The sequence below is a fragment of the Paroedura picta genome, chromosome 8 (assembly GCF_049243985.1).
Source record: "Paroedura picta isolate Pp20150507F chromosome 8, Ppicta_v3.0, whole genome shotgun sequence".
NCBI lineage: Eukaryota > Metazoa > Chordata > Lepidosauria > Squamata > Gekkonidae > Paroedura > Paroedura picta.
In genome coordinates, this window is record NC_135376.1 from 83,893,789 (window position 1) to 84,137,581 (window position 243,793).

Below are 243,793 nucleotides of genomic sequence, written 5' to 3' on the forward strand. Positions count from 1 at the left end.
AGGTGTTAATGTTACTGTGATTTTGGCTGCTCTTAAAGGCTCAGGAGCAAAAGCAGGGTCAAAAATAAGGAAGACATCCTCAGGGATCCCCTCAGGATCACAGATTCTCTCCCGAATGCACAGATCAGATCCCCTGGAGAACAACGGCTGCTTTGGAGGGTGGACTCTACAGCCTCGCACCCCACTGAAGTCCTTGTCCATAAGGTTGCCAACTCTGGGTTGGGAAATACTGGGAAACTTTGGGGGTGGAGCTGGGAGTGGGCAGGATAGGGGACCAGAAGGGACCTCAATGTTCCAGAGTGTTATGGAGTTCTATGCAGTGTTTAGTCTAGAGATGATCTGTAGTTCTTGGGGGGGGGGGTTGGGGGTGGAAAGTCCCTATCACCTGCAGGCTCCATCCCCAAATCTCCAGGAGTTTCCCAACCTGAATCTGGCAACCATATCCCCCTCCCCCTCCCCTGCTGTTGACCAGGGGAGATCTGGCAATTCATGCCAAAAAAAAAAAAAGAAGCTAGAATAATTTCAAAGAGATGCAGGGGTCTAAGATCATGAGCCCCTGTTTTGGGGCTGTGCTGACATAGATGGTTTTGAGAGTTGTGTAAATATGCAGAGTGCCTGTCTGGATCTGGGAGGCACCTCAAGTGTCCTTCCCACACACCATTTCTGCATCATGCAGTTGTAAGAAGAGGAGGAGGCTGTGAAGACTTAGCTTTAGACTTCAGAGAGGGCAATGAGATTGTTTTAGGGTTGGATAGGCCCGGTCCCAAAATGAGCCTCTTGTGGCGCAGAGTGGTAAGGCAGCCACCTGAAAGCTTTGCCCATGAGGCTGGGAGTTCGATCCCAGCAGCCGGCTCAAGGTTGACTCAGCCTTCCATCCTTCCGAGGTCGGTAAAATGAGTACCCAGCTTGCTGGGGGGGTAAACGGTAATGACTGGGGAAGGCACTGGCAAACCACCCCGTATTGAGTCTGCCAAGAAAACGCTAGAGGGCATCACCCCAAGGGTCAGACATGACTCGGTGCTTGCACAGGGGATACCTTTACCTTTACCTTTTAGGCCCGGTCCCTGGCAATCTCCCTGTCTCTAGTTTATGCCTATCCCTGTAATCTGTAGACTGTGACTCCTGGGGACCCCTTCCTTGTATTGACACACACACACACCTCTATCTTGGCTACATGAGATGAGGAGAGATCCTTGCATCCCTCTCTTCACATCCCAGCTAGCTAGATTAGATCAGGACTCTTCCCTGTCCTAGCCAGAAATGTAGTTCTTATTTAAAAAGTAGATACATTAGATTGAAGAAGGATTCTCAGCTTGCTAATTCCGGTTGTTGCTTTATCTTCCTTGCATTCTCAGTACGGAGCACGTGGTTTCCACTGCAGCTGGACACTGAGCTAATTAATGGAATAGTGCCCAGATATTCCAACAGAAATTAAATGTACGGAGATAGATAGGGATGCATATAAATATTCCAAAGGCCCCTTGGGTGTGTAAAGTGCTATCAAGTTGCAGCCAACTTCCACTGTCCGCTTGTGGGGTTTCCAAGGTAAAAGGTGACCAAAGGTGGTTTGCAATTGGTGGGGGCTGTCCATCCAAGTACAAACCAAGGTTGACCATGCTTAGGTCTTGAGATGTGATGAGACTAGTCTAGGGACAAATAACCAAAAAGAGAAACAAAAACCTAATGTGACAAGTTAGGAGCCTTACAGGGGGGAAATTTCACTTAGGATGGCCATACAGCCCTACTAGAAACAGTCTTTGTCTTCTTGAGCTTTCAAGGGTGACATTGCCCATGCTCAGACCATGGGTTTGTGTTGGGTCAACTGTTTTTCAGAGAGTTTCTTTTAAAGTCTGTTTTTTGGGGGGGAACAGAGTATGAACGGATTATGAACGCCATTTGGGCCAATGGCTCTTTCTTCAAATGAGTCTGGGTGACAAACATTTTCAGGAGGTTTGTATTCAAACAGCTTATGACACTGTTAAATGTTGCTTTCGCTTTCCACTCACTTTGGCTTATTGTATGAGACAAAGAGCTAAGCCGTTTCGTTAGGTTGCCGAGAAGGATAATAGCATTGGGGCCCTGATTTGACGAAGGATGTGAATGTGGATTTTAAATCCTCTCCTCTCTCTTGCAGTATTGATGCACTTAAAATAATAGGTGCAAAATAAATAACCGGGGTTCTCAAACATCCATTTCAGTTGATGTTTCCATCTCAAAACCTTAAATCTCTTTTCATTTGTATTTGTTATTACACAGACTCATTTTTCATCTTTTAGGTTTCATCTCCACTGAAATGGGTGGAAAATACAACTCTGTATTTGTTTTGTTGTTTCCCATCCAATTGGGCTGAAATTGGGGATGGAGGGCCATTCCCGGGAGTGACACAATGTGCTGACATCACCCGGAAGTGACATCGATGTGTCGAAGACCTTGGGGCATGATGCTCTGGCTTTTGCTCTTGCTTCAAACCATAGAGTTTTGCCCCCAAACCAGAACATTCCGGGGCTGGGAGAAGGCCGCCCCCCCCCTACCCACCCGGCCGAGACTTGCGGCCTTTTCCGGGGCCAGGAGAAGGCCGCCCCCACCCGGCTGAGACTTGCGGCAGGACGTCCGCGACGGCTCCCAATGGACTCCCCGGAGCGCTCCTTGGAGGACAGGCCAAGTGGCCAAAATTGGTCCACTTGGCCCTCGAGTGCCACTCGCAGCTCCTGATTCGCCCCTCTGAGTTTTTATCCTGGACAGGGCCCACCCGAACTCCTCCCCACTTGCCCTTACTCCTTTATTCCAACCTCTCCACAGGAGCGGTTTAAAGATGTGGCATTCTTCTAGGTTGGAGCAAGTTGGGGGGGGGGGTTAAGGTGTGTGATGAAAGTGGGGGACCTCTGTCCAAACTGATGGACACTAGCAATCCTAGGACTGGGCCATTGACATCAGGGCAACATCCATCCATAAGCACAAACACCTTGCTTCACCAGGGACTGTGGGGGCAATAAAATCTGATGCTCATTTGAGTACGGCCATTGAGCTCTTGTGCATCGCTTTCAATGGGAGGCAAGTTCAAACGTGCAGGCACATTCTGATTAAAGTAATTTATCACCACTGCCATCATGCCCCTAATTCCTAAGGGATGGTTACATGTTTTTGTATACAAACTATTTTGAGTGCTATTTTAATATCTTCAGTGATTTAACATTGGAATATTTAAATGTTTTCGATGTTTGTCAGTTGCCACCTTGGGGGCTTTGGGGGGAAGGGGTTCAGGAAATGTCTAAATAAACTCTCTGCAAACTTCAGGTAACACCCCGGAGTTTTTGCAGCATTTCTCGACTGAGATACCAGGCCAAAAGACATAGTCTTTCTTCCTGCTGGGGAATATGTACATATTAATGAAAACGTGGCTCTCATTTTTAATGGTGCCTGACCCTGAGTGCTGAAAGAATTCCCTTAACAAGACATGTACTAAGGCTGTGATTTGTTTTAATGGCTATATTGCTGAAAAGGCCTGAAATTTAAAAAAAAAATAAAATTCTATATTCTGATACTGTATCATAATACTGGCTGATCATAATACTGGCTGTCATAAATTCTCAAGGTCCTTTATTATAATTATACAGTAAAATTTAAAAGAAAAAAGTCTCGGATCACCTAGGATCTGCTTCTGATCCTATTCATTTTCCAGAGCATTGCATTAACCCTTCAAATGAACATGCAAATCCTAGATCAGATGGGATCAGGCTTGCCTGGGCTATCAAGGTCCAGGATGGAAACAGGGTGAAGAAACCATGTGGCAAATACTGAAGGAATAGGCCATCCCCCCAAGCCCTTAAGAAAGAGATGAGGAACCCTACTGGAACCTTACTATGAAAGTTGGGTTTAGGGCTGGAGACTGGAGGGGGAGGGACATGGGTAGTCAGCCTTTGGTGATAGTTTGTTATCCCTTCTGGGCAAAACCAGGATGTCACACCTCTCTAAAGGTCACCAGAAAGTGTATGGAAAAACCTAGAGCTTCCAGTAATTCCTAGAGAAAATTGATGTCACTTCTGGGAGAAACTCGGAAGTGATGTCACGCTGTCAGGCCAATGGCCAGTGACATTTTTTCCCTCCCCCAAGCATTCCAAGCATTCCAAGCAACATCAATCAGGAATGGGAGCCAGGACCAGGGAACCCCCCTTCTCTGGCAGGTGCCTGGCAACCCCAACTGGGTTTCCCTCAGAAAATGGCTCCCGTGTTCCAACTTCAGAGCAGGGCTGGGTCTTAATGGCCTCCATGTGGGCTGTTTACACACGAAGGGAGTGAGAATGGTCTGGCATATACTGGGGGTGAAAATATTACGGGTAATCGCTCGTTGTCCAATACTGGATGTCTAAGACTTTGGCCCCAAGGACACCGGCATGAAATGCCTCCCTAGCCTTTTAACCTCTCACTCAAGAAAGCCCTCGTCACGTTTTGCTACATGTCCTGCCTAATGGCATTTAGCACATTCCACACTTTTCAAATTGATTCCAGATTTGTACATTAGGAAATGGCTTTATTTGGCTCGTTTCATTGCCAGGGGGCACTTTTAATGTAGGCTCATTACTTTTAGAGGTTTTGAACAATTTTGCCTCATTTCTGAGAAAATTTGCAAAGCTAATGCTCCGTAACATGGAGGGAAAACGGCGCAATTAGACCACACTACCCAACGCCACTGAAAAAGGGAGCTCGGTTTTGCATAACCAAAGTGCGTGAGCATGGATTTCTTGGGTAATTGCTAAATTGAACAGTCAGGGTCTTCTGTGGTTCTGGCAGGACAAATTCCACCAAGGTCTTTTGCAGAGCAAGAGTGAAGGACCACCAGTATGAACATGCATGCCTTTCCAGATAAGCTGTAATATACAGATGAACTCACAGACTGGGGGTTATCTGTAAAGGGATGCCAGTCTCCAGGTGGCACCTGGGGATCCCTGGAATTATAGCGCATCTCCAGATTAAAGGAGAAAATGGCTGCTTTTAAGGGTGGAACTATGAACTTTGTTCTGTTTTCAAGAGACCTTGTGCTCTGCTTGATTTTTTTGATTGCATGCCATTACTACAAACCTGAAGAAATTTCACAACAAAACTAGACATTACCTGGGAATCTAGTCTGATGACATTAAAGATTCTGAAGACAAGAACTTGCTTTATGTTCTACTCTAGTAGGAACATAATAATTCTACTGGTAACTGACAGATTTATTGACCTACATGGCTCCTCTCCCCTGCTTGTAAGCCTCTGGGTGGGACCTGAGGATCCCCTGGAATTATAGCCCATCCCCAGTCTAAAGAGATCAGTTCCCCTGGAGAAAATGGCTGCTTGGCAGGGTAGAACCTGTTGTGATTGTGGGTCTGTTAGCAATTCTGCCGAGGACCAAGGTTGAGGCCCGAGGCAGGATCGAAGTGGGCCATGTAACTGTCAAAAGCACTGCTAGATCCCTTCTGCAGGATCCAGTCAGTTTAAACTGCAATTGACCAATAGAGTGCACTGGCACTTCGCAATTGTATATATATTTCAGGGTTTGCAGTTTTTTTTCAGTTTTCCTCTTGTACCACCATGATGAGATCCTAATAAAGAGCTGATTGGAATCCCAAAGGTCCAGGCTGCCTTGAACCCACAGATTTAGCAGACTCCATAACATGCACTCCACAAAGAAAACCTGACACAGGAGGAAAAACTTAACTCAAATTGGGCTCCTGGAAAAAAAAAAAAACATTGGTGGAGGAAGTACTATATGATCCAAAAGAACCACCTGGCTAGGTGCCATCTTGATGGTTTTGATGGGGGGTAAGGATCAAATGTCTAAGGATCATCCAGAGATTGGAAATTGGCTTTGTTATATATTAGAGAAGAGATCTCCCTTTCTTCTCTGTATTAAGGAATGCTGCCTGCTTCATGACCTTTCACTCAGACAAATATAGGAAAACTGGAACCAAGTGGTGCTAAAAGCCTCTTGTAGATCATAGAGAATGTGAAACGAAGGGTCGCTGCAACTTTACATTTCTGACTGAGCAGTGCTTGGCACAGATTGGCTCCACAGGGAGAAACATGCTCTGCTCAATGTAAGCCTGAGGCTGAGTGCTGGCTGGGTGGCCCTGGCCACATCTGAGGAAGTGCTCAGGGTTCCTGGGGACTTTGGAGGAGCACCTGCAGACGCAATGACGGTCCAGGGGATGCTCTCACTCATCTCAACTATTTAAAACAATTTGTTCTTTGACATTCCTAGCCAGTGGATTGCAAGAAATTGCACGATTGGCCATTACCTGTGAGGCATTTGGAAGCTTCTTTATGGAGAAACTCTTATTGCTCTGACAGGACTTGCCCACTGAGCTTGATGCCGGTAGTGAACTTGGAGGCCCCTTGGCCATCTCAAGGTCCTTCTGTGGACCACTTCAGTTTGCTCTCCTTGGCCGAAGTGGACAGGACTCTGATGGCAGTTCAGCTCCCACTCCCGGCAGCCACCAATCCCAGGTGTCAATGACTCTTTGGGTGAAGAAGGGCTTCCTTTTATGTGTTCTCAGCGCACTGCTCATCGATTTAATTCAGTGCTCTTGAGTTCTGTGCTGTGAGAAAAGGGGGGGAAAGTTCTTTCTCTGCCTTCTCTGTTCCATGAATAATTTTGTAAACCTTTATCAGGTCACCCCTCAGTCATCATTTCTCCATCATTCCTTGTTAACCTTCCTTCTTAGGGAAAGTGTCCCATCCCCTTAATCATTTCAGTTGCCCTTTTCGGCACCTTTTCCAAGGCTATCAAATCTGTTTTGATGTGCAGTGACCAGAATTGTGTGTCATATTCCAAATGAGGCCACAGCACAGAGGTATGCAGGGCACTGTGATATTGGCTGATTTGCTTTCAGTCCCCTTCAATAATCCCCAGCATAGTATTTGCATGTTTTATTGCAATCACATGCTTAGCTGATATCTTCAGTGAGCAGGTGTTCTCAGTGTGATGCCCATCAGTGGCATGGTGTATGCTAAAACCTACTCTGGTGCCCATCAAGTGTTTTTAGAAAGCGGGCAGGGACAGGGGCAAGACTTTGATTGGCTGCTGGAGATCTGATTAACTGTGCAGATGTTTTTAAAATGTTGCTTTGCCAGCAGCTGCCCCTACCACACAAGGGTCTTCAATGTGCGACTGAAGCTGGGGCAGCCATTTTGTAGTTGGTTCCACCTCCTGTGTCAGCCATTTTATGGCAGCCATTTTGTGGCTGCTTCCACTAAAGGTAAAGGTATCCCCTGTGCAAGCACGAGTCATGTCTGATCCTTGGGGTGACGCCCTCTAGCTTTTTCATGGCAGACTCAATACGGGGTGGTTTGCCAGTGCCTTCCCCAGTCATTACCGTTTACCCCCCAGCAAGCTGGGTACTCATTTTACCGACCTCGGAAGGATGGAAGGCTGAGTCAACTTTGAGCCGGTTGCTGGGATTGAACTCCCAGCCTCATGGGCAAAGCTTTCAGACAGCTGCCTTACCACTCTGCGCCACAAGAGGCACTGCTTCCACTACACTGTGTCAAAATTTCAAAGGGGCCTGCAAGCTCAAAAAAGGTTGGGGACCCCTGCCCTAAACATATATGTATAAATATGGCATGGCTGAGGCTAGACAAAACTTCAAGAAGACCATTGACTTTAATGGGTGCCAAAGCATCTTTGGCCAAAGCTGAATTGGTCCAGATCAGACCCTTGGTGCACAACCCTACTCTCAACCTCCTTCAGGATGAACATTCCCAAGTTTCTCAGCCTTTCCTTATAGGGTTCGGTCCCTAGGCCTCAGAGTTTTCCATATGCTGCCCCTTTCCTCTTTCTTTTCTCCTTCCTTCCACCCCCACGGAGCTAGTCAAAGTGTGGCAGTCTGACTGCTTTTACAGTCACATTCACCCTGATTATCTGTGAATCAGACTGTGTAACCCAGGTTACGAGGTGAGCCACAAACCCTGTTAAAGCTAACCACAGCATGAATGTTTCAGCAGATCTGGCCAAACTCTGAAATGAAAAGGAGGAATAATTTGCTCAAGAGGAGGAAGGAGCATGCAAGTCTAAAACCACAGTTTGGAAACGGGAAAGCTGGCTGGCACTAGTCCCTAGAGACAAGTCGAGAATGTTCCCCCGCAGGCAAATTGGGCAGAGCTTGGAGCAAGAGCTTGGGAGCATGAGAACAAGCTGCAGGTGTGCTCCGTTGGTCTCCTGAATGCAGCCGTAGGTATTTATACCACAGGCATCATTATCAAATGCTGTTTTGTGCATTCTGGGACAGACAACAAAATTCAAACAAGACTGAAATACTAATAATCAGAAATCTTCTGCTGCCAGGTAGTACTTTACCTCCTGGGGATCCCAGCAAGTGGCTTCCATGCACACTAAATCACACACTTTCAATCCACTCTTGATGCACTTTGCAACTTGATTTTACCCTGACTATTTCCAGACTTGAGATGTCCATCAGTTTTGTCCTTTTAAAGGACTGAAGTTTGCACCAGGCCCAGACCTGAATTGCCTGCTCACTAACTCCACAACAAATGAATCCCTGGATACATCCATTTCACTTTTAAGGCGAGTTCTAATTTGGGACTGTCCAGTGAGGAAACTCTCACGTTCAGGTTTTTTGTTGCTGCTGCCACCTTCAGCACCCCCCCCCCCCAGCATTACTTCCATTGCTACCCTACCTCTTTCTCCCAGAAACATTTTGTAAGGAGATGACTGTGTTACAATGCTGCTACTAAGGGAAAAAATTAGCAACAACTTTGATTTTAACGCAGCATTGTAATGTGGTAAGCTAAGTGTTTTGGTTTTTTAAAAATCATGTTTAGTATACTTGGGGGGGGGGGGGGAGGTGGCCAGTAAAGGGACAGAACGGTGGAGTGATGGGGTCCATGATGCCTTTCTTTGCAATCAGGCATCATGTGCAGACTAAAAAGACATTCTGGAAAAAGAGGAATGGGAACAAAGGAACAAAGGATGAACAAAGTAGGGAGGCTACCTGCTTTCGAACTGAATGTGTAAAATATATGGTGGATTTCAGCCTGGGAAACATGCCCAAATGCTGGAAGCTAAGCATCAGCTCACAGCATCAAATGGAAATCAAAACAAAGGTATGTCTCAAATGTGGGAAAGGTCTCTGTGAAAAGGTGAAATTTGCTTGCAGATGGCCACCCAGGTGGGTTGACGCTGAGTTATTTAGCATGTGTAAAAGTGCTTCCGAGCTTCGAGCCTCAGTCAAATGACACGGCTTCCCCCTGAATTTCTGTTTTATATAGGTTCCCATCTTTCTACCTCTTCCCCCCCCCCCACCTGTTTTCTGCTCCAGCTGTATCTCTCCGGGTCAAACTCAGCCAGAGGCTGGGATGATACCCTGGAAGGTCAGGCCATCCTGCAGGCCTAATAGGGTCTTTTGCCTTGCATGAATTAACCCCCAAAGAACGCCAGACTGGAAAACCATTTTTATGGTTTTATATAGCTGCAGTGAAAGAGAAACAGACTCAGGGGGGTTAGAGGGGTCCAGAAGCAACCTGTGCCCAGAACAAAGGGCAACATAGACGTATATCCCTTTACACCTTGGGGGCTGGCTGCATCCCTGGACCAATGCCACCAATTTCCAGGCCCACCCCCAAAAGTCTCCCAGCTAGCCCTTGAGCCCTGAGCACTTCCTCTGATGTGGCCAGGGTCATCTGTCCAGCACTCAGCCTTCAGGCTTATATTAAACCGAGCATATTTCTCCCTGTGGCGCCTGTTTGTGCTAAGCGCTGCTCGGTCAGAAATGTCAAGTTGAAGTGACCCTTCATTTCACTCGAAACATTCCCCAGTATCTACAAGCTGCCTTTAGCACAGCTCAGAACCAGCTCTCTCATATTTCGCTGAGTGAAAGGTCATAAGGCAGCAGCATTTCTTGATACACAGGGGGAAAGAGAGAGAGAGCCAATATCTAATGACGCCAGCTTCCAATAACCGAATGATCCTTAGACGTTTGGAATCATTTCCTTCATCACTGCCTCATCAGGGAGACCCCATTTGTTAAAATATCTATGGCATCCCTCCCCCTCCAAAACAATGGCCGTCACGTGGGGATGACCCCCACACTCTCCCTTTGGTATGCTGGCCAGGAAAATGAATGGCGGTGGGCAATAGAGGCAGATTGATGGGAAATGAGAAGCCTACTCATAATATGTCCATTTCAGCAGGACCAAGAACTAGTATTCAAGCACACTGCAGTCTAAACTGCAGTGGGCATTAGTGGCACGAAGGGCGGGTGGGAGGCAGGCCACTGGAGGCACGGAGAGGCCTCCTAGCCCCTCGGCCACCTCCCAGCCCTGAAGCCGGCGGGGTCGGGTCGCATTGGCAGGTGCGTGCAGGATGCGGCCGGCTGCCAGTGTATGGTTTAGGTGGCAGCGGGCCCGCTGCATCCTCGCAGTTGGCAGCGGCGGCCTCTCCAGGGCCCTCCGCGGGTGCTGGCTCATCGATGGCGGTGCAGCCACCTCTTCAGTAGCACTGCCACAGCCGGCTCCTCCTTGTTGCTGCAGGCACCAGCTGTGCTCCGCTGCCACCACCCGGGTGGAACAGCAGACCATCGCAGGTGCGCTGGCTCCTGCAGCCAGGTGCGTCTGTGGGCAGGGCGGTGGAGCTGTGAGCAGCAGGCCACAGAGGGTGTCAACTGTAGGAACCGGCCACATAAGGAATCAGGGTGTGGCTTTGCTGATCGCACCCTGATTGGGTCGGATTTGAGTCTGAACACTTGTCAGGGGGCAGACATGCTTAACCCACCCCCCCCCCCTCGACCAGTTTTGTAAATATGAAGAGGAACCATGGATATGGATGTAATGTGGGGCTAGGCTCGCAGTGTGGGTTCAGAGTCAGGCCTGTAAAACTATTTTGGGTCTTTGTAAGTATCAGGTTGGGGAAGGCACTGGCAAACCACCCCGTATTGAGTCTGCCATGAAAACGCTGGAGGGCGTCACCCCAAGGGTCAGACATGACTCGGTGCTTGCACAGGGGATACCTTTACCTTTACCTTAAGTATCAGGTGCCCATGATCTGCCTTGACTGGATGGGGGGGGGGGAGAGTTTTGATTGCAGCTGGGATTGTCAGCTGTAAGCTGGGGTGGGGGGAGGCAGGCAGAGAGAAGGTAACATTTCAGTGGCCTGGAAAGTGAATCCAAATGGGTAGCTCTTGTACAACCACCCGCTCGGTGGAGCAGGGCTTATCCCAGGGAACCCTTCCAGCGCCTTAACATTTCACACGAAGATAAATAATTTCATTTTATGTAAAATAACTTAGGCCAACCTGAGTTAGCATGTAAATAATTTAGGAGGAGAATTCTAAATATTAAACAGGCCCCTTGCCTTTTGATGAATTTTGTTCTAACCCTGCCGTGCTGCAGTTTAAAATGAACGCTCCTGCTCTCCAAATGAAGCGCATCATAATTTTCACATGCAAATGTTTCCTTTCCCTTTGGAAAGAAATAGGAAACATTCTGCTCTCCCCCCCCCCCCATGTTCTCTCATGTTTCAGATAGAACTGAGGACTTTCAGGGACCTCATTAATCAAAGCCTTTGGCTGTGATGGATTGCTATTCCTCCACCACGTTTTGATTCATTTCATTTTCATATTGTTTCATTCTCGTTTCCTACATCCCAGTGGAAAGGCTTTTGCGGATGACTCACTTTGGTGAAAAAGAAGCTTCCAGAATAGGTTTAACCCGTTATGAGCACAGGTACAAACTGCCTGTCATTAAAACAATAACAACAACAACAGCAACACAGAGACCTCCAAACCCAAGTGATATGCATGCACAGCAAGCTTGGTGTAATGGTTAAGACTACAGACTTCTAATCTGGTGAGCAGGGTTTGATTCCCTGCTCCTCCACAAGCAGCCAGCTGGGTGACTTTGGGCTCAGCACAGCACTGAGAAAGCTGTTCTGACCGAGCAGTAATATCAGGGCTCTCTCAGGGAAGGTGAATGTAAGCCGCTTTGAGACTCCTTCGGGTAGAGAAAAGTGGCATATAAGAACCAACTCTTCTTTGTCTTCAGTAATATCTGGGCTCTCTCAGCCTCACCCACCTCACAGGGTGTCTGTTGTGGGGGGAGGAAGGGAAGGCTGCTTTGAGACTCCTTCAGGTAGAGAAAAATGGCATATAAGAACCAACTCTTCTTAGTCTTCAGTAATATCTGGGCTCTCTCAGCCTCACCCACCTCACAAGGTGTCTGTTGTGGGGGGAGGAAGGGAAGGCGAATGTAAGCCAGTTTGAGACTCCTTCAGGTAGAGAAAAATGGCATATAAGAACCAACTCTTCTTTGTCATCAGTAATATCTGGGCTCTCTCAGCCTCACCCACCTCACAGGGTGTCTGTTGTGGGGAGAGGAAGGGAAGGCGAATGTAAGCCGCTTTGAGACTCCTTCGGGTAGAGAAAAGTGGCATATAAGAACCAACTCTTCTTTGTCATCAGTAATAGGAGGGCTCTATCATGGGTCTTTCCCGTGGTCCATAAGGCCCATGAGGTAATGGCCTCCTCTGCAGAACCAGGCCTAGGACACACAGACTTAGTTTCAGCCATGTGTGCGCTTCCACAAAGGTTCCAAAAACCCTTCTGCTGAGGGTGGCATCTGGTAGAATTCTGCTTAGCCAATCAGAAGCACTGCTGGGCAAAATCCCCACCCCCTTGACCCCGGCCACATTCTCCAAACACCTGGTGGGTACCAAGAAAGGTGTTGGTGGTCATTATGGCACGCACAGGCCCCACTTCTACTTTTTTTCCTGTCTTTAATTATTGCTTTCCTGTTGTACAGGCAATAGCAGAAGCAAAAAACAAACAGCAACCCAAAAATGTGTCCTAGAAAATATGGTTGAATGCATCATTAATTTTCCTTTAAAAGTTAGATGTCTGATGCATCTTTTCTTCCCCCTCTGTGAGCCCCGTTTATATAAACCATCCGCTTTTCTTTTCTTTTTTTAATGTATCCAAACTAGACTGTATTCGATGCGAGGCTCAACTGACAGCATTTGGGGTGTGCTCCCCCCATCGCCTTATTACAAACAATGCCAAAAGCATCTACAGCTTTGCTCTAAACTGTTTTTTCCCCTTCTGGTATGCAGCCTTATAAATGTTGCATAAGGTGTCAATATCTTTCTTTATTGGTGTTTTTAATGAGTTCAGCAAGGCGGCACCATCGCACAGAGAGTCAATTTATTTTATCATGCTGAATTTTCTGCCTCGAAAACTTTGTTCTCGTTCGCAGCCTTGACGTTATCTGACCGATTAGGGTGGTGTTGTGGGGCTGGGCCTTTTTCAGGCCTCGGAGAGGCCATAATAGTAGCAATTTCTCCTCCTGTATCTTAGAGCCTCTCCTACCTGATTAATGCAACACCATTTCCCAATAAGGCAAATCTATATGTGTTTGGAAAGCTTTCATTTCAGAAAGAAGTCATTCCAAAAGGGGAGAGGTCAAATGACATGAACACTTGAAGCTGCCTTATATGGAATCAGAGCCCCCTCATGCTTGTCATGAACACCCTAAGCAGAAGTGGGGATTTGATCCTGGGTCACCCCAGGTCCTAACTTGCCTCTTTAGCTGCTTCACCACATTGGGATCTGCTCTTTTCACAGTAGGCTGATGGAGATATTTAGCAGGTACACGTGTCCTAGCACAGTGCCTACTGGTGCAAATGCTCATTTTCTACTGCTCACTGCTGCTAACGTATTATAGGACTTACCTGCGCATTTTCCAATTATATATTTAGCAAAAGAACAAACTGGCTGTTTGAAATCCGTGCAGTGCGGGCAGAGAAGAGCTTTTTTTGCTGAATTAAAGTTGGAGGGGTGGGAGGATCATTAAAGATTTGGAGGTGCTTCTTGGACAAGCCTGGTCATCTTTCCCGGACACATCAACATAGGGCCCGACATGTATGACAGTGCAGTTGCTCTTTAATTTGCAACCTCCAGGTTGAGAAATTCCTGGGGATTTGGGGAGTGGAGGCTGGAGAGGGTGATAATTGACACTATCCATGGCTCTAAAGTATGCCAGCCTCCAGGTAGGACCTGGAGATACCCCAGAATTATCCATTCCCCTGGAGAAAATGGCCACTTAGGAGTTGGACTTTATGGCCATAATACTCCATTTGAAGTCCCTCCCCAATCCTTCCCCTCTGCAGGTTCTACCTCCAGAGTCTCCAGATTTTTTCCACTCCGGAGCTGGCAACCTAAAGTGTTCAATCTAAAGCAGCCATTTTCCCCTGGGGATCAGATCTCCATAGTCTGGAGAGCAGCTGTAATTCCAGGAAGTCTGGCAATCCTTATTTGCACTGCCTAACTTATAATGGACACCACGAGTCACCGCTGGCCCCTCCCATCATCATATCATGACTCCTTCTTTCTTGCTAGTCTTGCCCAGTAATCAAATTAGAAGTGAAAGGGGCAGATTTCCCAAGGTAATTGGAGGCAGGGGTGATACTCCAGTTATTCTTGAATGCCGAGATTCCTTGGCACGCTATTTGGAAACCACTTTACTGAACTCTCCCAGAGTTTTGCACCACAGGGTTATGGTCACTCCGAGGGGAGTAGCCATTCCAGCAAGTCTGGAGTTCTTAACATGGACTAGTGACTTGAAATAGAGCCCTTTTAGGTTATTCTTCCTCACTTTCTTTAAAAAGTGAATACAGCCCTTTTTTTCCTGAAGACTGCACCATCTTCTATATATCTAAAATTCCCATGGAACGCAAAATGCATTTTCTCTTTTGCTGAGAGGGTGAAATTAGAATGCTTTTAGGAGTGGACTGATCCACAAAGGCAACCCGGGCGTGTTATATAATTTTGCAATGATCTCCTACAAGCAAAGTCATGCCATTATGTACGAACTGCGATTCTCTTCCTTCGTTTGTTCCCTAAGGGTATCCATAATCAGCCAGATAATAGAGGCTGGAAAATAATCTATAATATTTTACAGATCCCCAGGCAGTGATTTCTCTTCCCTGTTAGTATATATTTAAAAAAAAGGATAGGGAGAGTCTATATTTTATAAACAAAATGGATTTTTTTTTACTTGAAAAAGGAAATCTGGTAATCCTAGTCTGAGGCGATCCTGAATCTTCCACGTCTAATTATACAGCAAGTGGATTTCCATGGTGTTATATCCACAACCCTTTGTTCTTTACTCAGGACTAAGCTGAAAAGTACCCGCATCAATGCTGATTCAGGTACTTTTTGGACCTATCTGAGACGACTTGCATGTCCCTGTACTTTAAACCAGCCAAATCAGTGGTATCTAAATCATAATTTAGCAATTCAGCCACAATTCAGCCAGTTTAAAGCAAGCGTCGGGGAAGGGGGGAGCAAAGTGCACCAAACAGCTGATCTGTCATGATCAGCTGCTTGGCATGCCCTTTAAATGCTACCCCCACCCACCTTCTCAGGCAGCAGAGATGGTTTCCATTGCTTGGGAAGGCTGAGGGAGAAGGCCTTTAAGGAGCATGTAAAGTTCTGCATTTCGGTAGGAAAAACCAAATACACCAATATAAGATGGGGGAGACTTGTCTTGGCAGTAGCATGTGCAAAAAGGATCTAGGAGTCTTAGTAGACCATACATAGAACATGAGTCAGCAGTGTGACTCAGTGGCTAAAAAGGCAAATGGGATTTTGGGTTGTATCAAACAGAGTATTGTGTCCTGATCACGGGAGGTGATGGTACCGCTTTACTCTGCTCTGGTTCGATGATTCTATGATTCTATCATTCTATGATTCTATGATTCTATGAGCATGCGCTTTAATTGTCTCATGCCCCCCAGCTTTCTCAAGCACTGCCTGGGAAGGTGGGGGAGGAGAGAGTATGCCAAGCAGCTGATCTGTCATGATCAGTTGCTTGGTGCACCTTTTAGATGTCTTCCCCTCAGCCTTCTCAGGCAGAGCATCTCCTTCTACAAAATGGAGATAAGCTCATTTCATGCTTATGCAGCTATACATCCTAAGATGAAAACCATATTGGGGCAAGACCTCCTGACTATCTAGCTGGGGTCCCCAACTTTTTTGAGCCTATGGGAATATTTGGAATTCTGACACAGCATTTTTGGGCACAGCCACAAAATGGCTGCCACAGGAGGTAGAACCAGCAAAAGAATGGCTACTGCAGCAGAGCTTCAGTCACACAGTGAAGATCTTTGTGCTGTGGTGGCAGCAGCTCCCAATGCAACATTTAAACAAATTTGCACAAGCAGCCAAATCCCCAGTGACAAGTCAGAAGCCTTGCTAGCCCCTGGAAACATATAAGTGGATGCCATGTTGACCGCAGGCATGACACTGGGGACCCCTGATCTTCCATTGGTTTAAATTTGCTTCTGCTTCAAAGGTCTCTTCTTTGAACCGCCAACCACCCTCTGTTCATCCCTTGCTTGAAAGGCCTATGGCCAGCCTTTGTAAAAATTTTTACAATAGAAAACCCCCTGAAATATTCTTCAGGTTTTTGAGAAACCCCAGAAGTGGCACAGGGCAGAATATGGTTGGGGAGCACAGCTGTGTACACCCACATGGGGCCCCTCCCCTTCCCAACCCTTCCCACCTTCTCCAGGCCCATCAGTGGACACTTTGGGAAGGGAGAGGCAGGTCGACATGACCATATGTGGGCTGTCAAGAAACCTTAGGGTTTCACGAAGTCATGATACAAAAAGCCTGACCTATAGAGTCACCATAAGGCGGTTGTGACTTGACTTTCCACCCCCAGAGGAAATGAGAACTACTGCTGCTAACCCTGGTTTAAATGCAAGAGTTTTGCGTTGCTGTCAAAATTGAGTGTTCCCATTTTATCTCTGTAACTATCCTGCAATGAAAAGACCTAGACAGTTGGGAAAGTTCATGCAGGGATTTATGTGGCTGAGCGGGGATTTGGACCCCTCGGCCGAGTGCAATGTCTCCATTTCCACAATGGTGCCTGTGTGTGTGTGTGTGTTCTCTGACATCCTGCAAGTCCCTAGCTGGCTTTCCCTATCTGGCTAGCAGAGTTGGAATGTATTTTCGCAGCCAAGAAAGAAACACTTTCTCTTACTGGAACACAAACACAAATCCACCCTAATACTGAAACTGCAAAACGCTGGTTTGCCAAATTCCGTTGGAGCCCCTCTGTTCGAGACGTTTCCTCCTGTAAGATCACCAACAAAATAGGCAGCAAGTCCTAATGTTGTGGATACAGATTCCCGCCCCTGAGAAGCTGAATGAAAACAATTTCAAGGAAGCCATCAAAGCAGAGCAGATGGCGAGAACGTCTAATGGCTCCAAACATCGGATGGATTTGGTACAACACATGTACGGCTCACAAACTTGCTGTCCACTTCCAGCCATCTACTTCCCAATGGAACGCTCAACTGTTTGAAACAAATATTCAAATTGGTATTGGATAGCCTCCGCCATCGCCTCAAATTCCATTCCAATAAAAAGGGTTTTATTTTCTTCCAGGGCTCAGGGAGAAAATAGGAGCTCCTTTTCATGCAAAGTCTGTGAAGAATGATTTGCCAACCACTCATCCAGGCCAAATGCTGTCATCAAATGCTCAATCCCATTGAAAGCAAAGGGAACTTTAGGGGGCAGAAGCTGAGAACCTGACCTCTGGAGAGGATATAGCCTTCTAAGATTCTAAGGAGTCTCGCCGGGAAGAGAATTTCAAAGTCCGAGCCTGGGCAGCCTTCAAAACTAAAGTAGCTGTTTTTCAGGGGAGTGGCGCATCTGACACTTCCTTGAACAGCATATGTATACCAGTAACCCACTCCTGGCTTCACCCCCAAATTCAAAGTATTTTCATGTGTGAGAAATGCTGCCCCCTGCAGGGCACTGAAGCATATTGTTTGGATGGGAGGAAAGTAACCCATCAAACAGGCTCAAGCCGCTTGTGGACCACCTTGGTGTAGTGGTTAGGAGTACAGACTTCTGCTCTGGCAAGCCGGCTTTGATTCCCTATTCCTCCTCCACATGCAGCCAACTGGGTGATAAAGCTGTTCTGACGGAGCAGGAATATCAGGGCTCTCTCAGCCTCACCTACCTCACAGGATATCTGTTGTGGGAAGAGGAAAGGGAAGGTGACTGTAAGCTGCTTTGAGACTCCTTCGGGTAGAGAAAAGTGGCATATAAGAACCAACTCTTCTTCAGTAATATCAGGGCTCTCTCAGCCTCACCTCCCTCACAAGGGTGTCTGTTGTGGGTGAGGAAGGGAAGGCAAATGTAAGCCAATTTTAGACTCCCGGTAGAGAAAGGCGATTGGGATGTGAGTGTATATAAGAACCAACTCTTTTCTAACTGCTCAAGGTGAGGGTGGGGGGTGGGGGTCATTTCCTAGCTCACAACTGGTAAATAGAACATGAGCAGAAATAGCAGTTATTCAGTCATCCTAACATTTTGCTTTTCAGACAAATGCAGTGTTTTTGGCTCATATCCTGTGTTTGGGCCCGTTGACATTCCACTTCTGCCCTGCCTTCTCCTGATCCGGGTTCCCACTGCTCCAGCTCTCAGTACTCAAAACGCCTCCAAGCTCCACCTTTAACCACCGGATTCCTTCAGACTCCAGCCCAGTCCTGCCAGATTTTCACCAGGCCAAGTTATCCTTGTTCCCACTCTTTTATTTATATTGATTCATGTATAATTTGAATACCCTGCCTCTATGTTTAAAATACCCAATATCATCATAATCATTAGTAAATTTCTATACTGCCCCTCCTCATATGTGATCAGTGTAGTTTGCAATCAAGAAACCACATCCAATAAAATATATTACAATAATAAAAAATACAATAAAATACAGTTTAAAACCTCATCCCTGCCCCCCACAACCACTTCACTCCCTTCTGCAGCTACTCCAGACTGGATATGACAATAAATAAATGGGAGGGGAGCCATGGTAATGGGGGGAGGCCCATAAAGATTGCCCTAGTCTCAACTTTTGGTCTGGCCAAAGAGTTCCATTTCCAGGCCCTGCAGAACTTTAACAGTTCTATCAGTGCCCAGATCTCAGCTGGCAATTCATTCCACCCGGCCAAGACCAGGGTTAAGTCTCCATGGGGCTTTTTATCCACTCCCATTCCTAATAAATCCCTTCTGTCTACACTGAATTCGATTTCCATTTTGATTTTGGGCACTTTAAATTTTCCCTCTACATCATGCATGATTGATCTGCGGTGACTCTACCTTTCCCCTCGCAATATCCAGGAGTGGATATAAGTCTTGATATTTGAAAAACCACAACCAGTATAAGTGTAGATTTCTCCTTTTTGCAAATAAACTTACTTCTTCATGCCTCGTAGCAAAGCAGTCCTGATTGGCCAGGGAAAGACTTCCTGGTTCCCGGTTGCAAGGCTTCCCTCCCTGTTTTAAAGTGACTGCACTCCAGAAGCCCACACTTCTCACAGCAGAGATCTGCCTCATTCTCTGAGAGGCTGCTGCTGGCTCAGGTATCAAAAGAGAACAAATAAAGCACTAGTGTCAACTGGAATCACCTGACCCCCCCCCCCCCCCAGCCAGTTCAGGAAAGGTAATTCAGCTTCATGACCACTGATCAAGAGATCACCAGAAAATTGACGTTTGCAGAGCGTAATGCTCTCCAGGGAATGTATTGGGAGAGGTGGTCCCTCAGAGCCTTAAAGTCAGTGCCAAAACCTTGAACCTGATCCAGATCCTTTGTGATCTTAATGATCCAATAAAAATGATCAAAGGTGAAACCAACATTGATAGCATTCCAAAAATTATCACCCATCTTAAATGCCAGTTTCATCCCCTGCAAAGCCTAACAGGAACCGGTAGTTTTAAAGAAAGCATTGGCAATGCATTCAGTTTTCTTTTGGTTATTCCCCCCCCCCATGCCATTGTTTGTTGAGCTTTTCCCCTTCACCCATAGAGGTCTGCGAGGAACATATGTTCCTCTTACTAATGAAAGCAAGGATTATTAGAATTTTAAGATGCTTAAAAAGGGTATAGGGAGGCAAAGGGAAGCCTTTGTCCTGAAAGATCCCCTGGGATATTATTTGGGTACTGGCATGAAATTAGCAAAATAGAACGTCTGTGACTTTAAAGAGGCTACCCTGCTTTTCTAGGAAGAGGGTAATGAGGAACATACATCTTCATTAGCATATCGAGGTATATATTTGACGTAATCATCTGGCACTAACGAAAATAAGTAGTATGGCTTTTGGGGGATAGCCTTGCGAATAAAATGAACGTGACATTTTTTTTTTTTTACAGAAAAGAACATTCCCAATCAAGCACAGAACTCCAGTATATTAAGGCTCTAATCAAAGCTGTATTTTATTTTTATGCAGAAACAGCAGACTCATTTAAGAAAGGCAAAGGAACCCCAAGCGTGAGATTTTAATTAAGTCCCAGTCTGCTATCAAAAGGGCAAATATTTACCGTAAGTTGGTGTTGAGTCTACTATTCCACAACTCCCAGGTATAAAGAATTTTAAAAGAAATAAAAAAGCCTGCATTCTCTCCCACCTCACTCAGCCTAGAGTTCCTCCAGCTAGGAAATTAGGAACCTCCAATCTCCTCCAGCCTCTCTCTAAGTCTCTAAGTGGGAGGGGCCTGGCCACATCCTGTGGCAATGTCTGGGTGACATCACTTCCAGTGATGTGGCACTTCTGTAGATTTGGCAGGGAGCCACAGTCACTTCCAGGGTTAATTAAAGCCTGAAATATATTTCAGGGACCCCTCCACAGTCAAAAGGTTGAAAAAGGCTGCTCTAGTATTTGGGCAAAATCTCTATGGTAAAAATGGCTTCTGACACAGAGTTTCTGCCCAACTACCAGAGAATTTTCTTGACATGATGACATGATGTAACTTCATGTACCATCTGGTCTGGACATTCCTCATTCTTTTAGTAAGTCCTCCTGCTGGACAGAGAATATCCAGTGGGAGGATACAGATCATTGTATTATCACAAGGCTAGCTCTAGGGTAGGGATTTGGTGATGGGTTCTCTGAATTCCCAGCTTGCTTAGAATCATAGAATCATAGAATAATACAGTTGGAAGGTATCTCATGGGTCATCTAGTCCAACCCCCTGCACTATGCAGAACACTCACATCCCAATTGCTCACCTGCTGTAACCTGCCACCCCTTTGCCTTCACAGAATCAGCCCCTCCATCAGATGGTTATCTAGCCCCTGTTTAAACATTTCCAAAGATGGAGAACCCACAACCTCCTGAGGAAGCCTGTTCCACTGAGAAACCGCTCTGTCAGGAACTTCTTCCTGATGTTTAGATGGAATTTCTTTTGAATTAATTTCATCCCATTGGTTCTTGACCATCCCCCCGGGGCAAGAGAGAACAACTCTGCTCCATCCTCTATATGGCAGACCTTTAAATACTTGAAGATGGTTATCAGATCCCCTCTCAGTCATCTCCTCTCCAGGCTAAACAGACCAAGCTCCCCCAACCTTTCTTCATATGTCTTGGTCTCCAAACCCCTCACCATCTTTGTTGCCCTCCTCTGGACACGTTCCAGTTTGTCAACATCCCTCTTCAACTGGGGTGCCCAAAACTGAACACAGTACTCCAAGTGTGGCCGAACCCGAGCAGAGTAAAGTGGTACCATCACCTCCCATGATCTGGACACGATACTCTGATACAGCCCAAAATCCCATTTGCCTTTTTAGCCACTGAGTCACACTGCTGACTCCTGTTCAATGTGTGGTCACACATGCTACTGCCAAGACAAGTCTCCCCTATCTTATATTGTTGTATTTAGTTTTTCCTACCTAAATGCAGAACTTTACATTTGTCCCTATTGAACTTCATTTTATTCAGTTTAGCCCACTTCTCGAGCCTATCAAGATCATCCTGTAATCTGTTGCTGTCTTCCATTTTGTTTGCTTCTCCTCCCAGTTTAGTATCATCTACAGATTTAATAAGTACCCCCTCTAGTCCTTCATCCAAGTCATTTATAAATATGTCATTGGGGTACTCCACTTGTCACTGTTTTCCAAGAAGATGCTGAACCATTAACAAGTACCCTCTGGGTACCATTTGTTCACCAGTTCTTGATCCACCTGACAGAATTAGGATCCATACCGCATTTTACCAACTTGTCAACAAGAATTCATGTGGAACCGTATCAAAAGCTTTACTGAAATCCAGATAAACTATGTCCACGGCATTCCCCTGATCCAGCAAGTTAGTCACTTTCTCGAAAAAAGAGATAAGGTTGGTCTGACATGACTTGTTCTTGCAAAACCCGTGCTGACGATTGTTTTCCTTTAAAAAAAAGTTCGTCCCTAGATCCTTTCATTGCACAGCTGTCAGCAAAAGGCTGCCTCCACAAGAAAAGGAATGAGAGGATTTGGTTTAAGGATTCGAGGGGCCCATAGCACAAGAACCAGTTTAAGGATTCCCAGGGCCCTTTTTTGGTTCTTGTGATCCACAAGCTGCATAAGTATGATGATCCCCTAGCAATCACAGTGTGAAGGCCCCCTAGGGCCCATAGCATGTGCTACATGTGCTCCAGAGCTAAGCCGCCTCCACATATTACACCATACACCTCACCTTTCAAGGCAGAAGTCTCGGCAACAAGGCTACTACTACAAATTTATAGTCTGATTGGGGAAGTGGTGCAGACTTCCCCAGCCCAATGCTCAGTATATGAAGGGTCAATATACAGAAAAACTACCTATTTCTTTTCAGCCTTGTTGCAACTGTGTTTGTGCACACACAAGAAAACAAGCAAAGAGAGTCGAGCACACTGACAAATGAGCAATTATAAGTGCAGGGAAAGTCTAGCCAGGGAAAGTCTTAGTTTATAACTCACTCTCATCCACATTGACAGTTTCTGGCATTGACTTGCAGGTTGGGCACTGTGGGCTGAAGAAAGACACGGACTCAAGACTTTGCCTTTAACAAGACACAGCTTTTCTTAACACTTTCACCGAAGAGTGTCAGCCAGGTAGGGAGGTGAAACCCTGCACAACGGGGTCAGCCAACCACATAACACTGTAAGCCTCAGGTGACTCAGTGACCCCCCAGTTCCCATACCATTGGGTCCTTCACCAGGGAGATGTACCACCTGGGGTCCTTCACCAGGGAGATGTACCACCTCCACTGGCCCATCTCTGGCCACCTGGCCCTGCAAACCTCTTTGCCTTCCCCAGCTGGGGTCAGTCCAGTTCGCAGCCTGCCACTTCCCTAAGAGGCCCCTATGTGGTAGAATCAGGTACCCTTGACATGACTTTTTCTGTCAAAGCAGGCTCCTCCCCCTGCCCCTTACCACCTACTGTGATGTACAATATCAAAAACTTCCAAACAATAAAACTCCAAATTTAGCATCAACTGCAAACATCAATAACTCAAGGTGGGTGGGTGGGAAATACTTTGGCTGGGCCATTGGGAGAATGGCAGACTTTGAGCATATGGCTCTTTATATAGCTGCATGCCTGCCCCCTCCCCTCAGGCATGTGGCACAAACCCCAGTGCGCCTGCGCCTGCTGAGCCCTCTTCCCCCACCCTCCACCACATCAATAGCAGCTCGGGTAAGTCCCGGCTGCATTTTAACATAAATTCTTCTAGTGAGTGGCATCTCCCCCCCCCCCCCAGAAATGAAGAGCTCCGTGAATGGCTTGATTATTGTGGAAGCAATTAAGGCACAATCTCTAACATTCCTCTCCCCCCTCCATTCCATTGTCCTCTAATCCCTGAGGCCTTATTTGCCAGATTCAGCAGCTCCTGGGCCTGAAATTCTCCTCATAATAAAAATACAAAGAGCATCTTAACTGGAGAAATAAAATGTCACTAAGGTGATATTAAAACTGTACAACAGTGTGATGGCTGAGTAACTAAGCAATAGTGCAATCAGCTACGTGCAATCGGCACAGAAAGTGAAAAAGAACAGAAGTTTTTATTAGGTTTGAAACTCATTATCTTGAGGATCTCTGGTTGCCTGCTTTTTAAAAGTAAGCTTCAAGCCCTTGTAATTGAGAAACTATAAAGGGTGTGAGACGTGCCTGTTGAGAGCCAGCTTGGTCTAGTGGTTAAGAGCAGTGGCTTCTAATCTGGGGAGCCGGGTTTGATTCCCCACTCCCCCTCATGCAACCAGCTGGGTGACCTTGGGCTCGCCATAGCACTGACCGAGCAGTGATATCAGGGCTCTCTCAGCCTCCCCTCCCTCACAGGGTTTCTGTTGTGGAGAGAGGAAAGGGAAGGCGACTGTAAGCCACTTTGAGACTCCTTCAGGTAGAGAAAAGTGGCATATAAGAACCAACTCTTCTTCTTCTTCTTCTTCTTCTTCTTCTTCTTCTTCTTCTTCTTCTTCTGTTCAGATTGTGATGTCATAGGGTTGCTAGACCTCAGGCGGAGTCCCCTTCCTCTTACCACCAACCAGTTGGCCAATGGGGGGAGGGACATAGGGAATCCCAGTCTTAATTGCAAGCAGTGTGATAACATCGCTTTTAGTGCACACACTGGAAGTAATATCATTTCAACAATGTTTGAGTGACCCTCTAGAATTTGAGGGGAGGAACTCTATGGTAGAAACCATTCCCCCTCCTTTAGTCTTTGCCCAGATACCAGATCATCACCCTGATGTTGCAATGATAAACTCTCCCTCCCAGTGGACACCAGAAGTGATGTAGCCAAATCACCAGTCATGTTGCCTGGCCTTCCCTCCTTCTCCTAGCAAGTCCCCCATCCTTGCCAGTTAGAGGGACTTGTCAACCCATCCCCAAATCCCTACCCTTGAGCTGGCAATCCTATATCTGACAGAATGAAGGGTTTCAATATATTAGTGTGTAGGGAAAGCAGGGGTGGGGAGAGCTTCTTTTAAGCAACAACAACATGAGGTTAAACAACAATATGGTTGAGGCCAGGGAGTAACATTGTGAAGAAGCTGGCATCCTTGCTCGAGAACCCACCTACCTCCACTAGTCAGAACACCAACCAAGCCCTCTGATTAAAAATGGTAAGGGTAGGTAGTTTTAACTATATAATAATAATAATAATAATAATAATAATAATAATAATAATAATAATAATAATAATAATAATAATAATAATAATAATAATAATAATAATAATAATAATAATAATAATAATTTGAATTTATTGCCCACCCCTCTTGGTAAGGCCGGTCCGTGGCGGGTTACAAAATAAAATAGCTAAAATACAATCCCCTTAAAAAGCCCTAAAACACAGCAGTTAAAAATACAATCCAGCAAGAATACGATGGCAGACCAACCCTCCACCTACCCCTGCTGGGGACCAGGGAGAAACAGCTGGCCATTATTGATAGAACATAGTGGAATACCTTCCCTCTTTACTCTACCTTTGGGGAGGCCCACAGATCTTCTCTTCGCCCTGACCTCAACCATAGATCTGGTGGAAGAGCTCCATTTTGCAGGCCCTGAACATTTCTAAAGCGGCATTTCCATCATTACAATAGACCTCTTATAATAAGTGGTATAATATTCATTATCTTCATTTGTTTTGATGCAGATTGTTACATTATATGCTGATGAAGTATACGAAAAAAGGGTAATTCACCGGAACTTGCTTGCTATTCTGTTGGAAATTGGCTCACTCAAGTTAGGAGATTCCCTCATTAAACTGTTTATTCATATTCATTTAGACCCATTATGCACGGGGAGAATAACGCACATTCGGGGTGGAATGGCGGCGACTAAAATCACGGATAACGCACGGTCCTGGCTGCAACCGGCCGCAGCTTCAGAGCATGCCACCGAAAAAGCCGCGTTAATGAAATGCGGAAGAAAGTGCAGCTTCCGGGTGACCAGGGCGCAACCAGAAGCGGCGCCCGGATCGCTGCGTGTATAATCAGTTACTCTGGGTTTTGCCGCTGTTGCGCCCCATCCCGTGCATAACTGGTGTGCATCGCGTCTTCCCCCTCCACGTTTTCCATGTGACCCGAAATCGCCGGTTTGGCGGCCGTGCATAGTGGGCCTTAGTGTTGACTTGCTGCATTCCATATACTCTGTCTGTGGGCTGATCTCTATTCCTCAGACATCTACAAAAGAGTTTTGACTCTCAAAAGTTTATATCCTGAAACACCTGGTGGTCTCTAGGCTGTTACTGGGCTTGAGTCTAGAGACTGGTAGTAACTTAAGAGGCAAAGTTCCGGAATGCCCTCCCTAGAAGAACTCTTGTGACCTGTAAGAATCAGTGACATATGTATTATCACCAACCCTTTAAAATTTTCCCCATATAATTGTATTAGTTGTTTTTGTTTTTTTAAAAGATTGTCCTGCTTTCTATGACTTTACTAGTCAGTTTTCCTATTTTTGTGTTGGCTGTTTGAGACAGGGCTGCCATCACAGGAGCCTCTAAAAAGGCACATTATATAACTGATCGAAGTTCAGGGCACCTTAAGCTGCTGTTATCAATGTTATAAATGTCTCCTGCTCCTGGGGTGGTGTCTCTGTCCTTTATTAGGTGTTTTATTGTTCTGGGGTTGCATTGTTTTAATCTTCATCCTTAGGCACCTTGAGCCTTTGATATTAACATAGATTAAATGAACTGTGGCACAGAGAAGCCGTCTGGGCAAATCTCTCCTGTGTGTGTTGAGTCAGCCAGGCGTGGAACCTAATGGCTATTCAGTGGCTCGTGTAGTGTGTGAATTGGGTACGGCGGCTCTCTCTCGATGCTTTCTATCATCCTGTGTCGTCATGGGAACTGAAGAATCCCTTCTGGGCAGCTGGATCTCAGAACCTTTTTACTTCACGGCTTTCTTTTCTTCTTCGTCCCCTCCTGCATTGGCTCCAGATTGGAGACCAGATCAGGGTCAAGGTTTTGGTATTAACCTTGAAAGCCCCCCTTTGTTTTGTTTAATTGCTTTGAATGTTTTATGAAAACAGCAAGGGAAAGCCAAACAAAACAAAAAGGGTGGAACAGAACAAGGATCGAGAAAGACAGCTCAATTTTGCTAGGTATGGAGCTTCTGCATTTCAATAAGACTGCCGAACTCCAGACAGGGCATGGAGATCTCCCGAAATTCTGACTGATCCTCAGGCAACAGAGATCAGTTCCCCTGGAACAACCGACCACTCTGGATATGGGACTCTATAGCTTTTTATTCTGCTCAGGTCTTTCTCCTTCCGAGATCTCACATTCCCAAGGCAACACTCCCTAAATCTCCAGGAATTTCCCAACCCAGAGCTGGCAACCCAATATCTCAGTATCATGATCAAGAAGCCTTTTCATTTATAGTTATTTAGATGTACTGTATTTATATGCCGGCCTTTCCTGTGGGCTCAGGGTGGCTTACATCATTTTTATCCATAGTTCCTCTTAATATTTGTGAAACTGCCCTGGGGGTGGAGCGAGTCCAGGGTGTCCAAGTTGGAATAAGGCCAATCAGCTTTGCTGGCTGCACCCAGATTGGACCTGATCCGTAGGGGCTGTGCCAATCAGGGTTGGCACAGCCCCTATGGCTCCCATCCTGTCACCCTCTGTCACCACCAGACCACTGCCACACCACCCTGCACACACACACCTGCCAGCCAGGGCCAGCACCTCGCCAACTTGCTCTACACACCAGCCTGCTGCCACATCCCCATGCCTGTTGACCATGCCGCGCATACAGACCCGCTGCCGCCGCTTTCCATGTGGCTGGGGCACCATCACATGCCTGCCCCCACTGCCCACTCATGACTGCCAGCCCTCGCTGACTGCCAGCCCACCGCCCACCCTATTGCATGCGCAGCAGAGATGCCCCATGCCCAGAAGCCTGAGAGGGCTGGGAGCTGCAAGTGAGACCCCACCCCCCACCAGCCACCCCCTGCAAGACGCCACTGATGTGACCTGAGCATGCAGAGCAAGAGGAGCTCTGGACCCATGCCTGTGGACTCAACAGCCTCGCTCCTGCCAGCATGCCCTCGGCTGCCCCAGCCCACGCCCGGGACCCACGCTGCCAACTTCCCTACCCACCACAGATACCGCATCGCTCACCAGATTGTGCCCCGCCCTGCCACCTCCATGCCTCAGAGCCCTCCAATGCACCAACAGCCCTCTCTCCCCCTCCCGCTACCTCCCTCCCTCCTGCCTGCCTGCCTGCCGCTAGTGACCACCGGATTGAGAATGTAGCAGGCTTGAAGACTAGTTTCAATACAATTCTACAGTATTATCAATATAGAGATAGAAGTTTAAAATAGTAAAGTGATGTGATATCAATAGCGAATCCTAATCTGCTAAGAGTGGCTCCTGTTTCTGGGAATGGAAGGAGGCTGTCAATAGAATTTTGGGCTAGACGAAGTTAAACTGGGAGGCCAGCAATGTGCCAGTATCTTTAGGCCTCAACCATGGACCAGCTCAGTTTTACAAGCCCTGCGGATCAATTTAATGTCCCGTGGGGCTCTGATCTCACTACATAGAACAGGGGTAATCAAACTGCGGCCCTCCAGATGTCCATGGACTACAATTCCCCTGAGCCCCTGCCAGCTGGCAGGGGCTCATGGGGATTGTAGTCCATGGACATCTGGAGGGCCGCAGTCTGACTACCCCTGACATAGAGTGTTCCATCAGAATGAGGCCTGAGAAAAAGCCTTGATCTAGTGTCCGAACTTGCTTAGGGTCCCTGGCCCTGAAGAAATAAAATTGGCATCAACCAGGACCGGGGCATGGGGATCTCCCGGAATTCCGAAACACCAAATGAACTACAGATAACCACCATTTAAGCTGTGTCTGTACATTGGTGCATGTTGCACTGGCGTTGCCATATACCAATCGGTCACAAGTCCGGACCAGACCGGGGGACTGATTTCTGTTTTCTGTAAAGCTGTAAATCCAGGGGATCCCTAGGTCCTGCCTGGAGGCCGGCATCCCATTAACCTGGCAAATAAAACATGCCAGTATTATTCAAAGTATAACACTGCATGGTATGGAAATACTGTCACAGGCCAGCCTTGGAAAGTTCAGTTCCTCCCTCTAAATTACGGGCTCCGTTTGATTCTCTTGAAAGTCACTGAATGAGCTGACATTGATATCTGCTTTACTTGTGAAGTCGATCCATGCAACCTTCTTCAAACTATTGCGGTGACCTTTCTTTGCGGCAAAGGATCGTTTTATTTTACGTACAATAATCTCTCCTTGACATTTACACATTGCAACAGCGGGAATGAAGAACCTTCCTGGTAGGAAGCTTTGCTTCCCCAAACTGAGCAGGAAAGACCTGAATCGGATCAGATGTGATTCCTTTAGGGCAGCGGCAGTCAACCTGTGGCCCTCCAGATGTTCATGGACTACAATTCCATGTAGTCTATGGACTACAATTCCAGCAAACGCTGGCAGGGGCTCATGGGAATTGTAGTCCATGAATATCTAGAGGGCCACAGGTTGACTAGCCCTGCTTTAGGGTGGCCAGGTCCTGCCCTGGCCACTGGCGGGGGATGGGAGTGGGGTTGCCAGATCCAGTCTGGGAAGCTCTTGGAAATGTAGGGAAGAGCTTGGAGAGGACCTCATAGGGATACAATGCCACAGCATTCACCCTCCAAAGCATTCATTTTCTCCGGGGGAACTGATCTGTTCAGTTGGGAGATGAGCGGTAATTCCAGGGGAACTTCCGGTCATCCCTAGACCACTCCTTTTATAGCCACCTGCTGTGACTTCCCTTAAGTAGCTGAGATTTTTATGTCTCAAAGGCTTCATCTTTTCCATTTAATTTTGCTTTGCGTTTATGTGGCGTTCTTTGTGCGCGGTTGCTGTGACAATGAGTCATGGCTTTTGTTAATTTTTTCACAGCTAAAAGGTGACGTTCTGAGTAGACCAAACTGGGGGGTGGGGGTGGGAGGGGTTTCCCCTAGCACATTCATTCATTCCTTGTTGGGTTTTTTCCAACAGTGGAGGCAGAAGACAGATCACGTAACCACCATTACTGGGATCAAAGGAATCAGAGTCCAGTGGCACCTTTAAGACCAACAAAGATTTATTCAGGGCGTGAGCTTTCGAGTGCAAGCACCCTTCGTCAGACTTGCACTTGAAAGTTCATGCCCTGAATAAATCTTTGTTGGTCTTAAAGGTGCTACTGGACTCTGGTTCTATTGGGCTACTTCAGACCAACACGGCTGCCCATTTGAATCTATCGTTATGGGATCCAGGGGAATGCCCAATTGGTAGAGGGCATTTTAGTATCTCCAGGAAGACCATCTCGGGAATGGCCTCTGTGGGTGGGTGGGAGAAAATCTTATGGTTGCCAATATCCAGGTGGTAGCTGCAGCTGAACAGCAGAGATCATTTCCCCTGGAGAAATGTGGCTGCTGTGGAGGGTAAACTCTATGGCATTATACACCACTGCAGTCCCTCCAGCATGACTAGCCAATCGGATGGAGTGGTTAACGAGTGGCAGACTCTAATCTGGAGAGCTGGGTCTGATTCCCTCCTCCTCCTCCATATGCAGACAGCATCCAAGTCGCACAGGAATGTGAGTAGTTTCATTCAGCCAAGCTCTGTGGACAGACGGGGATGGCAGGATTAAGGCTTCTTTTCCTTTCCTTTGTGGCTGCTATTGAGTTTTAACAACAGCGGGGGAAATCTGATCCCCTAGACCAGCCATTCTCTACGGGGGCCACATGGCCCTTTGGGGGCCCTGGAATGTATGAAGGGCGCCACCGAGTGAAAACAGTGAGAAGGGGAGTCTAAAGGATTTTGGGGGGGCTGGTAACTGCACCGATGAAGTACCTTTTTGTCACATGTAACATCTTTCATTGCTAGGAAGTTCGACCTTCGTCAAGGGAAAGAAAAAGGAATCACATAATCCATTCCTTTGTGTGTGCTTGAATGAATGCATTCAAGGGGGGAGCAATGGACACATGTGCCTTTCTTGGTCAAGAGTTCTAGAAATCTGTTTCACATATATATAAGACAAGGTACGCCAAGTATAGTTATTTCACACTTAGCTTAGGCCTTTTTTAGCCTAGCTCACTGCATAAGCAGCCAGCCTCCTGCAGGGGGCCCTGGGACCGGAGAAGAGCTCTTCAAAGGGACATGGCCAAAAAGGGGTTGAGGCTGGCTATCCTAGGCCTATTCTGCACACAGTAGTTAATGCACTTTCAATGCACTTTAGAAGTAGGTTTTCCTGTTCCACACAGGAAAATCCAGCTGCCAAAGCTATCCTATGTGTACAGAATTGGCCCTAGACTCTGGTCTCATTTAACTCTAATACCACTCAGCTGGTATTGTAAAACATGCCTGTCCAACCATTGACTCACAGCTGAAGAAGAGCTTGGCCAGGCCTAACTGACCCTCCAGTGTGGCTGCTGATTCCCCGGCCCAGGAGACTAGAAGCAAAAGCATCCCAAGGTGGTCAGGAATGCACATATGCTGATGTGCATATCAGAGTGGCATGCTGGGGGGGGGGAGCATAATGGTGGACTGCTGCTGTAAGGGTTGCCAGCTTCCAGGTGGTGGCTGGCAACCTTCTGGGATTATATCTGATCTTCAGGTGTCTCTGAGTTCATGCCTGAAGAAAATGGCCACTTTGGAAGGTGGACACTGCAGCATTGTACTCCATTGGAGTCTCTCTCCTCTCCAAACCCTACCTCCTCAGGCTCCACTCCCCAAATCTCCAGGTGTTTCCCAACATGGAGCTGGCAACGGCAACCCCCAAGTATTGATGGAAAGCGCTCTGTACTTCCATAATAACTAAGCATTGTATAAATGCTGCTGTTCCCCTTATTGGACGACGTTTGTCCGCGCATGTGGCTCAACGCAAGCCGATATGCACAACCGGTTCAGCCAGCTGCATCCTTCTCCCTTCCCTGCTGGAACTCTTAATTGTTGAACTTTTGAACTGCCAAAGCAAACTGAAGCCCGGGACTTTTCTAGCATCAAAACGGGCATTTGTGCTGCATAAAAGGAGCGGTCCAAGTTCACTGCGGTTGGCTAGGGAGACAAAACCAACATGGGAACACTGACTTTGTTGTCTACTGAGACCGCAGCCGACAAAAGGATCTTGGCTACAGTTTCTGGTCCCTTCCTGTGTATTGCCAACATTTAAGTTCATGAAAACGGCGAGGGTTTACCCAAGTATTCTTTTGAGCAGTTCTTCTCTTGAGATGTGCAGCTATAGAAATTGTTTCCTCCACAGTGGTTCTGTTGAGTGAAGAAACTGCTTTTAGGGATGTCACTATGAACACCAACTGCATGAATTTGAAGAATATGAAGAGTTGATTTTTATATCCCGCATTTCTTCTGCCCAAAGGAAACACAAAGTGGCTTACCTCCCCAAAACAGACACCCTGTGAGGTAGGTGGGGCTGAGAGAGTTCTGACAGAACTGCTCTGTGAGAACAGCTTCTAACAGGACTGTGACTAGCCCAAGGCCACCCAGCTGGTTGCACATAAAGGAGCGGGGAGTCAAACTCAGCTCATCAGTTTAGAAGCCACCACTCTTAACCACTATGTCATGCTGGCAAATAGAGCCATGGATCATGAAAACTCCAACCAACCTGGTTTGAGCCACAAGAATAGCTTTAGTCAAAGCTATTTAGTCTTTTTGTCAGTTTAAATGAGCTATTTTTAAAAACGTTATTTAAAGACAGCATAGTGCCAGCTACTATCAAATATAAAATACCAACCAATACAGACTAAGAGCATACTGATGGTTTAAATGAGCTATAAAATACTGGGCTTTGGGTCTGAGAAATAAGAAGGCCAATTGTGTGTGGGACTAATGGCCTCTAACCTTTCCAGATGCAGGGCCGGGCTCCTCTCCAGTCCATGGGGGCCATTGAGATGCCCACGCATGTGGAGAAGTCAAGTGTGGCCTCACAATCACTTGACAGGAAGAGGCGGGGCCTGAATTGTTACCTCATCGAGAGGGGCGGGGCCATGGTTCAGCAGAAAAGCATCTCCTTGGCCTGCAGAAGGTCCCGGTTTCAATCCCTGAATCTCCAGATAAAAAGATCAGACGGCACGTGACTTGAGAGAGATCGCTTTTGACCTTGGAGAGCTGCTGCCAGGCTGAGTAGGGACTCTGATGGACCAAGGGTGTGATTCAATATAAGGCAGCTGCATCTGACAGAGAAACGAAAATTGGGAGGAAATTGGCATGTACCAACACTGTGTAGTAGAAATTGCGAATCAGTTGTGTGATTCTATGATGTCACTTCCGGATATGCAAAGGGAAATGATGTCACAGTGTCAGCAACTCAGGTTTGCTGAGTCTTCTCTCCGTGCTTTTGGGGATGTTGCCAGCCCTTGGCTAAATTCCACATCCTACCTGAGGGTCCCAAACCACAGGCAGAAAACCACTCTGCTCGCAAAAGGTTCAACACTGCCCCTGCCTCTCTTTCAGCCAGGCCAGCACTGAGCTAAACTAATCTTAGTTCAGCCCTTGAAAACCCTGAGGCTTAATCCCAGGCCCAGGTGACTGCTGATCCACCAAACCAAACCCAGCCTACCACTCTTGCCTTGTGGCTTGCTTCATAACCACCTTCTTTTCACAATCTCAGGCAAGCAGCAATTACAGGAGGCTTATTGAGCAATGGTGGACCCCATCCATGGCTGGGGTGCTACTTCTGCTTGGTGGGTACAAAGCTTAAAAGCCGGCCATTCTCTTAGAAGCCACCGGCTTCATCCCTTAGCGACAATGTACAGCACTGTTCCTTACGTGGATTTTCTCAATCCAATAGAATTCCCCAGACAATTTCTGTTTCTGGAGCTCTGTGTACCTGCTACAGTAGTATTTTACCAGATCCAGAACAGCAGTTTCAGGAACAGTCTACAAGAGCATTACACAAGATGCCGTTCCCTGGTTTTACAGCTTATCTCCAGATGACAGAGATGCGTTCCCCTGGAGAAAGTGGCTGCTATGGAGGGGGACTCCATAGCATCCTACTCCTCTGAGGTCCCTCCCTGCCCCAAATTCCACCCACTCCCAGCTCCACCTCCAAAATCTCCAACTTTGAGCTTGCAACCACAGGAGAAACCTCAGGGAGAATCTGCCAAGATGAGCTAGAATTCCAGGGGATCCTCAGGTCCCAACTGGGAACTGGCACCCCTATCTGTGTTGCTGTGAACTCTTCCTGACACAGCTGTGCTGGATCAGGTGAAATGCTACTGTACCAGAGAACCCCAGTATCCTTAGCATCCCTAGCCAAGAGGAACATAGGCCATCTTTTCCCTCTTAATAAAACAGTAAGGGGTGTTGGGGTAGGCTCAGTCCGTGATGAGGAAGGGCAACAATTGGTCCCATGGCCCTGGACTGACAAGCGGAGGGGCCAATCGGAAGGCGTGAAGCGCCTTCCAATTGGCCCCTCACCAGGACAGACCAAAATTCCATCCAGCCAGGGGCAATCTGGAGAAATGGCTGCCAGTCTGCTCCTGACCACCGCAAGGAGAGGAGGTCAGCAGGGCTGCCAAGGGGGATGAGAACAGAGGCTTGGACAGGCTGTGCCAGCCCTTTTTGCCCCAAGGCTGCCATAACTGTCATGTCCAACTGCAAATTGCCTCAGAACCCTGACAGAGCTGGCAGGAGGCTGCAGAGTGCTCCCCCTCGCCCCCCCTCCCTTCAGGCCTGCTGCGAAGGAGCCTCTGACAGGCCCTGACTGAGGGGAGGAGGCCTTTGCAAGAGCAACACAGGGGAGCCTGAGGGCCTTCCTTTTGAGGGGGGGGGGCTTTCCACTTCTGCCAAACAGCTGGCTGACATGGAGGCCACAGAAAATACTGCTCTGGTCAGGGGTTAGACAAAGCCAAGCCATGTGTCTTTCTTCTTTGCAACTCTCTGCAGATTTGAGGCCACTGCACAGCGTTATTCTGCAGATGAAACTGGGTTTTTTGTCTCCTGTTTCATCTGCACAACAACCCTGTGCAGTAGGCCTCAACATTCAACCCCCATGCCCTTACAGACTGGACAACTCCTCCCCTTCCTCTTCCCACTGCCAAGCTCTAGCACCCGTTGTATTCTTGGATACAACGGGCTTTGCCCCTAGTAATTTACATACAAGGCCTACTAGAAGCTCTGCTCACCTGCTTCAGTCCTGTTTCCTGGGGGCAATCACCCTGCACAGCCTAGCAGGGCACGGTTCTTGATCTTGTCAGTTCTTGAGGCCTGCTTTATCATCTTCCATACTGCCAAAATGTTGTTGTTGTTGTTATTTATTTCCTGCCACTCCCAAGATGGCTCGTGACGGGTTACAGCATCCTCAATAAAACCCGATAAAACCCCCATTAAAAGGACATACAAAAATTACAACACAGCGAACAAGGCGACAAAACGACACAATCCCTGCACCAATAATCCAATCATCTACTACCTGCTATGGGGGGAAGGGAGGGGGAGGACCCTCGCTGGCAAGACAACCCGACACACTAGCACCAGAAATTGATTAGAATTGTGGAGCTTGTGTTTTCAGAGGTGCATTAACCTCCTTTCTTCTCCTTTCTTCTCTTGTGCTTAAAATCGAGATTTACACACACACACACACACACTCAATTTCAAAGGAACACCTGGGAAGGCGTCCTCTAGGTGTCGTTTTCAATACGGCTTGATTTATTTCCTTGCATTACTCAGTCCTTTCCTCTTCCTAAGAACTGGATTTGATGACTCACGGCGATGCCAGCAGGAAATGCGAGTAAACGGGCCCAAATTCAACCCACAAATCACGGGATATGTGCCATTGAACCGTAAGGAAGTGAAACACTGAGTTGGGTTGACAGTTCTCTCTGAGCAGGGAGAAGAAGCTTTGCTCCTGAGTCTGACGAAACAGCTCTTCCTGAGACTGCACCGTTTTTTCAGCCTGGAAAGAAGATTAATGAGACTGCCCCATACTGAGACGTGGACAATACCCCATTCGATTGCATCTCTGACCCTATATTTGGCCAACATGAACGTCTTTCGCAGCACTAAATTGGAAAGGGGCTTCAGTTTGAGTTTAAGGAATTTCATTCCAGACTTTGGGAGGGAGATTAAATCCAGTGGGAAAGTATCCTGACCCCACTCCGATCAACGGGAGCCAGGCAAAAGGTCTCTTGGTCTTTACCACGGGGTTAGGAAGCCAGAAGGCTGAGAAATCTGAAATTATATTGAAATATATTCAATATACATGTTATTGCACAGTGCTAAACTAGTGCGTACAAAAAGCAGAGGCTCTTATTCAAAATATATAGCCTGTATTAACAAATAACATTGAGGTACAATAACAGCCAGCAATAATAACCCCAAAAATCCTTAGTTCACATACTGCACGAAAAGCCTCTGTTAGATACTTTCTTTGCAGCTTGTCTTTTCTTTCCTGGTGGAGGTTTTCCATGAAGCCACAATCTCTAGCTGCCGAAAGAAACATAACAGTCCTCTTACAAACAAATGAAAACCGGCAGAACTCCTGTGTATGTTTACTGTTTCGAATGTCTTCCTCCAGGGTCAAATAGGACTCAGAAATACTTCTTGTTATTTTCCTAATGATCTGGTGCAGGGATAGTCAACCTGTGGTCCTCCAGATGTCCATGGACTACAATTCCCATGAGCCCCTGCCCATACTGGCCGAGGCTACCGCATGAGAAACAAATCTGAGCAACTGGAAGTGGTGCCTTTCCACAGTGCTGTTCCCCTTGGAGAGCAGATTGGACAAAGTGAAAGAAAATTACGTGGATTCTGAAGGCCTAGGTTTTGAGAGTCCACAGCTGTTCAGCCCATCTGTCTGCAATAGCATCTGTTGGCAAAGAGGGACTTGGTCCCACCTGGTCATGTCCCCATTATATTTAAACAGACTTAGTACTAATTATGCTAACAAAGCATAACTAATCTATGCAAAGGAGTTATAACTCTCTTTTCGTGCCATGTTTCCACAGGGGCTCTGGATCCTGAACAAGTTGTCCACAATGCCTGAAAGCCAGCAAATGCCATTATCTGTCCTGATTCTATGCCTTGGTGCCACTTTGCAATTTCCAGAATCCAGGCTCCTGTGGTGTTTTATTTACTTGAAATTGTCGGTCTTGTCTTTTTGAATGCCAGACGAGGTGGCCAACACCAAGGCAAAACTGATCAGGTTTATCTTTTCAGCACAATAGTACTTTTGGGGTGGGGATTAAAAATTTGGAACACACCAAATAAACCACCTTGGCAAGAGCCAGCTTGGTGTAGTGGTTAAGAGCAGCACTAGGTTTGAGTCCCAACGTTTCCTCCACATGCAGCCACCTGGTGACCTTGGGCCAGTTCTCCCAGCCTCACCTACCTCACAAGGTGTCTGTTGTGGAGAGAAAAAGGGGATGCAATTGTAAGCTACTTTGAACAGTAGTAAAAAGTGGGGTACAAAAAAAAGCTCTCTTCTCTCACTTTTAATCCAGACTTTTAATGACAGAGGGTTAAATTCCCTGCCCACAAGTATGCCAGTGGTGGCAGACCTCTGGTGGTTCATCTTCCTGTGACTTTGGGAAGAAAGTGGACTGAGAAATAATTTTAAAACAGTGACTATGAAACAGAGAGGGCTTCTGTCACTCTGAGAATAGCTCGTCTTCCAGCCAAGGTCAGAAGCTCTCTTGAGCTGGTGAAGATGAGATCACAGTGGCTGCTGAGGAATTTGACATCGACCAAATATTAACAACATTTTAAATAAAAAACCTAAGGAGGGTTCTGTCTTTCTCCCAAGAAGAATATCAAAATGTCCTCTTAGATTTCCAGAACAAAATGGCTCCCTGAACAGTTTAGAATCCAAAATTAATGACCACTAAGTAAGAAAGAAAGGTATGATTTGTTTCATCAAGTTTCTCCCCTCCTCCCACCCTGTAGTGATGTGTTTGGCAAGGGTTGACTCACTAGACAATTATGGGATGCACAGTCAAGCATCCTAGGGTTCCCAACCTCCAAGTAGCTCCTGGAGATCTCCAGTTTTTCTCCAGGTGATTAAGATCAGTTCCTCTGGAGAGAATGGCTGTTTGGAAGGCTGACAGCATAGCATTGTACCCTGCTGAGGTCTCTCCCAATTCTGCCATGACGCTCTCTGCGTGACCTTGGCCCAGACACTCTGAGAGCCAGCTTGGTGTAGTGGTTAAGAGCCTTGGGCTTGTCACAGTCCTGATAATATTGTTCTCACACAGAGCAGTCCTGTCAGACTCCCTCCCCCCAGCACTATTATGTCCTTACATCAACAACCTCTGCTAAATGTCTCCCCTTTCCCACCCACCCCCACCCCATTATTACATATTGCTGAGGATGCTTCTTTTGCTTTTTGGTTTTCATTAGTCTCCCAACTAGGGGAACTGGCCACTATGCAAAACAGAATTAGAAGGACCACTGATTTAATCTGGCCAGGCATCTCTTGCGTTCTCTGGGGTTTAAATGCAAAGGGGGGAGGGGAGACATGTTGTGAGCTGCCTCAAGCACGTTTCTGGGGAGATGGCATATAAACTTTCTAACTATATAAAGCACTTTGTTCTGCTTAAAATTTACTGTAATGAAATGATGGACCTGTTATGAACAGCTGGATAACGCGTCCCCTTGCCAGCTGCATCATGAAAAACAGCAGTCTGAAATTTCCAAGGCAGATCCACGTCTGTGCATGGTGCCATCCAAGAGGTTGCCACTGCCTTCCCTGGGATATCAGTACGTGATCCTCAAAAGAGGACAGTGCAAACTTTAAAATGGCACTTGCAGCATTTGACACTAACAAAATCTTTAGAAGCCCCCCCCCTCAAAAGGAATAGAAGGATATTCACTTAGAAGACCCAGGTACCCGATTATCAAGTACATTTTTCTTCTATCCTTCTCCCAAAAACTAAGGACAGCTTAAATGACTCTTCCATTTCTTTAAAAAATTCTAGATAACAATGCTAGGAGGAGGGAAGAGGGCACAACATAACTCAGGAGTGGCCAAACTGTGGCTCTCCAGATGTCCATGGACTACAGATACCACACTTTGGCCATCCTTGGTATAGCCTAATCAGGATTAGAACATGGAAGGGAAACCACCAAGGAAGAATCTGCACAGGAAGGTGATGGCCAACCACCTCTGTTTCTACTTGCCTTGAAAGCTACTTGCTGGAGTCACCATAAGCTGGTTGCCACTTGATGGCAAGTCCACAAATACTGGTTTTGTTGCCCTGAACTAGGTGGCCCAGGCTGGCCTGACCTTGTCAGATCTTGGAAGCTAAGCAGGACCAGTACTTGGAAGAGACACCACTGAGGAAGACTCTGCAGAGGAAGGCAAAGGCCAACCACCTCAGCTTCTCACTTGCCTTGAAAGCCCTTTGCTATGGTCTCCATAACTCCATTGTGACTTGCTGGCATTTACCTACATAATAATACAGTGAGGTAGGTTTAGTTGACAGAGCTGGGATGACCTCAATTTTGCCCAACAAGCAGAGTTGGAGGAGGGGATCTGAAGCTGCATTTCCGGGATCCTAGTCCAACTACAATTGTCTCGGTTGTGACAAAAACAGATTTTAGTCCAACACTCTAGCCACTATGCTCTACTGCCTGAAAACTCTCCAGGATAAATACACTAAGGGCCCTTGGGAATGTAACCAATGGGAATGGAAAGTGTATACATAATCTCTTGTTAACTTGAGTGGGACTGAAAGAGTTGGGCATTGCCTGAACTGTCCCCTTAAAAATCAAGTTTTTAAGAACTGTAATAAGTGAGTTGGATAACCCAGGCCAGTTTGTTCTCAACAGATTTCATGAGCTAAGCAGAGTCTGCCCTGATTAGTGCTTGAATGGAAAACCACCAGGAAATTTCAGAATCATTATGCAGAAGAAAGCAGTGGTAAAATACCTCTGAAGGTCTTCTGCCTTGCAAACCCAATGGCAGGGGTGGCCAAACAGTGACTCTCCAGATGTCCATGGACTACAATTAGGAACTCAAAAGTTGAGCTGCAAAACAATGTTTTAGATCTAACAGACATGAAATGCACTCTTGATACAGAATAAGATTATAGCTGAGAGTGGTGGTCCTAGACAATAAATATCTTAGAACGTGGGCTCCAAAAAGTAGCACTTTAGAAAAATTGGTTGGGGCTACACCAAACAGATTTCTCTTGACTACTCAGCAAAATTTTGGAATTTGTTTTTAGACAAGGGAGCATTGTATAGTATATATTGACCAATGAAGAAGACCCCTGTGGGTCGAAACGCATTTGGTCTGTTGTTCATGTGCAGTTAGATATACATTGTTTTTACTTTGTTTTCAATCTATTATTGGTGCACTTTAATAAATATTTGTAATAATTTTTTAATATTGTTTTAACATTGCTTTGCAGCTTAACTTTTGAATTTCCTGACTTTGTCCAGGTTGGGTTTCTGTTCCCTTTTTGGTTTTGCATGGACTACAGTTCCCATCAGCTCCTGCCAGCACCGTAGTCCATGGACATCTGGAGAGCCACCGTTTGGCCACCCCTGCCCTATGGGTTAGCCATAAGCCATTGCGACTTGACACTGCTTTCCACCCCACCAGCAAGAAGAAGAAGAAGAAGAGTTGGTTCTTATATGCCGCTTTTCCCTAACCGAAGGAGGCTCAAAGCAGCTTACAGTCGCCTTCCCAGTCCTCTCCCCACAACAGACACCCTGTGGGGTGGGTGAGGCTGAGAGAGCCCTGATATCACTGCCCAGTCAGAACAGTTTTATCAGTGCCGTGGTGAGCCCAAGGTCACCCAGCTGGCTGCATGTGGGGGAGCGCAGAATCGAACCTGGCTTGCCAGATTAGAAGTCCGCACTCCTAACCACTACACCAAACTGGCTCTCGCAAGTGACCACAGGCAACGCAAAAGGTCAGGATGGGGGAGTCTCATGTTGTGCAGCCCTCAAGTTACATAACTGCTTCCTCTAAGCTCTTCTTCCAATGTACAGTGTTTTTCGTAGCATCCATACTTGCTTTGCAGATTCTTCTGGGCAACTCAGCTGCCCTCCTGGAAAGGAATGAATGGGGTTCGTTTGAATGCCTTATGTAACTCATTGAGGGATCTTTATTGTTCCTGTCTTTATTCAGATTTCTTAGACTGCCTTATTTAAGGGCGAAGAATAAAGGCCGGTTGGAAATCTTAGTTGACTTCCAACGCTGGGGCTCAATTGGTATTCCGAGACGAGAGAGGCTGTATGAAGGCCGCGCTTGTCCAGAAGACTTTCTCTAGACGGTTGGCTCTGTTTGTGCCGTCCCGACTGGAGCGAGGTTTTAATATGCATGCCCAAGGCTGATTCAAATGGAATCTTTTCTTCATAGAGTACATTTTTAATTCTTTATCAGACTTAATTTAGGGGCGAGAGTTTCCCAAACTGCCCTTTTCACACGAGAGAGGCTCAAGAAATTACCTTTCTGTCCAAAAGCTGGCAGGCTTCATAGAGATTTGTCTTGTCCACAAAAGACAGGGGCTGATGTTCCTTTGAGAAGGATTTGGATTCAGCCCTCCCTTTTTGTGGCGAGGACATTTGTTGTTTTGTTCTCTCTCAAATAAGCCAAAAGCGCCTCGTTTTGACCACCCTCGCAGACTTCGTAACGTGCTAGAAGGACTGACTGACCTCTCCGTTGGTGTGGGGGGAAGGCTGGTGTTCCCTTGGCCCTTCTGCCAATTTACTTCGCAAAACATGAGATCATTTGACAAAGATGGAGAGGCCCTGAGAAACTATTCATCTGAAAAGGGAATATGTATGGCCCAGTGGTTTTCAAGGGATCTCTAGGGCCCTTGATAAATCACTATCCCCATTTTCTTTGAAAATGTTGTTAGTACATCCATCTATTCCACTATATATATCTGGTAAGGCCTTGGAGGAGGAGTGTGTCTCATGGCTTAAGTGCCACTCAGCGCTTAACACCTACTCAGGGCGGCTGTCCCACCCCTGAGTGGCGCCTCTTCCAATCGGTTTTCCTGTCTGTCCAGCAGCCAGCCAATCACCTTCCTTCTCTCATCCCTGACCACGCCCTCCTCCTTCCACTTCCCTCCGAAGCTTGGAGGCTACAGATCCCTGCTGTGTGAGAGCAGACCCTGCCAGTGAGCTCTCAGTTATAATCCCAGGAGATCTCCCCACCCGTACCTGGAAGTTGGCTACGTGGTGTGTATGATGACTGCTATTAGAATAAAACAAGTGCGCGTCTCTGATAGAACCACACTGGTAGAACCACACACTGAAGCATCTGAGTACCAAAGCATCACTAGAACTGTCTCTTCTCTGTAGCTCTTTGATGGATTCACCAAATTTGGTAGCACTATAAGAGACAAGCTCAGATATTTTCAATCCTGGCCCCTACTTGGTGGAATGAGCTCCCGGAAGATATGAAGGCACAGTTCTGAAGGGCCTGTAAGATGGAACTTTTCCATTAAGCTTTTAGTTGGGGACGATGATCTGGTAACATCTATGCCCTCCCCACTTCCCTAAAAAAAACCTTTTTAGTAATACCTGGCCTGGGATAAATATATGGGAAGGGATGAACCTTGTGACTGACAATGAGACATTGCTGCTTTTATTGATGCTTCTGATTTTATTAATTGGTTTTAGTTGTTAATGTATTGTCAATATTTAATGTTTTTATTATTTTAATTGTATGGATAATTATGTATTTACACTACCCTGAGTCGCTTTCAGAAGGACAGTCTAGAAATTTAATTAATAACAATAATAATAGTGATAATGATCCTAATATTCAAATTTCATTATTTTTAATCCATTTTATAGAGTTGGTAAATCCATTTGTTGACTTTGACCAACGATGGCACTGCTATACTTCTTTATTGAGTGTCACACTTCTGTTTAATTCCCAATAAATAGACTAGCTTGCTAAAAGAAATCCCTTTATTGAAGAATAGAAAAAACAGAAAGCAAGGTGTTTCCTTGCTAGAACTCAAGAACCAGGCTAGCAAGTAAACTATAAGCTTTCTCCAAATCCCCCTCTCCACAATTTGAAATTAGGTGTGCTGAACAAAATACCAGAGACAAACTTTCTTTCCCTTGCAAAAGTGTGTGCAGCAGCTTAGAGACTCCTGAAGCTTTCCTGCAAGACCCGTCAGGTTCCCAAAGTCAAAGCAATAGAACACTCCCAGGAGATATTTGGGTCCTAGGCCTCCAGGACGTGGAAAAATACTACACAAATGAAGCAGGGCAAAAACAGATCAAAGAATTATCCCATTGCAAGACCACGAACATGTGAACAGGGTCTTGACACTGAGCCTTAAACAGGGCAAGATAACAGTCAGAAAGATTTTAGAGAATGATATGGCAACAGAATTGGAAGCTCAGCTTGGCTGAACTCCGTTATGTCATGGTAAAAAAAAAGGCACCTGTATATGACCTTCTGTGACAGCATCTCGTACAAGTCAAAAGAGTGGAAATGCATGGCCCTTGGCTGTTAGTTATCATTGCAGGTGGTGTCACCCAGTGTTTGCTGTGTCCTCCTCAAGCCTTTGATGGTTTTACTCCAAGGGTAGGAAATCTGTAGGTCAGTTTCATCGAGAAAAGACCAGGAGTATCGTCTAAGGAGATTCTGAGTTAATGCAGCTGGAAGGAGGAAGAGCACGTAATGAGCCCTGTTCAGACTTGTTTAGAATTACATGTTGGGGGAAGAGATGTTGTGAACCTGAAGGAAGCCAGGCAAAACAACAGGATTAGTGTTGCGACCCTTCTCAAAGCTGGTGTGGGGAATGGCTCTTGTTCACTTGCGGGGACTGTTGAGTCTTTCACATTTGGCATGGCCTAGAAAGGGGGATTTGAAGTGAGCTTTCCTTCTCATGTAAAACATCTACGGGATTTAGGAGGAAGCCAAAAGAGTTTCAATAAGCCAAGCAAGCTTTCTCAACAGGGATTTGCACACGCTTAATTTAAAGCTACAAACTTTTCAAATTGTCCTCTGAGTAGCATTCACTTTGAATTAAAACTGAACCCCACCCCCCCCAAAAAAAAGAAAACCCTGCCCAGACTATTAGTGGGCGACTCCCTCCACCCTTCTGTCACCCGATTCATGACTTACCCTCTAGAATGGATTAATGAACAAGGCATCCAACAGCCTACGAATCCTGTTCAAAGCAATCAATTTAATACATCTAACAGACGTTGTCCTAATTAAATCAATTTTCAATAAACTAAGTGCAAAGCAGAGCTCCTGGATGACATCGTGAAGAGCATGGAGAGGTCTTGCCCCCCCCTACCCTGGCTACTGGACTACAATTGCCATGAGCCCCTGCCAGCATGCCACTCTGGGAATGTCATTCTGGCTGGCATCATCAAGTCTGCTTAGACATCAGCACTGGTGTGTGGCCCCTAGACTTTGTTTGAGGTCAGCCGAAATCTACAGCACCTACTGGGCCCCTGAACCTCCCTCCCTGGAATCCATGTACCTGAATCTACACCATGGACCTGTTTGATTACTATTCTGTTACTATTACTACTGTCACCATTGTTATATTCCAGTTTACTGGCTAAACTGATGTATAATTCATTATGTTCCACGTAAACCACCCTGAGCCTCTTGATGCGGGTGACAGATAAGAGTGCAAAAGTTGGCTTGAAACTCAACATCAAGAAAACAAAGATCATGGCATCCGGCCCTCTCAGACCTTGGCAAATAGATGGGGAAGAGATGGAGGTAGTGACAGATTTTATTTTCCTGGGCTCCAAGATCACTCCAGATGGGGACTGCAGCAAAGAAATTAAAAGATGCTTGCTCCTGGGGAGGAAAGCTATGGCAAATCTAGACAGCATCCTAAAAAGTAGAGATATCACCCTGTCAACAAAAGTGTGTCTAGTCAAGGTTGCAATGCATGGCTGTGAAAGTCGGACCATAAGGAAGGCTGAGCATCAAAGAACTGAGGCTTTTGAATTCTGGTGCTGGAGAAGACTCTTTGCGAGTCCCTTGGACTGCAAGGCGAACAAACTGGTTAGTCCTGGAGGAGATAAGCACTAACTGCTCCTTAGAAGGCCAGATCCTGAAGATGAAACTCAAATACTTTGGCCACCTCATGAGAAGGAAGGACTCCCTGGAGAAGAGCCTAATGCTGGGAGCGATCGAGGGCAAAAGAAGAAGGGGACGACAGAGAATGAGGTGGCTGGATGGAGTCACTGAAGCAGTCGGTGCAAACTTAAATGAACTCCAGGGAATGGTAGAGGACAGGAAGGCCTGGAGGATCATTGTCCATGGGATTGCGATGGGTTGGACTCAACTTTGCAACTAACAACAACAACAACTGGGGTTTTATATGGACCGATTGTGATCCACCACGAGATGGTTCAGGAGTGGCGGGTAAGATGTCTAATCAATCAATCAATCAATAAAAAAATAAGAGAACTGCTCTGTGATAACATCTCTGTTGGAACTGGCAGTGGCCCAAAATCACCCAGCTGTCCTCATGTGGAGCAGGAGTGGGGAATCAAACCTGGCTCTCAAGATGACAGTCTGCCACTCTTAACCACGACACCAGACTGGCTCTCAAGAAGAGGAAGGGCACCAGAAGATGTGCTTTTCTACCCATCACTGAGAGGACTCCTAATGTTCTTGGACCTCTCAACAGCCTGTTAATGCTCAACTGACTCTTCCCCTTCATTGGCATATTCCCTCCCAGGGCTGTAGTTCTTGGTATGATTTTTACCAATCAGTATGATGGTTTGATCAGAGTGTTGGGTCATGATCTGGTGACCCAGGTCCACGGAAGCTCACTATGTGGCCAATCCCACTCATGCAGCCTAACCTGCCTCATGGGGTTATCATTGCAAGGATAAATAGGACAACAGGAAAATGGTGATGTGACTGCTTTGAGTCTCTATTGTGGGAGAAAAGCAGGGTATAAGTCTCTCCATAAATAAATCAATGATAAATCTTGCTAATGGCACGTCTTACGTTCTGTAGTATTCAAAGAGGAGGAAATATTTACAACCCTTAATGACACTTGGACATGTGCTGGTGGGTCTAAATGGGACAAATGGTAAGGTGACCCATTTGCATCACACATTGAACTTGAGAAAGAACAAAGTATGGAGACATTTTTACCATTGAGAGCAGCTCATCCCTGCTGTTCACACAGCTTGCCTGTTGCGGTGGACCGTTTGTTGTCTGCCGCCATTGTGTTATTTGCTGTTACTTATGTCCTAGCCATTCATTGGGCCTGCATTGTACATGGGGCTTATCGCTCAAAAGCAGAAGAGTCTACAGAATGTATATTTGTTACTCGACTGTTATTTTAAAAGAAAATCCTGTACAACAAAGCTCCAACAGCCATTGTCTGTCTTTCATCCTTTGATGAATGGCTACCAAGGAAAGGCTAGCCAGAGGAATCCTTGCATGAATCAATGCAATACAGTTGTACCCAAGTGTGAAGGGCACTGGCTCAGCGGCAATGTGTCATTTGCATGTAGGATGCTCAGGACTTAATTTGAACCAGAAATCAGACATCTGTCTCCATTGCCAGAGTGGAACCCTTGAGCGATATGGAAAAGTGTAAGCGTGCCTTTGGAGGCTGTGCAAAATGCCTTTCTGTTATCACTGGAATGATGACAGAGAACAAAATACTTAACTGGAAATAGCTAGGGCCTGCAAGTTGAGTGTCCATAAAATTTAGACCTGCCTTTCCAGATGAGAGTCCGCTGCTCTTAACACCATGCTGGCTAAGAGTAGTTCAGTAGTGGAATGGGCTGCCTAGGAAGGTGACAAGCTCCCCCACACTGGCCTTCTTCAAGGAGCAGCTGGACAAGCACTGGTCAGGCTGATCCTGCATTGAGCAGGGTATGTGTGTATGTGTGTGTGTTAGCCTAGCTGGCCTGTATGGCCCCTGCCAACTCCCGAATTCTGTTGAATGGGGAAAGTCCCAGAATTGTTCACACAAGCCAGTGTTTATTCTCGTGCAGTTCAATGTGTACAGTGGCACAGCAGCAGCTGAGTGTGTGTGCCAAAAGCCTATAACAAAGGCCCTTTAATATGCATAACATTTACAGGAGGGGGGGGACATAACTGGAAGAAACCAGTCAGGGGGGTTAGCTTAGGGAGATGCCCAGGGACTCAGGTCCTGAAGAGTAACCTTAAAAATTAGGTGAGCATGTACTTGTGTGCATGTATCAGGTCTGGGCTTGCTTCTTAATGCCGAGGTAGCTGAGATGCGGTGACTTTATGTCATGCAGCATCATAGCTGGGTGGCCCTTTAGTACTCAAAGTGCCCCCCCCCTTTCTACTGTGTCCCTTTCTACTATGTGTGTGCCATTCATTCCTCCAGGAAAATGGGGACATTATTTTTTGCACCAGGGGTGGGCTGCAGTAACTGACAGGCACTCTGTGGGGGAGCGCCTCTCCATACGTGCAACGCATGCACCCAGGCTCCCCCTAGTAAGCAAGCCCTCGTGCTGCCCGCCCTTCATAGTGATGGATGTTTGGCTGCTCCTATAGAATAGCTGGACTCGGATGACCTTTTGCTGTGGTGCGATGATTCCTTCTGAGGTTCTCTGAGTGTCTCAGACAAGGGTCTGCCTTTTGCCTGGTTTGCTGTTGGTCTCCTCTCTTGATGAGAGCCAACTGGGACACTTTTTCCCATTCTCATTCGGCCCCTGGGTTGTTTTGTTTTGTTTCTCCCTCAAGGAAGGCCATTGAGACACAGCGGATTTAACACTTCACAAGAGACATCCGTGGGAGACGGATTCCCCATCAGGAGCAGGAAGACCAGTTGCCTGAAAAACTACTGCTAAACCAACCTGTAAGTTACTACATCCATCCGTAAGGAAGGGTGGTGAGGATTTAAGAGGAAAGGGAGAATGGAGGGAAACAGTCATGAGGAAATGGAGGGGTGGAGGGAGCTTCTCACTACCCAAAAGAGTCTCAAAGCGGACGTGATTGCATATTTCCTCTGTGTAACCCAGTTTGCATTATGGTGAAAATATATTCCCAAGTATTTGAAGCTTTTAACTTGTTCAGTGATGTTACCTCTTACGTTCCATTTAAGAGGCTTCCATGGATTTCCAAAAAACACAATTTTTGACTTCTCAGAGTTCAGAGCAAGGCTGTTTACTTCAAATAAGTCCAGGAATTGAAGCAGTGAGCGTTTTAGGCCAATTTGTGAATGGGACAGCACTACAGCTTCATCTAATATAAAAGCAGTCGGATATGAAGGGAACCAAATTCGGGTCTATGGCCAGCTTTGGGGGATAGGGTCTGGGCAAGGTCATTCATAAAAAGGTTAAATAAGAGGGGAGCCAATATGCATTCTTGTTTTATCCCTCTATTAATTGCTTTTTTGGAGTAAGACTCCCAAGGCAGGTAAGTTTGACTTGGCAACAGGTAGAAGAATAGAGTTTCCTTATAATGAACTTAGCAGTAAATTTAGAAATACCTGCTCTCCAATGAACTTGGGGATCTCACCAAGTTCTTAGTCCCTAGGTGCATATTTCTGTCATGTAACCATCCTGCAACAGCATAGAGCATTGACGCTAGCTAGAACTAATACTCTACCGTCTACTGTGCTGTATGATAGATTTCAACAGATCCCGCATTCAGCTATGCTTTGCCCCTGTGGACAATGCTGTATAGAATCAATCACACGTTTTTTCTCCCGGATCCATTTTATTTCTCAACCTGAGCTAAATGTCTTAACTCGCTGCTTTGTAAAAGAGAACTGCATTCAGATGAATTTAAGATTCAGTTTCTTCTGACATCCCAGAACCCTGATATAATTGAACGAGTTGCAAAGTTTTTATATCTCGCCATGAGAGATTGTGAATGTATTTAGTCCCACTCTGAAGCATGATATCTTCCTTTGTTTACTCTGTATTGCAGGGGATCCTTCTGCATTTTTCTTCCTTATATTGTATTTTTTAAATATGATATTAGAGGCTTTGTTGAGTCTCAAAGTGGCTGACAATCGCCTTTCCTTCCTCTCCCCACAACAGACACCCTGCGAGGGAGGTGAGGCTGAGAAAGCCCAGATATTACTGAAGAAGAAGAGTTGGTTCTTCTATGTCGCTTTTCTCTACCCAAAGTAGTCTCAAAGTGGCTTACAGTCGCCTTCCCTTTCCTCTTCCCACAACAGACACCCTGCGAGGGAGGGGAGGCTGAGAGAACTGTGACTGACCCAAGTCACTGAGCTGGCTGCATGTGAAGAAGTGGGGAATCTAATCTGGTTCCCCAAATTAGAGGCTGCTGCTCTTAACCATCATTATACCAAGCTGGCTCTAATGCCATCAATTCTATCCTCCAAAGTAGCCAGAAAAAAAAAAGTTGAGATCTATTGTAATCTTGGGAGATCTCCAAAGCCCCACCAAGTGACTGGAAATCCTATTTATTTATTTATTTATTTATTCATTCATTCATTCATTTACCGCCCTCCCCGAAGGCTCAGGGCGGTTTACAGAGAAAACTGTAAAAATAACTGTACAAATAACTCGGTATACAATAACATAATAATAACTATAACATTGTGAACAGTAGAACATTGGGGAGAACAATAACTCAACGCTTACTGATGGCCCAGTGGGTTGGGTGAGCCTGCAATGCTGGTTGGAGGAGGCAGGCTGAGGGGGGCCGATTGGAAGCGGTGGTACTGGTCAACCTCAACCAGATGCCTGGAGGAGGAGCTCCCTTTTGCAGGCCCTGCAGAATTGTTTGAGCTCTGTCAGCTCAATATATATGTATATTGATATACATATGTATATATAGTATGCATATATATAGTATGCATATATAAAGTCTCCCTCCCTCCCTCCCTCCCTCCCTCCCTCCACCCAACCCAACCCAACCCAACCCAACCCAACCCAACCCAACCCAACCCACGCACCCATCCATCCATCCATCCATCCATCCATCCATCCATCCATCCATCCATCCATCCATCCATCCATCCATCCATCCATCCATCCATCCATCCATCCATCCATCCATCCATCCATCCATCCATCCATCCATCCATCCATCCATCCATCCATCCATCCATCTATCTATCTATCTATCTATCTATCTATCTATCTATCTATCTATCTATCTATCTATCTATCTATCTATCTATCTATCTATCTATCTATCTATCTATCTATCAGACTGCAGCTGTCCTAGGAGCAGAATGTTTGAAGTCAAGGTGCACAGGAGAAAGGAAAGTCTCCCTGTGGGAGTGGCAGGCAAAAACAGGGCTTGTATTGACCTGACCCTCTTGAGAAGGGTTGTGTTTCGTGGCCTGGGGCTTCCAGTGGGATGCCGGCATTAATTGCCTGCATTGCTTTCGCTGTCGTTTGACACTTTTGCAAGGCAGCTAGCTGGATGAAGCAGTGACATAAACAGCACTGAAGTTAATTGAAAGTAACAGTTCACATTCACTTTGACCTTGACTCTAGGCCAAAGCTACACTTGAGGATGAAAATCCCTCCGCCTGAATGATGTACCTTTGAAGCAGCAGTGCACATCAAAGGCTTTCTTTGCTTCTTGAAAATCAACAGGAGAGTGGCTTTTTTGTGTTTTGTTTTTTGCTGGATCTAAATTCATCGCTTCTCCAGTTGCTTGCTGAGAGAGAGAGAGAAGGAGTGTGTGTGTGTTGTTTCCATGGAATGAGTAAGGTTTTTTTTAAAAAAATTGGTTTTCTCCCTTTTGCTTAAAAAAGCGTTCTGTATTATGAAGAAGGAAGGATTTGGCAGCCTCCAATTTACTGCAGTCTGAAGGCTGTTCTGATGTGTGTGATTTTTGCTTGAGGTGGAACGTGAGCATCTCCCTTGGCTGTTCCGTTTCTGACTGCAGACAGGAGCTCACTTGATGGAATGTTCTGCCGTACAAAAGAAATCCATCTCCACTTGGGGAAAACAACAACAACCCTAGAAGGTAGATTTTCCATCTTCTTTTGGGACTGGAGATGTCCCACTTCTACAACTGACCTCCAGATGGCAGGTGTCAATTTCCCCGGAGAAAATAGCTGGTCTGTGTTGGCAGTGTTTAAATAGGCAGAGAAAGCAAAGCACTGGGATAGCTTAAAGAATAAAATAGTTTTTTTTTTATTCAGAAGAGAAACAACTATGTGTAGAAAGAGAAAGAAAACTAACTAACTAGCTATCTGTGGTCTGCAGTCATTCTTCTGTTCAGCTGCTGTTCTGGAGGCAAGCAGGGAGGAAGTGTGCTCAAGAAAACAGGAAGTCTCCTGCTGAGCCAATCAGGACACTGGAGGAGATAATTTGAAAATCATCAGGAAGTCCCTATCCTATCTATGTTAAATATACATCTCCTCTGATGCCCCCTGCAGGACAGCCTTTATATTCTGCTCAGTTCTGCACACTGCAGACCTTGCATTTTCTGACATTTTGGAGAGTGGATGCTATGAAGCTGTACCATGCTGAGGTCATTACCTCCCAAACCCTGCCCTCTCCATGCTCCAATTCTGAAATCTCCAAGAATTTCCAAACTCGGAGCTACATGCCACAAAGAAGGGCACTAGCCCAGTCTTCATGGTAGCATCCGTCTTTTCATAGAATCATAGAATCCTAGAGTTGGAAGGGGCCATACAGGCCATCTAGTCCAATCCCCTGCTCAATGCAGGATCAGCCCAAAGCATCCTAAAGCAATCCTAAATCCTGTGTGCATGAATATTTTTGCTCCTTTGGGCACAGGAACAATCAGTCATTCAAATCCCTCCCTGCGTGCTGAAGTCCTGTAGCCCAGAGATGGGTTTACCATCTCAATGAGAGCTCGGTGCCCAGACATAAACATGTGTTTCCTTGGCTTTGACCAGTAGTGGCAATGACAACCTCTGTTCAGGATTGTGCTTTAACACAGGATCATGAGAGGTAGGCCATGATGATGTAATCCCCCTGTGGCTGAACGGATTGCCACCCTCCGGGTACATGATAACAGAAGAAAGAGCCTACCCTGGGCTATAGTAAACATTTAAACAATTTAACAATAAATACAAATAGAAATGTCTTATAAACGGCCTCCAGACTTAAACCGTTTTCAAAGGTATTTTCATCAGTGGTTGTTTTTCCAACTTAGTATTTGCTGGTGAAGTCCTTCACTAGGAGCTATTCTTCTTCACAGAATTTAAACAATATATATGTTGGCCTTTGGCTCACAGGTATGGGGAAGTTTAGTGCAGAGACAGCCTTTGTGAAGGACTTCACCAGCAAATACTAAGTTGGAAAAACAACCACTGATAACAACCACTGATGAAAATACCTTTGAAAACGGTTTAAATCTGGAGGCCGTTTATAAGACATTTCTATTTGTATTTATTGTTAAATTGTTCAAATGTTTATTATAGCCTAGGATAGGTTCTTTCTTCTGTTATCATATTCATTTCGAACTGTCCTCTTTTCGTGGTATACCCTCCAAGTACAAACAAGAAACCCACAAGGGGGTTGCACAAGGTGTAGATATGACACAACACACCAGAAATCACTGCTCAAAAATAAAACTCAAAATCAAAACTCTTTTCGATTCAGTCATTCCTGAATTGTTGGGAGAAGCGATGTTTCTGTGAGCTGGGAAGGCTATGTTAAAACCGTGGCGAATTCGGACTGCTGTAAACGGTGAGATTCCTTTATCTGGGCCAGGGGTAGTCAAACTGCGGCCCGCCAGATGTCCACGGACTACAATTCCCCTGAGCCCCCTGCCAGCGAATGCTGGCAGGGGGCTCTTGGGAATTGTAGTCCATGGACATCTGGAGGGCCGCAGTTTGACTACCCCTGATCTGGGCACATATCTAGACCATGTGGTCTGTGGTCACCTGAAGAAGCAAGAACTTGGCGAAACAAAGTTTCATCTGGGTCTTCGTGTGGACGACAGTGCGGCAACTGAGATAAGAAGTTTACAGGGGTTTTGTAAAAGTTACCTGCAATTTGAAAATTATACCTTTGCAAAATCGTTTCTGATTTGGAGTTCATTGTTGGGTCGGCAGTTCTGCCAAAGACCAAGGTTGAAATTTGAGGCAGGATCTTAATTCTGTACTGCAGTCAACCAATGTGCGACTTGATCCCAACTGCCGGATCTAGTCTGTTTATAATGGAACTGACCAACAACACACACAGGTGAGAAGATCTACTGTGCTGCATTGTATCTAAGTTGAGGGATTTCCCTAGTTCAGTTTTGGTTCTTTGTACCATCATGCTGGGCCCGTAATACAGAGCTGAAATGAAGTGTCCTGGTCTCTGAACCCATGGCTTGAACAATTTATCATACAGGGCTTTTTTTTTGCGCAGTAACCTCCAGGTGGAGCAAGGAAATCTCTGGTACTGATTCCGCATGGACAGAGAAAACTAGGCCGGCACCTGTGTGGCTCCACCCCCACCCCAGGCCTGGTGCACATTAGGCACTCTATTGCCTTGCGCCATGGGAACACGGAAATATCCATGTTCCCCGGTCTGCTGCAGGGGCCAACGGGGTCTGCCATGCCACAGTCCTGTGTGGACAGGGGAAGAGCTGGGCCTCCCAGGCTCAGTTCCACCCCCTCCTATGGCAGCCTGGAGGGGACAGAAAATGCCCCACCCACCCAGCTCTGCAATGCTTTGTAGTGCCATGGGGCCAAATGGTGCTGTTTAAAAATATTTGCATAAAGGTGGGATTGCAAATTTGGGCAATTTTTAAAAAGAAAACCGCCATCTCCCTGAGTGGCAGAACCGTTCCACCCCAGCTTCCTCTATGAGAAGGAAGTAATCCATGGTGGACTTGGTCTGCTGCTACCCCACCACAATGCACACTGGTGGTGGCCTGGTGGGTCAGCTGCTGTGCGGAATCGGTATGGAAATTACAACTGCTTTCCAGAATACAAGCATCAATTCTCCCGTGCTCATTCTGCACACATTGGATATTGCACTTTCTCTGCACTCCAGAAACAGATTTTCCCATTTTGCACTGGCAAATCCTGTGGCAAAAGCACATTGAAAGTGCATTATCCAAAGCGTGCAGAAACAGTCCTGAGAAAATGGCAGCTTCAGAGAGTTGACTCAGTTACATCTCATCACTGCTGAGTTTCCTCCCTTCCTCCCTCTCAAATCTCCAGGAATTTCCCAGGCCTGAGTTGGTAACCCAGTCGATAGCAAGGGAGGCAGAGGCTGAGACTGATGGATCAGTGGCTTTCCTAGTGCCAATTATGAGCTAATGTGAGGTCAGGTTTGAACCAGAGCCCTCTCGGCACATGGCCCACCTCAGCCGTGATGCTGCATCAGCTCTCCTCAATCATTCTCTTATAAGCAGCTCTTTCATGAAGCTTTTGCTCTTCCTCTGCAGCGAAATCCTGGGCGGCCGCTGATGCATTACAACATTCGCAAACATTGGCAAGATTTTGTTCTGTTATTAACTCAAGGACCTTTCCGTTTCTGCACATCAAGTTCATGTGTTTGAAAGCTGCCAGCCAGTGGTGTGGGTCAGCGTGCCTACCTTGAGAGTACTTTCTATCTAGTTCCCAATCAGCTTCTTAACTACATTATAACTGTTATACTCCTTTTTGGATTGACAACCCTTTAGTGGCTTGGTGAAAAACCCGGGCCGGATTTTGTCAGGGGCATAATCGGCAACATGTGATAGACCATCGGGTCCTGTTTCCTAGACTGAGTGTCAGGACCAAAAAGTGGGTGGTGGGTTGCGGGCCAGCTTTCCCTAATGGTGGCTCTCCTGCCCAGAGGTGAACTCCCAGGGGCTCGGGATTCAAGGTGGGGACACCTGCACCCTTTGTGTGAGGGAAACCTCTTGGTTTCTCAGAACAGCTGGTTGGGCACTAGGGAAAGTGGAACGCTGGAATAAATGGTACCAAAGTCACAGTTTGCCTAGGGCAGGGGTAGTCAAACTGCGAATGCTGGCAGGGGCTCATGGGAATTGTAGTCCTTGGACATCTGGAGGGCCGCAGTTTGACTACCCCTGGCCTAGGACACTGAAAAACCTTGGGCCAGCTCACTATAAAAAGTAAAGTAGTCGGTCACTGTACCAAAAAGTTGGGGACCCACTGCCCTTGGGAGTTTGCTCAGTAGAAAACAGGTAGGGTTGAGTCCCCAACCCATCCTTGTTGGAATAAATGGGGTCTAAAGGGAAGCCAGAGTGGTCTTGGGATTAAAAGTGACTAATCTGGAGACCTCAGGTTTATTTCCTCACTCCTCCACTTGCAGCCAGTTGGGTGACCTTGGGCTTGTCACCGTTCTCTTAGAGATGCTCTCACAGAGCAGTTCTCTCCCTCTGACCTGTAATGTTCACACCTCTAGTCTGTGCTGGCAGAACTGGCTGCCCTGTCCTAGGCTCTTTTACCCACAGTTTGGAAGGGGTCCCTATCTGAATCCCCAACTGCACATGATTTTGGGGCACAAGGTTAGCGGTCTCCTGAGAGATCATGTCCTAACTGCAAAGATCCCTTGCTGTTCTTCTAAATGGGCTTTGGAGAGGTCAATGGTGTTGGAGATCTCAGCTGCAGGTGTAATTTCCTTACTATTTTATCACTCCATTGTCCCATGAGAGGATCAACATTTATTTACAAAAATGCAGCTTAAACAAATTTACAAACAATATTATTTTTGTTTAAGCGAGCCAAACCTCCCAAAGGAAAGAAGAAATCCTAGCTGAAGTTCATCAGGTCAATTTGACCGAGCAAAGCTACCAGTTAGAGTCTGCAAGGAAAGAAGAAATCCAAGGCTGAAGTTCACCTGGTCAATTTGACCAAGCAAAGCTACCAGTTAGGGGTAGTCAAACTGCGGCCCTCCAGATGTCCATGGACTACAATTCCCAGGAGCCCCTGCCAGCTTTCGCTGGCAGGGGCTCCTGGGAATTGTAGTCCATGGACATCTGGAGGGCCGCAGTTTGACTACCCCTGAGAGTCTGCAAGCTGTGGTCCAATGTTTCATCCTCGAAGAGCATACCACTAGCAGTGCAGTTTCTTTTCCAGTTTGAGAATTTTTTCTCTGCAGTTTCCATAAAAATTCATCTTCATTAATGCTTGGAACGATAGTTTTCTGACTGTAAACAGTTGCATTAATTATACTTATTGAATATACATCACTGGGGTAATGTGCAAGCCCTGAGTCATTAAGCGTTCGGTAAGGATATATAAATCATGAAATGATCAGATTTATGTGTCTACAATGTAAATGCCAAGCTGGTGAATTCAAAGAACAGCACAGGAAGTTCTAGAGGTCAAGAGCTTCTCAGATGGGAAAACATGAAGAAGGGGGTAAGCTAAGCTTGCTAGCTATTTATTTATCTGTCATAATTTTAGCTTGCCTTTCCTCCATGGAGTTCAGAGCTGCATGTAGGGGTCTGCCTTCCTTCCATTTTCTCCTCACAACATCCTTGTAAGGTAGACTAGGCAGAAAGAGTGACTTACTTCATGACTGAGTGATGAAACTTGGTCTCCCCAGTCCTGGTCAGGACTCTAACCATGACCCTGCTGTAACCACCATGGATGTATGAGGTAATATAGAATATAATGTGATATGCTGACAGCCAGAATGGTATAGGAGTTGGAATGTCAAGACTAGGATCAGCGAGATCCAGGTTCTAAGCATCACTCTGCCACAGAAAGTCGCCAGTCCCCAGAAGTGCAGTCATTATGGGGTTTTTCTAACTGCATATTCCATTTTGGTAACTGGTTGCTAATAGATTTTTTCCTGTCATTTCAGACAGACCCGCTTTAGTAACCAGCTGCTAGTGGAATTTATTTACCTGTTCCAACAAACCTCCTTGTGTCAGATTAACAAAGATCGGTTGAACTGCAGTTGGTGGAAACTGCTTTCTTCCAGTGTTCACAGTGGTACACTGTGTAAGATGTCTGTTATGCTTCCTGCAATGCTTCTTTCTTCCCCTGCCTGTCCTTTTTTGCCACATGTGCTTGTAATAATTGATTCCATTGGTGCTGCTATAGCATTATAGTGGTTACATTATAGCACTATAGCGCTCAGCTTAGAATGTTTAAAAAAACCCTCTGAGGCAGCTCATATGGCAAAAAAGGATGAGGGAAAAGAAGTGCTGTTTGAAATGGCCATAGTGCTTCAGAAATGGCTCATTAATAAAAGGAATCACTGTGTGAAACTCCCATCCCTGTATTGCTTTACTTGAAATCAGACCAACAATGAATAACAGCCAGTTTAGAACGGTTATGTGAAAACCCCCACACTCTCTTCACCTGACCCTCCTCATAGAGGGGAGCCATGTTGCTGTGCACCAGAACAGCTAGATTCAGGTCAAGTAGCAGCTCAGAAACCCACCAGAGTTTCAGGGTTTACGTTTTCGAGAATCAAACCCTTGTTGGTCTTTATGGTGTTACTGGACCAGAATCTGTTCTAACTCATAGAGCTGTGGTAAGGATAACATGGAGGAAGGGAGGTCAGCATCGTCAGACATTTCGGTTTTCCATTGTGGAGGAAAGTCGGAGGATAAATCGCTAAACCCATAAAGAAGATTTAGGAAATTATAGTATATCCCTACCAAATATTGCTTCTATTCCAGGTGTCTTGCAAATAATTTCAGAGCCAGATAGTAGTTAAGATGGGTTGCCTCTCATTTGGAGAACTGGGTTTCATTCCTTGCTTCTCCAAATGCAGCCATATGGGTGACTGTGGTCTAGTCACAGTTCTGTTAGAGCTATTCTTGCCGAACAGTTCCGACAGAGCTCTGTCAGCTTCAACTACATCACCGGGTAGGGAAGACAACCTGTAAGCTGCTTAGATACTCTTTCGGGTAGTGACAAGCGGGATATAAAAACAACTCTTCTTCATTGCATCACGTACAATTTATAATCCTGAGATTTTGGGGGAAGGCATGTATGTTTAAGCCATTTAGGTTCTAAAGCAGTGGTCCCCAACCTTTTTATCACCAGGAACCACTCAACGCTGGGGACCACTCACCGGGGACCACTCAACGCCTTTTACTGAGGCCTGGGGGGGGGGGGAGTTAGTTTACTCCTCTACTCTCAACCACTTCCCTAACACTCTCTGATCGTTATGGTAATGTTTAAACATCCCTTCAAAATAAGATACAGACATGCCACAACAATGAAGTGTGTTGTAAAGGGCTGGGGGGGGGGAGAAGGCGTCCTTCGGGGCCCACCTCCAATTAGTCGAAGGACCACATGTGGTCCGCGGCCCACAGGTTGGGGATCGCTATTCTAGAGCACATGATGAGAAACTGACACCAAAAAGGTCATTTTCAGGCTAAGAAGACAGAAGAGTTCTTGCAGCCTGCATGATTTGTGGGTTTAGCCCTGGTTATTCTGCGTGGCTATCCTTCCGTGGATGTTTCTTGGAAAGGCAGACTGCAAATATTTTTATTTAGTAATTATTAGAAGCCAAACTTCCATCCATCATTCCTGGCCTTTAAAAAAAAAATCTGTACCCTCATGAAGAAGTTGCAATTTATTGGAAAACCGGAGATTATCTGGAACACACTTAACCTGGAAGGGAGTCCCATTAAAAGAGACATGATTTATTTTTGAGTTCAGATAGGTGATGCACATTGCAGGGACCCAACAGCGCCATCCTAAGGGCTGCAGGGCAAATCAGTTTGTGGGGGGAAAGCCCATCTGCACACATATTTAAATATCCCAGATTTGGGTAGCCGGGAGTGGGCGAACTCACTGCGGTTCAAATCATAATTGGGTCAGTTCTGAGCAGCCTCCGGGAGCATTTGAAAGACAACAGCCCTTTTTTATCACAAGTTCAGAAATGGCCCTGATCGGTTCACACGGCGCTGCTTGAGAATTGTAGGGGACGAGGCAGGATGCTGCCTAGGCAACTGTGCCTCACTCCCTTTCCTTCCGTGGACACTGCACGTCCCGAGGCCTTATCACGCATTACCAGCTTGGGTCCTTTTATAGCCGCAGTGGAAGAAGAGGCGGCAGGAGTTCTCGGTGGCATGTACGGTTAACGCTGACAAAACCTCCCAGTCAATTTTTGGCAGTGAGAACACCAAAGACTGACTGATCTTATTTATTTATGTTATGTAGGGTCTGCTTTTCTCACAGGGACTCCCAGCAGGTTACACCTAGTGAGTCAGCACAATGGACAAAATGAGACATCCCACAATGAGAATCATAGAGGAGGAAGGGACCTCCAGGGTTATCTAGTCCAACCCCCTGCAAAATGCAGGAAATTCACAACTTCCAGCCCACCCACAGTGATCCCAATTCCATGTGCCCATATGATGCCCCCTCCCAAGAATCCCTGAGCTGTCTAGCCTGAAGGAAATTTACCTCCTGACCCCAAAGTGGTGATGGGCATTTCCCTGGGCATGCAAGAAAGAGCCACAAGAGCCAGGCTTAGACACAATCCCTTGTGCCCAACCACTCGCAATCCACCTAAGTTCACAGAATCAGCCTCTCTGTCAGATGGCTAGCTAGACTCTGCTTTCAAACTTCCGAGGAAGGAGAACCCACCACCTCCCAAGGAAGCCTGTTCCACTGAAGAACCGCTCTAACTGTCACAAACTTCTTCCGGATGTTTAGATGGAATTTCTTTGGAATTAATTTCATCCCATTGGTTCTGGTCTGTCCCTCTGGGGCAAGAGAGAACAATTCTGCTCCATCCTCCATATGGCAGCCTTTTAAATACTTGAAGATGGTTATCAGATCCCCTCTCTGTCGTCTCCTCTCCAGGCTAAACAGACCAAACTCCCCCAACCTTTCTTCATACGTCTTAGTCTCCAAACCCCTCACCATTTTCATGGCCCTCCTCTGGAAGTACTCTAGTTTGTCTACATCAGGGGTAGTCAAACTGCGGCCCTCCAGATGTCCATGAACTACAATTCCCAGGAGCCCCCTGCCAGCATTCGCTGGCAGGGGGCTCCTGGGAATTGTAGTCCATGGACATCTGGAGGGCCGCAGTTTGACTACCCCCCCTCTTCAATTGTAGTGCATGGAAAACCAGAAGCAGAGCACAAGTATTAACACGACACATGACACAGTACAGAAATTCAACCTCCCCTGACCAGAGTAACCCCTCTGGGGCTCCGGAGTGACCCCGGGGTTACAAGTAACGGTAGCTGGAATGGCTGCCAGAGGGCTTTTGGGGCAAGAGGCATTCAGAAGTGGTTTTCCATGGCCTGTCTCCACATCACAACCCCGGTATTCTTCGGAGGTCTCCCATCCAAATAACCAACCAGGACCAACCCTGCTTAAGCTTCCAAGATCTGATGAGATTGTGCTAGTCTTGGCTATGTGGGTTAGAATGCAGTCTTATTACCTGTGCAGGGAGGGTGGCATAGCAGGACTAAAAGAAAGGAAGAAAGATCGGCCCACCAGCCTTGGGCTGCAGAAACAAGCCACTTTAAGGCACCGGGCAGACTCCAGACACGACCCACAGCCACATGGCAGTGGCTTCCCTACAGCCTCTTCCCTTACCACCTCAAGAGACACATTCAGAGGGCCCCGGGTGGGACTCGTGAATCAGCCCATTATTAAAAGTAATGTGGGAGAAACTGGGATTTGCCCAGTTGGATTACGAGCATCCCTACAGAGCAGAGTCAAAGGCCGGTGTATAAATGATTTAATAGAGGTTTAGGAAGTATCCATTTGGATTACCATTTTTCTTACAAGGGAGAGGACAACCACTGAGGAAAATGATCCTTTGAAAACGGGTTATATCTAGAAACCATCCTGGTTGGGTCCTACAATAAAAGCAACATGGAACAAAGAGACTTTTCTTTATTCTGTATAAATTTTGAAAATATTGTTAGGGGTAGGGTTCTCTCTCTCTCTCTCTCTCTCTGATTGGAGATCCCCTCTGGCAACAAGCAGGGGATCGGGGATGGGGCGGCCAACTTCAGGCTGAGAAACTCCTGGAAATTTGGGAGTGAAACCTGGGGAGGGCAGGCATCTGTTAAGGGGGGGTGGCGTAGAGGTTAAGAGCGGTGGACTCTAATCTCGAGGACTGAGGTTGATTCCCCACCCCTCCAAGCATAGCCAGCTGGGTTACCATGGGCCAGTCACAGTTCTCTCAGGGCTGTCCTCACAGAGCAGTTCAGTCAGAACTTCCTCCGTCTCACCTAACCCACAGGGTGTCTGTTGTGGGGAGAGGAAAGGGAAAGCCACCTTTGGGCAGTGAAAAGTGAGCTATAAAAATAGCTCTCTTCCTCTTCCTCTTCCTCTTCCTCTTCCTCTTCCTCTTCCTCTTCCTCTTCCTCCTCAACAGGGTACAATTCCAATAGAATCCACGGACCAAAGCATCCATTTTCTCCAAGGAAACTAGTCTGGAGATGAGCTGTAATTCCAGAGGATCCCCAGGCCCCACCTGGAGGCTGGCATCCCTAGGGTTGACCTGTGGAGGAACTGCTCCCATCTTCCTGCGGGCGAAGCACGAGTCCTCCCTTCAGATTAGGCTGAGGCGAAATGGCACGGCAGCACGGGTATCTTCTGCCCCCATTGCCGTTAGGAGGGAAATATTAATAGGACGTCGGTCCGATCACAAAAGCATTGCGTACTCAGATATATTTCTTTGTTTGTATCGATCACTTTGCCTTTCCATTAAAGCAGCGAACAAAGCCAACACTGCTTAGAAGAACGGTGCTAAATCAATACCGGGAAGGCGAAGACAAACGAAGGCTCTCTTGACAACTTGTCATCAGGAAGAAAATGATAGAAAATGGAGGGCGGCCTCCCCCCCCCCCCCCGGGACATTAAAGACACAGGACGGCAAATGGAGACCCATCCACAGCCTTGTCTTTTGTCCCTGCCTGTTGAGGTTCTTTTATGGATGCCGGTGTTGCTGGGCGGCCCCGTTTCTGCCTGCCGCCCTGTTCTTACAAAGCGCATCGATCCCCAGCCCTCGTTGCATCTGCCTCCATCCTGGATTTCCCTGGCTTTAATTGACTTCTGCAACTTATATTTCCCCGGTGAAAGTCGAAAATAACGTTGCGGTCTGCGATTAAGGAGACTAAGCCCCTGCCTCTTAAAAGTGGAAAATAATATTAGGCAGGTTTTCCCCAGTAATGGGAATCAGAAGCAAAAGGTTGAGTTTTTGTATGAAACTTTTGTCTTCAGAACGGCAGGGTTTCTCTTTTCCCTCCTGGGGTTGCCGACCTCCAGCTGCTGGGATGAGAATTGAACTCCAGGCAACACAGATTGTTTCCCCTGGAGAAAATGGCTGATTTGGGGGGTCGACTCCTGCCCTGTGGGTCATCCCTCCTTTCCCCAAGCCCCCCTCTCCTTAGGCTCCGCTCCCAAATCTCCAGGTACATCCCAACCCCAAGCTGGCGACCATGTTCCCCACTAAGTTACTGCTGTTATTAATTCCTGATGATGCTTCTCGAAAGAGAAAGGAAAGTCTTGTAGGGCAAAGGGTTCTTTTTGCAGATCCTTCCATGTCCAGTGGTGGCAGGAGATCCCCTGGAATTAAAACAGGAGATCCATTCACCTGGAGAAAATGAACACTTTGGAAAGTAGCTTTTACGGCAAGAGTGACCAAACAGCTGCTCTTAACCACTGTACCACACTGGCTGCCCTTCTTCTCGTTTCAAGGAAACTCCCCGTTCATGTAGCAAAAATGAGGAATTGCACTGGATTTAGCTTGGGGTCGTGGTTAAGAGCACTGGCTTCTAATCTGAAGAACCAGGTTTAGTTCCCCATGCCTCCTCCCCATGCAGCCAGCTGGGTGACCTTGGGCTAGTCCCAGTCCTGTTTGAGCTGTTCTGTCAGAGCTCTCCCAACCCCATCTACCTCACAGGGTGTCTGTTGTGGAGAGAGGAAGGGTAGGAGTTTGTAAGTCACTTTGAGAGTCCTTTGGGTAGTAAAATGCAGGGTGCACAAAATCCGCTCTTCTTCACTTCTCTTCTTCATTGTCACCATACAAATAAGGGAGAGAGGAAAAGGGGGAGGAGGTTTGCAGGTCAGCCACTGCACGCATATGAAATATATTCCCTGTCCAGATAGGCTTCAGTCTCCAGAATGAAGGGAACCATCACCCCAGACAACCTTTCTAAAGATGCTGAGGCCTTAGGCTTAAGTACCTGGATGTCACAACAAATAAAGGGCTCCGGATAGTTGGCTCGTGATGGAAAATAACACAGCCAGTGATGAAAGCAGAAAGAAAGGCTGGGAAGGAGGGTCAGTAAGATCAGGTTAAGTGGCTCTGAAAACACAGGTCGCCTCCCCAGAGTTTCGCTCCCTTTAAACTTGTTCTTTTTCTTCAAACGAGGACTGAGTCTGAAGGAAGCCCTACCAGGCTGGAGAGGCTGCAACCGTTCCTCAGCAACCACGGAAGAATATGCTCGAAAGATGCTCCTGGTCTTTCGAATATGCTCGAAAGATGCTCCATATACCACGTTCTGCTTATGTCCTGAGCATCCGCTTGGCATAGATCAGGCTGCTTGTTTAGATCAATGCCATTTTAAGCAGCTTGACGGGCAATTGTTGCAGGGTCCACCACTTTCTGTTCCTTGCAATCACTATCACCCGTGCCATTTTAGTGATGTGCCCACTTCAGTGTTGAAGGCATGTTGGGGTGATGATGGGGTGAGGGGTGAGACAAATCTCTTTAACTTGTTGCTCAGTAAGGAGAAACTTGCCTTCCAGAACTGTTTTCTTAATCAGAAGGCCCAGCTTGTGGGGAAGTTTGAACTTGGCTCTCTTGTTTTGGGGCAAAACCTCTATGGTAGGAGCTAATTCTAGCTCTGAGTTTTTGCCCAAATACCTGAGCATTGTCCCGATGCAGAAAGAAGTCGTGTGACCTGCTCCAGTCTGTATGCACAGCCATGCTTTGAATTGGGATCCACAACCTTTTTGAGGCTGCAGGTAACAGGCAGGAACTGGCTTGCGAACTAAAGGCATGATGAATTTTAGGCCAGTTCGTGGCAGGCCAACCGAACAAACTTTTCACAAACTTTTAAGTGGTTCGTGGTGGTTCATGGAGGTTTGCAGTTGTTCGTTAAAGGATATATTTCCAGTCTCCACTCAATCAGAATGTTTACCAAACTTCAAAGCAACAGGTTCCCCGTGTCTTTGGTGTGTGTAGCTTGGAGGGTGTCCATTCTATTTTGACCCTGTGTCTGACAATTCCTTCAAAACATTTTCCTGGAGGCATTTAGATGGGAGACTTCCAAGGGTGATAGTTCCCCCAAGGAACTCTAGGGGTCATTATGCAGAACTGGGCAATAGCAAACCACCTCAGAACATCCTTTGCTTGGCTGCTGGAAAATCCTCAGATCTCCTGACTATGCTGCACACGTCATCATCCGATACCAGCATGATTCCTTCATTCTGCAGCTTCTCTGACCAAGATGTTTCATCAGATTTAGTTGGAATTGCAATCAGCAGGTAATTCAGTGGCCTTGGAGGACTGTTCTTAAGATGTTTAAGCAGCTAAGCTGCACCTGTGTACACCCTAATCAGTGGTCAGCGCTGGGATTGCAGCCATGAGCCGCGGGAAAATCCCAAGCACATGCCTGGGAGCTTTTTTTGTTTAAGTTGGGCTCCTACCCACTACCTTCGTCTTCAGGAAGAGCAGCACAGTATGTGCCTTAGCTCAGGCAAGGAGCAGCAGTCATTAGGCTCAGTTCTCTCCATCTCCTAACATGCAGGATGTAGTCTGCCTGCTGCCTAGCCATAGGGATTTGAAATGTGCTTCTTTTGTAACTATGTTTTTGTACTCTGCTTCAGCAAAGAGACTGAAGCAGGTGTATATGACATATATTTGTAAATATCTTTCCAGTAAAGATTGCTCTCTTTTTTAAACCTCAAAGTGCTGTGCATCTGGATCTGTGCGTCATCCACAAATGTAACTAGTAGCTGCATACTTTCAAAATGCTCTGTTTCTCTGCAGCTCTATTTCTCTAGAAAGACTCAGGATCAAGCCAAGGCCTAAAGTCCCAACAGTTTTTCCTGGGACAGTGAAAATACCTAGAAAATACCTTCAGGCACAGATCTGTACCACTTGATGTACCAAGCCTGCAAACCATGATAGGAGGGGGATTAATCCTTTCCTTTCTTGCCCAGGACTGCAAACACGGAAGAGGGGGTTCTAGAGTTAAACCACCATGGCTTACTTCTAAGTAAACTTCCCTAGGATGGCATGGGAGATGCTGGACATAGCTGGTGTTTATTCAGACGCACTGTGAACTCAGGCCATCTGGACTGGAACACCATTCCTATATACTGCCCGGTATCAAGAAGATGGAGCAGAATAGAGGAATTGCTGGAATTACACCCTGCAGCCAGCCTTGTGCAGTTGCTAATCTATAGAATTTAAGACGTGCTTTGAAAATATCCCTACCCTTTTGTATTTTGTAAACAAGCCTGCTGTTAACAAACATATCAATATTAATGATTTTCCCCCCACAGTGAAGAGGAATAATTAATGCTCTAGCCAGAATTCATTTTGCACAGAACTCGCTTTTCGGTCTCGATGGAATGTTTGCGGAAGCCGTGGCCTGATTGGTGCTTAACGGGTTTATGGACTTCGCTGATGACCTGGGGGAAAGAATTTGCCACCCCCCCCCAAAAAAAAACAGCTCTTTTTGACAGGCTGTCCCATTGGCTTGTTGTTTGGGGGTTTGCCCTGTTCACCTGCCCCGTGCTCCAGTCCTGCCGCCCTACAGGCTTTGATTAAAGCAGGGGTAGTCAAACTGTGGCCCTCCAGATGTCCATGGACTACAATTCCCAGAAGTCCCTGCCAGCGAATGCTGGCAGGGGCTTCTGGGAATTGTAGTTCATGGACATCTGGAGGGCCGCAGTTTGACTACCCCTGGATTAAAGCAACAAGAACCATGTGCTTTACATAATTGCCCATCCTGCCCTCTCGGTGGGTACAAAACGCCAACCGTTGTCCGGTGCCCGAGGCTAGAAATTTCCTCTGACTGCTGGAAACTGATTGTTCACTTGCGATTAATATTAATGAGTCTGGCTTTAGCTTGGTCAAATGTCACCAGCCGTCTCTCAAAACAGAATCCCAGCGCTGGGGTTTGTTTTTAAATGAATGACCATTCAAAGGAAAAGGGTGTCTGTATCACCCAGGCTTGGCCATTCACTACTGGGAAAGCCACTCATTGTCTGTCCGATAGACAGGAGGGGCCTTAATGAAGGGAAAGCTGTGCCGATGCTTTGATGTTGTCCAAGGGTTGCGTTTAGTGGCTTTGAGTGATTGGCTCCTTCCCAGCTACCCCTAGGAAAGGCTCACATGTCAACCCAGATAGATTTGGTATTCTCTGATAGACTGCCCCTCACTACCATTTAGGTCTGATTTAGATTTATCGCTCACAGCCCTTTCTGTGCTTACCAAGTACATTTTTAGCCCACTCAGGCCTGGCCTTGTGGGGCCTGTCACACCAGAGCCAGTTTAAGGATTTGCAGGGCCTTAGCAAAGCCCAATTGGTGCTTTCACTTGTGCTCAACCAGGGCCTATTCTGCACACAATAGATAATGCACTTTCAATGCACTTTAGAAGGAGATTTTCCTGTTCCGCACAGCTACCAAAGCACAGTGAAAGTGCATTATCCTATGTGTGCGGAATGGGCCAAGGAAAGTGCAGGTGCCCCCTCCCAGGGACAGTAGGAACTTCGGAAGCAACTGACAACTTCGCTTTGCTGGAAACAGCAAACCTTGGCAGGACATGCAAGCACAATGCCCCAATATCTGAGGTGACCTTCTCAGTTACGCAGCTTGTGGTCTGTGCACATGCTCAATGAGCGAGGCACATCCTCAGATAGTAACAGAGCATGCATATTGCCCTTTCTTTGTTGTTGCAGTCCATGAGAATAAGTATGAAGACCACTTGACAATCACAGTGTGAAGGCCTCGTAACCCCACAGCCCTGCAGGGACCCTAGAACCCCACCCCCCTGCCGCCCTCCCTCCCTTGGCTAATGGAAGCTGGCCTTCCCGTCTTTGCTGCATTACATCTGGATTGCCTTTCCCTTAGCAAACTGACACCTGGGAGTGGGCCCAATTTGCATAATAAGGTACCCGAGGCACAAAGGGCCAGGGACACCTTTTTGGGGAAAGGCTGCTGCTGCGGCTGGCGAGCTACCTGGCCTGAATGCCTCTGCCCAAATGGCAGTCACTTTCTCTTGCGCATTCATCTTTAGCATTTTAACATTCTTCTTCGACTGTTGCTACTCACTGAAGGCAGGGGGGGGAAGGGGCTTAAGAAAGGGGGGGAGGAATTAACAGCCTAATTTTAACTGATTATTCTATTAAGCGGGAAATTATATTGACTCGGGTGATGCGCTGAGACTATTTACTAGAGATAAAGACGTTCCCCTGGCAAAATAATGGCAAATCCTTTAACTGTTGCATAAGTTGCATGAAATTCATTGACTGCATAAACCTCAGCTGTTCTGTTAGCGCTGAGTAGTATTCAACGGGGGAATGCCGCAAATTAAAAATCTGATTAATTTTCGTCTAAGGGCCAAACTGGGAAATGTGTGGTTGGAACTTAATGTTGTTGTTGTTGTTTTTTAAAGGGAATTGCTGTTCCAGCAAAAGCGCCAGTGCTGGGGGAGGGGAGTCTCGCCTCCCTGCCTTTTTTGCTGAGGCAGATCATCCCTTGCAGGATGTTAGCGTTGCCAGCTCTGGGTTGGGAAATACCTGGGGACTTTGGGGGAGGAGCCAAGAGTGGGCGGGATTTGAGGCCGGGAGGGACCTCAGTGGAGTACAAGGCTATGGAGTCCATCCTCCAAAACAGCCTCTTTCTCCAGGGGAACTGATCTCTGTTTCCTGGAGAGGAGCGATAATTCCAGGGGATCCCCAGGTCCCACCTGGAGACTGGCATTCCTATATGGTCCCAATCCAAATGGGAGATCTTAGCCTTTAATTAGTTTTTTAAAGAAAAGAATTCTTAGTGTTTAGACAACTATGAAGCAGCCATCAATGCCGGGTGCAGGGCCTTTACTGCAGTAGCTCCGGGGCTGTGGAATGAGCTCCTCAGTGAGGTTTGGGGTTCTTTCTCTTCATTAGAAAAGTCGTGAAACTCACCTTCTGCAAAAGACATGGCCGCTGAGTTTGACTGAGGTCTTTCTGCCATTGTGAAACTTATGATTAGAGTTGCCACCTCTGGACAAATAGATGGAGATTTGGGGAGCAGAGTGTGAGGAAGGCAGGGCTTGGAGAGGGGAAAGGAAGGGAGCAGTTTTGGCGGGGTATAATGCCACATATAATCCCTGGAGAAGAGCCTAATGCTGGGAGCGATCGAGGGCAAAAGAAGAAGGGGACGACAGAGAATGAGGTGGCTGGATGGAGTCACTGAAGCAGTAGGTGCAAACTTAAATGGACTCCGGGGAATGGTAGAGGACAGGAAGGCCTGGAGGATCATTGTCCATGGGGTCGCGATGGGTCGACTTCGCACATAACAACAACAACAATGCCACAAAGTCCACCTCCAATGTGACCATTTTCTTAAGGTTGCTGGCTCTGGGTTGGGACACACGTGGAATCTTTGGGGATTTAGCTGGGAGTGGGAAGGAACCTCAGTGGGGTATAATGCAATGGGGCCCAAAGCAGCATTTTCTCCTTTTGGAGATGAGCTATAATTCCAGGAGGCCCCACCCAGGGACAGGCATCCCTGCATTTTCTCCAGGGAGGGACTGATTGTGTCATCAATGGTCACAGTGGGAGGTCGCCAGGTCCTGCTTGGTGGCTGACATCCCTATTGCCCTGACCAGCTGGCCCGCAGGAGTCTGCTGTGATGTTGCATTTCTCTGGTAAGATGGCTCCTTCAGCACCATGATGGCTGCTACTAAGGCCTAGTGTGGCAAGCTGGCTGGCCAGCAAGACAACAAAGACAAAAAGAGTGCTTCCCTTTCATAGCATCCTCCTGCTGCTGGGGATTGCCTTTGCATCCAGGTAGTCCCCAGGTGGGACCTGGGGAACCCCTGGTTCTACAGCTCATCTCCAGATGACAGAGATCAGACCCCCTGGAGAAAAGGACTGCCTTGGAAGAGGGACTCCAAGGCATTCTACTCCACTGAGGTCCTTCCCTGCCCCAAATCCTGCTCACTCCTGGCTCCACCCCCAAAGGGTTCAAGTATTCCCCAACCCAGAGCTGGCAACCCAAGTTGCATGCAGGGAAGGAATGGCCAACAATACGCCTGGAAGTCTCACACTTCCAACCTCTAACCCAGGGGTAGTCAACCTGCGGTCCTCCAGATGTCCATGGACTACAATTCGTCTTTGCTGGATGGTCAGGGTAGTCAACCTACGGCCCTCCAGATGTCCATGGACTACAATTCCCAGGAGCCCCCTGCCAGCATTCGCTGGCAGGGGGCTCCTGGGAATTGTAGTCCATGGACATCTGGAGGACCGCAGGTTGACTACCCCTGCTCTAACCCTCATTCTGGGTCCAAGTCCAAGATGCACAGGACTGTCCTAAGCAGAGTTACCCCCTTGTGAATGCATTAAAGGCAGCGGGCTTCAGGCTTGCCAAGTCTGGTTTGGGGGATTCTTGGAATCTTCAAGAGTGGACAGAGTTTTTTTGGGGGGAAGTGGGGTATAAATCCCTAGAGTCCGCCTAGGGAAGCCAGCTCTGGGTAGGGATATAGCTGGAGATTTGGGGGATGGAGCTTGAGGACGGCAGGGCTTGGGGAGGAGAGGGGAGGCAGTTCAGTGGGATATAATTCCATGGAGCTCATCCTCTAAAGCAGCCATTTTCCCCAGGGAAGCTGCTGTAGTGGTTGGTAGTGCTGACTTCTAATTTGGTGAGCTGATGATTCACCATTCCTCTTCCACAGCAGGAAGCTGGGTGACCTTGGGCTCACCACAGCACTGATAAAGGTGTTCTGACCAAGCAGTGATATCAGGGCTCTCTCAGCCTCACCCACCTCACAGGGTGTCTGTTGTGGGGAGAGGAAAGGGAAGGTGAATGTCAGCCACTTTGAGACTCCTGGCAGAGAAAGGTGGCATACAAGAACCAACTCTTCTTCTTCTGGCATCTGGATATCAATGGTGATAGCCAAAGATCTCCAAACCCTGCCTGGAGATTCACAGCTCTAATTCCACCCTCCCAAAGAAGCCATTTCCCCCAGCTGGGTGACTGTGAGCCACTTGCAGTTCTCTCAGATCTCTCTCACCCCCACCTACTTCACAGGGTGTCTGTTGCGGGGAGAGGAAGGGTAGGTGATTGTAAACTGCTTTACAACTCCTTTCAGTAGTACAAAGTGGGGTGCAAAAAAAACAGCTCTTCTTCTTCTTCTAATGCCGTGCAAATGTAAATGAATCTTGTAGTACAGCCATGACTAGATTTCATTTGATTCTTCAATCTGCAAAGATGGCACCCGAGTCTTTTTTCTACCTTTGCCTCTTTGGCATAACGTTAATTATAGCCTTCCTCCCCCTCCTTTCTTCATCCCTGCAAACATGCCCAGACGCCAGGCAAATTCTTATCATGCCACAACAGCATGGCCACTATCAGCAGCAAGCTGCATTAAACATCATGGACATTTAAGGATACAAAATGTCCTGTCAAATATTTTATCAGATCTCATTGGCAAAAACAAAAGAGGACGTTGTTTCAGGAAAAAACAAGGATGCCACAGCAGAGATGTTTAATTGCTTTGGCTTTATGAGTTTGCATTTGAACATGCTCAGTGTCTGGCCAGAGAGAAGTGCTCCTTTGGGGAGAGGAATAAATATGCAAAGAAGAAGAAGAAGAAGAAGAAGAAGAAGAAGAAGAAGAAGTTTGTACCCTGCTTTTTGACTAGCTAAAGGAGTCTCAGAGCTGCTTATAATTGCCTCCCCTTCCTCTCCCCACCCTGTGAGGTAGATGAGGCTGAGAGAGCTCTGAGAGAACTGCAATTGGCCCAAGGTCACCAGTTCTCCATATTAGGGGCCACACTCTTAACCACGACGCGAAGCTGGCTGTCGATTCAAAAGAAGGCAAAGGCAAGACAATTAATGTCACATGGTGAGAAAATATAAAATCACAACAAACCTGTTTGCAGATTTAAACAAAGGCAATATGATTCGATTATTCTCTATGATTTTAAGAGGGCAGCAATAAGTTGTATTGAGTCATGTGAGCCATTAGCCAATTTTACATATGGTTCATGTGTAGACATGTTGAACTTATTCCCACGGCGAAGCCACCTCCCTTGGGGAGAGCATCACTTGTATGGTCCTTAGCCACGATGTCACAGAAACCCCTGAGGGTGCGCAGCTTTAGGGCTTCTCTGACCAGCATGAGAGAAAACACATTGTGCTGGTAGCACAGCATTGGGGAAATGCATGGAAATTACCATCAGAGAACAGAACACAGAGTTTGAGCATTTGATGGATTTAACATAGGGGTGGATCATATGACTGGATTTGAAAAAATTGGTCAGTTGATGTAACTGTCGAATGAGGTTAAATGATGATAAAATTTAATGGAGCAGAAATAGAATGAACGGAGACTTCCCAAAAACCCAAATCAGAAGAAAAAGAAGAAGATCTGGGGGCTTTATACCTCACTTTTCACTACCTAAAGGAGGCCCAAAGTGGCTCACAAACTCCTTTCCCTTTCTCTCCCCACAACAGACACCCAGTGCGGCAGGTGAGGCTGAGAGAGCTCTGAGAGAACTGCTCTGCAAGAACAGCTCTTAGAAGATGGTGACTAGGGCCTATTCTGCACACAATAGATAATGCACTTTCAAAGCACTTTAGAAGTAGATTTTCCTGTTCTGCACAGGAATATCCAGCTGCCAAAGCACATTGAAAGAGCATTATCTTCTGTGTGCAGACTAGGCCTAGCTGAAGGTCGCCCAGCTGGCCCCCTCTGGTAGACTGGGGAGTTAAACCTGGCTCTCCCGATTAGAATCTTCCATTCTTTAACCACCACGCCACATTGCCTCTCGGCTGGAATGGTTTTTATAATAGGCAACGGTTGTTCTATAAAAATAGCATTCTAAGTTTTCTTTATTTATAGCTAAACATATTCTGCAAGTACAATTATCTGTGAATAATATTCAAGAGACTAAATAGTTCTTGGCTCTCCTCCTAGAAGAGCAGGCTTGTGGCTGCCTCTGTTTGCTTCTCTGGAGCTGGGGGCTATTCGGAGGTTGGTGTTTGCTGATTCTGTTGAAATGGCAGGGCTGCTACCTGCTGAAGAACCCTGTCAGACCCATGAGCTGTTTGGCCTCAGCATGCTACTAGTCAGTCGGCAATTTTTGATCCCTCAGTCGATGGTGGATCAAATCAGCCCAGTTCTAGTGCCAATGCCACAAATGTGAGACTGGGATAAAGACATATGAGCTCATCTTAGTATCTCCAGTAAAGATACGGGAGAACAGGTTTGATGGTCCCGGGAGAGCCAGTGTGGGGGAGTGGTTAAGAGTGGCAGACTAAACTGGAGAACTGGCTTTGAGTCTCCACTCCCCCTCCCCCGTGCAGCCAGCTTGGTGACGCCGGCTCAGTCACAGTTCTCCCAGAGCTTTTCTCACAGAACAGTTCTCTTAGAGCTTTCTCGGCCCCACCTACCTCAGGTGTCTGTTGTGGGGCGAGGAAAGGAACAGTGTTTCTATGCTGCTTTGGGACTCCTGAAAAGCAGGGCATAAAAGACGAGCTCTTTCCTTCTGGTACAGCCAAAGAACTGCTTTTCACTTTGCATTGTAACATCAAACTTACCTGTCGGTCAGCACCGTCTGTTGATTTCCTGCATGGAAAGGTGTCAGGCAGTTTTCTGGGGGTCCCAGGATCACAGCCGGAGAACAAGGGCCTCAAAGGAAGCGTATTCATCGCTTCTCTGCCTGCCATAGCAATTTCCCCTTTCCATGATAGCTGAGAATTCCTTCCCCCCGCTTTTTCCCCCCAGGCACAACAAATATGGGTAATGTGTTGACAGTAGAAGTCTCGATAGGCCTATTTCTATCAGGACGTCATTCCTCCCGGGAGGTCGGTTATTAGTGAAAGCCTCCCCTCCCCGCCTTTCCACCTCATCTCATGCAAATTGCCTCCTCGAAACGGCGTCTTTTCTACCTAAACCAGCCCTGTTTTCGATGAACCCTTGACATGTCGAGCCGCGTGCTGTTTCAGAGCTGTTTTTAATTTGTGGGAATGGATCTTGCCTAATGGGATGACTGACAGCCGCCACTTCTGTCCTACCAAGATCTGTCATCCATGTCTGAAGCGCTTATCCTTCCGATTCATCAGCATCCATGTGTTTGCAGGAGGGTGTGTGTGTGTGTGTGTGTGTGTGTGTGTGTATCACCCAGTGCAAAACAGAGCTAGCATTGACAGTGCAAAGGCTCCTTTTGTTGCACCGTCTTCTGAATCAACGGTTCCCGACTCTTTCAATATGATGGTCCCCAAGACCAAAGCTACTTGGACTAGTAGCCCAGTTCGGGCTAGCCCAAAGTTTCAGTATTCCATTGCCTGCAGTGGCTAAACTGATTCTTTTGAGAAAACAACAATCCTCAAGCAAAGGGCACGCCTGTCCCCAAGATGAACCAAGCAAAAAGCAATCCAACATACACTGCCTTTGCTGTGAGTCAGTATGGTGTTGTGATTAAGAGCAGCAGCCTCTAATCTGGAGAACAGGGTTTGATTCCCCACTCCTCCGTAGGCAGCCAGCTGGGTGACCTTGGGCTAGTCACAGCCCTGTTCGAAGCTTTTCTCACAGAGCAGTGTCTCTCAGAGCTCTCTCAGTCCCACCGACCTCACAAGGTGCCTGTTGTGGAGAGAGAAAGGGAAGGTGACTGTAAGCCGCTTTGAGACTCCTTCAGGCAGTGAAAAAGCTCCAGTTCAGAGGCCACACCACTCTGGATTTCTACACCAGGGGTAGTCAACCTGTGGTCCTTCAGATGTCCATGGACTGCAATTCCCATGACCCCCCGCCAGTGTTTGCTGGCAGGGGCTCATGGGAATTGTAGTCCATGAAAATCTGGAGGACCACAGGCTGACTACCCCACTAGCAGGAGCTTCCATCCTCAGCCAAGTCCATTGACATGAATTCACTTGGAAGGGTGTAACTGTGCTTTGGCTTGGATTCCCTTGAACTGAGTTAGAAAGGTGCAGGTGTACACTCTGGGTAGCCCAGCCTCACTTGTGATTTCTTTCAGCAACATTTATGTCATCGGTTTTTATTAACAGAAATATGCAAAAGAGGAGAACAATACCTACTCCTTTTTACGAAAGACAGGGTAAAATAATTGAAAGTTATTCACAGGTTTTCACTAAGTTGTCAAAATCCTAATCGCCAAGTTGGATTGTCTCCTCAGTTCTGCTGTGACATGCACTGTTATTTTAGTGCAACAAAACAAAATCAGAGTCCAGTGGCACCTTTAAGAACAACCAAGATTTATTCAAGGTGTGAATAGTCCTTAGACTATGAACTGACCATCTGGGTGCCCCTGGACTCTGATTATGTTTTATTTTGTTGTGCTGCTTCAGACCAACACGGCTACCCACTTGAATCTATAAAATCAGAGTCCAGTAGCACCTTTAAGACCAACAAAGATTTATTCAAGGTGTGAGCTTTCGAGTGCAAGCACTCTTCGTCAGACTAGTCTTTTATTCAGACCAACACGGCTACCCATTTGAATCTACCCACTTGAATCTATGTTATTTTAGTGGTTAGCTTTTATCGCCTTTCACACCTTGACTTGACCAAATGGGATGCCTGATTGTTTCCTTTGCTTTTTTTGGTGCTCTCCTACTGGGGGAGAGGTGCAGAGAATTTGAGGTTATCTTTCTGGCAGTGGAACTGGCATGTCTAGGGGAGTCTTTTTGTAACTGTCATTTTTGCAAGCTTAGGACCTGGGAACAGGGAATAATGGCGCCCCATAAGGTGCCGGGTTGGGGTGGGCTCTGGAGTGGCCAAACAGGCTAGGCAGGCTAGGGTTTACTTCAGCATCTGCAAAGACCTCTGGTTCATTCCTTTTTCCATAAGAAGGGAGATTTCTTTATTGAAATAGCTTGCTTGTTGGGAAGTTCCACGGGGCATTGACAATATCCTGGATTTTAAATCCAGGTGAATTTCCGACGGGAATTGTGGCCCCACGTAGCAAATGATGAAGGCTAGTCTTGCAGTACGGAAGTCTTGAGTGAGAGAGAGAGAGAGAGAGAGAGAGAGAGAGAGAGAGAGAGAGAGAGAGAGAGAGAGAGAGAGAGAGATACTCCTATTTGTTGAGTAGATAGAGGCAACAACAAAGAGGCATTCAGAACAAAGCAAAGAAGACAAATGGAATCCTTCTCCTCTTTCAGCAAGAGAAGCAAGGCGATGGAACTGAATCCGGTCATTATATTTAGCCGGCATTCGACAACCGTTCCAAGTGACCACTGTGTTTCCCCAGGGAAATTAGGACTTGGGCTGGCTCGACCCGAAATGCAATTAAGTGGATCAGATACTGTGGCCACTGAGCAGCAAAGTAATTATCCGTGGTGGCCCCCCTCCATTCGTGGCAGGAGAATCATCCGAGGGAATCCACCACGATCCACGTGGGTCACCCTGCGCTGTCAAACATCTTTATAAAGACGGCAAAGGATAAAATGATAATTAGGGAGAGAATGTCTCCGGGAAAATGGGATTTCTACTTGCCATGACACAGCTGAAATGATGCCGTGGCTTTGATTCCATTTGTTTGGATGAGATGGATTATTGGTAAAGGAGCTCTTACAAGTCATGCAGGAACACAGAGATCTGGCCACCATTTTCTAGCTGACTTGCTCTAGGACAGGGGTAGTCAACCTGTGGCCCTCCAGATGTTCATGGACTACAATTTCCATGAGCCCCTGCCAGCAAACGCGTTTGCTGGCAGGGGCTCATGGGAATTGTAGTCCATGAAAATCTGGAGGACCACAGGCTGACTACCCCACTAGCAGGAGCTTCCATCCTCAGCCAAGTCCATTGACATGAATTCACTTGGAAGGGTGTAACTGTGCTTTGGCTTGGATTCCCTTGAACTGAGTTAGAAAGGTGCAGGTGTACACTCTGGGTAGCCCAGCCTCACTTGTGATTTCTTTCAGCAACATTTATGTCATCGGTTTTTATTAACAGAAATATGCAAAAGAGGAGAACAATACCTACTCCTTTTTACGAAAGACAGGGTAAAATAATTGAAAGTTATTCACAGGTTTTCACTAAGTTGTCAAAATCCTAATCGCCAAGTTGGATTGTCTCCTCAGTTCTGCTGTGACATGCACTGTTATTTTAGTGCAACAAAACAAAATCAGAGTCCAGTGGCACCTTTAAGAACAACCAAGATTTATTCAAGGTGTGAATAGTCCTTAGACTATGAACTGACCATCTGGGTGCCCCTGGACTCTGATTATGTTTTATTTTGTTGTGCTGCTTCAGACCAACACGGCTACCCACTTGAATCTATAAAATCAGAGTCCAGTAGCACCTTTAAGACCAACAAAGATTTATTCAAGGTGTGAGCTTTCGAGTGCAAGCACTCTTCGTCAGACTAGTCTTTTATTCAGACCAACACGGCTACCCATTTGAATCTACCCACTTGAATCTATGTTATTTTAGTGGTTAGCTTTTATCGCCTTTCACACCTTGACTTGACCAAATGGGATGCCTGATTGTTTCCTTTGCTTTTTTTGGTGCTCTCCTACTGGGGGAGAGGTGCAGAGAATTTGAGGTTATCTTTCTGGCAGTGGAACTGGCATGTCTAGGGGAGTCTTTTTGTAACTGTCATTTTTGCAAGCTTAGGACCTGGGAACAGGGAATAATGGCGCCCCATAAGGTGCCGGGTTGGGGTGGGCTCTGGAGTGGCCAAACAGGCTAGGCAGGCTAGGGTTTACTTCAGCATCTGCAAAGACCTCTGGTTCATTCCTTTTTCCATAAGAAGGGAGATTTCTTTATTGAAATAGCTTGCTTGTTGGGAAGTTCCACGGGGCATTGACAATATCCTGGATTTTAAATCCAGGTGAATTTCCGACGGGAATTGTGGCCCCACGTAGCAAATGATGAAGGCTAGTCTTGCAGTACGGAAGTCTTGAGTGAGAGAGAGAGAGAGAGAGAGAGAGAGAGAGAGAGAGAGAGAGAGAGAGAGAGAGAGAGAGAGAGAGAGAGAGAAGATACTCCTATTTGTTGAGTAGATAGAGGCAACAACAAAGAGGCATTCAGAACAAAGCAAAGAAGACAAATGGAATCCTTCTCCTCTTTCAGCAAGAGAAGCAAGGCGATGGAACTGAATCCGGTCATTATATTTAGCCGGCATTCGACAACCGTTCCAAGTGACCACTGTGTTTCCCCAGGGAAATTAGGACTTGGGCTGGCTCGACCCGAAATGCAATTAAGTGGATCAGATACTGTGGCCACTGAGCAGCAAAGTAATTATCCGTGGTGGCCCCCCTCCATTCGTGGCAGGAGAATCATCCGAGGGAATCCACCACGATCCACGTGGGTCACCCTGCGCTGTCAAACATCTTTATAAAGACGGCAAAGGATAAAATGATAATTAGGGAGAGAATGTCTCCGGGAAAATGGGATTTCTACTTGCCATGACACAGCTGAAATGATGCCGTGGCTTTGATTCCATTTGTTTGGATGAGATGGATTATTGGTAAAGGAGCTCTTACAAGTCATGCAGGAACACAGAGATCTGGCCACCATTTTCTAGCTGACTTGCTCTAGGACAGGGGTAGTCAACCTGTGGCCCTCCAGATGTTCATGGACTACAATTTCCATGAGCCCCTGCCAGCAAACGCGTTTGCTGGCAGGGGCTCATGGGAATTGTAGTCCATGAACATCTGGAGGGCCACAGGTTGACTACCCCTGCTCTAGGAGTCCATATATGTCTTACTAGAGGAAAAGAGGACAGAAGTCCTCATTTGCATGGGACAGACTTTTTCCCAAGGCTAATCCTCTGAAATTTCCTAAATCCCAGACCCTGTTGCCATCCAGAAGTCTGTTTTCTTAACCTCATGACCACCATGGACTCTGTTGACAGATTCAGTACCTTCACAATTTATGTGCTTGTTCTGGTCTTCAGATACTGTGAGACAGAATTTCCTTAATGGTTATATGTAGGTAAGAGCAGTCTTTCTCAACTTTTTGTCCTGTTGAAAAACCTCTGAAACGTTCTTCAGTCTTCGAGAAACCCCAGAAGTGGCACGATGGTGCAGAATATGGTTGGGAAGCAGAGCTGTGGACACACCCACCCAGGGCCCCTCCCCTTCCCACCCCCTCCAGGCTCATCATTGGCCATTTAATTTTAATTTAATTTTATTATTTTATTACATTTCTATACCACCATCTCTAGAGGAGATCAGCCCTGACTGCTCCTTAGAAGGCCAGATCCTGAAGATGAAACTCAAATATTTTGGCCACCTCATGAGAAGGAAGGACTCCCTGGAGAAGAGCCTAATGCTGGGAGCGATCGAGGGCAAAAGAAGAAGGGGACGACAGAGAATGCGGTGGCTGGATGGAGTCACTGAAGCAGTCGGTGCAAACTTAAATGGACTCCGGGGAATGGTAGAGGACAGGAAGGCCTGGAGGATCATTGTCCGTGGGGTCGCGATGGGTTGGACACGAATTCACACCTAACAACAACAAATACCACCATCTATACCACCATACCACCATGTTATTTTATTACATTTCTATACCACCATACATTCAATGAGAACATTGAATTTATTGATGATTTCATCTTTCTTGGCTCTACGATCAATCAAAGTGGTGGATGCAGCCATGAAATCAAATGGCGAATAACACTGGGCCGGAACGCAATGTTAGGCATGAACCGAATATGGAAGAGTAAAGATATCAGCCTTAATACAAAGTGCTGGCTAGTCAACACTGTTGTCTTTCCCATAACAACCTATGGATATGAAAGCTGGACCCTGAAGAAGCAAGACAGGAGGAGAATAGATGCTTTCAAACTATGGTGTTGGAGACGAGAGCTGCAAATACCATGGACAGCCAAAGTTGCTAACAAGATGATTTTGGAGAGGAGCAAACCAACTATGTTGCTAGAAGGGAAGATATTACAGCTGAAGCTCACTTACTTTGAACACATCATGCGATCAGACTCACTAGAAAAATCATTAATGCTCGGCATGGTCAGCAGCAAAAGGAAACGTGGTCACCAAAGGATCCGCTGGCTCGACACGATCAAAGCTGACACAAGGATGACCCTGAACCAACTAAAAGAAGCAGTCAGAGGCAGGGGCACATGGTGGAGACTTTCCTATGGAATCGCCGAGGATCGGACATGACTGAACGGATAACAACAATACCACCACCCCTTGTGGCTCAGGGCAATTAACAGTGAGGGGTGGGTGGGTGGACATGACCATTTAGGGTCATATCACCTGATAAATATTTAACAGGTTGAAAAAATATATGAAAGACATTATTAACTCCCACCCATTCAGGAAATCCTTCCAGAGCTGTCAAGAAACCCCACGTTCTCGCAAAACCCTGGTTGAGAAATATGCAAGGGTTGAGGAAATTGTTTCGTTGTCTCTGAAGAGGTATGCATGCACACAACAGCTCATACCTTGAATAAAACGTTGTCAGCCTTAAAAGTGTACTACGCTCCAACGTTGTCCTTGGATGGTGTTGTTTGAGCTGCCATGCAACATCTTCGTTGAGTGGCTCCTAAAAATATTAAACAATCTCATGCTGGGAAATAGCAATTCTGTCGCTCCAGGACTGACGGCCAAGGTGGCACTTGACTCAGCTGTGAAATCCTACCACCCCATGTGCTGGACAGCCACTGTGTCCGGAAATAGTTTCAGAGGGGAGCCTTATTGGTGTGCAGTAGAACCACCAGATTCTACCTTAGAAACCGTAAAGGATTTGGAGGGTATGAGCTTGGCTCTCAGGCTATAAAATGAAGATCTTCAGGTCAGCCCTGTTAAAAATTCAGGAGCCTTGCCTGTGCAAAAGGGTGGGCAGGGTTGAAACCTGAAACGTCAAATAAGGGCCTGGGAATTTAATTGATGCGGGCTGTTAGCACCTGAGGTGGAAGTCTGCAGAGCAGAGTAACAAACTGATTCCTCAAGGGTGCTCATGGGGAAAACCTCTCCCGACAGCGAGATGTGCTTTTTCTCCCCAAACCAAAGTGGATAGTTCTTCTGAACAGTCGAATTTATACTGTGAAATGCCAGGGGGATCGGGTAAACCTGGAGTCTAACCACTGCAGCCACCATGACAGCCAATGAGTTTGAAATAATCAAGGGGTCTGTACCAATGGCTCACTGGCTTGGCGGGCCCCATTATTCTCCCTATGTGTATATCTTCAGGGGGGTTAGTCAGTGAAGTCTTGGTACTGCTTATATTGTGTTTATTGTGCCCCATAAAGAGCTGCAAGGGTCCCACATGATTTATACACACACAGCCACCTGACAAACAAGGTTGCCCGCTCTAGATGGAGAAATTCCTGGAGACTTTGAGGGTGGGGCAGGCATGGATGAGGTTTGGGGCTGGGAAAGAGCTCACTGGAGTAGAATGCTACAGCGTCCACCCTGCAAAGCAGCCCTTTTCTCCCGGGGAACTGATCGCTTTGCTTTAGTCTGGAGAGGAGCTATAATTCGAGAGGATCCCCAGGTCCCACCTGGGAACTGGCATCCCTCGCAAAGGTAATAAAGGGATGGCAATGCTTCACTAAGTAAAACCCAGTATGGATATTGGAGAACAATATTGCATGATATAACTCCGGTTTGAACATCGGATATTTCCCTGTTCCTTCCAATTTCCTGCCTTCCTCCTTCTTCCTGTGAGCGTAATGAATCACTGCCAGCCGTGAAATTAAATCCCCTCCCCGCCCTGTTCCTTGCCATTCCTGCCTGCATAGACTCTCTTCCTCTTGCTTCATTCATCTATTAATTGCCCCCACCTTCTCCATTGACTCAGCACCTGTCTTCTCCCTCCAAGCTTTCGCTCATCTTTGTGTCTGACTCATCCACCCGTGTGCTCACAGCTCTGTTCATTTTTGCTCCTGAGGATTCCTCGTCCTGAAATCTGTTTTGTGATTGTGACATTTTGGAGGAGAGAGAGGAAAGGGAGTCCTTAGCTACCCGATGGGCTGCTTATGGGTGCCATGACACTCGACATCATTTTCCCTGGGAGCTACTCGCTCCTTCCCTAAAGCATCTCTCCTCCAAAACCAAGAGCCAGTCTTGTCTCAGCTTCATTGCCCCATAGGGTGGTCCCAAAGGAGTCTGGAGGCATCCCCTTGGTGTCTGCAGAGAAGACCTGTTCGGAAACATCTTCGTCCATCATGGGACAGTGCTTGGAACCTTCTAGCATGCTGTGGAACCTCCCGGCATTTTGTGTTTGGCTCCTGCCCCTATGGCAGATATTTTGTTGTGGTGCCCAATACCCATTCTCACAATTCTAAACATACACATAGATTCAGCAAATGTGAGATCACCGCCTTTTCCCTGGCATTCTTGCAGGGTGACACTGAAAGCGGCCACAAGAATGTGGATTCCAGTGCTTAATTTCCCCATAATTGCAACTCTTGAAATTCCAGAAATACGGCCTGGTTACTAACAGTGCAAATCCTTCTGATTCAATCAAACTATGGTGCCTGAAAGGCTTGAGAAAGTAGCCAGTATCTTTTTTTCAGAGTGTTCAGTTTGTTTATCAGAGTCCGAGTTAAGTTTTTCACTGGAATTTTATCAGTTTGATGTATGATTGGCCATTGGACATCTGTAAACTGCTCCGGGAGCGGTATAAATAAAACTGTAAGGCTGGGGAGGGGGGTGAGTCCAGGATAGAAACAGGGACCAACGATTGGCCCCTTGGCCCTGGACTGACAAGAATTCCAGCCAGTTGGGTGAGGGGCCCTCACCAGGACAGACCAGAGTTCCATCCAGTCGACCCAGCCCATCCAGGGACAGTCTGGAGACATTGCTGCCAGTCTGCTCCTGACCACCGCAGGGAGAGGAGATCAGCAGGGCTGCCAAGGGGGATGAGAACAGAGGCCTGGACAGGATGCGCCAGCCCTTTTAGTCCCAAGGCTGTCCTAACTGTCATGTCCAACTGTAACTTTGCCTCAGAACCCTGACAGAGCTGGCAAGAGGCTGGTGAGTGTGCTCCCTCCCCCCTCCCTTCAGCCCTGCTGGGAAGGAGCCTTTAACAGCCCCTGACTGTGGCTTTTCTGAGAGCAACGCAGGGGAGCCTCAGGGCATGAAGGTGGGGCATGAAGGTGGGCATTCCTTTTTTTGGCGGGGGGATTTCTCCTTCTGCCAAACGGCTGACAGGGAGGCCACAGAAAAGCCTCTTCTCACTTAAAATAATGCTCTGGTCGGGGGTTAGACACAGCAAAGCCATGTGTATTTCTTCTTTGCAACTCTCTGCAGATTTGAGGCCAGTGCACAGTGTTATTCTGCAGACAAAACTGGATGCTGTTGCGGAGGTTCTTTTGTCTCCTGTTTCATTTGTCTCCTGTGCAGTAGGCCTCAAGTCTTTCAATTCAACAACAACCTGTGTGGGAGGCCTTAAATTTTTATTCTCTACTACAACCCTGTCCAAAGTTGCCCTTTCTGCCTGCGGGGGGGGGGGGGGGCTCATCTTTATACTATGAAGATGAGCTGTAATTCCAGGAGCTCTCCAGGCCCCACATGGAGGTTGGCTACCCCTGGGTTGGAAATATTCCTCGAGTTTTGGAGGTGGGACTTCAAAATCATACAATGCCGTGGGTGCGCTTCTGGGCCCGGGGGGGGGGGGGAGGAAGCCATTCCCCCGGCCCCAAAAGCACACCTAGCACCTGTTGTATTTACAAGTACAATGGGCTTGGTCCCTAGTCCTTGTATAATGCCAGTAGAGGTCTTAAGTATGTACTAACAGTGTGATCCTAAACAGAGTGACACCCTTCTAAGCCCATTGACTTCAGTGGATTTACAAGTGCATAGCTCTGCTGAGGGTTGCACTGTTAGTGTGAAAGTCTTCTGTGCTACACGTTCTCATGTTGCTGAGGAGGATTCGGGGTCAAAAGTATTCTTGAACAGATGTCTGGATAAGTTGAGGAGGAAGGTTATAAATAGCTCCCCACTGCAATGTAAGGCCATCTACAGTTCAGTCAAGGCCATCTGATTGTAGGCATGGATATGCTTTACTTCAAAAAAGATGTGGACAAAATTGAGAGGGGGCAGAGCAATGAGGATGACCAAGGCCCTTTGGGGACCAAGCCCTATGAGGAGAGCCTGAGGGACTTGGGAATGTTCGGCCTGGAGGGAATACAGTTGAGAGGGGACATGATGGCTCTCTTTAAGTATTTGAAAGGTCACTTGGAGGAGGGCAGGAAGGGTTCCTGTTGGTAGCCCAGGAGAGGACCTGCAGTAATGGGTTTAAACGATGTGTAGAATGGTACCAGCCAGATATCAGGGGGGGAAACGTTCACAGTCAGAGTAGTTCAGTGTTTCAGCCGCCTAAGAAGGTGGGGAGCTCCCCCGCACTGGCAGTCTTTAAGCAGTAGCTGCAGAGATACTTATCACGGAGGCTTTAGGCTGATCCTGCATTGAGCAGAGGGTTGGACTAGATGGCCTGGATGGCCCCTTCTGATTCCATGATTCTTACTGCTGACCTGTGCTAATCGGCCATTTCTCTAGGCTTATTTTTGTATTTTGTTTGCTTGAGCTTTTGATGACTGGTGGCCATGGGACACACCACGCCTGCTTAGAAAGGAAGGAAACCTTGTACTGTGCCAGTAATATAAGAAGAGCCCTGGATCACACCAGTGGTCCATCTAGTCCAGCATCCTGTTTCACCTGGTGGCCAGCCAGTTGCCTAAACAGCCAGCAAACAGGGTACAGAGGGCAAGGTGACACTGCCTCCTGTCACAGGTATTTGGAGATTGATGCCCTGTGATGCTGGAGGTTCCCTGTAGTCACCATGGCTAGCAGCCACACATGGACTTACCCTCTGTGAACTTGTCTAATCCCCTTCCAAAGCCATCTATAGCAGGGTTAGTCAACCTGTGGTCCTCCAGATGTTCATGGACTACAATTCCCATGAGCCCCTGCCAGCATTTGCTGGCAGGGGCTCATGGGAATTGTAGTCCATGAACATCTGGAGGACCACAGGTTGACTAACCCTGATCTATAGAATCAGTGAAGGAGACACTGCTTGGGAAGAAGCACCCCTTCCCCCCCCCTAAGAACAGCAGCTGCTTTAAAAGCTAACTCTTTGTGCACGTGTGAATGCCTGCTTCCCTCCCCGAAATAACTATTACAAAAAAGCAGCCCAGGATATTTATTGATTGAAGAGTTTTCTTCTTCTGCTTTTCTCCCCCAAATTGTCAGTGTAATGCGAACCAACCAACCAAAGGGTCCCTAAAAACCCTGTGCTGGGATCCACAGGTGGGGAAGCCCATCCAGATCACAGGTGAAGGGCTAGAGGTCCTTTGATTCTTGCCCTTCAACTTGGGCCATTGACCATCCACAGCCAAGGGAACAAAAACCCAGTCTACACCTTAGGGCTGCCGCGTGGTGCCTGACACCTGGCGGGAGGGTTGTAGAGGGGGCACAGTCCCAAAAGAAACATTAAAAAGGAAAAGAAGGCCTTGGCTACTTGCTGGAAGGGGTGACCATAGAGCTCCTAAGGATGCCTAGAGCTACCTGAAGTGACAAGGGTATTTCTAACAATCATCAGGAACTCGATGGTCAGAACTGGTGAGTAGCTGAGGCCTTCTTTTTCTTTTTAATTCTTCTCCCCTTTCCCCACTGTTTCCGCCTTCTGATCATCTGAGCTTTGGCAGGCAAGGGCTACCATTACTTGGCAGTCTCCTGCCATAAGTGGGCAAGTGGGAACCCGGCTAGAGGGTAAGCAGCTGCTGGCCATCTTCCCAGAGTTCCCCTGCCTTGTTCCCTATGTTCCTAATACAAAAGTCCCCCATCCTTCACAACAAGGACTCAGTCTGTCAACAAAAGCTGGAATTATCTATTGCTTGGGGGAAGGATTATCATCATAATGTAGACTTATCAGGATACCCTTGGCCAGCAGCAGAGGCTGGAGGAGGGTGGGTTGCCAGCTCCAGGCTGGGGAACTCCTGGAGGTTTGAGGATGGAGCCTGGGGACGACAAGATCCCACCTTCCAAAGGATGTGTTTATTCCCGGGGGATTTGATCTCTGTCATCTGGAGATGAGCTGTCATTCCAGGAGGTCCTTGTGTCTCACCTGGAGGATGGCATCCCCGTCGTAAGCAAATGTTATAATAGAAGGGCATCCAAAGCCAAAAGGCTACTCAGCTCATCCTACAAGCCCCTTTCCAAAGGGAGGTTCTGCCAATGTGAGGTACCAAACAGGCTTACTGGAAAGCAACAGTTTGCTAAATAATGGGCTGAGATCAGCTTCTGTGAGATGTCCACGCTGGACAGTTGGTGGCCACTTGCAGCCACCACTGGATGCCGATCAGTGACCCGGAGGTGTCAATCCCTTGAGCCTCTTATCCCTCGGCTGAACCACATCAGCATTCCAGAATCTGTCATCTTTAATCTGCAACTTATTGGCTTTTAATCAGGAGAGGAGTGAAAATATTGTAAGCAGCTCTGTGCACATGTGTGCGTGTGCACAACTTCGCCTCAAATGCTGCCGCTGGCAGCTTGCTATGCCCCCCCACACACACACACACTTTTATCCTCATAGTTATTCCTAAAATCCAAACCGTAATTTTCTTCCAAAAGCAAACAACTGAGGTGGGGCAGGGGGAGCTGAGACAGTGATTCCAACAGCAACAGCAACAAATCCCTGAAAATCAGCTCTGCCTCTTTTTGTAATAAAATCAGAGTCCAGTAGCACCTTTAAGACCAACAAAGATTTATTCAAGGCGTGAGCTTTTGAAAGCTCACACCTTGAATCCATCTTTGTTGGTCTTAAAGGTGCTACTGGACTCTGATTTTATTGTGCTACTTCAGACCAACACGGCTACTCATTTGAAACTTTTCGTAATGTATTTTCCATGTGTTTCCATATGTTTTAACCATATAGCTGATTAGTACACAGAGCAGCCTTTCTCCACTTTTCTACCACTGAGAAACATTCTTCAGGCTTCAAGAAACCCCAGAATGTAATTGGGAAAGGACAGCTGTGGACATGCCTGCTTGTGAGCCCTCCCCTTCCCACCCCTTTCGGGCCCATCATTGGCCATTTGGGGAGGAGGGGGGTCGACATGGCCACATATGGTTTTATCACCCGATAGATGTTTAACACATGTTAAAGATACATTAAAATGTTATTATTATTTAATTATTTAATTAATTAAATTCTAATTCCGCCCTCCCAAATGGCTCAGGGCAGTTTATATATGATTAAAATCAACAATAAATTAAAAACAACAGAACAACAACAGCATTCACAATCTAAAACAGGGGTAGTCAAACTGCGGCCCACAGGTGGGGAAGCCCATCCAGATCACAGGCGAATGCTGGCAGGGGCTCATGGGAATTGTAGTCCATGGACATCTGGAGGGCTTCAGTTTGACTACCCCTGATCTAAAACATACTAAAACATAAGTAATCAGCAGCATTTCCGTTGTAGTCATAGCAATCTCCAGAGTCACTGCCCGTAAATTTCCCAGCTGGATGTCTCTCTATGGAAGTGTTTCCATAGGGGAGGGCCATAGATGTCAATAAGTTGACCCCCAGCCCAAGGCTTATGGGAAGACCTCTGTCTTGCAGGCCCTGTGGAAGTGAACCATCTCCGACAGGACCTGGACCTCCTCTGGGAGCTCATTCCGCCAACTAGGGGCCAGGATTGAAAATGACCCTGGTTGAGCCCAGATGTACTTCCCTGGGACCAGGGACCACCAGCCCGTTGGAATTTGCAGAGCAAAATGCTCTTCAAGGGACATAGGCTATTAACTCCCACCCACTTGGGAAATCCTTCCAGGGCCATCAAGAAACTCCAGGTTTTCACAAAACCCTGGTTAAGAAAGCCTGACAGAGTTTGCACTGTCCATCCTGCATTTTTATGACTTGCTTATTAATAAGTTGCTTTGGGGGGGATTATGTGAGTTTGAGTGGGTGGTTATTGCTATTTCTCTCTGATTCACACTTTCATGTCAAAAACCCACAGAGATGGGCTGAAGCCAAATGACATTTGATTTTTTTACATACCCCACTTTTCTCCCTAATGAGGAACCCAAAGCTGCTCAACATGCCTCCTCAATTTTATCCTCACAACAACCCTGTGAGGTAGGTGAGGTTGACTGGCCCAAGGTCACCCAGCAAGTTTCCATGGCAGAGTAGGGATTCAACCTGGGGTCCTACAGATCGTAGCCCAGTGCTTCAACCACCACACCACACTGGCTCTAGCTAAGTCAGTGTGGGTCTGATCATGGGAGAGTCCTTGGGATCTTGCTATAAACTGCTTTTGAGTTCCACAGTTTGGATATTGAGGTGTTCAAGAATTAAACAAGCACATTTGTTGACATCTTATTTCTGAGGGTTGATTTCCAGGTCCTGTTTTTGCCCCCTTCAGAATGCAAAACAGTTGCATTCTCTGCTTTATCCCTTTCAGATGTTGCATCAATGTGTACCAAGTGCCCCCCCAACTGCATGACTGCCAATCAGAACAGAGAATACCAGACTGAATGACCAATGGGCTGTCCACATAAAGCAGATTCCTCTGTTCTTTTTAGCCCCCGTAATGTTAAGTTCCCCAAAAGGCAGTTAAAACATTTCAAGGGATTCCCCGTATTGCTGTGTTTAGCCTCTGCTTGGTGCTTCGTGAATAGCAGTGGCCTCTCCATGTACAGATAATTTTGTATGAATGGAAAGGTGAAGATGGTCACAGGCCTGGCTTAAGGGTTTGCCGGGCTTGTAGCAGTAGAGCCAGTCTAAGGATTTGTGCGGCTTTAGCAGAGCACAACTGGGGCTGCTACTTAGGCTGCACAAGTAACTGCAGGGGGCTCACCTCCCAGGGATAGTTGGAACTTCAGAAGCAACTGACTGCTTCATTTTGCTGAAAACATTTCTCAAACCTTGGTGGGACGTGCAAGTGCAATGCCCCAATATCTAAGGGGACCTTTGCACTTATTGTGATCCACACACGAGGCGCATGTTCAGTTACTAACAAAGCTCATGTATCACCCGTTTTTCTTTCTTGCAGTCCCCAAGGCTTACAAGTATGAAGACCCACCCCTAACAATCACAGTATGTAGGCCCCCTAACCATACAGCTCTATGAGGCCCCTGGAACAGTGGGGCCTGTAGCATGTGCTACATGTGCTCCGAGGATAAACCACTACAGGTTGTTTGTGTTAGACCCACATAAGTATGGGAGGCAGGAGGAGTGTAAACACATTGTGACGAAAGATCTCCAGGAATTAAAGCCCATCTACAGACTAAAGAAATCAATTCCCTGGGAGAAAATGGCCCACTGGGGTCTCTCCCCTCCTCAAACTCTGTCCTTTCAAGGCTCCACCCCCAAATCCCCAGGGATTCTCCAACCAAGAGTTGGCAACCCTGGTTATCAGAACGTCCAGGTGGCATTGCTGATGAAAGATGGAAAAGTTCTGCATGTCCGACATGGTTTCAGGAGAGTTGATTTGGGGAAATTTGGGGGGTGGAGCCTGGGAAGGGCGGAGTTTGGGGTGGGTGGGACCTTGGTGGGTCACTTTCTCCCAGGGTATTGATCTCTCTTAGTCTGGAGAGCAGTTGTAATTCTTGGAGATCTTTCACCCCTACAGGTTTACACTCCTCATACCTCCCATGCAGTCCCCCCTCCAGAGCAGCCATTTGCTCCAGGGGAGGGGTGGCCAAACAGTGGCTCTCCAGGTGTCCATGGACTACAATTGCCATGAGAATTGCTGGAGAAAGATGAAAAAGGTCTGCATGTCCATCATGGGAATTGTAGTCCATGGACATCTGGAGAACTAATTTGGCCACCCCTGCTCTAGGGGAGCTGATTTCTTTCATCTGGAGATGGGCTGTAATTCCAAGAGATCTCCAGGCTGCTCTTGGAGATTGGCAACACCATGAGGTCTAGAAACTTTACCTGTCCAATGGCAAAATCTGTCTTTCGATGCCTTGTTTGAAAAAGGGCACTGTCCATATTGGGGTGAGAGGCCAGGTGGGACTGGAGAGGACTGGGGGTCGGTTTGCCACTTCTTCCCCCTGGCCACCAGCAGGGGATGGGGATAGGGTTGCCAGCTCCTGGTTGGGAGATGCCTGGAGATTTGGGGCGGAGCTTTGGGGCACAGAGTCCCTTCCCCCAGGAAAAAAAACCCACCCATTTCCTCCAGGGGAACTGATCTCTGTCATCTGGAGGTGAGCTGTAATTCTCGGGGATCCCCCATCCCACCGGGAGGTTGGCATCCCTCACCCGGACCTCCTTTGACCTGCCTGGTCCCGGGCTCTGTCCATCGGGGAGATTTCTCGAGCCGCCCTCCGGAAAGCTGCCGCGGGCGGGCCTGGGCTCAAGCGGCCCCTTTAAAGGGCGACCCCCCCCCCCCCGAAGAACAGGCTCCTCGCGCGCTCCCTCTGCCGGCCCTCGCGCTCCCCTCCTCTCCCCTCCCCTTCGCCGCGCCGGCCCGCCAATCCGCGCCCGCCGACAGTCCCGGGGAGCGAAGGGAGCGCGCGCGCCTCTCCGCTGCGCCCGGCAGTTCTGCAGGCAGCCTGGGGAGACGGCGGCGGGAGCAGCCCCAGACGGCAGACGACAGACGACCGCCCGCCCGCCCGCCCTTCGCGCCTCGCCTCGCCTCGCCTCCCCCTGCGCGGCGCGGTGCAGCCTCGCCAAGCCACCCGGCGCCAAGTTGCGGCCAGGCAGGGAGGGAGGCAGGCAGGCAGGCAGGGAGCGAGGTCGCCGCCACCGCCGCACACGCCCGCCCGCCCGCCCCGCGCCCACAATGGAGGTGCCGCGCCTGGAGCACCCGCGGAGCAGCCCTTCCAGCCCCTGCGAGGATGTCATCAAGAACCTCAGCCTGGAGGCCATTCAGCTCTGCGACAGGGACGGTGAGTGGGGAAGGGTCGCGGCGCTAGGGCTCTGGGGCGGGGGGTGGGGGGGAGAGTTCGGCTCAGCCGCCTCCCAAAGCCTCCGCGCCTCCCTGTGCCCCCCCTCCGCACACACCTCTCTCGCCTCTTGCCCCCGGCGGGGCTCTGCCCCCTTGATTCCGCCCCGGCGTATGGCCCTTTGTGGCCGCATCATGGCATCCTCCCCGCGCCGGAGCCGGGCCCCCTCCCCTTCTCGCCCCCCCCCACACACACACACACCAGCCTGTGCTTTTTTCTCCCCATCTCAGAACAAAAGAACGAACAGAGCGAAAAAAGGAAAAAAATGGGCAGGGGACGGGAGAGGGAGAAGGAGAGGGAGGGGGTCACGCCTTACGGAGCCTCCCCCACGACGATTTGCGCCTGCTTGGACGCCAGGCGAGGAGGGACCCGCCGCCCTTCCGCGCTCCCCGGCGTCCCCCGGTCCCCTGCCCATCCCCAACAGCGAGTGGACGCCGATGTGCACAATGCGCGGGCGAGCCCGGGGCTGGTCACTGGCCGCGTCCGCTTCACGCCAAGCCGGTGCAGGATGCCGCGCTGGGAATGGGAGGAGAAGGAGAGTCTGGCTGGCTGGCTGGGGGCAGAAATGGACGAGCAGAGAAGCGCTTTTCTCCCCTAATGCGAAATAGATCTAGTTGGGGCTCATTCCAGCGGCCAGTGCGACCACCGGAGCGGATCATCCGTCTCCCAAAGTGGGGGTGGGGGTCACTATAAGGGGGAGGAGAAGCCTGGCAGGGGGTGTCGCGGAGAGGAAAAGGCGCTGACGTTGGGGGCATGGTTCAGCACCATGGACAGCCACAGCCTCTTCAGGGCTGCCGAGGGAAAGGCGGTCTTGCTGAGGGAGCGCCGGGAAATGCGCTCGGCGGAGCCGGATCGAAGGCGGTTTGTCGGTCTGATGCAATTCGGTCGGTGTGCGCGAACATTACGCCCTTTGTTCTAGACGTACACACGACAGGGACAAATATTGATTCCCCGGGAAAATGGGAGTGGGCGTATAAATAGGGCATCCCTTCTTTCCAGAAAAGAGATGGGGGGGGTGCAATTTATTTTGGGGGTTTGATAACCCTGATGGCGCAAAGTGGAGTTTGGGTTTGGAGTGCAAAAGGCTGCCGGAGCCCTGGGAAGCCAGGCAGTTTTCTTAAGGTTGTATGGAGAATCTGGGATCCTCCGATTTACATACCGATGCACCAACTTGGAAGGCGAGCAATTCTATGTGTGGGTGCTGAAAATTAATTCCTTACAATTACGCCTTGTTCGAAAGAGACTTCATGATCGGAAAGTCATACCTTAAAGCAGGAGTAGTCAACCTGTGGTCCTCCAGATGTCCATGGACTACAATTCCCATGAGCCCCTGCCAGATAATGCTGGCAGGGGCTCATGGGAATTGTAGTCCACGGACATCTGGAGGACCACAGGTTGACTACCCCTGCCTTAAAGAATTAACTCGTTAAACATTGCTGGATTGTCTGCTTGGGCAGTTACCGGGCATCAGTTTTGCAGTTCAAAGGAGGTGACGGTGCTTTTTTACCTACCTGATAGTGTGAACATCAAAGCGAATGTCCTTGCTTTTGTGGATTCTCACATGGTTTTTGGAATTCTCTGAATGTTTGTAGTCCTGTAGCCATCTTGGCACCAGTCTTGGCAGTCTGTGAGCTTTCCACTCATTACCTTCAATAAGCAACCCTTTTCGTGGAGAAACGTTCTTTCTTGTAAAACAACGCAGTGTCTATCCTATGATTCTTGCCCAGACTGAGGGCAAGATGGCTACAGGGCAGTCTTATCCTTCCACCTCCACTGGTCCCCATTAGATTCAGTTTGGGTGCAAAATACCATTAGATCAAAGGCACAACATCCCGGCAAGAGAAGGGCAACAGAATAGATGAGACGCCGTTGGCATAGTAACAGGGCAGACGACAACAGGCATCATGCTACAATTCACACACTAAGCAGTGTATCCCTAACCTAACTTTCTAGCCTATGTCAAGCACTACACAACAATAAACCTGAAGAAGGACAGACCCAGCAAATGGTGGTATCATACTGTGGCATAAAACATCACAGCAAAACAGGGCTTTGACATCTACATTTCTTCCTTATATTCATATTATGGTGACTGTTTGGCCATTCCCTATTAACATGTTACTCCGGAGCAATCCCATGAGTTAAAGTGGATGGGAGTAATTTAGAACCAGGTCAGAGGCAAATAACTGGAACAAAACTGATCCCTCAGCATGACAAGGATTCTTCTGCCCAATGAGCTTGTAAACAAAAAGCCTTTCAGTTCATAACTCCAAAGCATTCATCAACTATTAATATCGACATTATTCGGGATTCTGATCTAAGGTGGGAGGGAAGAGGGAGTGTCTCCCTCTGGAGTTCAGAATCCCCATTCCCCGTGAGTACAGTCATAGGAATTCTTCAGTTTATACATACAACATTAAAACCTTCTCATGGGGAAGATTAATTGCTTTTAGAGAGTGCTTGCAATAGAGCAATAAGACTTAAATTTTCAGGCAGTTGCCCATTTCTTCTCAAAACGTGATCCTGTTGTGCTGCTTTCCCTGGTCCTGAAGTAATGTGCCGCTATGCACAGTTGCATTTACATACACAGCAATTATTTGTGGATGCAATGTGGAAGGCTCGTTATGTAATTCTCTCTCTCTCTCTCTCTCTCTCTCTCTCTCTCTCTCTCTCTCTCTCTCTCTCTCTCTCTCTCTCTCTCTCTCCCTCCCTCCCTCCCTCCCCCCCCTTTGCCTGTCTCAAGCAATGTGTAATGGAGCTTGCTATGTTAATTGTAGTGGGCTGCTAATTAATTCAGCATAGTATAATTAATCACTCTTTACAAATGAAGCTGCAATCTCATGGAGCCCAATAGGATTACACTTTCCAGAGTGGGTGTTTCCCTCCCTCCCCAGCTTAAAAAATAGCTGGCTCAGATTGCTAGCAGAGTAGGGTGGGGAATGACAGCTCTCTCTCTCTCTCTCTGGTAGACTTCTAATGGCTGAATGTTTTAAATTGCTGTGGTTCTGAGGCTTAAAGAGCACCCAGAAGTTCAGGCTCATTAACTCCAATAGATTTCAGGGTGGGGCATTTGCAGAGACTTTCTTGCACCTGTGAGCAATAGGCATTTAAGGAAATAAAATGTTTGTATGTGCAGCACACTGAATATTACTTAGGAGGGTGGATAACTAGGTGCAGAACAGCAATTGAAGCATTATCTCCAACAGGTGGTACTTAAGACCTCAGAATGCTGACGTGGGAAAGCAGAAGGGGAATAAACGGACTCGGCACAGGCAGATAGAATTAGTTGCTTCTAAAACGTTCACTCCGTAGGCATCAGAAGGCATTTATTTTTAAACCATTGTGGGGCACCCTCTGCCAAACAGTGCTGCAGTACAATATTCATTTGGGTGGGATAGGTGGGGGGGCTTCTGGGAAGATGCTGGGAGGATGCTGCCAATGCACATTGTCTGGCTGCCAGGCATTTGGAGTCTGCTCAGCATCACCCTCACACCTCCTCCCCAAAGAGCGGCCGATAATTTCGTAGTTCCTGTCTATTGCTCAATAGGTGTGAACTTCATTGAAAGCCTCCTATTGGAGCCCATAAGAATAATGTATTACTTAGAAAACCTCACATATCAAAGAATTATTTAGTTTTCATTATTTGGAATTCATGAAAGCTTTTTTTAAAATGTGAAAACATCTTAAATGGCAGCCATAGAGAAAACCTTTAAAATGTGCAATGGAAAATCAGTATGGACGATCACCAACCAGCCAGATTTAAAGGCCACAGAGACATGTGTTGTAAGCATCCAGGAGGCTGGGCATGAGGTGTGCACTTCTCTAGTGACCCATCCTCCATAGGGTATGGCCACAGGCAGCAAGTGAAATGCTCCAGTGTTGCATTGTGATATCTCTGTTGTTGTTGTTGTTATTATTATTATTGTTTTACAATTTCAGCACTTTAATTATCGGCAGTTTCACTGCACTAAGACCTTTAGTTTGACATAAAATAATTTGGCATAAAAAATCAACATAGCACTTGTTAAACAGCTGCTAAAAATGTGGGCTGTTAATAACGAACGTCATAATATGAAAGCAATTCCTCGATCTACCTGTAGAATGGTGGTATGCACACAAATAAATATTGTTCACTTATTCTGCTTTTCCTGGTTTTGCAGTGAATATTTATTGAATTACATACACATAAAACAGGTTATTGAGGTGACTTGCTGGACAACTAAGACATTTACCACACACAATGGAAAATAAATAAGAAGTATTTTTTTAAAGTGCACACACAACCATGCTTATAAAGGAATGGTCTACAGCAGCACTTAAAGGAATGGGCTAAAATGCACTTCATTAGTCAGGCTGACCCAAAAATCTAGAATTGCTACCCAAAAAAAGCTCTCCTTGGTCATCTGATCAAATGGTACCTGAAGTACAACTTCTCCAGCTACGGAAAGAGCCAAAGGAAATACAGTAATGTTACAACCTTAGTTCAGTGCTCTCTTGTAGGTCTGGAAGTTTCCTGTACATATAGAGTTCCCCTGTTCACAAGAAGTTCCCCAGCAAAACCAAGAGTTATATAAGCCATGTAAGAAAATATGGTGTCCTACGGTAAGACAATGTAGTGACCAGCATCCCATGTCACACAATAGACAGCCTTAGAAGACCACCATAGAAGGCCAAGCTCCTTCCCTTGATGTGGCCTCCTAGCACTGATATCCAGTAAACACAAATATATCAGTGCTAGGTGGCATCATCAAGGGAAAGACCTTGACCTTCTATGCCTTGTATAGACCTTGACCTTCTATGCCCTCTATGCCCTCTGGGGCATTTGGTTGTCCACTGTGTGAAATGAAATTATGGCTAGGGGCAACTGAGGGACCAATCCCCCATGAATCCCTCATTTAAAATAACACTTTAAGGCTAATCTGGGCTAATGGCCTTCACTGCATCTGCAGGCAGGGCATTCCACAATTTAATAACTTATTGAGTAAAGATATCATCCTGATGGTCATCCTGATACCCAACAGGATTATGGGAGTAGGAAAGAATATCCCCACAAATGGAATGCATAGACATGGTTTTGGGCTGCTTCCCTGCCAATTTCTTGGCAGTTCCACACTTACTGTTTTTAGATGCGTTTGAATGGCAATTCTCAATTTAATTTCAGAGTCCCTTGGTTTCTTTGGTTTATCTCACTCTCTTCAAACATTTTTGGTGTACTGAGTTCTGTTGATGCACTGTGATTCAAACGTTCCCATCTCAGTGCGTATATGGGCCAACTGGAGCAGAGTTACACCCTCCTAAGCCCGTCGACACGAATGGACTTAGAAGGATGTAACTCTGCCCGGTACAAATGTCATCTCCAAATATCAGCATTCACCTTTCAAGGTTGCATTCTTGCACTTGATAATAATGCTATCGAAGGGCATTCTAAGCTTAATAAGACGTGGATTGCAAAACAAGTTATATGGAAAAGGACTGTTGAAATGTTGACCAGTGTAGCATAAAACGTAAGTCTCAAAAGGGAGTAGAAGAACCACATTGTAGGGCAATGTCTTTAAGGTGGGAATCTGTTCAGTCTTCTAATCCCTGCTTCCTTCAGTCATATATATCTCCAGCATCATCACTGCTCCTAAATTCCTAAGAAAGAATCACTGCTCCTAAATTCCAACTCTCTCTCTGATCGCATATTCTCAAGTGCGATCAGAGAGAGTTGGTTCCCTCTGTGATGTTTTTTTTTTCTTGTGAACATCTAAGAAGCCATCATAGTTTGTATGGTCACTCTTATGGCAGTTTTCTACCTAGTTCTTCCACCCCCATCCCCCAAAAAACCCTCCATATTGGCTACTGGTACATTATGGAACCAGTGTGGGATTGTGACAGTTCACATTTTGGGTATAGGCAGCCCATTACTCTGTCTAGAAGATGGAGCTGAAGGGCCTCTATTAGACCAGCTAGTTGAATTGCATGGTTAATTCCCCCACCCCACCCCCTGTGTAGCTATAACTAGAGTTTTCCATTTTAGCTCCCTTCCGTATCAAGAGGGCTCTTAGATTTCACTGGAAACCAGTGCTATGGATAGCACAGAATGTATCTCTTTTGTGGGGAGAGTGGAGGAACCTGTCATCCCAAACTTTTGTCTTCTTGGCCCTTTCCTTGCCTGTTCCTATTGTGTGCCTTATGGGTATACTATTTTCTCTTGTTCTTGGCTCATGTGCTTCGGGTCCTCCTGATTGTCCCCTTCCTTGTGGCCAGGTCTCTTGAAGTCTCTCCTCTGACATCAGTTGTTGTCCTCTCGGTGGTAGTTTTGGTTGCTTTTTGCTGAGTAGCACTTTGAGGCTGGGGGGGAGGAGCCCCTGTAATGGGGGGGGGAGGGCTGGGAACATTCCATTTTAAAGCCTGTTCTTTAAATGGACAGATGGAAATCGGGAGGGGGGGTCTTTGCTTGTTCTCAAACAGCACATTAACTACTAAATTGCGGGACTGTGTTGAGATGGGATTTTCTTGGGTACCCAGGTGTGTGTGTGTTTTAATTGGATTAGTGATGCTGATCGTTTTCTGCCTCTTGATGCTCTGGTCATCATACTTTATGGGGTTCTTTTTCCCCCTTGCATTTCTGGGGTGTCAGAAGCTGCTTTAGAAGCCATAGTTGTCCAGAAACATGGATAAAAAGGTAATCCCATTATCTCTCAGCTGTAAACTCAATCCCACTGTCATAAAACATTAGCTGCTTCCATGCCGTATCCCAAGGGAACCACCCATTCATCTCAATGGGGGCAGGAAGCTGCCTTCGACTGAATCGGGCCCTTGGCCCATCAAAGTCCATCTTGTCTACTCAGGCTGGCAGTGGTTCTCCAAGGTTTCAGGCAGAGGTCTTTCACACCACCTACTGCCTGATCCTTTTAGCTCTGCCTTTATCACTTTATTTTAACCCTTGAGAAACCCCTGAAATATTCTTCAGGCTTCAAGATCCCCTAAAAGTGGCACCATCGTGCAGAATATGGTTGGGAAGCAGAGCTGTGGACATGCCCACTCAGGGCCCCTTCCCTTCCCACCCCCTCCAGTGGCCATTTTGGGAGGGGGCAGGTTGACATGATCATATAAGGCAATGGTTCTCAACCTTCCTAATACTGCGACCCTTTTATACAGTCCCTCATGTTATGGTGACCCCCAGCCATAAAATTATGCAAGTCTTCTTTCACAGAAATTAAACCGAAACTGACGAACGGCGTGAAGATCCATTGTTCACGATTGTATATAAATTGTTTTTTTTCTGGGGTTTCTCAGTTCAGTTCTGCCGCTTGTCCCACCGAGCTGCACCACCACCTGGAGTGCCTGGCGGGAGACGGCGTTGCGGTGAAGGCAATGCTGGAGCAGCTGGTGGCGCAGTGGCAACAGTGGCAGTTCCCCCCACCAAACTGCTCACCCTGCCACGACCCCTGTGAAAGGGTCATTTGAACCACTGATATAAAGTCATACCACCCAAACAGGGGTATACCACCCATACAGGGGAGCATTTGGCCCGGTGCACCTTGTCCACCCCAGATTTGTGCTCCTGCACGGGAGCCAGGGCAGCCAGTTTCCCAGTGCAGAAACAGTCAGAGTGACCTTTCCTCCCTGACTTGTTCTTCGTTATTTCTCTGCCATCTCCTTGCCTTTCAAACCTCCATGTGGCCTCCTGAGAAGCATGGTTTGGATAGATCATGACCGATAATCAATAAACAAACAAATTAATATTTTCTTTATATACTAACTTATCCTGGTCTGCTCAGGGCAATTAGCAACAGCAATAAAAAAATTAACATTCATCTAAAAAATGCCTCCTCCTATAACTGGATTTTCAGATGGTTAGGTGGATAGAGTTGACTAGAAAACTGGACCCAAGAGTGATTGCCAGTGGTATTTCATCAGATTGGAGGGAGGTGAGCAGTGGTGTGCCCCAGGGCTTTTCAATATTTTCATCAATGATCTGGGTGAGGGGGTAGAGGACACCCCATTACATTTGCAGATGACATCAAATTGGGAGGAGAAGCAAACACCCCACAAGATAGACATAGAGTTCAACGAGATCTTCACAAGCTGGGAAAATGGGCAAATGAGAACAAGATGCAATTCAATAAGTCCAGAGTTCTACATCTGGGTCACTCAAAAATGAGAAGTATGCATACTGGATGGGAGATACACTTCTGGGTAGCAGCATGTTTGTGAACAAGATCTTGGGATACTTGTGAACTGTGAGCTAAATATGAGCAGACAGTGTGATGTGGCGGTAAAGAAGGCAAATATAGTGTTGGGCTGTATCAACAGAGGCATCATATCAAATCTCAAATTGTAAGATGCCATAGTCCTGCTGTATACTGCATTCATCAGACTGCACCTGGAGTTCTGCTTGCAGTTCTGGAGGCTTCACTTCAGAAAGGATGTGGACAAAATTGAGAGGGTGCAGAGGAAAGCGCCTGGACCTGCTGACCCCTACAAACACATTAGGGAGAACGGGGTTCAGTGAATCATAGGAAGAAGAAGTAGATAAGTCCCACTCTGCAAGTTTTTGTAATGACCCTTGGATGCACATCCATGATGGACCCAAAGCAGAAGGTGAAGTCCAAAAGTCCAGAAGTACCTTTATTGGGATTCTAGGGGAGCAAGGACAGAAACTTGCCATTACAGAGGAACTTGGCCGAAGACGCCTCATAGAGTATTCCAGAAACAGATATACACTAAACCCCCATGGGATTTGCACTCCAAAAGGCATTCTCACAGAAAGGCTGTTTTATCTAAACTACAAAGTGAAACCATTCTTCAAATGTCTTAGCACCCAGAAGCGAAGAGCCAGGCAAGGTCATTTCCATTCCTGATAACACTAAGTGCCAACCATAAAAGACAATGGGGGCAGAAGGAACAAGGGATTGGGGAAGGGTAAACAGGTACCCTTGAGGGCCCCCTCAGCTGAAGGCATATACCTGGGCTATGGTAAGTGACAAGTTTACTCCATGAGTGAATTTCATTGGGCACAAATCACAGGTTGTGTCATGATTCAGCCCTCAGCACAGGAAGGGAGATGAGGAATCAGTTTGATTATTATCAGTTTGATTTTGTTTTGGATCCAAACATAATCAGCAAACAGCCCGAAGCACAGTCTCTGGAGAGAGATTCTACAGAAGATTAATTTCCTGATAAAGAACCTCCCACACCTGAGCCATCAGCACTGCACAAGTACCCAGCTCACCTGAAGTACATATACCATTAGAACAAAAGAGCCAGCAGCAAAGACAAGACTTCAAAGAGAGATGACGTGGTATTCATCTATAGGCTACCTATTGCAAGGAAGTGGAAGGAGAAGAGAGCTTTTCACAGGATGAGGGCTGAATGCAGGGACTCAGGTTTGCAACAGCAGGTCAGAATGTTGCACAGGGCCCATCTGGTCTGCTCTGAAACCCTAACCCCTGCCTGTTGGACTGCTTCCAGACCATGCCTTTACCCTCCGCCTGCCTTGATGTTTGGCCGAGTCTCTGACCATGCTCCTGAGGGCTGCCTGCTTTGACCTTGGACTGGATTCTGCCTGCCCTGACCTTGCGGTGCATCTCTGACTTTGAACTGGAACACCCTGGTGCTATAATAGTCCTGCTTTGCAGCACAGGTTCCACAAGGGGGCCAGACAATGGAGAAGGTAAAGTGATTCAGCTTCTCAGGAAGTCATGACACTCCATGGTTGGTCATGGGCTAATTGCTTCCTCCAGCCTACCCCATCAGGACAGCCCACTGGATATTGCCTGAAACTCTCAGAAGGAAAGACAAGACACAAAGGTGAGAACTGCATCCAATCTATAAGGCTGAGCTGGCTTAAATGAAGTTTGTTTGAGCTCAGGCTGGGGAAGGACCAGGGATTGGGCAGTGCATGGATGGGATCCGGGCATTATGTCTCTAGGACTCGTGTGATCCCTTCTCAAATGTGGTGGTAGAAAGTGCTATTAAATCGCAGCCCAAGTTCACATGGGATTCTTTTCAAACCCCTCCTGTGGTTAGAACGCACAGGTCAAAACGAGTTGTTTTAAATATACTTCTATCAGAGTTTCTGAATTGATTGATGGGAAGGGGCATTTAGAGTTGCTTTCCCAAACATTCCTGCAGTTTACAGGGCTTGTAGGATTTTAATTTGGCAACTTCACTACATCGCTTTGCCATATAGAATCTAGTGATCTTGGCCTTGGAAAAGTTGAGTTTCGTTTTCTCCACATTCCCTCCGGTAATGATCGTCCTAAATCTTGTGTCCCTGATAGTTTCTCATGGCAGAAACTTCTCTTGTTTCTGCCTATTTAGGGAATTATATAGGTCAATATCTGCTACGGTTGCCAACCTCCAGGCAGGGCATGAGGATTTCCCATTAGGACAGCTGATCTCTGAGGACAACGATCAGTTCCCCTGGAGAAAATGGCTTCTCTGGACTGTATGGTATTACACTCCATTGAGGTTCTCTCCCAAACCCTACCTACCCTCCACAGGCTCCACCCCCAACATTTCCAGGTATATCCCCATCAAACTTGGCAGCTCTACTGACTACCCTGACCTGGATTGCCTAGGACTCACCTGATCTTCTCAGATTTCAGAAGCAATGCAGGGTCAGCCTTAGTTAGTAGCCCTCACCTGGATACTCCAGGAAAGTCCGATCCCATCTAATCTCAGAAGCTAAGTAGCCCCCCACTGCCCCGCGAGTATTTGGATGGGAGACCTCCATGGATTTGGGTGGTAGTTCTTCCAAGGTCACAATGCCAAGGAAGGCAATGGCAAACCGCCAGCAAACATCCCTTGCCTGGCAGCCAGACTGTCCTCAAATCTCCCAGCTACAACACATGCACCTTACAATCAATACATCATCATAAGGACTTGGATGAGCGAGCACAGAGGAAGTCCTGGGTTGCAAAGCAGGAGGCACCAATGGGAAGCCACCTCTGAATGGGCCTTGCTGGAAAACACTACAGCATCACTTTAACAACGCTTCCCACCCCCAATGTCCCATTGTTCCAGCTTACATCACTCTGTGGAAAGTTCCCATTTGCAACTTGTAGCTGAGAAGGGAAATATTCTCCAGTGCGCATGTGCGCGCGCACACACATACAGCTTTGGTGCGATAGAATTTGTCACACCTCTTCTCTGACCTTGGAACTATTTCTTTCAACATGTCACAATGCGTTCTGGTGCTGGTAGCGGAATCAATTTCCAGCGCAGTGTTTTTAGTCCAATCAGTAATCAATGTTTGTTTTATGGTTAGCACAAAGTGTTCTTTTCTCCGTTCACGCTCGAATGCAGGCGCTGTTTTGCATAGATAGATTTGAAAGCCATAATTGGGCTTTAAAGGGGAAAAAAATCTGCTGAAGGCTTTGGCAAACCATGACACTCTTCCCAAAGATTAGGAGAGGTGATGTATTTTGCGAGTTGTTTTTATTTAACCAAGTTTCTGACATTTGTTCCTACCAAGTTTGTGACTTCATCTGAATATTCTTGGAATTTTTCCTATTGGGATCCATTGTTGTTTTTCTGGATTCTCTTAAAAGGCCATCCTTCCCTCCATGAGCAAGTCAGGAGTATAACTAAAGACAGAGTAAAAACAAATAGATCAGAAAGCTGGGAGCAGGAATAACAGGGGCAAACAGATTATGTGGGGCTCAAAATACATACGAGTTCCCCCCTGCCAAAAAAAGCAATTCAGTAAGAAGTACGGAGTTCTACAGCTGGGTCGCAAAAATGAGAAGCGTGCATTCTGGATGGGAGATATGCTTCTTGGTAGCAGTGTGTGTGAATGAGATCTTGGGGGTACTTGTGAATTGTAAGGTAAATATGAGCAGACATTGTGATGCAGTCCTGTGATGCCTCTGTTGATGCAGCCCATCAAAATCACCAGATGTCATAGTCCTGCTGTATACTGTACTGGTCAGATCCCACCTACAGTTCTGGAGGATTCACTTCAAAAAGGGCGTGAAAAAAACTGAGATGGTCCAGAGGAGAACAATGAGGATGAACCGGGGCCTGGGGACCAAGCCCTATGAGGCAAGGCTCAGGGACTTGCTCAATCTGGTGAAGAGGAAATTGAGAGGGGACATGATGGTTCCTTTGAAGCTAGTTTGGTGTAGTTAAGAGTGGGGGCTTCTAATCTGGTGAGCCGGGTTTGATTCCCGACTTCTCCACATGCAGCCAGCTGGGTGACCTTGGTCTAGTCACAGCCCTGACTGAGCTAATCTGGTGAGCTGGGTTTGATTCCCCACTTCTCCATATGCAGCCAGCTGGGTGACCTTGGGCTAGTCCCAGCCCTGATTGAGCTGTTCTGACCGAGCAGTAATATCAGGGCTCTCTCAGCCTCACCAACTTCACAGGGTGTCTGTTGTGGGAAAACGAAGGAAAGGTGATTGTAAGCCACTTAGAGACTCCTGGTCAAGGAAAGTGGCATATAAAAACTAACAACCACTACTACTACTCGTCTTCGTTGTCTAGTATTTGAAAGGTTTTCACTTGGAGAAGTGCAGGGAACAGTTCCTATTGGCAGCAGAGATTAGGACTCACAGCTGTGGGCTACTTGTATAACAGTACCATCAGTAAAAAAAGTTAACAGTCAGAGTAGTTCAGCAGTGGAATAGGCTTTCTAAGGAAGTAATGATCTCCCCCTCACCAGCAGCCTTTAAGCAGAGGTTGGGCAGCTACTTCTTATGGGTCTACTTGCAAAGAATTCTTTGAATGCAAGGAAAGGTCTCCAAAGTCAAAAGCTTAGCTGAAAAACTCAGAGGGGAAATTCTAGTAAAAGTACTGGGTTTTCGATAGAGAGCTAATCCGTACAGTATCTGGCAACTAGAGCAGTCATTTGGCAGAGAGAATTTGCAGAGTCAGGTGAATACTCCAAAATGAGGCCAACGTGTGAGGTGAAACCCTCTAGGGAAGAGAAGGTGGAACCCTGCTTAGTTGTAAGGAGAAATCAAGGGTATATTTCCCAAGGGATATGTGTGTGAGAGGTAGAGCTCTATTCACCTCAGGAAGGGAGAAGGGTGTGGTTTATCCATAAAGGGAGGAACTTGTGTCATAAGCTCAGTATGCCAATCAGAAAGTGGTTCAATGGAACCCATCAAGGCCAAGCTAAAATAAAGGTGTCTTAGGGAAAACACAATAAGGAAACTTCTCAGTTAAAAATAAACCTTAACATAGAGTCATAGAATCATAGAGTAGGAAAGGATACTAGGGTCATCTAGTCCAACCCGCTGCACTATGCAGGAACTCACAACTACCTGCCCACCCACAGTAACACCAATTTCATGCCCATGATTCCCCCACGCAAAAATTCTCCAGAATCCATCCTGGCCTGAATGAACAGCCTGTAATTTAACAACTTCTAACTGAATAAGAACTGAATTGTGGATTTATTTTAAGAAACACATGCTTGATTCCAACCATCCTTCCCTCATTGCACATAAAATCTTCAATTTCTCAGCATATAAAAACACCTCAGTACCATTCTGACTAAAGGGTTTGAGTGAAAAGGCAGTTCTACTCCTTCCCAGATGCTCCACAAAACCAAAGAGATTGAACAGTGACAGTGTGGGACAGGGAGCTTCAGTTTTGGAGGGAAAATTTACCTCGGTGTGGGCAAGATGCCAATATTGTCCTTTCTAGAAGCTCGGATTTTTTAAAATTAAAAATGCTAAGACAGGACTCTGCAGTTTTGCAGACGTCTCCCAAATTGCACGTTGAACCCACAGGGCGTTTTGCATCATTTGGTGTGCTTTAGTGAAGACCGTTCACATACTCATCTTCCCTTGAGGCAGTCTTACAAATAAATCACAAAGATTACCGACCCACAAAAAGTATGACTGCCCCCACAGCTTAGTCATATGTAGCACATTAGGTAAAGGTAAAGGTATCCCCTGTGCAAGCACGGAGTTATGTCTTCCGTACCATACATTGTACATGAGTCAGCAGTGTGACTTGGTGGCTAAGAAGGCAAATGGGATTTTGGGCTGTATCAAATGGAGGTTCGTGTCCAGATCATGGGAGGTGATGGTACCGCTTTACTCTGCTCTGGTTCGACCTCACTCGGAGTCCTGTGCTCAGTTTTGGGCACCCCCGTTGAAGAGGGATGTAGACAAACTGGAATGTGTCTAGAGGAGTGCAAAGATGGTGAGGGATTTGGAGACCAAGACATATGAAGAAAGTTTGGGGGAGCTTGGTCTGTTTAGCCTAGAGAGGAGACAACTGAGAGGGGATCTGATAACCATGTTCATGTATTTAAAAGGCTGCCATATAGAGGATGGAGCAGAGTTGTTCTCTTTTGCCCTGGAGGGACAAACCAGAACCAATGGGATGAAATTAGTTCAAAAGAAATTCTGTCTAAACATCAGGAAGAAGTTCCTGACAGAGCAGTTTCTCAGTGGGCTTCCTTGGGAGGTGGTGGGTTCTCCATCTGATGAAGAGGCAGATTCTGTGAAGGCAAAGGGGTAGCAGGTTACAGGAGATGAGTGATAGGGATGTGAGTGTCCTGCATAGTGCAGGGGGTTGTACTAGATGACCCATGATGTCCCTTCCAACTCTATTATTCTATGACTAGTAATCAAGCACTCTGCCCTTGAAATGCAGCAGGCGCTAGCGGCCGGCAGACCCTTCCCGGAGTTGGTGGGAGCCTTAGGGAGCCCTCCCCCCCTGCCGCCGTCAGCGCGTCGGGCCGTCTTCGCCGGTGTCGTTGTGGCCGTGTCCAGTGGTGTGTCCACGCTGTCACCTAACTGTGGTCGTTGGGGTGAGGGAGATGTCCGTGGGCAGTTGGTGGCAGGCGTAGAGCGCCACCAACTGGGCGAGTGTGCTGTGGGCCGGGAGAGAGGTTGGTGGGTGGTGGTGAGGCTGGTGGGCATCCTTTTCACGTGCTCTCCCCCACGTTGGTTGTGGTCAGCAGTTGCCGTGGCAATGTCTCCGCAGCGCGGGCTGGCGCTCCTGTAGGCGGCGATTGTCAGTCATGAGGAAGGGGCCTATCGGCACCCTTCCTCATCACAGACAGGGCCCTCCTTAGGTGCCCTTAGCCGATTATTTAATCTGCTCTGCAGGAGCGGTTTAAAGATTCTATGATTCATCTCTGTTACCTGGAGACGAGCTATAATTCCAGGAGATCCCACCCCAGCTCCCAGGTTTTCCTCAGGAGTTATCAAATACGAGGACTGGACTGTTGGATTACAGTTTCCCAGGTACTCAAAACCTGAGATGCCGGCACAAAAATCTGCCAAGGAATGTTCTGGATGTTATCGTCTCAATCTTTCTTTCTTTCTTTCTTTCTTTCTTTCTTTCTTTCTTTCTTTCTTTCTTTCTTTCTTTCTTTCTTTCTTTCTTTCTTTCTTTCTTTCTTTCTTTCTTTCTTATTGGCATGTTCATAAGGATTCAGGAATGATCGGGGGGGGGGGTCATTAAAACGTCAGTAGAACGAGAAGAAGCCATAGTTAAAACCGAATGAGCGGAGTAACATTTCCTCCTTGACCTCCAGACAAATTTACAGCAAAAAGGCTCCGCTGTCTGATACGTTATTCTCGAGAGGTCCTTTCATGTGTGTTTGAGTGTTTCTTCAAATGTGCTTCATTAGTGGTGACGTGGGTGTGTTGGCCCTTGTGGTATTGTAAAACAAAAAAGAACAATTATTGCAGAATTGTATTCAGGGTGTCTTCAGACTGTTTTAATTGCTGCTTGTACAATAAGGATCCCCTTGGCAGCGTTCAAAGGGAAATGAAAAGCAGGCAGCATTTTATAACCTGCACAGGCAGATCAGTCTAGCTCCTTTGCTACTGTCTAACAGGGCTACACTCTGAAACAAGCCCTGACCTGGATGGGCCAGGCAAGCCTGATCCCGTAAGAACCCAGAAGCTAAGCGGGGCTGACCCTGGCTAGTATTTGGATGGAAGACCTCAAAGGATTTGGCAGGTACTTCCTACAAAGAACACCAGGGGTCATGACACCGCTGCAGGCAATGGCAAACCACCTCCCAACATCCCTTGCTGATCTGAGCCCCTGATTACACTACCCATGTCATACCTGGTAGCTTTAGGGGTGGAGCTGAGCATGGGCGGGATTTGAGGCAGGGAGGGGCTTCAGTGGAATCCACCCTCCAAAGCAGCCATTAGCCATATGTTATCATCCATAAGGGGTGTAACGTACCTGAGTTTGGGGTCTGCTGTAAAAAAAACACATTGTTTTCAAATTCCTGCACATCTCTACACATGTTCAAGAACCCTGCCTTTGTCTGTCTGTCTGTCTGTCTGTCTGTTTGTCTGTCTGTCTGTCTGTCTGTCTGTCTATGTATCTATTTATCTACACTTTTGTGGTTAGATCATTAGAGAGTATTATACTATACTGTGCCTCTCCACTTGCTCTTGGACTACAATTGCCATGAGCCCTGGTATTGTCAGGGGTTCATGATAATTGTAGTCCATGGACACCCAGAGAGCCACAGATTAACCACTCCTGCTTTAGAGGAATTTACATATGTATCTTGAGAAGTGGAATGGAACAGTTTCATAGCAGGTGTGCTTTGTGTAGTGGTTAGGAGTAAGGACTTCTAATCTAGCACAGGGTATCTGTTGTGGCGAGAGGAAAGGGAAGGCGACTGTGAGCCGCTTTGAGACTCCTTTGGGCAGAGAAAAGTGGCATAGAAGAACCAACTCTTCTTCTTGTCACTGAGAAATCAAATTATCAAACTGGATGTGAATGAAAAGATTATATCTGAAGATTATATCTCGGTCATTGTTGAGAGTATTCCTTAGAATCCTTTGCTGTACGGCCTCTTCTCCGAGTGCCACGTCCCAACGACCTCCGCGTGAAGGTTCTTTTGACCGTTGGTCAACTGTCCTTGGTGGGTGGGGCAGGGGCAGCGGAGGCAAGTGGCCGTGAGCAGGTACGATCTGTCAAGAAAGGTTTCTGTAGCGAAAGAGACCAGCCACAGCAATAAAATGGCCACCCGGAGAGACCTCACCTCGAGGATTACTGCCGTCAGAGGAAGCCCCTCTTCTCCTGAGGAGAAATTGCTCCTGGGTGCTGATGCTCAGCTGGAGGCATATAACCAAAGTTTCTTCCTTACAGCCCAAGCTCTAGCTGTCGCAGTGCATCTTTGGAGCCAGATGTTGGGGGCTACTTGTGAGTAGGTGGTACTTGTAGTCTCATGTATCCTATTCTGGGATGTTCCAGTCAAGATGGTTTGTGTGATGGTAGAAAAGAGCAAGCCCTAGTGCACCTTAAACACTAACACAGATTTGTGAGCACAGAATTAACATGTACAATGGACATTTACAGTCCATATAAAAGTTGCTCATTAAACTATGAGCAGTATTACTGCTCAGCAGTAATAGGTTCCCCTTCGTTCAAGGGCTTAGACCCACTCTCCTCGGTCCCCTTTCCTGCCTCTGTCCTCTGATCCATAATCAGGAAGTCTCTCTTTTGTGTGTCCTGCACATGTAATATCCAATTACCACAAAGTGCCAGTGTTCCTTACTCCTGTAATGATGACAAGAAGTCACAGGGTGTGTCTAGTTGCAGTTTTATGTTGCTTGGTAGAAGGTCATGTCATTTCTGTCCTTTAAATATCGGTTTCATGCCACTTGATATTCTCGAGTTTTTACCCCCCCCCAACCAAAGTCGTTTTTCATTGCATAAATGTCAGTCTACACAGTTTTCTCACTTTCCCTGTTCTTTTTAATTATTCGAAAGATATCCACCACCTTGATAATCTGTGGGTCTGGTCACAGATTGTATCCTACCAGAAGCAACTTTATATTTTGTTGATGATGTTTTAATCTCTTGCTTGTTTTGTGGATGTGTCCTGCCTTGGGCATTTATAGGAGAAAGGCAGCTTTAAATGTAGCAAAATATTTTAGAAAATGAACCAGATGTGCCTATAATTCAGCTCTAGAGCCATGTTACGTTTCTAAATTCACCCAGCGTGTCACTTGCCCTTGCAAAGATCTGACCATCAGGTAGGCCTGGTGTTTTTAAGCCTGACAGAACAAGATTGTATTTATTAAACTGGTCTGGGTTTCAGATAAACCCTAAGTGAATCATAGAATTAAAAAAAAATCTTAGTTGCTTGAGGATGGCAACAGCTGCAAAGAAAATAAAAATTTCTGAGAATAAGGTTGTGGCAGATTATGTGGGAACACATAATATGATTCCTTCCCTGGCACCACCTTGCCACCTGTCTTCTGCCGCCAGGTCCCTTCCTAAGTCCTTGGCTGTGGCTGCAGGAGGAAGGGGCATGGGGCAGCTGGCAAGAGCTGGCACTGGGCCTCGGCTATTGCACCACTGCCGCTTCTGCCGCCATTGCCACCACCTCTGCCACTGCTGCCACATCTATTGGTGTGCTCTCTGGGGCAGGACAATGGACATCACACTGATGTGTTCCCACATCGAAAACATGTTTAATTTTCTATTGGCAGTATAGGAGAAGAACATCTGCAAACATACCTGGGAGAAAATATTATAAAATACACTTTTGTAAATTTCAATATATATGTTAATTTCAGCTCCCCTTGTCAATTTCAGCTCCTTTTACCGAATGCACACAAGTGCTCCTCTGCAGCACTTGCTGTTTATAAGAGGAAAGCAAAGGATTAAAGTGGGAGTATCTGAATTCCTACCAAAGCTTTCCTGCTTCTGTTTCTCTTCCCCGACCCTTTGGTTATGGGTCATGGTAACCCCACTTGCTGGACCATGAGCCTCCTTTTTGTTAATTTTCAACTACTAGTGCAATTGGTTTTATACCTCATTTTTTTACTACTCAGAGGTGTCTCAAAGCGGCTTACGGTTGTCTTCCCTTCCTCTCCCTACAACAGAGGTAGGTGGGCCAAAGAGAGCTCTGAGAGAACTGCTCTGTGAGAACATTTGGCTGCATGTGGAGGAGTGGGAGACTCAAACCTGGCTCTCCAGATTAGAGGCCACTGCTCTTAACCACTACACCAAGTTGCCTCTCAAAGGGTACCCACAGGACCAAAAGGTTTGGAGACCCCTGCCCTACTGTTTCTTTCCCAACTTTTCACTACCCAAAATAGCCGAAGTAGCTTTCCCTTCCTCTCCCCACAACCTGTGAAGTAGGTGGGCATGAGAGAGCTCTGAAAGAACTTTGACTGTCCCAAGGTCATCCAGAAGGTTTCATTAATAACAAGGCAGTTTACACTTGCCTTTCCTTCCTCTCCCCACAACCGACACCCTGTGCGGTAGGTGGGGCTGAGAGAGCTCTAAGTGAACCATGATGGATCCAAGGTCACCCAGCTGGCCTCATTAGTCTCAAAATGACTTACAATCACCTTCCCTTCCTCTCCCCACAAGAGACATCCTGTGAGGAAAGTAGGACTGAGAGAGCTGTGAGAGAACTGTGACTGGCCCAAGGTCACCCAGTTTGCTGCATGTGGAGAAGTGGACAATCTAATCTGGGCAGAGTCTGCAGTTACTTTTTTTATTCCATTGTCAATCCTGTTGAATCCAGATCACTTTGAACTTGAGTCTTCCTCTTCCCCCCCTCTCCATTGAAACAGGAAAGTCTTCTGCACGTGGTTAGGGAGGCTCAGAAGAGGGGGGGGGGCAAATGGAGACTCTTTCTTTGTTTTCTTGAAGGGGGGAGAGGATCCAAGAAGTCAGAGGAGGGAGGAAAAAAATATTTTCTTTTCTTGAAGGGGGGAGGGGGAATGAAGAAGGCACACAAAAAAATCCAAGGCCGACAGAAGTTGAGAGAAATTAAGGGCTTCTCCTTTAAGGCAGGCTTGTCACATGACCACCTGTAGCCAATCATGGGTCCTCTACCACGGAGGAGAGCCCAGATTCAAAACAATGCAATGTTCTGAATATATTCAGGATTAAAAGCACTCCAAGATAAAGCACAATAAAGGTAGGGTGACTCCAGATCAATCCTTCTTGCTGCAGAAGGAAAATTAAAATCGCCCCAAATCCAAATGGAAATCGCATTCTGTGTAGAGGGCAGGAACTGAATCGATCTGGGGTTGGAATAAAAGCCCCGTGCAGTTTACACCCTGGTTCCCCAGATTAGAGGCTACCGTTCTTCACCATTACACCAAGCTGGCTCTCAGAAGAACATCTGAAGTTCCACCACAAAGAGGAGATCAGAGTTTCCTTACTCCTCATCCGTGTTAAGGTGTGGGCCTCCCCCAGCTCATTTCAGCCCAAATTACTGGGTCACATTCTTGGATGTCTCCTGAAAACTCTTAGCCAATTTTCCTAAAGGATGAACTATAGGAAAGGATGAACTACAGTCTCTGTAACTGTCACGGCATCCCCTTGGACAACTGTGCCAACGACAGTCTTGTGCCTGGCAACAGAGCAGTCTCAGCCCACACCTCTACAGTCAATGGCCCCTGGGTGGAAAGCCAGGAGGGTTAAAATCCATTTAAACCCCAGTTTGTGCCTGCAGTAGCACTGTGCTCTTTTGGGAAGTTTTCTCTTGAAGCTAGTGACAGTTTTCTCTTGAAGCTTGAGTCAATCGGTGCCGATAGAAACAGGACAAGAGTCCCCTGTAAGGTTATCCATGGTGTTCTTCAATCAACTTCGTTCTTTAGATCATTTCTTTCGAACTGACAAGAAAAAGAGAATTCATGAAGGCAGGAGAAGCTATTTTATGGGTAGCTTTTTGTTGTTGCTGCTGGTTTGTTTTTTGGTGAGGCAGGGGAAAAATATCCTTTCAAGAAGAACTCTAAATCTTTGGGGACAGGAGTCCCTGGGGTAAGCGGAGAAGCTATGCGTTATTTATGGAGCATAGGCTTGCTGCCTTTGAAAAAAAGAGCTGGGAAGCATGATTTACGCGGAAAGAGTTTGACAGGTATGAAGAACTTGAGACCATCCAGGAACAAATAAGCTCCGTGCCTCATAGAGAATACCTGCACTGCAGGTGTTTGGGTTCTGTTCCTATTGCGTATAAAGCATTTCCCTATCCTCTTCCTGCTCTTCTGCACTACCTAATATACTTTTTCCTTCATCTCGGGATCCACAGGTACCTGGATGCCAGGTCTCCTGAGTGATTGAAAGCTTGAATTGCATGCTGATGAATTTTCAGATACGTTCCCTACCAGCCCCATCTTAAGAGAGAACTCCTGAAAATTCCGAGTATTCATTGCACACCTGGGCCTCCCATGTGTTCGAAGCACAGCACATTTTGGGTGGGTCTAGGCTTAGTGAGCCTTTGTCAAGAGCCAGTTTGGTGTAGTGGTTAGGAGTGCGGACTTCTAATATGGCGAGCTGGGTTTGATTCCCTGCTCCCCCACATGCAACCAGCTGAGTGACCTTGGGCTCGCCACAGCACTGATAAAACTGTTCTGACCGAGCAGTAATATCAGGGCTCTCTCAGCCTCACCTCCCTCACAGGGTGTCTGTTGTGGGGAGAGGAAAGGGAAGGCGACTGTAAGCCACTTTGAGACTCCTTCGGGTAGAGAAAAGCGGCATATGAGAACCAACTTTTCTTCTTCTTCTGAATTACCCTCCTGGTCAAGGAGAGGTACCTGGACCTACATGGCCGAGGCTAGCCTGAGATCATCAGACTTCAGAAGCTAAACATGGTTGGCCCTGGTCAGGATTTGGGTGGGAGACCAGTGGGGAAGTCCAGGGTTGCAGGCAATGGCTAACAACCTCTGAGCATCTCTTGCCTTGAAATCCCTGTGGGGTTGCCATAAATCAGCTGAGACTTGCACTGCCAAAGAGGAGATGGAGCAGCTTAGTAATACCTGGGGTGCATCACAGGTAAAGGTGTGGGACCCGTTATTTTGTCCTTACCCTTTCTGCATTAAAAAAAGAATGTGCAATGCAGACACATAGCTTCGTGTTGTGTGTGGTTTTACCGGCTGAGTCAGTTTGCAAAGCTTGATCGGAGCTAAGGCAGTGTTGTGGGACGAGAATCTTGCGTCTGAAGAGAATGCAGAGGCAGAGTCTCAAACTGCCTGGTTTGTCTTGGGATTTATTTTTCCTTTTACTCATCCAGCTCGTCCTTCGCCATGACCTCTGTCAGCAGAGTTCTGTGCCACTTCAGCTGTTCGTTATCCCAAATCCTCCTCGATTGTCAAGACTGATGCTTTTTCTGGACCAGCGAGCGTTTAACGCTGTCTGATCTCCCAGCCATGATGAGGAGAGGAGCTGTGCAATTGTAAACCTGGGTCTGCCCTGCTAAATCCATTGCAGTCAATGATCCTGGAAAGGTATAGCTCTGTTTAGGATTGCGTTGTGGGAGAGCCCTGCCGGTTCTGGAGCTGTTAATTCCAGCTCCCCTCCCCCAGCTCATTCTGGCATGACCTCCTTTCCCTTACTTGGTTGGAGTTAGCCAGGACTAGTGTTCTGTCTGCACCAATACTTTCACTAACCATGTTTAACACCAAACCATCGTTTCCAGTAACCATGGTTAAAACAACTTTCAGCTTAACTCAGGCTTTCTCAACCAGGGTTTCTAGACAGCCTTGGGTTTCCCAAATGGGTGGGAGTTATCTTTTTGTATATCTTTAATTTAAAAAAAAAACATTTATTGGGTGATGTGACCATATATGTTCATGTTGATGCACCCATCCATCCCAGAATGATGGGCCTGGAGGGGGTGGAAGGGGAGGGGCTCCAGGTGGTGGGCAGGTACACAGCTATGCTTCCAAACCATATGTTTCATGATCACACCATTCTGGGGGTTTCTCAAAGCCTGAGGAGTGTTTCAGGGGTTTCCTCAGTGGTTAAAAATGTGAGGATCAGCTCCCCTGGAGGAAATGGCTGCTTTGGAGGGCAGTTATACAACATTGAGGTCCCTCCCTGCCCCAAATCTTGCCCATTCCTGGCACCATCCCCACCCCCACAAATCTCCAGGTATTACCCAAACCAAACCAAACCAAACCACACACAGAGAGAGACATATATCTGCGTTGTAGACATTTTTTCCATCTCTCACCAGGGGTGATTTTTCAAGTTGTTTCCCCGGCAGGTTCCTTATAAGCAGCCTTTCTCTTTTATCATTCTTCAGGCTTCAAGAAACCCCAGACGTGGTGCCATCATGCAAAATATGTTTAGGAAGCAGAGCTGTGGACATGCCCACCTGGGGCCCCTCCCCTTCCCACCCCCTCCAGGCCCATCACAGGCCATTTTGGGTGGGGGGAGTAGGTCAATGTGTCCATATATGGTCATACCACCCAATAAATATTTAACAATTTTTTAAAAAATATATCTAAAAATAAATTAACTCCCACCCATTTGGGAAACCCTTCCAGGGCTATCAAGAAACCCCAGGGCTTCACAAAACCCTGGTTGAGAAAGCCTGCTCATAAGGTTATTGGTAGTTCTTTAAAGATAAGACCAATAATGGTGGGCTGGGTCCTCTGAAACCAAGCTTTCCAAATACTACTGATCTTCCTGGAGAGGTACAGTCACAAAGGAGTATAAGCTAATGCCATGTAGATTCAGGTGGGTCGCCAGGTTGGAGTCCAGCGACACCTTTAAGACTAGCAGAGTTTTATTCAACTTTTGGATGTAAGCACACTTACCCCTTGAATAGAACTCTGTCAGTCTTAAAGGGACCATTAGTCTCAACCTTGGTTCTGCTACTTCAGACCAACTCGACTTCCTTCCTGACTCTCTCTTTGTGGAAGGCACCACATTAAGCTGCATGGAATGGAACTCCACATTTTCCTTATGTCTGAGAGAGTGTGCGTGCATCTGAAAGCACCTTAAATGGAATGTTGTTGGCCTTAAAGGTGTTGGTCTCCTAATGTCAGCTCATAACCACCCCCACCCCAATGGGCATGAAGTTCCCAAGGTGACCTTGAACGAATCAGTAGAGTCTCCCTCGCTGAGTAGTTGTAAGGCTAAATGGTGGAAGGGGCACTATGTCCCCCCCCCCCCCCAAGCTCCTAGGCAGAAGAGGAGATTAAAATGTACAAGATAGGTGGTGTGATAGGAAGAGCCGTGCAAGAAACATGGGGAGGGGCTTTGAAATAACCAGTCACAGCTTGAACGCTGGGCAGAAGGAAGTTAAGATTCTGACCGTTGGTGGGTTTAGTCAGCTTGAAATTGGAGGCGACTCAGAAGTACAGGCACCTCCACACACACTAAATGCCCTTACAATCTACTTTCAGATCCCCTTGCAAATGGCCGTTGAAGCAAATTGAAATGACATTAGTTAGCATGTAGGAAGGCTTAAGGTTTGTGCATGGTTAGGTTATGTAGGAGTGTGGCTGAAAGATCGGTATGGGCATCAGACCACGGATTAACTTCATCCGTCTTGGGAAACTGAGTATAAAGAGGGATTCTAGTAGTCCTGCAAAGTTTGCCAGGTCTGGTTTGCCACTTAGTTGTAGCAGCGGACTATACTTATATGAAATCAGCCTGCCTAGGAATGACCATTTCTTCCTTTGGCAGACACAGTTGAAAACCTGACATCCTACATCTCCTTGTTATCCCACAACCTCCTTCCCTACATCCCCCCTCAAAAAAAAAAAAAAACCCTTTAAGATCAGGCAGTTTGATTAGGGTCCCTGGCCCCAAAGAGATAAAACCAGCGTGACCCAGGGCCAGGTCCCAGCGGGGTGGAATGGTCTGCCTGAAGAGATCTGGTTCCTCTGGGATCTCAAGCAGTTCTTGGTGGGCCTGTAAAATGAGCTGTTCCACCAGGCCTGTGGTTGATGCCGGGAACTAAACGATGTCATGAAATGCTGGCCTCCCCATTGGAAGCACCAACTGGAAACATCCTCCAATTAGAACCTCTCCAAACCGCAATTAATCCCCAGAAAACAGAAAGTGGTTTTAATGAAGACACTGTTATTTATTGCTGAATGGTTTTATTATTTTTTACTTTGCATTTTTTAAAAATGTTGTTCACCACCCCTAGCCAGCAGGGCAGTATATCAATGAAATATTTATATATTATTTATCATAGAATCATAGAATCATAACAGTTGGAAGGGGCCATACAGGCAATCTAGTCCAACCCCCTGCTCAATGCAGGATCAGCCCAAAGCATTCTAAAGTTAACCTCAGCTTGTATCTGCTGAATTAGCCTCAGCTTGTATCTGCCAAAGGCAGCTCCGATGCTTCAAAGTACCTACCCTGCAAATCTTGTTGTTCTCTAAGGTACTTGTTGTTATCTATTCAGTTGTGTCCGACCCTTGGCGATTCTATAGGAAAGTCTTGGCCATGTGCCTCTGTCTCTGACTGCTTCTTTTAGTTGGTTCATGGTCATCCCTCTAAGGTACTACTGGATTCGAATCTAGCTGTTCAGTTTATATGATTTGTTTTAAGGAACGTCTTGTTCATTTAAAAAGAAAGCCATTGGGTGCCTGTCAGTTTGCTTCATCCTTTCGCTTATTGGTGGGTTCTGCCCAGGTCCAGATTCTCTCTCTCTCCCATCTTTCAGAATTCCCCCTTGGAATCTCAGTGGAGTGGATTAGGCAGCAAATAACAGGAAGTATTTGGGGGACGTGTCAAGCCCAAGCAAAACTGTTATGGGAGACTCTTGTAGTTTCTTCTCATTTAGGTGACATGGTGATGCCCAGTTTGGCTGACTGGTGGTCTTACCAACTGGGGCCTAAAATTTGCCCTGAATCCTCTTGAGTGTGCAGGGATTCTAGGGTAGATGTGCCCAGCAGATGTTCCTAGACCAGCTCTTTTCAATTTTTTGACTGTGGAGAAGCCCCTGAAACATTCTTCAGGCTTCAAGGACCCCTGGAAGTGGTGACATGCCCCTTCAGAGAAGTGGGTGTGGAATTTAGAGGCGGGAGCCAGGCAATCGATTGATTGGCCATTTGCCATTTCCATTTTGGAGAAAGAGACGAGGCCCATAGTGCAACAGGGGGAGTGGGGCTCCAAGGATGTCAGTGGCCATCCAAACTGCTGGGAAAGACTGCATAACCCCTGGGGAGCTCTTGTATAACCCCAAGGCCTCCTGGAACCCTGGTTGGGAATCTGATAAACAAACAGATGCAGAACATAAGAAATGTAGAAACCATGGTTCCAGCAACTGGCTAGATTAAATTGCAGTTCGTTGAAGTAAAAGGTTTATTTATTTTTCCTGGATAAACCAGTTCATTGAGTCTTTCTTGAGCAGACAAACGTTCTCTCCCTAGTCAGTTTTTGCCTGCAGCCCAAGTGTCTTGTGCTTTCTACCTTCCCGGCGTGCTTCTTTTGAAGCGCTATGAATTTCATGGCTGGGGAAACTAATGGGAAGCCAGAGACAATCAGGATTGGCATTTAAAAAACTCTGCGGGTCCATTAGTCACTCATGCCCTTTCAAGCAGAAATCCGTCTAGAGAATGACCTTGTCCAACCGTGAGATACCACTATTATGCAAGAAGAATGATCTGTTTTGGCTGCGGGGGGGGGGGGGTCAGAGCAGGGTGTTTTTGATGGTTATTGTATCCCAGGCTCCATGCCAGTCAAAAGTCCATCGCTATGGGAAGGTGATCAGATCAGAATTTGAGCAGTGCTGAAATTATTCCAGAGGTGAATTCTGGACAAACAGAGAGCTAAAACAGATGAGCAAAAACCCCTGCTGCACAATGCTATTGATGGACTGGACTATTCCAGTGCCTGCTTCTAAAGGTTTGTAACAGAATGCAAAGGAGGGAGGGGAGCCAAGCTTAGTATCTCCTACCTTGGAGGGCAGGAAGGATTGTATGTGTGGAAATGTTCAGGTATCCCGTCCCCCACTTTAGAGCCCAACAGGATTTCTGGAGTATGCCCCCAAATATCTTGTTGGTCTCAAAGGGGGACTGAACTCCAATCCAGCTCTTATACTACTGACCACTATGGCTGCATCCATGAGCCAGTCCCCCTCGCTCAGCTGCTGATACACCATAGGTGGCTTCTGGTTACCTGAGACCTCTCCCTTTTAGTCTTCTAGCCCCAGCAAAGCCAGGAATGTTAAATTGGAGAATTGGCACCAGTTGCTCATTAAACCGGAAACTTTCAGAAAATTACCATTGCAAGTAAGCATGATTATTTAAAATGCTGAGACTTAAGCATACCGTACATGTCAGTGTACTTATTGCTCCTAAGTAAAATGAACATTCATCCGGGCATATCATAGGCTGGTAAGAGAATACTCATGCACTGTATCATTATTTCTGGAAGCTTTTAATGCTCTTCTGGGTATAATCCATAGGACCCGTTGTGAGAAGATTTATGGGGTTATTTACATCTACCTTGAGCAAAATTAATTTATTTCCCTGTCTAAATTGCTGGTTCCTGCATTATGTTACCGGTGTAGCCAATAGGGATATATGCTTGCAGCTTGGAAAATTGATAACTTCATTTAAAAAAAAAACATTCTGGCATCCCAGACTCTGCACCTACTGAATGGCTCTTTTTGGTGGCCAGAAAGTGGCATCATAAGCAGAAGTCTGGCTGATAGTCACGTTGACTGGAAAAAATAATTTCCAGCCCTTGGGGCAAAGTAAATGGTTTTGTCCCAGCTATTTCCGATAGAGGTTCACCCACAAATATGGTTGCATGTTCACCCACATGTGAGCTGGACTGTGAGGGTCACATTATCGATCCAGAATTTCCCATTGCTTGTTTGTCTTCCCCATAGGATATGCCTTGTGAGACTTTTGGAATGTGAGCTGGTGGAACAACTCATAAAGATATTTTCACCATCGTCTCTCTTTCCTCAAAAGCATAGCAGTTTGCTTCTGGTGACACTGCGTTGTTTTAAGCCAGTTTCAGTCACCTTTTATTACCATCAAACAAGGAACAATACATATCGTCGTTCGATGACAGGATTATGAATTCCTCTTAAATGCTCCTCAGGCCCCTTACAGAATGATGGCTCACAGGTTTTGTGTGAGGAAATCATAAAGGTGAACTTGGTTTGAAAGCAGTGCTTATTTATAGCATGGCTGTTCCAGCCTGTTTCTCCCACACCTTGAGTCTCCTCAAAGAATGACCCTTAGTCCTAAAGCAGGGGTAGTCAAACTGCGGCCCTCCAGATGTCCATGGACTACAATTCCCAGGAGCCCCTGCCAGCATTCGCTGTCCTAAAAAAGCTGTCCTAAAGGAACTCATATCAAGATGGGTTGCTGGGATGACTCTCTTTATGAACTCAGGCTTCCTCAAAGAAGCCAGTATTGCAAGACCCAGGAGGAGGGCCCACGGGCCCAAGTTTAACTTTATTCAATTGTGCATGGCCACTGTCCTGTCTTGTCAGATCTTGGTTGGGTTGACCCTGGTTAGTTCTTGGGTGGGAGACCACCAAGGAAATCCAGGCTTGTTAAGCAATGGCAAACCACCTCTGCTTTTCTCTTACCCAGAAAACCCTATGAGGTTGCTAAATGATACTTTCCAGCAATCCACAACCGATATAACTTCTGTAACTGGCAGAGATAGGATGTTGATAGCAGATAGAGAGGCTTAAGCAGTGGGAAAGAGCATTTCATCTGGCAAGCAATTATGTGTTGTAAATGGGGGGGGGACCTTTTTGAGGTGGCAACTCTTGTCTTCGTGATTTGATGATTTTTTCCCATTATTTAGAATGTGTTGCATTCAGGGCGTGACAAACAGTTCAGTGGTAGAAAGATTCATGGAATGGGAGACATACCTAGGTCATGTTTATTTATACTACAGCCTCCACAGTGCATATTTGACTGCCCTGGCATTCACCCGAGCATCTGTAGCTCCATGAGGGAAGTGAGAGTTACATTTACCTCACAGAACTACAGCTGCCTGAGAGGAAGGTTTATTAAAACAATTTGATACTGTGGTGGAGATATGCCCTCAAGTTAGGGAAAAGGGTCGCCTCATGAAGCAGGGCTGTCTGAAGAAACGGGCTCCGGCTCACAAAAAACTTCTGCTGTAATAAATTTCTTCGACATTAAAGGGCGCCACTTGTTATTTTGGTTGTCCGCAGTACGTTGTTTTCCATTCGGTTCTTCCTTAAAAAATTCCAGTCAAGATTAGTTCTCCCTTGTCGTTGGCAGAGGAGGTGGATGATGCCAGATGCTTATTCTTCCATTGTATCCCATCATGGATGTGCAATATTTTACATTAACTTGTTTTGTTGTTGCTGTTGGGTTCTTGATGCTTAGTGCCTTGCAACTAATGGCTGTGGGGCATGGCTGATGTCACCTACAGGCAAAATTTGTGGAGGTAAGGACAGAGGATTGCTCATACCTTGGCATCAACTCTGAGGATACCTCATAATGTCCAGCACTTTTATTCTTTTTATCAGCTTGTCTTTTTTATCAGCTTGTTGTTGCTGTTCAGGCAGTGAGTTCATTGCGAAACCGAAGGCAAGGATCTTGACACTAGAGAGTCTTTTGCTGGTACCCAGTAAAAGTAGGAAGCGTATCAGTCCTAACTGCTATAAGGTGGCTTCAAGAATAAAATCTGAGCTGAAACTCCATCGGGAAGGGCAGCCTATCCCAAGCAGATATCTCTAGAGGACCAACAAATGCCACAGGATACCTTTTATTAGCACCAACCCTAATGGTACAAAGTCAGGGGCAAGTGTTTTGAGTTCTCCAGGGCTCTTTGCTACAAAACTAGGAAGGTGGGAGGAGCGGGTCTCTCAGGTTATGAACTGAAGAGCTTGTCTTGTCAGCATCTTCTATCCAGTGCTGAACAGGCACGAAGATTTAAAAGGGTGCTGGTGTCAGGTAGCTCACCTGTTATTCTGGGAGGAAGAAGTAATAATAAAATAGGTTTCCTCCTGTCTGAACACCCAGCAGGAGTCTAAATGGCTCCCTTACTGCAGTCTGATACATCGATACTTCATCAGCTGAGAGCAGAAGAGAAACTTGGCAGTCCTTTTGTTAATTAATTAATTTAGTTAACTTTGTTTACACTCTGCTTTTCTGCCCCCCTGAAGACCCAAAAGACTTAACAGTGTCTCTTTCCTCTCCTCCGTTTATCTTCAAACATCAACCCTGTAAGGTAGATGAGGCTAAGAGTGTGTGAGGGGCCCAAGTCATCCAGCAAACTTCCATGCCAGAGTAGGGATTTGAACCTGGGTCTCCCGGATCCTAGTCCAACTCTCTAAACAGTGCATGTCTCTTATCAGTGCAAGAGGAGGATAGGCTTGGAAAGAGGACTAGGGGCTCTAAAAGAAATGGCAGTCTTAGTCACTACAGAGAGTGGCTACTCTAGGACTTCCGTTTCTCTTGTTTCACACTACAGATACTAGGAGAAATTGATAATTGCTTGTAAGGGAACTAAAGGCCTAGACTCTCATTAGAGATTGAAAGAAACCTATGACTGTGTTGTATTTTTCTCCTTGACGCCATGAAAGACTTTAAAGGAGGAATGATATGAGGCTGGAAATCTAAATTTCCAAATTTAATATTGTTTGGGAGGAAGTGACATCACAGGAAGAGGTGGAGCTGTAGACTCATGACCTAGATACGCTATGTGGCACCACATCCTGATGAATTCCCTCCCGTCCACCCACCCCAGTCACTGCCCTAGCTATCCAGGAATGTCCCAAACTGGTGCTGGCACCCTTGAGTACCATGCAGTGACCATTTCACACACTGCTGACATATCTGTTACACTGTTGGCAACACAATGTGGGACAAATGCCATGTTTTCTCATTTATAATGGAAGGAAAAGAAGAGCTGTTTTTTTTCTATTCCTCTTTTCACTACCCAAAGGAGTCTTAAAGCACCTTCCCTTCCTTTCCCCACAACAGACACTCTGCCAGATAGATGGGGCTTAGAGAGCTCAGAGAGAACTGGGACAGGCCTAAGGTCACCCAGCTGCCTTCATGTGGAGGCGGAGTGAGGAATCAAACATGGTTCTCCAGCTATGAGAACCTTATATAGCCTTATGAGCTCATGTAAATAAAAGGCAAGCTCACCCAAACACACCTCTCTACTGAATCAGACTCCAGAGACAGTTTGGTGTAGTGGTTAAGAGTGTCGGCTTCTAATCTGGCAAGCTCGATTCCCCGCTCTTCCACATGCAGCCAGCTGGGTGACCTTGGGCTAGTCCCAGCCCTTATAATGCTGTTCTGACCAAGCAGTTCTGACCGAACTCTCTCAACCTCACCTCCCTCCCAGGGTGACTGTTCTGGGGAGAGGAAGCGGAGGTGATTGTAAGCCGCTTTGAGACTCCTTCTGGTAGAGAAAAGTGGGGTATAAAAAACAACTCGCCTTCTTCTTCTGGTCCGGCAAGGTCTGTACTGTCTACCCTCTTGAGTGGCAATGACTCTCCAGGATCTCAGGCGGAGCTCTTTCAGATCATCTCCTTCCCCACCCTTTCAACTGGAGCTGCCAGCGACTGAGCCGAGTGATGGCGGGATAAATAAATATAACATAAATCAGACACAGCAGAGCCACTGTCAGGGTGTGATCCTTGGAAACAGAATGGGGATGTTCAAAGCATGCCCTTCTTTTTCATCTGGCAAACATTGGAGAATCTGTCCTGCCCTGCACAAGATCAAACTACACCGAGGGAAAAGCAATTCATCTTTTCTCTTTGTCCTGCTCATTTTCTCCCGTGAGCCTGAAGTGATCGAGACCAGGGCTCTGTATGAGACAGAAATGGTGCAATGCTTTTTTCCCTCCCTCGGCCTTGACGCTGAGGCTCCGTGCTCTTGCAGCTTAAGATGGCAGCCTCTCTTGGCGTATTGCTGATTCATGCGGAATTAATTATTCGCAATAACCCCCGAGTCTTTTTGGGGAGGGATGTTACCGAGCCAACGAGCACTCGTTTTTCGAAAGCCGAAGCAAATTAAATGCAGGCACAGACGACTCTTTCGGCTGGAGCTTGATTTTTATTCTCTTCAGGGTATCGTTGTTTGTGGCTGTCAGGAGGGAGGCAAAATGCCGAACGCTTGGTGGAAATAGATGATTTGCGCTTCCCTTTCTCGGTAGCAATGAAATGATAAAACGAGTAATAAAAGAGGTGGAATAAGCTTTGTTTCTCCGAGATTTTTTTTATTCTTGGTTCAGCTGCCGTTGTGCTGTCTTTAAAATTGATGAGACAATTTAACTTGAAATTAAATTCTGTGGCAGAGGGAGATGAGCCTGTGAACGGGAGCATAAAGCGTTCCTCTTTGTAGAAGAAGAAGAGTTTGTCTTCTATGCCACTTTTCTCTACCTGAAGGAGTCTCAAAGTGGCTTACAGTCGCCTTCCCTTCCCTCTTCGACATCTGATATTTAGAAATGTGCTGCCTCATTGGTGGAAGTTTCGATTTTGGGAGAGAGAGAGAGAGAGAGAGAGAGAGAGAGAGAGAGAGAGGATTCTCTGTCCCCTGTTCCTTAGAAGAGATACTTCCAGTGTTCGCATGTCAGGATTGAGGAGGACCAAAAGATTTCACTATTTTCACACCGATGTTTTGTTTTGGTAAGGGCGGTTGCTCTGTGGCTCCATTTTGCTGTTGTGTGAGCTTATAAGGGCGCAAGATTCAAAGGCTACGGTTAATCTTAAAAAAAAATTGTTGCATGGAACTGCTAAAATAAAATAAAAGCAAACCTGGACACATATGAGATGATGTAGGTAGATCTTGGGCCTTTAGGAACCGCAGAATTCATAACTGTGTTGTAAAATAGACAGCATTCAAAACAGCTGAAATGGGCACATCTGCACACACTGAACTGATGCGCGAGAGACCTAAAGGGGAACAAAAATAGCTTACGGGGCGTGTTTGGCCAGATGTGTGTTTGGATGGCAATGCACACGAGATCGTCAGTGTTTGCGAGGAATACTGAATAGTGAAATAGTCAGTAACTTGGTGACTATCCAAAGGATGCTATTTTTAAAAAAGCTCTTGATAAAGAGCCTTACGAAATCAATGTGACACATCAGTTCATTGTTGCGGTATGCCCAGAATACTCAGTAAGGGACCGAGAGGAAGAACGGGGGAGAATAAACTCCGCTGTGCAGGCACTCGTGAGCTGCATGAAGGCGTGCTTGGTGACACCCGTGTCATTTGGTGAGACATCGGCAGGAATGCGGTATTTTAATATGCGATGGTGAATTAATTGTGTTTCCAAAGCTGTGAATATAATCTACAAAAGCAGGTGATGATATAATAAGAGCAAAATCAAGAGGGGGGAGATAGGAGGGGCGATCAAAGAGCCAAGCAGTCTTCAGAGTGGAAGAAAGTCTGATGCAGATTACATCTGAGTGGCAATCCCATTTCATTTTCTTCTCTCCTGTAGTGTGGAATAGCGACTGGGAGTAGGGTGTGTGCGTGTGTGGAAACCCAGAACAAGAGGGTTTTGTAGAATACATTTTCTATTCTCCACGTTCCAGGCTGAGGAGAGGAAGCTCAGGCCAAGGTGGTCATTTCGGGGTGATTACTCTGCATATGTCATTGTGTGAACTTCCGTCTGTAGAGCCCCTCGCTAGGAAGTTAGTTTTGCCGACTAGAATTGGATTGGAGAGAAGAAGTAGCGAACCACAAACGAGTCAGGAGTTCGTCTTAAGTGAAACGAAGGTCTGGTTCTAAACCAAGAAGCCCGACTTCATTTCTCCTTGAGGGGCAGGGGACTTCAGGGAAATACACAGATGATGAAGAAGAATTGGTTTTTATATGCTGCTCTTCTCTACCCGAAGGAGTCTCAAAGCAGTTTACAATCTCCTTCCCTTTCCTCTCCCCACAACAGACACCCTGTGAAGTGGGTGAGGCTGAGGGACCCTGATATTACTGCTTGGTCAGAACAGCTTCATCAGTGCTGTGGTGAGCCCAAGGTCACCCAGCTGCCTGCCTGTGGGGGAGCACAGAATCAAACCCAGCTCACCAGATTAGAAGTCTGCACTCCTAACTACACCAAGCTGGTCTTTTCTTTTTCAGGCTGGGTTCTGCCAGTAGCATGTGGTTGGAGTTGCACGACTGTCTTTTAGCAGTTGGATATTTTCAAAATCTCACTGTATGCTAAAAGCTGAGGGTTAACGTGTTCAGTCCAACGACATACAGTTTCACGTGTGTGCCTTTACATGTGGTACTGGCAGATTGGAGCTTGGTGACTACCATTGACAAGACAGCTGGAAGACTGTGGCCTAACATTAAAGAACAAATAAGTGTAGAGTATGTCTGAGGGAAAGAAATGACACAGAGTTTGTCCTGTCAGACCGCTTGATTTCTCCTTTTGCTCTTGTCCTCTGTTTTGTGTCAGCTTAGGTCCCACTGGCAGCAGTAGGAGGTGCCAGCCCACAAAAAGCCCTAGTGGGAAATGACCTTGTCCACTTACCTGGAGCATGGGATGGATACCCCATTGGGGAATGGTGCTCAGGAGAGCCGTGTTTGAGCCCTGACCCTTTGACGGAGGGATCACTGGCCTTCAAGGAATTGGGTAAATTGTCTCCATCACCTTTCCGTTGTGATCATCTAAAGCAGTAGTTCCCAAACACCGGTCCGGGGACCAGTACCAGTCCGTAGATCAGTCGGTACCGGGCCGCAGCTCCTCCTCGTCCTCCTCCCCGGCTACTGCCTCGGGAGCCGCCCTGCCACTCTGCTGCTGGCTCACCTTTGGTGCTTTCCAGCAGCCGCCATGGCTGGGGCTCCCCCTCGGTGTGGCACTGCGCAGCTGCTGCTGGCAGCGCCCCCCAGTTGGCGGCGGGAAGTCAGGGGCACCGGTGGGAAAGCAAGTGGAGCAGGAGCTCAGGTGCCAGCAGCGACATCCCTCGGCAAAAGACTACCCCCCCAGGCCTCAGTAAAATTGTCAAGCATTGACCGGTCCCCAGTGATAAAAAGATTGGGGACCACTGATCTACAGAACAGCTCATAACATTGGCAGGTATAGCCCCTTTGAAGAACACTGAACACCACTTGGGTTCACAGGTCCCCTGTATGCCCATGAGAAAAGGACCACAAGGACCACTCCCTTGGGATTACTCGGGTCCAAGTGGTAAAAAAAACAGCAGGTAGGGGTTCTAAAAAGATATAACAAAGGAAGAAAACATATAATATTCTACCTGACGGTGGAGAATGATTTTGACTTTTTAAGCACAGAGGTGAGTGGGAAATCAGCAGCGTATACACTTTTTAAAAAGTCCTTTTTGGGGGCTCTTAAAACAATTTTGTGCGCCTTGAGCTGTTTGTTGTGGAAGGAAGGCAGTAATGAAGAGTGGGAGTTTGCTAGCACAACATGAAATAACATTGTGTTCGACAACTGTGACTCCTTTGAGTCATGGCTCATATGGATAATAACTTAATTATACAATTAGCCGTGTGTGAATCAGGCATAACATTGGGGGAGGGAGGGAGGAGGGAAGGAAACAGTTGTTCACAGCTTTTGTTGGCTCAGACACTCACTTGCCACATCAGAGTCTTTGGTAGTAGGGATCTGTAATGCCACTGAGCCTTACCAATGGATATGTGTTACCCATGCAGTTATTGCTTGTAATTGGCTTAAAATTCATGCCCTACCTAAAATCTCTTTCTATGACTGTAACTTGATAGTATTTTATCCTAAGAACCTCACTGTATGGTAGGAGGTACCACTTATACCAAACCTTACTGAATTTGGTCAGGAAAGGGCTTGGTATTGGAGCATATAGTGCAGGGGTGTCCAAACCGTGGCTCTCCAGATGTCCATAAACTACAATTCCTGTGAGCTCCTGCCAGCATGTTCTGGACAGAAGAGGGAACTGCAGGAAGTCTGAACCAATCAGCAAAGGTCCCCCCCCCCATAACCATCTTATTGGATCAGGTAATGTGGTTCTAAGAGCCTCTTGTGGCGCAGAGTGGTAAGGCAGCAGTCATGCAGTCTGAAAGCTCTGCCCATGAGGCTGGGAGTTCAATCCCAGCAGCCGGCTCAAGGTTGACTCAGCCTTCCATCCTTCCGAGGTCGGTAAAATGAGTACCCAGCTTGCTGGGGGTTAAACTGTAATGCACTGGCAAACCATCCCATATTGAGTCTGTCATGAAAACGCTGGAGGGCGTCACCCCAAGGGTCAGGCATGACTTGGTGCTTGCACAGGGGATACCTTTACCTTTTTAATGTGGTTCTTCCTGGCTCTTCTGGTCCCACAGATAGACTGCTCTTACCTTGTCTGTTTAACAAGCAGTAGCAGTCCTGAAAATTTGACTGCCCATGCTTACCTCTACTCAGCATCTGTGGCTTAAGAGACAAGGCCAAAGCAAGGTTTGCAAAGCTGTTTATGAGAGCTTCAAATGGCTTGTTTTTGCCAGCCCAGCAGAGGGGAAAATGAGAAGCAGAGCCTAAGTGTAAAAATAGAACCCCCAGATGCAGATATGAACATAAACTGCAGTGAGTGTCCCTGCTGATTTTGTTCAGGAAAGTTTTGAAGACCATGAACCCTCACCCCCCCACCCCGAGAAATTTTCTGATTTCCTGTGGCAATCTTCCTCTCAATTTGCCCTTAAAAAAAATTCACTTTTGGAGAGCCAAATCTGCACAACATAGAGTAACCAGCGCAAATTTGCTAACAAGGGCTCTCCCAACAAGGAACTGCAGGTCAGTCTTGTCTCTTGGGGGTTGCAGCTAGAGGACATGTTAGTCTTGAAAATGTACATTTCCAGTATTGGTGTTGCCTCTGGGTGTTTGTCTTTTATTTTATATTATTTTGTTTGTTTGTTTGTTCATTTATTTATTTTTGTATTTATATACCGCCGCTCTCCAATCAAACTCGCAGCAGTTTACAATTAAAAAAAAAACAGTTTTTGTTGTTAGGCGTGAAGTCGTGTGTTCGACCCATCGCAACCGCATGAACAATGATCCTCCAGGCCTTCCTGTCCTCTACCATTCCTCAACGTCCATTTAAATTTGCACCGACTGCTTCAGTGGCTCCATCCAACCACCTCATTCTCTGTCGTCCCCTTCTTCTTTTGCCCTCAATCGCTCCCAGCATTAGGCTCTCCTCCAGGGAGTCCTTCCTTCTCATGAGGTGGCCAAAGTATTTGAGTTTCATCTTCAGGATCTGGCCTTCTAAGGAGCAGACAGGGCTGATCTCCTCTAGGACTGACCAGTTTACTCTCCTTGCAGTCAAAGGGACTCGCAAGAGTCTTCTCCAGCACCAGAGTTCAAAAGCCTCAATTCTTTGAGAGCAAGAACTGTACTGAAAAATCACCCAAATGCCCATCATGTATATACACATCACACAGTAGAACTTTCCCGCCAGTGCGCAGCACTCCTGGTCAGTTTCACTTTAAACTGATTGGGAATTGCAGGGAGTCCAACCACATGCTGGCCAATGAACTATCCCGCATTTCGATCCTGCCTCGGACCGAAGTTCAGTCCTCTGCAGGCCTACAGACACAGCAGACTCCATAGTCTGGAGGTTCCTCCTCACCCTAAATCCTGCCCACCCCCAGCTCCACCCCCAAAGTCTCCAGGTATTTCTCAACCGGGAGTTGGCAACCCTACTTTTATTGCTGTTATGCACACACACACACAAAAGCTCTGTGGACTTAGTGTACAAGCCATGCTTATTATGTGTTATTTTAATGCCTGATCCGTGCAAATCTGTATGTTCATGTAGCTTTGATGACTGAGGAAGACTTGTTGAAACAGGCTTGAAGTATTTCCTCATCAGTCAGAATCAAAGGTGTGGTTAATGTATTTTCTCTCTGTGTCTATAAAATGGAAATTGTATTGATCTCTATATGCATAAGCATATAAATTCTCTATGTGTATAAATTTCTTTTGTTGAAAAGCTTTGCTTTTTTACACATGTACTCTAGGTTTTTTAATTGTGTTTGGAGATAGATGACAGAGAAGGAAGGAAGGGAGGGAGGGAGGGAGGGAGCATCTCCTCTGCACATTCTTCTTGGTACACATGATCACCATTTTGTGTTTGACAGGCAATGCATGTGTTGACCTGCTTCAATGTGTGCAAATTCAGATTTCAGATAGCGCATACCATGACTGGAACATATGTCTCTTGCCCTTTTCAGACAAACAGCTAATCACACATCATATACTCTCCTGTTGTAAGCCATCAGAACACCAGAAATATACCTGAACGAGAGCTAAAATCTGAGAGCAAAATGCATGGAAAGATCACCCTGACAGTGATCAGAATATTCACATTTTTCGTTTAAATGAACAATTTTTAATATATGTACTAATATCTGATATTTAGATAGGTGACACACCTTCTTTTATTGCACATTTTAAAAATAACAGGCATTTGATGTGAAGTTCCACATTATGTGTGCAAGCAAAGGTTATAGCCATGGATACTATGAATAAATAGATGCTATGAATATCTTCTTCAAAACCAGTCATCATCTGGTCTCCGAATTTCCATTCTCTCTTTTATTTGTTCCTCAAAATGTTTTTGTTTGCATGATTTAATTCAGAACCCTGTATCAACAAATCAGACAAATGGCTCATTAAAGAGCAAGAGAAAACATGCAAAACATCAAAATGTAGTGTTCGTAAAGGCGCTAGACCAATAGAAAATGTGCCAACCAACTGTGAGGCCTTAAATAAAAAATGTGCAGGGTCAGGCACATCGTTTCATGCAAATATTCCCCAGATCTTTTCCTGCTTGGTGTTTGAGAGGGTTCTGAGTTCACCTGTAAATTCAGGCCAGTTCAGCAGGGTGTGGGATTTTTAAAAAGGGGAGGGAGCTCAATGTGGTGGAGGAGAGGTTCGAAAGAAAACAGAATCACATTGATCGTTTACACACTGGAGGTTTCATGTCAGGTTGCAGGCTCGAGTTTTAGTTGTGGCAGGTTGCCCCACCTCTTCCTGCACCCACATGGGGGAGCATTTGACCTGGTACACCTTATCCACCCCCGATTTGTGCTCCTGCATGGAAGCTGGGGCAGTGAAGTTCTCAGTGCATAAACGGTCAGTGCCAGCCTGCCAGTCTCAGCGGCATCTGTGCCAATGTATGTAAGTGAGACCTGTGTGTCTCAGAAGGGGGAAAATGGTTTGTGTAAATCTGAAGATAAAATGAGGTAAAATCTGAAGGTAAAATGAGTGCCCAGCTTGCTGAGGGGTAAACGGTAATGACTGGGGGAGGCACTGGAAAACCATCCCGTATTGAGTCTGCCATGAAAACGCTGGAGGGCGTCACCCTAAGGGTCAGACATGACTCGGTGCTTGCACAGGGGATACCTTTACCTTTTTTAATCTGAAGAGAGGATGGGTAAGATGTTATGCCTTTTCACTTGAGGTAGCGAAGGGGTGCATCGTAAGTTCTGAACAGAAGGGTGCAAAACAGAACAGAGAAATTATTCTCCCTTGCAGCAGTAGAACACTAGAGCTGCCCAAAGAAATGGAACCAATGCCTACAGGAGTCTCATATGACCTCACCCAGCACTCGACCAATAGAATCGCTTCACGCATGTGGCTGCATGTCATTTTGCACCGAGCGATGGAGCGATGGCCCGTGTGTGTGTGAACCAGAGAAAGGCCTGTCGATGAGAAGCTCAAAAGGCAGCCTCTGTTTATTTTCGAGGAAGGCAACTCGGGAAGTAAGATAACCCCCTTAAAGAAAGGTTAGGCACAAAATGTTCTCCGATAACTGTGCAGAGAAGTAACTTTTATGCAAATTTAACATGGTCTTCTTTTTTTCTCGTCTGCTCTGGTGGGGAATAGCTGGAGATTTGGGAGGTGAAGCCTGGGGAGAGCACAGTTTGGAGCAAGGCCTAGCTTGCAGAATCTAGCTTCCAACACAGCTATTTTTATGGGAGAACTGATCTCTGTTGTCCGGAGGCAACCTGTCAAAGCTGGGGATCTCCAGGCCTCCCCTGGAGTTAGCAACCCTAACCCCAGACCCAGCGCTGTGTAGCTTCAAAGATGGGGAATCAAGCTTGGAATACTCAAGTATTATTAAACCCAGTTATTCTGTGGGCTGTTGCTTATTCCCTGTTCATTACTATTGCTGGCTGTTCATTCGTAGATTTCACCTGTTCTTTGGTCATTTTTGCTTGTAGCAGGCATGGTGTAGTGGTTAAGAGCGGCAGTGTCTAATCTAGAGAGCTGAGTTTGATTCTCCACTCCTCCATATGCAGCCAGCCGGGTGACCTGGGGCCAGACACCGTTCTCTCAGAGCTCTCTCAGGGTGTCTGGTGGCGAGAGGAAGAGTAGGCCATTGTAAGCCGCTTTGAGACTCCTTCAGGTAGTAAAAAGTGGGGTGCAAAAAGCCAGCTCTTAGAGAGAGAGAGAGAGAGACTGAGGCTTGTCGCCCAGCAGCTAACAGCTTTTTATTGCTGCTGCTTTTGGGGTCCCAGCGCTTGAGGCATGGCCACGACCAGCATGTTTCTCTGGTGTTCCATGCAATGCTGAAACGAGGACCAGCAATTCCACAGGTTTCTGAACCATGTACAAAGCAAGTCAGAAAATCTGACTGCCAGGACTGCCTGATTCCATTTTGGCACGCAGTTTGCTTCCTCAGGGCCCCATTCCTAGCTGCAGGACGGCTGGCTTGGTTTGGAGAAGATACAGTGGCCAGCTACCTGGGGGGGGGGGGGAGACCCTGCTATTAACAGCTGCACAGTGGGCAGAAATGGAACGGGTGCAGGTTCTCTTACCTCCCACATTCTTTGTTGGGATAAAAAGCACCCTGTGGGATCCCTGCATGTTTAACAGCACGGTGGGTCTTCCTCTGGTCCTGCTACCGTCATCTTTTCCTGGCAGCCTTGCCTTTTCCAGTGTCTCAGTTTCAGCTTATTCATTAGAGGTTGTAGCCTTAACATTATTATGAAATCAAAAAGGAAATGAAAAGAATATCACAACTGTAAACATCAGGAAGAATATACAATCTAATACATACAATAAATACAAAAACCATAAAAGTCCAAACCACAAAAATCCAATATAGGGGGAAAAAAGAATAAAATTTCAGTTTTAAATTCCTTTCCAGTGACTCCAGTCTTCTCATAATGTGAATGAATAGCCTCAATTTAGTCACTTTAGCTTCTATGGAATTCAGACCTGATTTGGTCTAAAACCCAATTTGTTGTCCTTCAGGTGGTCCCTGGTATCTGCAAAACTTTCCTTCTCCACATGTCCCATGAGTCCTGTTTCTTCCTGTTAGCTTTCTTTATTGTCCACCTTTCACGACCAAACATGGTCATATGGAATACCATAGTATGAATTGTCTTGATCTTGGTCTCCTGGCAACACATTCTTCCTTAGCTCCTTCGTGGCTGCCCTCCCCAGCCTCCATCTCCTTCAGATTTCTTGGTTGCCTTCTCCCTTGTGGTTCATGATGGAGCTCAGGAAGAGAAAATCTTGAACAGCACAGAGGTGACAACGTTGTATACCTTTTAAAAAATCATAGCTCTAGACAGGAGTGATTTAAGGATTTGTGGGGCCCTAGCAGAGTACATCTGGCCCTCTCAATTCCTGGCAAATAGATGGGGAAGAGATGGAGGTAGTGACAGATTTTATTTTCCTGGGCTCCAAGATCACTGCAGATGGGGACTGCAACAAATAAATTAAAAGACGCTTGCTCCTGGGGAGGAAAGCTATGGCAAATCTAGACAGCATCCTAAAAAGCAGAGACATCACCCTGCCAACAAAAGTGCGTTTAGTCAAGGCTATGGTATTCCCAGTTGCAATGTATGGCTGCGAAAGTTGGACCATAAGGAAGGCCGAGCGTCAGAGAATTGAGGCTTTTGAACTCTGGTGCTGGAGAAGACTCTTGCGAGTCCCTTGGACTGCAAGGCGAACAAACCGGTCAGTCCTAGAGGAGATCAGCCCGGACTGCTCTTTAGAAGGCCAGATCCTGAAGATGAAACTCAAATACTTTGGCCACCTCATGAGAAGGAAGGACTCCCTGTAAAAGAGCCTAATGCTGGGAGCGATCGAGGGCAAAAGAAGAAGGGGACGACAGAGAATGAGGTGGCTGGATGGAGTCACTGAAGCAGTAGGTGCAAATTTAAACGGACTCCGGGGAATGGTAGAGGATAGGAAGGCCTGGAGGATCATTATCCATGGGGTCGCGATGGGTTGGACACGACTTCGCACCTAACAACAACAACAACAGCAGAGTACAATTGTGACAGGAGCTGCCAGACAGAGCAGAGGACACCCCCCCCCCCAGTGGAAAGGGGTTTCACTCTGGGGCCCATTCCGCACACATTGGATAATGCACTTTCAGTGTGCTTTTGCAGCTGGCTTGTCCTGTGTGGAACCAGAAAATCTACTTCTTAAGGGCACTGAAAGTGCATTATCTAATGTGTGCAGAACGGGACTGATCCTGGTGCGGAATGGCCCTGAGTGTCCTTAAAAGGGGAAAAGGGGGAGAGGAGAGCAGATATAGCCCTGATCCATGCGGAGCTCCTGGAAGTCCAGGGCCTGTAGCATGTGATACATGTGCAATATGGATAACCTGGCCCTGACTCTAGAGCAGTGGTTCTCAACCTGGGGGTTGGGACCCCTTTGGAAGTCGAACAACACTTTCATAAGGGTCGCAGCAAGGCAAGCAGCTTGGCCGGGAGGGCATCCACACAACAGCCTTGCAAGGTACATCAAGATAGAGCGTTCATCTGTCTGGAACAGTGGAAGAGTGAGATCAGCATGGTGGGACAAGATGCAGAACTGAACTGAGAAATCCCGGGGAAAAAACCCAATTTATATAGAACTAGTAAGCAAGCCCGCTGCAGGGGAATGCAGCGGGCACTAGGTGCTTACTTGAGTCGTCCTCGGCTGCGGCGGCGGCGGGCTGGTCGGCAGTGGCGTGCTGGTCGGCGGCGGCGATCTTCCGGCGGCGGCGGGCTGACGCGGCGAGAGGCGCTTTGCGCCTCTCGCTGCTTCAGCCCGCCAGGCAGGGAACCCCCGGCAGCCGCGCTTTGCGCGACTGCCGGGGGCTCCCTGGGTCGGCGGCCTCTCGCCGCGTCAGGCCGGGGGGAACTGTGAGCCGCGCTTTGCGCGGCTCGCAGTTGCTGGAGCTGGGAATCGGAGGGACCAATCGGCAGGCGCTTCGCGCCTGCCGATTGGTCCCTCCGATTGTCTGTCGTGAGGAAGGGTCCAATCCGGACCCTTCCTCATCACGGACAAAGCCCACCTCAAGGGGGCTTAACGAATTATTTAGTCCGTGGCGCCTGTGGCGCCACGGGCGGTTTAAAGATAATGAACAATGGATCTTCACGCCATTGGTCAGTTTCGGTTTAATTTCTGTGAAAGAACACTTGCCTAATTTTACGGTTGGGGGTCACCACAACATGAGGAACTGTATTAAAGGGTTGCGGCATTAGGAAGGTTGAGAACCACTGCTCTGGAGCTTCTGCTATTTGGCTGGAGGCTACATTCAGGAGCATTTTTTCTTCCATAGCTCTGAATTCTCTTGCCCTTGTCCTTTCTTCTTCACGCACTTCTAATGCCTCTTTGCGCTGTGCTGGAGTGTCCTTTTCACCCCGCCTCATGTCTGTTTGCATTTCCTTGCCTTCGAATGCAATATGACCAGCATCTCGTAATCCCTGCCAGCTTAGCACTTTCTGGTGGCATCACTGCAGAGAAAGGACTGCAGCGCAGGGGGGGGGGAGCTAATTTTAGTCCCAGCCATGCTCCTGGTCAGGGTGGGGATACAGAATTGATTTGTTTTGCTCCCCCTCTCTCCCGTGACCCACAGGAATTTGTCGGCTCTCTCTGAAGATACCGCAGAGCAGGGTAAATATGCCCGCCCCGCTTGCAGAAGGCTAAAGGAGGGGAAATAATCCCAGTAGACGCTTTCGTTAAAACTCAGATGGATTGAAGATGACACGTCTTGTGCTGGTGTTTGCATATTTTGGATCATGGGGGGGTGTGGGAATGGCACATAGCATTAATGAGAGATGGACAGCGTTAGACTGTGCATACTAATAGTCTGTCCTGAAGGATCTGACTCCCCCAGAGAGAAGTGCCCAAACTGAAAACAAACTTGAAATTGAGATCACGGTGTGAAAACATCTCAGAAGCAAGTGTCCAGATCTGGTAGGGTGCCATCCTCCAGGTGGGACCTGGGGATCCTCAGTATTAAGGCTCATTTCTAGTTTACAGAGAGAAGCTCTCCGGAAAAGATGGCTGCTTTGGAAGGTGGACTGTATGGTGTTACACCATCACTGAAGTCCCTGCCTTCCCCAGTCTCCACCCCCATCTGGGAGTGATGGGTGACAATGACACCCGAAGTGTGTTGTAAAGGGCCGGGGGGGGGATGAAGTAAAGGGCCCGGGGGGGGGAGAGAAGGCGTCCTTCACGGCCCACCACCAATTAGTCAACGGACCACATGTGGTCCGCGGCCCACAGGTTGAGGATCGCTACTCTAGAGCATTGCACCCCACTGAGGTCCCTGAGGTCCAGATTAGAGGCCGCTGCTTCACCCATTTCAGTGGGATTGGGAAATCCATTGAGAGCCAGCGTGGTGTTGTGGTTAAGAGCAGCAGCCTCTAATCTGGAGAGCCAGCCTTGATTCCCCACTCCTCCTCCACAGGCAACCAGCTGGGTGAGTTTGGGCCAGTCCCAGTTCTCTCAGAACTCTCTTAGTCTCATCTACCTCATGGGGTGTCCGTTGTAGGAGAGGAAGGGTAGGCAATTGTAAGCCACTTTGCTACTCCTTCAGGTACCACAAACTGCTCTTCTTCCATGCTGAAAACTGAATTGCCAGCAGGAGGAGCCAATCCTAGCTACCAGTTTTCATATCAGACTAGGGGCCAAGCCCATTGCATTCAAGATTGCAACGGGTGCTAGATTGGGAGGTGGGGTGGAATAACTCTGAGAATGGCCTCTCCCTCTTCCCAAGACCTGGAAAGGCTGCAGGCAGCCCTTATGGAACTCACCAGCAGGGGCAGCTCTCATGCAGCAGGGATCTGCAGCCTTCAAGCCTCAGAGGGAAGTGAGAGGAGGAGGGAGTGGTCAGGGGTAGGAGACAGAAGGTGATTAGCTGGCCACTGGACAGACAGGAAAGCTGGTTGGAGGAGGAGGCACTCAGGGGCAGGACGGCTGCCCTGAGTGGTTGTTAAGCACTGAGTGGCACTTAAGCCATGAGACACGCTCCTCCTCTAAGGCCTTAACAGACTTATATTATGTAGAACCAGATGGTTATGACTGAAACTTGCAACTCCCACATTTGCAACATCATTTGTTAGCCACCTTGACCTAATGGAAAGGTGGGATACAAAGCACACAGGTAGGGTGCCATCATATCGACATTCTTTTAAGCATATTTTAAGTCTGCAAGCAATACTTAAAGAGCGATCCTGAGCAGGTATACTCAGCGCAGGAAAGTGTTTTTTCAGATTGCCCTATTCAGCTAGCATCTCAATCTCCCCACTGAGAGCAATAAATAAATCAGCTTGCCTATGTGGGACAAGCCGCTGAATTTGGGGGGCAGAGGTGTCTGTTCCGGTCTGATGGATGGGCACACTGAAGCGCCGTTACTGGTATCGCTGCAACTGTTATTCTTATGAGTCATTTCCATTCCTCCTGTAAACATTCAAACTCTCTCGTAACACCCATGCAAAAAATGTACAAGATTCGCGCTCCTATTTTTCTCTCCCCCACCCCACCACCCCAAAGTCTATTAACGGTTAGGGTTAGCTATTAAATTAGCCAAGCAGTCATTTCTGGAACGGTAACAATTCTCTCTGACATTAATTACTTCATACGTCTCTCAAGGTAGTTTTTTTTCCCCTTAATCACATGGGCTCAGCTCTATTTTTTCCCCCTATGATTTATTGTGAACCGGGCTGTGAAGTTTTAAGCAATGTTAAAGAACATTTAGTCATGTGGATAATCCAGCTCTGTTTATGCAAATAACAATGCTGGCTCATGGGGAGGGGCTGTGGCTCAGTGGTTATGCAACTGCTTGGCACACAGAGGGTCCCAGGTTCGACCCCCTGGGTCTCCAGTTAAAAGGATAAGGTTGTTGGGGGTAGGGTGGGAAAGATTTTGGAGGTGGCAACATGATTTTGAGGGCCCGGTGGTCTGATTCAGTAGAAGGTGGCTTCGTGTGTTCCCAGTATAGGAAGAGGCATGTTTTCTAGGCCAGACTTTTTCAACCTTTTGACCATTGAGGTACCGCTGAAATATTATTCAGCCTTTGTGGTGCCAGGAAGGGATGTCAGCAGGCCACGATTGCCTCTCATGCCCCCCAAAGTAAGAGGAGCCTCAGGCAGCAAAGGTTTAAATGGCCAGGGCCCCTCCAGGGCCAGTTCTGCACACACAGGATAATACACTTTCAATGTGCTTTGGCAGCTGGATTTTCCAGTGCAGAACAGGAAAATCTACTTCTAAAGTGCACTGAAAGCACATTATCTAAGATATGCAGAATGGCCCCAGGTCTCTTTGGGGGGGGGATAGGGCAACCTGCCCAAATATGGGTAAATTCAAACAAATGAAAACCCCATTTTCTTTCACAGAGTGGTAGGGCTCTTTCCGGCTGCCATTTTGAAAAACCCCATGCTAAGGTGTCATTGAGGGGCTTTCACCATACCGTATGGTACCTTGGGACCAGAGTTGGGAGAACCTGTTTTAGACCCTATCTTGATTCTTCTGTGATGGAACTTTGAGAAGAGTGGCCTGCCAGCCAATATTGCGCTGGTCGGACCACAGCACAGAGTAGGTTTGCTTAAAGGGTTTTTCTGCTGAAGGCAAAGGAAGGAGGGGCCTCCTTTGGCTACTATTTTTCTTGGGATTGACCACTATTTTTCTGTTTGCAAAAACAAGATGGGGCAGGGGCTGTAAGGAGGAGGAAAACAGGACATGATCGAGGCTGTCAAGCTGAGCCAAAGAGGTGGATGTGGGGACATGGTGGGGTGGGCAGCATTGCCAGTGTGATGATGTCACTTTTGGGAAAGACCCATTGAGTTTCCAGCCATTCTTAGAGCTACCCACTGTCACTTCAGGGTTTCCCCTGGAAGTGACAACATTACACTGGCAATGCTAATAGGTTTTTTAAATTACTATTCGTCCTGGCCACAGCTTGGAGCAGTGATGGCCAAAAACTCGGGGTGGGGGATTCCCTGCCCTGACTAGGGGCAGCTGTGGGCAAGGCCGCGTGAAGGGCTGGCTGGATCCCACTAAATCTTTCTTCCCAGGGTGCAAATTGTCTGCTTGGTTTTCCATGGGAGAGTGTTAAACCTGGGATCAATTCCACTTTCGGTCTTAAAGGGCATCATTCATCCCACAAGCTCCATTCCGTTGCACTTGTACAGACTACAAAGCCTTTGGATCCAAAAAGCTCTGGATTTCCTCGTGTGTATCCGTGGCTTATCAGATTCTGCCTTAGTTCTGCTTGTGGCCTGACAAGTTCTTTCAAAACCCTGTTGGGTCCTGTTCTGACCATTCCAATTTTGGCTCCACCCATGCTCCCATTTGTCGGTTTCAGATCTTATAATGTACATCCCTAACCGCCTGTGCATCTTTTGCACTATAATTCCTTTTGCTCACTGTGGCAATTTTTTTTAAATCCGTGTCCTCACAGGGAACAAATCACAAGACAGTGGGATTGCAGAGATGGAAGAGCTCCCGGTGCCCCACAACATCAAAATCAGCAACATCACCTGTGATTCTTTCAAGATTTCATGGGACATGGATTCGAAATCCAAGGAACGCATCACACACTACTTCATTGATCTAAATAAGAAAGAGAACAAGAATTCCAACAAATTTAAGCACAAGGTAAGTATGAGGGAAGAGCCTCTTGTGGCACAGGGTATTAAGGCAGCAGACATGCTGTCTGAAGCTCTGACCATGAGGCTGGGAGTTTGATCCCAACAGCCAGCTCAAGGTTGACTCAGCCTTCCATCCTTTCGAGGTCAGTAAAATGAGTACCCACCTTGCTGGGGGGTAAAATGGTAATGACTGGGGAAGGCACTGGCAAACCACCCCGTATTGAGTCTGCTATGAAAACGCTAGAGGGCGTCACCCCAAGGGTCAGACATGACTCGGTGCTTGCACAGGGGATACCTTTCCCTTTCCCTTTAAGTTTAAGGGAGGTAGGGGGAGGTCAGAAGGTGGGGTGGCTTCATGAACCAGTATGATAGTAGCAGTAACTGCCCAGAAAAATCCTTGAGCCTATGATAAAGGGGTGTACAAGCAAGAGTTAGCAATGTTATTTGCTGTTCAGTTGATTCTCTAGGGTAGGGATGGCCAGACTGGCTCTCCAGATGTCCATGGACTACAATTATCATAAGCCCCTTCCAGTGCTGGCATGGGCTCATGGTAATTGTAGTCCATGGACATCTTGGAGTGCCACAGTTTGGCCACCCCTGCTCTAGGGCAGGGTTAGTCAACCTGTGGTCCTCCAAATGTCCATGGACTACATTTCCCATGAGCCCCTGCCAGTGTTTGCTGGCAGGGGCTCATGGGAATTGTAGTCCATGAACATCTGGAGGACCATAGGTTGACTACTCCTGCTCTAGGATATACTGTTACCACACAAAAGACTCCTGTTGAAGCCAAGCTTGAAAGATTTTCCTCCAGAAGTGAGAATCCTTACCCATGTAGCTTTGTGATAGCTCTAATTGCACTGCTTTGCTCAGGCCTGCACAATTCATAACTGGCTTGGTACCTGACGAACCTCTTGTTTTCACTGTTTGTCAGGGAAAGGCAGGTCTGGGCTGAGGAATGGGGCAGGCCACATTCATTAAATGCACAAACCCACTGATTTACTTATTGAGGGCATTTGTATCTTCAGGCTCTTCATAGATCTAGCCAGGGTGACTCGTAGCTCAAACAAAACAAGGCAATATACTCAAGGTGAGGCATAAAACAGACATAAAACAGCAGACCGTGCCTCCTAAAATTATATTTCTCCCTCTGGAGTGGAGGACATCTGAAGAGCAGGTTTTCTCATCTACTTCTCAGGGAGGCAGGAGTTAAACGAAAAGCCCTCCTTCGGAATGCTGGTATGTGCTCTGTAACTCCTCCTCTCCAGTATTTCTCCTGCCTTGACAGGGAGAGCGGCCATCTGTGAGCTCTACTGCTAAAGGAAATAGAGAGAAAGCTATATTTGCTCTTGAATGTTTCTTGTACTTTTCCTTCTTTCTATCTACCCTACCTTACCTCACCCAATTTCTTAATTTTGGGTTGGGAGTCAGTGAGGAGGGGAATTTTGACGGCAGCTGATTCAGTTGCAGTGTCAGCACAGTGTGCCTCAGCAGCACAGTGGCCATTTTAAAAGCCTGTTCTGGGGCCCAGGGAACTGGGCTTTAGAAGAGGATTTTTTAACTGATGTCTTGAACAGGCTAAGAGAAGACAGTTCTTCAGATACCCACCCTGTACATATAATCTCATGTGTCATGAGAGCAAACTTTCTTTTTATGCTTGGAATGACATAAAGAGACTGTTTCAGGTAGGTGGCCTTGTTGGTCTTAAGCAGCAGGACAACATTTGAGTCCAGTGGCAACTTTAAGGCCATCAAAGTCATGGTAATGGGCCATTCCCACCCCAAACTCTTCCTGTTTCCCTGCCATATCACAATATAAGGCCGAGGGACTGTATTTAGTATTGCGGGTCACAAATAACACAGGTTTTGTTTCACCAGATAGGAAGGGAGAACAAGGAGCCCAACAGGCCTGTTTGCAATTGGCTTACTCAGTTTGTCAATCAAAAGTAAGGGGGAAAGGTTGTTGCAGACATAGTCAATAGTTTGTATTCCTCAGCAAAAAGGCAACTCTCTACATCAGAAGGAAAATATTGTCCCAGTCTTCAAGAATGAGAAAGAGGACACGGGTAACTTCCGACCTGTCAGCTTGACATCTATAGCTGGCAAAATTTTAGAACAAATCACCAAACGGTTGGTCCTTGAGCAGCTAGAGCAGATGGCTGTGATTACTAAGACTGAGCACGGCTTTCTCAAGAACAAGTCATGTCAGACTAACCTTATCCCTTTTTTGAGAAAGTTATTACCTTGCTGGATAAGGGGAATGCTGTGGATATAGTTTATCTTGATTTAAGGAAGCTTATGATAAGATTCCACATGATATTCTTGTTGACAAGTTGGTAAAATGAGATTTGGATCCTATTAGGTGGATTGATAACTGATTGACAGATCATACTCAAAAGGTGCCTGTTAATGGTTTGTCATCCTCCTGGAGAGAAGTGATGAGCGGAGTGCCTCAGGGATCTGTCCTGGGCCTTGTGTTCTTCAACATATTTATCAATTATTTGGATGAAAGAAGAGGGGGTGCTTATTAAATTTGCAGATGATACTAAACTGGAAGGGGTTGCAAGAACAGCAGAAGACAGAATCAGGATTCAAGATGTTCATGACAGGCTGGTAAACTGGGCTAAAATGAAAAAAAATGGATTTTAATGGTGAAAAATGTAAATTTTTGCATTTAGGTAGGAAAAATCAAATAGGATGTGGGAGACCTGTCTTGGCAGAAGTTTGTGCGAGAAGGATCTTAGGGTCTTAGTAGACCATACACTGAACATGAATCAGCAGTGTGACTTGGTGGCTAAAAAGGCAAATGCGATTTTGGGCTGTATCAAAAGAAGTATCACACAAGATGATGGTACTGCTTTACTCTGCTCTGGTTAAACCTCATTTAGAGTACTGTGTTCAGTTTTGGGCACCACAATTGAAGAATGATGTAGAGAAACTGGAGCATGTCCAGAAGAGGGCAACAAAAATGGTGAGGGGTTTGGAGACCAAGACGTACGAGGAAAGGTTGAAGGAGCTTGGTCTGTTTAGCCTGGAGAGAAGATGACTAAGAGGTAATATGATAGCCATCTTCAAGTATTGAAGAGGTGTTTTCTGGTGCTCCAGAGGGTCGGACCAGAACCAATGGGTTGAAATTAATTCAAAAGAACGTCTGGCTAAAAGTCCAGAGGAAGTTCCTGACAGAGTGGTTCCTCAGTGGGACAGGCTTCCTTGGGCAGCTTCCTTGGAAGGTCTCCTTCTTTGGAAGTTTTTAAGCAGAGGCTATATAGCCATCTGACAAAAATGCTAATTCTGTGAATTTAGGCAGATTGTGGGTGGGGAGAAAGGATTGAGCAGGTGCTTGGCTCTTATGGCCATTTCCTGCATTCTGCCTGGGGTTGGACTAGATGTCCTAGAGCAGTGGTCCCCAACCTGCGGGCCGCGGCCCGGTGCCGGGCCACAAAGGCCATGGCGCCGGGCCGCGGCTCCCTCTCCCCGCCCCCCCCCCCACAGTAAAAAACTTCCCAGGCCACAAGCTTGCGGCCCGGGAAGCTTCTTACTGCGGGAGGGCGGGGAGAGGGAATCAGGGCCGGGCTGTGCCCTGTGCGGCCCGATGTGCGGGTACAGCCCGCAGGCGCGGCCGATGCATGGGTGTGGCCCGCGCGGGAGTGGTGCCCGATGCCCTGCCGGTCCCCAGCCTCATAAAGGTTGGGGACCACTGTCCTAGAGATTCCTTTCAACTCTATGAAGGGAGCAAATTTTAGGGAGCATCCAAATATATTAGTAAAACAGCATTTTTGACATATACTCAGCATACATCTGATTCATGGTGAAGTTTCTTCCCATAAATCTTTGCATGAGGAATCTTACTGAAAGGGGAAACTGGTTCACGTGTGAACCACCTTGAGTGATGCTAGTGTCCTTGAGACAGTATTTTCCTGATCCTTTGTTTAAGAATTATGCCTTGCAGAGAACCTATTCTATTGCTGAGAGAAAACAAAATGGCTTCCCGGTTATTACTTAGAAGCCATCCCAAACTAGTTATTTAGGTGTGAATCGACAAAAAATATCAATTTAATTATTGTCTGAATGGTGGCATGATTTGCCCTGTTCTGACAGCACTTTGTTCTTCTGGAGAGGCAGAGGGTGTGAATTAACAGGAAAGCAGTTAATACCAGATTTCCAGAATGTGCCCCATGAGGTATTTTCAGGAAATGAAAGGTGTGTTTAGGTCTCGCAGCATAAACAAGGGCTTCAAAGAGGGTAACACTGGGACAGAAAAATCTATATTTGATGCTACAGGCATAAGTGGATCAGATCAATGGCTAAAATAAACATCACCAGTTTGTTCCAGCTAAGCATGAGTGTGAACATGTGCTCTAAACATTAACAGGAACCTGACCCCAACATCTATGAGAATGGGTCAATCCAGGCTCACATGGGAGTTCAACATGCACACTGGAGCCCACCAGTGCTTCAGGGAAGGGCAGTTGCATAACTTTTATTCCTTTTATAGCTGACGTTGTTGAACCATGTGACAACTCCTCAAAATGAAATTAATTAAATGAAATTAACAAATGGGGTGGGTGGGAATCAATTCAAAACATCACCTATGTATAAACTAATGTATCCCTCCAAGTCTACTATCTAGTCACATCTCAATTACAGAGACCCCAGCCAGAAGCAGAGGTGGTTGGCCATTGCTTTCCTCTACCTGCCCTTTTTTGGTGGTTTCCCTCCCTGCTTACCTTCTGAGATCTGACGAGATCAGGCTGCACCATGCCACCTTCCCTCTCACGACTGCCAACATTGATGGCCAAATCAATCCAAAGCAGCCTTCAACTGCCTCCTGAAGATCGACACTGAGAGGGCCAGACTGTTCAATAATGGTGAAGCAGCTGTGGGAAAGGCCCTCTCTCGTGTACCCACCAAACAAGCGTTTTCAGTCTATGGGCCAATGAGGAGAACACCTCCCTGCAATCACGTGGGAGAAGGTGGTCCTCTAGATAAGAAATTCCAAGCCACATAGGGCTTTAAGGTATAAAACCAACACCTTGAATTGGGCTCGGGAGTAGATCAGTAGCCAGAGCAATTGCTGTAGCATCGAGGGCACATGCTGCCAGTAGGTGGTCCTGACCAGCAGTCTAGCTGCACTGTCCAAACACTCTTCAAGGGTAGCCCCAAGCAGACTCCATTACAGTAGTCCAATCTAGATGTAACTAAGACATGGAGCCCTGTAGCTAGATTTGATTGAACCAGAAGCAGGTCCTGCTGACGCCCAACTGACCTATGGAGACCACAGCAAGAGGCTTTCAAGACAAGTGAGAAGCAGAGGCAGTGGGTCCTTGCTTTCCTTTGTGGAGACTTCCTTGGTTGTCCCCATCCAAGCACGGACCCTCCTTAACTTCCAAGATCTGACGAGATGAGGCTACACCGTACCATTCCACATCTCTTTAGCATAGGCTAGGAAGCGTTATACGTTCACTCAGTTCATTAAGTCAGAACATAGTTAGCAACGAGTCATTAATTACACTCAATGTAATTAGATCCTCATTATAACATCCAGGAATTTAAACTTTTGGGACTCTTAATCTGCAGGATGATGACCTGTGAGGCTTTTTTAGACAATAAAAACCTTCCAATAAAATTGAGTGGTATCGTGGTTAAGAGTGGCAGAATATAATCTGGAGAACCGGGTTTGATTTCCTCACTCCACATGCAGCCAGCTAGGTGACCCTGGGCCAGTCAGTTTTTTTTAGGGCTCTTAGGTTGCCATATAGAGGATGGAGCAGAGTTCTCTCTTGCCCCTGAACCAATGGGATGAAATTAATTCAAAAGAAATTCTGTCTAAACATCCAGAAGAAGTTCCTGACAGTCAGAGCAGTTTCTCAGTGGAACAGGCTTCCTCGGGAGGTGGTGGGTTCTCCATCTTTGGAGATTTTTAAAAAGAGGCTGGATAGCCATCTGACGGAGAGGCTGATTCTGTGAAGGTTCTCTAGTTCCTTTTGTCCATCATGAGTCTACTGCCCCTCAGCTTCATTGGATGCCCTTCTGTTCTAGTTATTTTGGGACAGGGAGCCAAATTTCTCTTCGGCAACTCTCTCCACCCTATGCGTAATTTGATAAACCTCTATTATGTCCCTCCCACTTAGTTGTCTCTTTTCTAAACCAAAAAGTCCCAGACGTGTCAGCTAATGCTTGCTGAGAGCGCACGGAGCATCCCAAACTGGGAGACTGGGAGAATTTCATATCTCCTTAGCAGGCCAATAAGCAGACATGAACCCTGAGTGGGAGGAGAGACAGATCCCGCTCCCTCCGGCATTTAGCTTAAGCATCACCTCTGCAGCCAGCTAATCAAGCAGTGAAGCTGCCTCTAAGCGGGACCACTTCAGACCGAATCCTCTCCCTCTAACCCTCCCTCTTAGGCTCCAGACTAGGCTAAAAGCGGATCCGCTGGTTAGCTGGTGGTGGAAAGTCCCATCGAGTTGCATCCTAATGCCCTGGTGTTTTCAAGCTGGTAGATGTCTGGAGGTGGTTTTCTGTTGCCTGCCTCTGTGTAACAACCCAGGACTTCCTTATCCAAGCACTAACTACAGCCGACCCTACTTCACCTTTAAGACCCAATGAGGCCGGACTAGCGTGGTGATCCGAGGGTAGCAGGAGGGAGACCATGCATGCCTCTTGTGCTTGAGGGCTTGCAGAAGTATAAAAACTGGGAAGCTGTTTTCCCTCATTCCTAGCTGGATCCTCTGTACCCTAATGTTTAATGTCACATTGTCCTGGGGCTGCCAGCTTCCAGATGGGACCTGGGGATCCCCTGGGATTATAGCTCATCTCCAGACTACAGAGGTCAGTTCCCCTGGAGAAAATGGATGCTTTGGGCTCTGTGCCCCATTGAGGTCCCTGGCCTCCCCCAGCTCCACCCCCAAACCACCAGGAGATTCCCCACCTGGATCTGGCAACCCTACCCCTCCGTCCCCCGCCAGTGGCCAGAGGAGGCACAGCAGCCCAACATGGTTTCCACGCAGCCTTGCTGCTGTCCACACTCTGTTAATTTCCCTTGTCCAAGATTTCCATGCTTTTCTCGTGGCTTCACTTTGTGCTGGCTGATACTCCAGATGCATCAAGGAGGAGTCTGGCCACCTTGGCAAATGCATGCAATCACAAGCTTTGATGGGCTTTCGCAAAGCCATGCCAGATACTTGGTGCTTGTCCGCATCAGAGTATTCGGAGGCTTTTGTGCCCAAGCTGGTGCACTGGCGTTTGGTTGGCAAGAATGGGGCTGCAGACAAAGACCCCTGTTTGCGTACTGTGCAGAAGGGGAAGTGGCAGGCAGATTCTCCCCCCTCTTCCCAGGTGAATGTGCCTAGAATGCAAATTTGTGTTCACGACGGAGGCATTGGGCTGCTGCAGAAGGCAAGACGCTGCCTTACTGGTTTAACACGATGCGGCTCTCTCAGCAAGCATTAGCTGACACGTCTGGGACTTTTCGGTTTAGAAAAGAGACAACTAAGTGGGAGGGACAGAATAGAGGTTTATCAAATTACGCATAGGGTGGAGAGAGTTGCCGAAGAGAAATTTGGCTCCCTTTCCCAAAATAACTAGAATAGAATGGCATCCAATGATGCTGAGGGGCAGTAGGCTCACGATGGACAAAAGGAAACCCTGCGTTACACAGAGTGATTAAGCTGGAATTTTCTGCCAGAGGATGGAGTGATGGTTGCAGGCACAGATGGCTTGAAAAGGGGATTGGACGGATTCATGGAGGAGAGGTCTTTCAGTGGCTACAGCTGCCATGTTCAGAGGTTGTCAGCCTCCAAATCCCAGAGCCAGGAGGCAACATCTGGAGAAGGTCTCAGCCTCTATGCCACAGGTAGCCAAACCGTGGCTCTACAGATGTTCATGGACTACAGTTACCATGAGCCCCTGCCAGCATGGCCAATTGGCAAGGTCTCACGGTCATCATAGTTCATGGACATTTGGAGAGTCACAGTTTGGCCACCCCTGCTCTATGCCGTTATTTGCTCTCCAAGGGAACTGGTTGGCCACTGAGCGAGATGGGATGTTGGACTAGATGGACCACGGCTTGATCCAGCAGGGCCCTTCTTCCGTTTTTACGAAGAAAACTGTTTTGCCTCCTTGGCTCGTGCCTACAAAGTGTTAATTCTGATTGAGCTAATGAACACAAGACAAAAGGAGGTTGTTTTTAGATCAGGAAAAAAAATAAAAAAGCAAGGTGCAAATGACATTACATTTCAATAAAAGCTGTTTAGATTTTGAGCAGATGCTTGGATAACCTTCACTCTCAGTTGCTGCTGGGAGATGACTATGTTAGCTGTTTAAAATGGAATCTTGTTTGTTTCTTCCCTGACATTTATAACATACCCACCGTGTGATAGATGTGTTTTATACTGTTCGTGTTTGGCATGACCATATAAAAGTTATATTTAAGTTTTAAACATCAGCCACTAAATATCAGTTAACAGTCTGAAACATATTAGCCTTGTCCCTAAACCCTGGTATTTTGCTGCTTCCATTTGTGAGGTGCCACCACAAAGAAGGTCTTGTCCCTTTGGCGCCCACCATGCTGCCACTGGTACAGAGAGCTGGGAAGTGGGAGAAGGCTGTGTTTGGCATTATTTCTCCACCCCTCTGACTTCTTCCCTTCCCTGCTTGCCTGCCGATTCAGGACGTACCCACGAAGCTCGTCGCGAAAGCCGTTCCTCTGCCAATGACGGTCCGTGGCCATTGGTTCCTGAGCCCCAGAACTGAGTACACGGTAGCTGTCCAGACTGCCTCGAAGCAAGTGGACGGTGATTACATGGTTTCCGAATGGAGTGAGATCATAGAGTTTTGCACAGCAGGTAAGGGCGGCGAGTACTACAATCCAGCAGGAGATAGTAAAGAAGCCATTTAGAAATGTTGACACCAGAAACAAAGATGTGCAGATTGCCCTTTCTTTCTCTGCCTAATGTTCCAGGACACCTTGTGTGTCCGTCTGTCCCCCTCTCCGTGCGCTCCTGTGTATGAAGATTGCTGTAGGTGAATTAACCAACCAGCACAGTTGCACACTCCCCCCCCTGCCTTTCCACAAAGGAAAAGGCAAGCCAAGAGGAGACGAATCCGTGTGGTGGCTTAACGGCTGGATTGGGGAGACCCTGGTTCAAATCCCTACTCTCCTGTGCAACCTGCTGGGTGAGTTCAAGCTAGACATGCGCTCTCAGCCGAACCCACTTTAAAGCGTTGCTTAAGGCAGGGGTAGTCAACCTGTGGTAACTCCAGATATTAGTGGACTACAATTCCCATGAGCCCCTGCCAGCGTTTGCTCATGGGAATTGTAGTCCACGAACATCTGGAGAACCACAGGTTGACTACCCCTGCTTTAAGGGACGCCTCAAAGGGAGAAGATAGAACCGGTGACTCTTGAGTTCCTTGGAGAAGGGGGGCAGTTATATGTTCCAAACAAACACACAAGTGACATGACCATTTTAGATGTCACCCCCCCCCCATCTATGTATGGGGGAGATAATCATGTATCCCCTCCCCCCAAAAAATGATAAACGGCTTTGGGAGGGAGCTCTGCATCCAGTACCATCCTTACACATATGAGAACAAGCAGAGTTTTGAGGTTAGGGTGTCAGATTAAGATCTGGGAGACCTCAGTTCGAATCCCCCGTCGACCATGGGAGCTTTGAGCCAGTCACTCAAAATTAGCCATAACCTACCTCGCAGGATTGTTGTGTGGACAAAAGGACAGGTGAAGTTGTGAGGCATTTGGGGATCCCATGGAGGTGTGTGCGATATGTTTAAATGCCCTGTGTCCTTAGGCATCCCCTGAAGGTTCTTGAATGTCAGGTGTAGCTGTGACAGGACCCCCTGTCTCCCTTCCCCATATCACGGTCCCGATCCAAATCAGGCCCGTGCAGTTGCCAGGGGGACCGCACAGCTCTGTCGCACGGCTGCCAGTTTCCATGCCCATCTTATGTCAGAGGTAAGGAGTTGCTTGGGCTTCTCCGTAGGGTCAAGAGATGGCTGCTGCTCTGCATCGGAGAGCTGGGTCCCCCTGCAGACCTCTGAGCGTATGCCATGTTGCGTCTTGCTAGCAGAATGTTTTGCGTTCACAGATTATTCCAAGGTCCACTTAACACAGCTTTTGGAGAAAGCGGAAGTGATCTCCGGACGCATGCTGAAATTCTCGGTCTTCTATCGGAACCAGCACAAAGAATACTTCGACTACATCAGGTAAGAGAGTCGTGGCCTTTCCTCCAACCGAGAATGAAGCAGGGTGAGGGGTCTTCTCTAGGCAGTGTTGAGATCAGTGGGAATCCCTGCAGTGAACTTTGGAACAGCCTGCTAGCATTGTCTATAGATGAGATCCTGCGGGTAAAATTAATTAGCATTTCTGTACGCAGATTGACAGGCTGTGCTCTTCTCAGTAGCTGAAGGGTGGGTTTTAAAAAAAAGAGAAATTAATGAAAATTAGGATTATAGGCAAGGCATCCGTACCTCGTCTTCAGCTAAATTAGGATTCTCCGCATCCCGGTGTTGTAAGCTCTCTGCAACACACAGAAGTGCTTGGGGTTTAGCATGCCCAATGACTGGCCTTGTAGCAGCAGAACATCTGCTTTGAATGCAGGTGGTCCCAGGTGCAGTGTCTGGCATCTCCAGGTAAGACCTCTGCCAGTCCGAGAAGGCAATACTGGATCAGGCCAACCAGTGATCTGATGCGATACAGGGCAGCTTCATGTGCTCCGTGTTGGGGCGTTACCCAAATTGCGTTGACACATGTCCTAAAACATGTGTCTTTGAGCTTGTGGGGAAGATTAGCCCAAAGGATGCGAGAGGGGGTGACGTAGTGTTTATGGATCGAAATGCCTATATATACGAGCGTCGATTACACCCGTGGAACTCAAGGGGGACACAAATGCAAATGGTAAAATAGTAATATAAGCTTAATTGGAAAGAAAATAATAAAAGCATAAATATAGCTAATACTACCCGAAGAAGTCACGGCTAATACACTAACAAGTAGTTGGATAGAGAAGAATAGGGTGGAAAAGAGGGTCCAGTATAGTTACCATTTCCTGTAGATATGACAGGCAAGAGAAAGCAAGCAGCATGGAGGGTATCATAGAATCATAGAATCATAGAGTTGGAAGGGGCCATACAGGCCATCTAGTCCAACCCCCTGCTCAACGCAGAATCAGCCCAGAGCATCCTAAAGCATCCAAGAAAAGTGTGTATCCAACCTTTGCTTGAAGGCTGCCAGTGAGGGGGAGCTCACCACCTCCTTAGGCACCACCTATTCCACTGCTGAACTACTCTGACTGTGAAAAATTTTTTCCTGATATCTAGCCTATATTGTTGTACTTGAAGTTTAAACCCATTACTACGTGTCCTCTCCTCTGCAGCCAGCGGGAACAGCATCCTGCCCTCCTCCAAGTGACAACCTTTCAAATACTTAAGGAGGGCTATCATGTCCCCTCTCAACCTCCTTTTCTCCAGGCTGAACATTCCCAAGTCCCTCCACCTATCTTCATAGGGCTTGGTCCCTTGTTCAGATGAATCCCATATCCAAAATGCACATGGGGGCTTGCTAAAGCCATGGTTTATATTGAGTTCGGGGGAGCTGGCCTACGTGATGCAAGCCAGGGGGGAGGCTGGTTGGAAATTTCTACTGAGCCTGGTGCTGGGCAACTGCTGGCCCAAGCCGGAAATGGCTGCTGATGGCCTTAGGCAAAGGTGTTAATGGGTCTCAGGAAGGGAGCCATCCTATCTCAATGGGTGTAGCTGTAGGGTTTGGCAGAAGGGCCAAGAATGAGTGATGTGCAAAGACAAAGAAATTGGCCAAGAGCCAATTTGGTGGGAGTTAATTTTTTATATATTTTTAAAAAATTGTTATTTATTGGATATGACCATATATGGTCGTGTCGTCACCCCCCCTCCCAAAGTGGCCAGTGATGGGCTTGGAGGGGGTGGGAAGATGGGGCCCCAGGTGGGCATGTCCACAGCTCTGCTTCCCAACCATATTCTGCATGATCGCACCACTTCTGGGGCTTCTTGAAGCCTGAAGAATGTTTCGGAGGTTTCTCAATGGTGAACAAATTGAGCAAGGCTGCTTTAGGGCCCTTCAAGTTGGGCTTTCTCTAACTAAAGGACCAAGGCCGTTCAGGAGGACAGCTGCAACAAGAAGTACAGCAGCAATTTGATTTACATGCATCAAAGCACAGCAATAAAAAATCCCAAAATCTGTAGGGCAACAGGATTAAATCCCTTGTCAATAGTTCCACTTTGGACAGTTTTCTGGGGACTCGTAGAGCAGGATGTCTTCCTGCTATATTCCAGGCAGCTGCTCCATAACATGGAGAAAAATACAGGTCTAAAAAAAAAAGAACACTGGCCAAGAGCAGTCCAATCCCTCTTGCAATCCTCAACCCGCCTTTGGGTGCAGGGGGAGCTCAAGTCCAAGTAGGGGTGTTTTTAACCAGGAATGTGCAAGAAAAAGGGGGGGGTGTCACAATCCTGGACAGCAGTTTTCAGGATTGTGATTCTGTTCTGCAATCCTGTTGAGCTGGCATTTGCCACAAGGGGGCACTGGGTTCTGCTGCTGGGCACCAGTTGGGTAGCAGTGGTGCCGCTGTCCTTGGCAAAATGCCCCCTCCCCTCAGTTTCTACTTAAGAGATTCTCAGCTGTGAAGTTGGTCCTGTTGGGTTGACACTGCTGCCCTGGAGCACTGCTTTTGCTGAGCAGCATTACACTGGTGCTGCTGCTAGGCAGGCCTCACAAAAGCACCCCGCCCTCAATTTCACTGCAGAGATTTTCTGGAGCATTCTGTTGGGCTTGTACTGCATCACTCTTTTTTCCTACCATAGGAAATAATGCCCTGTGGCCGAATCAATTTGGCCGTTACAATGCAAATCCCGAATTGCACCAGAGAATCTTAGTTTGGGCAAAAACTTTATTTCCCCACGAGTTTACCCAACAGAAATGTGCCCCTCTATTTTTAACCAGCCCACAGGAGGAAGTGAAGAGGGCTCCCCTGACGGTTTTCATTACTGGGATCAGTAAAAGAGAAGGCATGTGTAGGCGGCCTGATAAACATTGACAATGCTACAGAAAATGCATGCTTGTAATAAGCTTATTCAGCCACTGGGCGTCACTGTGCTTCCATTCAAGCACAGCCATTCACCTCTTTCCAGTTCTTTTGATAGTAAGTTTTTACTCATCTGGGTTTTGGCATTTAACTAGTCCTCCCTCTTTTAAAAAATCGATAAAAGGTGAAAGTCTCGAAGGTTCTAAACAAACAGTTTAAATTTGCTGGGCCACTTTTCTGGAAAAGCCAAACCCCCATGGATTTAGAAATTTCAGGAACACTCATCCGCTGTCAAGCCCCTCGGCCTTGCTTACCAGCATGGCCCATTGATGTGACCCTGACAGCTGGTAGAGCCAAGGAAATGTCCAAGAGGATGACTTGGATCCGACAGCTGCTTTCCAGCAGCAGAGGCTGCTGTGAGGGACCTTCCCCAGCACAAGAGCCCTCTTGCATTAGGGGAAGGATCTCTGTGTTGGACAAAAGTGACTCTGCAGGATTCAAGCCAATCTACTTTTTCAGACATGTCCACGAGCGTCATGATTTGTCAAAATGTTCTGCGTGGCTGAAGACCCTTTTTTTGGTCACCCATACAGGGCTCTTCCAACGTGTGTTGCTAGAGGACAAGGCTCCCCTGCCAGGGCTCTGACCTGCCTTGGCTTCTTCTGGGGTGGCTCTTGCTTCAAAGAGGCAGTCCAGTTGTTCTCCATGGATCCCCTCACACAACATGCCAGGCACAGACCTGGACTTAACAGGGAGCTGCCTCTTTGAGGTGTGCAATTCCAGCCACGTATGACTTTTGGGGGGCAGGGGGGAAGGAAGGATGCTTTATAAATAAGTCGGAAAGCACCCTGTATTGAAACGACCCTTTTTGAAAGAGTAGGCTTGTCTCCCTGCTGCCACTCTGCCACCCAGAAAAAGTTGGTCTTCTATGGGGAAAATGTCCTGACCTTGTTAGCCCACGCTAGCCTGATCTCGCCAGGTCTTGGAAGCTAAGCATGGTCGGTCCCGGTTAGTATTCCGATGGGAGACCACCAAGGAAGTCCAGGGCAGGCAGCGGCCAACCACCTCAGAACTTCTCCTGCCTTGAAAACTCCACAGGGTTGCCTTGAGCCGGCCATGACTTGACGGTGCTTTCCACCACCAAGATGAAAAATGCAGACTTCACTTGAGCCCAGCTTAAAAAGCTAAAATTAGGCATCTCGAACCTCTTTCCTCCCTCCCTCTCTTCCCAACTTATATGTGTTAGGCTTCTCCTTGGCTGTTCCTTTCTATCAAGAGAAGCCTGGTGTGGTTGTTTTCGCTTTGTTTGGTGTTGAAATGCTGTTATTCTCCAATTTGGGGTGTGCACATGTTGAGTACTCGTTCAGCATTTTGCTATCCGATGCCCTTGCAAAAATAAACAAAATCTGCCCGTCCTTCCCTCCTAGAGAGCAACATGGAAGCGCACTGCAGCCCTCCGTCAAGGATAACAGCGGCAGCCACGGCTCTCCGATCAGCGGGAAGCTGGAAGGCATCTTCTTTAGCTGCAACACTGAGTTCAATACCGGGAAGCCCCCACAAGATTCGCCGTACGGGAGGTACAGGTTCGAGATAGCAGCAGAAAAACTGTTCAACCCGAACACTAACTTGTACTTTGGGGACTTCTACTGCATGTACACGGCCTACCACTATGTCATCCTCGTCATCGCACCCGCAGGGTCACCGGGAGACGAATTCTGTAAGCAGCGCCTCCCTCAGCTGAACTTGCAGGACAACAAATTTCTGACCTGCACTGAAGAAGACGGGGTCATGGTTTACCACCACGCACAGGATGTAAACTTGGAAGTGATTTACACCGACCCCGTGGATCTCTCCCTCGGCACCGTTGCGGAAATCACCGGTCATCAGCTCATGAGCTTGTCGACTGCAAATGCCAAGAAAGATCCCAGTTGCAAGACCTGCAACATCAGTGTTGGACGTTAATTTCAAAGCCCTTCCCCCCCCCCCGCCCTTCCTTAGGAGCCTTCTCCATTGCCGAATTCCCATCGTCAGCCATTCTCTTCCGACGCATGCATAATGCCATTCTCTCCAAAAGCAAACACCCCGTGATCAAATTCTTCAACAGCATTCTGAGGGCAGCACAACATGTTATGGCCAACACAGGGGCAGTTCCCCTTACATGGCATTCTATGTCAAGTAGCCCCCCTCCTTGGTAACCTACCCAAGTTGTGATGCCTTTATGTTAGACCAGTTCCCTGACCCCCTTCCAAACCATTTGGCTAAGTTGGCTGGGAAGATGCACAGGACAGCATCACAACCCCAGCAAGGGCACCCAAATATTGCTGGGGGAGGAAGGGACAACTGGACACGGGGATGCCGTTTTCAGCGGTTGCCTTGTTGACTTTAGCATGCAGCTGTGCCCTTAGTACTTCCACCCACCTTCCGCCCCTTTCTGGTCCACCAGTGCTTTTCAACTGTTAGAAATCTCGGATCTTTCTCTATAGCAACCATTTATATACTTAGATGCTGCAATTGGTGTTTTAAACTTTCTTCCTTTTTTTTCTCTCTCTCTCTCCATATTGCCAAATGTAACAAATCTATATAAAACAGCTTTAGCAAATAAAACTACAGGCTTCTAAATGGTGTTTAAATATGTATTCATTTTTAATCTACTGAACAACTTAACTGGGGAATCTTCAAACAGCATGAAAGGTTGTAAACTGCAGCATGACTTAACTCTTCGCAGCCTAGAAATACGTCAGCACCTCCAATGTGTTGTTTGACAGTGTTATTTATGTTATTTATATTAGCTAACAGGAAACAGCAACAAAAAACCCTGTGTTTCAACTTAATAAATAGAAAAATATTTTATTTGTACCATTGTATAAAATATTATACAATCATATAGAATATATAGATGACATTTTAATAGCAACTGTATACATGTCATGAAACCATTTTTCCCCCTTATCAAAGTTGTAGTTTGTAAACTTCAGACTCTTGTGTATCTGTTCCTGTTGCTCTGACATGACTTTTAATTAAAACAGATTTATGAAGGAGACTGGTTCTGATTCATAAAAAGTTATAAACGTTCAAGCCAGTTACACCGAAACATCAACGGTCATAGAAACAAAAGAAGTCCGTGTAGGAGAACAGGGGTGATGCGATTCCCCTCCAAAACTCTTTTGAAAGTTTTTTTTTTTCTTTTACAAAAATCATGCTTCAACATTACCTACAGCAGAAATACAAACTGGGTGTGCAGACCATAGACGGTAAAACAAATATTTTCTTATTACTCTATCCAAAGCACTGAGGCACTATCCTTCTTCTCTGGGGGACAGCTCACCACATGGGGATCCCTACAAGCGCCTGGAGGAGACTTCACCACCGTTGCTCAGTGGCCCTCAGCCACGTGATGTCACTGGGGTGACAATAATCCCGTTCCTTGTTGCCTGCTCCTCTCCTGCTCCTAACACCCGGCGTATCTTTGCCATAGGTTGCAGCCACATTTTGCTGAGCGAGGAGGTGAAGGAGCATCCAGGTGGTCTTCAAGTTATTTGTACAAACTGACAAAACAAGAACACGAATGAGAGTATGTTTTTCCTGGAGCTCTTTGCCCTTAAACCTGTTGTTTGCCGGTGAGCAGTTTGGCGCTGTGCCGTGCCCCGATCAGAAATCATCTATTGCAGGAATAATCTTTCTTCATTATAAAGTGTATTCTTCTTCAACAGCAAGATGGGAGAAAGTATCCATCTTACGCACATACACACACACATACACACACACACACAAAAGGAGGGTGGGGAAAACGGCAGCCTTCCTTCAGTTCATAACCGTGACACTGAGATTAAATATTCTGCATACATTAAATCTATCCAAAATATCATAATGCAATAAACTATTGTCACTATTTTAATAATATAGCTATCTTGGCAATCGTCACACGAGAAATATATTAAGGTCCTACAAAGTGCATGCTTTCAAACGAGCTTTGGTAGTCAGAAAAGCAAAACTTCATCGCGTCGGGGCTAAGGAAAAGTGCTACAGAAATAAAAGTGAGGCCTCTGCTGTTTCCCCATCGCTTTGTTTGATTTTTGGTTACTCTCCATCAAGTCTGGGCAAACGCCACTAAAAAACAATACTACTACATTGTCTTGCAACATATTAGTCCTTTTCACCGTCTCTTTTTCTACATAGCAGAACGTTTTCCCCCTCCCCAAAACATCCACCTTAAAATGATCTCAGCAGTTTTTTTCTGCTGTGATGGAACCTTGAGCTAGTTTCTTCGTCTGCTGCATTCAGGGATCTAGTAGCGGAGAACCTTTTCCCTGGTTCTCATACCATCCAGCAGAATTTGCACTTGTGCAAAAAACAAACAAACAAACAAAAAACCCATATCTTTCCAACAAAGAACTTCCACCAGAATTGCAACTAGAAAAGCGGGGGGGGGGGGCGTTGCTATGACAACTGACCAAGTGGATGACAGTCTTTCCTGATCCTACTAGGCCCGTTGATTCACCAAGAAAGGGCCAACAGTTGATACAGTCCGGATACATTCTTCAGGGGCCTCCATCCCTGGGGAGCATGGTTTACTGGAGCTCAGAAGGAGGGAAGAGGCAGGAAAGCTTTGTCCCACTGATGGGAAACTTAGTCTGGGTTGAACCCACCATTTGCACGTGGGCTGTCGAAGCAGTGCTGTTCCCCACTTCCTGTCTTTGGAGAACCCTTGAACATCAACATCTGCCGCGGATTTTCTCCTAATCGGCCGTGAACCACCACCTCCTTCTGTAGCTGAGCATTGTGGTGCTAACTAGGCAGGCATCAAGTGTACATCCCAGACAAAGGCCCCCAAACATACTCCCCTTGGGCAGCATGCTGTAAAAATGATTAATAGTGCTGGACAATCTATATTCCAGGGCAAGATGTTCTGCCATTACAGAATGGTCAGAATGTGCCCAGGGTCCCTGGCCTCAACGAAGTAAAACTGGCTTCATCCAGGGCCTCTTTGGCCCTGGCCTGGTGGAACATTCGACCTAAGGGCTCTGCAGGACCTCAATGATTCTCACAGGGCCTACACAATGGGGCTCTTCCACCAGGCCTACGGTTGAGGCTCAGAAATCACATCAAGAAATGCTGGCCTCCCTGCTTAAGTCTGCCCAGATTGACAGACAGACACTCCAAAAAATGTCATGTGGCCCCCCTCAGTTTAGCCAGTCGATGGCAGCTGTATTTGTTGGCTTTAAATTCTAAATATTACAATTAGATTGTATTCCTCATTGTATTAAGTTATCCATATTTTAGCACTGTATGAAATCTTCTTCCTATCCACCCCGAGCCAATAGGGAAGGCGGAATACAAAGGGGAAATTTCATTGAATGAATGAAACTCACTGTGGAACTCTCAACAGACTTCTGCGGAACTCCATAAGTGGAACACACTTTTGAAAGAACACCCACTGTAGTCCAAGCGAAGGCCAGCTTCCCCCTAGCTGTTGATAAGGACAGCTGTTGGTTGCCTTCCAAAGGAGCCCAAGCTCATCACGCTAAACTGGCAGCTGTCTCCCTTTCCTGCCTCTCTGAATCAGAGAATATGAACTCCAAAACGCCTTGGTGGGTCTTAAGTGCTCTCTGTAGGTGTCTCTCTATAGTACCGGGAAACCTAGTTCCCAGCCACTGACAGCAATATACAAGCAAGGTATTTTCCGACTCCCTGTGGAACACAAATGTCATGATCCCACCCTGTTCCTTGGCTCCCACCTCTCCACACTGAGTAAGTTTTGAAGGGCTGACAAGGACTATCGTCTCAGCTGAAAGAGAAAACTTAAGAGATTTGAGAAATCAGGTGACAGACCGCAGGGAGAAGCTCTAAGGGCCAGATGTGGTTCCCTATGGTTGCATACAGACCACAATTTTGTGGGTTAAGTAGGAACACTTTGGGTATTACTTGTGACCGACTGATATCGTACCGATCATTTTAAGATCCGTTTCACTCGAAAGGAGTAGAATCAACAAACTAGGGGTGCACTTAAAACTCTCAAATGTTGATGTTAGCTTCAAAGTAGCACGGTCACCGCAGCCAAACAAATTACGAAACCCTAGACCTTGTCAGTGCTCCCCAATGCCTGTCATCCCCCAACTGCTGCTGCTTCCCAGTGTCCATTTCCACCTTCTAAGTCTAGTTCTGTCCTCCTGCTTATGGCCACCTGCTTGACCTTGTTGCTGGGCCTCAGTGACCTCAACAAGACAGAAGCCCCATAACACCATCAATAACATCAGGTGAGTCATAACAACCAATGGGATTAATCAGCCACAAAGGCAAGGGTAGTGAGGGTGAGTTGGGCCAAATTAACAGGCTTGCAATGAGTAGAATAAAACAGCCTGCCATGGTGCTTTCTGACATCTAAAAAAGCACAAAATGTGGAACATATTCGCCCCAACTCTTCAGGCAACCATTCAGCAAACTGAGGGGCAGAAGTACTCTGTTTGTGGCAGCCATTTTCTCTTGCTCAAGAGGACTCCCAGTCGGTGGTAAACACATCCCTAGACTGGCCTTCCATGATATAGAACCTTCTGGGTTTCATATTAAACCCACAAAGAGAAGTGAGGTAAAGGAAATTTTAATGGATCTTTAACCCACAAAGAGAAGTGAGGTAAAGGAGATTTGAATGGATCTTTAACCCACAAAGAGAAGTGAGGTAAAGGAGATTTGAATGGATCTTTTCATCTGCCATGGACGAGTGACATCCAAGAAGGCAGGCTGTCACCAACAGGACACCTTACCTCTCCATATCCTTACAGAAACTCATATACTTAATCTCTGTCACCCTTCTCCTATCAGATCTAAACCAAGCATTATTGAACAGATATGTCAGTCTGGAAGACACAAGATTAAGCAGACCTCAAATGAATTTAAAAGATATTGTTGGGGCTATCTCTGCCTCTTTTGTTCTAGTACTTTAATTCATGACATTGGTTGAAATGAGTCACTGATAACTAATTAGAACTGGGTATTTAATCCAGCAACAGTAAAAAGGAAATATGCACAAGCTGTGAAAAAGGTCATAAGGCACAGGTCTAACGATCCAGGCGGAGAGACCAATATCTGAGGCGCACCCCATTCGGCTGGGAGTTTTCCGGCAAAAGGCGACTCGGCCTTGCATTACAACCAGATGGATTCCCTCCACCACTCCTACCACACCCCACAAACTGTGACAGTGTCTTTACGGAGAATCGCAGGGCAAACTCTGCAGTCCCTTGTCCCTAAGCTCACAAACATCCCACAAACCCGTGAACACTTCTCCAGCCTTTCCCGGGGACCCAGAAAAGAAAGGAAAAAAATCTGCCAATGTGGACCCTAAACTTGATACTTGATGCTCTTACGTTCCCCACTATGTAGCCATTCCTGACCGCCATAATTACAGTCCCAAGAGAGCCAGAAGTGGAGGCACTTTCTATACCAACTAGCCTCAGGACATACTACATACACAGAATGTGGCTCCAGCTGGAGCCCTCCCTCATCCTCCAAGAGAATTCCTTGTTCCACAAGAGGTAGTTTTGTCCCTCCCACCAGCATGCGTCTCCAACCAGAGTGGTGTCTGATTCTGCGCATTCTTATCCTGAGCCTCTAAGGCAAGATGGAAAAGACCCACATGCCAGAGATCGACAAAACCTGAAGAACTGCCCCATCGCCCTGGGTGGGAGAAGGATGTGGTCTCCTTAGGAGAAAGTGTCACTCGTCCATGGCTGTGAGACCCAGGCGATCGCTTACAGGTGACCTTACTTTTGGCAAGGTGTGAACCGCAACTTCCTAGAGAGGAGACAGCATTTTAGCCAAGAGGCCTCCAGGGAAGACCATGCTGCCAGCTAGTTGTGATCCTGGAGGCCAGGATGAGACAGGAACAGCTTGTTGTATGTTGCCCCAGGATTGAAAATCCATCTTAAGTCTTGCCTACAAGAGTGGCTCCTCTCTCAGCAGGCAAAATGGACAATCAGGGCTCTTCTCCCATGTGCTGTTTCAGCTTGAGCTTTGAATCCAATGCCCTTTCTGATACCCAAACTTCCTGTAGCTCTCAAGAACAAGCCAAAGAAGTCCTGTAAACAGAATTAAACCAGTGACCAGTGATGCCACTGGAACAGACTTGTTGCCTAGAATAGGAATCCTGCATCCTCCTCCAAGGTGAATTAATCATTCTCTTGAAGACATCTAGCTAGACCTGCGCAAAAGAATGGGCTGGCATGGACCCGGGGGGGGGGGGGTGGATCTGGGTTTCCCAATTGAAAGGGCTGCATTGTCCTCTCTATATTTTTTAGTACTGTTTGGAAACATTAAGAAGACCCTGCTGGATCAAACCAACGGTCCCTTTAGTCCAGGAACCTGTTTCAAACAGTGCCCAGCCAATTGTTCCTGGAGGGCCAACAAGGGGCACAGAAGCCAACGACCCTTCCCTTACGTGGCCCCCTGGCCCTGGGATCCAGAAGTCTGCTGCCTCTGAAGGCAGTTCCTCACAGCCCACAAACAGAATGAGCTGGTAGAATAACAAGGTGGTCAACTGGGCTGTACCATTGTAGACCATAACTGGGGAGAATCAGAGTTTTAATGTTTCCTCATATCAAAAAAAGCTCTGTAGAAATTAGCACCCATGAGAGGAATGGTTCTAGCCGAGTCCTTCCCGTGGAGTGCCTGTTTTCAACATACAGGCAAGTATTACCATACAGGGAATTGGGTCACAATTTAACGCCCCATCTACAGTCGGAAGTGCTGCAGTGGGTGCTCTGCCGCCTCATGACCCCCTCATTTGCTGCATGACTAGACCAGGCCGTCATCTGCCTGCGAAGAGGAGCTTTGAGAACAAAGGGTGTTTCCCCGAAACTAGCTTCCTGAATTTGCATAATGTCACACACTTTTGGCTGAGCATGGAAAACAATGGGTGATGACACACACGTCAGAAGCCTTCCCCACACACACTCGCTCCCTCCCACCTGCTCCAACCTCCCTCCTCAGTCGGGGGACGGCAACGTTCATAAAGTGCATCAGAAGATCAGGCCATTGTGCCAAATGAACCAGCCCCGTGTCATTCCACCCCCAAGCCGGGGAGCTTTTTACTATTGCAAACCGCTGGGGCCTTCAGATGGTTTTGGAGATGTCGTGCTTGCTGATGAGAACCTCCAGCAGCCGGAGCTTGGCTTTGATGTGCTTGTACTCCGAATACTCCTCCGTCATGGGGATGCGGTCTTCCCTTTGGGGACTCCTAAGGGAGTGGGGAAAAATCAAATCAAAGCATGTCACTGAAATGGCAGAAGAGGCCAGGGGCTTCGCATGATGCTTGCTGGCCAGAAGAAATTTCTCTTCTTCGGTTAGTGTGGGTTTTTTTTTCAGTTATAGGCAGCAAAAGAAGAAAAAGAATAATGCAGCCTGGTTCTAGGAGAGGCTATTACAGTTATCAAGGGCAGATGGGGGACCAATTGGAGCCATTCCAGCCCTCCAGCAGGCAGGCGATGGTCCTGCACAGCACAAGCTGATCCAGGAAGAGGAGTCTCTCCCCAGCTCAGCTGGCTCTCAGGCTGTACAGGAATTTAGCAGTCTGAATCCCCCACCCCCACCCCCTGCACAGCCCAAGACGGAATACAGAAATTAAAAACAATGACCGATAATAAAGCAACCCACCGAGAACAGCAGGATACACAGAAATATTTTAAAATACCAACTAAAGAGCAAAACAACCAGTCCCTGAATATAGACAGTGTAATACAACTGATTCTTTTTTTTTGATAGAAGTGCAGGAGCTAAAGCAAGTTCAGTTCTGACTTCTTTATTTCCAATTCTCCACAGTCTGACAAATTATCCGGATTGTAGTCCTTGTTTTGACTTACAACATTCTACTTCAGATTAGCTACCTCAAAGTAATACTCTGCAAATTAGCAGTCCCTTTGCTGGCCTTTAAATGTCTCCACAGATGTCACCCATTGAAGGGGCCCCTCTCACCTCCCCTCTCACCATCCCACTGAGGAGGAGCCACAATGGAAAAGGCCCGGGCACTGCCCAATGCTAGGCAGGCCACCCAAAATGATGAGAAAGCCAACAGATGGCTGCCTGATGAAGTTATTTGGCCCATAGGAGCTACAGGCTTAGAATGCGTGTAGAAGGGAATCTCTGGAAGGTGTTCTTCTTGGGACCCTCCAAAGGCTGGAGCCAACCACACTTCCATGAAGAAACATTGTGGATTGAATAATTCACGACCTGGGACTGGGGCAGCAAATATGTCCAGGGGGTAACCGGATGAACATACACCCAGGCCGTGGGCTTACCTTCCTGTCTGTTTAAAGAACTGCTCCTCAAACTCTCTCAGTACCTTCCGTAGTCTTTTCTTGTCTGCTCGGGTTTCTCGGAGATGTTCCAGCAGGACGGGCCTGTGAAGGGAGAGTTGAGAATGGATGACCATGCAGTAGGAGAAAGCTTCATGGAAATGAGAAGGTAGGAGACTGATCAGACGCATGAGAGCATCTTCAGCAATGGTTAGCTCAGGCAGCATGAGTTGAAGTACGGGGTTGGACTGGGTGTCGGTCACTGGTTTCGTCCGTAAGAATACAGACAAGGAAGTTTTCCCAATCCCAGTGATACCCACCGCTCTGAGAACGCATAGGACAAATTGTGTTAATGTAGCTACAATGCTATCTTTTTCTGGAACTAACCTGTTGAACCGTAGCCTGAATTATGTTTTGGATTGTATTACTGTACACAAATTTACAGTATTGTTTGGTTATTACGAATGATTGTCTTGAAGATACCTTATAAATGACTATATTTCACTTTCGGAAGCATTATTTACTATCGTTTCAGAATCACAATTACACAGCCCCCCTTTTTTTCTGGTATTTCCCGTTTTCATACCCCAGTTTTTGTTGGTCGCATTATCTTTTTCTGGGACGGAAGCTGGCAAAGTCCATGCAAGAGATGCTGCGTATTCAATGGACTCAAATGCTACAAGAGGTTCCTAACGGCAACACGGTTAAGCTGGCACTGCTGCCTTAGTTGGCTCAGAAGGATTTCCAACAAAATAATAGGCAGAAATAACATTATGTGCCATTCGGTTGTTCCCCACCCCTTTCTATTCCATCCCAAATCAATTTCGGTCACCTCTGCTGGAACAGAACATACATGATGGTTTGTTCAATTCAACAAACGTGGGAATGATTACAGAGACTGAGTCAGATGGAGTTGCCCATCCCCACTCCCCCAATCACACTCTGACTCAGAGCTTGCTTTCAGCACCATCTCTGCCTGTCTGAGCGGTAGTGGTAGTCTTTTGCCATCAGGGTCCTTTCCAGAAAAGAAATGGCTTTCGTTCCTGCCTTAGCATCAGCGAGATTGTCCTTCTGTGATGCAGTCTACTAGCAGTTAACCCTTGAGGAACATTTGAACTCTCTAACCAGTCAGGAATGCAGCTGCCAGAATGTTAACAGGGATTTCCTACTGGGAATATGAAATGCACGACTTGCACAACAACTCCAGTGACTTTTCTCTAGCTTTCTAGGCATGATTCAAAGAGTTCTTTCAGACACTGGAAGCCACCAACAATCTGATCTCTCCAAGACCGTTTTCTCCCACCCAACCAGCCCCGCAAACTGAGCTCATCCTTTGAGGAGGAAATACAGTGGGTGACTACACAAAACATCGGTTAAAACCTCCCCCTTTCCGGGCTGGTTCTCTGGTGCCAGGGCAAAGGTGGTTCTTTTTCAGAGAGCTCTTGGGATTTAATGACTGCCCTCCAATGTTAATAAGGATGGCTGTGAATTTCTCTGTCTTTTCTGTTTTGACTGGAAAACCCACGTTTCATATCCACATCTCCTTTGTGTGATTCTTTATTCTTCCGTCATATTGCACTTCCATGCACCAAACACAAGCATTTTGGGTGTGTCAGCCAACAGGCATTATATTAGACACAGGCAAGGCAATTTGCATTGTACATATAGACCCCATATGTATATTGTAAACATTTCTGATAGAAACTAACCTACTCCGTAAGAGCAAAAAGCAGAGGACCGAAATGGTAAACAAAAATGCAAACTAATAGGGAACCCAAAGAGGGAATATTCATTTGTTCCTGTTGTTGTTAGGTGCGAAGTCATGTCCAACCCATCGCGACCCCATGGACAATGATCCTCCAGGCCTTCCTGTCTTCTGTTCCTGTCATCTGTTACTAATTGTTAATTATTCTCTGTAGATTCGGTGAAGGTTTCTACCAATTCAGTTCATCCTGTTTATCGTTTTTGTTGCAAGGGCATTGCCCAGTTCTTGCTACAGGTTAAGGTTGTTTTATTTGGACAATTTCATGTCTAGGTTTTTAGTTTAAAAAAAAGAAAAGAGCTGTTTTTTTGTACCCCGCTTTTCACTACCAAAGGAGTCTCAAGCTGTTTACAATTGCTTATCAGATACTCTGTGAAGCAGGTGAGGCTGAGGAAGCTCTGACTGAATTGTGACTGGTCCAAGATCACCCAGTTGACTGCATGTGGGAGTGGGGAACCAAACCCAGTTCTCCAGAATACAGGTCACTACACCAAGCTGGCATACTAAAAAGTATGTTCTGCAGTGCAATCCTAAGCAGAGTTGGTGGTGAAAAGGGCCATCAAGTTACAGTTGACTTAGGGCGACCCTGAAGGGTTTTCAAGACAAGAGACAAAACAGAGGTGGTTTCCTGTTGGCTGCCTCTGCATAGCAGCCCTTGGTGTTATTCCATCCCAGTACTAACCAAGACCGACCCTGCTTAGCTGCCCAAGCAGAGTTAGATTCTCCTAAATCCACTGAAGATAATGGGCTTTGGGAAAGCCCTTTCAGTAGACTTTTTTTGGCTATAAAAAGGTAAGACATGGATGTTTCATGACCTCTGGGCACTATGTGACTGTGCTCACCACACTGTGTCAGTGTTCTCAAGGTGCTTACAGGGTCTAAAAGGTTGAGGAGCCCTGTTTTACGAAATCTACCAAAAACTGTACACTCACATGGTAGCTTCGTGCAGGCTGGACATAGACAAGGCAGGCTGCTTGATTCCTTTTTTTTCATCCAGGGGTGAGACAAAGGCGGGCTCGTTTTCCTCATCCGAGTGGCACAGGTGATCATCACTGGGCAGGTTGAGGGACGATGTGGCTGAAGACAACTCATAGCTGCTCTGGGAATGGTCTTCGTCAGAATCCTCTTCCTCCTGCTTGGAACAAGGAACACAGATCATCGTGTCAACTGCCTGTCACAATCTCCTTTGGAAATTAAGAAGGAAGGAAGGAAGGAAGGAAGGAAGGAAGGAAGGAAGGAAGGAAGGAAGGAAGGAAGGAAGGAAGGAAGGAAGGAAGGAAGGAAGGAAGGAAGGAAGGAAGGAAGGAAGGAAGGAAGGAAGGAAGGAAGAAGAAAGAAAGAAAGAAAGAAAGAAAGAAAGAAAGAAAGAAAGAAAGAAAGAAAGAAAGAAAGAAAGAAAGAAAGAAAGAAAGAAAGAAAGAAAGAAAGAAAGAAAGACCACAAAATCATCACTGAAGACCTCCCCAGGGTAGAGTTCCATGAGGCAACAGAGAGAGTGATTAACCTGAACCGATATACAATCTGCATTCGGGGCGCAATCTCCTTCATCAAGGATTCTGTGGTTCTTTTCAAAGACAATACTCCAACAGTTTTGCTTTAGAATCATCTCACAACCTGCATTCCCTGGAATGTACCAAAGCGTTATTTTGGTCAAACTTTCCCTATCATTAACAGCAATAGTATGTGACATAAAACCCCTTCACCTGCACTTGCAGCTTTGTGCATCAAAATGCCTGATCCTGTTCAACTAGCAAAGGCCCCGTTTCAGGGGAACTCTATGGATGCAATCGGCAAAGCTCCACTTCCATCATTTAAGGGAAGTGACAGTCGCTCTCTTCCTCCTCCACTCTTGATCCTTCCCAGTTTTGTTATTACAGCAGTTACTGGCATAAGCCCTGCAGAGGATATAAGCAATCCAGCAGGGAGCAAAGGAAATCCTATTTGGATTATCTCTTTCTTGACTCCAGTCCCTTCCCCCTCAAAAAAAAAAAAAGTTACTGTCCCACAATATAGTGCAATACCCATATTTGATGCAGGGATTCAATCCCTCGCTTCGGAGACCCGTTCCCGAAATCAAAGCTGGGTGAACCCTCAGGTATTTGCAGCTAAAGGCAGCAGGGGCTGCCTTCGTTCAACTATTATTATTGTTGTTGTTATTTGATTTATTAACCACCTCTGCATTAACCGCCCCTCTTTCCAGGCTTGGGGCAGTGTACAACACATATTTTCCCAATAGTGTTAAAATCAGAATATCAAAACTATCTGTACCACTATATATTTCTGGTAAGGCCTAGGAGGAGGAGGTGGTCTCATGGCTTAAGTGCCACTCAGCGCTTAACACCCACTCAGTGTGGTTGTCCCGCCCCTCAGTGCCTCCTGCTCCAACCAGCTTGCCTGTCTGTCCAGCAGCCAGCCAATCACCTTCCGTCCCCCACCCCTGACCACCCCCTCCTTCTTCCACTCCCCTCCGAGGCTCAGAGATCCCTGCTGCATGAGAACTGCCCCTGCTGGTGTGTTCCCTGCCCAGGAGCCTCCAGCCTGAAGCCTTTCCAGGTCCTGGGGGGAGGGAGAGGCTATCTACAGAGTTCTTCCACCACCATCCCAATCTAGCACCCATTGTATTCCTGAATGCAACAGGCTTTGTCCCTAGTAATAATAAATAATAGTAAAAACTATCCCAATGCTCCATCTCAGTTTATCTGGGTGGCATGGGGGTATCCCGGGGGGCGGGAGGCATATAGTTCATCTGTGTGTCCTGATCGTATTTGTATGCCTGATGGAATAGCGCTGTTTTGCATGCCCTGCGGAACTCTGATAGCTCCACCTGTTCCTGTGTCACTGCCAGCGCTGTATTCCATCAAGTTGGGGCCAGTCACTCTTCTTTAGGGCCAGGGACCGCCAGCATATTCGCATTTGTAGATCTTAGAGTGCATGGGAAGCACTGGTGTTACACTGCTGATGTGACACCTCTCACAAATAAATGCTCTTAGAGGGGAAATCAGTCATGGGCATATGTGCAAATTAAAGTATTCATGTATATCTATGATGAGACCTGGGCCTTGTCAGCCTCCCGACATGATCCATCTATGCTTTGTGTGTCTTGACTGCGGAAAATTCCCGCAGCAATTCTTACGCACTGCATCGCCCTCTTTTGTGCCACCTGCGGGAAATAGCTGTAGTACACAAAAGTGGATTGGTTTTTATTGTCAATCTGTGTTGTCAGTTCAAGCTTAACACAGCAGCAGTAGGAAGAGGCAAAATTAAGCGTGAATGAACACTAAACAGAGCTGCTTCAATTATTGTCTTCTGGCATGCGGATCTTCTGCTTGACTGTCCTCACAACATTTCATGGACAGAATCCCCTGGGCAACACAGCACACTGTATGAACAGGCCCTCAAAAGGTCAGCTGTGCAATCCTATGCAGAGGCACTCCAGTCTGGTTTCAGCAGACATTGACTATGGCCAGGTATGTACATCCCACTGATGAATGTCGAGTGGGAGAGGGCGCAAGAGCACTAGTCTCACTGTCTCAATGTGATCACTGTCTAAGGCAGGTTTTCTCAACCAGGGTTTTGCGAAACCCTGGGGTTTCTTGACAGTCCTGGAAGGGTTTCCAAAATGGGTGGGAGTTAATTTTTTATTTATTTTTTAACATTTGTTAAACATTTATCGAGTGATGTGACCATATGTGGTCATCAACCTGTCCCCCACCCCAGGGCCACTGATGGGCCTGGAGGGGGTGGGAAGGGAAAGGGAGCAGCTCCGAGTGGGCGTGTATACAGCTATGCTTCCCAACCATATTCCGCACAATTGTGCCACTTCTGGGGTTTCTCGAAGCCTGAAGAATGATTCAGGGGTTTCTCAATGGTAGAAAAGTCGAGGAAGGCTGGGCTAGGGAGCACAGCATCTAGACAAGAGGGACATGTATACGAGCACACTTGCTTCTTGTGATCAGGAATGCTCCTTTGCAATGTTTCTGATCACAGGGACAGAGACTATGTATGCAAATTTCCCTCCGTGCACAAGCACCATGTTCATAGGCACATGGACATAGAGGGAAGAGTTTGTACTTGCTCCCCTCTACAAGTGTTCAACCAACGCACAATCAGCAGGTATTAGAGGGCATGCAGTAATACAGCAGAGGGCTGTGTTGCTGGCATAGCCATCGTTTTGAGGGCACATCGTTATTTGTGCCAACCTCCTTTGGACTTACAATGGTGGTAATCAGAGTTGGCGTCGACAGAAGCTGCTTGATAATCCTGTAGCGTTCGTAAAGGGGCTTCATCAGACTCCTGTCTTCCTTGCTGGCCTAAAAAGAAATGGGATCACTGGGTGTTGACTCTGAAGAAACGAGACGCCCATCCCGCAGCAAGCTCTGAGCCAAAGAAGCAGTGATTTTGTCCTCGTCCTAATAATGAGTCACCTCTCAATGGGCCAAAAGGTAACATTCATATTAAGACAAACAAAAGGAAACTACCCGCGATAGGATATTGTGCTGCCACTTCTCCTACAGAACTATATACACACTACAGGGGTAGTCAACCTGTGGTCCTTCAGATGTCCATGAACCACAATTCCCATTGTAGTGGCAGGCAAATGCTGGCAGGGGCTCATGGGAATTGCAGTCCATGGACATCTGGAGGACCACAGGTTTACCCCTGCACTAAAAGATAAAGCCCAGTTGCATTTATTGTGGGATTCGAGGAAAGGAGGCTGTGCCAATCCTTCCAAAGTGCACTGCTGGCAAATCCAAGGGTCGCTTCCTCAGCACAGCCCCTGGCAATTGCAAGACTCAGTGTCCCTAACTGGGGCTGCTGCTACAACAGCAAGCACCTTCTTTAGTCATCCAGTGTTGACTACAGAGGAGCTGTGACTCAGTGGAAGAGCCTCTGCTTGGTATGCAGAAGGTCCCGGGTTCAATCCCTGGTGTCTCCAGTTAAAAAGGAACAGACAAGAGGTGCTGTGAAAGACCTCAGCTTTGACATATTGGACAGCTGCTGCCAGTCTGAGCAGACAATGTTGACCTTGATGGAGTGACAGACTGATTCAGACCTGGGTTCAAACCCTCACTCAGCCCAACCAGCTGGTTGGCTGAGAATTCTCTAAGCACAACAAGGAATGCAGAATCTGCATGCAGCTCTGAGCTTTTTCAAGGAAGGGGGGGACTAAGATGCAATAGACAGACTGGCTTCCAGCCATCCAAAGCCTTTCAAGAGACCTTCCAGGGAAACTCTTTCCTTTCCTAGGATGCTCTCAAATCTGACCCTGTGATTTACTGACTACTTCAAACATACTTGGAAAGAAAGGTTTGCTGTCAACTAAAGGACAAACTGAGTGGTTGTAACTGCCCGGCGAAAAGGAGTGATGCTCTGATCCCAACTCGTAAAACAGACTGTGATCCTGTCCAGTCCTTGAGACCACCAGCATAGTGTGAAGCCTGGTGCTGAGGCTTCGGCCTCAACCATCAGCTGAGCCATTCCAGAAAGAGCATTTTGGATGGTCAGCTGCTGGCTCAAAGCCTATTGGATCATCTTCCCGTCTTCCAAAGGTTCACGGACTCAAAGGGAGGGATAGGTTACGTTGCGGCTGGTGGGGGGGGGGGGGATAATGAGGTTTCTCAGATTTAGGAACTGGGAAGCTAGCAGTACAAACATGGTTTGTACTGAGCCACTGAGTCTGTTGTCCCATTGAATCTAATGCTGTCTGTTCCAGCAGGGAACATCTTTCCAAGATTTCAAGCAGAGGCCTCTCCCAGCCTTACTGCTAGAGATCCTGCTAAACAAAGGTGCTAGAGGATAAACTCCCATGTTTCCACGTGAGCTACAGTAAAGAGACTAGTGGTGACCCAAATAGGGGCGACCTAGAGTCATCCAGTAGCACCTTAGAGACCAACAAGCTTTTCAGGGTATGAGCTTTTGGGAGCAGAAACTCCCTTTGCCAGATAATCTAAATTGCTGCTGCTTTAGCCTAGTGCAGACCAACACAAATTCCCTTGAAAACATCCGAAAAGGACAGAAGAAAATAGTATTTGCCAGCTTAATGGGCTGTTACTTTACCTGTTAATATTAATGAATTAATATGGACATCATAGGCCTCCAGAGACATGCACAAATAGTGGAAGAGGTTCCATATTTACTCCATATAAATGTCTCCCCAGATTCTAAAGTTTCATAGCTCAGTCCTTTTCAGCAGTGACAATTCTGGCCCTCCGACCTCACGTGCTGAGACAGAATGCCACAAGCAACCTTCTCAAGATATGCATTCACCATTGAGGGTGAGCAGGCCAACACGCATATTTTCCATATACTTGAGAAGCCCAGATTTTTCAGGCACACATTCACATGCACCGAAGCATGCACACTGCCGTATTCTCACAGCGCAGCAAGGGCAGGCATGGGGAGGGCCACAGGTAAGAGGTGCTCCCCGCTCACAAGGCAGGGGCGCCAAAACGATTGTGACTGAAAAGTTTACGCTGCTTTCAAAAATATTAGTGAACACAATAAAAAACAGAACCAAATCATAACCTGTATACTTTCCCCAAGACTCATTCCACGACACCAGATGGCTTAAAACCTTTTCCTCCATTGTAAGTGGGTATGAACTTTCCAAATCTGAACTTTCCCAACCTTCTTAGATGCTCACATATTCAATCTATGTAAGGATGCGTATGCACACAGGGTATGACCATGGGAACATAACGATGCCTCTTCCCTACAACCCTCTGATATTGGGGCTCTGCTTGCACAGCCAGGGCAGGTAGAAAGATCCAGGTTGCTCTATGTCCACGGGAGGAATGACTGGGTTCTGATCCCTGCTGCTCGCATTTAGAAGATGCTCAATGGCATATAATAGCTTGTCTTCAAAATGCAAAGTGCATAAACACAACGGCTCAGTTATGCCTACAATCAAGCAATACTAAGAGAAGGGGGACTCCTCCTAGATCAGGGTTAGTCAAACTGCGGCCCTCCAGATGTCCATGGACTACAATTCCCAGGAGCCCCTGCCAGCGAATGCTGGCAGGGGCTTCTGAGAATTGTAGTCCTTGGACATCTGGAGGGCCGCAGTTTGATTACCCCTGTCCTAGATCCTTGGAAATTGGCAAGATACAAACCACAAAGACTGGGAAGAGGCTGGCCATTTTTACAAGGGCATGTTACAAAGACCTGTATGTGGGGGGTGCAACCCATTCTGCGATCCCGCTGAGTGACCGACAGGCAAATTCAGCAGAATGCGGTATTATCCGACCTCTACATGATTTCTAAATGCAACACTTTACCATTCCTCACTCCTGACAATGCCCAGATACTCAGAATCAGGGCTGCTCCTGTTGCTATCATCCTTTCCTTGACTACATTTCTCATACAGGACTCCTAAACAGAGCTGCACCCTTATAAATCCATTGAAGTCAATGACGTTTGAAGGACATAACTCTGTTTAGGATTACACTGCTGGTCATGCTCTCGTGTGTGGCACAATGTTACAAGCCGGCTGATGCACAATTAATAGCGCGGCCTTGGCATCGCAGGGATTTAATCTGAGTCACCAAAGGACTGCTACAAATCTGACTCTCTCCATCACTATATCACTGGCTGGTCAAGAAATTCACAAAATAATGTCCTTTGACTGGTGGAAGATTTCTTTCCCACAAGTTTGAAGGCAATATCTTTCTGGTAATGAATGAAGAAACCATCTACAGCAAGTCGCGTCTGGTCCAGAATTACAGATAGACGGAGAGAGCCAAGGAGTTTGTGATGAATTGGCTAAAACCGTCAGGTAAGGATGCTCTCTAGGAGAACTTTCTGCTTTTTTTCGCAGATGTCTTGCATCCAAGAGGGTCTGCATAGCTACTGGCAAAGAAGCCAATTAGAAAAATATTTTGCAGAGCTCTACCTCTACTTCTCGCCAACCATGCTTATCTATAGCGTTTATTTTCCCCAGTCTGTATAACATTTTGCACACTTGTAGCACACTCTGATAAGGAAGTGTATCTCTGTGCCAGACTCCCTCCCTTACAGCCACATAACACTGGTTGTTGTGGGTTTTCTGGCTGTGTGGTCGTGGTCTGATAGTTTTAGTTCCTCCCTGACATTTCACCAGTAACTGTGGTTGGCACCTTCTGAGGTAGGACATGGCAAGATGGGAATTTCTCCACGCCAAAGTGTGGAGTGTGTAAACAATTGGGCATTTTGTTTACTCCTCCACATGTAACGCATCACACTCCTACACACGCACTCAAAGGAAATAAAATGACCAGCAACTGAGAGCCAGCTTGGTGTCGTGGTTAAGAGCTGCTGCCTCTAACCTCAAGAACCAGGTTTGATTCCTCATTCCTCTACATGCAGCCAGTTGGGTGATCTTGGACCAGTCATAGCTCTCTCAGAACTTTCTCAGGCTCACCTACCTCACAGGGTGGCTGTTGTGGGTAGAGGAGGGGTAGGCAATTGTAAGCTGCTTTGGGACTCCTTCGGGTAGTGAAAAGTGAGGTACAGAAAGCAGCTCTGCTCTTCTTCTAAAAATAAAGGCTGCCATGTGACAAAGCAGTTTCCTGAATTTGTTCAGAAGCACTAATTACATTTGAGATGTCACAGCGATCAGGTTTTGAGTCCTTCATGAACTGATCTAATAGTCCACACAGGCATGAAGGTTGCTCTTCCTCACCACTGGATCACCTGCAGCTTAAGTGCTCACCAAAAGCACTGTATTGGAGGTGGTGAGGTCAGTATGAGAAGACTGGTTTGGAGGGGTTCCATCAGATGTGCTAGGGGTAGTCAAACTGCGGCCCTCCAGATGTCTGTGGACTACAATTCCCAGGAGCCCCTGTCAGCATTCGCTGGCAGGGGGCTCCTGGGAATTGTAGTCCACGGACATCTGGAGGGCCGCAGTTTGACTACCCCTGTGCTAGATGCTGTTGGGTATCGTAGACCCATAGCGGCCAACATGCATGTGTGAACCAGAGTTCAGGCTTTCAATTTCAGAAGCAGCTGAAGGCTGCTTTCCATTCCAATAAGAACCTCAGACTGACCTCTGGCTGTTTAATGAGAAATCTCAGGTCTACAGTAATGGGTAATTTTAAGATTTATCTCTCTTCCCACGTCATACTTACAGGTCGTCCATGAATACTTTCAAAATACAGTAGGCTTTTCTGGAGACTGAGTTTTTCCAAAGCCATTTGCTTTTTTGTCATGGCCTATTTGAAAAAAAATCATTTATTAAAAAAATTACGAATCAGGTTTTTTCCATCTCCTAAGTACTATATCAGTAAAGAAGTAATATCTAATAACTAATAAAGAACTAATAAAATTAGTAAAAAGGTAAACAGTGTCCTTTAGAACAAATGTTCCCACTATAAGCTTCACTCACCACAGTGAAGGCAACATCCACTTTTCCCTTTTTTTAATCCTACTGATTTCAAACAGGAGAGATTTACATATCTAATTCTGGACATGACCAACAATGCAAATCAAAAAACCCCGCAAATTAAGGCCATTAACAGATAGGGACATTTTTCTGCTGCTCTGGGGGAGCCCCAAAGCTATAGCAGTTTTTAAAAATGAGGGAAGGGTGTGTTGAAATTTCCTGGAAAACAAAGAATGCTAACTGAGCTCTCAGGAAAGCATGTGAGATCACGGCACTCTAGGGTTGCCTAGCAACAGAGGCAGTAGAACCTAGGCCTAGTCAACTTCTACCTGACTTCAGCTTGGAAGAGAGAAGCTGAGAAAGTAGGGAGAGGGATGACTGGGAAAATTAAAAAACTGAGCTGGAAGGAGAGACAAAGGTGATAAGAGGGAGGAAGCAAAAAACAGGTGGAGGGACTGTTAAGAGAGAGCGAACAGTGTCAAGGGTGGAACTGGGTGTAATTTCCTTTCCCCCAAGAGTTTCATGTTCCCATCTTGGAAGCATTATATCCCAGATACAATCAATTACGAATGATCTTAACACGTTGGGACATATAAAGCTGCCTTCTACTGAATCAGAAGATTGGCCCATCAGTCAGTATTGTCTACTCAGACTGGCAGCAATTCTCCAGGGTCTTAGCCCAAGGTCTTTCACATCGCCTGATCCTTTTAATTGGAGATGCTGGGGATTGAACCTGACACCTCTGGCATGCAAAGCACATGCTCTACCAAAGAGCTATGGTGCATCCCCTTTGAAAACACCCTTTGTGTTATCATTGAATTTTACAGAAAATAGAAGTAACTATTTAAAAAAAAAACTGGTCACATGAATTGATCCTCAATATTTTTGGAAAGGAGTTGTCTTGCCAAAGCCATGGGAGTAAAAACCAAAACAAATTTCTATAGAAGGGTTTCCCAATCACGGTACTCCAAAGGCCTCTCAGTGGTACCGTACCATTTTCAAAATGGCGGCTGGGGAGAGCCTTCCCACCTGCCTGCCGTTTCTAGCTCTGAGCCAAGAGGAAAGAAAAAAGGTTTTAATTTATTTTTTATTTCTATCCTTGTTTGGGCAGGTTAACCTGCCCCCTCCCAAAGTGGCTAATGCTGTGCTTGGGGGGGGGATAGGAAGGAGAGGGGCCTCAGCCATTAAAACCTTTCCTGTCCAAGGCTCCTCTCACTTCTGGGGAAGAGTGGCAGGGAGACATGGCCAGCTAAATCACTTCCTGGTACCTTGAAGCCTGAAAAATATTTCAGCAGGACCGCCATGGTCAAAAGATTGAAAAAGCCTGCTCTATACTGCTCTGAATATGGAAAGAAGGCTTTCCCAATTTTATTTTTGGACAACTCTATCCCGTTGTTCCTCAACTATTCTCTGCTCATGTCCCCAGGCCGAGCTACATATTGGTTCAGTTTGAAAATCACACAAAACCACAGTTCAACGCACTGTGGATAGTGTGATTTTCCAAATACGGGCTTCTTCCCTAACTATAGGGGCCATTAGAGAAGAAAATGAAGTTGGCTCATTAACCACAGTTAGTCTCAATTTTGGCTTTGTATGATCCACAAATGAGACATCTTGGCTTGTCCCCCAGAACAACACTCACTAAACAGTTTAAGAATCCCTCTATGTTTCTGCAGTGGAAGTCAGGGGAGAAAGCCACAGCAATGAACCAGGGCTTGAATGCTAACTTCTATAACCTGAATCCTGGTTTCAACAACTAACCATATAATTAAAATAAAGCTTGGTTATATAACATGCCTAAGCCAAGCCATTATGCATGAATGCGCGTAATAAAACTCCTTCTACTAGGCAAAGCAGGTTTGGATCTAGGCAATCTGAAGTGGAATATTTCCCCCAACTTATCCCTCAAGTCAGCTGGAAGACATGGAGTTGGAGATGCACGTATGCAAAATTGAAGTTTTCATCCCAAAGCCATGCCTGAAATTGTGGCTTCTCATTTTGGAAGGCAGCGGATACAGAGAATAGGGGTTGGATTAGCCAGGATACAGTTCAACGTGTTGCAAATGCCACTGAAATCAGTAGGAGCTAAAACTGTTGGATGACAGCCATTAAATACTTGAAACTCACTTCAAAATGGATACCGTCATCTCTGTATTACAACTCTGGATGCAAAATTAATCCCTGAGCTGCAGCTATCCGGTTCTGTGCTCGCCCTCTTCAATGCTTGGGCACGTATTGTGGTTATCAGATCACTGATGGGGAATTATCAGAGTTTATTAATGGGCCATCGTTTATAGAAAGAAACCCTTTGGCACGGAGATGTTTAGAAGCCATGCACAGAGCCAAATAAAAACCCATTTCCAAGGTCTGAGAAAAGACTTGTGCACAAGTTTGGAACGTAGGGCTTTTCTGCATCTTCGTTTTCTTCACTTTTAAGTTCCTTTTTTTCAAAGGGGGGGTGGGAATCTTCCACACTGGTTTTGCTCTAGTGGTTGATTTGAAACTGCATCAATTTATGTCCAGAATAAAACCCTGTAGTTTAATGCTGCAGGGAGATATGGTGGACGGAACATATGAAGTGCTGTGATATCAAATCAACCACTAGAGGGAGGTAAGCATGTGTGGAACAGAACCACCTCGACCCCAAAGAAACAGACACTTAACTGGGAGGGAAATAAGGGATGCTGAAAAGCCCATGGACTGCTCAGAAAAAGCTGATGTAGTGAGAACCTGCTTGGTGTAGTGGTTAGGAGCACTGACTTCTAATTTAAGGTGACCAGATTTTAACATTGGTAAAGTGGGACACCATTGACTGGGGGGGGGGGTCTTAATTAAAAATTTGGTCTATGTGGAGCAATGAAAAGTTTCATAGAACGCATAGAACAGAAAAATAATATTCGAATATATATTTTTTAATTTCAACATAAATACAATTTGCCAGGTGCCCCCAGATGTCCCTCCAAAAGTGGGACGATCTGGTCACCTTATTCTAATTTGGTGTACCAGGTTTGATTCCCCATTCCCCCACATGCAGCCAGCTGGGTGACCTTGGGCTCGCCACAGCATTGATAAAGCTGTTCTGATTGAGCAGTGATATCAGGGCTCTCTCAGCCTCGCCGACCTCACAGGGTGTCTGTTGAGGGGAGAGGAAAGGAAGGCGATTATATGCTGCTCTGAGACCCCTTCGGGTAGAGAAAAGCGGCATATAAGAACCAACTCTTTTTTTGATAGAAGGTAGGGAATACATTATTGGGCTGCAGGGTTGGAAAGACCTGTGTCCTTGCTACTGAACCCCCCCTATATATGCCAGAACCAACAAAAGAACCAGTTACAACCAATGGGAGAAGAGCAATAATTCCCATCAAGAGTGCAGCTAAGGAATATACCAGGTTGCTAAGAACCAACGGCCCCCAATGAACAAGAAGGCGATTGCTGCATTCTTCACCTCCGTGAGCTCTTATTACTGCGTTGGTTTCTTTATCCTTCCAGATATGCAGAAAAATAACTTTTGCTTTTATATGAAGGTATAATTCAGGGGGCTAGCGGGAAACAGGGCTGCCAATCGATTTCATAATTACCATTTGAGTTGCTAATTGCTTGTCGCCAAAGCCTCGTTGACATTATTAAGGGCCAGATGCCCCACGGGATCCCTTACAATTTAAAGTGGGTGCCTCAAACAGCAATTGCGCCACTTGATGGTGTTCAAGTTCTTTTAACAAATACTCCTCAAAAACCACTCTGATCTGAAAATGAATATGCACTGCAGCTTGGGTAGATAATTTGTTTTCCACTGGATTTAAAAACAGAAAGAACTGGAGCGTAATGGCCCGGATCAGCCCTGGAATCTACTACAAACTGGAGGAGGGAGAGCAAACCAAAATGGACTCCACCTTACCACTTTACAATACTAAGGATGGGCGATTTGACTTGGATAAGCTGAAAAGTACCCCAATCAATGCTGATTCGGGTACTTTTCAACCTGACGAACTGCCTATCCCATGTATTCAAACAGCCCGAATCAGAGGTGGCCCAATCTGAATATGGTGATTCAGACATACTTTGGCCATTGAAATGTTACCATGTGTTAATTGTATCCTCCCTGTTTTTTGTAAACCACCCTGAGCCCTCGGGGAGGGTGGTATATAAATGAATGAATGAATGAATGAATGAATGAATGAATGAATGAATGAATGAATGAATGGATGGATGGATGGATGGATGGATGGATGGATGGATGGATGCATGAATGCATGAATGCATGAATGCATGAATGAATGCATGCATCTTTCCCCCACTTAACCCACTTTCTCGGGCAGTGCCTAAGAAGGTGAGGGGGGAGAGGGAAGGGGGGAGAGCAGCGCACTGAACTGCTGATAATGACAGAAGCACCACCCACTCCCTTTAAATTCCTCCCCAAACTCATGGAGAGTGGGTGCAAAATGGACTCCTCCCCACATTCACTCTGCCCTTGACAGCCGGCTGCTGAAGGCTCAGGGAAGGCAGATGCAGGCTGGACCCCGCCCTCACTCTCCCCATGATATCCAGCTCCAAGCAGTTCGGGGAGGGCAGACGAAGAGTGCACATGTCCACCCTGCACTCATGTACCCCATTCTAGCTTCCTGCCCACACTAGGGAGGGATTTAAAGGGAGTGGGAGGTATGCCTGTCATCAGCTGTTAGGTGGCCACCTGCTCCCTTCAAATCCCCCCCACCTTCACAAGCAGCTATGTCTGCAAAAGTGGGGGAGGGAATTATCAAGGGGAGGGCGAGTGCAAGGTGGACTCCTCCATCCCATAGTTACTCCCCCTTCTGGTGCTGAAGGGGAAAGTGACTGTGGGGTGGGGGAATCCAGCCCACACCTGCCTTTCCTCAGCCTTCAGTAGCCAGCTGTCAAATGCAGAGCAAGTGCGGACTGTACTCTTCCCCACCTTCCACCACCTCAGGTAGTGCCCAAGGGTAGAAGGCATTTAAAAAGCATGCCTAGCAACTGATCTGTTATAATCAGCTGATTGGCAGGCCCTTTAAATGCCTCCCCCTGCAGAGGGCAGGAGTGACAGAGAGAAAAAAATTGACCCTTTTGGATTCGGCTGAATTGGTCATCTCAGGACAGTGCTGCTTACCTAGGTGACTGCCTTCCCTTTAGGAGAAAAGGCAAAGCATGAGAACTTCCATTCTGAGGGCTCAAGCAAACAAGCAGGAATGTGCAAGGCCCTCATGGCGGTGGCACCGTATCAATGTTGACAGAAATGCAGTCAATACAAAAATTACACTGCAAGCATCGGCAGAGTCCCACTCTTCTCAGCTCACACTGGCAAGGCTGTTGCTTAGGATTTCACTGCCAGCAATTGGAGGAGGAAGGTGAAAGCCACCCTCTCTTAGAAAGCTGATAGAATGGTGTGAGCTAGTACAAAAGCAGGGCTATTCGCTCTTATGCTGGCTTGTGACATTTCATTTAAGTGTTTTCATGGCTCTTTTCCTCCCACTAATTAGTCTGCTTGCCTTGGGAAAAACAAGTCAATGCACCCTGTAACACCTTTCACTCTATTATCTTGGGCCCCTCAACCATGAAGTCTATGGGATAACCAAGGTCAGGAACACACAAGCCTGCCCCCACAGGCTCACTCGCTCTATCTGGAAAGAATGGCCCAATACAGGCAAGCAATCAGTACAGAATTGTGATGCTGGTCGGTCATTCTTAAAGTGAAACATACCAATACACTTCCTCTTTTAAGTGGATGAAGAGCAGAGTATCACTACTGGCTTGAAGCTCCAGATGCACACACAGCAGCCACACGTAAGAGGTTGTTTTGAAACAAATTCAGAATGAATGATGTTTAGAATGGCTCCTTGGTACTGCGATGCTGCATGGACTCTCTTTAAGACTCCAAGGAACCCAGCCTAGAGCAAGAATGCCACCACTCTGCATTCAACCGCATGATCTTGGATACTGCACTCAATGCGCCGTCTCCATGGTCACAAAATGGCTGCGCCACAATTCTCACTCCAAAGCCAGTCGTAAGACAACAATCAACACATGGAGAAGCCCCCCCCCCGAACCTCCCCCCCCCCAGCACTTCCTTCTGTAGGCTTTCCGCCTCTTCAGGCCTTTGAATGATAAGGATTCAGAGCCAGCTTTGCGCAGTGGTTAAGAGTGGCAGAAGGGAAGGCCACCGCAAGCCGGATTGCCTTAGAGCAGTGATTCCCAAAGTGGGTGCTACCGCCCCCTGGTGGGTGCTGCAGCGATCCAGGGGGGTGGCGATGGGCCACAGGTGCATTTGTGGGCGATGAATAACTATTAAAATTTAAAAAAAATTATTTCCAGAGGGCTGAGTAATATTTTTTCTGGAAAGGGGGCAGTAGGCCAGATAAGTTTGGGAACCACTGCCTTAGAGTAATAAAAAGCGGGGTACGAAAAGCCAGCTCTTCTTCTCCTTTATCATTCATATATTGCTGTCAGTATTCTAAACGTTTTCCAGGGCTTGGGAAACTGGCGCGACCCTTACTGTTAACTGTCCGCACACAAGACTGATCCCAGAGAATTGACATGCTAAAACCAGCAGCAGAGCTGCTAATATAGAAGGACATGTTTGTGGGCTACATCTAAGCGTGTTGATATTTTTAACCACAATGTTTTTTTTATAATGAGATGCTTTATTAAACAAAATGCACACCTCTAGTTTAAAAGGGTCCTTCCTCTAGAATACCTGACTCATACTGAGTCAGACCATTGGTCTACCTAGGTTAGTATAGTCTCCTCTGATTGGCTGTAGCTCTCCATGGCAGGAATTTTCAACTGGGGTCCCCTTGGTGAGCCTGAGGTGCACCGTGGCATGTTGGGATTTTGCAAAATATTATTTTAAAAAAAATTTAAACTCCCTCATATGGGCAGGTCAACCCTCCCTCTCTCAAAATGGCCAATGGCGGACTTGGGAGGGGTGGGCTCCTACCACTTCGCCAACCATTGGTGGTGGTTGGAGTCGGGCAAGGTTAGCCCTTCCTTGGGGTTGGGGAGAGGGGTTGGAGGTATCTTAGGGGTACAATTGTTTTTTGTTTGTTTGTTTTGTTTCATGGGGTTGTAAAGGAGCCTTCTGCAAGCTCCTGGCCTTGAGTGGCGGGGAGAGGGGCCTTCTGTGACTCCATAAAAGCCCATTTTCACAGTGAAAGCTATTTATCCATAGATTTCACGTGGACTGGTGATCCCAGGTGTCCTATTCCACTGTGCCTGATCTGAGGCAGAAAACCTATTAACGAAACCATGGTTTCACCTGGGTGTTGTCACTTCCAGGTGACATGTCACTTCTGAGGAGGGGGCATAGCCAGCTGTCATCACTTCCGGTGTGCCTCGAAGCCTGAAATTGTGCAAGTGTGCCTCCACGGTCAAAAGGTTGAGAAAGGCTGCTCTAGGGTCTCAGATGGAGGTCTTTTGCATCAACTAGGAATCCGAACCTGGGACCTTCTGCATGCTAAGCAGATGCTCCACCCCTGAGCTACTGACCCTATCGCACATGCCACAACTACATAGCAGCATGGCATCCATCTGGGCCATCAATCTTCAAATGCTGTACAAGAATGGCTCCCAAATAAAGAATCTTGAGGCTAGTACTGAAGAAGGCCTAAACTGGAGCTTCCGTCAGGCCATAACCATAATTAAATGCAGTCATCTTACCTGGAAACCCAAAGCACGACCAAGTGAAATATGCAACACATTTCCAACAGGTCAGGCATCTTTGGGCAGAGTCTGTGATTTTTGTTCTAGCATACTATGCAAAAGGCTGGGTGTTTGTGATCATATGGCCTAAAACTGGGGCAGGCAAGCCCTAATAGCAGTGAACCAAACAAGTTTACTTGACCTCAAACAACTCCAGGAAGCCTGAGAATTTGCCCTGCTGTGGGCATATCAGCAGCTTCCCAGGGCCATATCAAGAGTAATCCCCCCCCTCTCTGCATGCTGTGGTCCCAGTCTCAATCCTGAACAACATGGAGCTCCCAGAATCCATTTGTGCATCAACCTGGGAACGTACCCAGCAGAAATATAATATGCTAAGACCCTGAATCACAGACAGCTTCACTGTTCACTCCCAATACATCTGGCCCTGTGCAGGGATTTTATCCTGCCACTGTGGATGCCACAGATACTGGGATGTATCAAGTGGTGCCTAATGGGAAAATGGTACCTGACGGGGGTGAAATGAAGGTTACCGCTCCCTTTGGGTGGCTTAGGCTGAGGCCTGGCAGTAAAATCACTTGGCCTTGGTGAGAGAAGCAAACGTGAGCCACGTACCTTAATATTCTCAGGAATATTGAGCTGCCGTCGTTTCTCCTTCAATCGCTTCAGCATGGCGTCCATGGTTTCCTCAACGGATGGGTTTGGGGGAGCTCCAGCCGCCTCCTGCTTCACGGCCTCCTTGGGGCTGTCCTGGGGCACGTTCCGTTGGGGCGCTTTGAGGGGGCAGCTTTGTTCTTCCGACATTTTGAGCTTCAGCTCTGCGAGGAAAAGTTCACAGGCTAACATTGAGCACCTGCTTACAACAAATACTTCCTGTCCCTGCAAGCGGGTGACATTTTATATATGTATACCTCATGTCACTCCTGCTGTCCCTTATCCTTCAAGATCAGCCGTTGAGGGACATTTCGGGGCTCAGAAGGAGGGAAGAGCAAAGGAAGTCCCTGCTCCTCTGGTGGAAATGCCTTCTGTTAAGCAGAGATTTTGCGAGGGATTGCAGAAAACCCTTATGTTTCGGCCTTCTAGCGATGAATGCCATAGCAACTGAATCCAAGCACTCTGCTCCTGCATAGACACTGGGCTCTGTGTATTGGCCGAGAAGGTAAAGGAAGACAGACCGGAGCTGATAATGCCAGGAGTCTAAGAAGTGATCGGCTGGAAAAGCTCTGGTTTGAGCCAGATCAGCCTATGGTCTCAAGTAGATCAGCATTTTGGAAGGAGACTGGGGCTGATCAAGGGTTTCTCAAAAAGCAACGTGCCAACTTGTGAGACTCCTGCCCATTCTCAGGCCACTTTTGAGCCTTCTCCGCACGTCATCCAAAATAATTTCAGGTCAGCCTTATGGACTGATGGTTTGCCAACTGCATTAGAAGAAACCCTGTGGTAAGGGTGGGCTATGTTCCCTCAGAAGAGTTTGCCCCGCCCGTTACTTCTCTTCAGCTCTCCAACCAGCAGTTAACGGTCCACATTCCATGGATCCATCCTCAGATCCCCCACACAGATCAAAAAGAACCAAAGAATCCCCACAGGACATGTGTGCACGCTGCAGAACACTCCTTGGAATCTTCTGCCACATACCGAGGGCTCCTTGGCAAACAAGGCTTCCCTGATAATGGGGAAAAGGCTGATTTTTTTTATACCCCACTTTTCACTGCCCAAAGGAGTCCCAAAGTGTCTTACAAGCACCTTTCCCTTCCACTCCCTCTACCTTTTGGTGCGGCTGAGAGTTCTAAGAGAACAGCTCTATGAGAACAACTCCAAGAGAACCGTGACTGGCCCAAGACCACCCAGTGGGCTGCACGTGGAGGAGGAGTGGGGAATCAAACCCAGTTCTCCAGATTAGAGTCTGTCACACTTTAAATCACTGCCCCACACTAGAAAGTTGGAAAGCCACTCTTCTGGATCACCCATAATATGAGAGTACCAATCAATTGTAGGATTCAGATCCAGATGAAAGTGCTTATATCCTTGGAGCGGATCCCAGTTTACCATCCCGTAAATAGGATTTGGGTTCATTTCAGCAGCTTGATTGCCTTTGGTATAAACTGGGCTGAATGTTTGAGGGAACGATTACTGCAGCGTGCCAAACACCTGATTCGGTCCAATCGTATCCTCCCTCAATTCCATCCGAGATTAGGAACAGTCTCCCAGAATTCTGCAGAAAGTCTCCCAATCAAGGTTTAAAGATCTGCTGCTGTGTGTATGTTGTTTCATTTTGTAACACCGGCTGTGCTGCTAACCTTCTTAGCTAGGGCTATGGCTATCAAGACAATAAACTTTCCTTGTTTAAAGCCAAGCGCTTTGTGCTTTTGGCCAGCATCCCTAGTACGTGAGCCCGTATGAAGAATAACTCAAGGTGCCAAACTCTCCTGGCCACAGGGCCTGTGTCCCCTCCCAAAAATCCCTTCCCTCTGATTTGCCAAATTCCACGATGATGCTGCAGCTGGTAAGGAAGCTTAAGGGGCCAACGGCTGGCCTGCCCAGGGAAGATTAGCACAGGTGCTCCAACATCTGTCAAAAGCACCAGAACACAAGAGCCTGGGTCAGCTGGCAGGAACAGCCAGCAAATATTCTAGATTGGTGCACAGAACTCCAACTCTATCCACAGTGAGATGAGTCTCTGTTTCCTGCTTAGAAAGAAGCCAACAGGATACCAGAGCTGTAGAATTCAAATAATCTATTTTTGAAGAAGAGCTATGCAGCCATTAGCAATTTCTTCTGCCTCTCTCCCCCTGCGGGCTGAAACCTGGCATTTAAACCACAGGCCATAACGGCTAGGAAACATTTATTTCCTCCTTTTTCAGCCTTTTTGACCTTGGAGTAACCCCTGAAATATTCTTCAGGCTTCAAGTAACCCCAGAGGTGATGCCAGTTGGCCACACCTCCTGGTCACGCCCCTGGTAGTCACATGTGTGCAGTGTGCATGGCATCACTCCTAAAACGAAATGCTTGTTAAGCAAGGAAGCTCATCTCAGCTGTCATAAAACCCACCATGCAAAGCAGCAATTCTCCAAAGGGGAAGTAACAACTCTATACTGCCTCCCTGATGAGAACCCAAAAGCAGAGCCTACTAGGGAGCAAGGGATTCCGGTATACTGTCACCATCGATTTTCAATCATCTCCAGATGCAAAATTCCCTTAACCCTGTCTGTGGCTAAGCAGGCAGCACAACGAAACAGATGCCCTGCTGTCAGCAGGCAAAACCAGAGTATAGTCTGCACAGGGCTTTATACCCAGTCACAGTTCGAATGAATCCCTCCTGTCTACACTGTATTTGATCTGCATTTTGATTTGGGGCATTTTAAAGTTTCCTTCTGCAACATGCATGATTGATCTGGAGTGACCCTACCTTTCCCCCTTGATATCCAGGAGTGGATATAGCCCTCCATATGTGAAAACCCGGCATCAGGAAGTGTGCAGATTTTTTGCTTTTTTCAAATTAACTCTCACAGCAAAGAAGTCTTTCCTGTTTGGCCAGGGCATCAGTTCAAAGTCTTATTGGTCTTAAAGTGACAGCGCTCCAGAAGCCCTAACTTCTCTCAGCAGAGATTTGCCTCTTGGATTTATTCCCCCTCCTCTGCTGTTTCCAATCCACTTCCACCCCCTCCAAGAAAAGAAAGAGGCTCCTGCTACACATGGCTTCTCCCCCCCCCCCATTCTGAGCTTCCTCAATCGAGTGCAGAACACTTCCTGTTACAATTTGGGGGCGTGGGGGATAGAGGATGACCCGAGTTCAAATCGATCTGAATTCAGTAAGATCCACAACAGAAAAACAAAGTAAGTGCAGAATCAGCCCAGGTTTAAAGCGCCCCGCCTTCGCTACCCTGCATGTTAATTCCACCTCTCTGTAGATTAGGAACTCAATAACATGCACTTATAGCAATGGAGGTAACGGTAACACTCCCATTGGATTACAGTCCTGATTATACCCAGGGTTTTGACAAAGAAGCTTCCCCTCGTCCCGGCGTCCTATCTGGTGGAACAAGCAACGGGGTTGGGTGAAGCAAAGGATGCAGGGTTTACAGTCTCCCACAGAGTAAAGGTACAAACTGAAGCAGAAATGAGAGACACACGCTCCCATGCCCCAAGCCTAGTGAAAACCTGACACTTGCGGGTTACAGAATGGAGAAATAAGAAGTCTTTAAATCAGTTTTGTGAAACAGGACCAGACGTATCATTTCGTTATTACAGCATGAAAGGTAGCCACATAATGAAGCCATTAACTTTGTACTAACTCCATTAGTGGAATTCTGAATTGCACAGAGGGAGATTGACGGCATGGCTATTTAATATTTCTGAAAGGGGGGTTGGGGTGCTGCAATTCAGCGAAACCATTCAGCAGACTTTGCAGAATAACAGCACTTGGAGGATGTGTCCCTCAGGCATCTCTTTACTATTGATTTGCGTGAGTTTAATCCACTTTCTCCCTTTCATGTATCAAGGGTGGGGGACAGGTAGGATATCTCTAAAGCAGGGGTGGCCAAACTGCGGCTCTCCAGATATTCATGGACTATAATTACCATGACTACAATGCACCATGCTGGCAAAGGCTTATAGAAATAGTAGTCCATGGACCTCTGGAGAGCCAGAGTTTGGCCACCCCTGCTCTAAAGCAATTCTCAGCACTCTCGTCAAAACTACAGTCCCCAGAATTCTTTGGTGGAAGTCATGGTAGGTAAATTGTCATGTGGAGATAAGGAAATGGGTTCCTGTTCTGTTGAGGACCTCTCTGCTAGTGCCCTGGGAGGGGAAATAAACAACTGAGCTATCCTACTTCCCTGCTCAATAGCACAGGAATGCTGCAGGTGTTTGGGGAGGAGAGAACATCACAGATCCTTCTGGGGTCTCACCTGGACTCTTGGCACCACATCTTCCTCTAAGGAGGACCTTTTGACCATGGAGGTACCAATGATATATTTTTCAGGCCACAGTAGCAGGAAGTGATGTCAGCTAGCCACCTCCCTGGCACCCCCCCCCCACCCACAATTGAGAGAAGCCTTGGGCAGCAATAGTTTAAATGGGGTGGCCACTCCTCACCCATCACTGGCCGTTTTGGGAGGGGGTGGGTCAACCTGCCCAAATATGGGTAGAATTTCTTTTTTTTAATTTAAAATCCTTTTTCTTTCCTCTCTGTTTGGAGCTGGAAACAGCAGGCACAGGGAATAAGCGTAGAGAAAGTAATCCTAGGATCCCATCTGCTCCTTGGTTTCCCCTGTGATTTAGGACACTGGCACCATCAGTCTCTGTTCCCTGCCCTTTCCCAGAAGCCAAGTGCATGATATAGGTGAGTGGGCCCAGCTACAATCTGATGCACGTGTTGCAAACTCAGTGGTGAAAGGGCACAGCCATGCACTGATGGTGCCATTGTCTCCGAGCATGCAGAGATGGCTCCTTGGCCCTCACTGGTAGATACAAACCACAGAGTTTGCAGTCAGGGGGAGTGACAGGATCTTCCTTCAGGCACAGGAAGAAGCTCACTGGTGTGCCCTAAGCTGCATCCGCTGTTACCCATTAGGTGAATTGTGATGCATTAGGAAAACACAGTGTGACTTTTGGGGGTGTTTTTTTAACGACAGCATACAATGCTTAGTTACCTTTAAGCTGTTTACGACTTTTGGCCAAATCATTCATCCATTTCATGACTTCGGGGTCGGCAATTTTGTCTGCGTGGGAAGGCTGGGGAGGAAAGGAGGCACAGTGTTATTGAGATGTTTATACCCCACTTTTCTTCCCAGCAGCCCCCCCCCCCAGCACCTTTTGTGGGTCTCCATTTCCGCATGGCTGGCCCAAGGTCACCCAGCAAGATTCTAGGGCAGAACATGGGTTCCAACCTGGGACTCCCGGATCCTCGCCCAACATTCCACCCACTCCTTTACTCCAGATCTGAACTTTGTGATACAACAAAAACTGAGTCCATTCGCACCTTTAAGACCAACAAGGATTTACTCAATGCGGGAGCTTTTGAGTGCAGGCACTCTTCCTCAGACAAGGTGGAACAAGGATCATAAGAGTACAGATATACAGCAAAGGTAAATTAGCGGCAAATTAGTAAACTCTGTCATCACATCCAAATTATGCAATATGATAATTCTTCGCTAAAACAGCTAATTAGTCCTTTTGACTCCAAGAACTGAACTTTGATATGTTAGTTAGGCTGCAACTTTGGTGTGATTCTTCTTAGTGATGAGGACATACGCTCTGGTCTTGATCTCCATGAGCCAGATTAATTCTGCCCCGTTGACCTGTTTCAATAACTGTATGCTTATCACAGCAGGGAAAGGAGAGGTTATCTGGAGATGTACTAGATCAGGGATAATCAAACTGCAGCCCTCCAGATGTCCATGGACATATGGAGAGCCACAGTTTGACTACCCCTGGTCTAGATTGTGGAAAAAAATCCCCTCCTTTCTCCCCTCAGAATCAAGCCACCATGGACCTGTTTTTTGTTTTTTAAGCAACACTGTTCATAAATGTCATAGAATCACAGGGTCTCATGCAAGCCATCGGAAGTGTGATTTTTTAAAAGGGATGAGTATAGCAGGAAAGGAGAAAAAGAATGGCAAGAAATCAGCCAGTCTGTTCTTATGGGATGGGGGGGGGGGGAGGAAAAGCAGAAAGGGTCATGCAAGAAAAATCAGAAATGGTTCCATAGCACAAAAGAAGAGAACTGTCCTGTCCAAACAATGTAAGGAATGGGTTCCAGAGGCTCCCAGAAATCTCCAAAGGCTGCCTACTCTTGAAAGAAACTCTGCCCTTGGATGTGGATGTGGCCTTTCCAGGAACTGGCAATCTGTTCCACATAATATATTTGTGGTAAGGCCTTGGAGGAGGAGCCTGTCTCATGGCTTAAGCGCTTAACACCCACTCAGGGCAGCTGTCCCATCCCTGAATGCCTCCTTCTCCAACTGGCTTGCCTGTCTGTCCAGCGGCCAGCCAATCGCCTTCCGTCCCCCACCCGACCACCCCCTCCTCCTTCCACTTCCCTCTGAGGCTTGGAGGCTGCAGATCCCTGCCCTGTGAGAGCTGCCCCTACTGATGAACTCCCTGCCCAGGGGCCTTCAGCTTGCAGTTTTTCCAGGTCCTGGGGGAGGGGGAGGCCATCCCCCAAAGGCACAATTCCAACTCCCCATTTTTCCTTCCTTTTATCGACTAAGTAAATGTGTTTTCATCTTTAGTGAGGAGCTCTGTCCCTGCTACAGTACGATATTTTAGCTGCTGGCTCAGCCCAGGAACCTGAGGGAAGGATTAGGGGCCCGCTTCAACTTAAACAACTTAAAAGGTACTTGAGGCATTTTAAAATTCAAAACAGAATATTTTATATTTAACATAAATGTATTTAACATAAAAGGGAAAGATCAAATGAAATCAGGGATTGAAATTTCTCAGGCAAAACCAGTACATGCACAGACTTTCATTCTTATGTTCAGGCTAATAATGAGAGTCTCTTAAGCTATTCACAGATACCTAAAATCTTTATTTTTCATCCCAGTGTTTTCTCAAACTTTCCAGAATACTTTCTTTGAATACTCTGTGACTCAATTGGTCTCCAGAAGGCTGGTACACTCTTTCCAGTACCCAAACCTCTTCTCTTGAAACACCAGTACTCATTGAGTTTTCAACTGACTCTTAAGGTTTTTACAGGCAGTTTCTAACCACACCACATCGGGGGTCTCTGAACTCTTCAGAGCCCTCTTTAACTGGACCGGGGAATCTCCTCTCTCTAGAAGATCTATCCCCTATCCTTGGCCTAAATGGGGTTCCTCTGTCTACTTACCCACCCATCCTTGCCAACTTTCCCCACTTCTCCTGCCTATTAAACTGCTTTCAGTCAGGGCTGAATTCTCCAGATGTCAGTACCCAACCCTTCTCAGCTAGGGCTGAAATCAGATTAAATTCTCCTCAGCACCCAGTTCAGAAATCTTTCCCAACTCAGTGGATGCTAACCAAGCAAATCTCTTTGAACAGCCTGTCACTCAAGGCTCTCTGGCCCTATGAAGAATCAATCCTTCACATCCTTTATGTGTTTAATACAGCACTTCTAAGCTTTTAAAAGTCCACCACAGATATCATACGACAATCATAGTGTTGGGAAGATTCCAAGCTTAACATCAACCTATGAATGTGGCAACTATAAGGTATCTTGAGATTTTCTGAAGTATGTCCAATGCAAGGTCCATATAGGAAGGCTCTTTGAATGGATAAGCTATTTGGTATAATTTTCCAAAGCAAGGGTCTGGATTTTGCCTCCAGCGTTCAAGAAGCAAATGAGCAGCAGAAAACTCATTGGCAGGTCCCATGGTACCTCTGATAACATGCTGGGGACCTCTGACATAGGATCTTAAGAATAAAGTCAAAACTCTTCTTCATCAATGGTATCCTTCCTGCTCTTCATTTTTACTTTTATTCATACTAAGTAAGACATCCTGAAACTATCTGGTTCCTTCTGGACTTGCTCTCCTTTCATTTAAAATGCAATTCCTTTCTTACCTGCTGGATGAGTCAATGGAGTTCGTCCATCTTTTCCTTTCCCCATTTAAGGGGTTAACAACGAATTACCTGCCCTTTCCCCCCCACCTCTGCCATGATTACAATTTGCTGCTTCCTAACCTTGCTAGTGGCCAGACAGCTCAGCATAACACCAAGATCTGGTAACCAAGACTGGGCACTTGTGATGTCACTGCTTAGCTGCCCCAGGCTTCTGTGAAGTCACGGGTATTATGAGGTCACCCAGAGGCATCAGTAGTTGGTGAAGGACATGCTCTTACTTGTGTAGTGGTTAGTCCAAGACATGGATTCAAACCCCTTAACAGCCAGGTTGGGAAATTCATGGAGATTTGTAGGTGGAGTCTGGGGTGGGTGTGGTTTGGAGGAGGGAAGCAGCCCCAGCATCTTTGTCCATCTTCTATATATGACAGCCCTTGCTGATAGTTATCATATCACCTCTTAGAATCATGGAAGGGATCTCCTGGGTCATCTAGTCCAACCCCCTGCACTATGCAGGACACTCACAACCCACTCATCCACTGTAACCTGCCACCCCCTTGAACTTTCACAGAAAGGTTAGTTTCTTAGTTGTCTTCTCTCCAGGATAAACAGACCAAACTCCACCAGCCTTTCCTCATATGTCCTGGTCTCCAAACCCCTCACCATCTTTGTTGCCCTCCTCTGAACATGCTCCAGTTTGTCTACATCCTTCTTCAATTGTGGTGCCCAAAATTGAACACAGAACTCCAAGTGAGGTCAAACCAGAGCAGAGTAAAGCAGCACCATTACTTTGCGCAATCTGGACCTTACACTTTTGATACAGCTCAAAATCCCATTTGCCATTTTAGCCACTGAATCGCATGTTCTACTAAGACCCCTAGACCCTTTTCGCACCAGCTACTGCCAAGGCAAGTCTTCCCCCATCCAATAATGATGCATTTGATTTTTCACTACTGAAATTTATTTTATTCATTTTAGCCCAGTTGTCCAGCCTATTAAGCTCATCCTGTATAGATTTTGTTTCTTACTCTTTACTTCCTGCTTTGTCCCTCCCTGCTCCTGGTAAGCCACCCCCCCTGTCCAGCTAGTCTGATGGACCCGACGCCCCTAATCATACCAGTCCTGTACAGCTTGCAACCCACGAGGCCCATGATCATCCCCCCTCCCCAACATGCTTCTCCCATGATCATCTCTCCTCCCCTTTCCCAGTACACAACACACACACATCTTTGGCAGCAGATCAGTAGTGGAATCGACTGCCTAAGGAGGTGGTGAGCTCCCCCTCCCTGGCAGTCTTCAAGCAGCAGCTGGACAGATATTTATCCTGGATGCTTTAGGCTAAACCTGCACTGAGCATGCGTGTGTGCGTAACTAGATGGCCTGTATGGCCCCTTCCAACTCTAGGATTCTATCTTCTTTGAATGCCGTTTGCCCGCCTACTTGGGCTTCTTACCCGGTAATTCTTTTCTTGCTCAAACTTTTCTTCGTATTTCCTGATTTTCCTCTTAAGACTCTGCAGGTGCTTGGTGAGTTGTGCTATCGTCTGTGGCTCTTTGCAGTCATCGCAACTCCCCCGAGAAGAACTTCTTGGCCTGGAAATGTAGAGAGCCAATGTATAACCACAGTCCAAAACTGTTTCATAATACCTGATGCAAATTGGGGAAGGATTATACCAGTCAAGATAGAACTCCAGACCAGAAGTGACAGATGTGATCAGATCCACACGTGTAACTGAGCTGAAGAAAGCGGCAAAAGGATGCCTGTCCCACACAACACACACCTTTCCCCTCAGTCAGACACAGCTTTAAACGCCAGCAGGGAAAAGACACAATCATTCCCAACTGTCTTTTTTTCCCCTGCTTAGTTTTAAAGAAGCTTAGGCAACCATCCCTGATTGGAGGAATGCCATTGGGCAAGGAGGAAGTTAACTCCCCTTCCCCAGCACAATTTCAAATGGGGGCTGAGGCTGCTTTTTGCTGTTCCATTATTCATTCAGGGATTCAATCAAGAATCTCCACAAAGTCATATGTGGTCATGGCTCTCCAGAGGGATAAAACTACAAACTTGTATTTCTTTTATATCAGGCTGACAGTCTTGGCTTCTCTCCACACTGGTTCCAAAACTCTGTTATCAGTCCCCAGTCCACTTGGATCCTACATTTTCCAGTGCTCTCCATTGACTGGGAAGAGCTGTTAAACCAGTCTGACCTATCAGAATACATACACCCTCTGTTTTATTGACACCTAAACTGTAAGCCCAGCTCCGTAACAAAATACCCTGAACTAATCCATTAAAAATAGCCATTCTACATCTTGGAAGACAAGAGGGCAACCGCAAAGACTCACATAGGAAGTAAAACCTTATTTTCCCATTATCTCTGGCTCCATCTCTCCCTCTCCCCATCACTGCTAGCTCTTCCATTCCTCCCGCTCACCTACCTCTCTGCTGCGGTGGCAACCTAAACTCTGACTACCTTTTTTAGCAATGTCTGTAAAAATTGCAAAAAACTTAGAAGGGTCATCTCCACCCACCACCCCACATTGTTTTTTTTTTAATTATATTTTTCAGGAGGGAGTCCAAAATCATACCTGTCCCCATTGTTCAGATTTGTCTCCACTGAATCCCACAATGCTCAAAATGGCCGTAATTTCTTCAGAGCACTATCAGAAGCCGTGCTTCCAGTTGTGGGCAGGTATGACTGAAAAGCTATACATATTGGAGACAGTATGGGAGGGGCATCGTTGCTGCTCTCCCCCCCCCCCCTATTGTTCAATGGTCTACAGAAACCGCTTGACTAGGGGCTACTACAGAATGAGATGGAATCAAAGTTGGTAGGTGAGGCTAGTCAGCGTCTCTGTCAGGTCAAATTAAATACAACAGTCTACATACAGTGAGTCACCACAGAAGGTCTACTGAACTTAACCAAGCACAAATGCCATGCACATAATGGCCGATGGGGTGTGATGCCTTCCTTGGTTTTGCAGCCTTTTCCTGAAAACACAAGACTGTAGGTCACCTTGGCAGACCCACAATATACAACTGATGGGACGAGCAGGGCTGCCAAATGACCAGTAGGGGGCAGACGCAAGCCAGCTTCCTCCGACGCCTTTTCAAAGCGTTTTGTTTGGCCAAAATAATCATCAAGCGAAGCGTTGCAATGGCGCAAAGCTAAATATTTATCTCCCGCTAATAACTGCACCAGTGCGGTGGCCAGCAGAGAAGCTGGCAATCCTCGCTGCCAGTTGTACCAGCCTTCATCGTTGGAAGCCAGCCTAGCGAAGCAGCTTTCCTGCTCTCTCCAAGCATATGTGGCTTTTGAGCATGTGATCGGCAGGGCAGGAAGTGGGAGTCGGACACCTGTTTGGGTGTTTCAACACAACAGAACATGGAGGAGAGCCAAAGAATTGCGAACGGGTTGTCGAGGGCTTCGATCCTGATCGCTGCAGCTCAGGAAATTCTACACGAAACAGGAAAGATTTTTTTCCCAAGGATCACACTTCTCTCACTACATGGGTCTCCGTAGCCCTGCTCATCCCATTCATCAGGACATGGGAGAAGATGACTCCACCCCACCCTGGCAGATATATTGGGGGGGGGGGGAGAGCACCATTTTAGATGCTGGGAGAGGCAGCAGCAGACAGACTCTGCTGAGAGTTCCTGGTGACCTAATGTGAGTCTGGGGATGTGCTGCTTCACAGCAATGCGCTTCTACCTGTAGGCAAAGCAAATGCTACCAAAATGCTCTAAGACTCCAGTGCTCTCTCCTCCAAAGGGAACCAACAGTGCTAGCTCCCGGAAGGCCTTCCTGCTCAGAGAACACAGGTGCCCATAAGAAAGAACCAGAACAATTCGTAGCTGGGTTCCCCAACAACACTGAACAATTTGTAGCTGGGTTCCCCAACAACACTTAAGATTTCTGGGAAAGTACATCACAGGGAGTGTGCATATGGGCTATGATGCTATCCCAAGATTCCTACTTAGCAATTTGTGTGATAATTCCAATGTAATAGGACTCTTCTGGACAGCCAATTCCTCCTCCTAGTCGTTTTACTGTTTCATGGAGGCTAGGGGCCAGAGTTCATAACATCTTTGCCAAATGACAGGGTTTCCCAGTGGAAGTTTCCACTGTTCAGAAACCATTTCCAGTTTGGGCTTTTTAAATATTTGAGACCCAATTAAAATGACATCAAGCGAAGCATAACAAGTGGTGGGAAAGCTCCCTTTAGGCAGTAAAGAGATCCCCACGCAGGGGCAGAAATACAGTGCACATTAGCTTACATCATGAAGAGTTGAGCACTTGGTGGGGAAGGAGCCGATTCAGGGTCTAAATTAAATCTCTGGCTTTGGCTAAAAATAGAGCAGCGAGGAGACAGCAGCGGATTATCTCCATCCGTAATGTGATATAGCAGTCGGCTGGTCCCTAAGGAGTGGTGGTCCTCACGGCCATTGTCTGCATCCGTCTGACCTTCTTTGTAGCTCTGCCCAAGCTCTGCAATGACAAGAGGAAGTGAAGCTCGTTGATGCCCCCCCATTTTAAAAAGACAACTATGGGTTCAACGGTGCTCTTTGGAGGGCGTGGTTATTGGCCACTGCAGAGCAGGAACCAGCGTGTGCTGAGATAAGCGTGTTGCATCCATAACAAAGGACAGTGCATGCTTTATGAAATTGGAATCAGATAGTAGGCAAGGCATATACCCAACGTCCCAATATTATAGCCATAATCCAAGGGTAAATAAACACCACTTGATTCTGTTTCATTTGTTTTCTCCTGCCCTGTACTCCAATTATGACCGAATTCTCTGTAGAGCCACTGAGTTGGAAGGGGCCATACAGGCCATCTAGTCCAAACCCCTGCTCAATGCAGGATCAGCCTAAATTATCCATGGGAAGTATCTCTTCAGCTGCTGTTTAAAGGCCGTCAGTGTGTGGGATCCCATCACCTTTTAAAGCAGTTGATTCCACTGTTGCATTACTCTGACAGTGAATTTTTTTTCCTGATATCTAGCCAGTGAAATTCTACATGTAGTTTAAAGCCATTACTGCGGTTCCTATCATCTGATGCCAACAGACTGTTCCCTGCCCTCCTCTAAGTGACAAAGTTTCAAATACTTAAAGACAGCAATCATTCCAATCTCCTCTTCTTCAGGCTGAACATTCCCAAGTCCCTGAGCCTTTCCTCACAAGGCCTGGCCCCCAGGCCCCGGATCATTTTTGCTGATCTCCTCTGAGCCCTCTCAATTTTGTCCACCTCCTTTTGGAAATGAAGCCTCCGGAACTGCACACAGCACACCAGGTGTGGTCTGACCAATGTGCTATACATCCTTTTAATTCCATTGAAATCAATGGGGTTAGAAGCATGCAATTCTGCTTCGGACCACCCTGCAAATCACTACAGTTGTTTAATAATAATAGCAATAATAGCAATAATGATAATGATAATGATAATATCATCCCCAAAGCAGTGCATTTTTATTCAATAACGCTATATAGCCTGGCTATTATATAACATAGCAATGTTGCATTAGTACATAGTATGTGCTAAGGACATGCCTGTTTTGAATCTTTTGTGTTAAAATGAGAGCAGTGGAAACAACCGAACACCGTCCATATTCCTCGTCTTAACTAGAGCATGTCTAATGATTCCATCCCTATCCATCAAAAGCAAAGGAGTCTTACGGGCCACTGACTGTAATCTGTGGAATGCATTTTAAAAACAGAATTGCCAAATAATTGCACATCCACCCCCCCCATTAAGATGGCTTGTTCCTGGCCTGCTGCATGGTTCCTTTGTTTGCACAGCAGAAGGCTGTGGGTTCTGTCCCTAGTAGATGGAGCTGTACATTTATAAATGACAGCAAAAACTGGGGGATCCATGGCTCACTCTGGAATCTGGGGGCCCCAAAGAGCATCTCCCAGGGTTTAGGAGACTCACCTCAATGGACTAACGGTCTGAGTCAGCAGAAGGCCGCTCCGTGTGTTCAAAAAAGCAGAGATTAGCCCTTGCAAAATGACCACCGGGAGGGTAAAAAGCTTTTGAAATAAGCTCTTTTGCCACAGCCACTTTATCCATCAAAATTACCTTGGGATTAAGCCGTGTAACACTGACCCATTTGCGTTAGCAGAGGCAGCAAACCGTCTCTGCGTTGAAGCCTGGCCTGAAACCCATCAGATCGCTATATTAGTTTTGTTCGCTCCGACCTATTTCTCATCCACAGCGGTCCGCCTTCTGCCCAGACCCAGCAATCAGCTCTTGCCATCTGTGTGAGGGCAACGTTCTGTGCCGAGACCGAGGACACCGCGTCTCGAATCCAGTTATTTCCGACGAGCGGTTTCGAGGGGGCGTGGAGAAAGTACAGAACACGCTGGACAATGCCGTCACCCTGACCCAGCAGTTTGTGACACTTTTCACATGATCTTTGTCACTCTGCTGGGGCCAGCGATCACAAGGAGGATAAGAAAAAAAGAAGAGCTGGCCAGAGATGGTTTTTAAAAAGGGCAATTCTAGGAGTTGGAATCCAACCAAAGAAACTGTGTTGCGCGAAAAGGAAAGCACCAGGCCTTTTTAAAATCACACATCGCGCTCCCTCCAAATAATTATTACCCACAGGCAATTTTCAAAAGCAGGGGGCATTTCCTTTCCAATCTTGCACTGGAACAGCATTTGTACAATGGTGTTCTCCTAATGCAAACAGCTATGAAATCAGGTCAGCCAAGCTGCCGGCAATTGCAAACAAGGACATGATGTGGGACGAAAACCCCTCTTACCTCCGCAGCCGTCCCCCTCCGCCTGCACCCCAGTTTGGACGGAGGAAGGGACAGGATCCTTTGAAGCCGGCAGCTGAGGAGTTTCTTCCTGTGTTGGCAAAATCACAGAACAGAGGTCAGTTTCAAGGGCGTGCAGCTTCAGCAGTGAATTCTGGAAACAAAAACAGAACATCGGGCTAAACCTAAATCTCCCCAAAAAAAGAAGGAAAAAAGATATTGATCTTCAGTTCTTTGAGGCCCTCAGCAGCATCGGCGGAAAAGAGGAGTTTTGCTCACTGCTCGAGAAAAGTGAATTAAATGGCTCAAAACAGGCCTTACGCATTCTGCCCTCCACTTATTTAACCGGTCTGGATTATTTATGAGGAAGCCAAAGCCAGTCTGAGAAGCAGACAGCTTGGCTCTCAGTCTGGGGACGAAAAAACGCTAGGTAAGGATTTCGCAGGGTGTGTTGATGGTCTTATGCCCCTCCCATGTTGCCATTCATAAAAAGAGAGGGGAATCGCATCCCTCTTCCTTGCATGCTGTGCTGTTTATACACTGCAGGGAGCAAACGGTTAAATTCTCAGTCCTGCTCCTGGTTCATTTTTTTTGTTTCAAAGCAGCCCTCTCCCCGGTTATTGGCTTTGGTAAGACGATCTTTCATCTCCGGTGGCGGCTGCCGCTGGTTCCGCCGGGGCACCCGTTTCATTTCCCCCACCAAGCGCCAGGGCAAAATTAACAGATCTTTGTCGCTGGCTGCAGACAAATCGATGAAGGCACGGCTGTTTATCTCCTGACAGCTCCTCCGGGGAGAGTTTCACACTTGATCCATTTCTCATTTCTGCCCTGAATCTCAAGGACAATATCCCAGGCGCACAGCGACCAGCATCCCGGCATGAGGCAAATGTGCCCACGCCCTGAATCGCTGCATGACCAAGGGAGGGGTCCGCCTGAATGCCTTGAATGACCCATTTGTCACTCCTCCCACCAATAAAAAGGAAGCACAGATAGCAGTGGAGAGCCCTCCTGACAGCATGCATAACATTCCCAGACTCAACCAGCACTGAGGTCCTCCCTGGGAGAGCCTGCGGCCACTAAGTCTGGACACAAAATTAGCATCGCTCAAAAAACGAGCCTCTTCTCTATCAAGGTCAAATCCTTTACCAGAGAAAGCAGAGGCCAGGAAGCGAATGGGGTTGCCAACCTCCAGGCTGGGGACCTCCCAGGATTACAACTGATCAGTTGGCCTGGGAGCAGGTGTGGTGCAGTGATTAAGAGCCGGGTTGGATTCCCCGCTCCTCCATAGGCAGCCAGCTGGGTGACTCTGAGATTAGAATCATAGAATCATAGAGTTGGAAGGGACCTCCGGAGTCATCTAGTCCAACCCCCTGCACTATGCAGGACATTCACAACCTATTGCTCATCCCCTGTAATCTGCCACCCCCTTGAACCTTCACAGAATCAGCCTCCCCGTCAGATGGCTGTCCAGCCTCTATTTAAAGATTTCCAAAGAGGCTGGCTTCAGATCGGAAAGTGACTTCCTTGGCAACCGACCCAATCCACAAATCCAGCTGCTGCACATCTTCCATTCTGAAAATGGGTACTGCCATCCTACTTGGTCTATATGCAAGAAATCCCGGGTGTAGAATCTGGTTTTGCCAATGACCTCCCACGAAGAGGAAGCTAAGTGTCATTTTTGCTCTCTGCCACCACCTACTGGGCCAGGCCTAATATAAAAAACCTAAACCCCCTCCTCCACCCCCTAGCTCAGGGTTTATCAACCAGGGTTTCGTGGGGTTTCTTGATGGACCTGGAAGGGTTTCCTGAATGGGTGGGAATTAATAAATTTTAATATATATTTTACAATTTGTTAATTTTTTATCAGGTGATATGACCATATATGGATCTGTCAACCAACCCCGCCCCCTCCAAAATGGCCAATGAATGGGCTCGGAGGGAGTGGGAAGGGGCGAGGCCTCAAGTGGGCATGTACACTACTATGCTTCCCAACCATATTCGGCCACTTCTGGGGTTTCTCGAAGCCTGAAGAATATTTCAGGGGTTTCTCGGTGATAAAAAGGTTGAGAAAGGCTGCCCTAGCTTCAGAAGAGCTGTATTCAAGTGCAGTGATGTTTTCAGGATATATGTTTTTGAGAGTCAAAGCTCCCTTCATCAAATAAAAGAAGGAATGGAGATCCTTGAGACCTTTAATCCCAGACTGAAGGTGGGCAGAGTGTTGCAAACAAGGGATTCAGGATGTGAAGGTACAGCAAGGTCATTTACAATGTGAGACTGCTGAACTTGAGTTCAATCGCAAATCCAGAGCACTGGACCCCCCCCCCCAAACACACACACACAAAGCTGCATGTGGACTAAACCCAGAATTCAACTTTGTTGGTCTTAAAGGTACCATGGGCCTCAAAGTGTAGATGGGTCATGGTAGATCCCAATCAAAATGATTTGTAGGGCTTCCTGCTATTGAGAACCCCTAAAAATCTCCCAAGGAAGAGGAGGGAGAAGAAGATAAGGGAGAAGAATTGGTTTTTATGCCTCCAGTTTTCACTACCCTAAGGAATCTCAAGGCAGCTTGCCTTCCCTTCCTCTCACCACAACAAACACCCTGTGAGGTAGGTGGGGCTGAGAGAGCTTTGACAGAACTGCTCTGTAAGAACAGCTCTAACAGGACTGTGAAGTGGCCCAAGGTCACCCAGCTGGCTGCAGGGAATCAAACCCAGATTAGAGTCCACCACTGTTAACCACTATACCAAGCTGATTCTGGAACTCCAGGGCTTCCTAGGAAACCTTGAAAAACCATAGCTCTAGCGACTATCAGGGGAAAGAAGATGGCCAAGACTGCCCAACAGAAATAATTAACTCCTCCAGGAAAAAAATACACTCCTTAAATTAAGATTGTTGCACCCTGATATACTTGTTCTACAATTAGCCACTAACGAAGTACAGTTCAAAATCACTCAAGCAGAACTACGGCGTTTAAAAAAGTATTTTTAGCCAGTCTCATCATGCCGTAATACACCATTTTAAAAGACTTTGTCTACTTTATATATATCATTTCCCATCTGGTAAAGGTAGGAGGATAGCAGATTTCAGTGACTGTTGAGAACGTTCCATTAAAAAAAAAACTGTTTACATTCTTTAAAAAAAGATGATCTTGATAATATTGCTTCCTTATGTCAAATCATCTATATAGTTATTTATAAGCAGTGAAGACTCAAATTTCCCATTTCTTACAGTTGGAATCACCAGTATATTTAAGGGGGATGCCAGGTGAGTGCTACCAAAGATGGGAGAAAAGGTATTTGGAAGGAAAACTTTTGACAATATGCCAATTCTCCTATAGGGAATGGAGGTCTGTTTTACACCTGTGGTTCTTTAGCCGTTATTCCTATATTTCTTCCTCCTGCACTGTTTCCCCAATAGGTTGCCAGCCAGACCCTGAAGGGAATCCCTCTTTTCCATGATGCATAGCAGAGAAAAATCCATGAGGGGCAAACTCTAACTTCTGGGCAGTGCCACAATGACAAAGCTCTCACACGCAGAGCAAAATTCTACCTTCTTAGCAAGTCCCACAACCTGGTATAGGGACAAAATGATGGGACATGGGGATAATGGGGATTTTCTACTTGCGATGGACTGACCATTACCTGGGGATGTTCAAGCATTCAGAACTTCTGCAGGGGTGGGAGAATGCAGCTCCTGGCCCTCTTGGTAGCTTTCAGTCATGGTAACCTTTGAGATAGACTGCCTGAGGTTTTTTGGGGGGAGGGGGACTCTGGTGGTTCCACGCTAACATAACTGTGTGGTGGTAGTAGTAGTACTAGTAGTAGTAGAAGAAGTTGTTTTTGTACCCCACTTTTTACTACCCGAAGGAGTCTCAAAGCAGCTTATAATCCCCTTCCCTTGCTCTCCCCATAACAGACACTCTGTGAGGTAGGGGAGGATGAGAGGGCCCTGAGAGAACTGCAAGTGGCCAAAGGTCACTTGGGGAATCAAACCCAATTTTTCCAGAAGACACTCAGCTCTAGTTTTCCTTAACAGCTGAGTTGGGTCAATTTGCGGAAGTCCTGAACAGATGCCTGGAGGAGGTAATGGAATGGATGAGGGACAATAAATTGAAGTTGTGAGTCAATGACAAAGCTGCCTGAGAGTCGGGGAGTCATCCTGTATTGGAGGGGGCTGCGCTCCCCCAGAAGAAGCAGGCATGTAGCTCAGTGGACCAAAATGCAGTTGCCACTTTACTGTCAGCAGCTGGATACAGGATCGATTCTTCCTTGTGCTGAAGAATCTTCTGCATCCCTACTCTTCCATGCTACTCCTGTAGAGGTGAGAAGGATAACAACCTTCGACAGGGCTTTTTCGGTGATGGTGCCTTGTCTTTGGGATACCCTCCCCCCAAAAAACTTCTCCGGCACCTACCTTACATTTCTTTGGTGCCAAGATAAAGAACTCCTCTTTACACAAACTATTAACTATGGACTTTTATCCCTCTTATCCCTGGTTCATCTAAATCATCACAAGCAATGTGTGTTTCCTGCTGCTTTTATGACCTGGCATGCTTTTTAGTGGACTGTTTTAATGACTTCAGATTGTTCTTAGTGGCTTGTTTTAATGGCGCGGTTTTGTGTTTTAATAGCACCGTGTTATTGTTGTTCTAGAAAGCTACCTCAAACATGCCTCCGAAGACATGGCATATCAATAGGCTGAGTAGCATCACAGAGGCTCAAAAAATGTGCCTCTTCTCCATAAAGTAACACAGTCATTGTGTTACTTCCAGAACACAAGCAACCTGGTTTACACTGTTTCCGCAACAGACAAATGTTGCTCTGCATCCATTTAGAACCACAGCCAATGGCCATTTCTGATGGAAAACCAGAAGTTTGGCTACATCACAGTGCTGAACTTTTTCTATTTTTGCGAACATCTCGGAAAATTTGCTCAGGCTTTTCCCATCCCCGTTCCAAAGTCCTCTCGCTAAAAGTTATTAACCAATAAGGAATTCTCAACTCCACTGGAAAATTCCCTGCTAATCAACGGGCAAGACTAGTTAGAACGTCTGAGTTATGGCTCTACAGATCAGCTAACTTCTGCAATCTTACTTTCAGGCCGTGTGGAGGTATTGTCTCTGTGAGAGGTGTCCTTCAAAAAGGGGTTGTCCACAGTGAAGCGGTACCTCAATAAATAGAAAGGGATTGGGGGAGTCCATGAAATATTCTATATGAACCCGTGGTCCTGCAGTTGCTAAAGTTTGAGAACTGCTATCATAGATTACATCACATAGATAGAACTTTTGTAATTCCAGAAAGGTATCTACGCTTCAAAGAATGGTCAATTGACTGGCCAAATATCCTTATCCATGTTTCCACTATATATCTGTGAAACAGCCTGGGGGGTGTCCAGCTGTCCAAGTTGGAATAGGGCCAATCACAGCCAGCAAAGCTGACTGCACCCTGATTGGCCCTGCCCCTGCAGCTCCTGCCCTCCATCCCTGGACTCTAGCCTGTTTGCTCTCAGATGCGCCTTAGTGCCTGGAGCCAGCAGCAGGTAAGGGGAGAGGGCCCTGGGCAAAGGGTGGTGGAAGGCCTGCTAATGAGGGCCTCCTGGCCTGCTAGGCTGGGCCTGCTCACGACGGCCTCCCAGCCCGCTGCCTGCTAAGGAGCTCTGTCCTAGCCCTGCTAACGAGCTGGCCAGCCCCAGCCCGCCCCACTTGATCTGGCTGCGAGCTGCGGTCCAAAGCCACCAGAAGCTGCCAGAGGAGGGGGACCCTTTCAAGGCCTGTTCTTAGGAATTGACTTTGAAGTTAGTCATTAATTAATAGCCAAGTGTTTGTAAAGAGTTTGATACCAAACCTAATTACCAAACTCAATTACTTGTTACTGTAAAAAATGAAATTAACATGTGTGATCATGGGCAGCTTCTTGCCTGGGCACAGCACGAGATCTGGATGACCGTTTCCACCTGGAGCCTTTGAGTTGGGCTGCAGGCTGGGGTTAGAGTTGGGGCAAGTTGCTCCGCTTCTTCCTGCTCCTGCACAGGGTAGCATTTGGCCCAATGCACCTCATCTGCCCCGGATTTGTGCTCCCACACAGGAGCTGAGCCAGCGTTCTAGTGCGGAAATGATGTTAGAAGTTTTGCTTTGTGGCCACATTTATCCCTGACTGGGCAAAGCAGCCTTCCTCCATTCCATTGATAACAAATGCAACTGTAATTCCATTAAAAAGTTAAATGCCATCTAGAGACCAGCATTCTTGGCTTCACGGAAGAGTCAATTACAATCAAATCACAGACAATCGATTGACCCGCCCGTCAAACCTAGATTTAATTAGCTACCACATTTCCTGTCCGTATTATGATATATTGCACTTCAAAAGCTGTAGCCACTGAAATGACAATGTCTAGCTCTACACAGCCTAATCTAACTCACCCCCGTCACGAAATACAAGATTCTTGGTAAAGTCAGGGTATTTGCATAAAGAATCACAATGTCCTGGATTTTTCACAAACCTTCCTTATCTGCAGCATGAGTTTCGCCATAGAACAACACGGTGCCCATGAGAACCATGTCACCCGCCAGCACCTTTCCTGGTACCTGCCAAGTATTTTTGGACTGTGGTTGGGGCTGGGGAAAGGTTGCCCAGCAAAAAGATCTTCATAGTACAACTGCTAGTAAGCCTTAGCAGTCATTTTGTGGCTAGCTCCACCTCCCCCAATGGCCATTTTGAGGCAGCCATTTTGTGCTGTGCCCAGCATACCATTCCAGAATGTCAAACCGCCCTGAGCCTCCGGGGAGGGCGGTATAGAGATATGATAAATAAATTAAAAAAATAATTAAAAAATGTGCCCCCAGGCTATATGCTATTTCCAACCAGGAAGCAACTTATTTAAAGCAACAAGGTTTTGGAGCTTTGACGACCGATCTCGATAAAACAACCACCGGAATGGGAATGGTGGATCTAAATAAAAAAGCTACTGAACCAGAAAAGACAGTCAGTTGTAAACTGAATTCTAATGGAAGGCACTGAATTAGGAAGAGCTAGGAGATGCTCCCATGTGTGTCAGAATCTTATCCAAAGGGATTCCTTGCACTGCTATGGTAGCAGCTGTACTCTTTTCAAGGGCTTCGCCGTGACTTATATTTTGTCTGCGATGCTTCATTCAGTTCAAATGCTTACAAACCGATACTGAGCACACAGGCGTGACTACAAGGGGGGGGGGGGTTGCTCCACAGCCACACTACACAAACATCAAGTTTAATTAGAAGAATGGTCTGAACTCATTGGGGCTTGGGAGCGAGGCAGAATTTGCTGAGGTCAGCACTTAGATGGGAAGACCAGGGTTCCTTCACTGAGGAAGGTGACAGTGAACTACCTCTGCTGCTCTCCCGCCTGGAACGCCCATGGACAGGGTCATCAAGAGTCACACGGAACTCAACGGTACTCTCTTCTTCTTCCAATTTATTTAAAAGAAAGGACATCTCCAGGCCCTGAGGTAGCAAACACAGGCTAGAGACTACGGCTATACATGACCACCAGAAGTTAAAGGGCCATTTTCTAGATCCAGGAGATCGCTGCACCTGCCCCAATAACACAAGCAAAATGTGAAATAAACAACTGTATGCTAATTTGGGCATGCTGTAATACCTATATTGCTTTTCTTGGCATAGAATGCCTCAGTGCAGTTTGGATTTCTTTCTCCCAGCATAGATTTTTGGGAGATTACAAATATGTTTTCACAGTTCAGCTGTCTTTATTTAGAATGGACGTTATTGCAGGGACTGAAGGTACAACCAAAAGCATGCTCCAAACCAGGGGTCTGCATCATCCGTTCGTTCATTCCATTTATATACCTCCCTCCCCTAAGGCTCAGGGCAGTTCACATGAAATTAAAACAAAGAACAGTACAGCGAACTTTGTGACTATATTGAATAAAGGTAACAGTAATAATAATAGCAATAAACAGAGAAAATAACATTCAAACACTAAACAGTAAACAATCTAACAGACCCATGGTTGGTCAGCATATGGGTTCAAGGGAGGGAGGTTCAAGGGCCCAGTTGGCGTTGTTTAGCTTCAGTCAACCTCGACCAGAGGAGCTTTCTGGTAGAGGAGCTTTCTTTTGCAGGCCCTGCAGAACTGTTTTAGTTCCATTAGGGCCCTGATCTCCTCAGGGAGCTTGTTCCACCAGGTAGGGGACAGGACAGAGAAGGCTCTGGCCCTGGTTGAGGTCAAGCGGACTTCCTTGAGGCCAGGGATCACTAGCTGGTTGGAGGTGGTGGAGCACAGAGCTCTTTGAGGGACACAGGCAGAATGGCAGTCCCTCAAGTACACTGGGCCCAGGCCACATATGGCCATGAAGGAATTACCAAAACCTTAAGCCTGATCCAGAATTCAACTGGTAACCAGTGCAATTCTTGCTGACTGGGCTTGATGTGCGACCTCCATGGTACTGATGCAAGGACACCAGCCACTGCATTCTGGACCAGCTGTAGTTATCAGATCAAGGATAAGGGTAGGCCTGCGTAGAGCGAATTGCAGATGTCTAGCCTAGAGGTGACCATTGTGTGGATCACTGCGGCTAAGTGTTCCGAGGCCAAGTAGGGCACTAGTAGTTTGGCTTGGTGAAGGTGGCAGAATGCCAACCACGCTACTCTTGTGACCAGAGCCTCCATTGAGAGGGAAGCATCTAGGATCACGGCCAGGTTCCAGGCGGAGCAAGCTGCTGAAAGCAGCACACCATCCAGGTTGGGCAAACGCACTTTCTCACTTGGACCCTTCCTGCCTAGGCATAGGACCTCCATCTTTGAAGGATTAAGCTTCAGATGACTCTGTTTGAGCCACCTTGTCAGTGCTTCCAAGCAGCTGGCTAATGCTTCTGGGGAAGAATCAGGGCGGTCATCCATCAGGAGGAAGAGCTGGGTGTCATCTGCATATTGGTGACATCTCAGCCCGAACTTCCATACCAAGAGGGTGCATGAAGATGTTCAATAGGCAAGAGGGCGCATGAAGATGTCCAATAGGATTGGAGAGAGGACCACTCCTTGTGGGACTCTGCATGTCAGTTGTTGGAGGCTTGAAGATCTCTCTCCTAATGCTGCACTCTGTCAGTGGCCCTGGAGAAAGGAGATCAGGCACTGAAGGGCTGTCCCCCATATTCCTGCATCGGTGAGGCAGTTAGCTAGAAGCTTGTGGTCAACTGTTTCAAATGCTGATGAGAGGTCTAATAGTAAAAGCTCAGTCCACCTCAGTCCAACTGGCAATGAGGTTCATGCGTCAGGACAACTAGCGCTGTTTCTACTCCATTGTCAGGCTGAAAACCTGATTGGGATAGGTCTAGGACTGAAGCTTCTTTCAGGAATGCTGATATTTGGTCCGCGACAGCCCTTTCAACCATTTTTCCCAGGAATGCTAGATGCGAAATGGGTCAGTAGTTGTCGGGCCCTCGTGGGTCTAGAGATGGCTTTTTCAACAAACCACTGCCTCTTTTGGCCCCGCCGGAAATTCTCCCATTTCAACATGGTACCCATGAACTCTAGACACCCACCAAGTATTTTAGAACGTGGGCAGAACTGGGTGGGATATATTCGACAAGGGCCAGGGCCTTTTCAGTCCTGGCCCCTACCTGGTAGAATGAGCTCCTGGAGGAGCTCCGGGCCTTGTAGGAGCTTTCAGCGTTCCGCCGGGCCTGCAAATTGGAGCTCTTCCACCAGGTTTAAAGTTGAGGCCAGAACTAGAGGAAGAGCAGACGGGCGCCCCCAGAAAGATCTGATGTCACGCTGGTTCTAGCAAGGATGTGACTAACTGTCGTACCCTCTAGCGCCCTGGTTGGTAACTGTTCCATGGTGGGAGGGCTAGTATTTACCGTCATCTTGTTGTGCTGTTTTTTTAATTTTAAATTTTATAATGTGGATTTTAATGGGGTTAATTGGCATTGTAACCCGCCATGAGCCAGCTACCCAGCAGTGGGTAATAATAATAATAATAATAATAATAATAATAATAATAATAATAATAATAATAATAACAACAACAACAACAACAATAACAATAACAATAATAACAACAACAATAATAATACAATTAGAGAATTATTGGCAGTGCAGATTTTTTAAAAGGTTCTTGAAAGATGCACTAACACAGCATAAGAATCTTCACTGTGTCAGTGAAGGGAAACTCTGTGTATGCAATGAAATAAAGATAGATTTTGTGAAACAGACCTTCTACCTGACATGCTTAAGAATGCCTTTAAGGTTCTGCACAACCTCACTCCCTGAGGGTCAGAATTCTGAAGGTGCTGGCAGCCCTAAACAATTTACTCCACATGACTCTTATAGCCAAATGGCAAACATCCAATTGTTCTTCATGCATGTGTGTGTGTGTGTGTGTGTGGGGGGGGGGTGTTCTTTGCCTCCAACATCACTTCAGGTAGCATTTTTGGCTGCAGAAGAAGAGCCGTTTTTTGTACCCTGCTTTTCTCTACCCAAAGAACCTCTTGTGGCGCAGAGTGGTAAGGCAGCCGTCTGACAGCTTTGCCCATGAGGCTGGGAGTTCGATCCCAGCAGCCGGCTCAAGTTGACTCAGCCTTCCATCCTTCCGAGGTCGGTAAAATGAGCACCCAGCTTGCTGGGGGGTAAACGGTAATGACTGGGGAAGGCACTGGCAAACCACCCCGTATTGAGTCTGCCATGAAAACGCTAGAGGGCGTCACCCCAAGGGTCAGACATGACTCGGTGCTTGCACAGGGGATACCTTTACCTTTATCTTTCTCTACCCAAAGGAGTCTCAAAGTGCCTTACACTTTATCTTGTCCAGTCACAATCCCTGGTTCTCTTTGTAGTTTCATTTCCTGACCTCTATATTATGTAGTCAATCTCTTCCTCTCAATTTAGCCAAGACTTGTCTACCTTGAGCAGGGTTTTCCTTTCACCCATCAAAATATCAAGAGCCTGAAACTCCTCCAGAGTTTCAGACGGATTTCATCTATGCATATAAATTATGCCCTGGTTAAATGCTGTATTAAATAAACCCTGCTTCTGATTCTGACTTGTAAGTTCTTGATAGCATTACCTCAGTGAAGCTCTGCAAATGTTCAGTAGCATCTTTTGGTGCAATAAATGTACTCTGATCTGTCCTGCAAAGTGAAAATCAAAAAGAAAAATTGGTCTGATTTCCAGCAAATGTACATATCAGCAAGGCAGGCACCATTAATTACAAGCATGAGTAACTGAAATCACTTTGGAGAAACCTGTCTAGAAGCATATCTATTCTTGAGGCATATCTTTGGACACGTTTCGCCTCCTACCATGAACCAGACTCAGGAGAGACTGACTCTAACTCTTTCTGAGAAAGGATTATCTAAAGGGGAATGAAAAGCCATACTGAAACCGGAGCTAGCTGTCAATACAGGAACGAGCACATGGCTTGTCCTTCAGTAACATTTGTCCTTCAGCAAGACACATCAGTCCCTTGAGGTAGATACTTCTGCATACGCAGCTACATATGTCTAATCATAGAATCATAGAGTTGGAAGAGGCCGTACAGGCCATCTCATCCAACCCCCTGGGCTCAGTCCAGGGTCACTGATATAAGGTCATGTGAATATGCTTCTCTTAATGCACAGCCAAATTGCCTTGGCGCAGACCATCCTTTTTTCCTTCATCACAGAGCAGGTATGGCCCTCTTGCTACTGGAGCAGGCCTGCCCAACTTCTGAGCAGTTCTGAATGCCACTAGTGAGGCATGGCACCCCGCCAGGACCCCAGTAAGCCTTCTATTGTCACTGCAGGCCCAGAACTGCCCACAACAAGGAGGCTGTTGAGCAAAACAAAGCTGGTAAGCTCCATCAGGTTGGGCAACTGCGCTTCTTCACTTGGACCCTTCTTGCCTAGCCACAGGGCCTCCATCTCTGAAGGATCTCCAGTTGCTCAGGCTGTAATGAAGGAGGTGGACACTTTAGCCCCAGTCGACAATCAAACAGAAGTGACATGACCTGTTTACTCGCCAAAGCGTTACCTGGGTTGAAATTTGATGACCGTCTCCTGGTATCGGAAAGCAGCATTCTCAGAGTAGTCGTTAGCCGGGGTTCCCGTTTTCCGTTGACAGTCTGAGAGCCACGGCAACGCATTTCCCATCTCCTGCGAGGAATTGTGGAAATAACAAACACAATCGAGTAAGCAGCGAACAGGCTGAAGTCAGCTTTCTATTTTGGGAGGAGGAGACTTAAGTGTGCAATCAAAGCGAGAGGCCGGGAGGGGGGGGAGTAAGAGGGGACGCAAAGCTCTCTCCCAGTTTTTGACAACCTGATGGAAAGAAACGGGAGCTGCGCAAGGCAAAACAAAGTGAAAGAAACAAACGGTGCAAAAGGGAAGGGTCCAAGTCAGCTAAATTCTATTCTCTTTCTCTCTCCAAACTGAAAAGAATCTTTAATGGCTGCACGGCCCTTATGCATTATGCATTCCATTTCATCGGGGGGGGGGTTTACTTTTAGATACTTTTTCAGTTCCCACCTTTCAATTGGTGCATGGGAAGGAATTGAAACAGTACCTAGAAGTTTGAGGCCACCGCTCTTATTATTATTCATTTTTATATAATTTATTATTAGATTTGTTGACTGCCACTCCCAGTCCGGCTGGCTCATGGCAGTTTACACTAAGCTTTAAAATACAAATCAGGGACCGGGCTGAGAAGGCCCTGGCCCAGGTTGAGGCCAATCCCACTTTTGGAGGGCAGGGAACTACTAATTGGTTGGCGTGCTTGCATACAGGCCAACAATCTCCAAAAACTGTGCAGTTGCTACAGATATACAATTCCAAAGAAAGCCTGGTCTCCAATCACTGCTTTCTCTGCATGAACAGATTCCGTCTTTTCCACACAACTGCTTTGCGACCTGGTGGTGGTGGTGGTGAGTTAACATAAAAGACAACTTTTGCTTAAGAAAAAGATTGAGGAGGAGGGAGTTTAACATCTAACAACTGCACAGTTGCGCCTAAGGAAGTGTGCACACACACAAAAGTTTACACCTTGAATACCATCCTGTTGGTCTTAAAGGTGATACTGGACTCAAACTTTGATCTGCAAGGAAGCCTGATCCCCTTCCCTTCCCCAGGCCCATGCTCACTGTAAAGCAAAATTAGACACCCAACACAGCAAGATTTGTCAGTGTTAGCAATTTCATATTATTATTATTATTATTATTATTTCCTACCACTCCCGGGACCGGTTCATGGTGGGTTACAGCCAGTCCAAAAACGTAAAACCCAATAAAACCCCATTAAAGCATCAGACAAGACGTAAAAGTTCCAACATAAAATAAAATAAAATAAAATAAAATAAAATAAAATAATAAAATAAAATAAAATAAAATAAAATAAAATAAAATAAAATAAAATAAAATAAAATAAAATAAAATAAAATAAAATAAAATAAAATAAAATAAAATAAAATAAAATAAAATAAAATAATAAAATAAAATAAAATAAAATAAAATAAAATAAAATAAAATAAAATAAAATAAAATAAAATAAAATAAAATAAAATAAAATAAAATAAAATAAAATAAAATAAAATGAAGAAATGGCGGTATAACTACTACCCACCTTCCCCATAACGACATCGAACTAATAGGGGAAATGCTGAGAAGAGAGCCATAACCCTTGCCATAGATGCCACTGGTATACCACTGCTTAGTACCGGGGGGGGGGGCAATCAGATCTTCCGCTCAGACCCCAGCCTCAACCCTAAACCTGGCAGAAGAGCTCCTTCTTTCAGACCCTACGGAACACAGAAAGCTCCCGCAGGGCCATAACTCTTCCGGGAGCTCATTCCATCAGGTAGGGGCCAGGATTGAAAAGGCCCTGGCCCTGGTTAAGGCTAGTTGAGCTTCTCTAGGGCTGGGAACGACCAACTGATTGGTACCCACAGAGCGTAGGGCTCTGCAAGGGGCACAGGGCAACAGACAGTCCCTCAGATAGGCCTTGAAGGTCAAAACCAAAACCTTGAACTAGATCCGGGCTGCAACCGGCAACCAATGCAGCTGCCTCGGCACAGGCTGGATGTGGGTCCTCCAAGATGTTCCTATGAATGTAATTAGATTGTGAGTTGTCTAAGGATTCCATTTATGGGCACTCCTCCTGTGCTCCTGGGGAAAAACAATACCTTCACCTTCCAGATTTAACTCATACTCATTGCCAGAGTTTAGCCGTAATCATGGTCACTTAAGAGCATGCATCCACTCAGACACAATTATTAGTTTGGTGCTCTTCCAAGCGCTGCGCTCTTGCCGTTCAGACAATAAACAGCAAGAATGGAAGTGGCTGTCGGCAAAGGGCAGCTCCATCCCTGGCGCACCCTAAGAGGTTGGGAGTCTGGTGTATGTCCTGTTAAGCACACTTAAGCTGACAACGGATCCCACTCCAAAAGGCTTGGTTCATGTGTACATAAACAACTTTCAGCACTCCACATTAAGCATTTATTAGAACATAATTTATAAATGCGCTGCAGTTCCTATGGTACAAAATACCAAAGGCATGGCCTTCCAGCTTTCTCTAACATTTGCATCTAAAGAACACGCAGGTGAACCCTCGCAAGAATACGTTATTAACCAGGAATCCAGGGGCTTTTTAGAAAACAAACTGTATTCCAGCACAAAATTTTGCAAGACGGAGCTCACTTCACCATAGATATGATGTTCTTTTATCCCTTATTTATTTATATAAATATAATTATTTATACTCAGAGGTGAGCTCAGGAGGCAGTAAATCAGGCTTTCTCAACCACTGGGGTTTCTTGACGGCCCTAGAAGAGTTTCTCAAATGGGAAGGGGTTAATGTCTTTATATATTTAAGTTTGGTAAACATTTATTGGGTGATAGGACCATATATGGTCATGTCGACCTTCCCCCCCCCTCCCAAAATGGCCACTGTTGAGCCTGGAGGGGGTGGGAAGGGGAGGTGCCTCAGGTGGGCGTGTCCACAGCTCTGCTTCCCAACCATATTCTGCAGGATCACACCACTTCTGGGGTTTCTTGAAGCCTGAAGAATATCTCAAGGGTTTCTCCACAATAAAAAAATTTGACAAAGGCTGCAGTAAATTGTCTAAAAAGAGCTGGTTACAGAAGATCCATCTTGCATGCTGTGGCCCGGCATAGAAGAATGGACTGTCTTTGGCTAGCTGTTTCAACCAAACACTTCCTCGGCACAACTTTGTGTAAAATTACTTCTGCCCAAGGGGGGAATTCCTCATGCTTTTGATGCAGTGAGCACCAATTCTGTCTTTTATATTATTTTATTTCTTAGATTTTCTTAGATATTATCGGCGGACTCCGGTTTTACTTTACCGCTACATGCTAACTTGGACACCATTCAAGGTTTTCTATCCTTTGGCTCCACGATCAACTTGAAGGGAAACTGCAACCAAGATATCTGAAGGGGATGGAGGCTGGGAAGGTCAGCCATGATGGAGCTAGGCAAGAGCCTTCAGTTCAAGGATGTGTCACTGGTGACCAAGGTCGAGATCAAGCACAGCACAATATTCCCCATTAGTATGGGTGGGGGTGAAAGTTAAGTCAATGAAGAAAGTTGGCTCATTTGAATCGAAGGACAGTTTTACACATACCATGCACTGCAAAAAAAAAAAAGACAAATAAAGAGCTCCCAAATAAAATCAAGCCTAAATTCACTCCAGAACAGAACAGTCTTTTTCTGTGGAGGGGCCCCTGAAATGATTTTCCAAGCTTTGAGGAGCCCTGGAAGTGATGTCAGCTGACCACGCTTTCCCCCTGCCCAGAAGTGCCATGTTACCGGAAGTGACACCACCTGTGTTGACAGGCTTGAGGAGGCCTGACGGAGGAGAGACAGGAGGCAGTTTAAGAGGAGAGGGCACGTAGGCTCTCCCGCCTCCCAGGCACACAAACCACAAGGTACTCGGGAGGGGAGCAATAGAAGCATTCTGTTCCCCAGCTTGTGGCTGAGGCGATAAAGGCAGGAGGGGAAAGGCTGTGGACCCCCTCTAGAGCTCCTGCGGACCCCCAGGTGTCCCCAGGACCTGGTTGGGAATCCCTGCTCTAGAACAGGGGTAGTCAACCTGTGGTCCTCTAGATGTTTGTGGACTACAATTCCCATGAGCCCCTGCCAGCAAATGCTGGCAAGGGCTCATGGGAATTGTAGTCCATGAACATCTGGAGGACCACAGGTTGACTACCCATGCTCTAGAAGCTAACATGACTAAACTGAGCTATTGTACTTTAGTCACATTATGAGAAGAAAAGTCACTGTAAAGACAGTGAACCTAGGAAAAGCTGAAGGCAGCAGGAAGAAAGGAAGACCCACCATGAGATGGATATAGATTCCATAAAGGTAGCCACGGGCCTCAGGTGACAAGCCCTGAGAAAGGCCATTAACAACGGGATGTTTGGGAGGTCATCAATTGATTAGGGTCACCATAAGTCAGAAATGACTTCACACATGCATACACACACACCCATACATTTACGTAACATGGCTACTACCTGGAATTTCCACCTAGAATTAATTGCTCAATAATATTTTCTCATTGTGACAGACATTTTGCTTCAGGAGGAAAAGACAAAACATTATAAAGAAGGGAAAAAGCACTGCCCTTCATAAGATCTACACACATTTAAACAAAATTTCTAATCCAGTAAAAAAAATACCTAGTTATATACATCAATATAACTAATAGTCACGGATACTTAAATCTGTGAGCTGGGGCCACAATGATAGAAGAGAGATTTCTCTCCAAACCTGGGGGGTGGTTAAAAAAACAAAAACAACCTCAAAACAGAGTAGTAATCCTTGTATATAACCTGGCATTTGCAAATATTTCAACCATTATTACATTAATATATTAATTCTTTATTTCATTGTGTATATGCAAAAACCTTTTACAATAAGCCTTAAAATCAGCTTGTGATTTCCTCAGTTTTCTGACTCCTACGTGGTTAAAATTACAACTTTGATGTGGAGTTATTGAAAGTGCAGAATGTTTTACTATCCTTCCTTTTTGACCGCAATCAGATTTTGAACAAAAGATATAATTCCAAACAGAGGTTCCTGGGCTCAAGAGCTTTGTAGCAGCTGCCATTTATTTTCTTTACACTTCACCCGGGTGATAAACTGCTCCCTCTGAGGAAAAAACAAAATTCTATTTGCTCTACTTTTTAAACCAGTGAGCTTAATATCATCCATCTCCATGTCAATGAAGGATCTAAGAGCGAATCATTTCATAATCCATATTCATGGCCATGCATATGAAACATGAGCAATGGAAGAAATGAGGGGAAAAACAATTCTGGTTTCCAAAAAATGCAATTCTAACCATATCCAAAGGTACCATATCCAGAAGGTAGCCCCTCTTTGCACATAGAGATACTAGAATGAATGCAACCAACCGATACACTTTCATTGACTTCGTCGGTACAGCAAGATGTGTGGACAGACTGCAGTCGTCAATGGAGACAGTTCCTAGCACAAATGTTTTGGGCTGGCCTCGGTTTGCTCACAAGATAGCATGCCCACCCATTAAAGATTGCCTCCGACGTATCCTTCCCACTGGTGGCAGCATGCTCCAACTTGGTGTAGAAGTTAAGAGTGGTGGCTTCTAATCTGCAGAACCCAGTTTCATTCCCCGCTTCTCCATATGCAGCCAGCTGGGTGACTGTAGACTGTAGGCCAGTCCCAGTTCTCACGGCAGCCTCACCTCCCTCCCAGGGTGTCCGTTGCGGGGAGAGGAAAGGCAGGTGATTGTAAGCCTCTTTGAGACTCCTTTATGTCCCCCGCAGGGCTCTTTGCTCTGTGGGTATGAATTTACTGGTGATTGAGGGTCCTTTGTTGGGACAGATGTCTCTACTACCACCCTAGGTAGTAGAGAGAATATAGCCATTTCAAGGCTGTGCCTCTAACTCCTATGTTGATGAGGCGGTGGGTCAGGAGTTAGTGGTTGACTGTTTCAAATGTTGCTGTCAGGTCTAATAAGAGCAGCAGCACTAAGCTGCCTAGATCCAGCCCAACATCTGTCTTCAGTTCCCACACAGCTTGGGGGATACAACTACATATTGGCCTCTACACGGACCTTCATCAGAGCAAGCTATGGGCTTCTCCAGCCTAGCTCTTTCATTTTCACAGTGACTAAAACTTAACAAATCACCACTATTTTCTTTTTATGCACTCTACCCTGGAACAAGAGAGCAAGCAAGTTGTCTTCTTTTTAATCAGAAAGTCTATTTTTATAAAGCCAGGGTCTTGCCTAATCTGAAATAGCTTAATCTCCAATCGGTGACTTGTCCTCACATTTCCAAAGCCCACCATTAGGCATCCAGGTAGACCAGCCTTCTTGTGTACACAGTTCTTATCTCACCGGGAAGTAAGAGGTGACGAAAACAGCCGCAGGTGTTCCAGGAATTGTGGGCTTTCAAAAAACCATCTATCCCTTGCCCTTTGGCAATCACGGACAATAAATACTTGAGGATCAGCAGTACTCTGATATTAATCAGGAAGAATAAACAGAGAGAGGATGGAAAGGTACAAGCGAAACAACTGTTGTTAAGAGAGATGAAGTTACAGTATAGCTTGATGGCTTTCCAAGGCTTCACGTCTGATCATGAATTCCAAACAAGTCCTGGCCTTGTACAGACTTGTCAACAATTGTTTCAAGAAAAAGAGTAACAAGTGGTTCGCAAACGTATGTTCAGGGGTGGCTTGGGGTGTTAAAACAGCCCGGGACAGGAAGGCATGAGGGGCCCCGTGACCCACACTAGAGGGGCCGCTTGGCTGAGGTACAGCTAGCAACTAAGACGGCCTTGCCATGGCTTGGCACACAGCTACACATCAGGTGTGCCCTGTACATAGAAAGCAGTTTATTCATTTGGGCTGTCTCAATGCAGGATTCAATGCAGGACTCAGTGGCTTACGATATCAAAAACCTTCACCACCCCAGAAAACCACCAAATACCACAAATGCTTACACCCAGTTTACTTAACAAATTCACCTGCCATCAGCAGACTAATCCACTGGGGGGGGGGAGATGGTAACACATCTGTCTTCGATGGGTACAATCTCAGCCCAGACTCACACCCCATGTGGCCCATAGTTGGGGATGTGTGTGAGAGAAATAGCGCACTTCCACCTAGAAATATGACACTTGGAAATAAAATTTTTGAGGTCCCTGTCCTCCCCAGGCTCCAGTCCCAAATCTCCAGCAGTTTCCCAACCTGGAGTTGGCACCTCTAAGTTTTGATGGTTCCTGTTTTCAACACTCTCTTTTTTCAATATTTTCTCCCTGGAATTTAACCCAAACAAATGTTAGCCTTATAAACCCAGCTTGTTATTTCTGATGTATTTCTGTTGGATCCTGGAATCTGTTAAAAATCGTCATTACGTTGTATGTTAATGTATTGCCCACTCTCTACCTATATGCAATGCTTGAGGAAATTGTGTGTCACTGTGTCTGAAGAAGGACACAGGCACACGAAAGCTCATAACTTGGATAAAACTTTGTGGGTCTGAAGGGTGCCACTGGACTCCACCTTTGTTCGTCAGTCTTGAACACCGAGACACCATGGGATGCAGACTAGGAGCTACAAACTAGAGGTCCTCCTCTGCATTTATGCCGTTAGCATCATCTGAGCAAGATGGCAGTACAAAAAAGAACTGCTTCCAGATGTGAAGGAATGACAAAGGCCCAGTGCAATAGATAATCCGAGAGCAGTCTGCTGGTTTGAAGCCCCTGAGACCTCATTTGTTGCGGTTAAAGGAAGATTCTGGGAGACCATGAAGGAAACTCCAGGGGGGAAATGGAGAAAACTGACAATTGCTCAACAGAAAAAGACCAACCGTACATTCAAGACAGGGTGAGAGGGCATCTTCTCTGCACATCCATTTGCACATCCATGCAGCCAAGAAACATCCACCACACAAAGAGAAAGAACCCTCTCAGGTCTAGGTCATGCCAGGCCTGAAAGATCCACTTATTTTATGTCAGACCAGAGGGGTCCACTTATTTTATGCCAAGACGACAATCAATAATTATTAACAGATAGTTTCAAGGACAATGTATGAAGGGCTCTTGCCTACAGCAGATATACAACGTAGTTACCTTAGCAGCAGTACAGCATCCTTCTGAACAGGCAGGACCCAAATGGCAGCTGTGACCCAGGTTTGCTCTCATGACGAGACAGGACCACATCCCCATGGCTGGCAAGAGGACACCACCACCATTTTGAAGTCATTTGACAACACACATGCGCACGCTCAGAGCTGCTTTGGCACTTGGAAAGTCAAAGAGGGAACAACAGCATCATATCGTTCAAATCTCATGGCATTTTTAAATTACTTTAAAATGGCGGCAGTGTCCACGTGCCAGCCGAAAAGATGCCATCATGTCTAGCTTGGCCCCAATACCACAGACAACAAAATGCACAGAGAAGTCCGACCCCCATAATTCCAGCTCAGCTTACTCAGCCACCCGAGAACCACTGCCACCAACCCCACAAGCTTAGGGGCTTCAGCCAACATCGCTTCTCCCCCATATAGGCCCCTAAATCCTAAGTGCCTTTTTGGCTGGGCACAAGCCAGCTGGCTCCCTAAAAATATCAAAATGGCTGCCCAAGTCATCCAGCAACAAAGAACAATCTTGATGACTTTTGCACTGGTAGCAAAAGGCCAGTACAATTTTGTGTCCATGGGCTGACTGGCCTAATGCGGGAGCAAAGAACCTTCATGGAATCTCCCCCCCCCCCTTAAGTCGAATCTTATGCATGTCACTCCAGCCACCAGCCACTTTGTTTGCCTCTAGCCATACACTACTTAGGAAATCCAGATCTCTGCAGGGTCAGGGTCTTTCTCACCCGAGTTGGCAAAAACAGGAGCGAAGTAGTGGCCGATTCACAAATGGCTACAAGTCCTAATGGCTATTAAAAGAGATTTCAATTAGGTGGCACTGAAGTTTCCCACTAGGAACCCCATCAATTCAGACTGGGACTAGACCACAGAGAGAGAAGATGCATAACCCTCTTTCACACATGCGCTGTTTTCCGGACTTTAAATGTCGCTGGGAAGCCATTTTTTTTTTGCCCCAGTACTCATAGGCATATGGACCTTTTACCCCACACACCACAGTCCTGATCTAGAGGGGAATCTGCGATAGTCTGTCGGTCAATGTAGAAAAGAGCCAGTAGTACCTTAAGGGCTAACAAACTCTCCAAAGCTCATACCCTGCTGCAAATTTCATTAGTCCTTAAGGTGCTACTGGACTCTTGCTCTTTTCTACAGGCCCGATCTCATTCAGGAGTGCTGAAAAGGAAATTCCCAAACCTTACATCGTGGTGGCCACATGAGCTTTGTAACCTGTGAATCAGCTGTAAGAACTGAGGCAAAGTGTTAAGTTTGATGGGCGAGCTCCAATCGGGTCTAGTCTAGGCGGATGCAGGTAGAGAAGCAGACTGTGATACTGTCGGGACCAAGGAACTGGGAAAAAGCTTGGCAGGTTGGGATGTAAAACAGGACTGGTCAAAGGAAGTGTCATGTCTGTGAGCATTGGTATACTGATGCAAATGAAGGCTTCCGCCAAACACGGAACTAATCAATCAAAGGAACCTGATCGCTCCGCTAGAGCCAATCCAATTGCTCTGCTTAGGGCCAATCGGATTGCTCTGCTTAAGGGCCAATCGGATTTCTCGGATTGCTCTGCAAGGGCCAATCGGATTGCTCTGCTTAGAGCCAATCAGAGGCAGCAGCTGGCTGCCTGAAAGGTATAAAAGTGCATGAGTTTGCCTGTTTTTCTCTGTTCAGTAGATGTAGTCTGTTGCTGGAGTTGCTAAACAGAAAGAGCTGAAGACTTGGAGTCTGTGATGACTGAACCCGCAGATTTAATAGCAAGAACATACTTCAATGGTTGCAAGCAGTGACCAATCACAGTGGGGAAGGGTGGAGAGACCTCACCCATGAATGTATCTGGGCTCAGAGAAGCTGGTGCCTTCTCCCAAAGGTCCAGGGGCTCAAACAATCAGCAGGGAAGGTCTGTTATTTCAACTGGCCCTTATCTGAGGGCCTCAGCTACTAAGCAAACAGTTCTGATTGAAAATGAATGTGCCAAAACGATCAGAAATGCCACTAATCTGCACATAAGTGGCGCTTTTTAAAAACTGAACTACATTGTACAATTCCAGAGCAAACAGGTGAGAGTTTTCACGGCTTATTACCTGACTTTCTTCACGATTTTTCCCATTTTCTGTTTTTGGAATGGATGTGGGCTTTCTGGATTTTAAGTTCCCCATTCCAACCCTTAATGTGCCATCACAGGGTGTCTGGGGATCCTGGAACACTGCCTGGTTTTCCTCTAAGACTACAGTTGTGTCGGGACAGTTTTCTTTGTTTTCATCTCTAGAAGAAAATAAAAGCACATTTTTAAGGCACTGAGCAAGCAAGCAAGCCAGCAGAAGCATGAGCACCAACATGATGTTCCCAGACATCCTGCTCTGCTCATGATTTAGATACAGCTTAATGCAAGGGTAGTCAAACTGCGGCCCTCCGGATGTCTATGGACTACAATTCCCGTGAGCCCCTGCCAGTAAAGGCAGGCAGGGGCTCATGGGAATTGTAGTCCATAGACATCTGGAGGGCCGCAGTTTGACTAAAGGTCCATGTGCAAGTTATGTCTGACCCTTGGGGTGACGCCCTCCAGCGTTTTCATGGCAGACTCAATACAGTGTGACCTTGCCAGTGCCTTCCCCAGTTATTACCGTTTGCCCCCCAGCAAGCTGGGTACTCATTTTACCGACATTGGAAGGATGGAAGGCTGAGTCGACCTTGAGCCGGCTGCTGGGATCAAACTCCCAGCCTCATGGGCAGAGCTTTCAGACAGCCTTTCAGCCACTCTGCGCCACAAGAGGCACAGACATCTGGAGGGCCACAGTTTGACTATCCCTGGCTTAATGCAATGGTTCTCAACGTGAAAGCCCAATGACACCTTTCCCAGCACTCACCAACTGTTTTTTTTTAAGTGGGTGAGACCAGGTGTGGCTTTTGTCATTGGATTGGTCAATGGTCATTTGATTGGCGGTGAAGATTTTCAAAGCCGTTGCTTTGGCAGCAGCTGCCGACCATCGCTGTGGGTGAAAGTAAGGGGTGGGAGCCATTTTGTGGCTGCACCTCCCATCCTGTGTCAAATTCCAAAGGTGTCCGCAAGGCTCCTAAGCACTCACTGCCTGGACACTGACCGGTTTCGATACCATCTTGACCATACCACTGAAACTTTGTCAGGTAGCTTCAGACCATTTCTTGGGAGATCTAAAACAGTTCCCCCAAAACGTCCTGTAACGGAGTGCGAACCTAACAAGCTCGCCAGGAATCCATAAATATTCGCATGACTGCATCCCGTTCTACTCCCATGGGAAATTTTGGAAGTAACTATTTTCCTTCTCTTTTCCCCCGTATTATCCAATTAGTCCAAAAATAATAGACCTCAATCAGTGGCATTTCCCCTCCCCCCCTGGAATGTACAGAACTCAACTGGGAAACATCAGTAGCCCTATTGAAACTTTTTGCTATGGCCAAAAGCCTTCAGTCTTGCACCTTAGAACTTCTTCCTATCTTGTTTTGGATAGAATTCAATAAACAGCATGTATTGGGAGAGTATAGTAAATCACTGGGATCTAGAACGGCTGAAATTTACCCTCATCTGTGCCGTCTAGAACAGGGGTCCCCAACAGGGTGTCTGTGAGCATCATGGCAGCTGCAGATACCTTTCCTGGTGCCCACCAAGTGCTTTTTGGAAAGTGGGCAACGCTAGGTGGTGCTTTTGCCAACAGGGCTTTTGACTGGTCACTGGAATTCTGTTGAAAAGTTACTGTTAAGAGTTAAGCATAACCTCACTCCCTGACATTTTGTGGGTGGCTTTGCCTCCTGCAGCTGCCATTTTGTAGCTGGCTCCACATCCTGTCTAAAGTTGCCAACCCCAGGTTGGATACTACCTGGAGATTTGAGGGTGGAACCTAGGAAAGCAGGTTTAGGGAGAGGAAGGACCTCAGTAGAAGATAATGCCATGCAATCCACCTTCCAAAGCAGACATTTTCTCCAGATATGGAAAAAAATGTTTTATATACTTAGTTATTTATAGTGCCTGGCACTCAGTTGTAGTTCCATGAAATCTTCAGCCCTCACCTGGAGGTTGGCAACCTTCTCTGTCAGAATTCCAAAGGTGTCCATAGAATCAAAAGGTTGGGGACCCCAAGTCTAGAATGTAGAAAACTGGGTCAAACAAGAAGTCACTTGATGGCCTTCACTAAGTGCTAATGATTTAATAATAGGGTAATAATTTACAGCAAGTTTACAGTTCTTGAGATTGCTGCATTATAAGGTTCTCTGTGAGAGGAATGGAAATAAAGGGTTTTGTTTTTTTGTAAAATACAATTAACAAGATACCTGTGGGTGGAACGGGCTGTTTGGTCTTCATGAACACATTCTGTCTCCTCGCCACACCTTGAAAATGGATATAAAATCATTATTGACTTTCTGCTAGTCAAGATGCCCCTTTCTTCAAGCAGGTAGAACGCTCCTTCAGAGCCCGCAAGCATTGCCTGATAAAACACGGAAATTCTTTTTCACAAGCAACTAAATGAAGCCCATGCAAAGTAACGTTTCCCCTCAGTTCCCCCACGTTGTCAACAAAGGATATTTCTGTTCTGTGCTACCAGTCTATCTCAAAGGAAGCCATGAAGAGGACCTACCTGCTTCTGATCTTATGCCTCTTTAGAGGGCTCAACTGGGAAGGGGTTACTTCAGCTCTAAGCCATAGTAGCCCCCTAGTACTGTGAAATTAATTACATACATCAGCTAATTCTTTAAGGAAGCAGGATCCTGGCCGTTCTCCCAGGTCCTTTCCATTCCAGACATCCAACATCTGCAGATCTCCCCCTTGCCCAGTGAGAACCCCACTGGGGGAGGTCCTCCAGATATCATAATGCAACCCAGTGACTGGCAACTCGTCCCCCATCAAGAAGTTCCCTGGTACTCCTTAGACAAAACATCTTTTCCCGAAATTAAAGAGCCTGTCCTGGTTGCTGGTACCTCAGTGGGATGGGAGGCCCTTCAGAAGAGGCCAAGAAGCACTGCCTCTGTGTTATTAAAAAGTAGTCTTTGAAGGTCAATTTCTTTTCATTTTTTCCCTTACTGTTATTAGTTGCTAGCAGTTTGATTAAATTTTTGATCACTGATTTTTTACAGAGAGCTAATGACTGAAAACTAGACATCTTTCATTAAGCAACTCTGATATTTTACAGTAAGTTTTATGACTTCACAATGTCTTCTGTTATGTATTACTTTGGATTGTGCAGAAGTACAGTTTGTTTGTTTATTTAATTTTTACAGCCTCTTACTTTGGAGCTTTTATTGGCTGCTGTACATATTTTGTATGTGTTCAGACCTTTGAAGAACATAGTGCATAGGATACTGGTTTGCAATAGCCTATGGGCTGGACATAAGTTTTTAATTCCTATAGTTGTTTTTTTAAAAATTGAGCACAATAGAAGTAATATAATTTTAACAACAATACATACATTCAAACTTTGTTGGTCCTAACTGTTACCAGCTGGGTTTTTTTGGTTCCAGTTCTAGCTCCTCCCTTCCCCCTCTGGGTTTTTTTTTCCACATGTAGAACCAGCCTTATCGTTCTGGGAACAAGCTAGATAACCCACCAAATCCATCATTTAAGAAATAAAACAACTGTGGAAATTAAATCTGCTTGCTACTATTTTATGTCTGTGGAATCAAACAGCCCAGCAGGAACTGTCCATGGCAAAATTACTTCAAATAAGACATAATAAAGTTAAAACAAGCTCTAACCGGTAGCTTTTTGAATCATAATTACTCACAACTGTAATGGTTGTATTGTTTAGCCATTGTTGGTTACTGTTCTGAAACTGTTTGACCAACAATGTTGCTCGGAAAAAGTTTTATCTTTGTTATGTATTATCTGAAGTGATTTTGCCATACAGAGTTCCTGCTGAATCTATATTATCTATGTACCATGGTGCTTTTTGTCCTTAATACTTTAAGTGCTAGCAATGGAGAGCAAACTCCTTTATTGCAATATAAGTAAAAGGAGATTATACTCCAGCAGTCTGAGTTGGTGCCTTTTCCTCACCCAACACAAAAGAGGGAGGGGGGGGAGGGACAGCGCATTTCTCCAGCTGGGAGTCCCAGAGCTCACTATGGGAGTGATGCACAATTTTCAGAAGCCCCATTTCATGCTGCATTGTCAACAGCGATGTTAGCGATACAGGCCAAACAAGTCTACATTTTTAAAGCAAATGGACTTACGCCTTAGGCATGCCAACCAAGTACACAGACGTGTGTCCGTACGTATCTGTTCTCAGAGCTACTCAGAGAAATAGGTACTCCGGAGGAATAAACACATGTGGGCTGTGGAGGTGGAGGGGGGGGGGATACGGCGCTCTCTAAATAGCATCCCCAACGACTCTCCCATTCTCGCCTTACACAGGAAGTGTGAAAAAAGAAGCATGACTCACTCACACTTCCTCTCCCCCGGCTTGTCTGTAATATATGAAACCACCTCTTAGTGGATGCTCTGAATAGTTCTGAAACAACCCTTCGCAAGTGGTCACAACCTTGCAGGACCTTCACTGGCAGAAGTCCTGAAAGAGCACAGGGAACCTGGACAGTCCTTGACCCAGAACACCTCATCAGTGATATAAAAGGCTGGCTAGATTCAAATCCAGTAAGAGACCCACAAGAATTTTGGGTGGAAGCTGTTGAGAGTAAAACCTCCCTTTGTCAGAAAGCTTAGAGCTCAAAAATCTTATGGTCTAGAAGGTGCTACAAGACTCAAATCTAATTGTTCTACTGCAGACCCTCTGATGATACAGAATTGCTTAAATTGCTCCATGGCAACAGGAAGTGCATTCTCTCATGCCAGGGATTCCCTCCAGGAGTCTACGGACCGCTGGGGATCCACAGGTGCTCTGGAGGGAGTCCATGGCCTTACCCCTCCTACCTTAATGGTCTCAGACACAAGCTAGGAAACTGGATGCTTCCACTGCTCCCCCTCCTGAGCATGAGTGAGCTCTCTCGTGTTTTCTGCACCTGAAAGGGGGCGGAGCCTACACAATTACTCCCACTTTAAACTCCCTCCTGCCTCTCCCCCCTCAGTCCTCCTCAATCCTGCCTGTTAGTGTGGGTGATGGTGTCACTTTTCGTGTGACAGGAGTGTGGCAGGGAGCCATGTCCAGCTAACATCACTTCCGGGGTCCTCAAGGACTGAAAAATGATTTCAGGGGTCCCTCCATGATCAAAAGGTTCATATAATTAACCAATGACTACGAAATAAGGATGTTACTTAGTATGACCACAGCCGATAGAAGAACTAAAACTTACTGAAGGTTTCTGTGGTTTTCCCCTTAAATCATGCAGATCGGTAATTCTGTACAAACACTGCATCCCTACCCGTCAAGCTTCACATTTCAGAGGGCTTCACACTAGTAGCTAGACAAGCCAATTCTCAGTCTACGGTCTGACCAACGCATCAGTTATCAACAACATCTGCCTTATTTAGGGAAAATTACCATATCTCTAATTCTGAACCTGCTCTCGAACTATGGCTCAAAAATTCCACACAACAGAACAAAAGTCATGCATGGAGGATTTCACTACAAAGTTGAGGTTTGCAGAAAAATCAGAACTTTTTAAAAAGCATCCTGGGAACTGATGATGTTTTCCGTTCAATCATGTCTGACCATCGACGATCCTAAAAGAAAGTTTTTGCCATACATTTCTGTCAATGACCGCTTCCTTTAGTTGGTTCACGGTCACTCCTGTATCGGCTTTGATCGTGTCGAGCCAGCGGATCCTTTGGCAACCATGTTTCCTTTTTGCCACTGACCATGCCGAGCATTCATGATTTTTCTAACAATTTTGATCGCATGATGTATCCAAAGTAAGTAAACTTTAGTCGTAGTATCTTGTCTTCTAATGACATAGTTGTTTTGCTCCTCTCTCTTGTTGATAACTTCGGCTGTCCATAGTATTAAAATGCCCCAAAATAACAGAAGCAACATTGGTCCCTTTTAAGAAACAATTGCCTGCTGAGCTCTTGCAAGACTCAATAGAGCTTACCAAGAGACTAGCTGCCTCTTAACTCGCCTGGCCCCAGAGCTGGCCATGAGATTACTCCATTCAGGCACTCTGCTACTGTACAACTGACACAATTCTGCTGGATTTTGTTGGGGAAAGAGAAAGAGGGAAAGCCGAAGACTGGAAGGAGGCATCTAGATTGGTGGGTGGGTGGGAGGGAAGAGAAGGAAACAGGAAAACAGGTGAGGCTACGTGGTCTGCTGGGCATAACAGGAAGCATTGTGGGGAGGGAGATACAGAGGACAGTGAGATGCCCCCAGCAAGTATTTGCAGGTCTGCTACTTTTCAACACATCATACATTTCACATCCATGTCATCCATACTTCGACATATCTCTTCATATATCAACATAATGCTGTCCTTTACTAAATCAGATTATTGATTTGTCAGGGTCAGAACTGAGTGCTCCTAGCTGGTACGTGACACTGCTGGGCCTGGCCAAGCACTTCCACACGTCCAGCCCGCCCAAGGTGTGCCTCTGCGTCCACTGCCTCCAGGCCGTGCTGCCCCGCAAGCCTGGAGAGGCCAAAGATGAAACTGGAGAAGCCAAAGATGAAACCTGGGGCCTTCTGCATACAAAGCAAATGTTCTAGAACTGCTCTTGGATTCTACATTGTGCTGGGCCTTTGGCATCCCTTTGCATCCCCCAAAGATGTTGGTGAAATTCACCCAGTCCCATAACATCTCAAAATTAACCTGTCTTTTTGTTACTGAAACACAGAGAGGGGAGAGGGGCCCACAGTTAGAGTACTTCCATACCCGCTAGAAACCTCACATTAGTGCATACGAACAGTCAAAACCACGGGTAGTCAAACTGTGGCCCTCCAGATGTCCATGGACTACAATTCGCACGAGCCCCTGCCAGCGAATGTTGGCAGGGGCTTGTGGGAATTGTAGTCCATGGACATCTGGAGGGCCGCAGTTTGACTACCCCTGGTCAAAACTAAGAACGTCATGTTGACATCTAAATATAGTTTTGCACAGAGCAAGGCAAACCGCACATGGAAATCTTGGACTCTGGGGACTCTGCAGCACTTTCACATATTTTAATTAGACATTGGGGGGGTTGCTGCTGCTTCTTTTAATTTACAAAATATTATGTCCCTGGATAACTAGGGAGTCCCACTACTATGTAGGAATCCCTCATCCGTAGATGGTCTCATTTTCTGCACAACATTCAATATTGCATTCCATTCAATAATGAAGTCTGCTACTAGAGCGAACAATTTGGGGAACTGTGAGGAGTGACTTGGGCGGGGGGGGGGGGAGGAGTTAAACATTTGGAAAATCCTCCCAAATGCAAATCTCTCCATTCAGTATAAATTCTTGTGAGCCTAGACATGCTAATTTCTCCACTCACCTCTGTTTCCCAATTTCCTTCAAAAGATAGAAGCATAGAGTTGGACAGTACCTCCAGGACCATCTAGTCAAACCCCCTGCAGAATGCTTTCAAGAAAACTCTTAATCTTACCTCACGAAGAGCAAGAAGTATGCACCATTTTCATCAAGCTATTCTTTTAAAAAATGTTTACAAAACTGTATATTTCTACATGCCTGTGAAGTTTCTATATACACAGCAACCTCTGTCTTGCCTCCAGGTAACCCCATCGCAGAAGGTAAAGAAGACGGCAATAATAATACTAATTATAATATTTTTTGAATCAACTATTGATTAAATTAAGGAAGCAGCAGTTCAATAAACCAAATCAGGTCAGTAATTAAGAGCTCAAGAGAATAGAGCAAGCTTGAACCTTGTGCCTAAATACAAACAAAGTAGGCCCTACACAAATCTCTGGGAGGACGTTCCACAACTGGGACATCACCAGACAGAAGACTCCCTCCATTTTAAAATAAATTTGAATTTGAATTTGACGCCCTCCACTTGAACTAACCCAATCCGAGAAATCAAGGGACCCAGAAAAAGGCCTCATCTGAGGATCTCGGCTGAAGGGCAGGCTCACGCGGGAGATGGTGAGCCTTTCAAACCAGATAAAGCTTTAAAGTTCAAAAACAGCAATTTGTACGATGCCCTGAGACAAACGGGAAATCGTTAAAGAGCTTTTAATGCCAGCAAGAATGGTTCCAATTGGGGAGGGGGGGGGGGTACCGATCAGTAACCTGATGGCTGTGTTGTGAACCAAATGTAATTTCGGATTTGTTTTCAAAAGGCAGCTGGAGTTATCGCAAATGGCAGAAATCTAACCTGCAAACTTAGGCCTTGGACACTCACCCAGATGAATGTTAAGATTATTTAACATTACCATCCAAATGAACAGAAATGTTTTAATCCTGATTTGTTTTTAATGTTTCTCATTGACCGTTTATGCACTGGAGGTTTCATGCTGGGTTACAGGCTGGAGTTTTAGTCATGGCAGGTGGCCCCACCTCATCCTGCACTCACACAGGGGAGCATTTGGCCCAGTGCATCTCATCTGCCCTCTATTTGTGCTCCTGCACGAGAACTGGGGCAGTAAAGTGCCCAGTGCATAAACGGTCATTTAGGATGTAATCTGCACAAGGGTGGGTACCACTCTATTAGACAGCAGGTCGAGACATTGATGCCACAGAACTGGGAAGTGTGTGAGTTTCACCTTCATTGAACTAGCCCAGCAATTGCCTAGGAAGCCTCTATGAAGAAGAAGATATGCTGCTTTTCTCTACCCAAAGGAGTCTCAAAGCGCATTCCCTTTCCTCTCCCCGCAACAGACACCCTGTGAGGGAGGTGAGGCCGAAAGAGACCTGATATTCCTGCTCGGTCAGAACAGCTTTATCAGTGCCGTGGCAAGCCCAAGGTCACCCAGCTGGCTGCATGTGGGGGAGCAGGGAATCAAACCTGGCTCGCCAGATTAGAAGTTTGCGCTCCTAATCACTACACCAAGCATGCTTGTAAAATGCTAGTTGGGTTTCAGATTACAGAACTATCCGTGGCTTGAACCAGGAGTTCAGGTTCCAACAGGCTTGCCATTGGCCGGCCTACTGTCAGTAGACCTCCCGCCCAATCTCCTGCCCCCAGTAAATAAATGGCAGGAGGGGGGGGGGGAAATGTCTGCAAAATGGCCTCCGACACTCCAGGAATTTCCCCATGTCGCCATGATCTTTGCCACAGAAATCAGGAGGAAATCCTAAAGCGCCACCCAGACGTACAGTCACACCCTCCCTAAACACCACCTTCCCCAAGCACAGCTCTAAAAACTGGCAATGCTTGGTCCAAGAGCAATATAGCCTCATGGATTCTCGTGGACTGTGTATGTTCAAACATCATGCAACTTTCAGGGGCAGAACAAGGGACAGGAAGGGGACATTTGTGCTCTACAGCAGTGGTCCCCAACCTTTTTATCACCAGGGACCGGTCAACACTTGACAACTTTACTGAGGCCCGGGGGGGGGGGGTATTGTTTTGCCAAGGGACGTTGCCGCTGCCGCCTGAGCCCCTGCTCCACTTGCTTTCCTGCCGGTGTCCCTGACTTCCCACCACCTGCTAGGGGGTGCTGCCAGCAGCAGCTGTGCCAGGCCGAGGGGGAGCCCCAGCCATGGCGGCCGCTGGAGAGCACCAAAGGTGAGCCGGCAGCAGAATAGCAAGGCAGCCCCCAATGCAGCAGCCAGGGAGGAGGACAAGGAGGAGCCGCGGCCCGGTACCAACTGATCCATGGACCGGTACTGGTCCCCGGACCGGGGGTTGGGGACCACTGCTCTACAGGAACAGGGCAGAGTGAAAGGAGGGATTCCTGCCATTAGGAAATAAGAGACAAGCAAGCATGCCAGCAACAACAGCAGGAGAAGAGAGATGTGAAGCATTTCACCAGGACCTGCAGCCTCACCGAGAGATGCAAAGGAAATGTCAGATGCGACCTCCAAGTTCACAGCAGTACTGGTTCACATGGGTGCCAGGGTGACATTTTTTAAGTGACACCGCCATTTTCGTTGGCAGCACTGGCGATGTGTATGTCGCTCGTGAGGGCTAAATGTAGGAAGCATTTTCATTCTACAGAAAAATCTGGACAGGAGCTCCTTTCCTCCTCACAATCTTTGGTCACTGCAAGAACGGTCACCGAAACAGAAAGCAGGTTCAAAAATAGCTTCACGTAGCTTCCACACAACCCACTTTGCAGGAACGGTTTTAAACCCACAGAACAGAAATTCAAGAATGAGAGCTCTTTCCAATCTACTCAGAGTTCCCCTCTCCCCGCGCAGAACATGTTTCGGTGGTGCCAAAAAACACTTCCCTCTTTTGGCAAGATGTTCAGTGTTTCTTTCTCTTTTTTTAATGTTCCCAGCGCCTTCAGTGAGCCTGTCAACTATAGCCAAGTCATCATATAACCAACTGGGATGGGCTGCATGGGGCTATGAAGTCGGTCTGCTCCCTCCACAGCACCTGATTCGCTGGGGTTGCCCATGTGATCCAGGAAAGGGGAGGAAATGGTGTCAAGACGTAAGTCAAGTTTTTAAACGATGGATATTTGGACTATTTACAACCATTTAGGGGGACAATCTACCATCTTGCAATTGCTACTTTCTACAGCAAAAACGAGAAAAACCTGGAAGAAGAAAAATTCCTATGTTGCTGAACCAAAACGATTAACATATTTTGGTAGAAAACCCCGTCTTTGGTATAGTGGTTAACTGTGGTGGCCTCTAATTTGGAGATCCAGGTCTGAAATCCCCACTCACCCTCCACATGCAGTCAGCTGGGTGACCATGGGCCAGTCACAGTTCTTGCTTTGAGCCTCCTTCGGGTAGTAAAATGTGAGGTATAAAAACCACCTCTTTTTCTTGCCCCTGAGAGTTACCGCAATGCTACTATGCAAGACCCCATAGCAGCTCTGTTTTCCCTCCCTCTCTCTGTAGTGACATGGCTTTATTTTGTTTTTGAAGAGAAAACGTTTTAAATGATTACTGCAAGTCCCCTTGGTTCAGGAGGAAAAGTGGGGTACAAATGTTTTAATTAAAAAACAAAACGACCTCACAAAGCAAAACAAAACAGTTGCACATGAACAGGAATATGAAAAGGTGCCATAAATCAAAGACATTTTTTTAAGCGAACAATTAGCTACCCCACTATACATCATGCACAATGGAGTAGTAAATGGTTCATTTTAATTCGGCAAGCCAAAATTAGGTTTGGTTTTTGATTCGAAGTCTTAGGCATGTCATTCAAAATATTATATTAAAAGGGCAGGTGGGATCCAGCCAAAATTAAGAACTTTTATCCCACTGATTTCAGTGGAAGAGACATGCTCATCTCCATCCTGCTGAGATCAAGGAGGCTTAAAGTGCAATTCTAAATGTGTCCTTCACTGGTCCATCAGAGAAAGTAAAAATCAAGATGCTCCTTATTGGACAAAATGTTGACATCTCGAAACTGAAAATCAAATGTCATGCCAAAGCTTACAAGGTACATCGAATATACGTTAGTACTGTAAATTAATTATAAATATTGGTAATTTAAAATAATTCTTTAAAATATTTATGTTCAACATTATTTTGGATACCTGATTTTTATGTGGCCTTACTGGTTTGTAATAATCTGTAATAACTGTAATACTATTCTGGGTCTTCGACTGTGTTTGTAACTAGCTTGGAGCAGTATTATAAATGAATCCATCAGTGGAGTTGTATCCAGGAGGATGCACCCAGTGCAATTGCAGAGTGCCCAGCAAGAGTACCATAGTGGCAATGCCAGCTGATGTCAAGAACAGAATCGCAGTTCAAACTGAAGGGGTTGAGTGCCCAGCAGAGCCACGGCCATGCACAGTGCCCAGCAAACCCAGAGCTGTTGTGGCAATGCCAGCCGATCACAATCCAAGCAAAGGGGAGGGGGCTGGAAGCCCAGCAGAACCAGTACAATGTACAGTGTTTGCCTCAGGTTGGATGCAGAATGTTGCTGGCTTCAAAGGGTCCCTTCGAAGATCTTCCCGTCAAGCTGCACTCAAGGTCAACGACACCCTGCCCTTGTTGCACAACAGATGTCCATTCACAACACATTTAACTTAGCTGAATGGGGCTTAGAGGACCATCTATCCGCACAAGAAATCATTCTCCCAGCCATCTCCTCCTCCTTGAGCACATAATGGCCCGCAATACATGGGCACCTAGTCATTTCACCTGTGCATGTCTCCCATACATTTTCACAGTGACCAGCAGCCCTCTACAATTGACCCCAGCTGTGTTGCAATCCAGGTGTGCAAAGGGAGCAGGGATGAAAAGCTGGTCCCACCTATGATCAATCACTAGCCAGTCAACAAAGCATACATGTGTAGGAAGTGAATGCTCTGCCAATTATTTCCAATGAAGGAGACCATTCCTACGTTGTCATGAGGATATGTCAGGTTAATGGGCCAGTCTTTGCACTGAGACAGGGCCAGAACATGCATGCTTGCTCCCTTCAGGGCATTTTGATTCAACATGCTTTAAGTCATGGAAAGGAACTACCCACTTTTCCAGGTCCACACGTTACGCTAGCCCCACAATGGCTGAGTAAGTCTTCCATTCCATGGAACAGCCAAGGTCTCCAACCTTTCGGAGCCTGCAGGCACCTTTAGAATTCTGACCCTGTATAGGTGCAGCTGCAAAATGGCTGCTGCAGGAGGCGGAGCAAGCCACAAAACGGAAGCCTCTACTCACCTCCAGTCAAATGGTGATGCCTGTGCTGCAGTAGCACAGATCAAGGAGATCAAGAGCTCATAGCCTTGACTCTCCACGATACAGGAGCGTTTGCCTAATTATACTCAAATATTAACAAGGACGGACTCACTGCCACTGACGAAAGATTGAAAACGGAAAACAAATCTAGAGACCATTCTGGCAGTTGAAGCCTGAATAAATAACATAAGAGACTCTTTATCTTTTCAAGCTTTATTAAGCCACTGGATAGATTCAATTTTTCTCTTGTTACTAATTTGGAATCGTCCATTTTTTTTTGTGTAACAGTTTGTGCTGCAGTAGCAGCAGCTACCAAAGCGATGTGTTTACAAATTTACAAAGCCAATCTCCAACGGCCAGTGAGAAGCCCTGCCAAGCAAAAGCCTTACCTGGTCTGGGACACTTTCTAAAAGAACTTGGCAGAATCAACTGGCACCATGGTGCCCACAGAAACTGTGTTGGGTACACCTGGCCAATGCACTGTAGTAAATGCATACCCATGGGTGCCATGGCCTTACTGGGTACCCAATACCAATGATACATTGTGCTTTCACACCCAACTAAGTGTGTGGATCATGATGGCTTTAAAGACCTTTAAGTGCAGCTAGATAATGGATCACTCTATCTTCTGTTTTAAAAACATCTCATCCCTCATAGTGGCCTTTATCTTTGGTAACACTTTGAAGCTGATGTAACCCAGAATATTATAAAGGAGACACAGAAGAATACAAGAAATCACAGATCCCTGGAATCATATCAAAAAACATTTCACCTCTTGCCTGTGCTTAGATCAGAGGCTGTATAAATGGTGCAAATCAATTAAGGAGGAAATAAAGAAGCCACTGACTCAAAGCTTCTTTTCTGTCCAGAAACTGACTACAAAGGTGGCTTTTGGCAAGAAACCACCTCTCATCTGCGGAGTCAGCATGGTTAAGAGTGGCAACCTCGAGAACCGAGTTTGATTCCCCGCTCCTCCATGTGGAGCCTGCTGGGTGATCTTGGGCCCATCACAGTTCTCTCAGAGCTCTCTCAGCCCCACCTACCTCACAAGGTGCCCGTTGCAGAGAGAGGAAAGGAAGGCAATTGGAGGCCACTTTGAGACTCCAAAAAAGGTAGAGAAAAGTAGGGTATTTGGTAAAGCAAATACTGTCCTCCCTTGCAGGAATGTTATAAAACTTAGTCAGATTAAAAAGTACTCCATGCACAGGGTGCCCTTGGCCTATGCACGGGGCACACTGCAACTTTAATGGCCAACCCCCTGCCCTCAAAATCAATGCACACGCAGTGCAACAAAATAAATAATTTGGAGGTTTCATTAGGATACCTGAGCGAGGCATTTATAGGACCCAGTCAGATTTCTTCAGGCTTTTGTGGCTGTGCTTTGGTAATGGTAATATGAGCACATATTACCTCCTAAAGGGCTGGCTACCTGAACAAGGTGCTCCTAAAGGGCTGGCTACCTGAACAAGGCCCTCCGTCACACAGAGGCCCCAAGCTGGCTCATTATGGCACGGGGGGGGGGGGGAGCCGCTGACGGATCATCTTTTAATTTCTTTGAAAAATTCCGTACCTTTGTTCTCTGCTTTCAGATAGAGGCAGAGCCGCAAGAGCTGAGGCATTCTTGCTCCAAGAACAGGTTGACCAAGAGAAAGGGCGGTAGGTCGATGTATAAGAAAAATTAGGGTTCGCCCTTACCTCAGGGTCAGGGCCAGGGAGGTAAGAAGAAGTATTTGAGTGGGGAGTCTGGGAGGGAAACGAGCTTGGAAAGAGAGAAAATATCTTCCATGAACAAGAGGCAAAGCTGCAGTCAATGGGTTTTGTAGGTTCATCTATGCCAGTAAGAAAGGGCTGGAGGACACTCTTGTCGAGGCCAATGGGGTTACCAATCGGCAGGTGGGCCCAGAGGTGTCCTGGAATCACCACTAACAGACTACACTCCCGGGGGTGACCAAACTGTGGCTCCCCAGATGTTCTTGGACTATAAAAATTAGTTCCTCTGGAGCAGGGGTAGTTAAACTATGGACCTCCAGATTTACATGGACTACATTTCCCATGAGCCCTTGCCAGCATTCGTTGGAAGGGCTCATGGGAAATGTAGTCCATGGACATCTGGAGGGCTTCAGTTTGACCACCCATGCTCTGGAGGAAATGACCACTCTGGAAGTTGGACTCTATGGTATACCAGAGACGGACTCCTACAGTGACGTCACATCCCCATTGTTCTCTTCTGCTCCCCAAAACTATCCTTCACAGACTTTCCTTTTAAAAGTCAGGCACAGCATTTGTGGGGGAAATCTGAATTTGTTCGTCATTTTCTGAAGACTCAGGACTTCGGAGGGGGGCAGGAAAAAGCAATCAGGAACTCTGCAGACACTACAAATACGGATGTGGGGTAAATATGGGGATGGGTGCCGTGTTTGGGCCTTGTGGGTGGCAAAGTAACATATAGGGGCAACACAAGAACAATGGTTACAGGTAAGTGCAACCTTGTTTACATCTGCTATATGATTGCACAGGGAGCCTGCAGGGACTCAGTGCAGAAGCTTCAAAGGGGACCGATTCAGGTCAGGTAGGAGAGCTCCCCCCCACCCCCGCTCCCCAAGCTACAGTCCTGAGCCACACTGGGCCCCTGCAAAGCTTCTTCATTGAGTTCCCACAGAGACCTCGCAGCAAGTGTAGGGCTCCAGGTCCCCCTGACAATCAGGGGGTAGATGTAACATGTCCCCTGGACCTCAGTCAAATGCCTGGGGAGAATCCTGAGGCGGGTAACCAGGGTAACTGCTTCCCTTATGTATCCCCCACATAGGGTACACCTCCCCACACCAAGGTTCCGGGTAACTATCCTGATTGACAGAAGAAGGTTCCATGGCAGGAGCATAAGTGAAACACCAAGAAGCTTGGGGCAGGTGAAGCTCGGCACGTTGGGCGGGGCTTAGCAAGTAGAAAGGGAGGAGCTTGGCACCCAATGTTCCTACCAACCTTTTCCAACCTTTTGACTGGGGAGGAACCCCTGAAATACTTTTCAGGCTTTGAGGAACCCCGGAAGTGGCGAGCTGCCCCTTCAGAGAAGTGGGCGCGCAAGTAAAATGCGAGAGCCAGACAACAGATGGATCATTTTCCATTTCCACGGTGAAGAAAGAGACGAGGCCTGTCGAGCAACTGGGGAAGTGGGCTCCAATGACGTTTAGCGATGTCTGTCAGCAGCTATCCGAAAATCTGGGAAAGGCCATGTAACCCTTGGGGAGTTCTCGTGGAACACCCAGGGTCTCCCAAAACTCTGGCTGGGAATCTCTGGTCTAAGCGATATAGTTCTCCTGGGAAAATACACATGGAATCTCTCCTGAAGTCTATAAAAGGCTGGTGTCTGTGTGTGAGACAAGATATCACACAAACACACACACACACACACACACAGAGGCACCTCTCCCCTCCCTTTTTGTGAGTAAATTCCCATTTCTGGAATGGAAAACACGCACTGCACACACACACACACACACAAACCTATAAATTGCTTCCTTTCCGCTGACCTGGCCGGCCCTTCATATTTTCCAGCTCCAGAAATATTAGGGAGCCCGAACATTCCGGTGCTAAAATAAGCAAGGCGACTCAAGAACAGCAGATGCTCAAAACGCCCAGCGTAATCCAGGAACATGCGAAGAAGCAGCAGCACATCACGCCCCGAGGGGACCCCTCCATCCCTTCTCCCCCGCCCGCAACGCTGGCGCTCTATCACCCCTGGCGAGAAAGGCAGGATTGAAAATAATAATAATAATAATAATAATAATAATAATAATAATAATAATAATAATAATAATAATAATAATAATAGCGGTGCCTCGACTATATTTCTCCGCGCTCTTTCAGTCCAGCTATATTTGTTTGCCACAACAACAAAAATCCCATGCTCCGCGCCGAGGGTTGCTCCCTCCTCTTCGCTGCTGCTGCCACTTGCGGTAACCATGGAGCATGTGCTGCCCCTGCTCCAAGGCGCCTCCCTCGGCCGCACCAGCGCCCAGGAGCCCCACGAGGGGCGCCCTGCCCAGCCAAGGGCCGGGGTCCCGCAGTCCGCCGCACCGCACCGCACCGCACCGCACCGGCCTAGCCCAGGCCAGCCCAGCCCCGGGCCGAGGAAGGGGCCGCTGCGTTCCCTGCGCGCGGAAAGGCGGGCGGGCGCGTGCTTGCCGCCGCCCGCGTCCTGCCTGTGCTACAGCGAGAGGTGACGGGCGCGCCCCAAGGCTCGCCTCTGTCCCGCGGGGCTGCAAGGCAAGGTCCGCGGTGGAGGCACTTACTGTGGCCGCGCCGGGCTGGGGAAGGCAGGCTCCGGGAGGCTGAAGCAGAAGCAAGAAAACATCCGCGGCGAGGGGGCTCAGCGCGCCGGGCGGCCTCCTCCTCCTCCTCCTCCCCGGGCGGCTTGCGGCAGTGGCGGCACCGAGGGCGGCATGGCAGCGAGGGCGGAGGGAGGGGGGGGGCGCGCAGGGATCCCGAGGCTCCGGCAGGGCGTGTGCGCGCGCGCGGGGCTGCCGCCTGGCTGCGCGCTGGCTGGCTGGCCGGCTGCTCTGCACATGCTCACAGGCGGAGGACCCCCGGGTGGGAGTGCGGCGCGCTCGCAAGCCACAGCGCCCGGCAGGCCTGGCAGGGGAAGGGCCGCAGAGAACCGGGCGGCTGGAGCCGGGCGGCGGCCAAAGCGAGGGGGCCGCCGTGCCTAGAACGGGGAGCGGGGCGCGCGGAGTGCGCCGTGCCCGGGCCCTTGTTGACCGAGTGGGGCCCCGTCTCTCCCGACCGGAGTCTTCCCGGGAGGTTCCCTTCGCAGGGTCCGCTTTTCGCGCCCGCCTCCCTTCGCCCTCCCCGGGGAAAGAAAGGAAGGGGGAAAGCCCTGGGCGCTGGGCCAGTTCGGAGGCGCAGAACGGGGTTTTTTGGCACCTGCTTTTTGCCCCATTTTGGGGGGGGGGTGTCGCAGAAGAGGGACTGGTCCACTTTACCCGGGTGACCTGATTTTGTTTAATGGGGCCTGCAGTAAACCAGAGGGGAAAGGTTGTGGAGCTAAAAATGGAGCAAAAGCGGAAAGCGCCCACACCGAATCGTCTTCCTAAGCAAGGCGCTGGATCTCAAGAAATATATCACGTTTGCCAAAACTCCTGGAGACTTGGGGAGGAAGCCTGAGGAAGGCAGGAACCCCAGTGGGACACAATTCATCCCTTTTCTCCAGGGGAACTGATCTCTACATTGGAGGTGAGCTGGAAATCCAGGGGATCCCCAGGTTCCACCTGGAGGCTGGCATCCCTAGTTAACCTGCAGCCAGAGTTACTATCCTCCAGGTGGAACACAGAGATCACTTCCTGTTGTGTTTGTGGTTCTGCTGAGGACCAAGCTTGAGGTCCAAGGCAGGATCAGAGCAGGCAATGGAATTGACCAATGCGTGGCTAGGTCCCCTCTGGGGTCCTTTAAACTGAAACTGACCAGTAAACACATGGGCAATAAGATCCACTGTTTGGTACTTTATATAAGTTGGGGGTTTCCAGGGTTTGTCTCAGTTCAGTTTTGCCTCTAATAACCTCATGCTGAGATCACAATGCAGAACTGATGGAACTCCCAGCGGTCCTGGCTTCCTTCGCTCCCAAGGATTTGACACTTCCTCTTGCACCATCTCCAGAAGATCAAGTTCAGTTCCCCTGGAGAAAGTGAATGCTTTGGTGGGTGGGTTCTGTGGCATTCTACCCTGCTGGGATCCCTGTCCTCTCTAGACTCCACCCTCAAAATATCCAGGTATTTCCCAATTCCAACCCCGGAACCTTATTGTGGCTGGAAAACACCCGCTTTGCAGCTGGTCTCCAGACAACAGAGATCAGTTCCGCTGGAGAAAAAAATGGCTACCTTGGGAGACAGCGTTCTACTCCGACAACAGAGATCAGTTCCAGTGGATCAAGGCCAAGGGTCAGGGGCCCTTTGTAAGAAATCCCTCTTGTGAGAAAAATCACAGGAAGCTGGGGTATAGAGAAAGGTGTGTAAAATGAAGGCCTCTTCGGGGGCAGACGTTTTGGTGTGAGCTTCCCTTTTGCACGTCATTGCATTAATTGCAGAGAGCACCCTCACATTTAAAAAACAAACAAGCTACAGTCAGGTACATTTTTTAAGCCAATGGAATACAACCCCCTACCGGCACCGGAATGGCCGAGACAGCCCAACACAAGCATCCTTAAATGTCAACGGAAAATGATTCAGATTTCTTATTATTCCGGTCCTAGACCAATCATAGATAAAGTTTACAGCTCTGAAATGATCATCGCAGTCATCAAAGCCAGAAGCAGACAATTAATGAGGTCTAACACATTCATCATGACATAACTGAACTGGATAAAACAGACTGAGTGATTTAATGTACAATAAAAATGTAAAAACAGCTTTGATAGAGCTAAGGAAAATAAGAGGTGGTTTTTATACCCTGCTAATCACTCCACGAAGGAGTCTCAAAGCAGCTTAAAATCACCTCCTCTTCCCCCACGTAAGACACCAAGACTATTTCTGCACTCACTAAAAACTTCACAGCAGCCCTCATAAAGCTCTGCGAAATTTCATTACTTTCACAATAAAATCTGGCGAGTCAGGCACAAATACGCTCCCTGTTTTCCACGTGTTTTGCGAATCCTGAGAAAACATGATTTCCCCCCTTCCCCTGGGAGGGAATTCACAATAACCTAAAGAGGAAGCTCAAAAGTTGCACTGGGTTCCTCCACTGTTTCCTTCCTCAAAATGATGACGTTTGAGCTGTGTCTCTGCCCGCCCTCCTCCCCGCAGTATTTTTTTTAGAATTTTTGAACATAATTGTGTTACAACGCAGTTCCAAAGTAGGACAAACACAACATACACACCACCTCCCCTGCCAACAAGATTGAACACTCAACAAACTACTCTGTCAATTTCATGCAGGGAGAGGAATGTTGTTAATTTCATCCAGCAAGTCTTCAAGTACCAAAAAAAAAGCTGTCTTTGTATTGCAATGCAGGAGCTTCCTAACGTAATGACTGAGTTTAAAAATTAATAAATAACATGCACTATATCGGGGGGGGGGGGGAAGCAACTGATGGCGCAGAATGTTTGGCTGAAGTGGCACACTTAAAACAAAGGTGCAAGCAGGCACCATTTTTCCCAAACTGTCTTTGAATTCCCATTGTTCCCGAGAAGGTGGGGGTGAGAGGGGGATGAGCCACACAGCATATGGAAAAAGGGAGTGCTCGGGCACCTTTCCCATGGGAGGAGGAAGAGAGAAGCAGGATGGTGATGAGGATGGTATTATTGTGCATGCTAGGATTTTTTTTTTTTTTTTAAGGGAAGGGAGGCGAGGCCAGAGCCAGGAACACTAACTCTACTCAAGCTGCAAACGGACTCCTGGATGGCACTGGACAAAACCACAAATGTAGAATTCCAGGCGCAAACAGGGTCAGCATCCAAAAGGCAATGCGGCAAGAACGCTCCGGCAAATAACAACTGTGGAAATGGTCCAGGTGAGGTAAATGGAGCTGAGAGAGTTCTTTTTTTTTAAAATAATTTTATTATTTATTATTATATGAAGCATTTACAGAAAAGTAAAGAGAAAAAAGCGACCAGCTGATATGGTTTGCCATCCTCTTTTAACATACATATTCAGTTCCCATCACATATTAATCCTAATCTAGAAGTTTTTACCATCTTTCTTAGCAAAATGATTATTAATACATATGAGAGTATGATCTGTTATAAGAATGAGAGAGTTCTGACAGGATTGCTTTGTGAGAACAGAACTATCAGGGCTGTGACAAGCCCAAGGTCACCCAGCTGGCTGCACATAGAGGAGCAGGGAACCAAATCCAGCTCACCAGATTAGAAGCTGCTGCTCTTAACCACAACACCAAGCTGGCTCGATCCCCACCTTCCGTCTCATTTGGGGTAATTAGTACGGAAATTATTCTCGGGGCCCAAAACTTTGCCACCCATCTCTGTGCAAAGGTCTTTGTGTGTGAATAGTTTATCCTATTCAGATCTTTTCTGGACAACATGGTAGTTTTAATAAGAGGGGGGGCAAGAATCTCTCTCTTTGGAAAATAAAACATTTAGAAGCCGTGCAATCCACACCGATGGCGCTCTGCAACACTAAAGGCCAGTCAACCACAGCAGCAGACATGCTCCCTCTTCCTACGCGCCACGGAACATGGATTTCTTGAGGAGGAGTTGTACCGCCTTTTGACGAGCCAAGCCAGTACTGAATTCTCCCAGATGACAAATGGCATTTATTCCCTTCTTAAAATTGAAGGGTACATGTTCATGCTCCCCACAGGGGGGTGGGGGTGGGGGGGGGCTTTGCTAAATAGCTAAAACGTGGTATGGAAATGGACCAGCATTGCATTTTTATCCTGGGAAGAGTTTGAGGGCAGAAAGGAGGTTTCAGGGAGGCGGATTTCCTGCAGTTTTCTTTTCATCCGTCTCGCGAACAGTGTGCAGCCACTTGAGTCTCCTTCTGCCTCTGTTTAGGAACCATTTCCCTCCCCCTGGCTTGCTTCTTCCCCAACCAGTCAGGGATCCCAAGCCTTTTTGAATCTATGGACACAGCTGGAATCTGGAGGATATGTAATGGGTACAACAAAATGGCTGCCGTGGTGGTGGTGGGACCAATCATAAAACACTGACAGTCTCCATGAAATATAAGGAAGTTCCTCGCCAAATATCCCTTCTGTGATGGAGGCAACTGCTTCCAAATGACTTTTCCCTGCAGGTGGAAACATAATGCCTCCAGGGCCCTTTGGAAGCCCCTTGAGAGCCAGTGTGGCATAGTGGTTAAAAGCAGTAGCCTCTAATCTGGAGAACTGGGCTTGATTCCCCAGTCTTCTTCCAAATGAAGCCAGCAGGGTGACCTTGGGCCAATCACAGTTCTCTCAGAGCTCTCCCTGCCCCACCTACCTTACAAGGAGCCTGTTGCGGGGAGAGGAAGGGAAGGTGATTGTAATCGGCTTTGAGATTGCTCAAGATAGAGAAAGGGTTGACTATGAAAACCTACTCTTTTTTATCTGTCTTTATTCCAGTGGGATGGAAGAAAGCCAGGGTTGACTCTTTGCTTTGGGGGGAAAGGAAATGGGCACCAGGAAGCACTTTGGTGGGCACCAGCTTGGAGATCACTATGATGGGGAAAGACAATGATGTCATGGTGCCAAAGCCCATCAGACTTGTCACGGGCCAATGTCCCGAAGGGCAAACAAGGCTTCCGGACAGTTGTAGTTTGGACTTGGCAGCCATTGGTGCACCATCCGACGTGAACACCAGCTAGGGAGGGAATGGCATCAGCCCCACCCTGACCCGGAAAACCCAGGATAGCCCAGGAGCTAAGTAGGGCTGGCCTGGCCAGTATTGGAATGGGAGACCTTCTAGGAAGTTGCTACACAGAGGCAGGCCATGGCAAACCCCCTCTGCATGTCTCTTGCCTTGAAACCCTATGGTAGGCTTTCCCCAAAAGCCCTGGGGTTTCTTGACACCCCTGGAAGGGTTTACCGAATGGGTGGGAGTTTTTATATATATTTTAAAAGTGTTAAATGTTTATCAGGTGATGTGACATATGATCATGCCGACCTGCCCCGCCCCAAACAAAAAATGGCCAGTGATAGGCCTGAAGGGGACCCAGGTGGGCGTGTCCACAGCTCTGCTTCCCAACCCTATTCTGCACGATCGCACCACTTCCGGGGTTTCTCGAAGCCTGAAGAATGTTTCAAGGGTTTCTCAATGGTAAGAATGTTGAGAAGGGCTGCCCTATGCGGTCACCATCAGTAGGCTTTAACTGGATGGCTCTCCCTGCACCCCCGCAAAAAAAAAAAAATTCCCATGACTCTGAATGCAGATGGCACATTGCAGAGTACGGTAAGCAAAAAAAAAAATACAGGCCTTTGTCCGAAGGAGTGAACAGTGCATACCGTGACAATAGGCGGAGACAACAAAGAGGAGAGAAAAATCAAGAGAGACTCCTACACACTAGAAAACTGCAGTTTGTGGGACTGTCTCTTGTGCATTAACAATATCATGTTGGTCATATGAGCTAATCACACGCAGAAGCAGTTATTTGTCAGAAATCAGGAGGCAGCACTAGCTATGCCCTGACTTTTTTTTTTTTTTTTTTTTTTTGTAAAATTAAGGCCCTGTTTCAAGGAGATGAAAATCTAAATTTTGAACGAGGCGGGATGGGATGGATTGTTGAAATATGTTTTTCACCACTTGCTTGTCTATTGTAATTGGTGTTTTACAATGTTTTATTTTAATGTTTATTCTGTGAAACATTCTTTTAATGTTTTATTCTGTGAACCGCCGCAGGTTCCTAGGAAATCTGGCGGTATATAAATCGAAATAATAAATAAATAATAGATAAATACATTTTGACAGACTAGCGCAACACGGGTCCCCCAGCCTTTTTGAACTTGTGGGCACCCTCGGAATTCTGACCTGGTGCAGTGATGCTGCCAATCAACCCTTCAATGGCCAATCAGAAGCCTTGTTGGGCAAAAGCCTCACATGGCCATGCCCACTTTCTTAAAAAAAAAATGGCAGGTACCAGGAAATGTGTTTGGCATACACCATAGGGACCTGGCACATTACCTTGTGAATCCCTGTGTTAGAGGAATGGAGAGGCCAGGGTAGCAAACCAATATAGAGGTGGTTCAGTTGATATGTGGGGGGAAGCATTCTGCAGAAACTTTGCCCTCTTTTCGTACAAACATTTTTGTCAGAACCTGTATGTCAAAACCATAGCACCTCTTATTTATTTAGAAAATGTATATGCCACCTCTCCCGACCCTCCTGCAAAGTAAAAACAATACAATATAATTGTCAAAAACCACATAAGAATTAGTACCATTAAACTGTTAAAAAACCATGCAAAGGGCATATTGTGCAGACTGTTAAGAAAGCTTTATAAGACAGAAATGGATAAGTTAAAACGCTGGCTAAAAGGAAGTGATTTGGCCTGGTGTTTAAAAGATAGTCTTCAATCTGAGTCTGTGAGTTCTGTGCAGCAGAACATGGAGTGAACCTTGCAGTAATTCAAGTAAAATAAAACATTTTCACTTTTCATTTCGCATCATATTCTGTAACCAAAATACAGAACTTCGTAATTCAACATTTCTCTCTTTCACAGCCTGCCATCCCCAAAGTCCATCTCTTTCCTCTTGGTGGCCCAAGAAGTCTCCAGCTGAGCCCCCCATGCACCTGCTTCCAAGATGAGGGTCCCAAATGAACTCCCCATTAGATAACACAGTCCTGAAACAAGGAGTTGAGAGCCGAAGATTCAAGGTCTCCAACAGGGCAGCCATGTGCTCTTCTTCTGCCTTCCACACATTCTGCATCTAAAGGCTCCACCCCTTCTGGGCTCACTAGCTAGGGGTTACAAGTACTGAGTGGACCTTTCAAAAGTGTGGGGTCACCACTGGAAAAGCACTGTCCGCTGGTTGACCCCTCCCACACACACACACCCCTCATCCCTCCAGGTGAGAGATAGAGAGCAAGGCTCAAGAAGATGTTTTAATTGGCGGGTCGTCAGGCTTCTTACCTGGTCTGCACACCAAGGACAACTCAACCCCAAGACATGCTTAAAATACGGAATGAATTAACCAAGGAGTTGGCAGTTGCTGCAAGCAGAAGGGGCTCTTTTAAGGGATGGGTAAACTTGTGGAGAAGGGATGCATCCGTGATTCATGCTGGGCCAGCTTGGGACATGAAAGAAATGGCAAAATCTACAAAGACACGAAATTATGAAATAAAAGAAGCTGCATGAGTTCTCAGTTGGCACGTATACAGTACACTACGGAATTATCTATTGTAGTTTCTGGACTAGGACAGGCTCTCTATGATATTGGTCAGGGAGTATCACAGCAATGCAGGTGTTTACTTTCCCAGAGCCGCATGAACCAGCTACAGAAGGAATAGAAAGAGGAGAGACAGACAAAGTATATCTTGCCCTGCCTTCCTTGCCAAATGGTCAGGGCAGCATAGATGGTTCTCTGTTCCCCACATGGCCCTCCCAGGACCCCTGCGAGGTTGAGCTCTCACACATAAGAAGTCCTATTAGTAAGGCTCCTTTAAGTGACCTTTATGACAGCCATGGGCCCAACCCTAGAACATTCGATTTTTTGGAATTGAGTAGATAGTCACTAAACCTCACCAGAAGACTAATATATAAAATACTGCAGAGAGAGAATGCCTCTATCTTTTCCCTGGATACTCTGATATCTAAGGGTTTGAATGCTGCATAGGACCTTAACTGTTTTTCATAGGGTAGTCCCTTTAAGAAAAATAGAAAGCTGCATCTGCCATCTAGGATATCTTACTTTTAAATGATGACTCGGTTATGAGCCCAGGGGAACCCGATTTGTGCACTAGCATTTCAAGGGATCCTCCAGAGAAACTACATCATCTGTAGAGCTATTGATGTGATAAGGTAAATATTTTTTTGAAACATGTATTATACATGATTGGATCATGGTTGATATGTGAATACTGAATTATTACAATGCTAAATACTGTGATATTTATAAGGTTTTTGTTAAGTATGCACTGGGTGCAGTTCTCTATTTTTAAATTGTTATGGCAAAATAAGAGAGTCTGTATTATGTGATTGTTATATCATATTCATTTAGAGCAGTGGTTCTCAACCTGGAGATCGAATGACTCTTTCACAGGGGTAGCGACAGGGCAAGCAGTTTGACCGGGAGGGGCGCCATCCACACAACAGCCTTGCAGGGTAGATCAGGATCAAGCGTTCATCTATCTAGAGCAGCAGAAAAGAGCGAGATTGGCATGGTGGGACAAGAGGCAGAGCTGAACTGAGAAACCCCGGGAGGAAAAACAATTTATATACAATCCTGAACAATGGATTTTCACACCATTGGTTAGTTTTGGTTTAATTTCTGTGAAAGAACTCTCGCATAATTTTACTGTTGGGGGTCACCACAACATGAGGAACTGTATTAAAGGGTCGTGGCATTAGGAAGGTTGAGAACCACTGATTTAGAGCCAGCCTACTGAGGAAATGTTGTTATTGAAAACAGGAGGAAAATCTAGACCCTGTTTGGCCTTGAGAAATGACCACACGGGGGGCAGGGCCATCACATTGCAACTTCCATAGGGGCTTCCAAGCCAAGTGAGAAGCAGAGGTGGTTGGCCATCGCCGTCCTCTGCAGAGACTTCCTTGGTGGACTCCCATCCCAGTGCTGATCCTGCTCAGTGTCCAAGATCTGATATTGGGCAGAACCATGCTCCCTTCCCTCCCCCAACTAATCCGTACCCATCTTTAAAATTGACACGCAAATGCAATTTCCAGAGGCCTGATGATTCTGATACGGTTAGAGATGCAAGAGGGGACGCTTGCAGCTCTCCAACATGGCTTATGATTTCCTGATGCCATCTGCTCAGCTGCTGCTGATAGAAACAGGTTGCTGCCATGGATGGACGAGTGAAAGTGAGCTGTGCCCATCTGTACCTTTCAGCCCTGTATTAATTAGCCTAACGACCCAGGGACCTCAATGCAAATGGCCTTTGGGGAATACTTAATGAAAATCACCATTTCTGTTGATTCAATTAAACAGGGGCAGTGTATTTATTGTGCACAGTTTAAAGCACCAAGCACCAGGGAAGGGGGTGTTCTCATTAAAATCTGTTGAAAAATCCAATTTTCAATCTGTAGTTAATGAACTGATTGTGGAGATTAAGTGATTAATGCTTTCAGCTCTGCTGAGAATATTAAGGGGAGGAGCTGGTGGTTGTGTGTCTTTTTCACGGCATTATGGATTCTGCAGAACACCACGCCTGCGGCCAGAAATTAAAAATTCGGCTCTCCAAAAAGGTTACCGATATTTACACGTAGTGTTAAGACTGCTCACAAAAATCCCAGAGGAAAAAATAAAAATGTAAGTGGGTGTCAAGACACAGCAAACGAGAGAAAACTTTTTATTTTATTTTTACTCACATGAAGTTCACTGCCCAAACAGGGGGAAACAACCTGTTGGGAGCCCAAAACTTCGGCCCTAGATCCATACCAGTTGGGCTTCTGTCCTGGCCTGCACTGGTCGCCTTGACGGATGATATCCAGCGCCAGCTGGACCAGTCTGGGTCAGCCATCCCATGCTTTTAGACCTCTTGATGGCGTTTGACGTGGTCGACCACGGGCTGTTGGCCCACTGCCTCACCAATTAGGGGGACTGCGCTGCAATGGCTGGTCTCCTTTCTCTGGAACTGGATGCAGAAGGTCACTGTGGGAGATGAGTTATCAGACCCCCCTGGACTCCCATGTGGAGTTCCACAGGGAGCAGTTCTCTCCCCCACATTGTTCAACATTTATATGCACCCCCTAGCCCAGCTAGCCTGGAGTTACGGGCTGGATTGTCATCAATATGCGGATGACACCCAGCTCTATCTCCTGATGGACACCCCCCCCCCCCCCGGATACATTTGTGAGTTGTTTGGAAGCGGTGGCTGTGTGGCTCAGGCAGAATCACCTG

General features: G+C 46.8%; 2 protein-coding genes and 1 long non-coding RNA gene across 14 annotated transcripts; 2 read left to right on the forward strand and 1 right to left on the reverse strand.

The window, feature by feature from the left end:
- Positions 1–47,292: 47,292 nt before the first annotated feature.
- Positions 47,293–153,170, forward strand: PHYHIPL (phytanoyl-CoA 2-hydroxylase interacting protein like). Of its 5 annotated transcripts, none has more exons than XM_077350651.1 (5): positions 47,293–47,546; positions 136,874–137,070; positions 145,728–145,902; positions 147,163–147,280; positions 151,560–153,170. In XM_077350651.1, the coding sequence occupies exons 2-5, from the start codon at positions 136,906–136,908 to the stop codon at positions 152,092–152,094; spliced, it is 993 nt and encodes a 330-aa protein (XP_077206766.1). In that variant the 5' UTR covers positions 47,293–47,546; positions 136,874–136,905; the 3' UTR covers positions 152,095–153,170. The 5 variants fall into 5 exon arrangements, with proteins under 5 accessions (XP_077206766.1, XP_077206765.1, XP_077206768.1 ...); XM_077350650.1 differs by lacking the exon at positions 47,293–47,546 and adding an exon at positions 89,158–89,538; XM_077350653.1 differs by lacking the exon at positions 47,293–47,546 and adding an exon at positions 104,773–104,795.
- Positions 152,964–233,820, reverse strand: FAM13C (family with sequence similarity 13 member C). 7 transcript variants are annotated; one of them, XM_077350642.1, is made up of 15 exons: positions 233,582–233,818; positions 218,928–218,984; positions 216,707–216,887; positions 206,505–206,626; positions 205,561–205,624; positions 194,504–194,591; positions 192,017–192,227; positions 189,192–189,330; positions 184,849–184,930; positions 179,813–180,015; positions 171,279–171,362; positions 166,389–166,484; positions 163,107–163,306; positions 160,416–160,517; positions 152,964–159,358 (listed from the first exon to the last, which is right to left on the reverse strand). In XM_077350642.1, exons 1-15 carry the CDS (start codon positions 233,641–233,643, stop codon positions 159,235–159,237), a joined length of 1,815 nt encoding a protein of 604 aa, XP_077206757.1. In that variant the 5' UTR covers positions 233,644–233,818; the 3' UTR covers positions 152,964–159,234. The 7 variants fall into 7 exon arrangements, with proteins under 7 accessions (XP_077206757.1, XP_077206756.1, XP_077206761.1 ...); XM_077350641.1 differs by having other exon boundaries at positions 163,107–163,309; positions 233,582–233,817; XM_077350646.1 differs by lacking the exon at positions 233,582–233,818 and adding an exon at positions 232,794–232,810 and having other exon boundaries at positions 163,107–163,309.
- On the forward strand, positions 233,312–242,919 carry LOC143843896 (uncharacterized). Of its 2 annotated transcripts, none has more exons than XR_013233729.1 (3): positions 233,312–233,560; positions 236,617–236,791; positions 240,436–242,919. It is a non-coding gene; the product is annotated as an uncharacterized LOC143843896 (long non-coding RNA). The 2 variants fall into 2 exon arrangements; XR_013233730.1 differs by having other exon boundaries at positions 236,622–236,791.
- The last annotated feature ends 874 nt before the right edge of the window (positions 242,920–243,793 follow it).

Excerpts from the sequence above, each read along its gene's own strand:
- PHYHIPL (XM_077350649.1), top strand. The coding sequence starts at position 106,545 with ATGGCCACCCGGAGAGACCTCACCTCGAGGATTACTGCCGTCAGAGGA. Across the intron at positions 106,729-136,873 it reads CCAGATGTTGGGGGCTACTT|GGAACAAATCACAAGACAGT; the intron begins GTGAGTAGGTGG and ends GTGTCCTCACAG. Across the intron at positions 145,903-147,162 it reads CATAGAGTTTTGCACAGCAG|ATTATTCCAAGGTCCACTTA; the intron begins GTAAGGGCGGCG and ends TTGCGTTCACAG.
- FAM13C (XM_077350641.1), bottom strand. The coding sequence starts at position 233,643 with ATGTTTTCTTGCTTCTGCTTCAGCCTCCCGGAGCCTGCCTTCCCCAGC. Across the intron at positions 163,310-166,388 it reads CAACTCTGATTACCACCATT|CAGGAGGAAGAGGATTCTGA; the intron begins GTAAGTCCAAAG and ends CCTTGTTCCAAG. Across the intron at positions 159,359-160,415 it reads TTCTTTAAACAGACAGGAAG|GAGTCCCCAAAGGGAAGACC; the intron begins GTAAGCCCACGG and ends CCACTCCCTTAG.